Raw genomic sequence first — 244,126 nt, forward strand, 5'->3', positions numbered from 1 at the left:
TCTTTCACGGTAGGGTTTCAATTAACCAGACATTTCAGGAATAGTCGATGTGAGACTGAACAAAACTACACATAATTTGCAATCATACATATCATCTTCTTAAGTAATACCTTATGGTGGTTCCCGAGGCTAAACAGAAAAAGAGCGGGTCAGGCCATTAGTTTAGACTCCAGTTTATATCACTGATAGGTAACTTTCTCTTTTGATACTGCAGGTACTTTTATTTCTAAATTTTTAAAAAATTTTAGGTAGATCGGTCATTAAATGTCATGCGAAACACAGAAATTTTGTGTGGCAAATTACAACATAATGCAATAAAGGAAAAAACAGTATAATAAAGAAAAGAAACTTAATAGTGTTACATATCAAGAAATGCCAGTATCTGGTCAATGCCTAATTTGTCTCTGATAAATATTTTATTTGAAATATAAACCACCAAAACACAGTAATTAGATAAGTTACACTTGCCATATTAATTTCCACCGACTGTTTTTTTGCAGTACCCTGCATCTCCAGTATGTATTAAATTCTATTTTTATTACATTAAAACTTATTTGTTTTAATGATATCTATTTTTTATGATAAATTATAATGTTATCTTTTGTGAAATTTTAAATGATATTACAAACATAATTAGGGTATACAACATACCCTATTGTACAGGTACAACGTATACCAAAATGAAACGACTAGCACTAAATAGGGAATCTTAAAGAGTTGCATCAAAAACCAGTCAAATGACCTAAGACAAAAAAATGAACATAAATGTACTTGTGAAAATTTATATTTATAATTATTTAATTAAATAAAATATTTATAATTTACACAAAAATAATACAAATAAATTAAAAAGAATAAGGTAGAATATAATAGCAAGTGAAGGTGTAAGATACTGCACAAACCGGTTATTGGAACATAAGTATAAATAATCTAATTACTGTGTTTAGGTGATTTAAATTTCATATAATGTTAAATTTTTTATATATATATATATATATATATATATATATATATATGTACATACAAATTTTTATGAATTTTGTTACAGCAATGAAACTTAATAACTTATTATGTACATTTCTTGGCTTACAATATTTCAAGAATATTTTGAGTATTTATCAGTTAACAACTGTACATCATTTGATTTTTTTTCATCATTGTTAATAAAATTGAAATGCAACATGTACTTATAATTTAACTCAATTATTCTTTTTGTAGAAGACAATTATTCTTTTATAATGTAAAGAATAGCCATGAAAAGCAACTGATTTTGTTTGATTTCATGTGTAAAATAAATGAAATAAGAATCAAATTATTGTCGTGACAGTCATCTTTTCACTTAGATACCTCCTTAATTATAATAAAAATGAATTTTATATATGTTTACAGATAGAGAATGGGTTTTGATAGATGAAACAAAGCAATATCTTCATTTAACGTATTATTTTAATAGAAAATATACTGTGTAAAAATTTAGAAGTGATTTCACAAGTTTTTTTTGTTTTTGATAATGGAAATTCTGTTTAGTCCTTTATTGTTTTAATTGCTTTGACAATGAATCTCTTGCCTGACGGGGGCTTGAAAATTTAATGAAACCATGCTTGCACCTCTTTGTCAAAATTTGTTGAATATACTTATAAAGTAGATGGCACATAAATATTTCATGAATTTTAAATACCAGAGCAATCAAAGCAAGTGGAAACCTATATAAAATTGTAAAAAATAATAAGAAAATAAATGATGCATTTCATTCTATAAAAATATTAAATATGATTTTAAAAAATAATATAAAAATTAGTAAAAGGATCAGGTGGTATAGCGATATCCTGTATCGAGTTTTGTTACCATTCAACATTATTCTTAGCTGAAAATTTTAGCTCGGCCAAGTAGGTTCATATAACACACATTCCTGGATGCGATATAGATTTGTTACCATCTACATCAGTGAACCTGAATTCAGAATAATGTTTTTGCATTTATTCTTGGTAAAGCGCTCTGATCTTGTACGAGAGGAATCCTTGCTGCCTTAAAAGGGGCTTAGAATTTTTTTGAGCGAGTTGTCTTGTTTAGCAATCTTCCTTTCTCACCTTCTAACTTCAACTTTTTTCCTTTATTTTCTTCTACCATAGATCAAGGTAATAGTAAAGGGTGTTTTAATTTTAATAGTAAAAGGGTGTTTTTCAATGATTTCTCAATCGATATCTACCCGATGCGGGGCCCGTAAAAAATTCAGTGTTCTTTGTATCTATCTAGTCTGGAAGAAGGTATAGCTTTTCTTGTGTACCTACCTAACTAGTGATTCTATTTCTGTAAAAAATGTCTATATAAATACTTGTACCTCAGGTACAACTGTTATTTAAGAAGTAAAAATGGACCACCTAATCATTCCTAATAAATATTTTTGTTAGAAAAAGTTAAGTGCTATCATACATGAAATGAATTAAATAACTAAAACAAAACTATTTAATTTAACAACCACTAATTGAATTTGTCTTATTTTCTTTTGTTTCAGGTAACTCAACGGTTCATTTAATATTCTAAGGGAGAGCTGCCATGTAAGTGGCCCTCCTTACATTGTGGTACTCCCTTTTATTGTAGGATAATTTTCTACTAAAGGTACTTACTTTTGTTATTATTGTTTAATATTATACATTTTCATGTTAAAAATAAGTTGTGTAGTTTTTAAGTTGATAGTATAATATTCTTATAAAATCGCGGTAGGTGCCTAGTCCCAGTAGGGTCCCCTGATAGGAACTTTCCTTTAGGGAATTTTTTATGTCTATTTTTGTGCATGTTTCTATTTCAGGTTCAACATAAATTTTACATTAAAATTACTTAGATAAGCAGTGTAAATTAAGTTTTATGAAAATAGATATAAATTTTGTATATGCTGTGTATGTTTTTTCAGGTACAATGTAGATATTATTTTATTATTAGTTAAGTCGCGTCCGCGATCCCAATGCCTAGTCCCAGTAGGGTCCCCTGATAGGAACTTTCCTGTAGGAAATTTTTATGTCTATTTTTGTGTATGTTTCTGTTTCAGGTTCAACGTAAATTTTACATTAAAATTACTTAGATAAGCAGTGTAAATTAAGTTTTATGAAAATAGGGTTAAATTTTGTATATGCTGTGTATTTTTTTTCAGGTACAACGTAGATATTATTTTATTATTAGTTAGTTAAGTCGCGTCCACGATCCCAATCCCTAATAGGGTCCTCCTCCCTAAGGGGGAGGTTTTTAGTCGGTGAGAGCCCGACACTACCGTCTGTTGCGGGCGCAGACGGTGGCTGGTAGAGCTTTTCCTCCTCCTACGCAAAACAAAAAAAAAAAAAAAAAAAAAAATTAACAGTTCATATTAAGTGCATTACTAATCTTTTTGCCAAGTGATTTTGAGTTGTAGGTGCTGTACTGGGAGTACTTTTAAATTCATGGAAGCTGTGACAAAAAAAATGGTTACTGATTCTCAAATATAATATTGAAAGCGGAAAATGGTTATGGAAGATAAAAGAAAATTTTAGTTAAAGTGACTATCAACCGTAGTTTCAAATCTGGAGTGAATAAAAAGTAAGTACTGTAAATGTCTAATAGAATTATTAAAACGCAGCAAAATATAAAAATGTAGAATTGGGCATGGTATTTTAACAAATATTGGGTGCTGAATTCAAAACTTATAAAATTTTGTGTAATACATTGCATTTTTAGATACATACGATTTATTTACCAATAAATGCATAATCAGTGTCATACCAATATTTCAAAAAAGTTACTATTTTTATGTATTCATTTATAATTTGTTTAAATCAGCTAAGTTTTTGTTATTCAAATACAGATAAATTGAAATATATTCAATAGAGTTTTTAAACGATTAAATCATTGGAACTAAGTTTTTAAAATAAGTTTACAAATGTTTTCTCGCTTATACAATGTTTTATCAGTTTCTCTAAATAAAAACCAACAACAGTCATCAATCATTCTTGCGTCCCATCTTCCTTGGTAGTGATGCTGACGGAAATGGTCTCCTTGCTCATCACTGACAGAGCACAAATTTTCAGGAAAAAAGTCTAGGTGAGACTGTAGGAAATGCATTTTTAATGACATCCTACGTACTAAATATTTGTAGTTTTTTAACAGCTTATTAACCATAAACATAGTTTTCATCTTTTCTGTTGCCTAAAAAACACCAACAATGTCTCTGAAGGACTTCCATGCAGCTAATGCATGATAAATAACAGGGTTCGTCATTTCCTGTTGAACCGTTCAGTTACTGAGCATCATATAAAAATAACACGAGGCACCCAGATTTTATCTTGATCCCTGAGTGCGCAATCCAGAAATAAGTTTTTCTTTGAGATTTATGCGTACATTTACCTCTAATGTAACAATAATTGTCTGGATGATTTGAGCATCCATCAACTTTTTAGAGGCCATGTAGCAAATAAAAATGAGAAAAAAATCTCTTCAGTATTATAAAGAATTTATGAAAATATAGCAAAACACTAATAACTGTGTGAACACAACACACAGTATATACAATTGAAGTTTTGACTGAATATAATTTTAAGCTCTGTAGTAGGCAACAACAGATGTCTGTATTATTTGGCTGTCTCAGCGGACAGCCGAATCACCCAGCTTTTGACCCAGTTCTTAAGAATCCTAATATGAGGGAGTATGAGGACCGTCCACGTTGTATTGCGCCTGTGGGTGTCCGTACACGACGTCTGCTGCAGCATATGAGTGTTGACTCTCCCTCGTTCTTTCCATCATGTCCGTGCTCGAACCCCCTGTGGAGAATACACCACGTAAATTTTACGTTTGATCTTACAACATAATATAAGCGTTCCACGCCACCTATTGTTTTCTGGCAGATGTTTCAGTTTCTCCTCGCCAAGTTGAACCCAGGCGTGGTGATATATACTGATGGGTCGAAGCATGGCGGTAACGTTGGTTGTGCTTTTGTTATCAATGAACAGTCCTATATGTTTGGCCTACCAGGTGTTACGAGTGTGTTCACCGCAGAACTATTCGCTGTGGATAGGACTCTAAGTATCGTTGGCCCTAAATATAGGAGCATTATTTCAGTGACTTATTTCTTATTTTCAGTGACTCGTACAGTGCTCTCCAGACATTGGAAAACCTTTATTCCAAACATCCTGTCATTGACATTTATGATAAAATCGCTGAGTTAAATAAACGCAACAGGGAGGTAGGTTTTTGCTGGATCCCCAGCCACGTTGGAATTCTAGGTAACGAAAGAACAGATTCTGCTGCCAAGGAAGTGTGTATTCAGCCTCCTTTCACCACCCGTGTTAGTACCTTTGATTTTATCAATCATATAAAACAATCACTGCGAGCGAGGTGGCAAAGTGACTGGATGGCTACCATCGATAATAAACTCCAATGGATTAAGTGTTGCCATGGGGCTCGTCTTGCAGAAACTCTCGTCGTGAGGAAGTTGTCCTCTGCCGGTTACGGTTGTGACATACAAGGATCACACACGAATACCTAATGTCAGGAGAAATGTTTTAATTATTTAAAACAAATAATTTTTATTAACTATTTTACATCTACAATGATATTAGAATACAAGAATTAATTACATTTTTAGTAAGTAGAAGCAAAGTATATAATGTGCTAACACCAATCAGCTATGCGTAATCTAATTACATGTTCATTCATTTAATAGGTAATAGGTAAAAGAGTAGTCGATGAAACACATGATGTTACTGTTCCCAACTGTGAGGTACATTTCGTGAATAATTTTCTTTGACCTAGCAGAAGTCTTATCTTCAGTTATTGAATTACATAATCTGTCGCAATCACAATGTACTGATGCATATAAAGCACAAAAGAGGTAAGAGGTACAATTGCTTTCTATTTCATTAAGAATAATGATTTTCATACACGACCAGTCGCAGTGGTGAACGGAGTGAAGGTGTTGCTTGTAGAGCTGAAAGATTTTCTGCGTTTTAGTGGGCTTGGCCTACTCTGTGTAGAAGATGATGGGCAATTGTTTCAGTCCTCACTTTCCTTACTAAGCCCTGCATGAAATGCTTTTTTCTTGAGAATGCCAATGCTATTTTGTGGGACATGCATCTCGTATCTTGTCGCATTCAATCTTTTGTTTACGGCAAATGACATATATATATCTGATTATAATTATTTTATTGATTTATTTTTTCAAAGTACAATTTCTTCCTAAGTAACTAGAAATAAAAAAAAATTATCATAACAGTTCCGGTTCCTCTATCGTTTTTTTAAATAAATATTTAAATATCAATCAGGTTTAAGGTAATTCTTGATTACAAATCAATATTCAGCTGTTCTTCATGATTTTCTGGCACCATGACTATGTCACTCATAATATTAGTATAATCATGAGATTATAATCTACAGATTTTAGTTTAATTGTAAGTTTGCTCACAAAAAATGAATTACAAAACAAATTTCACAGTTGGAAACAGCAATATCATATCTTTCATCAATTGCTCCTTTACCAGCACTAAATAGATTGAAGGAGTGGTTGAACAAGTCATTACATTGTAAATTCCTGATCTGTGAATTCTGTGCTATACAAGTCATGCGAGATACAAGTGATACCATATAAAGTTGATTTCTTTAAATTTACTATGACACTATACAACCAGTCAATGTGATGAACAGAGTGAAAGGACCAATTTCAGGGCTGAATATCAGCTATAGTTTAGCCAGCTTCATGCTGGTATGCAATAATTTTTGTGGGAAAGGCATCAGGAAAACCATTAAAATATCCATTTTCCTCAGAAAGCCTAACTATTGATGTTCAATTTTTATTAAGATTGGCTCAACGTTTTTTTGGAAATAGATATGTGTCATGTCAGGTTATCTGTTGAGTTATGACTGCTTCAGAGACATAAAAATATTAATTATTGTGAACTAGATTCCTTGAGTCGATTGGAATCCCTTATTCGTCAAATAGATTCCATGAATATCGATTACATCTTTGAGTTTTGTCTTGGATAAAATTCTGGATTTATCTCTTAGGCTGAGGCAATAGCTACTTTCTTAATCGCCCCTTAACAGAGTGATATCTGTCTGCTTATGAGACTTATATCGCAGGCAAATTATTATATTAAAAGCACAACAGACTAAACTTAGATGTCTTGATGAATTAATTTACACTTCTTATAATTTAATTCACCAAATTTCTTCATAACAAAAAGCATAAAGTTAAATTTTATAATTTTAAGGTGAATTGAATTTTGTGTTAACTAAATATCATTAAACAAAAAATTATACCAATACAACTTATAGACTTTGTTACTTATTTGTAATTTAATAATAACTAAATTGGTAAGTTTTCTTTTTCAGCAATGTCAGATGGAGGACTTTTATCCCAGAATTTAGCATAAATAGAATTGTCATTTTCATCAAATTAGATTGGAGAGGAAACAGTAATCTGTGAGTTTTCAATTTATTTATTACAATATATAAAACGTGCAATGCAATCATCCCCAACAATTTGTTTTACATTTGTTTTAACAAATTGTTGGGGATGTAGGATGTAGAGGGTATACTGAAATGAAACGACTAGCACTAGATAGGGAATCTTGGAGAGCTGCATCAAACCAGTCAAATGACTGAAGACAAAAAAAAAAAAAAAGCAATGCAATAAGTAAAAACCATTAAAAATTTTATGTAGCAAGCGGTAACATCAATGTACATTTAAGAATCTCCAGCAGCTCTTACAAAGGGGAAGACATGTGTAAGGAAAGACTAGAAGGGCTCTAGCAAAAAGAAAAAGTTCCATAGGTTTTTTTAAGTTGAGAGAAAACATTAAAAAAATTAGGAAAACTTGGGATTAACTCATCGATTCTTGATTCGATATTATAATATTTAAAGGCTTAACTCTATGTAAAGGCTTATGAATGTAATTAAATTCCATTGTATGAATAACAATTTGTCTTTATAATCAATACAATATTAGTAATGAACCGATTAATTTGGATAACATCTAAAGTTCCAGGTTGTCTTTCAAATTACTTCATAAAAGAAATGAAGCATATTGTGGAGGTTTTAATGTATCTACCAAAGAGAGAAACGATCTGTTTAATTTTCATGAGAAAGTTTTTTTATGTTTTTTGGGGTAAGAGTCACATCTCCACTTTCACTGTTGGGAAATGATATTTATAACCACTGATATTCTTTTGCAGAATTTACAAAATCTGCTATATTATAATTTTCAAACCATACAAAGATCACTTATATTTTATTTTTTTTGAATAAGTGTTAAGAGAATAAAGCTCACAGAGACGAAAACCCTTTAAATCATTAATTCACTTTCAGGTGTGATTTTTAATTGCAACTTACCTGTAAATTATAGTAATAAATAATTTACTTTGTTATCCACTAAAACTTTGTGTACCTGCACTTACTCTGCCTTAACTTAAAATTATATTTTAATAAATGATGTCATTTTGTGATAATAAAATTCATAACAGTTAAATTAAAAAATATAATTTAATAGTACATATGAGATGAAGAGATACTCATTGAAAATTAATGTAATCATGGCAGTTTATTTATTGACTAGTAAAGAAAAATTGTATTTTAAATCAAACTTTTGTCATTTTGCAATGTTGTTCAGGAGAAGTACAGTTGGTGGAAAAGTTTCTGTTATCAAACCATAATTTCTAAAAAAAAAATGAACTCACCTTCCAGCTGCTTTCGATGTAGCCTACCATCGACATAATTTGTCTCTTCCAATCTATTCTCAGCAATATCATATAAAATACACTTTCATGATTTATTACACCTTCAAATCTAACATTTGTTTCAGAGATCATTCTGTTATTAAGTAGCATTACTTTGTTCTTAGTAGTATTTTAAATTGTTCACTTTATAAATTTATTATTTTTCATTTTACCTTCAAATAACTTTTGTGAACAAAAAGAAAACAAAAACAGAAAAAAAAACAAGGATGTGGTGGTTGTAACTTTTAAAATATTTTTACTATAAATTTATATGTAAATTACAATACAATACCTATTGCAAACAATAATTCCATTTTACAATTTAATTTAATTTCACTGTAGTTATTCTCTCTTTTTAGAGCTTAATTTATTGTTAAATTTATTACAAAATGAAGCTTTATGTCACACAATTACTAGTTTATCAGAAAATTTAATAAGTATATCAAATATTATCAAGATACCGCAAAACTTACTGAGAAATAGATTTAAAAAAAAAACAATAATGGAACAGATAATATAGATAGATGGAACTTTTGATGGCAATAAATGTACTTTTATTGTTTTTCATACACTGAATCGATTCTTAAAGTATGTTCTGCATTACCTACCCAAATGCTACTCAATCAGAGTAAGATGCGTATTATAACGTACATAAAATATCATACTCAAATTCATGATAACTAAAAGAAAGTGTATAGTTATATTGATATGTTTATTCTTATAGATATTGTGCAGTGTACTGACGAGACAGCTTAACAGCAAGTGCACTATAATGTTGATAAGGTAATCTAATTTTTATATTTCCATTACCAAACACGTCTACCAAGACGTAGCCATTAACCAGTTTTTGGAAAATATTTTAAATTCTTTAAGATAAAAAAATGTCAATTTTAATTTTATGAAATATTTGTAAAACATTTATTTATACCGATAAATCTTAGTAGCTGTGGTATCGGTATCTGAAAAGAAACTTTTCCAAGTCGTACCTTACAAATTCTGAACAAGTAGTAGAAATTTTATCATTTGACAAGAACACACCTGTAGATTTAGGTGTGCTTGCTTCAAGATGTTGCTTTCTTATGTTTATTAATGATCTGCCTCAAAATCTTGAGCCGTTCATTCCAACTCTTTTCACAGATGACACAACTGTATCTATTTCTAAGGATAATAAATAAAAATGGATTGAAACTTTCACAATTGTATTTAAAACAAATTTCACTGGATGGATTGTAACAATGTAACTTAAAATATGGATAAAACATTGTGCTTCTCAGGTAGACATAATATTGCAGATTGTGTGACCAAAAATCCCATTAATGATATTGATAGTATCTTTGTTGTCCACAAAGGATAACCTCTGGGATTTTTATTTGATAAATTCTTGTGGGATGATAAAACTGATATTTTGTTTACCAAAATGGAGTGAACAGTTTTACTCTAAGGCATCTTTATAAAACACTAAGCTTGTAATCGTTATCGATTACTTTTATGCCTAAATATTTTCTCGTATAATGTGTAAAGTCCAATTTAAGGCTTTTTAAAAACATAACCTTTTAGGATAAAAAAAAGTGCTTTCATATAAATACTGAGGCATACTTTATAAAAAGGGACACTGTATAATCAGTTACCCATCACCTTATTTTACAATTAAAAGATTTAATTTTACAGAAAATATATTGTTCTGTTGATGAATTAAAAAAAAAAGACAAACATATGATTTACCTGCAAGCACTTCAACATGTACAGATATAAGGTATATGTTGGAAATTATTTTCAGTAACGATTTCTCAACTGTTAATTATTTTGTACTATTTTATTACTAATGTATTTAGATTAATATCATTTCATGTGTCTGATTAAATAATTAATACGAACTTAAATACAAATATAATTTTTTTTCAAATTTTATAATTTGTTCCGATCAGAAAAAACATATATTTATAAAGTAGGGAGTTAGGTTAAATAATTTGTTATAATATTAAAAAAAATCAACCTTATCAACAATTTATATTATATCCCAAGGGATTTGGGTCATTTGACAATCCTCAGGAGAGAGAGTTTTTTGTAATTTAAATCATTAAAATAAAAAATTATTAACTATTAATAACCTAACAACAGTCTTCCGTGTTGGAAGTAAATAAGTTAGGCAACTTGATAATTATTAATTTAAATAGAAAGTTATCTTCAAATCTGATATGTTGCTTTATTAATTTTTTATTATTATTATTATTATTATATGTATAAATTTTTTGGATATTGCTTGTTTTATAATAATCGGTGGAAAAATCTAATATTTTAATAAAATTATTTGTATTATTTTTATAGTAATTATCTGTAATTATTTTCATTTTATAAAATGTGATTAGCATAATTGGATTTATCGAAACGGCTTTTCTTTATACTATTATTATGTTCTTTAGCTCTAAAAGAAAAAGAACGGTTGCTCCTACACATATATTCTGGCCGGCAGTTTTCACGTTTTAAACTATTTATTTATATGGGGTTTATTATTTTAGTAAAATCGCTGTTATTTATAAAATTTAAATATTTAACTTAAAAAGTAATAGACCTTTAAATACATAATTTTTATTTTTTTTTTAAATTGATACTACACCCCCTGGGTTGGTCTATTGGCGAACGCGCGTCTTCACAAATCAGCTGATTTTGAAGCCGCGAGTTTTCCTACATTCAAATACTAGTAAAGGCAGTTACTTTAACACAGATTTGAATATTAGAAGAACGGTATTCAAATCTGGGTACCGTTGATACGGTATCCAGATTTACTGTTATCTGGATACCGTTATCAACGCTAACCAGATAACGGTATCCGTTATCTGGTTAACGGTACCCTTATCGATACTGTTATCGGTAACGATACCGGTATCGGTGTCGATACCGTGGATAACGATGTTCTTTGGTGGTTGGGTTTCAATTACCCACACATCTCAGAAATGGTCTACCTAAAACTGTACTAGACTACACTTCATTTACACTCATACATATCATCCTCTGAAGTAATATCCGACTGTGATTCCCATTGGCAAAACTGTATAACAAGAAAAAGAAATTGAAATCAAGTTATAACAGAGTGTATAACAAAGTTCTCCCAGGATTTTTGTAACATATTCCACATGTGAAATTAATGGAAAAAATTCAAATAAACATACGCCCTTAAATGCTTAGTTTGTGAGTAATGGCTAATGACAGATTTCACTCGGATTTCAGCAACCTTGGTAAAAGAAGTCATTCTGAAATTTTTTGGGCATTAATTAGGGGGCAGAATTAGTAGTTGCTATGGATTTTTACCTTAAAAATTGAATACAATACCTACCAAAACTGTATCTGCAGTAGTTTTTAAGTAATCTGTGATGTAAATCAATGAATTAGGGTAAAAAACCCGTTTTTATGTTTGATGTACAATAACTTTGTTAAATGGGTAATAAACACATAAAACCTTTAAATAAAACTTGTAGAGAATTTAATTCTGAACAAAATTGTGCAAGATAAATAGAATAAAACAAAGAAAGTTCACAGAGGCAAAAAGATCTAAAAGGTTTTAGATCAGGTGATCTTGGTGTCCAGGAATATGAACCTCCACGACCACTCCATTTCTTATGGAAATGATGGATACATTATGCATTAGGTTTATTTATTTTTGTAACGCAGGTATTTAAATGCTCTTTATATATTTTTATAATCTTTTATTTATATATTTTTGCAGATTTCATCAAATGTAGGATCATCATGTCAGAGGGAGTTTAGGTGACATTAGGAAATTATTTAAACATAAAATTATTGGTAAATAATTATTAAAATTAATACAGAAAGTCAGTGTTTCTAGTAAAAAGAAAAAATATCATAATTTATGTTTTGTTTCATTATTAAATGTATTGTAATGTTATAAATCCTTATTTGGAAATATTGTGGAGAAATCTTTCATTAAGATTATAATACTTAGTTTTAATTATATCAAATTAATCTTTCTTTCTCCATTGAAAGTAATATTGTTAATTATTATTGCAGGAACAATACTTTTTTATATTTATTTGGTTAATTTCTTTCTGATTTTGTTGTGTGTTAAATTTATATTAAGAAATACTATATTACTGAAAAACTTTTATTAACTTATTTACTTTTATTAATTTTTATACTATTTATTTATGTAATTACATTAATTGTTATTTCTTTTACAAAAGAAACTAAAATATTTAAAGTGCTAATTATAAATATTATGAAGAAAAACTTTCATGTTGCCCAACAAATAATATGTTAAGGTAATGAAACTTAATTTCTTGTATATCAAAACAAGGGTTTGTTCTTATTTATATTTATAATCATGAATGTGTAAAGACAATTGTAAATGTTTGATGTTAACTAATGTAGAACTCCTTCCTGACAAGAATATGTTTAAAAAAAGACATTTTCTTTAACTGATGTCATTTCAGAATGCAATATAATTGGAAGAACTTATAATTATTTCTGATTGTAACGTTTATTTTTTTGTAAAGCTGAATGTTTTAAAATATTTTTGATGTTCTGACCAAGGTTTTACCATGGTTTCTCTTGGTTGTAAGGCAAATGCCAGAACAGTTCATTTTGCTTCCATTGTTTATGCTTAAATTTTTTTTGTGTTCATATTATAATTTAATCAGAATATCAAACAGTATTTGTTTCATTGCAACACAACTTTGTTTGAAAATATTTAATAATAATAATGAACATGTTATAAAAACGTACAGGTAATTATTTAAGTCTATTTATTTATCTTCACCTTGTACACCTTTATTTATTTTTATTTGCCATTTTTCTATTTGAGTAGGTACTCATATAAAATATAATATAGCGCAAATATTTAAAACTTACATTCATTGCATACTTCATCTAAAAGTAAATGGGGGGGGGGCAGAGCTTTACTCATTTCAACACTGTTGTGAGAACACCAAACAAACAAATTTGTTTGACATTGCCATTGCACTTACAGTACAGTACAACCGCATGAAAGATTAATGACCGAGTTGTTTTAATTAAATTTTTTTTTTGTCTTCAATCATTTGATTGGTTTGATGCAGTTCTCCAAGATTATCTATCTAGTGCCAGTCGTTTCACTTCAGTATACCCCCTACATCCTGCATCCCTAATAATTTGTTTTACATATTCCAAATATTGCCTGCCTGCACAATTTTTCCCTTCTACCTGTCCTTCCAATATTAAAGCGACTGTTCTAGAATGTTTAATATGTGGCCTAAAAATCTTGTCTCTTCTTTTAACTATATTTTCCAAATGCTTCTTTCTTCATCAATTTGCCACAACTTCTCTTCATTTGTCACTTTATCCACCCATCTGATTTTTAACATTCTCCTATAGCACCGCATTTCAAAATTTTCTAAACTTTTCTTTTTCTGATTGTCCAAGTTCACTTCCAAATAAGGCTACACTCCAAACATATTTTTTGAAAAATGTGTTCCTGATGTTTAAATTAAGTTTTGATGTAAACAGATTAATTTACTGGCTGAAAGCTCATTTTGCCAGTGCTATTTGACATTTTATATTACTCCTGCTTCGTCCTTATTTAGTAATTCTATTTCACAAATAACAAACTTCTTCTATCTCCATGATCTTTTCTCTTCCTATTCTTATATTCAGCGGTCCATCTACTTTAATTCTACTAAATTTCATTACTTTCGTTTTTTCTTGTTTATTTTCTTGCATACGACTTCATCCATGCCATTCTTTGTTTCTTCTAAATCTTTTTTTACTGTCTGCTAGAATTACTATATCATCAGTAAATCGTAGCATCTTTATCTTTTCACCTTGTACTGTTACTCCAGATCTAAATTGTTCTGTTAGTTTTATGTAAACAAAAAGTAACGTGGATTGGGAACATCCTTGTCAGACTCCCTTTTTTATTACGGCTTCTTTCTTATGTTCTTCAATTATTACTGTTGCTGTTTGGTTCCTGTACATGTTAGCAATTGTTCTTCTATCTCTGTATTTGAACCATAATTTGACATAATTTCCCCTTTTTCATAAATATTGCACACCAATTTGTATAACCTATCTACTTGCTTTCTCACCTGCACTGCGCAGTAATTCTGGAGGTATCCCATCTATCCATTCAAATCTTTTAATGCTCTATTAAATTCAGATCTCAGTACTGTTTCTCCTCTTTCATACTCAACTTCCTGTTCTTCCTCTATAACACCATTTTCTTATTCATTTCCTCCGTATAACTCTTCTATATATTCCACCCATCTATTGACCTTTCCTTTCGTATTATAAATCAGTACACCATCTTTGTTTAACACATCAGATTTTAATTTATATACCCCAAACTTTCCTTAACTTTCCTGTATGCTCAGTCTATTTTACTTTCTAAATCTGAACACTTTTTTTTAATCCACTCGACTAAATTTTTGGTTAGATGATTTTAGAATAATAATAATAATTAACTCAGCTTCAAATAAAGGGCAGGCAGCAGTAGGTTTTGTAATGAAGAATAAGATAGGAACACAGTAGAGTACTTCAAAATGTATTTTGAAATAATTAATTATTTCGTAATTGTCGATAGTTCATTTTACTTTCTTCATCACTAGCATTCTTATATTTTCTACGTTCATCCATCACCTGCAATATATCCTCAGACATCCAAGGTGTTCTACCAGCTCTTTTTGTTCCGCCTAAGTTTGCTTTTGCTGATTTAAGTATTTTCTTCTTAGCATTCTCCCATTCTTCTTCTACATTTTCTACCTTATCTTTTTTACTCAAACCTCTTGCGACGTCCTCCTCAAACATGTCCTTTACCTTCTCTTCCTCAAACTTCTTTAAATTCTACAGATTCATCTGACACCTTTTCTTCAGGTTTTTATATCACAATCTATATTTCATTATCACCAAATTATGGTCGCTATCAATGTTTGCTCCAGGGTAAGTTTTGCAGTCAACTAGTTGATTTCTAAATCTTTGCTTAACCATGATATAATCTATCTGATACCTTGCAGTATCGCCTGGCTTTTTCCAAGTGTATATTCTTCTATTATGATTTTAAAATTGGGTGTTGGCAATTACTAAATTATACTTCGTGCAAAACTCTAAGTCGGTCCCCTCTTTCATTCCTTTTGCCCAGCCCGTATTCACCCACTATGTTTCCTTCCTTGCCTTTTCCAATGCTTGCATTCCAATCTCCAACTATTATTAAATTTTCATCTCCTTTTACGTGTTTAATTTCTTCATCAATCACTTCGTATACACACTCTACCTCATCATCACCATGGGCGCTTGTAGGCATATAAACATTATCAATCCTTGTCGGTTTAGGTTTTGAAACTACACACAATACAAAAAAATAACCTAAACAAATGTTACTCAGATTGGAGAGGAAAACTCGTGGTAACCTTGACTGGATTTGACAAGGTTAACATGATTTTTTCAAATGGAATGATCTAATTTTATAATATATTATCACAAAAAAAAAGAAATTAACAAATAAATCTAATCTGATTCAAAAATATATTCTTCACAGAATATATTTTTATATACTAATAAGCAAACTTTGAAAAAATTTAAGCAGTTGGCACCCAGAAAGAAAATATTTCATCCATTAGGCTTTGCTAGTTTATTTATTCAGAACTGTGTATCACAATTATAAAATATTAAACGATTTTTTTCTTAGACGTTCAATAATTTCTAATCTGTAAATACATTTGGTAAAACTGAATTAGTAAGTTTATAAAAAATTACTGAAATGACTACAAGCGATAGGTGATAAGCTGAAAAACAATAATTATGTTGATAAGATCGAATAAATAAGATATTGCACAAAACATTACAAATGATTTGGAGCACATGAAATTATACTGATAAAAAGAAACACTAAATCTTGTAAATTCAATACATTTACAATTTTTTCCCCTTGTAAGATCCAAATACTTCATTAATTAGAAGTTCATTTGGATGTAACTCTGGAACCAATGAAAATAAGTACCACATATGATATATCGTTGAAAAACTCTCAATGAGGGCTTCTTACTGCAGTTAAGAAAAAGTCCAAAATTCAATTTTTTTTGATTTTGGGATTTTTCGGTCACTTTTGGTACCAGTCAATTGCAATAAAAAGGAAGTAAAATTATTATCTTCCAAGTATATCTCAATTTTTTACACGACTGCCCAAAAAGGAGTGAAATGTTTTTAGGGTGTGTATATGTATTTCATTTTTTATATTTGTAAGATCAAGTAACATTGTAAATAAACAGTGATCATAGAAGACGTTGAATAACAACTATCATCTAGCAATTAGAATCTTAAATTAATATTCACAAAAAAAGACATTACAATTAATTAAATATCAAACGAAACAATTTATTTCATCATCAAGAAATTATAATATAACAACTTAAATAGACATATTTCTTGATTTTAGTAAAAATATTTCACTTTCATTTAGATTATTGAAGTCCTTGAAATAATTGTTGAATTAAGTAAAAATCTGAGTTTGTCATGGTATAAAATTATAAAAATAACACTAGATCCAGTAGTAATATACATATCTTCATAGCTCACGATTACAATTTTGAAGTTTTCTAACAGTTCAAGATGTATATATTGAAGATAATACGATGAATTTTGTATTATAAGTCACATATGCCACTATTAATTTTAAATTAAATATAATTTTCGAAATGCGAAACTTTAGGAGATGTCCTTGTCCATTGATTCCAATGATAACTGATTCTGAGAAGCACATGATGCAGTAAACTTATAAATTTGTTGTTATTTTCAGAAGTTTTCATAATGCATTTATCTTCCTTTAATTCAACTGAATTATCTTCGAATACCTCTATGGTCACGTCGTTACTCAGGGCTGATGAAACAGGTCTATCAGAATACGATTCTTTGCTGTTATCTGTTGTTTTCGATGATGTCTGAACATGACAGACCATTTCCTGCTTAAAACTAGCCAGTTGTTTTTCATAATCTATCTTCGTTTTGTTATTTGCTCTAATAGAATCCAAATGTTGTATCTGTAGATCACGTTTCAGATTTTCATTTTCTCTTCTGAGAAATGCATTAGTGTATTCTTGTTTTTTGTATAATTCGTTGAAATGTTCTAGTTTAGCCTTCACTTCATCATAATCTTCACTTAATTCTTCCATTCTTTTTTTATTTGTTTTCATGACCTTTTCCTGTAGAATGTATTTTTCATTTGCTTCAAATAATTCAGCTTTTAGTATTTTTATGTCTTCTTGGAACCGACGATTTTTTTCATTTAAATCTTTTAAAATATTGGTTTTCGATTCTTGAATGCGATTTAATTCAAGTATTTCAGTATTCAACCTCTTTATAATGTTGTCTCTGATATATATCTCTTGAATTGTATTGTAAGTCTCGCCATTAATTTCTATGATTCCTTTAAATATTTGACTTGGTTCAGTTTGATTATTTTGCGACATTTTTCTTTAAACCGCTATAAAAATTCTTCTTATAGCTATGAGTAGAAAAAATATAATGAATTAGGTAAAGTAAACAATTCAAATATAAAATAATTCTGTTGCACGGCAATAGACTTTCAGATTAATAAAAAAAGTAGATAGAATAATTCATTGTTAACTTCCGTTGGATGCATTATATTAAGAATTCTTTTTTACCTTTAATTACATGATGTTTTTATTAGTATTGCATGGTTAGTTGATTGATGTGATGCCATCTACTGAGGCAATTAATGCTGACCTTCAGAAAGTGTGCTTCTGGAATCATAGTGAGTGGCTGACTTATTTGAAAATGCCCAGGGTTAAAGGGGACACGTCTGAAGAATCAGAAAGGTAAGTTAACGAACGGGAGTTTAAACAACTTTCTGTTCTACATAAAATTGTGAATGTCAGTGATGCCTTACTAATTGTTCTTAGCAAGAGATGCTTTACAGATTTTACTGAAACGAGGAGAGGAATATGAGAGGAATGAATTTCTAGGTAATATTGTCTTCAGCGAGGGTATCAAGTATCGTTTCAAGATGTGCTATTGATGATAAAAGTTGGTTTAATTCGTTTGAGGTTCGAACGAAATTCTTTGCGTTGTCATGAACATTTTCCTCTCCGTGAAATAAAGCGTTGTAACGCTGCCAAGAAGGATTTGGCGGTTAATTCTTGAACAAGCTCCAAGTGAATAGATTTCGTGGCCATGCAAACAAATAATGAAATGTATCCGTTGGATGTTTTACATTCTCGTGTGTATGATGTCAGAATTTCAAATGGTTTACAGTAGTCCACTACGATATTAAGAAACGGTCTAGACAGTTGGTGGGCATATCTCCCATTTGTTGTTGAATGAACCTTGGTTTTACTCTGAAGCGTATAACATTCATTAACTATTTGTTTTGCAAGTTTTCGTCCGTTAACAGGCCAAAACTGTTGCCGAAGTGGAAGCAACTAATGCTTGTGGTCTCAAATGTAACTGTTTAATGCGCTCATGTTTTGCAACCAGTTTTGTAAAGTGATGATTTTATGGAAGAACAGTAGGATGTTTTGTTAGTAGTTTGAATCTGAATTGTGTATTCGACCACCAACTCTGATAACATCTTTGTTAGTAAATGGGCACAGGGATAAGAGCTTGCTATGTGTGCTCAATTCCTTGCCGTTTTTTAGATGATTGTACTCATCAATGAATGTTCTTTTTTGAACTGTCTTGACAAGAGTGATCGTTGCTTGATCTAATTCATTCGTTTTAATAATCCATTTATTCTTAAACTGTAAACTTTCAGTTTTGCACTATTTATAAAACGAAGAATATATGCTGATATGCGCTTAACCCTAACAAAGGATGAATATTCATCATCTAAAGTGATCACATTAACTGGAGACGTCGACCTTCGTTCAGGTATGTCATCTTCATAGAACTCCAAATCCAATAGTTGCTGCCATGTGGAAGAATCTGACAACCACGTTGGCCCATGCCACCATAATGTTAACTTTAACAAGTGATCGCTGAAACTCCTCGTGAAGCCATATCAGCAGGATTGTCGTCTCCTCTCACACGATTTCAATCAGGGTCTGACATTTTTTTAATCTTTCCAACGCGGTTTGCTAAAAACACATTCCAACTGGTAAGAGGCAAGCTAAGTGGTTTATAAAAAAGAAAACCTTTTGTTTCTTTTACCTGTTTAGCCTCCGGTAATTACCTTTCAGATAATACGTCAGAAAATGAATGAGGATGATATGTATGAGTGTAAATGAAGTGTAGTCTTGTACAGTCTCAGTTCAACCGTTCCTGAGATGTGTGGTTAATTGAAATCCAACCGCCAAATAACACCGGTAGTATCCACGATTTAGTACTCAAATCTATGTGAAAATAACTGACTTTACTAGAACTTGAACGCTGGAACTCTCGACTTCAAAATCAGCTGATTTACGAAGACTAGTTCACCACTAGACCAACCCAGTGGGTTAATAAAACATAAACCATATAATATTATCGCGGTGGACTGCGGGTCCGCTTTTTTTCAAGTAAGAATAAATAACCAATGTCACAAAAGTATTGAAACTTTGTTATTAGCTTTTTTAATTAAAATTTTTATTTATATTGAGATCGACAAATAGTTTTTTGTATTTTTTTTTAATTTTAAAAATACTTTATTATAAAAATACTCTTTGTAATGATTTTTTATTAAATTTTTACTTCCTTGCACGAAGTAAAGGAAGTATTGTGATCACGAAATTTTCAAATTTCAACCAAAATATCAATTCTGATTATCCCTGAATCCATTTTGTCTAGTTTCGGCGTGACGTCTGTACGTACATACGTATGTATGTATCTCGCATAACTCAAAAATTATCAGCCGTAGAATGTTGAAATTTTAGATTTAGGATTACTGTAAAATCTAGCTGAGTACCGCCCCTTTTGAATGCAATCGACTGAATCAAGAGTGTCAAAAAATTTGGATTTTTGAATTTTTCTTAACTGCAGTAATAAGCCCTTATTAAGAGCTTTTCAACGATTTCATAATAGGTACTTATTTTCACCAACTTATAACCAAAAGAAATTTTAATCAATGAAATGTTTGGATTTTGTAAGGGGAAGGTACATCGGTTCGAATCAGACTTCATCTCTTTTTTTTAACTTTTTTTTAAAATTTAAATATAATTTGAGTTATTAATAACTATTAACCTCTGATTGTAAAAAAATTATTACGGTGAATACAATAAAAAACAAAAAATATCAGAATATCATTATGTGCTTAATTGCTTCATCAATTTCTTTGTATAAACTCTCTACGTCATCATCATCATGATGAGCACTTGTAGGTATATAGATGTTAACAATCATTGTCAGCCTAGGTTTTTTATTTTATCCTTATTACAATGATTCTGTCACTATGCATTTTGAAGTACTCTACTCTGTTCCTACCTTATTCTTCATTACGAAACCTACTGCTGCCTGCCCTTTATTTGAAGCTGAGTAAATTATTCTAAAATCATCTGACCAAAAGCAGTTTTCCTCTTCCCAACGAACCTCACTAATTCCTACTACATCTACATATAATCTATCCGTTTCCCTCTTTAAATTTTCTGACCTACCTACCCTTTTTTAGATTTCTAACATTCCATGCTCTGACTCGTAGAATGTTATTCTTTAATTTTCTTTTGACCCCTTCCTTAGTATTCCCCAACCAGAGATATGAACAGGAATAGTTTACCTCTGGAATATTTTACCAAGCAAGGCACTTCCATCTTTGTTATGAAAATGCAGAGACTTACATTTTTTTGGAAAAAGCAGCTGTAGTTTTCCATTGCTTTCAACTGCACAGTACTCTGAAGATTGAGTGATGACAATATGGCCGTTTATGTCCTCTTTACCTACACCCTTAACAACTACTGAAAGAGCTGCTGCCCTCTTTCAGGAATCATTCCTTAGTCTGGCTCTCAACAGATGCCTCTTCGATATGGTTGCACCTTCGGTCCAGCTATTCTGTATAGCTGAGCACTCAAGCCCCCTCACCACCAGCAAGGTCTCGTGATTTGTAGAGAGATATTAGTTAAAATAACTTTTACTAAAAGTGTTACCGATAATTACCAATTTTCTAATCATTTATCAATAATTACTCTAACAAATATAATGAGTAAACTAGGTTCATATAGATTATACCTGTAGTTCAACCTTTACAGGCCCAAATGTGTCTTATTCTGTAATATTAAAAAAAAAATTATTGGGGATAATAAATGTATTTAAACCAAACCCAAAAGACAGAAATATCTCTGCATTTTGTAAGCTATTTTAATTAAAATGAAAATATTTACAAAGATCAATTTAATGCAAGTGAATTTATAATGTACATGTTTGTCACCAAAAGCATTCTGTATAAATTACGTTTTAAAATATACACAACATTAATACTTATAAAAATCAATGTAATACTATATCATGATTTGTGAAGATTTATATGAATTTATATCGATTTGTGAAGGTCATTATACTAGTTTTATTAAAAGAGGAAAATATATATATTGTGAATGATATGATTCAACAAAAAAAGTTGGCCAAGAAATTTCTCAAATATCGTACTACAGGTATTCTAAATAAATAAACAATTAATGAAATCCATCTTACCAGCACGTTGAAATCAATGCAAGATCTTTTGGCTTACTTGAAAGCCACCATCAGGAGATAAAATTATTTCATTAAAATTAAAAATGTAAAAGCTCACATGTAAAAGTAATGTCTGTATGTATGGACCTACCAGTATAGCGAAGGAATACTGATGTAGAGAACATGGAATACAGGAATAATCCACCAGAGTACATGTATCTTTCTTCAGTATAGTGGTAGGACCACACAGTTATGACTGTTTTAAATTTTAACTGTGATCTTTGAAATATTTTTAACTTTAATGAAATAATATTATCTCCTGATGATGGTTTTCAAGTAAGCTGAAAGATCTAGTTCATATCAACAAAATTTCTGTAATGTAGATAAAATTGTTTTTAACAAAATGATACTGATATCAAAAAAGGTTAAGAGACTAAATTTCTTTTATAGCATTAATAATACATAACTCGTTGATATGAATCGAATCGATTCGTAATTGAGAAAGATTTGGTTTCCCGTCGCCTATCCATTTCATTGTTAAAAATCGTAGAAAGAATCTGTTTCTCCTGCAAACCGATTCTCAATTCTTTCGTTCAGTATAAAGAATCGTATCGAAGGAACGACTCGTTCACGATTCTTCCCATTACTAGATAGCAGTCAAACGTCAATTCAGATGATCGAAAATTTCAGGTTAACTTTCTAGTATTGTAAATAATGAGAGGGAGAGCCATTTCCCTAGCTGAATAAAATAATTAGTGTAAATAACTTTGTTTCAGCGTTATGTGTATGATTTTTGTCTTTAAATATCTTTTTTGCAATGTATATAGGTTATAAAATGATTTATAAATAACATGTGATTTTTCAAGTATCCTAATTTATGTTGACCGGTAATTCTTACTTAACGGTTACTAATAATGTCACGAGCAATTTTTAGACTTAGTTTGAAAATTACTGGGTTTTTAAACGTTTGTGATGGATTACATAGAAAAGTAATTTTTAATAATGGGACGTGCTTTCATACGTTCAATAAGAATTTCTCTTCTAAAAGAGATGATGAAAAACTACCGGCTCCTAACCGTTTTGAAAGAACTGAAGACAAATCAAAAGAAACTTATTTAGAATTATTGAATCATTACAGGGTTAGGGAGACCCATAAAAGAGGACATGTGGAATTTATATATGCTGCCATGAAATATATGAAAGAATTCGGTGTTGAGAAAGATTTAGAGGTGTATAAAGCTTTGATAGATGTTATGCCTAAAGGAAAATTTGTTGCCCAAAATATTCTTCAAGCTGAATTCATGCATTATCCTAAGCAGCAACAGTGTGTATTAGATCTTTTAGAGCAGATGGAATACAATAGTAAGTAATTGCTTATTATAATAATGTGTTTTATATTCTTTATAATGTTCATTTATTATTTGTTCTCGGTGGAATTTGTACAATTCTACAAATCCTAATGTTTCAAAAATAAAATTATTAATAAGTTTTAAATTACGAATGGGTTTAGCAATGTTTTCTGTATTTCAGTTTAAACCTGCCCTGACAGTCTTATTATTGGAAAATATTTTATTGATCAATATTTAATACCTTGCCTATCTGTCATTGCTAAGATTCATGCAGGTATCTTAGGCAAAATTTATGGCTAATGCAATGCTTTTGTCACTTCATCAAATTCAATAATTTGAAAGTGTGTTTTATTCCTCAAATAGATTGTTAACTAATTATCAGTCATTTTTGTAGTGTACATTATTCATTTTTTCGTTTTTTTTAAATCACACTTTTTGTGATTGTTTCCATTTTGAATTTTATTTAATAAAAAAATGTTAATTGAATTATAGTGGATTCAGTTCATTCTGAGCAAGACTCCAAAAATAGAATATAGATTTTTGTGTTATGCAGCAGTTTTATTTTGACTTTAATAAGGGAATATTTAATTTAACAAAATAAAAAAAGATCATTTGAAGTTAAAGGAATATAATGAAAGGTAAGTTTGACAGATGGTACAGAAAAAGTTATATGTATGTTATCAAGGTAATTGTTGTAAATTTTATATCCTGTCTGTGAATGTAGTGATTTAAAACTTATAACCTCTATGTCTACAGCCTCTCAATGTATTATGACATGTGCTTTTAATTTAGTAAAAACTGGGTAAAATTTGCATATTGATGAAAGAGTCCTTCTAAATTACTAATGACTGATGATGCTTAGCACAATAATTTATACCATCAAAATCCTTATCAAGAAAGTATGTAGTTTATTACAATTCACAGGAAGTGTATTGCAGACTTGAAAAAGCTGGATTCTAATCATATTAGACTTTTTCTGTTTCCGTTTAGCCTCCAAAACCACCATAAGGTATTATTTCAGATGATGGATGATTGAGAGTGACATGTATGAATGTAAATGAAGTGTAGTCTTGTACAGTCTCAGGTAGACCATTCCCGAAATATGTGGTTAATTGAAACCCAACCACCAAAGAACACTGGTATCCACAATTTAGTATTCAAATCCATGTAAAAGTAACTGCCTTTACTAGGATTTGAACTTAGAACTCCCAACTTTGAAATCAGCTGATTTATGATAAGTTCACATTAGAACAACCCAGTGGGTTAATCATATTAAACTTAGATAAAATAATTCTGTTGATCCAGCCAGAGTGTGATGCTCATACACAAAACATGGAAAAAGTTGTGGGCAGTTTAAAGTGCTATAATATACTGCACAGCAGTACAGTTAGGCACCATTTCGATTTTCATTTAGCAGAGTTCGTTTGTTACAGCATATATCACAGATTATGCTTTTTAATAGAGATCTCTCTGGCTGTCATCAGTCGACTAATAACGTACTTAAATATCACAAATCAAGTTTGTTAATTATATAACTAATATGAGTATAATTGTCCAATATAATTAGGGGGAAATTGTACACTCCTTTGTTATGCATAAGTACAAAAAAAAGGTTTTTCAGTAATTATTTAAATACAATGAGTTTTTTTATCTACTTGGCAAAATCATTCTTTTAGAAAAATTGTCTGTGTTGTCAAGTATGATGTGAATGACTGAATCTTGTTGAAATGACTGTTACAGCTTACCAATATGTGATACATTTAACATTATATGTGATAGTGATGCATTATTGCAAAACTGGGAATGCTACTTAAAGTGTTGCTAAATAAGTGCTTCTTATTTTTAAATTAATAATTTACTCATTTTATTAATGCTGTATCCAATAAATTACAAAGTTGCAGATATTCATATAAAAAGTAATATTTGAAATATTACTGCCATGTTTATAATATTTTTATATGGAGTTTATTAATAATTTTTTTCTAAATTTCACATTTGGTTTCAATTTTACACTTTTATTATCTTAATTAATGCTGTAAAGAAATTTAATATTGAATCTTAATTAGGGCAGGAAACTACATAATATACGATTGGCTAAATACAAAAAATATATAAAAAATGTAAAGTGCAAAGAAGACAATAAATTCCCTTGGAGCACTTATTTAGTGAGTCAAAATGGTATCGCTTTTAACAGGCTTTTCATGATTTTTGAGAGGTTATTACATTTTTATTAGTACAATACACAAGAAACCTTTTACTTGCCATAAATACCTACAAAAACACTGTAGGTTGTGCAAATTTGAGATTTTTATCACCAGCCCAATCAGAGTCATTGGAAGCCAAAATTAGAATTTAAAAAAAATTTAGTTTACAAAAATTCATAACAGTAGGGATAAGTATATCATCATTAAAATTATTTATGTTAGAACTACTAACACATACCTACATATAAAAAAATCATTCAAACTGTGCATGCCATCCCTGCCTATTGAAAAGAATTACCAAAAGTGAAATTTCACAGTTTTTCATGTTCAACTTTATTAGTAATTTTCTCATAGAAAAAAGAAGAGAGATAGGTAAATAAACCATGGACCAATCTTTTACGTTGAGAAAATATGAATAAATTGCTTTTTGTTTCATCCTTCCAGGAACAATAGTTTTTTTAGTTATGATTTTTTCCATAAACCCTTACAATCAGAGAAATAGGTGTGCATTTAACAAAAATGGCCGCCACAGATAAACTGCTTAAAAAAATAGTTTTAATGTCCTGAGATATGTAGGAAACAACTGGGTAAGTTTCAATTTTGTTTGAATTTGTCAAGCAACCACCCTTGGGTCACTTGGGCAACTGGGTCAATAGATTGACCCAGTTGCATTATCCATTCACTGTTCAGAGCAATAGAACAAAACTTTAAAATTCACCTGATAGAAACAGAATAGTTATATAAAGATCTAATTAAAACGTGCAAATTTTACTCTTAGTGGATAAAAGCCATGGCCACACTTGTACAATCTGAAATTCATATTAAATTTGAAAAAAATAACAATGAATTAAATGAACTAATACATCATAGATCAAGTATAATATTGTTGTCTGTTTCAAGATGGACATCATTATTCACATGCCACTTAATAACAGCATAATGGTGCTGAGAGAACCTTCTAGTAGTAGTATAATTCTGTATATTAAGAAAGTAAGTTGTTTCTTAAATTTTTTCAAAGAATTTGTAGGGTTATTTTCAGAGATATAGGCTATATTTAATTTATAAACTCAAGAACTTAATTAGCCAATCTCCATGACTGAAGTGATAGGATCTTCGCTTTTCATCCTGAGATCCGGGATTCAAATCCTGTCAGGCATGATATTTTTCATACGATACAAAATTCCATTTCCATATTCCATGTAAAAACTTCTAAGTTTCTTTGTTATTTCATCAAACAATAATAATAACCACTATTGGTGGAGAAATTATATTTACTGGAATTTGATCTTAATAAAATAAGAACTATTCAGCTTTGTATCAAAACAAGTCTCATCACTGTTTAAATAATTTTGTTCTTTGTTTAATGGTGTCAAATAGTAACTTTTACTATTTAAAGTACGTTAATGTGGTGAAAATGAAAGTACTCTATTTTCTGAGTGGCTGTCTCTTGACTTGACTTTGATTGCTTGCCATTAAAAACATACTGCACCTATAACCATGACATTTTTAATAAATACTTTCTGAATAAAGTAAAAATAAATTTTTAGTTTATCATATGTTAAAGATATCAGATCTACATCTTAAACTGTTTTAGAGTTGTTATTCAATTTGTAAAATCTGTTCAACACTGGAACTATTCCTTTTCAACACTGGAATAGGTTCATTGTCTTCATTATTATTTTAAATTCATTTACATGATATTTTATAAAAGTTATCACTAACTTGAATTTTTTTAGAGATTTCTATGTATTGAGAAATAAATGTATTAATGAATTACTAAAAATTGTGCTGAGAAGTCAGTTCTTTCCCACAGTTGTCTTCTTTCCAAACTTATTCTGTTATAAGTTTCAGATAATAGTAGTTGTCGACTAGGTTTTCTTATTGTATTTCCGTTTCTTTTTTAGTGATTCATTTATTTATATATTCTACTTTTCCTGGTTTTGAGAATTTGATTGGAAATTCTTCAAAAAAAAAGAAAAAAGTAGCACTTAAATTAATTATCATCTGGGCATAGTATGCATTCCTTTAGGTAATATACATTCATCCCACATATAATCCCTTAGGAAATCAGAATATTCTGAATGGGATCAGCCTGTAACAGATCAGTTATTTTGGCATTGACGTACGCAAATATGTGCTGTAAGAAATTGCTTTTCCTTGATTTATTAAAGAACTACTTGAGAAAAGGTGCTCCTTAAAAGAAGTTATTCCTTGCCCATTTTTTAATTTATATGATTTGTGAAATGATTGTTTAACTAAATTATCAAGATAACTAGATGCCAGGATATTGTTATACAAATTATTTTCTTCAAGTCTGTGACATTACAATAACCTATTGTTATTGTAACAATCTATAACAATAGCTCAGGCTATTCCTAAGGTTATTTCATTAATTGAATTTCAGCGACCAAATTGTAACAGTAATATGGGCTTTGTGTCGATCGATAGCGAGTGAGGCCCATATTAACGGTAGTGTATTAACACTGAAAGAGAATACGTGCAGTATATGGGAGTTGTTAGAGTTTGAGTTATTAAAACTACTTTTAGAAGTAAACTGCTGGTCATCAATATGTGTATTTATTAAAGTACTTTGCAACAGGTTATAGGCCCAGATATGTAACTGTGAACAAAGGTACAGAGGTCATGAAAATTTTGTTTAGTTGTGACCATGTGGGTAAATATGGAATCACAGCAGTTTATGAAGTTAAATGAAAATAACTGGAATATTTGGAAATTCCGGATGAGAGTAGTATTGATAGCTAAAGATCTCTTCGATATTACCAATGGAGATATACAGAAACCAGATGTTTTGAAAGCTGCAGAATTGAAAAAGTATGAAATTTATAATGTATGTGCACAGGAAGTGTTATTAATGTGCGTGAAATCCAGGCCTTTGTTGCACATTTTAATGTGCAAGACTGCAAATGAAATTTGGACTAAACAGAAAACAATATATGAGCCTCAATTAAGTATGAATATTCATTTATTACAGCTACAATTTTTTAATTTGAAGTCTGAAAATGGTGTTATGGACTTTATATCAAAAATTCAAAATTTAACTGCTGCTCTTAAGCAATGGAAGGAAGAAATACCCGAAATCTGATCTTTTTGTAATCTGATTATTACAAAAATAATTTTATCTTTGTTTGATCATTTTTTTTGCTTGGAAATCAGTGGGTGAAAATCAGCAAACTCTAAATAATTTAACAACTAGATTATTGATTGAAGAAGAGCATTTGAAATTAGTGAAGATACTGTGGTGTTAACTGCTAAACATGTAAATACATTTAGTCTCAAAAGTTTTTCTTGTAGAAAGGTTGGACATAAAAAGAATCAGTGTAAAAATTATTCAGGTTTTATGAAAACTAAATATATTGTGTAAAAGATTGTTGGTTTCGTCAAAAGAAATTGTCAGAGGCAAATAAACAAAATTTAAATGATTAAAATGAAAGATTCGCCTTAATTGAAGTTTCTGAGGTGAATTTGGATACAGAATAGTATATTGATAGTAGTGCATGATCTAAAGATGTTTAGAAAGTACAAATATGTAAATTAATGAACTGAAACAAGTAAGAATAGGTGATGGTTCAGTAATCACTGCAGTTGGTTGTGGTTCTGTTTTTATTAAATGATACAATAGACAAGTGATAATGAATATGAAAATGAGAATTGTACCTGATTTAAGGATGAAACTTTTCTCTTAGGGCAAGGCTCTGGATGATGGTTTTTATTTGAAGCCATACACCTGTGAAGCACACTTAATTTACAAGAAAACAAATTAAGTTCGTGCGTTGGCTAGACGCTCAAATAAACCTTTTTGCATGATGTTTTGCAGGACAACCAGAATTTTGTAGACCAAGGTGATTGTTGTATGGTCAATGATGGCATAGTGAACTCAAATAAAAAATCTTTAATCTGGTGGCATGAAAGTTTGGCACATCAAAATTTTAATCATGTGAAAAGTCTTTTTAAGAGTGCTATTATGTGTGAAGATAAAAATGAAACCTTCTTCCGTGAAGTCTGTGTGCAGGCAAAACAACACCTTAACTCATTCAAAGGAAGTAATTCACAATCAACTGAAGTTGGAAACATAATCCATGCCGATGTCTGTCTGTGGTCCTGTGGAGGTTGACTCAAGGTGGTTCTTGTTATATATTTTTATTGAAAAATGACTATTTGTATTATAGACAGGTGTATTTTAAAAACACAAGCATGAAGTTTGTGGTAAGCTTGAACTTTTTGTGAAACTATGTGAAAAACAAATGGTTCAAAAAATTAAAGTCTTAAGAACAGATAATGGAAAAGCGTTTGGTAATCACAATGTGAAAAAACTTCTGAATTGGCAAGGAAGAGAACATCAAATTACTCTTTCTTATAATCCCAAGCAGAATGGTCGTGCTGAACAAGAAATGCATACAATCATTGAGGCAGCTACAGTTAACGGTAAAACACCTTATGAATTATGAAATAATAAGCAAAGTTTTGATTTTAAAATAATAAACCACTGTTTGATACAGAAGTGTGTGGGTGTGTATACCAAAGAGAAGAAAAAGAAGCTTGATCTTGAAAGTAAAAAGGAAATGCTTGTAGGTCAGGGTGAAAGAACAAAGGACTGAGAGTTTATTTCCCAGTTATGAAAGCAGTAATATTAAAAAGTAGTGTTGTTTTTGTTCTCTGTAAACCGAATAAGTTCTTGATGTTTTTTGATTGTAATGTCAACATGAAGAAAGAAGAATCTACATCTGAAGTTGAATACATTGTAAACATTATTAAGGATGTGACTGCAGATGAAAGTTTAAAAAGAAGTTCCCTGAACATGAACATACATAACCCTACTGATAGAAAACAGCTTCATCCTAGGGATCAGCTGCAGCTTCCAGTTAAATATAATGATGATTATGAGACTGTCTTTGTTAGTGTGATGAATATTGAAGAACCAACATCATATGAAGAAGCTAAAAAATCAGTTGTTTTTGCTAAGCAGTGGCAGGACGCTATGGAAGTTTAGTTGAAATCATTAGCTGAAAATGATTCATGGGATGTTATTGATAAGCCAGAAATACAGTTAGATTAATGTTAGCTGTTAGTGTAAATTTTGAATGGCCTGTTATGGAACTGAATGTCTGTAGTGATTTTTTACATGGCGAACTGAAAGAAAATGTATTTATGTGTTTACTTGAGATTTGCAGTTTACCAAATGAAAAAGTGTGTGAACTTAAGAAAGCAATTTATGTTTAAAAACTTCTTCCAAATGCTGGTATGATAAATTTCATGATCTCAAAATTTTGTAAGTTAAATATTGATTATTGTTTGTATTTCAGGTTAATAATATTTGAGAAATTAATGTACTAATTTATGACTTAACTATCATGGGCTGAAACAAGCAAGAAATTAATTTTTTTTAAAAATGAACTGATGAGTAAGTTAACTAGAGTAAATTTAAAATGAAAGATATGGGTCAAATTTCTTATTATTTATGTATTGCTATAGAACAAAATTTAAAAAATTGGGTGTGATAACTTTGAATCAAAATAATTATCTAGGAAGTGTACTAAAACCTTCCAGTATGTTTGATTGTAAAACTGTTTCTACTGCATTGGATAATAATTTTGATTATAATTATTTGATGAGAGAAAAACTGTAAAATACAAAAATAAAAAATAAGTGTCGAAAATTAATAGGTTATATTATGAATGCTATGTTTGGTAGCAGACCATATCTGTGTGCAAGTATTAGTATTCGAAGCGGATACCAATGTTGTGCTAGTAATAATTAATTAATATGTGTTATGATGTTGCATTAAAGAAACTCTTCATTTGAAATTAGTTTATAGTAAATGTTCTACTATTTTTTTTTTTTCCCTACTCTCCCCCACCGGATATCCAAGGATATCCAATTAAGTATACTCAGTCGGGGAGAGTGTCCTTTTACTCTCAAAGGAGGCGTCCCCCACCCGCTGGCTATACGTCCGGCACGGCAGGTTGGGCTCCCCGGTCTCGTATCTTTTGTTTTACATTGCCTGCCTCTAATCCCCCGCTTTAGAGCCAAGGTCCGGCTATGCCATCCCCCAGCGCCTCAGCAGGGAACCGGGACTCGGTCTTTACGCCTTTGGCCTCTAATCAACAGCGCCGACCCCACAAAGAGCCTAGGCTCCCGCAGGGACGACCCCGCCGACCGGGACTTGGTCTTTTATTTTAACCCAAACTCAAACTCCCCTGGAGTTCACCCCCTTCTCAGGTACCCGCACACCAAGGCGTACGGGCCCTCCATGGAGTGACTGTTCACCCTACCCTACTGTTTATACTCCCATTCTTCTGTCTTCATCCTCTTTGGCCCGCAGGACCTCCCCGGCGAACCTGCGGAACCATTCCCAGTTCTCATTGTTGTACCCCAACCAGTTTATGAGATTTTCTGGTGTAAGACCATTAATTACTATTTGACCTCTGTTAACGGCCCATCTTGGACATATGAACAACGTATGTTCGGCACCGTCGTTCTCTAAATAATAGATGCACTGCGGGGTGGCTCTCTTCCCGATCGTATACAGATACTGACCGAAAGAGCCGTGCCCCGACAGTAACTGTGTCATGTAAAAATTGACATCTCCGAGTCTATTGTTATTCCAGGTTTTAGTATTAGGGATTAGGCGTCTGGTCCATTCTCCCACTCTGGACCCTGCCCACTCTTCTTGCCATTCTTGTTCTATAATCCCTTCCATCTCTTCTTTCGACATACCGCTGTGTCTGAGGGTTCTGGCTTTTATCTGAAGGTCTATGGGTAGGACCCCGGTCAGTACGCACAGCGCGTAATACGATACCATACAGTAACTAGCAGCTACACGCAGCAATGCCAGTCTATGTACACTTCTCAACTTCTTTTTATTTCGCTGTATGTTCATTGCCGCCCCCCATATGGGAGCCGCATACAGTACCGCCGAAGTGATAGCCGCGGTTATCAATCTTCGAATAACCATTTTAGGTGTGCCGTGGTTTTAAAATAATCCTCTTAATCCCTTTACAGCAGGAGTAACTCTCCCACAAATCATATCAATATGCTTGCTGAACCTTAAACTTTTGTCCAGAAGTACCCCCAAGTATTTTGTTTCTTTTACTTCATCAATTCTCTGTCCTCTGATATTTAGATTCACACTTCTTAATGGTCTTCTACCCGAGAGGACCAGGCAACAGGATTTGTTGCCTGATATTATGTACTACTGATATGTTGCCTGATATGTTCTACTACTGATATTATCAAAGGTTCTGTAGATGCTGACTGGGGTGGTTACACCATTGACAGAAAATCCACCAGTGGACATTGTTTTAAACTGTCTTAGTGTTCAAAAAACCAGTAAGTTTTATGTTATTCTGTCTTTCATTGAGAGTATCTAGCCCTCAATCAATGTGTCAGCGAGTTTCAATGTGTTTGTTGGTTTCGAAATATTTTAGTAGAATTAGATGTAGATGTACTTTTATTTGATAAGTTTGTCAGCTTTATTAATTAGTAAATATCGTAAGCAGCCTAAACGATTAAAGCACATTGACATTAAGAATCATTTTATTTAAGAGAAAATTAAACAGTGTATAATAAAAGTATGTTTGTACCATCGGATATTGCTGAAGTTACCATGAAGTGGCTGATGTACTCACCAAGGCTCTTGGTAAAGAATCATTTGTAAGATTAAGAAAGCTAATGTTAAATGGAAAGTAATAACTATGTTTATTTTTATTTTTTTATCGACATTCTTAAAGTTTTCTATGTTTTGGTCTTTATTATGTATTATAATTACTTTTAAGAATTAAACTGCTGGTTGTCGGTGTGTGTATTTATTTAAAGCACTCTGCAACAGTCACAATCAGAATAGTACATCAGTACTGTTGATGTAGACTAGTACAGTACATTGTTGTATATAATGTTTTGATTTATGGCATAACCTTGTTTATCCAAATCCTGTTAATCCATACATTTGAATTTCCTGGATCAATTCAGTGTTGAGATATTTGAAATATGTACATTTATATATTTATAAATAACTTCAGAACTCTTAGACTTCTTTTGTAATTTAGGTCTGATTTTTTTTTAAAATTATTTTAGTATTATGCAGTACACTTTGGTAGAAGAACTTAATTTACTAATTTTATTTAAATGGGAAATATTTAGATTATTTATATTTACTTACTAGTAATTTAATAAAGCCTATATGTGATGGCCATTAGTTAAATGTATTTGTTTATGTGGAATGCAAGCTTTTGTAATTGGCTGCAGCTTATTGATCTCATTCATCTCTTGATTGAAAAAAAAAGAAAAAAAGTATAAATGATGTAATGTAATGACTGATCATGATACCAAAGAAAGCACGGGCAGATAAATGTGAAGAATACAGAACAATTAGTTTAACTAGTCATGCATCAAAAATCTTAACTAGAATTCTATACAGAAGAATTGAGAGGAGAGTGGAAGAAGTGTTAGGAAAAGACCAATTTGGTTTCAGGAAAAGTATAGGGACAAGGGAAGCAATTTTAGGCCTCAGATTAATAGTAGAAGGAAGATTAAAGAAAAACAAACCAACATACTTGGCGTTTATAGACCTAGAAAAGGCATTCGATAACGTAGACTGGAATAAAATGTTCAGCATTTTAAAAAAGTTAGGGTTCAAATACAGAGATAGAAGAACAATTGCTAACATGTACAGGAACCAAACAGCAACAGTAATAATTGAAGAACATAAGAAAGAAGCTGTAATAAGAAAGGAAGTCCGACAAGGATGTTCCCTATCTCCGTTACTTTTTAATCTTTACATGGATCTAACAGTTAATGATGTTAAAGAACAATTTAGATTCGGAGTAACAGTACAAGGTGAAAAGATATAGATGCTACAATTTGCTGATGATATAGTAATTCTAGCCGAGAATAAAAAGGATTTAGAAGAAACAATGAACGGCATAGATGAAGTCCTACGCAAGAACTATCGCATGAAAATAAACAAGAAGAAAACAAAAGTAATGAAATGTAGTAGAAATAACAAAGATGGACCACTGAATGTGAACATAGGAGGAGAAAAGATTATGGAGGTAGAAGAATTTTGTTATTTGGGAAGTAGAATTACTAAAGATGGACGAAGCAGGAGCGATATAAAATGCCGAATAGCACAAGCGAAACGAGCCTTCAGTAAGAAATATAATTTGTTTACATCAAAAATTAATTTAAATGTCAGGAAAAGATTTTTGAAAGTATATGTTTGGAGTGTCGCTTTATATGGAAGTGAAACTTGGACTATCGGAGTATCTGAGAAGAAAAGATTAGAAGCTTTTGAAATGTGGTGCTATAGGAGAATGTTAAAAATCAGATGGGTGGATAAAGTGACAAATGAAGAGGTACTGTGACAAATAGATGAAGAAAGAAGCATTTGGAAAAATATAGTTAAAAGAAGAGACAGACTTATAGGCCACATACTAAGGCATCCTGAAATAGTCACTTTAATATTGGAAGGACAGGTAGAAGGAAAAAATTGTGTAGGCAGGCCACGTTTGGAATATGTAAAACAAATTGTTAGGGATGTAGGATGTAGAGGGTATACTGAAATGAAACGACTAGCACTAGATAGGGAATCTTGGAGAGATGCATCAAACCAGTCAAATGACTGAAGACAAAAAAAAAATGACTGTTATAAGCCTGTTCTCTATTTTGTAAGTATATTTTTCAAAATTGAACTTATTTTAAGTAAAGTTTGCATTTACTATTAATACCTACATAAAAAAGACTGATCCCAATATGCTGTATGATATTTCTGAATCATCTGGACTTTTATTTGTCTAGTCCTTTTTGATCCATATAACAGTGTCATAAAACTTATTTATTATAACAAAACAATTTTTTATTTATCATCAAGTAACACTATATATAAGCAGTTTATTTAAATTAGAGTATAGATGCTCTGGACCTATCAAATAAAAGCATGAGATTGTTCTACTTAGAGGTTAATTGAATAGCAATCATTCTGCTTAGTTACTTTAAACCTTGTGTTTACGTTTTTTTATATTCAAAGTGTGCATATCTTTATCTTAGTAGTCCACTATTTTTGTTTTTCATGTTGCATTATGATGAACAGTCTTTAATCATTCTTTTTTACTGTACTTTTCTGATTTCAGGTGTTATACCCGATCCGGAAACTGGAGAAATATTGATAAATATATTTGGTGAAAGAGGCTATCCTGTTAGAAAATTTATGAGAATGTTATACTGGATGCCAAAATTTAAAAATATTTCACCGTGGCCTTTACCACAAGAAGTTCCTAAGGAACCATTTGACTTAGCTATGTTAGCAATTAAAAGGATTACCAGTGTGGATCCTGCTAGTAAAATATCTGTTCATTCAGTAGGTACTTTGCTTCTGCAAATTCAGCTTGTTTATGTAGTATATTGTGTGCCATTTTATCAAATATCATTACTTCTCATCTGTTCTGTTAGTTTTTTAATCATTTGAAATGAACATTTCTTTATTGAGAATACTAGTTTGGCAGTTATAATCATTATGTGGGAATGAATATATATTTGGATGGATTACTAGACTTGAATCCCTCAAGCAGGAAAAGTCAGGAAATATAAACTTAGGAAAGTCGGAGAAATTGCAAAAAATTTCAGAGAATTGCATTTTTGTTACTGAATTAAAATTAATGTTATTAATAAAATATTTTTTAAGTAATGCCAAAATCTATATACTTTCCTGGCATCAGGAAGTCCAGCACATTGCAACTACATCCATCAAGCGGCCATTAAAATGTCCTGTTCTTATGTACATTCCTTAATTATTCTTTTATATTAAAGGAGGAATATTCCAAATTGCAGTTAATTTTTTCACGGGTGAAATTTTAACAAAAAGTTACCATTGAAAAATTAAAGTTTGTTAACCGTTTTCTCGGAATTTCTCTCAAACTACCATGAATTTTTTTTATATTTTAGGTAATTAATTGCTTTTAAATGCATCTATAAAGACTTTATTAATGACCAGTTGTTAGATATAAACTTACACTGCTTTTTCTGATATTGTATAAAACATTTTGGACTAGGCAATGTGGACCAAAAGGCAGTGACTGTGACTTTGCACACTAAAGGAAAGCAGAGTAATGAAACAAGATAAGGAATTCTGAGCCTTCACTGAAATTTTTTTTCATTTACCAGTGGTGGTTCAACTCGGCGGACTAAAACTTTGATCAACAGTTATGAGAACAGTGGTTGTGATGCATCTATATGTTCTTTGCGGATCTTCTGATCAGAATAACAGCATTTCAGCAGCAAATTATATATTTGAATCCTCAATTTCATATATACAAAATGGCAACACAATTATTTATTTTTGTTTTAAAGACAATGTTTCTAAGGCAGAGATTATGTGGGTTCTCTCAATGTTGTACAAAATAAGTTATCCTTAAGTTCATGTGAAGATGTTGGTTCAATTTTTAAAATTGTGTTTCCTGATAATTGTATAGAATCAAAATTCCAGCTTGGAGCTACTAAATGCTCTTATGGCCTTGAACCATATTTTGATGGCATTCTGCAAATATGCTAGAATAATAATGACAAAATATTTTTCAAGTAAATGTTAATAATGTTTGTTTTCTATACAAAATAAGGTGTCCTGTTCTAGTTTTCTGTACAAAATAAGGTGTTCTGTTCTAGTTTTCTTATCTGTATTACTTTCAGTCACAGTGATTTTAGTTTTTCTTTGAGTTGTGATCATACATAATATTCAATTTTTGTTAAATGAAAATCTGTGTTTTGTTAAAAATTTTATGTAAACCAAGTTATTTAATATTGTTTTTTGTTTATTTTGCAAAATAATGTGAGCTATTTTTTGTGAAAAGTTTTTAGCTGTCTTAGATCCAAGCAATTAAAGCAGTTTTAAATCCAAGCAGTCTTAGTTTTAAAGCAATTAAAAATTGCTTTAGGTGATTTTATTTCTTATCTGTATACTTTTATTTACCATGATTTTTATTTTTATGCAAGAAACTTATTAAATTTTTTTTTTTTTTGTAATGTACTGAAACAATTTATCACAAAAAGTAGGCTAATTTTAAATGTTTATTGTAAAAGATCATTAAAAAATAAACTTTAAAAATGAGTGTAATAATAAATGAATAAAAAAAGGCGTGAGTTGGGCAGTTATGGGGATGATGGTGGAGGTTCCAAAAAAATAGAAATCTATATATTTTGCGGAATAATGGCAATATATAACATTATGAGAGTCAGGAAATTTTTATTAAATTAGTCAGGAAAAGTCAGTATAAACGAATCTTTAAATTCAATGGGAATCCTGCTAGAGTTCAAGATTTATTAAATTATTTTATTGGATTGTTTTAGAATTTTATTGCTACCTCAGTTTTTGTTAATTTTAACACTTTACTGACCTTTAAATTATGTATGATGGGTGTGAAACGTAATTACAGTTGCTCATAACTCACAAATGAAAATAATAGTCAAATAAAACAAATATGGCAACAAATTACATTTCATTTATTACTACACTTTTATGTCGATGGTGAACCAGTTTTCTCATTTTGTCACTGAGAAATGCTGGGGGTCTTTCCTTGATCCATGACTTATTGTATCCTTCAGATCATAATATGGGGTGAAATGAGTACCCTTAATATCGCTCTTTAATTGCAGAAAGAAGTGAAAATCCTAGGGCATCAAATCTGGTGAGTATGGAACATGTGTAATAAGTTCAAATTTTAACTTCACAAGAGGTTTGGTGGTTGAAACCCAATGTGTTCGGTCACACAATATTGTGTTGCAGAATTATCAGCTTCATGGATTATTGAACCTGACACATGTCTCCTAACATGTCTGTCTATTGCACAGAATTTACAATCGACCTAGCATCCAGGTAATCATTACTTGTGTTCGGTAGCTATTCAACATCCCTTTCAGTGTTTTGTTCTTTTCTATGAGTTCATTCTTTCGATCTACCTATCTGGGTGGCGATGCATTGTTGTGTGATGCGTTGGCATTTTAAATCAGTTAATTTTGAATAATTTCATAGTATGTCAACATGCAAACCTGAAATGTGAATGAAATTCAGCCTAATGTGATATTCAAATGATTTCTTCATTTCATTCATCACTAGGTTTGGGTTGATAATGAACTTCATTATTCTAATAGAACATAACTGTAATTAATGTCACTAGTATCGCAGATGCTTTATATTCATCACAGTCATAAAAATGATTGAGCAGATAATGTAAAGCAACAAATTAATGCATTCTTTTTTTTTTTGGAAAACAATGCCTTATTCTCACACTATCTCCTCCCAAAAGATAATTTTAAAATAAATTTTTATGGCATATGATAAGTTTTAATGTAAGTATGGGTGTTGTGATGTTGTTGCAGTTACATTTAATAAGTCAAATTATAAATTAAATTTTCAAAAAGTAGTAAGCTAACTTTTTATGTTGGTTCTTTTTTGTAATTTTTAGACAAGGACCGTTGAAGATGCAGTAGATGATACATGGATAATTAGTGCTCAGAGTGAAGAACAACAAGAATTATTAGCAAAGCATTCACCTGATAAACCTGTTTACATTGAAGGTGGTTTTCGTATTTGGTTAAGAAATGCTTCTGTATTTTATTTTGTGCTACGAAGTGAGCCTGTTGATAAAGAACAGAAGGAAGAAGTTGACTTAGATGGTGGGTACCTACTGTTATTTTCTTCCTGTTAAAAAATGTTTATTATTGTTATAAAAATATTTTGTAATATTTTTTTTAATAATGTTATGTTTTTAACAGTCCCTAATCCATTTACAAAAATTAAAGAAAAAAAATTTAATTGATATGAGATGAAAAGAAAGGTACTGACTGATATTTTGATGTTGCTCTTTAACTAAAAGCGTAAACATGTTGAATGTTGTGAAATCTTAAAGTAAAATCTTAAAGGAGTAGCATTCTGGAAACTTAATTATGTAAATGGCATTAACTAAAAGTGTTATTCTTTAATTTCATGTAATACTATCAGCATGTATTATTAGTATTTAAATCATAGTAATTATGGAATTTCAAAATAAATAATAATAAATAATAATTTCAAAATAAATCATTGAGATTGTCAATGAGAAAAATGTAAATTTTAGACTCAGAATTGAACCTGAACAGCACTGTGTCTGAGACAGTACATCTACCAGTTAAAACTACAAACAGTATCATTAACAAATTTTAATACTTGTATCTTTACTATAGAAGTCAAAGGGATGATCAGATTTTAAGCAGAGTTTTTGAAATCCCTATTTTAATTATTAATTGGTTTTAAAATGTCAATAGATTACTGTACAGAAAAAAATATACATAGCAAATATAAATTATGTAATGTAAACATGAAACTTTAATATTTCTAAGAAAACATTGTTTCATTCCCAAGTAGCATGATACATTTTAAATTAAATGATAAGATTTAAAATGCTCACTTTATTTAAGAGTCACTGCTGTGATCAGTTACCATATCACAGATGTAATGTTTCTGTGATGTGGCATATATACCTGAAAGTTAACTGACTACCAATCAGCAGTCAGTTAACTGAAAAGAACCTGCACATATTATTGTTAGTCTGTAGGAATTTTTTTTTAAAGAAAAGGACAGCTTTGGCTATTCATTCTTCCAAATATTTAATCTTTTCTTTCATCTTTAATTTACCATTTATTAAACTAATAATAAGTAGATGTTAAAGCGTATCTGAACCAATAGAGTGTTAGACAGTTAGTGAGTGGATGCAACTGACCATCTATGCAGGATTTCCATTTTTTATTATGGATTTCCATTTCTATTTTCGGTTAGTTAATATTGCTGCCAGTATCAGAAGTTAAATTTGTTAATTATTGAGTCATACAATTATGAAAAATCATACTATTCACTCACTATGAAAAAGTTCACTGTTAATGATTAAATCTTGTGCTGAATTCTTGGACATTTTTAATGAGATCATTTTTTTTGCACTATTTCCTATTGTGTCACCTTTACATACATTCAGCATTCTGTGTGGTTCACCACATCATCTGTACCTTTTCACAGGTTTAATAAACATTGCACCAATGGGGAAAATGCACGGGTGTAATCTTTCCTTAAATTTTAAATAATTTTTTATGTATTCACTGACTTCCTAAAAACAATAAAAGGAGTAAATCACCATTTTTTACTTTAGTAAGAATTTGCAAAATGCTTCATTTAATGATTGAATAAAATTGTATGAAATAAAATAGCAAAATAACTCTTGCGCAGTTCTGCACTTGAAGTTTTATTTCCAATGCCCTCACCATTTTGCAGTCAGAAACACTGATTTTCGGATTATAAGGTATTATATACATTTAATTAATGATTAGACCTTACACAAAAGCATCAATTTTAAACTCGCTTACCATTGTGACTTGCTACATAAGCGCGTATGAAAAATATATCAATACAAAGTCAACATAACCTCAAATTTGAGGTGTTGTCTTAACCTCAAATTGAGGTTATGTTGTCAACCTTAAATTGAGCATAACTGAAGAACGACTCAACCAACCTTCATCAAATGTTCACATTCACATCAGATACATTGATACAGCATATCAAATTTTAATAAAATTAATGGTGTAGTTTTGTAGATTTTCAGGCCTCAAACTTTTATACATGAATGTTACATTTGAGATTTTCAAGACATAAAATTTTATATGTGTGGTACTTTCATAAGCCTCATACCTCAGAGAATTCATTTTTGCATCCTAATCCCACCATATGACAAAATAAAATTACCTCAAATTATGGTTTGTTGTCAATCTTAAATTAAACATAAGTCAGGAATGACTCAACCAATCTTCATCAAATGTTCACATACACAACTTCAGATACTAGAGCACACATAAATTTCAGTGAAACTGATCTAGTAATTTTGGAAATTTTCAAACCATAAATTTTATATTTAGGCCTACATGTATATATATATATATATATATATATATATATATATATGAGGGTAAGTCAATTATTATCCGCAATGTAGTTATAAATTTTATTGCAATACAAATAGGAAACTTAATGTAAATCATTTTTCAGCATAGTCCCCTTGCATTTCAACGCACTTAGTCCATCGTTGCACAAGCTTCCTGATGCCCTCATAAAAGAAGATTTTCGGTTGAGCTGTGAGCCAGGATTGCACCACTTCTTTCACTGTTTCGTCTGAGGTATATCGACGGCCCCTTAATGCCTCTTTGAGTGGACCAAACAAGTGGTAGTCAGAAGGGGCAAGATCAGAACTATATGGAAGATGAGCCAGTACTTCAAAGTTGAGTATCTGGAGCGTTTCAGCAGTGTGGGCAGCAGTATGTGGACAGGCATTGTCGTGTAACAACACAAACACCTTTCAACAGCAGTCCTTGGTGTTTGCTTCAAATTGCAGGCTTCAGCTTGGCAGTAAGCATCTCACTGTAACGCACACTGTTTATTGCCGTGCCCCTTTCCTCATAATGTTCCAGTACTGAACCTTGTGAGTCCCAAAAAACCGTAAGAATCAGTTTTCTTGTTGATTGGGTCTGTTTGATGTTTGGGTCTTGAACTTCTTTTTGTAGCGCAAATTTGGATGTTTCCATTTTATACTCTGCCGTTTGCTCTCCTGCTCGTAATGATGGATCCATGTTACGTCACCACTGATGATTCTGTCTAAGAAGATTAACCGTTCATTACTGCAGTGATCCAAATGTTTTTGGCAGATGTCCAAGCACGTTTGTTTATGCAACTGTGTGAGTTGCTTTGGAACTCATCTTGCACAGACTTTATGATACCCAAGTCTGTTATGGATAATTTTGCAAGCAGAACCATGACTAATTTGTAGACGATGTGCCACTTCATTAATAATTACTCGTCTGTCTAAGAAAACCATGTCATGTGCACACTCATTGTTTTCCTCATTTGTGGGTAAATGGTCGTCCGGCTCCTTTTTCGTGCGTAACACTTGTCCGACCATTTTTTAATTTTTCAATCCATTTGTAGAATAAAAGTCTTTGCTGAATTTCGGCCCCTAATATACCTTCCGATCACAAAAAACGGATCACTGAAGAACGTTGCTCTTCTTTGGTGCAAACAGAAAGCGGAGCAGCCATGGTTAACAGCAGGGCAGCGATAATGGAACTAACCTAGCAGCATCAAACCTGCACAGACATAACAACAATTAAACCACACATGCGTCATCTACACAACACGACAGTACTACCAACATAAGCAAAAATATAACTAAATTATGGATAATAATTGACTTATAAGAACTTAGTAAACTGTGAATTTCAGCTGTTATATACAAACACATATATATATTTATTAATTTGAGTAAAATAAAATCAGTGAAGTGACTAGCACATGATTTTGGTTTGCTTAAGTTTTTGTTTTTATTTTAAAAGTTTTAACTTTTAATTATTTAATTTTTATCTTTGTTTTAATTACATTTTAATTTTGACTTGTTTAATTTTAATTAATTGATCTTTATAATTTTAATGCAATTTTTTGAAGGTTTTATTATATATATATATATATATATATATATATATATATATTGTATACAACAGTTAGGTAGTAAAATATGCAATTTACAGTTTATGAAGTTCTTAAACTATGTATTTATATATATATATATATATATATATATAATACTTGAAAAAACAATAATAATTAAATACAATTTCATCCTCAATCACACGATGCGACTAAAAGTAATAATACAATATTTTCAGTAAGTACTAATTTGCAGAAAGTAATACAAAATCAGTAAAATATGGTCAAGAACTACTTACATGCTTTCAGAAACTAATGCTGCATGTGCATTTTCATTAAATAATCATTAGCTGCTGTTTTTAACTAGCAATTAAAATGCTCAGTTATATATTTTATTTTTTGTAAATGGTTTTTAAATAGGCCTAAAATACTCTTTGCAGTTATTTTATAACAATAGTCATCTACTTGTTATAAAAACTAAATCTAGCTGATTTAGTTTAATTTAACTTTATAAGTACTAAGTTAATTTTAAAATCCTCCCAAATGAGGAAATCCTTCAAGAAAAGAGAATTTATTAAAAAGGTAAGTATTTAATAATGAATAAAATGTTATCAGTTATTTTTTATAATATATTTTTAAAGAACTTAGTAAACTGTGAATTGCATGTTTTATTAACTAATTGTTCTGCTATGAAGTTCAGTAATGGTACATAACATACTGCAAGATCACTAATACTGTTAAAAGATTATAAAAATTTTACTATTTTTCTTCAATAAAATTAAAAAACATTGGTTGCAGTTTATTTTTTTATTGGCTAACTACATGCTGCATGTACATTTTTCATTTTCATTCTAGTTTTGCTTCATTTAAATTGTTTTAAACTTTTTTTTTCAGATGTTTCCAAGTTAAATGTTCCTCAGTTTTCTTTTTTTAATCCTCCTGTATCAGAAGTTGCAAAAGTTCCATCAGTCCATGAACAAGAAGACGGCATATATTATGCAGTTTGTGCGACTGGTACATCAAGTAAAGATTCTCTTTTATCATGGGTTAGATTGTTACAAAGAGAAAATCCTTGTTTATCTGTAGTTCCAGTACTATTTACATTAAGATCACCAACATCAGATTTAGCAAAAGTCAATGATAATAAAAATAAAAGTAGTGAAGAATCAAAAGACAATCTTAATAAAAGTTGATATTAATCAGTACAGTTTGTTGGATTTGTTTTAGTTTTAGTACTTGTTTTATTAATTGAATCTGATTTAATTAAATCACATTTAATCATTAATTTTCTGAAGTTAATTTTATTAATTTTAAACTTGTTCTCACTTAAGGTCCATATCCTCAAACACAGCATCTCAATTAAATATCAAAGATGTAAGTATCACTCTCAGAGTAAGTTTGACTTTATATATATATATATATATATATTATTTACATCAGTTAATGGAATTGTTGGCAATAAAGCATATATTGAGCTTATATTGTATTCTGGTAGGGATCAGAAGACTGGAATTAAGCAAATGCTATTTAATGTAAATGCTGTATATGATTAATAGTCCGTAGATCAGTTTACAGTCAGGTCCTTATTATATCAATCTAATGATACACTAGTTTGACAGATCCCAACTCCCTCAGCATGTCAGGACTGATATAAGGGTTGGATTTAAAACCTAAAAAGATGGAAATGGGTAAGAAGAGATCAAAGATGGGGAAACAGTATGAATGAAAGAAAGGATGATCTTTCCATTAAAGATATGTAGTACAAGGTGTCTTAGAAGTTTTAGTAGGAATTCCCTGTAAATGAAGTTATAAGCTTTCATTAAATCTACAAATGTTATCGCTGTGTCTGTTTCTTTTCATGTTGTAATCCATTAATAGCTTGAAACTCGTGATCTGGTCTGGACAACTGCTCCAGGGTATGAAACCTCCCTGGTATTCTCCTAATTCTTTTTCGAGTTGTAACCTGATCCTGTTGAGGATGATTCTAGAAAGAATTTGGTATGTTTTGTCTGGGAGTAAGATTCCCCTGTAATTGTTAGGGTACGTTTGTCCCCTTTTTTGTGTAGCGGATGGATGAGGGCCATCATCCAGTATTCTGTTGGTTCTTTTTTGATCCAGATGCTGACAAGCTGGTGATGAAGGGTAAATTTTGTTGATCTTCCTGCATGTTTTCAGATCTCTACAAAAGTCTGATCTTCCCCTACTGCTTTGTAATTCTTCACCCAGTGCTTAGTAGACTTCTTTTATTGTGGGAGGGTTGATGTTTTCTGGTGGTGTTGTTATTGGGGTGTTGGTGTTGTAGTTTAGAAGTTCTGTCAGTTCTTTGCAATTTAGGAGTTTGTTGAAATATTTAGCTAGGATTTCCACATTATTTTTATTGTTATTTTCCAGTTAACCGTTTTCATTCTTTATTACTAAGATAGGGGGTTCATAGTTTTGGAGCTGATTTTTTAAGGTTTTGTAGTAATCTTTTGACTGTGTTTTATTGAATTCTTCTATTAACTTCAGTGTGTCTTTATGGTGTTGTCCTTTTATTCTCCTTAGGGTTCAGATGGTTCCTTTACTTTGTTTTACTAGATTTTGGAAGGATGCTTCTGATTTTTGGGATTGGTGAAATAGCCATGCTTGATGTCTTTTCTCCACTATTTTATCATATTTGCTGTTCCACTATTGATGTTTTTATGGAATTTTATTGGAGCTAATTTTAATGCGATTTGTTTAAGGTTGTTGACTAGGTCTTCAAGTTTATCCATGATTGTTATTTTTTCAGTCGCTTTTCGGTAATTTTCATTCTTGATTAGATGGGTAGGGTCCATTTTTCTTTTAGGGGCTTGGTTTTGTTGTTTTCTTTGGGGAAGTAAATTTAATTTTAATTTTGACTACATAGTGATCTGAGCCTGTGTCTACTCCTCGGAGGACTTTTATGTTTTAGATATCCTTGTGGTGGTGTTTGTCCATGAAGACATGATCTAGTTGTCCATCTCCTTTAGTGTAGTCGGGGTGTTTCCAGGTTTTGATTTTTTGAGGTTTCCTCTTGAAATATGTGAATTTCAAGATTAGGTTGTGGTTTCTACAGAAATCGACACATCTTTGTCCGTTTTTGTTTGTTTCCTTTTGGGTGGGCCATTTTCTGATGATGTCGTGATATCTTCTTTCTCTAACTTGTTAAGCATTGAAGTCTCTGGTTAATTGTTTAGCATGGTTTTTGGGAGTGTTATTTATAGTCAGGTCGAGTAGATCCCAGAACTTTTCTGTTTGTTTACAGTCTTTCTGAAAGTTACTTTTATTATTAGTAGTTGCATGGGCATTTATTATAGTGTAGATTTTATTAGATACTTTTAGGGTGAGTGTTGAGATTCTTAGGGATTGTGACTTTAATTTTTATATGGAGTTTATTATTTTGAGGCTGACTAAAAAGCCTGTACCAAACTGTGGGATATTTTTCATCACTCTCTTTCCAGGTATACCTTTGTAGAGTCTATATCCTTGAGATTCTATGGTGTCTCGGTCAGTGATTCTTATTTTTAAAAGTATGTATTTTTTTTTACTTTAAATAGTATATAAGTTTCATGATTTTTTCATGCTCTTCTTGGTTGTTCTAATAAAAACTTTTCAGTTCCTCTCTTTGATATAGTTAATGCTGTTGTCTTTAAAATATTTTAACATCTCATTTTACATATAATAGAATTTTATTTTTCATCTAATTACTTTTTTTTATTACTTTCTATTAAATATTTTATTAAAAATAACATACTAACAAAAACCTTGAAATTATTGAAACTTTAATAAACATTAATATCAGAATTAAGATCATAGTAAACTCTATAAAAGAAAAGTTTTAATACAAATTATTTAAAATGGCAATGATTTTTATTTAGGATTCTTTCAAAGTAAAACTAAGTACAACTTAACCAGTCATGATTTAATAAAAAAAATGGTTATCTGTTTATGTAGGTATTTGTTTCATAAAAATTATGTTGAATACATAACTAAAAGTATTACGGATTTTTATGTAAGGGAGAAAAAGTGGTTTTTTGTTAACTAAATTCACTATCATTAAAAAGTAAATTTTCAGGGGCGAAATGATTAATTTTTATATAAATACTCACGCACGCGCATGTGAGAGAATGGTTCATAAAAGAGAAAGAGAGGGAAGAAAAACAATGTAAATTCTTGCTAAAAAGATCTAATTATATTACAACGTACTGAATAATTAATAGGAATTGTAATTAAAATTCTGAATTTTTATATATATATATATATATATATATATTACATGTCTTTGATAAGTATAGTAGGGTTGTAAGGATTTATAGCAAATAGAATACAAGACCTAAGTGAATATAATAACTTCAAAGATATTTGGTGTCCCTTCTCAATCCATTTGGCAATCAGTAGACTAACCCAGTAGAAACAAATTGAATAACCCTTGTTTTCATATTAAGGCGTGTTATTTGTTTAATAAGAGAATGGTATCTAAAAAATATTTAAAGGTTTGGGATTAGGTTTAAGTGTAACTTTTGAGTCACTCTATGTTTGGTATTAATCACCAGTTATGGTATTAAAAAATAAATAGGATTTTTTTAAAACTAAAACAAATTTAGAACAATACATTATTTGAGAGTGTTTTATTAACAGCCGATGATATCCATTTAAATACGAGGTGCAACAATAAACTGATTTTTCTTTGCAAGATGTGGCAACCCTGCAGCTAGTCCAAGCGGCACATTGATGCAACTGCTCAGTCGTGAGTTGTGCTGTAATAAGTGAACACGTGTTTGTGTCCCTCGTCACAGCTTTTTAGACATCTTGTGTTGTTTGAAAATGGTGTCCCTTGACCGCCAATTTGACTCTTGGAAATAGAAAAAAGTTGCACGGAGCAATATCTGGTGAATAAAAGGTGGCTATATCTGGTGAAATTTGTTTTGAGGTTAAAAATTGCTGTACTGACAGAGCAGTATGGGATGGCGCATTATCGTGATGCAGAATCCAATTATCAGCAATGTTGGCACGGACAGGAAGAACTCGTTTACGAAGTTTTTCTGAAATTTCTTTGTAGAAATATTGGTTAACTGTTTGTCCAGGAGGCACCCACTCTTTATGAGCAATTCCCTTGGAATCGAAGAAGCACATAAGCATGCATTTCACTTTTGACTTTGACATGTGAGCTTTTTTTGGTCTGGGTGATCCCTTTGAGCACCATTGTGAACTTTGGCGTTTTGTCTCTGTATCTTTTTTTATTGAAAAAACCAACCTTCATCGCCAGTGATAACATGGCTCAACAAATCTGGATTGATTTCCGTTTGCTCTTACAGATCGGCTGCCACATTTTTCTGTGTTTCTCGCTGTTGTTGTGTGAGATTTTTGGGGACCATTTTTGCACAAATCTTTCTCATACTAAGATCTTCAGTTAATAGACGAACCGTTTCTCGATTGATGTTGAGTTCTTCTGCAATCATTTTCACTGATAATCTTCGATCAAATCGTACGATTTCACGCGCCCTGGTCAAGTCTTCATCTGTCCGTGAGGTTGATGGTCGTCCACTGCGATCTTCATCTTAAACATTCGTTCTGCCTTCACTAAAAATTTTATGCCACCGAAAAACTGGAGCTCTTGACATAACCTCCTCTCCAAAAGTCTTGTGAAGCTTACCATAAGTTGTCGTGTTTTCACCCGATTTAACGCAAAAAGAAATGGCATATACCGTTGCACAATATTTTTCGGTTTCATTTCTGTGACGAGAGACACAACACGTGTTCACTTATTACAGCACAACTCACGACTGAGCAGTTGCATCAATTTGCCGCTTGGACTAGAAGTAGCTTATAGACCAAGGTCAAAGATGGTGTGCCTACGCAAGCTGCAAGGTTGCCACATCTTGCAAAGAAAATCAGTCTCATTACTTTATTGTCGCACCTCGTATAGTATATATACTGTTACTAAAATTATTAATCTACATTTAGCATTAATTACTTGCTTACTCTGGTACTGCTCATAACTGAAGAATAATAGTATAACCTCAATAATGTAACATCGTGTTTGTACAAGGTGTACAGAAGAAGCTAAGACATGTTAAGAAGAGGAAGTTTTAATACGAAGAGGAGAGACCTCGAGTTAATACATGGTAACCAAACTTTTTTTTTCTTTAAAATAATTTTATAGATCATTAGTCCTTATCCCCTTCAAAGTTTTCTCCTCCATATTCATACACTTTTTCCAGCGGTGTTTCCACTTCGCGAGGCAGTACTGAATAGCTTCATTTGAAATGGCCTTTAAGGTCTGTGACGAATTTGCTTTAATGTCATCAATAATCTCAAAACGGCGTCCTTTCATCACAGATTTTAATTTCGGAAATAAGAAAATATCGCAAGGAGCCAGGTCTAACGTGCAGGGATGCTGAAGGAAGACAGTCATCTGATTTTTGGCACAAAACTTGACGATTCAACAAAGCCGAATGTGCGGGCGCATCATCGTTGTGAAGAACCGTGGTTGTCTCGCCACAACTCTGTCTCTTTTTGCGGACTTTTTCACGTAACTGTTGATACTATCACGTAAAATGCCTTGATACTACACACGGTTCACTGTTTCACCATCTTGAGGCAAGAATTCAAAATGCACGTTTTCATTAAAATCTAAAAACAGAGCATCACTTTGACATTGGATCAAGACTGACGTGCTTTCTTGGGGCGCAGACATCCTTTGCCAGTCCATTGGAATGATTGAACTTTTGTTTCGGCTTCGTCTGCCGTAATGATTCTTTGCATGAATCGCCTTGTTCAAGAACTTACCGACAAACGTCCACTCGATTTTCTTTCTGCTGTTTGGTCATCAAACAAGGAACAAATTTTGCTAACTCTATGCATGTTCAATTTTTCAGTCAAAATGTCATGGATACCGTAATAAGGTATATATGTGAATACCAGGGAGGTTTCATACCCTGGAGCAGCTGTCCAGACCAGATCATGAGTTTCAAGCTATTAATGGATTACAACATGAAAACAAAACAGACACATAGTGATAACATTTGTAAATTTAATGAAAGCTTATAACTTCATTTACAGAGAATCCCATTCCCTACTAAAACTTTTAAGACACCTCATACTTCACAACAAATTAATAAACATGATAAAGCTGACCCTCACAAATACTAAGTTGAAGATAATATTCAGAGGCGAGTTCTCGAAACCATTTGAGATCAAAACGCACCAAGGTGGGCTCTCACTGCCATTATTCAACTGCACTCTAGTAATGGTAATGAGGGAATGCCTCAAAAATGCCCCCCCAAAGTAAAAATAAGCCGAAAATTCAATTCTTGGTTTCGCTGACAACTTGGCACTGCAGCAAACAACATCGATGAAGCTAAATTCCAGATATTAGCACTTCAAAACATTGTAAATAAAACTTGCCCCAATTATCATTTGAAAATTATGCCCCAAAAACCAACGCAATTAAAAGAAGTGAACATAAACGGTAATAAAGTCAAAATAATAACCCAATTTAAATATGTCAGTAAAATAACAAACAATCTAAATGAAAAAACCTCAACCCAAATAAAAAGAAACAAACATTAAAGCTCAAAAATTAACCTAATACACTTACAATAAAAAATTCCTATCAGTCAACATACAAGGTCTGTAAATAAAGTAATGAGACTAAATTTTTTTGGCAGCCACATTGTAAAGGTACTAGTAAACATATGGTTATATGAACAGTTGATTTATATTAGGTATTAATATTTTTAGTCTATAATTGCCTTGTGAGACGTTAACAAACTTTTCATGAAACGAGTTTATGTTGTGCGTTATAAAAATGAGTGATACTAATTATGAGCATCGTTGTGCAATCAAGTTTTGTGTTTAACTCAATGAGAATGTTACTGAAGCTTTTTCAAAATTGAAAAGGCGTATGGAGATGATGCTGTGTCACGAGCCCAAGTTTTTACTTGGTTTAAAGCATTTTCAGATGGCTGGGAATCAGTTGCGGACGATCCACATTCTGGAAGACCGTTAACGTCAAAAAGTGATGATTATGTTGAGCGAAACAGAGACTTGATACGGTACAATCAGCGATTAACTTTCAGAATGATTGCAGAACAATTGAATTTGAACCATACCACAGTTCATCAAATTTTGACAACGAAATGGACATGAAAAAGGTTTGTGCAAAATTGGTCCCAAAAGTCCTCTCTTGAACAGAAAAAGAGCAGGGTGAAGTGAAGTGTGCTGCAATCTTCTAGGGGAATTGAAATTGATCCTGATTTTCTAAAAAAAATGTTGCTGGTGATGAATCTTTGATATTTGAGTACAACCCATAAACAAAATGCTAGAGCAAGGAGTGGCACACTTCAAACTCACCACATCCCAAAAAAAAGCAAATCAGAAATCAAAACCATGCTGATTTATTTCTTCGATAGTAGTGACATTGTCCATAGTAGTTTTGCATACAGGACAGACTTTGTAAATCAATATGTTTACCAAGAAATTCTTGAAAGACTGCAGAAAAGAGTTGGTTGCGTGAGACCAGCCATCAAAGACAATTGGATGCTGTATCATGACAATGAACCTTGTCATCACACTACACTCTCAATTAATTAAGTTTTCGCAAAGAAAAATGTAACTGTAGTTCCTCAATGAGCTTATTCACATGAGTTGATTCCCTGCGACTTTTTCCTGTTCCCAACTTTAAAATAACATTTCAAAGGACACCATTTTGGAACAGTAGAAAACATTAAAATAAAATGTAACCGACCATCTGAAGGACATTCCGGTTTCTGAGTTCCAACACTGCTATGAAGAGTGGGAAAACCGTTTGAAGTGTTGCGTAGCTTCCCAAGGAAACTATTTATGAAGGTGTAGAGGGTCTGTATATAATTGGATTGTAAATAAAAAGTTTTTCTGAACCAGTCTCATTACTTTATTTACAGACCTCATAAAATAATACATTACAACACAGTTATAAAACCTAAAGCCACTTATACAAAATTAAACAAAAGAACTTGCAACATGAACATTTTCAACTCTAGAAAGGGCACAAAGATTGGAGTGTATGAAAAAGTACTGGAAGGACCGCAAGGCCCAAACAGTTTCATTGAAGAGGCTTGGATAATGAACTGACTAAAGTGATCCTATGCATTCATAAAAGATAATAATAATAAAAATAATATTATTAAAAGAATACATTCCAGATTTCAAAGCACTTAATCTAAGTTTTTAATCCTTCCAAAAAATTTCTGATTTCTGGTCATTGATTAACAAGGGAAATCGGTCAGTAAATGCAGACTGGTCTTTGATGCTGCATTATTGCTGTCACATTATAATCATTACAAAATGTTATATTTTTTCAAGTTTTAGAAATAGTAAGCTCAGATTAAAAAAAATTGGTAGATAAACTATACATCAAATATTCACACATATTTCAGCCTTTTGTGCAAATGTTTCTTTGATACTGGTAAAAGAAAATATCTTTGTGTTGCTTCTTGCTTTTTTTAATCAAGAAAACCAGTAAGATTAATATTCCAAATTAAACTATTTGCCCCTGCCAAAGATAGCTAGTTGTCAAAATAGTTGTTTTCTTATAAAGAAACTGGCCATGACCTTCATCCTCTCTTTTTGTGGCTTTAATGTCTGGCCATAGAGAATTCTCTAATATTGCCATTGCAAGAGCATTGTTTGGTTTTCTGCATCAAAATGGCATAATCAAATTTTACCACTATTTATTTTAAAAAGATTCAGTATAGACTGCACAAAAATTAATTTTTAGTAGTGCAATCAAAAGTGTTGGCACATACTAATACTGATCAATTTTTTGTATTCCTTACTCTTCAGGTATTATATAAACTTAATAAATTAATTTTCTGGATTCTTCTAGCTTCTCACCAATTGTTCTGGCTGAGCTTTTTCGTTTGTTAAAATAATGTAAGATCTAAAATTTCAGGAATTCATAATGTTGAAGAACTCTCAGAATTGGCATGTTACTTCTTTCACTCAGTGAAAAAAGTTTTCCTTTTAGAATATATTCTGCATGATTAGCAACTTTGCTAGCCATCAATTCAACATGAAAATTTGATACTTTTTGATGTAATTCTGTCAAAGAACTTGAACAAAATGTGGTACATTTTTGTGGAAAAAATACTTAGATTTAGGTGAGCACATCAATCCAAAAATGTTTTCACCACCCTCTTGTATTATAAAGTACTGCAATGAGCAAGTTTTATTTATTTAAAAGGTTCAGGAAATAAAATTAAAAAAAAAATACTGAAAGAAATTTACAATCCTTTATTTTTGTACACTGTTTATAGTTTTTTTTTTTTTTTTAATTTTTGTAATTCACTCGTGAAAAATTTATACATAGTGTAAAAAAAAAATTTATTCATATCATTTTTATGTTTACATTTTAAATTCATGTAATTATGTATCTTATAACAGTTTTATTTTCTTCATCAGTTTAACACACATGTTGATGACTATGCTATAATATTAAAGTTCAAAAAATCTAACAAAATTACTGTGGATAAAATTTAAGAATTATATATACAGTTTGGTTAAAACAATGAATGATTACAAAGTTTTTATTAATGTGACTGAGTCTCTTTTTACTTGATTTAAAGAATAAAAAGATGGAATTTTTATTTTGAAAGGTGTCATTTTTCTTTTTTAAGATATATATTCAAAGTCATCTTGTTGTGCAAACTTTCTTACATGGCTTTTATGTAAGAATTTACCAGAATCTTGTACTTTAAACCATAATTTTGATTTATTCATTTTTATATCATTTAGCATAAGTGATTGAAAAACATTTCTTGCTCTTTCATGATTCCATTTTATTTTTTCAAGAAAATGTTTATCATAAAATTCATCAATATTATCTATGCTAAGATGTATATTACATTCTTGTAGCGTTAGAAATATACAATTCCAAGGTGACCAATCAATATTTTTTCTAAATCTGACTGAACACAGGTTATAAATATTTGTTTTACCACTAATTGCTGATTGATCATTCCAAATATGATGTGCCAAATAATACATGCCTACCCCCTAAACAAACAAAATAAATATTACTTTAAAGATAAGGCTATCTATTACAATAAGAATAATTGATTACAGTGTAAGCAGATATAATAAATAAACACATGATTCTGGCTCTTTATAAATTAAGAAAAAAAATTAATTAAATGTATGCTAAATATAGAAGAAGACATATAGATTTGTTTTTATTTAAAGGATTTTACATGTGTATGTATTAGAGGAATTAGGAAACCCAGTATTATTTGATCAGCATCTATGTCCCAGACTGGGCGTTTTTGTACAATCAAGAGATAGAAACAGCCCCTATATGCAAAACTACTTCCTCACTATCAGTACGGAAATATTGAGTATCCAGTAACTATAGTATTCAATAAAATAAGTGACTTTATTTATATTTGCGAGGAACATACTCATTTGTATTCCAAAGCACAGATTACATTCAAACAATTCATTAAATAAGAATTTTACTAACAAAAGAAAAATATTTTTTTTATCCACTATATCTTGACTTTACTACCTTGTGAAATCATAAAAAATATCCGTTATTACTCATGCATTTCCACAAAAGCAAATAAAGTGCTATACACGTGCACGCGCGCATGCGCACACATACACACAAACCAATAATGCCTTCACTAATTTTTAATGTCATTTTTCCATTGTTTTCCAAGTTAATTAAATTATATATTTTATGTTAAAAGTTGTTTCCAACCTATGGATAAAATTAGTTTTTTCACGTTGTTGAAATTTTTTTTACAATTCAGTCTGTTTTGTTTTTAATAAAGTTAAATTTCAATATCCTGTATTCAATTTTTTTTAAAAGTAATTTATATGAACATTTTCATTATTAAATTTTCTACATTACTAATCGAAAAAAATAAAAAATAGAACTTAACTAACCATTTAACTAAGTTTTCTTACGTTAAACCCAAAAACATGTTATTTTTTACTCCCAATTTTTGTGATTTACTTCAGATATCTTTAAAACGATTGGTACAGTTCTGAGACCGATTATATAAATATTTTCAGGTCAAAACCCATAAGAAATACTTAAATTTTTCCCTTAATTTAACTTCTCAGAATTTCAGGAAGTTTTAATTTCACTGGGAGAACTGAAATCTGGGCGAAATATTTCACTAGCCGTAACTCGCTAACATAGCGTTTTCGAGCCTATGTTTATATAAACTTTTTCTGTTTTTCGCTGTAAAAATAGATTGCCGTATAATTTTGTATCATCAGTATATATATTAAATTAAAAATAGCTACATTGTATTTAATTATGAAATAATTACCTGGAAAACAAAGGCAATAGATGAGTTGCAACAGTTTTTCATTTCTGTTATGCGGACCTGACGTAATAATCTGAAATAAGGAGTGAGATCGATTCTTTCATGACCAATATTTTTTATCCATTCACATGAATGACAAATGATAAATGCTGTCATTCTGATGTGCACATTAAAATCACATGCCGGCTTAAGCTTTTTACATCGTGTACACTGATAAAGTGTAGAATCTGTTTTCGGAAATTGTGGTTTCTTATAATTTTTACTGCTCGGATTAATCTGGTATTTATGAGCATAATAAAATAATAACTGTTCAACACGTTCTCGTAAACCTACCAGTTGTTTAGCTTTCATTCCCACAGACAACAAATCACATTCTCTGTTCAGTAAACTTATTATTTCATCACTGTATTCATAAAACTTATAATTATTAATTAAATTTTTCAAATTATTTAACATATCTAATCTTTGTTCAATTGTTACATTAGTGTTTAAATATGAAGATAATATTTCTTGCAATTCCCTGGCTTGTTGAGTTTCTAAAGTATCAATGGATGATAGTGTACCTTTATTATTACAAAATATTTTAGGACGTGCTGTGTATGATATAAAATCCATTTCATGTTTACGTAAAATTTCTTTTTTTACCTGACTACGTTGTTTATCTATAACAGATAAAAATGTAATTTCTTTTTTTAATAAATCTAAATAAGCAGCTTTTCTTGATTCATTATGCTTCATTTTTTTTATTTTTTCAATCTCATTTCTCCACCATTTACCAACCATTAGATATAACAAATAAAAATCACCACGATTAATTGGAAAAGTTGTACCAAATATCAGCCTTTTGTCACCTTCTTGTGCTGTCCTGTTTATTATTTCTTGAGCCTTTCTTTCATTTTCCTGTTTTTCTTTTCTAAGTTCTTCAGCAAGTCTTTCTTTCTTTTTAGCCAGAATTCCTTTACAAAACCTTTGTAATCTTCTGACCATTATTGTGACAAAATCCATCTGTTCATACAAATTATTACCTTTAAACCGATTTGGATCAGTTGTAATAATTTTATCAGTTTCACTAGAAATATAATGATCTCTCCTCCACATTTGTGTCATTTTTGATTGCGTCGTGGTAATAGTTGCATCTTTTAAAGGAAAAACAGGTGTTTGTGTAATTCTTGAAAATAATGGTGGGAGTTCTGGATTTCGCTGTTTTGGCTTAGTTTGAGTCATTGCATGATAGTATTCGATTTTAGTTATACGATGCCGATATCCACCCAACCACTTCTTAACAAAATTTTGGTCTTCTATTTCTACAATTATATCCTTGAATCCTCCTTCATCCTTAGGGATTCTAACTGTTATTACATCAACTACTGGTATATAATGACGAAACTGACCTGGAGCAAGAATTTTGGTCGGGTCAGTCGACTGGATACCTAATTCTATAGTACCAAGAGGTTCAACACCTAATCCTGATAAAGGTAACAAATCATCACATTCGTTGTTTTCATAATTTAGTCTTATGTCACCAACATTAAGTTTAAAAATTGAAGCAAGTCTTTCTTTAATTTCAAATACTTTTGTATTAATTTTAAATGCACTTGTCATAGTTTCATTACTATCAGTTTTAAATTTAACTGTAACAATACCAACTTCAGTTTTATCAGAGCATTTACTTAATATATCTTCACTTTCTTCATCGGTCATAGATTCTGGGGTGGGCATAGCCTGTTTACATGGTACAGTTAAGCAACACGTTGTTTCACCTTCAGGTAGTTCATCTTCATAGCCTTCATTTTCTACACTTTCACTACTTTCTTCTTTATTTACTAATTCATTAAGCGCTTCTTCAGTTACTAATTCATCATGTATATCTTCTTCTTCTTCTTCTTCTTCTTCACCTACTTTGTACGATGTGTTGAATAATATTGTTTTTACCACTCTTTCAGAAGGAATTTCCTCCAGTAAGTCATGAATAGTTGCAGATTCTTCAATATTATTATCTTCAGTAATTAAGTTACCTTCTATTTTATCATCTTCGTTATATAGATTATAATCCTCCTCATATCTGAAAATCTCTTCTGATTTTTCTTCTTCACTCATTTCTATATCTTGACCATTTTCCATATTACATTAACATTTATTGATGTATATTTAATTGATTAAATTTTCCTGAAAAAAATCCATAAATTTAAAAACATTAAAAAAATCATAAAAAAATACATCACATGGTTGTAGAAATAAGTTTAAAAAAAAAATTCTCAATAACTTTTGAAAAATGTTTTACTTAAAATCTAAAACTTATGACCATTTTGACTATAAAATCAAGTTGATAAGTGAGAAAATAATAAGAATTATAAAGTAAACGAATAATAAGAAAAGATTGTAATAAAAAATAATGACAAATATTAATTAACAAAAAGTCAGTTAAGTAGTAGTAATCAATTAAGAAGCATTGTTTATTTATCAATTAGTATTTATTATTATCTCTACTGTTATTTTTTTCAATTCATTAATTTTACATTTTTGTATTATTTAAAGAATTTTTTTATTTATGCTGTATTCTATTTCCCCAGTTATCTAGTTATCTACTGATGATGAAAATTAAAAAAACCAAATGACTATCCTACTTTGAAATATTGAGTAAAAATCATTTCTTTTGAGTGTTCTGTAATTTTTCAATTTATATTTATTATAATTAAATATTTTTTCTCCCAAGTAAGTCTATTAAACTAAATAGATTTATTTAGCAGATAAATCTTATTGTTAAAAGTGTGTGAATTTTTCTTATATCTCACAGAATTAAAAAATAATTTTCCTACTGATAATTAGTACCAAATAAATAAATTTGTCATTTCAGTCATTTCATAGTAATGACAATACAAGCTGGTGTCTATGCACTCAAATGTAAGAATTAATTATTAACTCTGTTAATTTCTCATCTTCTCACTTTTTTTCACAACTGTATATATTTATACCCCGACTATTATTTTACACACACTATATATAAATTACACTTCACAATGTAGCAAGCCCTGTCAACCCTTTCACCCTTCCTCACTCTCTCACTCTCGCAATAATGGCACACTCCCTTGTTTTCAGCCACACTAACATCCCTGCCTTCACCTACATATGACACATTTTTCCAGTCAGACAGACCAGACACAAGCACGCACACGCACATGGACATACACACAGAGAGAGAGAGAGACACACACACACACACACACACACACACACACACACACACACACACACACACACACACACACACACACACACACAGACACACACACCCACACACAATTACTTATAATTTTTGATTTTTATTAAACTTCAATACTTCCACAAAACCCAATTAGTCTTTCTAACTTTCAACATAAAGAATACTGCTGATTTGTAACAACTATTTTGTAACTTTTACTCATTCATCACTGGATAGCCAGTGTGAAAGTGTATATTCTCATGTTCCCTATTAATACAAAATGAGGATTTCATTGTTCCCCTTGTATGCTTTATTTATATATAAATTTTTTTTAAATTTGATCATATTTAAACATCTATTTGTAAACCAAAAAGCAGAGAAAGTTTTATTATAACTTCTTCATTTAATATATAAAAAATTCTTATAGTAGACTGCATATAAAAATCACATATTATAATATACATAAAAAAATTTATGTCATAAAAAATCTGATATGGACATCACATGACTTCCTTGAACACCTGTTAAATTACATATACACATTCTTTATAAATTATATACATCATAATATAAATAAATTATCAACATATTATACATAAATTAATACATCAGTATTAATAATAAAAATGATGCGGGCACCAAAAGACTTTCGTGTACGGCTATGAAATTTACTTATACACATTTTTTTTTAAAATGAAAAGTACATAAAATTTTATTTCATTAATAACTTCTATTTTTTTTATTGTTATTATTGAAATATTATTTATCATACTATTTTACAATGAGATGTTAATAATTATTAATAAATCAATATATTTAAATTTAAAAAAAAAGTTAAAAGAGAGATGAAGTCTGATTCGAACCGCTGTTCCTTCCCCCTAAGATCCAAATTTTCATTAATTAAAATTTTATTTGGCTATAACTCTGGAACCAATGAAAATATGTACCACTTATGATATATTGTTGAAAAGCTCTCAATGAGGCTTAATACTGCAGTTAAAGAAAAGTCCAAAATCTAAAGTTTTTTTGGATTTTGGACATTTTTAGTTCAGTCGATTGCAATCAAAAAGGGAGGCGCACAACTAGATGTTACAGCAGTCCTAAATCCAAAATTTCAACATCCTAATCGATTTTGAGTTAGGCGAGATACATATGAACATGCATACATACATACGTACGTACAGACGTCACACCCAAAACTAGTAAAAATGGATTCAGAAAGGTCAAAATGGATATTTCCGTTGAAATCTAAAAACCGAAATTTTTTGAAGTAAAGGAAGTATCTTTACTTCATACGTGGAAGTAAAAATATAAAATTATCAAGACCTGTTCCTGGTAACACTATCCAGAACAGAGAAGATTATTTCATATATTTTCTTCACACAGTATGACATTATCAATGTTACAACTTAAATTGATCATCATTATAAGTTCTGACAATATTTACATTCTATTATTTAGAGTGATTCACACAGTATTACGGGCGCTTTCTTAGCTTATTCTACTAATGAAAATAATGAAAAAAAATTCATATAAATATGGGTCCGGAAACACTCTGTTAACGAGTTATGTCTAACGAAAGTTTTTGAGTTAAATTTCTTTTCCCAGTAATCAGGGCGATAGATTTGCCCTAATTACTGGGCAAAGAACGAAATAGAATCTAGTGAAATTCTAGAAACCCAAATTAAAGTTTAAACTTGATAAATTCTTACGGTGTTTGACCTGACAAATTGAATAAAACAAGCTCCAGAACCATATCTCAAGTTGTTTTTATATTATTCGATGTAAAAGAGAAACACTTGTCTAAGAACACCTTTTTTTTACGTTTGTATAACAAAAACTTTGTTAAATGACTAATAAGTGCGTAAAATGTATTATGAAAACTTGTCGAGAATTTAATTCTGAAAAAATTAATGTAAAATAGCCCAATGAAAAACAAACACTAGTTCGTAAAATTTTATTATTAATTTACTAACTCTTACCGTAGAAAATGTTTAAATATTACCAAATACAGAAAATGAAGGTAACATTTGATTTGCTTGACATTTCTCCCCCCACCACCCCATTCGGTCACTCTAATGCATAAGACCGAATGAATGTCTTTGCCACAAATGGCAACTGAGCCTCGAAACAGTTTAGCGACCAGTGTCCTAAATAGCTCCTAGATCTTACCTAACAGCGTGAACGGACTAAGCGCGGCGCCATACACCACCGGCTTACATGTCCCAACCGCTCACTTGTCATATATTTACTAAACTGCACCCTTGAGAAGCATAAACTTCGTCTTGGGCACAGAAATCTTTAAATATTGAATATCCAGCCCTCCACGGTCGACAAAGCCGCTTGCGCTCGATGTTCCAGCTGCGGTCGTGAATTACCACGAACTAAAAGGAGACAGTCATCGGCGAAAGCCCGGGCCATGACCCCTTCTGGGAATGTCAAGCCCAGAGATCCGTCAAATACCAGGTTCCACAGCACCGGACCGAGAACGGAACTATGCGGGCTTCCCCTGGTGACGGATTTTTCCACAGCTAGGTGCGCATTTTTAAACAGAGTCATACGATTAGACAAATAGTCACGTACTACGGCCTGCAAGGCTAGGAAACATTGCGGTATTCCAACTCATAGAGGACAGAACTCAACACTAGAAAGGAAATGCTGCCTCTATGTCTATTAAAATTGCCAAAACGTATTTACTGACGGCGCTTTCCAACTCGGCAAGAGCATTTAAGATGCAATCCTCTGTGCCAATCCCTTTCGTGAAATCATACTGGCCTCGATTTAGAGAACAGTTCACCTCAATGCTTTCCCAGAGTGGTTCCACAACCAGCCTTTCAAGCAACTTGCCGATTTCCGGCAAGAGGCTGATGGTCCGATAACTGCCGACCTCACTAGGATCCTTTCCTGGTTTTAAGAGCACCCTCACCAAAGCCTCTCTGCAACAAGTCGGGAAGCAGCCCCAGCTAAGGCACCCCGTGAACAGCCTGCCAAGCGGCTCTCTTATCAGGCAGCAGATGGTGGAATATATCCGGGTCATGTTGGTCAATCCCCGGTCCCTTTTTCAGCCCCATTCGGTTTATATCTACGGGATCCACAGCCCGTACGCCAGGGAAGGGCGTAGCCCCCGCCCTAATGCCGACCTCTGCTTCACCCTCCGGAGCATCTGAAAACAGAGTATCCAGGAACGCCTGGTAAGTCGCCACAATGTTAAAATGTGGTCACGACCACCAAACCCGCATCGAACACTTGACAACCAGTGCGATGGCTTTGGCCGGTAACATGATTTTACGAGCTGCCAGGGGCTGCGCTGCAACTCACGCATGGAGTCTTGCCATAACTTGAGTCTGGCTAACTTGATGGCATGAACATACTCATTACAGGCGCGCCGATAGATCCGCAGACGCTCAGCGCGCACTCATCAACGAAAATCCCTGTCAGGGAGCAACGCTGGTATCTTCTCCTAGCAAACCTAACTCTTGCGCGCAGCACGCTAAGGTCAGAGGACCACCACTTTTTCCCGGGTTTCTGCCTGCGTTTAACAGACGGATCCCCGGAAACAGCGGTTATGAAGGTAACATAATTGATACAATCTTAAAAAAAATAAAAATGTAATAAAGATACTTTAATAATGTTTACAGTTATGAATTACTAACGTTTCTCTCCGCAATTCTGTACGACTTCCTTAATCTATGCGGCGGCATCTGTAATAGTAGCAACAACTCATGCTTATGAATTTTTCTTTTGTACACAATACTTTTCATTCAACCAACACGCAAAAATCTGACGGTGTTAGATCAGGTGATCTTGGCGACCAGTGGCCAGGAGTGTGACCCGCCGCGGCCAGTCCATTACTTTGGAAATTGTTTAATTAAGTATATCGATACGGCATGTGAGAAGTGTGCACCATCCTGCTGAAAGTACATGCAGTATCTTGATGTTAGTAGAACATCTAATAGCCACGGAAATTGTTCCTTAAGTAATACCAAGTAAATACCAGAATTTACACGCCCTGGAAGAATGAGTAGTCCAATTAGCTGATCATAAACTAGACCACACCATACACTAACGCTAAATCGGTGTTGGAGGTTATGTTCTACTGTAGTGTGGATTGACTTCTTCCCAAGTGTGTATGTTGCGAGGGTTATTGATGCCATCCTAAGTAAACTGAGCCTCGTCAGTAAATAAAATGAACTTTTTGCAATCTGCGGTTCTCATTCAACCAGTTGCAATATTGCAAACAAAGAGTTTTTTGTAATGATGTAGGCCATTCAAGATGTCCGGATGAGGCCTGCAGCAAAGGCAAAAGCTGAGTTTATAAAACACTGATGTAGATATCTACCGGGGCATTTGCATCAGTGGCATCCCAACGAGGCCTGGCTTATTACTATGAGATGTAAAAAGTTAGAGGGCGAAAGATGACTCCCAGTAAAGACAATCAGGGCTCTGAACAGGAGGGTGGGGTGGTGTGATGCCCAGAAGTGTCACAAGGCGGATCTTCCCTACGAGGTTGGGATGCCAGAATAACATAAGTACTGGTTTTTTATTTTAATAGTTTTATTTTTATCTAATACAATACTACTTTTTATATCATTGCACTTTGTAGGAAAGTAAACATGTTTTGGATGTGTAATCCCTTTGTTTTCATACAGTAAGTGTTAATAATAAAATCAAATTTCTTAAATTTGTTTTTATTGGGCTATTCTACATAATTTTTTAATATTTAATTCTCGACAAGTTTTCAAAATAAATTTTATGCATTTAAAAGTCATTGAACAAAGTTTTTGTATTGCAAACATAATTTTATAAAGAGCAAATTATTCTGTTTTACATCATACAATATTGTAACTACTCAAGATATTGTTCTGGAACCTGTTTTATTCAATTTGTCAAGTCAAAAACCATAAATCCATAAGAAAAACCATAAGAAATTTTATTTCATTCTTTACCCAGGAATGAGAGTGAATTCTTTCACTAGCCGTAACTCGCTAACTGTGTGTTTCCAGACTCATGTTTATATTGACTTTTTTCATTATTTTCACTTACAGAATGAGCTCCGAAAGCACCAGTAAACTACGTCAATTACACTGTATAATAGAATATGTTTACTATTATTTATTTTTAGTGTAATTAAAGATTATTTTCTACTCTTTTTTATTGTACCTTCATATATAATAAGTTAATAAATAACATTTTAAAAATTCCTGAATTCTGTACATTCTTAAATTTCTAAAAAACTCTTCTTTATTAGTTTAACAAATCTATATTTACTTACAATTAAAATATCAATGCTGCATTATACTTAAAATTAATTATTAGTGTAATTTTATTATGATTAAATACTTTGTTATTTAATTTATTTGGTTTAAAGTTTGTATTTTTATTATAGTTTTCACTATAATAGACAATAACTATTTTATTTATATTCTTATTAATATAATTATATAATATACTTCCTAGGTTTATGTTTCTTGTTTTCTTCAAATGGAAGAAAACAAGAAAATCAGAATTTTCTGGTGGTGAACAACATAATTACAATTTTAATGTTCACAAACATGCTCAAATACAACAATTTCTTGCACAATATGACCAACTTTTCATTATCTATTTTGTATAATTATCTAGTATAATCTTATTTCCCATGAAATATGTAAGACGCAAATTAAATGAGGAAAAAAGGTACAATTTATTTTTAGAATTAATATATAGTTTCTGTTTATAAGAAAATTAAATTATTATAATCAAAATTTGATGAAATAATTAATGAGTAGACCCTACACACAAACATAAAGTCTCAACTCACTAACCATTGAGGCTATACATAAGTGTGTATGAAAAATACACCAACAAAATTAATATAACCTCAAATCAAGCTTATGCTGTCTGTTGTAGGCCTTAAATTGAGAACAACTCAACCATACCTCAAAAGATTTCACATGCACAACTTCAGATACACTACTACAGCATATCTAAATTTCAATGTAATTGATCTCATAGTTTTGGAGATTGTAGTCACAAATTTCATACATTGATCTATATATAAATAAGGAAATTACATTTTAAGTAAATGTTATTTTTTTACTCCTAATACCTCAAAATGTAAATAAAATTCAATTTCACCACCTCCCCCATAATCCCACCGTGTGACAAAATACCATACCATAATCATCTTTGAAAAGTCTGTAAAATGCATAAAACAAAATGTATGTTTAGTGTTAAATATAATTTAAAATTATATCTTTTACCTGTGGAATTCAATGATATAATAATGGTTAAAAATCATATGCTTTTTTCTTACTCTTCTTTTTATAACAAAAATAATTTATTTACTGGTAACACAGATGTGTTTCTGCATATAATTTTATAAAACTAACTGTTATATAAAGGTTTTCTGTAATTGAGATTTTAACTCAACTTTTTATTGGTTGTTTTCTTATATCAAAATAATTGAATCTGAAATATGTGAATAATTTTCTCAACATTTCCAATTAAAAAAAACTGAACCAAGGCTTCTTATTGCTTCTTTTATATAAAATCTAATAATTAAATCTAAAACAATCTATTTCTTGAAATTAATTATTATAAACAATAAAATAAGCAAACTACCTACAAAACTTGTTTCATAAATATATTTTTTAGTCAAGAATTAGTGTTTCAGTATAAAAATATCATTTTTTATATTTTTAATATAAAAAATAAACAATATTTATAAAATCAGCTGTCTAGTATTATCAGTAATTATAAATTAATTATAATCAATAATTATAATAATATTTAAATTAGTAAGGAGGTGACTTAAAATTAAATAATTAATTAGTAAATTAAACAAAGCAATTAGATGAGTTTAAAGAATTGTTGGAAACTTGAAAGAAAATAATGAATGAGAATACAGATGAATGCTGAACTTGGAAGCCTTAATTAATATGAGAGACTTAATGAAAAATTTATTGAATTTCAAAGCATAAATGGATGGGGCATGTATATAGACAAAATAAGAAATACTAAAGATAATTTAGAAACACTTGGAAAAAAGAAAAGTCATATCATGAGTATAATAATAAATCTGATGTTGATAGGGTTACAAAGGAACATAGATTTTGTTGATAAAGAAGCATGAAGACTGTTGTGGAGTAGGCCATATCTTAATGGACTATGGTGGCAACAAAAATAAAAGAAGTATCATTGAGAAGAATACATATATATAAATTTATTTGGATTACATTTTTTCTTTCTTTTCCTCTGTATGTTAAATAACCATATATAATATATTTTTTTCAGCCTCCACAAAGTACAGAATTAGAGAACACTCTTACCTTTACTTTATTATGTTCAAAATGTTTTCGGGCCTAAGCCCATCTTCAGTGATGTTTTTTAATAATTCTTATTTTTTTACATTTACACATTAAATTATAGCTTTTTACTTTTTTGTAAAAATTGTTTATTAATAAAAAAATGTTAAAACGTTTTATAAAGTTCTGAACAAATATTTAATCAGTCAAGATTATTGAATTAACTGTTTTTTTCTGAATTTTTAAAATGTTTTAACATTTTTTTATTAATAAGCAATTTTTACAAAGTAAGTAAAAAGCTGTAATTTAATGTGTAAATATAAAAAATTAAGAATTATTAAAAAAAATCACTGCAGATGGGCTTAAAACACTTTGACATAAAAAAGTAAAGGCAAGAGTGTTCTCTAATTCTGTACTTTGTGGAAGCTGAAAATATTATAATTTATTATATTATATATATATATACATATTGTATTTCTTTTTTTATAATCAAAAACCACCTTGAACAACCCAAGTATAGAAAATGAAATGACACTTAGCTTATTTTTTTATTTTTTATTTATTACAATAGCACTTTTGCAGGATACCACATTATCAGTTGTAGATTATAAATTGAAAGATTTAAACATTAATTTAAAAGATATTCTTTTAATTTTTATTCTAAAAAAAATTTATGTAATTTTATATAATTTATATACAACTGATGAATCCCGTGAAAGTTCTACTGGAATAAAGAAAAAAATAATATGGTAAGTGTCATTATATTTAATTTGTAATTCTGTACTTGAGTAGTTCAAGTTTGTGTTTGATTATAAAAATAAAATACAATATATTGGTTCAGAGGAATACTATGAGTCTTATAGTATTGAGTTTAGGAAAAAAATAAATTAAAAAAATATATATATACATATATTATTTTATTGAAATGTTTATGATTCATAATATTCCTCTGTACTGTTGAATTACATTTTAAATTCAATTAATATAAACAACCTAGTATAGAATATTGCGATAAGACACATCTTAACTTAATTTTATCATGAAAGTACTTTCACAGGATCCTACATCCTCAGTCATGAATGAATGCATTTAATTAAACCACATATCAAATAGACATTAAAAATACTAATATGAGCCACGCTTATAGTGTATTGTTTGTTACAATGTGCATGGTTTCTTTTAGTATTTTTAATTTTTAATATCATTTAATTAAATGAATTCAATCACAACTGAGGATGCAGGATGTCATGAAAGAACTTTCATGATAAAATTAAGGTAAGATATGTCTTATCTCAATATTCTGTTCAAGATTGTTTATAATAATCAAATTTAAAATATATATATGTATAGATGTGTATAGGAATTATATGGGATAATAGATATTATGCTTTGAAGATGAAACATTTTAGGGAAGGTCCAAAAAGTTATATTCCAGTAATTTTGTATGAATGTGAGACACTGAAAATCTTACAGTATCAGCATTTACAAAAGAACAGAATATGAGAGTAAATTGCCACGAAAGATTCTAGACTTATAAAAGGATAAGTATATATGAAGTAATGCTGACTTGCTGCTCATTTCATGGAACAACAGCTGAAAAGTAGCAATGATTTAATGTTCCTTTTGTAAAAACAGCAACTGTTACAATATAGATTTGAATGTTTTTCTGGCCTGTACTGCCAGTCCTGTAGCTGATGGTGAAAAAAAAAGAAAGTGGAATAAGTATTTATTTTATAAAGGTGATATCACTGGTGTTCTAATTAGCCTAAATTCTTAAGTATAATTTTACAGCATAAAATTAAGTAGTAGTGGTGCCTGATATTAATTTGTAAGGTGTAAAAAAGTGGTGTAGTGTGTGTTACAATTTGGAACAGATAATATTTAGTAACGGATAATATTTATTTAGTAAAATATTACTGGAACTAAGCTGATTGTGCAGCTTATTGCTTTAGATATTGTGTGTTATGTTACAGGAATTGATAAAACTATAGCATTTTTGAGAAGCAGAGATTGATGTACTACAACAATATAGTCAGCTTTGTATGTGCTCTTTTTCTCAGAGCAGTGACAGAATAGTAGCAGTGTTGTTATTTTTATACCATTGCTTATATGCAAGAACAGAAATGTTAAAGGATCACTGAACAGGGAGAAGTAATGGAACTCAAACTACTATACTAAATAAAAGAAAGATGAAGTGACAATGGCATCTGGGAAGAGAAAAGTTTAGAAATTAAGATTTCTCTATCAATAGATATGACTAGAAAGGAAAAACAATAGACAAAGTAGTAGATAAATTAGTGGAATGAGAGGATTTTAATAAGAGTAAAATTTAACTTGAGATGCGACTTATCATAACAACTGAGAAAAGAAAGAATTTTTACATTGGTCACAGGCCTATACGATCTATGTATACAGGATATGAAATAATAAATGAAAAGGTTGATAAAGGGATAGGTTTTAATGAAAGTAGGAAAACATCTGTTGGAGAAAATCAAAATAAATTTCATCTTAGATGATTGGAATCTGAAACCTCTGTTCATGAAATATAAATAATTTAAAAAAAATATGTAGTTCCTTAATAGAACATGAGAAATGAATAAACAATCTTTTTTTATGTTATTTCTTTATAAAGTAAAAAGTGCATTAAAAAGTAAAAATATATTTTAAAAATTATTTTGACTTCTTAAAAGTTTGTGCTAATTTATAAATCAACATTGTAAAAGATTTATTGACATTTTAAAAAGATTTGATAGGCTCAAAAAATAAGATTTTAAAAAAAAATGGGGAAGTGTTATTTTTTACTTTGCAGTGTATTTTTTAAAACATATAATTACTGCATAAAAGCTCTCAAAGAAAATGAAAAGCTTACTTTCTTTTATTGGGTTCTAATTAACAACACATCCTGATCTGGTGATTAATGGTGGTTTAATGTTGAAGCAGATTCAAACACACAAATGGGACACAGCTGCCTGATTGACATTGAGTCAAAAATGTACACTTTTGTTGATAGGGACTAAACTTATAACTTTTTTAAAGTATAAAAATATTTACAGTATTTTGGGATTAAATTACTTTGTCAATTGGCCTGTATTTTCAATACAACCAATGATAAATTTATGTTCTCTTAAATAAACAAGCCCTGACATATCACTACTATTATAAATTTTACCATATTGCATACTTGTGCCTGCCCAATAAAACATTTAAGAAAAGTGCAACATTCATTTATTTTTCATCAATTTACTGCTACAATTACTAATTTCAGGAAATAACTGAAGTTTATATACTTGAAAATATGCCCCAGACCCTTGCTGGGAATTAAACACAAGACCAGTTGAATAAGAAGTTAGCACTATATCAATTGGCTGGTCATTTACAACCCAGTAAAGCAGAAATTCAGCAGAAGAAAATATAACTATAAAAGGATTTAACTATAATTAAAAATAAAACCAAACTTACTTTATCTTTAATACAATATTTTTATACAATGTATACCAATAATAATTGGTTTTACAACAATCTTGCATACAAAAGAAAACAAATCAGTCAGACTTCAATATTGTACCAGTTTATACTGACTTAAGTCTGAATGTTACTTGTTTATTGAGATGGTTTTGTTGCTATGAGACATCAGCTGCTGATTATATTACTACAGCAATTATAAAAGTAACCACGCATACAATCCTAACATACGATGGCAGTACTTGGTACTATTATTATTGTGTTGACAGTACTGGTTGTTATTTGTACCATATCAATCAATAATCCAGGTAGCTTGTAAGTTCCTTTGAAATGATTTATAATATGTAGGATGGTTTAATTAACTCTACAAAAAAAGTCCACATTTAATTCTCATATTGAACAGCATTTTTCATTCATGACTTTCCTTAATTTATTTCAGCTTTAAGATATTTAAAAAATAAATTTTGAGTAAAGCAAATTTAAAAACCTAAATACAAAGAAGAAAAAAAATCTGTTATTTTGCACAACAGCTTAGGCCTTATTAATTTATTTAAAATTTAGTTCTTTTTTTGTCATCAATCTCGTAATTTATAAATACAGTAACAATTGGAATATTATTTTAATTAAAACCAATGACTAGAAAATTTGTTTTTTGTCATGAATTACACTAGTTTTGAGATCATTTATTTAAAAAATTTTAACATTAACAAAAGTAATAAATTTTTTCTTATTTTACTGTTTGTAGACAGTAATACAGTATTGTATATTTCCTATCTGTGGAAAGGATTTAATTCTTTTTTAGTAGATTTAGAAAATTGAGCTTTAGTAAAGTACTTCAGTTATTTAAAATTCTGCAGTTTTAAGTCACCTAGATTTAAATGTGAGAGGATATCAAATATCATTTCCAAACAGTTTTTCATCCATATCATTGAAACCAATTGACCAAAAAAAGTTGAAATTTTGCACAAATATTTGGCTATTTGAATGAATCCCTGCATTGGCCTGATTTTTGATCCCATCAGAAATAAGGTATCATGGTAACCATATCGTCCCCCACCCATGAGTAATAGCTAAACAGGGTGTCCCAGGAGGTGTTGGCCAATTTTAAGGACTGATTCAGGACTTCAAAATAAGCAAAAAATTTCACGTGAACAAATCCAAAATTAATCTTGCTGTTTCTGTCTGTCCACCATTTTGTGTTTTTTTTAATAAAAATTTATCTATGAACAGATTGTGACGTATTTCAATGAAATCTGCTGTTTATATACTAACTACTTCCACAAAATAAATGATTTGAAAATTTTACCTTTTTAAATTAAATAAGGTGACCTTTAAAATTTGTTAATCATCAATAATTCTGTAAATATTAGTTTTTATAAAATTATCTTTTATTACACGAAATGTTAAGCCTTTTATTGTGAACAAAATGACACCTCAAAATGTCATCAAGGGGGTCCATAACCCAAAATATTTTACTATGAATTTTGATTTTTTTCTTATACTTTTAATAATGCTTAATTTTTAAAGGTAAAATAACAATTTGATCGTGGTCAATTCAGACTCAAATTATTTTAATAAACATTTTGATTTTTTCACAACTGTACTCTAAATATTGCATAATTAAATTATTAATATTTAAATACTGTATTTGAAAAAAAAACTGTCAAAAGTAAAGCCAAGAAAGTTATGCAACTCTTTGCCAGATTTTTTTAAAAAGCTGTGCAAAGTTCTCTGTAACAAGATGACACACCTAATTATATAAGGAATGCCTGGTCTAACATAGAAGGTATTGTACAATTACCAGCTGGAATGGCAGAAGGTTGTCGGGTATACTACAGATTAGTGGTGATAGTTCAGTTGTCATTATTGATACATTAAAAAGTATTACTTAATATCAACATTCTGTACCACTTCACTTTGAATTGATAAACATATATTTTCAGGTTTAATATTAAAATGTTTAAAATTCTACAAGACAGTGTCATAACATCTTTGTCAATCAACATGTTCTGAATTAAATGTAGGAAAAATGTTCAATAATTAATTATTTAAATTGCTATAGAGAAAAAACAATTTATTCAATGAAAATGAAACTTACACTACTTTTCAACATAGTTTCTCCAGCAACATTTAGACACTTGTCTCACCATTCTGAGAGCTTTCTGATTCATGTTTCACTGAGAAATGTGGGGTCATATGTTGTCATGCAAGAGAATCACACCTTTTGAAAGAGCGTCCTGATGTTTTCACCTAATTGTGGGTCTCACTTTCTGTTGGAGCATGTTTATGTAGTACACACTGTTCACAGTATATTTTTCTTCTAAATAGTCACTAAAAATTGGGCCTTGCAATTCCCAGAAGATTGTCATCATCATTTTACCAGCTGATGCATGAATTTTAAATTTCTTTTTGGTGGGTGAATCTGAATATTTCCACTTAAGACTTTGCCATTTGGATTCGGGCTTGAAATGTTGTATCCATGTTTCTTATGTAAAAAGTCATTACCTTCCGCTTGAAACCGTTCTTTGATCTCAAAACAAATGCAAATTTGGGTGTCTTCATGGGCTTGAGTCATTTGTCTTGGAACTCATCTTGAACATATTTTGCAATAATTCGGCATGTCATGAATGATTGAATGCGCAGTTCCAACACTAATATCACAAAAACTAGCAATCTGGGAAGTTTTGACTCGCCTGTCTTTGTGAATAAGATCACTAATGCGATTTTGCAATGTAGTAGTTGAAACTTCAACTGGTCTTCCAGAGTGATGGAAATCAATCACACTTGCTTTGCCCGAATTAAACTGTTCCACCCACTTACAGACATTACTGCAGTTTAAACACTTTTCACCATACTGTTTCTTAAGTAAATTTCTGCTGATCTCAAACCTTCTGATAGCAAAAATCTTATCACTGAATATTGCTTTTCTGGCATACACATTTCAAGTGGAGCTGAGATTCTGAAATCAACAAAAGAGGTTATGTTTAGATTAATTATGTTCAAACAGCTATTTAAATGTGTTCCCAAGGTTGCCAACTTGACCCTCAAAGAGTTTTATTGTCTTTCAAAATCATTTTTACTTTACATCAATTTGTCTTGTTAATTACTGAACAAAACTTGTAGATGTCTTGATATATTTTCATATGTAATAAATTTCTATACTACGTTCCTACAGCAGTATTAGAATTGAGATTCTATGGTAAATATTATATATAATCCCATTCACCTAACAATCTCTAAAAAAATACTATGATTAAAGATTAACACAAAAAAGTTTAAAATTAAAATTATTTTAAATAAAACGCAGACTAATCATAATTTTATGCTGAAAATATTACAGTACTGTCCCAGCTCTGCTCTTTAAAAAGTCACCAGTATTATGTTGAGTCGCACCAGCAGGATGATGCAGATTTCTTGGGCAAAATTTATTATCTAGATGGTAATAGTATTCTTAGGAAGTTAATCCACTGGCCCATAACTATTCAAAAGTTACGCCACAAGAATCCAGGGGATATGCATTACAGTCCAATAATGTTTTTAAGACTGATATTTACCTTATAGGTTTTGATAAGCTGTTAGTATCATCTGTGATTACAATGTATTTGAACAATTTTACTAAATTGTTGGATTTATAGAACATTTCATTACGAACAACATAACTGAATTTTTAGGCTAACTTTTTTGTAAACATTTTATTTGATAATGAACAAATTCAAATTTTTCATTTGTTTAAATAAATAATACAAAAATGATATCAAAATTATTCTGATAGTATCATTTTTCTGAAATCTTAATCTTTTCTAATGTTGACAATTTATTCAGTAAAAAAATCGATAAAATGAATATATTTATATAAATAGTAGAGCGCTTTCAAAGAGCTCCTGTTTAATATTTTTTAAATTGTACAGTTTTTATGAAATATTTTTTTATCCTTCATTTGTTACAAATAATCATTATTAATGAAAAACATTTTTTAATGCTTTATGTAACATTGACATAAAAAAAGGACTGGAAAAGTTTAGTATAATTTTTTTCATTATTTAAGTATAATAATCTTCAATATGATTGAAAAAATAAAATTTTATGGATGCACTCTAACCTAAGATTATGTCTGCTAGCACACTACTACTCAATTAAAAAGTTTTGTTGCATTCGAGGATTTTTAAATATTTTATAATGCAGGATCAAAATGTTTTCATAATAATTTGAATAAAAATTGAGAACAAGTTGAAAGCCAAGCTGAGTGTTGAAATCATGGTGGATTTCCACACAAAAGTATAATTCATACTTCAGTATTACGGCTTGTTTGAAAAGTTTTTAATATTTTATTTGCATACGATTTGATATTTTGTTTTGTCAATGACACAATATAATTAATAAAAATATTTTTTATTTTTGTTTTTGCTTTTATTGTAAAACATTATTAAAGGTATAAATTTGTAAGTAACATTATACTTTTTATAGAATTTATGATAAAATTTAAATAATTTACTGTCTGAAGTAGAGATTTTCATGTAATTGATATATTTATTTATTTTATTTTATGCATTTTATATTTGGATGACATACATACATTGTTTATTTTTTATTTATGTTCATAAACCAAAGAACAGCCAGAGAATTTCAGTTCAGAACATCTGCTTCAGAAAATTAAAAGCATAAAAATGGGTTTTCATGGCAAAAAATAAATATTCAAGGAATTTCTTCCTAAAATCTCCTTTCTTTCTTTTTCCTGTTTAGCCTTCGGTAATTACTTTTCAGATAATATTTTAGAGGATGAATGGAGGATGATATGTATGAATGTAAATGAAGTGTAGTCTTGTACAATCTCAGTTCGACCACTCCTCAGATGTGGGATTAATTGAAACCCAACCACCAAAGAACATAGATATCCATGATCTAGTATTCAAATCTGTGTAAAAATAACTGACTTTACTAGGACTTGAGTGCTGGAACTCTTGACTACCAAATCAGCTGATTTGGGAAGACATGTTTTTCACCACTACACCAGGCTGGTGGATTTCCTAAAATCTCCTGCTCATGCCATTCATTACACACTTTGGCAGTACAAACTAAAATCTCCAGCAATCATTCCATGCCTAACACCAACATTTTGCTCTTTTACATTTTTAAACAACCTTCCTTCTCATCAGCTTAATCTAATGTAGTTCTTATGCATATTGAGAACTTAAAAACAATTTCTCTTTTGTGTTACTAATGTAATATAAACATTTAAAGTATTTATAACGAAAATTCACTCACTGGGTTAAAACATTTATTAGAAAACAAAGTTAGTTACACAATTTATAAAATTAATAAAACAAAATTTAAAAGTGAAATGAAATAGTTTATTTAACTTCATTGAACTCTAAGTTAAGTGGTCCATAACAGATGGCATATTTTTGAAAGTAGAAACTAAACTCAGCAGAACTGGCCTAAAATAAAAAATAAAATAACAATAATTTAATAGTTATTATAAATATACATACATAATTATAATGTTTGTTAAAAAAAGAGACTGAATGAAAAAACATATACCTGTTCTTCTGTGCAACTGTACTGGATCCACACTTTTGGCTTTATAGCCAAAGTTTTGTTGCATTTGATGATTTTTAAATATTTTATAATGCAGGATCAAAGGAGTTTTCATAATATTTTAAATAAAAATTGAGAACAAGTTGGAAGCCACGCTAATCAATGAGTGTTGAAACAATGGAAGAAAGTAAGGAAAAATCATGGCTGACCATCATCATCATCATCATAAATCATCAATCAACAATAATGATTAGTCAGTAATCAGTTACGGAATCTATTGAAGAAATTGATACTTTTATTTTGAAATTAAAATTTCTCTGAAATTTCATTAAAAGAAAAAACTGCTTAGGAAATGATAAATGAAAGTTACTAATGATCTAAAATTGTTTCCAAGTATCTATAATTTGCAATAAATTGTGGGTGTACAGTTACAAAGTCAAATTTTAGGGCAAATTATCTTAATGGAAGCTCCCGGAAAGACCAGTGATTGAAAATATAATATGATGTTTGATGAAATGTTAAAATTTCTTCTGACTTTTTTCTGCTATTACCAGAAACCAAAATCCTACCTGAGAATATCATGAATGTACCTGAAATGTTATGATTAATAAACAATAATATTGTGCATTTTACATATTTAGGTGGAGCTATTTATAAAAAACAAAATGGTCAGATTTAGGAAAGGAAAATTCTTGGAAATTATACTATAACATATCAGTTCACATATCATTGCTTATTCACAAATTTTTAGCCAAAAATTCCAAAATGATACCTTTTTTTGTCTTCAGTCATTTGACTGGTTTGTGCAGCTTTCCAAGATTCCCTATCTAGTGCTAGTCGTTTCATTTCGGAAAAAAAAATGATACCATAGTCACTTTATTCATATTATATGGCATTAATGTGACTTTTTTCTCTTGAGACAGCAAAAAGTAAAAAAAATTCTCTTGAAAGACTGACCTAAATGCTATAATGAAAAGTGAATTTCAGAAAGTTTTCAAAACTTAAAAAGAAAAAAATAATTGGCTAAGCCCACTTTATTTGATGAGGGATTGCTTTAAGGAGTATATAATCATAGATAAATAAATGAAATGTGCTTTCAAATGAAAATTACACAAATATTTTTTGATTTAAATTACATGTAAAAGATATCTAAATTATTTTTTTTAATAGTCTAAAGAAAATTTTTTATATAATAAATAAAATTTCTGCCATATTTTATAAGTGTATTCTCACAACAAAATAAAGGAAAAAGTTCATTTAAACATGGGTCTGGAAACAGTTTGTTCACGAATAAAGGTTTTGCCCAGATTTCTACTTTAAAGACAAAATAATATAACTCTCCATACACAAATTATTTTGAGCAAAACTGAAAAATAGTTTCAGTAGTTTTAAAGAAAATTGTTTTATAATCCCTGAAAAAGCATTGCTTTTTAGGCCTACAGGTCATTGATATATGTAGATTAGTGTTCCTAACATGAAAATGAGAGACTGAAAGACAAATATGAAATACATTATAGTAGAAAGAATTTTTGACTAGTTTGTATTTTGTTTGATCTTAAGTAAAAATTAAATTTTTAATATTTCTGTTCAGTTTTACTGACTTAATTACATCAGTTTTCTCAGAATTAAATTATCTAGAAATTTTATGTTGAATTTTATTTGGTTATTGACAATTTAACAAAGTAAATTTTCACCAAATCTAAAGAAGCATGCTTTCCAGCTTCCATCTTTTAATCAGTGATCGAACAATTTTCTTGAAAATTACAAAGGTGGAGACCCACCTTTGCTAAATTTTTCATGTAAAACTATATAAAAAAACTACTAATTTTGTTCAACAATTTGTGTCTTATTTAAAAATAGCATTACAATATTATATAGCAGAGCAGGAATGTGGGTTAAATCTATCACTTATTAGTAACTTGAAAACAGAACATTTCCATACCTACATTTATATGAACTTTTATCATTATTTTGATGGAATATGCCTATAAAGTATGACCTCCTAAAATAAATAATAGATTTATAATCATTTAGAGTTATGTTATTCCGAAACATATTTCTATTAAATTTAAGAGAAGATTTTTTTATCACTTTTAATTGTAGAATCTTGATTTTTTTAAGCACACACTATAGGTCTTACATTACAGAACTTATGTTCCTTATTGAATTTTTCTTTTTTTTTTAATTATGAGTATACTTAAAAAATGCCTAATGATTATATTAATTGTTTGATGAAATAAAAGTAACTGATAGTGTATGAGTAACTTTGTTAACTAGTGAATGTGCTTTGAAACAGGTATAAATACAGAATATAAATCTCCAACAATAAACATACTTCTAAACATGAAAATATATTAAATATATCTTAACTGTTTATATAATCTCCACAAACACTGAAACAAGACTTTTTACAATTTAAAATATTAAAACAAATATAAATTATTCTCTTTTCTTAAATTGATTGCAACAGAAAAAGAGTTTATATACATAATTTCAGTATTTTATGAGTTAAGGTTAATAGTCATTCATCTGTGATATTGCAGGAGATACTGTTTGCCAATAGCATCACCTGAATTTCCAATGATGTAGGAGCAAAATAGCCCCTAAAAGAAGACCTAAAACACACCTCTATAGCTTGATTTTAATATTTTTTTTTAAAAAAAGAAGAAAAAGGTTTATCCAAACTTCATCATGCTGATTATAGAATAAAAATAAAAATTCCACAATTAGTGACTATCCATGACAGTCAATTGTAATAATAATTCAAAAATATCTGTTTTTAATGATAAAATGAGTAGTTTGATTTTTTTATTAAAAGTATTAATTTAATATACATGGTGTAATTATTTAATGAACGGTATACTGGTACTTAGTTAGTCAACTAGTTCATCATGTGTAATTTTATAAAACAAAGAGTGTCTTAAAATGACCAATAATAAAATTCAATTTATCTAGATGTATTGAATTAAAAACAATAAATTTGCTATTTAAATACATTACATTAAAAGATTTTTTTTTTTTTTTTTTTTTTTTTTTTTAGAAATAATACAGCTTAGGTGAACAATGGTTTTGAAAAATCATAAAGTATGTTGTTTCCCTCCATAAAATGTAATAAATAAACCAAACTCATTGTTTTATTGTCTAAATCACTTATAAATTCTGTTACATCAATTTGTTTGGTAGAGCATTCATAATATTAATGATCTTTTTTGGTTATATTACAAATTATCATTACTTAAATAAAATACTTTTTACATTGGGAAGGAGGCAGGTATGTTCTAGAATCTTCATTATAATTATTCTTCATTATAATTAATAAGTCTTTGTAAATTATATTTAAATAATCAAATTATTACTTTTTGTAAAATTCATGGTAGTTTTTTCAAACTGCATTATTCTGTACATTCACTAAGCATATATTCTATAAGCAGTTTATACAAATCATAAATATAGCATTCTTTATAACAAATACAATACAGAAAAAACAAAACAAATATTTAATTTTAAAAAAATACACATGAAAAGAAAATATTAAAAAAACTCATAAAAAATTTTCAAACCACAAGGATACAATAACAAAAAGAAAAACTAATAGTAAGTAGTTGTTAATAAGACCCCTCTTTTCATCTGTTTAGCCTCCAATCCACTGTAAGGGATTACTTCAGAGGATGAATGAGGATGATATGTATGAATGTAAATGAAGTGTAGTCTTGTACAGTCTCAGGTCGACCATTCCTGAGATGTGTGGTTAATTGAAACCCAACCACCAAAGAACAACGGTATCCACAAGCTAGAATTCAAATCCGTATAAAAGTAACTGCCTTTACTAGAATTTGAACCTTAGAACTCTTGACTTTGAAATCAGCTGATTTGTGATGAGTTCACCACAAGACCAACTCACCAAAACATAAAAGAATCATCAAAATGGGTGTAAAAGTTTAATTAACTAAATTTTTAAGAGAAAATGTAAAATTAAAAGCAAAATCATATTTAAAATAAACAAGCAATAAAATATAAAGAGCTTTCAAAAAATTTAGCTTTTAATTTTGGTAACAACATCTCTCAAAATATTCCTGCAAATGCTAATGACAGAAGTGAGGACAACTTTTTCTTGGAGACTGTACTCTAGCTGGTTACTATCACATCAATATAATATATTTGGTGAATACGGCTTACTGCCACCAGGAAATCACTTTATCGGGCTACCTTCAACTGATGTTTCACAAAAGGTGTGAAATCAGAACTGATCACATGCTTTACAAAGTACAAGTTTTTATTAATGGCTACGAGGGTTATTTTTTTTTCAAGTTCCGATCGGTCATGAAATTAAAACCACAGTGAAAATAAAAATTTTTTTATTTGTAACAAGTACTTACATAGTTACGCTATTTCTCTACATAGTAGCCACTCCGATTTAGACATTTGTCATAGTGTGGTAACAACTTTCCAATACACTCGTCATAGAACGGAGCTGTCTGTGTTTTCAGCCATGTTTCTACTCTGGTCTGCAGCTCGATGTCTGTACCAAAATTTTGTCCTCCTAGCCAGCGTTTCATGTGAGCAAAGAGGTGAAAATCAGATGGAGACAAGTCCAGGCTGTATGGTGGGTGATCAAACACAACGAAAACGCTGCAGGAGCTTCTTTGTTACAGCTGCAGTGTGCGGCTGAGCATTGTCATGTAGAAAGACAATGCCTGATGACAACATTCCTCTCCGCTTATTCTGGATTGCTCTTCGTAGACGTTGAAGAGTCACGCAGTGATGGTCATGCCACGTTCCATGAATTCCACTAAGAGAACTCCATTCCGGTCCCAGAACACAGTAGCCATACACTTTCTGTTGGAAAAGGTTCGCTTGAACTCTTTGGTTTACTGGAAGAATGAGAATGCATCCACTGTTTGGATTGTTATTTTGTTTCTTCAGTTTTGAAATGGACCCATGTCTCGTCCCCTGTGACAATTTTGTTCAAAAAATCTTCTCCTTCATTGTGATAGCGCTGGAAAAACGTTACGGAGGCATCCATTCTCATTGTTTTGTGATGGTTGGACAGCATCTTGTGAACCCATCTTGCACACAGTTTGCGGTACTGAAGTCTCTCACTCACAATGGTGTAGAGAGCTGACCTTGAAATTTCAGGAAATGAATCACTCAATACAGAAATTGTGAACCAACGATTTTCTCGAATTGCTTCATCCACTCGCTCAACGAGATCATCGGTTGACACTCGCTTCCTTCCTTGACCGCCTGCATCATGAACATCTGTACGTCCTGCTTTAAAGTTCCTGCACTATTGCGCACTTTGCTGTCACTCATTCAAGTTTCACCGTACACATTACTTATTCGTCGATGCATTTTAGCTGCATTACATCCCTCAGCCTGAAGAAATCGAATTACCGCATGTACTTCACACTTGGCAGGAAATGCTATTGTTGTAGACATGTTTATGTGCTAGCTGCGTGTTCAGAACTAAACGAAGTGACGCGGCGTGATTGAAGGCCATACTAGAGTCGCTGCGCAACACATATGCGCAAAGGTTCATCTGATTTTTCTACGGGTTTTTATTTTGCGACCGATCAGACCTTGAAAAAAAAATAACCCTTGTATATCTTTATTTTTTTACTTGAAATTTCTATATGCTAAGAACCCAGTAGATACAAAGTCATGTATTGCAGCTACTGAAAATTAACATAGACCATGTATGTCTGAAATTACCAGAAGTACTTCACTATAAAACCTGTAATGTAAATGTAATTTAAAACTTACAAATCAGAAGAATTTCCTTTATCTTGAACATTTAATTCCCTCAGTAAAACAGACCTTGGTACAGGGGCATCAGACATACCTGATTCTGAGACATAAAGAAACACTTTAAATTAATTCTGTAGTAGTAATATTATGCTGACCCCCAAATTACATTTGGAAAAAACTGGATAGATTGAAATTGGCAGAAAGTACAGATATAACTACAGCAGACAGTAAAAATACCAGGTCAATGGATTCCCTCTGATAAGAGGAAACCGTAATCCCTATTCCCACTTGAGGCCAATGAGCAGATTATCTGCTACCCAACGAGAATGACAAACAGAAATCATTTAACAACCAGTTACATCATTGTTCGAATTGACTTGCTAACAGTGATTCTGAAGTGAACAAATCTAGATTGATCATTAGTTTTAGCTTATACTGCTACTCTGACTGTTATCAGGGTAGAGATATCAGGGAGAAGCAATATCATTTAGAGTATGTTTACTCTAAATGATAAATCATTAAAAATGATTAAGCAAGTAAATAAAAATTGCTGAAATAAAACACTAATTTAATAAATCAATTGAAATGAACTTTAGCTCTCAAATAATTAAATGTAACATAACTATAACAGTAGAAAACTGTTATTTAGTCAGAAGAAAAAAATTACTACTTAAAAAAGTATATTTTCAACTACTATTTATTTCTCTTCAAAAATAATTAAGTTGGAGCTCTTATAAGTTTAATAAATACAATTTATATGTTTAGAAATTTGTTTTAAATGATACCAGATTGCCATGCATAATGTTGCATTAATGCTGTGATTGTGTTATGAAAATAAATGTTTTTCTTTTTCACAATTTGAAGCTCTTTTTATTTCAGAACCTAGATATCATACATCATGACAAAACAGCCATTTTTAAATACAAATTTATAAAATATAAAATAATTTTTTATATATCACTCTCGCAAAGAGAACATAATACATTGTAGCGTGTTCACAGCTCGATCAGGATATTGTGAGATTGACAATTGAAAATGTTATATAATTAGAATTTATTAGTTTAAAAACATAAGTAAAAAATCTGATGTGGACACCACATGACTTCCTTGTATACCTATTAATTACATATATGCATTTTTAAAAAAAAAAATTTTTACTATCAGAGGTTAATAATTATTAATAAATCAATACATTTAAATTAAAAAAAAAGGAGATGAAGTTAGATTTGAACCGATGTGCCTACCCCTTGAAAGACCAAATATTTCATTAATTAAAATTTTATTTGGCTATAATTCTGGAACCAATGAAAATAAGTAAATTTCACATAAATATGTAAAAATTAGCTGTATACATTACCAAATTTCAAAAATTCTTTTCATCTACCACGATTAAATCAACAAATAATAAATTAATATTATAAACAATTAGAGTATATTTTACAAAATAAATTTTATTATTGAACAGATAAGAAGTATAAAGAGAAATTATAATTATTTTATTAGATTAGATTTTTGTATTTGGAATGTCTATAATTTTCTATTTACCAGCAATAGGAACGTAATTGTAATTAATAAACTTGCAATGATACATTAAGGTTAACTTTACTGATGAAGTAGGTTTTGTTTTGATGAGTACTCATAAAAATAATCAACAATTTTTCACAATTTTGAATCTTTTTGCTTATATGTTACATAAATAACAAAATTAAAATTTGGTCAAAGTTATACAGCAGTGAATACACTGCTATATAATCCACAGCAAATTCTGCTATGTTTTTCTATGCAGAACAAAATTTTCTTAAAATTCTTACTTCAGACGTTTTCGGTTCTTTGCAATCATTTATAGTGACTCATGCTGCTATTTTCATACAGGTGTCTTTTTGAATTGGACAAACATGTACAACTTGTATAATGTCTTCAATTAGCATATAAAAAAGACTAAATGAACAGACATAATTCAAAACACACATTCCACCTTTTTAGCCATATTCTTTTTAATACATGTTTTTATAATAAAAAAAAACACAATTGTAATAGCAGCAAAAAATATAGAAACTCTGTTCCTGTTATTATAATTTGAATAATTTTGAAAATTTAAACTAAAAGCAGTTATTTCCCTAATATAATCAAGTTCAATATTTACTCCTTCATCAAGTGTCTTTTTATTGCTGTTTTTTTTTAAGTTTTTAGAGTGTAAGGGATTTTATTTATTGTTTCATTTTTAATATTAGCTGTACTTGAAAATGTATTTTTTTTGTCTCTAACCCCTTGTGGGGTTGATAGTCCCCATCAGGTGCCTTCCTAGATAGCAGATAGGTGAATGTTCATCAAATATGGTGGGTACAGAGGAAATAAAATACAGACAAAAAACTAGCACTGCTGCCTCACAGTTTAGGAGTTGGCTTTTCAAAGACTAGGGGAAGAAAACCCATATATAAAATAATCCAGTCCTGCAGGTTGGGGTTTAGGCAATGTGCCAACAATTCATCCCTGGAAAAATAGGAATTATGAAAGTGACTTTTAAGCCATGGATAGAACAGGGACTTTCAGCAAGTAAAAATGAAAAATTCAGGAATATTATGAAAATTGGCATGTGGAACACTAAATCAATGTACAGAGAAGGAATTTATGATAATCTGCTTATGGAAATGGAAAGTACGACTTGGATATATGTTGGAATGCAGCAAACACCTACACAGGCAATGCTATCCTGTGCACTGCATACAATGTCTTTTCCATTGTGCTAACAAACAAACTCAAGCCTTATGCTCTGTCGTTGGTAGGAGAGTACCAAGCTTGGTTTAAAAGAAATAAATCAGCTATCTATCAGTTGTTCATCATCGAGCAGCTATTTGAGAATAGGATTGAATATGGAAAGATCTCATTTATTTTTTCATAGATTTTAGGAAGGAATATGACAGCTTGTGAAGAAATAAGATTATTAAGCTACGCATTCCTGGTAAGTTGGTCAGGATGATTGGTGTGTGCCTTGATGATACTGAAAACAGGGTGAAGATTGGAGGTGAGCTAATGGAATATTTTAAGACCTGTACAAATGTGAGACAGGGAGATACAGTGTCACCCTTGATTTTTAATCTGGTCTTGGAATGGATTTACAAGAAGGTGCGTTGAAGAGAAACTAATTATCTGGAAGATTGTATTTTTTTTTTGTATTAATTCCACATATAAGCTTGAAGCTTGTACATGGGAATATGAAATGGAGATTTTATAGTGTATGAAAAGTGCCATGCCTGACTGGGATTCAAACCTTGGATCTTCAGATGAAAGGCTGAAACGCTACCATTCCACCATATGCTGATGATGTGGTGAAAAATTGAGTTGGAGTAGATATTGATACCTTTTGAGAAAAATCAAAAGTAGTGGGTCTGGAGATAAGTAAAGACAAGATATACATGATGATTATAAATAGTGGAGGGATTGGAGATGGGATGGCTGTGTTTGGTCAAAAGTTATACAGAAGGGTAAATGAAGTTTCATCTGGGAGAGGTGATCAATGATATGAATGGGGGTGAGTGAGAAATAAAGGAGTGATTAAGCAAGGAGAATAGAGCCATGTATGCGCTGGAAATCGCATGATCTCAACACGTGTGTACATTGAGATCAAAGATAGTTTCTAGAGCTTCTATAGGAATACATAAGGAGGTGTTAAGTCCAATTGTGACTTATGGATGTGAAAAGTAGGCACTTACTGAAAGAAAGGAAAATAAACCAATAAAATTTTGAGAAGAATCTTTGAATCTATGAACAACAGGGGTGAGGAAAAACAGGGAATTGGATGAGATGTACAATGATGATAGAATTGTGAGAGTGGTGCGGAAGAATAAGCCAAGATGGGCGGATCATTTGTTCAAGAATAGAGGACAGTATAAGTCTGAGGGCGATCAGGCATAGAGAAGAGGGAGATGTAAAAGAGGAAGAACTAGACGGAGGTGGTGTGATGGTATCAAGGATTTTGGTGAGGGGGCAAAGGATGGGGAGAGGTAGTGGAGACTTTTGTCGCAGGTCATGGATCTGTGAGATCTATCAAGACCAAGATAATGTAATTTGACCAGGATACTTATACTGCTGTTTAGTTTATTTATATGGTGTAAAAAAGTTCTTGGAAGTGCTTTTTAAATTTCAGTAAGTTATTCCTGTAATGAATGTTTTATAATTTTAACCTTTGCATTTGATCCAATTTTTTATTATTTATTTATTAATAATTGTACTTACCAGCAATTAATGTAGATGAGGTACATCTGTAATCCAACCATGTTAAATATTCTCTAATAAGTTCATTAATCAAATTAACAGTGCTATTTAGACGTGGTATTTTGTCTTTATCAATTTCATTGTTTTTGCTATTCAATACAGTTAATACTTCAGCACGTGTTATTGCTGTCAATTTACTTAAACTACCCATCTCATTTAATGATTCTGTTACAGCTATTAAAAAAACAAAACAAAATTCAATGTTTTTTAAATTAAAAACTACACTGAAAAATAAAATTGTTTTATATTTCTTCAATTGTGATATCTTTTTCTACATTGCTTTTTAGTGAAGATTACAAATCTGTAATTAGAACTTTTTCTGTTCTCCTAAATTACTACAGCATGAAAATTAATCCAAACACTTATGTTATTTAATAAAACGTAACTTTATTTGAAAAAAAAAATCATATCTGTAAAATCTGTGAATATCTAGCAATTAATATGTCCTCATTTTTTCAGTCACTTCAAGCATACAATCTGGCATCAATTCAACAAGAGTACTGAACATTTCTTTTATTTTTTCATCATGAAACCAAATGTGGCTATTATTGCCTTAATGAGGTCAATTTTTGTGGTACAATTCATTTTTGAGTTGTTTTTTGACTATTGCCCAAAGATTATCAATTGAGTTTAAGTCTGAGGAGTTGCCTGGCCAAGGGAGCACTTTGTTTCATTCTTCAAGACTTTTTCCACTTTTTTGGCAGTATGGCATGGCACCAAATCTTTTTGGAATACTCTATTGCCTTGTGAGAATTTGTTTTGAAGTTGTGTATCAATCCTTTTCTTCAGAATCTTGATACATACATCACTTTTCAAAAAACCATATAATATGTAATGAAACCAATGGACAAGGGCCTTCAAATGTGAAACAATCCCAAAAAATATTTTCTGGGGATATTTAACTGATCGTTAGATATGAGGTGATGTATTTTCATCTGATGGTTTTCTGACATACCTTTTGCCTCTTATAAAAATATTCAGCGACTCAATGGAAAACATACCATATTTCTAGTCTTCTTTAGTTCAGTTAGCATGTGCTTATGCCTCAAGGGCCTTTTATAGCACATCACTGGTGTTAAAAGCTGATTTTTAGCTGGCCAACAAAGCTTTCAGTCTAGCTGCAAGAAGTTGGTGTCTAACAGTTGTTACATGTAAATCTCTTCCTCTGGCTGCTAATTCTCAATTTAAGCCCACAGCAGATAATCTTGGATCAAGTTTACTTTCTCTTACTAATAATCGATCTTGTGTTGGAGTAATTTTTCTTTTATGGCCACATTTGCCTTTCCTTTGAGGTGAAAAGGAAGCACTTTCATTAAATTGTTTTCAAATAACAAGGTAGTCCAACAACATACTCAGACGCTATTTGTTGTTGTGTCATACTGATACTCTCAGAATGAGAAACAATCTTTGAACTGTTTCTTGGAGTTATGTCCATTATCGAGGGGTATCGCTAACACCCTCTCTGGCAAGTATGATAACTTGACAGAGAGGTGGCGATGCTATCTCTATAATCTTTAAAATAGGGGTTTTTGACACCTTCCATACCTTCAAATTCATCTTAATATTTAAATAAATGAGAATGATTTTGGATAAATGAATTGTATTTATGAATCTCAATAAAAGAGCAATCTTATGTGCAAAACAGTTTTTCAATTAGCATTCTTGTTTTTTTATTGAAGCACTTCAAAGTCCCACAGTAACTACTCTAAAATATTCAGATTTCAGAAGTGGTCTGACCGAGCTCAGCTGATCCTTATCGGTCAAGAACGACTCAACCAATTTTCATCAAATTTTAACTTGCATAACAAAATTTCAATGAAACTGATTTAGTAGTTTGGAGATTTTTGAACCTCAAAATTTTATACATAAGCATATATATATATATATATAAAACACATCCCGTCAAGTATTTTTAATGATTTATTTAATATTTATATTGAACACTATTCATGCATATAAACATGCTTTTTCAAAAAAGGAATTTGTCTCCAAATTTATTCAAAATTAGTGATCATTCACTAATTTTGTCTACAAAATTAGTGATCATTCTTTTTTTTTTTACAAAAACGATTATTTACAAACAAGTATGACTTTGTCTACATGGAACTCTTATGGAAAATTCCATCTTTAACTCTATGCAAAAAATGAAATCAAAACACAATTTGTCAAGCTTAAACTTTTATTCGATAATTTTTCTGCTATGTGGTTTCATTTTATTTCAATATAAGGTAATTTTAATTAACTCCACATACACCAACTCTATGCAAAAAATGAAATTAAAAAAAAATTCTGTCAAAATAAACTTTCATTAGATCATTTCCTACTAGATGAAGTTTCTTTTATATTTCAATACAAGAAATTTTTTTCTATATTCAACTTTACACCTAAACATATTTATGCTGAGGTAAGGTTTTTTGCAAACCATTTATATACTAAATTTCAACAAAAGAAATGTGATGAACAAAATTTATCACAACTTATTTTTAAATAGTATTCTTAATAATGTTTCGTACCTTACTGAATTCATCCTGAGGAATTGGTTGTCTATGCTTATATTATTTTATATTTTTATCAAAGCAAACCATGGTAATATAAATTTAATTAAATAGCAAAAGAGAAGTAAACTAGAGCAAGTTACAGTCCCTTTCTTGGTATGAAGTATATTACAGCAACTGTTGCATTAGTAAAAACAAAAAGGGTATATACTTTCACAAGTATTGGCAAAAAGTTATGCATAAATTCAAAAGAGACTGGGAAATAAAAAAAACATGACTTAAAAATAATATAAAAAATAAAAACAATTACACCTGATGGTTACAAAATAACTGGAAAGTGTCAGGAATTAACATCTTAAAGAATGAAGGATGTTAAAAAAAATTGCTGATATCCAAAATTTGTTAAATAAACTAGTTTCCCTAAATAAATTTAAAAAAAACATTACACGCAATCTCATTCCACGCTGTTGACAACTATTAGCAGCTAAATTATATCAAACTCATATAATATGCAGAATCAAACTTTCATTATTTGCAGATACATTTAAGTAACAAACTTAGAAAAATATAATAAATGTAATTTTTCAAAACTTCCTCATAACTTTTCAGTAGCTTTTGTGGCCTTCTTTAATGGCTGATGTTTTTACTTTTCTTACCTTAATATTTTTCATTTTTTTTGACGGACTTGTATATTGAAAGTGACTTGAAAAATTTGTTACAATATAACTGTCTCTGTTCATAATTTACTGTAACTAGAATTTGGATGTATTAATGGTCAACAATAGACTAAGCAGCACACTGTGATAAATTGTGGAGTAAGTTAACAACAAATTGTTAGTTTTCAAGGCGTACAATATACGAGTCTCATGGGTTATATGACCACTGCTATAAATATATAAAATAAAGTAAAAATATATAAATATGACTCTTATAAATATAATCTAACTAAACTTAACCTATGCTCACTAAACTTGACGAGCGAGCGACGGTTAGCAAGTGCAGCGAGTGTAGGCTAAGTTTGGCGAGATTAATATAATCTAACCAAATATTTGAGTTTTTAAAAACATCATTCTTCCTTTTGAAAACAAGTGGCCTCTGTTTAATTATAAAGTACCCAAGGGTCTTACAGTGGTGGTCATTTAACCGATGAGACCCCAATATTTCTACTTATGATTTTCTAAATTCATTCATTTTAAAAATAATTATTAACCATATACAAATTTTATTTGAAAAATACTTGTAATCATGTTGGTATATTAAAGAAGAACCTATTCATTTTTTTTTTTTTATTTCATGATATGCTCTTGAAGTTAACTAAAGACTCTCAACTGAGTTTATGGAATAGTTATGCATAATATAACATGAATAAATTAACATAAAACACTAAAATATATATATATGCAACTGCAAAGCAACCTATAGTTTATCAGCCTTTTTATTCCACCATTTACGGAAAGCATAATCACGTGAGATTTGAGATACGACAACGAAAACAAGGATGATATAAGTATTGGATACAGAAAACCCAATCTATAATGGTACATGATAATAAATGTTGATATTTCATAATACACTATACAAAATGTCATGTTAGGATACAATAAACATTTTTAGTTATTTCAGTTACTTAATAACAGCGGAGAGGATCCTTAAACCACAAAAAAATATTGAAAAATTTACATAGGCTAATTTAAAAATTACCACAGCAATATTGCTTAAACATTTTCTTTTCTTTAATTCAATGCTATATTTATTTTCCACTCCATGATGCAATCACCAAATTAAAATAGGTACATAAATGAATTTTCGCTTGGTCTAAACAAAAAATTTATGAAAATTTGAATACCTTTCATAAGTTCTTCTTCCGATGCTACAGACATAATGCTTATTATAAATTAAAATCGTATGCACGAATAACCTAAAAATGTATGACTACTTTCGAAAAGAGTTAAACGCAAAGGCAATTTTTTGAGATAAATATATTTTTCAAAAATGAAGCCCTTTAGTTAATTAATAGTTATTTCTCTATTTTTCGTTATCATACGTAAACTTTGAAATAACACCTTTCCACGCCGAGAAAACAAAATAGACCCCAAAACCTAGACTAAAAGATAAACAAACTGGTTTGACATACTTTCGTAAAGATAGCGCATATGTATACGTACATTTCACACATTTGTAAACTAAATTTTTTATTTATGTTATTATTGGCGAATCACATCAAGATTATGTTTTATTTATTTGTATGTAATATTTGAAATGTACAATACAAAAAATTCTAAGGAATCTAGCATTTTTCCTACTTTTTTGTAGTTAAAAATATTCAAAATTTGAAATTGAGTTTCATTGGCCGGTTTCTTCAAAACCGCTACTTTATTTTCCGCTAGAGTGTGTTAGTCAAACATGGCGACAGTTAATTTTTACATTGAGTAGTGTTTTTGTTGATGTTAAATTTTGACAATTTTGTGTATGTAAATAGCTGATAATGTGATATTTCATAAATTCTGTGCTTTGCTGTTTGTTTATGCAGTTGTTTGTTTTTGTTGAAGTGTTTGGTTTTTTTATTCGTAAAGTTGATATTTGTACTGTACTTGAAAGGAACGTCTAAGAAACAGGTATGAACTGTGGTAAGATGCTTTTCTTAAATGTTCAGTTTAGCACATTTCAAATGTAAATGGATTTTTAATAAGATTTTGTATTTGGTAGTTCCTTTCAGTTTTAACTATTTTAATTTGTTATTGAATTTTAATTGGATGAAACTTGTTTTCAATTCGACGGTCATTATAACCTTTAAATAGACACGTTCTTAATTTAGAAGACATGCTATGTAATTTATTTATCTCGATTTTATGTTTATTTCATATATTAAGTGATATGAATGCGGTTTACTTATCTGAATTTATTGTTTTTATTGGGTTTAATTTTAAGGTACATATTTATTATGTGCATTGGTAGAAAGTAATTTGAAGAATTATTGTAGCAGATTAATAAGTAGATTGGTTTACAAAAGTGTGGTAAATTGTATGTAAATTACACGCTTAATGGACATTTTTTGCTAGTTAGTGAAAAATTGTTTTAAAACTGAGTGTTCACTTTTGAATCTAGCAATGATTCGATAGCAGTGATGCTGCACTTTGAATTTTTTTTAAAATCATTGTATCCACAAATTTTTGGGCAGTTCTTCAGTTGAATTCATGTGTTTTGAGCCCATTGATTTGTTTAATATGGACTTGTATTCACTTTAAAAAATGATGTTTGTAAACTGCAGGTTGAAGTTTGAAAAATATTAGAAAAAAGGAGAAAAAGTGTAGTTTCCTTATGTTCAGTAGCTGTTACAGATTATTAACACAGATTTTCATAATTAAAATTTATTTGCTGGTTTTAGAAATAATTTTATAAAAAACAAGAATGAAATAACAAAATTACTTCATACAACAAATGTATGAGACCTTAATAGGAAATTTGAAGGTATTTTCATGAAATATGGTTTTCATTTTGGTTTTTTTAAATGTTACGCTTTATTAATATTTTTTTAACACTACAATAAATTGAATGTATATTTATTTTTCATGGAAGCTTTCATATCTGTACTGATAAAGTTCATTAAGTTAATTAATTTAATGTCAAATTCAAACGTATATCTTTCATGGTTTCACAGATTAGTAGGCTGTTTTCAGAAAAAATAAACTTAAAAAAGTCATGTCATATAACTGGAAAGTTATTACTTAAATATTAAAATGCCCAAGCACTGTATGATATTTACTAGATGTGCTTATAGACTTTTTTTGTAAGCTATTTGCCCCATAGTTTTTTTTATCTCAACCAGAATATGAATTATGCTAGGTTTTTTAATGGCATTGCATCCAGTCTATATGATTTTGATGATGTTCTAATTGGCCCACCATTTGCGTATTAGGTAGATTAACTTATCTAAAAGACCCCTCAGCCCAAGTTGGACCTCTTGTGTAGTCACTCATAGGAATAGCAGTGCACAGGCATAGGTGAACCTGTCCTCACAATCACACAGATGTCATGGACACTAACTAAAACAGGACTCCACTACCTTAATGTGGATCCAGTGGGCATTACTAAAACCCTGTAGAACACTACCAGAGATTAAGAGATCAAGAGATGGGTTAGAGGAAAATGCAGATAATGAAAAACTGATCTGACATATTTTACCCACATAAGGCAGAACTGAATGACCACCCAAAAGAGTGCCTCAAATTTTGCTCCAAGCACCGAGAATCCATTTTGTCCATAATTGCTCAGATGTCATTCATTGATATTGCATTGACTGACTCAAGCATATTCTGCAAAAATTGTTTACCTTTACTTATTAAGAATCACTTCACAACAGGCTCAAGCTTTCTTACTGTGAATTCTTGTTCATCTCTAGAATCGTGGCATGTGAAAGGATTTGATTTAATTATATCTCATATTATTTATTGTTCCTATACAACATATACACTGTATACATATAACCTATGTGCCTGTATTTATAGTACTTAAAATACTTCTGTTTTACCTTCTACTGCGGATAAAAGAGAATGAAAAATTTTTAATCATGTTTTGGTTTACTGAAAGTGGTTGATCCAAAAGTGTTAATTATTTGCCTAGAATTTAAAACTTATGATTATGTGAGGTTCAGGATGTAAGCTTAGTTTTGACCAATGGTAGGAGTCGTAATGATTAAAGTGAGTGTCAGTTATAGATTCTCTCTCATCCAGATTTGGTTTTTAGTTGTATGATACATACATTTACTAATTTAAGAACACGTGGTAAGGTTTATTAGTAAAAATGTGATTGCACATGTGCATCAGTAATAAGATCTATGCTATTTGTTGCAACAAATTATTGTATAATCTATCAGGAACCCGTCATTTATGAAATGTGATTACTCATACCTGATTCATATGCTATCAATTTGTCTGTATCAGTTGTCCTAGTGTACAGTGTAAAATAAGGTATTACTTTGAGATTCTAGAATTTATGAGATTCTTTGGAATCTCATCTTGTTATTTTTATGTTTGCAATCACAATCTAAATAATTGACATTTCGCATCATGTTTTAATGAAGTTATATCCATAACTTTGTTAAATTACAGAATTGCTTGGATTTCATTTCAGGATTATGAAAAGAAATATGGTAGTAAAACAATAAAGAGAATGAAGGAAAAACAATTCAAAACAACATTTCAAACAGATTTTCATTTAAACAAAAATTTTAGTTTAATCTAGTAATTCATCAGTTTTATGGTACTAACCTGCAAATTTTATTTTCTTATTTCTTGATTGTACTGCTTTGTAACTACAGTAAGACTAGTTAAAGTTCAAGGAGTTGATTGTGCCTTTTTATACTGACCATTAAAAGTGCTTGATTTTAATTGATAAAATTAACAGTGTACACCAGTAACAATTTAAAAACAGTTAAAATGTAATTGTACTTTTAATGATATTAAACTAGGATCATACTATATTGTTGACTAGCCTTTTGTAATAGTATCAGTTTTATTAACAGCACTCCTGACTGAGGATGAGTTGATCATGCATCTTAATAAATTTATCTTTTTGTCTTTTTTAAAAATAAAATAAAATTGCTTTTGATCACAAAAATTTTGTGAATAATCTTCATTGGGTTGGTAGAATATTGATGTATTATCTTCAGATCCTTTTATCAGTTAGTATTTGAAACTATTATTTTATCCATTTATGTTTTTGAAGTTAACTAAATTTCATATACTGATACAGTCAAAGTATGTATAATTTTTTAATGGATATTCCTGAATTGTTTCAAATATTAATAAAATGTTACTTTAAGCAGAAAGATTATTCCATGAGATTTGTTATTAAAAAATCCTTTTTAGTGTATTCTGTAACTGGCCAAAACATTTACCAGTTAAAATTCATATATTATTAAACCAAACCTGTATTTTTTAACTTAAAAGTGCCAGTTTATTTGATAGTCAGTTTGTTAAAAATCATTCATCTATTTCGTAAATATTACCAAACTTAAAACTCAGTAGTAGGAAAGAATTAAAAAGGAAAAATTTTTTTTGATAAATATTTATATTCTGTGATAACTACTAGCTGTATTTGTGCTGGTAGCTAACTAAAACTGCAATGCTGTGCATTCCCTGTCAATATAAACTTAAGTGATTATTTTTTTTTTACATGGAAGTGTTAACACTCATAGTTTGTCACAGTACTATACTTGGTACCTTACCTGTCTCCGTATTAGAAATACATTGAACTTTGGTATGGGCAGTAAAAACGTTATATGCCAAGTAAATTGTTGATTATTAATATACTTAAAATAAATTTAAAAAAAACAATTATTTATTGAAGATTAATATATTTGTGGAAATCACAGTTAATTTTTCATTTTTATCCATAACTGTAATGTAATTGTTGATGATTGATGTTTTGTTTCTCAACCCTATTATTATTGTTTCATGCGCACGCATGCATATATATATATATATATATAAAAGTACATTCTTATGTGCATAATAAATATTTTTAAAAAACTTAATTTAAAATGTTTTATGAAATTGGGCTTTGTTTATTATTGTAAAGAAAAATATTTTTGTGAATTGTTACGCTGTTTTAAAGATTTTTTTTTCAGTTTTAAAGATTTGTGTTCTGCAGATATTATGTTCTTTTTGCTTGAAGTGTGTGCATCTGTCAATTTGTTTGTGCATACAATCTATTCATAAGTGAATTTTAAATAAATAAGATCTGCACAGAAATTTCTTAAGATCATTAATTTTATCTATAGATCAGTTTAATTTAATATCTTATTAAATTTAGTTTATCCTTTTTAATTTCAAATTTTGTTTTGTAAAATCCATGTTCATATGTGTTATGTTATATTTGTATTTAAATATGTGTTTGGAAGAGGGATATTTAGTTTAAAAATCTTTAGTTTACAAACAGATTCCCAAATCTTTGTAGAACTCCTTTAATCACATTTAGGTATTGGGGACAGGATTGTAAATACTTTATATCTCAGGTCTATAAAATTGTAATAATGAGTTTACTGAAAACTATAATTCTGTTATTTATGCATGCAATTATTATGTTATGTAATGAAGTAATTTATTATATTAGGTAATTATTTAAAGCGGGTGAATATGCAAGATATTTTGGTGAAAATAAGTAATGAGTATAACTTTAATGATACATCTATAGATTTTGGTACAGAACAAGTTTTAATGTAATTTGAGGTCAAATTATCTGTTAAGTGGTTACAAATTTACACCCTTATACTTTGTTAGAATGTGTTTATGTAGCTAAGATAAAACTAAAACTTCTTAAAATGTACTCTAAACAGATATTAAAGGGATGATACTGTTTAGCAAGCCCAATTGTTTAAAGTTATCTTAATCTATGAGGAACACTTAGAGTAAATTTGGAATTGATGCTCATAAATTTTTCAAGGTAAAAATAACTGAAGTTGAGATGATGTAGGTACATTATTTATTTTGTATTTGACAACTCAGGGTGACTAAAATTTGTAAACTTAAGAGTAATTTTATCACCTGCTCTTTCATATACAATTTATCTACTCATTTTCATTTATATGAAATTGTCTAATTTATATGTCTTCCTGACCAAATTAACCTCTTAGGTATTGTTAGCTGTGGAATAGACCAGAGTTCAAGCCCTGCTTGCCCTGTTTCCATATTCCTTTAGCAATGGAATTGTGGTTTAGTGGGTAATTTGGCTGGAAGTACACTTAATAGATGTTTGATTATCTATTTTCTCTTGTGAATTAAACTAACATGTCCAGTGAGGTTATAGCGGAGTTATAATCTCAACTGAATCCAGCAACTGTTGGGAGTAGTTGTTAACAAGATGTTTCTTGATTTTGTTTGTGCTCTATAACCTCTTGTCTGTAACCTGTTATACTTTTCTATCTTCTTTCCAACATTTCCTTTACGCCTCTTTTCTGTCATGTTCTAGGATGGGCTGTTTGTTAATAAATAAATTTTCACATCTTAATGTTCTAACAATTTTTCTCGTGCTTCTCATTTCTTATTCTAGTATGATCTAATTCTGTCTCTTCTCAACTATACTTTTATTGATTCGAGGAACTCCCATTTCCCATGCTTGCATTCCACTTCATTTTTCCTCGGCTATTATCCTCCTCATCTCTGCTCCAAACATTTCTGTGGCACACAGTATAACTTTACCTCAATAGTTTCACTTTTACTGGTGGTTTCTTATTTAAAATTAGATGTGTGATATTTAGAAACAACTGTCCTTTTTTTTTAATTTCTAAAAACAATCATTTTAGTTTGTTATCAATAGGTAATGATCTCTGACTTTACCAGCTGGATATGCTAACATGTTTTATTTCTGAAGTAGAGGTTTTTAACTGGCTGGTAAATTTATTATTAATGTATGTATGCTTTTGAAGGAGAAATATTTCAAACATGGTTTTAGGCCTCACTTAATGACCCTAAAACTTTTGGCTAAGGATGTCTGTGTGATGTTGCCTAGACTTTTAAGTACCTAGTGATAGAATTGGATTAGTCAGTTAAGTCCTTGCACTGATGCTTAATAATTGTAGTGCAAAAAAACTTGATATTGACATAAATGAAAACCCCTATTCTGTTTGTGTGTATGGTGAGAAGTGTACGCTTCATCTACATTTTTGCCACTTTTAATGTTATACGTAATGAAACTAATATTTTTTGCAGTTTTTTGTTTTACTTATTTGTAAGATGAATGAAAAATATTTTATCAAATAAGAAGTAATTCCCTCACTTTCCTTATCACTATGAAATAAATATTTATTATTCATTTTTTTAAAAGCATATAGACTGTTAAATAATGTTTGTATACTTTGAGAATTTTACACTACAGTGAAAATTATGATATACCTGTGACTTTTAGTTTATTTTTCGGAATGAAGTTTGTGTGTGTTCATTATTTTGTATGTAGTGTATATCTTTACCCTGAGAGGCTATAATAGTGTGTTGTGCTGCAGTTATATGAATTAACATGGACATCTACCATTGAAAACTTATTGGTAAAGTTGATGTACAAAATCTAAACACTAATGGTGATATAATAAAATTTACTAACAGGAGATCCATAAATTTTATAATGAAACGGAAGTTCTTTTCTTCTTCACAGCTATCTTGTAGTGCTTTATGCATGGATCATACAATTGTATTTTATTGTACCCATTTAAATGCATTATTTAATCTATACTTTTAAAACATATTTGTTCATATGTAACACAGAATGTTTATTTATCAAGAAAAATAATAGTGTTTTGTATGCTGCTAAATACTTCTGCATGTCACAATAATTACTTCTTTGTTGCTACCATTATGTACTTGCACAAAAACTTTCCTTTAATAAAAAAATTTGCAAACCTGCAAAGTAGTAATGCATAACTTTGTATTGTGTATCATCAGATTTTGAGTAATCTTACAACCTGTATTTTGTAAAGAATCATGCCTGAAAAAATCTTGGGGATCCAAAAGTATTATACTGTTGTATCATCAAAATCAGCTCTTTGAAATATAAGTTTTGTATTTTTGAATTGAAGTTTATTTTTTTGTTTTAGTACAGAAATAACAAACATTTTCTGATAAATAATTATGGTATTGTAGAAAATTGTAATTTTTCTGAAATATTCATAGATTAAAAAAAAAAAATCTTTAAAATACCAAATGTTTTTGTTGTGTGTTTTTTTTTACATTTAATTAAGATTAATTGCAACTAAAAGAATTTCAAAAATTCGTTGGGGAGTTTGAAGTTAAAGCCGCTTTTTCATAAAAGCCTTAATATTTTAGTGTGTAAATTCTTGTTTATTTATAATACTTTTTCTTGATGTTATGTTATTATTTCGGTATGTATGGTTTGATATGATGTACAGTACGTATTTTGTGTCTTCAGTCAGTATGTTATGTATCTTCACGTTGTCTGCCTGACTGCTTGCCAGCCAGCCACAGCTCCTGCTGTTCTTGTCCTCAAGAGTATATAGTGTATGTAAGTGAGCGAAAGATAAAATAGTATAGACTGCGTGTGTTAGAAAGAGATGAATATACGTATTAGCGTGGAGGAGTGAGTACTACACAACACATCAGGCTAGTTCTACTAGCAGGCGGCCCGACCTGTGTGTGTGTGTGTGTGTGTGTGTGTGGCCACAAAAAGTTGCCGCCAGCAGACAAAGCGTCGAGTTTTCACCGTCGGTACCTTTGATGTCTTCTCCCATCCACCTCGTCTTTTTTTCTATTTCATCCTGTGCTGTACCTCTCTCCTGCCCGTCCTATAGTTCTACTCAATCCCCCCCCCCCCATCTCACCCCCTATTTCGTCTTCTCACCGTCCGTCCACACTCTCCTCCCTCATTGCCGTCGGTCTTATCCTCTCATGTTCCCTTCGTCGTTTTGTCGCACTCACCAGCTTATACATACTACCTTTACTAATGACATCGTACTGCTCTTTGTAATATAAACGTTGCTTATGTTGCTAGATTATTTAGTGCATTATTGTTATTATTTTTCGTAAAAACGAATTTAATCAGTTCATTCGTGTTTTTGTTTTTGCTTTGAATTTAAAAGTTATCCAACAGTATGGAAAATTTAATTTATTTCCGTGTGGAACTAAAAGTTTTTTTTTGTTATTTATATTTGTTTTTAATATTACTTTGAATTCTTTTTAAACTCGACCAATAAATTTCTGAAGGATTTTTTTATACCAACCGATTTTATTTTTTAGAATTTTTAAAAACTTGGAAAAATTTGGTACGATGCCGAGAAATATACCTTGTAGAGCTTTAGTAGTTTTAAGTAATTTCTTTTACTACGAGCCCAACCTCCAAATCTATTTCCTAAATTAGGTTTAGGTTACATTTAGGCGATTCAAATTTTCAACTAAAAATCGTATAGTTTGTTGGATGTTTGGAGATTTAAATTATTTTTTTCCAAAAAGATAAAATGTATATTGTGTAAATAAATGCGGTATGCTATATTTGGTGAACATCGTTTGGTGGTTAAGAATTACTGCTTGGTTTTTCTCCTTCTAGATTAGCATAAATATTTCTTTGTAAACTATCGGTTTTATTCCACGATATGTGGTTACGAAGGGAACGTTTTATTCCGAAGCGAAATATATTATATACTGTGTTAAAATCATGCACGACCATCTTTAAATTCTTAATCATTGTAGATTACAATTCATTACATCAGAATGAACCGGGGCGCTTAAGATTTCTGTGTATCGGATTACAAATAAAATTTGTATCATTTTATTTATTAGATCATTTCGAACTTTTTCTACTGCTAACCTCTATTTTTAATTATAATATTTTCGGATTTATTATTTAATGAAATTATTGATTTATTTAAATATTACGCCTGTTATTTTGCCTGCTGAATCACAAGATTTTTTTACAGATTCAGTTAATTTTTTTCAAGTATAAAAATTAGCATATCTCTTATAAAGTATATGTTTTTGAATAATTTCTTTTTCTACTCGATGGATATCTAATATCATGCTCACCGATTCAGGTTAAGAAGTGAAAAGATTATTCCCACTATCGAGTTACGGCACTAGTGTAATAATGTTATATTATGGAACGTTCTTATTTTTGCAGCTAAGATTTGTTTAAAAAATAAAAGGATTAGGAATTATGTCAGTTTATGTGTAAAGAAATCTATTTTTTGATGTTTAGAATAAATCCTAATATTATTTCTGTACTTAATTACTTTTACGGTTATTATTTATATTTATAAATATATAAGAAAAAATATCGGAGTTTTAATTTGTCATAATATCTCTTAGATGAGGTGTACAGTGTTGACTAAAATCAAAGGAAAAAAGACAGTTCTAGTTGAGCGCATAGGCGTAGATTGATTTTCTCTATCCTCCGTTTGATAGGATCACTTGCAAAGTTTGCGATTCCTGAACAGAAAGCTTCAGTGTTAGTAGTCGGCTAAATGTGAATCTGTAGTTACAGCTCAATCTGCGTTCAGTAAAAAGTTTAATTGTAATCCTTCGAGTGATAATAACATTCATCGATAAATAATCGGTTTGAAACGACCGAGTGTCTCTTGTAAAGGTAAGCGTGTGGGACGACTGAGGGTGTCTGAAGGAAATTTTAATCGTGTCAGAAAGTCTTTCTTGCGTTGACCAAAAAATCTGTTAGGAACTAACAAATTTAGTTCCTTACCGGCTATGTGGCTAAGAAACTTTAGCCAGATAGCTAGTTCTGGCGGCCGTGAACTAGCTATGTCTGTGATGATATTGTGAAATGTTTTAAGGAAACGCTTACATTTTCGTCCATACCTTTTACAACAGTTGTACATTACGTAGTGCTTGCCGACTTCGCAATCGAAATGTTGCAGCATGAAGATGGCAATTTTCTTGATCGTATAATGTTTAGCGATGAGTCAACATTCCATCTTAGAGAAAAAGTTAACAAAAATAATTTCGTATCTGTAGAAAATTCCCATGAACTCTTACAATGCGTAAGGTACTCTCAAATATTAAATGTTTTCTGTGCAATTTCCCGATGGCGAGTTTACGGACCGTTCTTTTTTGCTGGTGCAAGCGCAGTAGGAGTTGCTTACTTGGATACGTGTACCACGGCTCTTTCCTCGACTGCAAGATGGACCAGGGAATTTATTTGCAACAAGATGGTACGTCTTCCTCACTGACACAGCTCCGTACGGTATGGGTTGAATGACGTTTTTCCCTACCGCAGGATCGGTCGGCACTGACCCGATGACAGTGCTTATTTGAAGTGGCCTTCAACGTCATCCGATGTGATTCCATGTGATTTTTTTCCTTTGGGATTTTATAAATGATCTTATGTACGCGCTTACCCTTCCAACTGATCTACCAGATTTGAGGCGTAGAATTGAAGTAGCTTTCATTACTCCAAACATTCTGGTTAGTATACGATAGAATCTCCTATCGGTTAGACGTATTCACGTGACCAAAGGTGCTCGCATTGAACATTTGTAGGGAAAAACTATAAATGTTACTTTTTCATTTTATTTTATTATTTGTTATTGTAAGTCAAACTTAAGAGATATTAAACAACTTTACAACCCTAGATATCCTTTTTTTATGTATACCCTATATATAAATTAATATTGGGGGTAAACGTGTGTGTGTGTGCGCGAGCGCGTACGCGAACATGTGTCGGTCCTAAGCGTAACGATTGTAGGCGTTCTAGTAGTCATAAAGTCGCTTTCGAAGTTGATAAGCCACTCTCAAGAGTAACAAGGATTATACGACAGACTTTGTAAAGAAAAGCGGGAAGCGAAGTGGCTTCCCATCCCCTTTTTCCTTCTACACTGAGCCAAATATACTGTTGTGTATCAGCGTGTCAAACATTGCTTCTATTCAGTAGAGATTTTATAGTTGTATATAAGAGATGGAAATTATTTTATTGATAAAAAATTGGTCCTACATCCAATTTTTTTCTATTTCTGGTTGTTCTCCGAAGTAATAATAAACGTCTTAACCTATAAAACTATCCTTACAAATGTATAACGATGTATATTACTTCAGCAGTGGTCTAACCCATGATTTTGAGTAGAATAATTAAAAAAATAAAAATGCTCATGAATTTTAGCTTTTCAAAAAATAAGAATTTCTTTCATTCTCTGAAAGCAGGAAATTGTATAATGATGTAAACTACTTTTACACTACTTATGCGCATGTCGATTGCAAAACCTTTCACGCCCTCTCTCTCTATTTTATATATATATAAAATACAGAGGTAATTTGGGAATTGGTTCTAGAGTTGAAATAAGGAAAGAAGTCATACAAAGATAAGTCCGAAAACGCTGTGCCATTCAGTTACGGGTAGCGAAAAATTTCGCCCGGATTTCATTTCCTCCGATGATAAGAGGTCATACAGAAATTTTTATGGCGTTATAAAAGGGTTTTGGACCGTTTGATTAAGCTTTTTATTCTTTTTTTTGACGAAATTGAATAAAATAGGTCGAGGAACTGTATTTCCTGCAGTTTTCATGATATCCAATGTAAAACAGAAAACTTCGGTGACGAAAACACGTTTTTTTAGGTTTGAAGTACAAATTTGTTAAATGACTAATAAATGGGTAAATTGTATTATCAAAACTTGTGGAGAATTTAATTCTTATAAAGTTGATATAATAAAGTTTATGAAAAAAAATTGACATTTATAATTTAAACAAAAATAACAAAACAACGGATAAATGTTATGAATTAATAAAAATCAAAAATTATTGTTTTTAGAATAATTTTTGACCTTTGAACAATCAGGTTGGGAACATTATTTATATTCTTCGAAATTAATCTGAATATTATTTATTGTTGTCAAAAAATTGTGGTTACGTGTTTTTTTAAACGTTAGGCGGTTTAGTTGTTTTTGACATTTGAACGCGTCTTCCCAAATCAGCTGATTTGGAAGTCGAGAATTCCAGCGTTCAAGTCCTGGTAAAGTCAGATATTTTTAAACGGATTTGAATACTAGATCGTGGATACCGGTGTTCTTTGATGGTTGGGTTTCAATTAACCACACATCTCAGGAATGGTCGAACTGAGAATGTACAAGACTACACTTCATTTACACTTATTACATATCATCCTCATTCATCCTCTGAAGAATTATCTTAACGGTAGTTACCGGAGGCTAAACAGGAAAAGAGAGAGAGTTGTTTTTGACATAATTTTTATTGTTATGAAATGAAGAATCAAGTTATGTACTGTTTTTTTTTTTTTTTTTACTTTAAATAGAAGCTACATTTTTCCAGTTAAATTTGAATATAGAATTGTGAAATTTCGTTTTGAATTGTTTGTTTTAAAAAATGCCGCGTCTCTTCATTCGTGCAAGGTATACCGATATGATTTTTGTGTACGGCATTGGCGATGGAAGTGCTTCAGCTTCGGTGGAAAGAATACTGACGTAGGTATCTTGGACGAGTAGTCCATACCGTAAAGTATTGTGTTGAATTTTTAACAATATTTTTGTGAGAATAAATTTGTGTGAAATAATATTTGTTCCCAGCGTTCATGTTTCATTTGAACGGTACATCGTGGTTAAAGGTTCTTCAGGTGGTAAACATTCTTCAGGTGGTAGAGTTTAGTCCTATATCGAGTGAAGAATTTTTATACTACTCAACATTCCATAAAGTATAGTATGGAGGACATTGCATGCTCACGGACTGCGTCCTTATCATATTATTGGGGAGGTGTTGACAGAAAGTCAACACCTCCCCAGCATAGTGACCAAGCCAGATGATTGCAGTTTTATTAATGGGTTAACAATAATTACCAGTTAATTCCGTTCATACTGTTTTCGGACGAAGCTGTTTTCAACCGTAATGGTATAAATAACACACGGAATTTAAATAGGTGGTCTTAAGAAAACCCAGATTCTGCAGTTCAATCAAATTTCCAGCAGCGATTTTCGGTAAACGTTTGGTGTGGCATGATCGACAACCAGTTAATAGGTCCTTTCATACTAGAGCAACATATCACGGAGAGAAATTATCTGGAATTTTTAAACAATGAATTTCTTAACAGTGCTTGAAAATCTTTCATTGGCGAAACGATTTGAAATGTACTATCAAGTTGATGGAGCATCAACACATTTCACGACTGAAGTAAGAGAATTAGATAAAAGGTTTGCTAGTATATGGATTTGACGTAGCGGGCCGGTAAATTTGCCACCTCGATAAGCGGATTTTAATCCCTTAGATTGCTACTGTTTATGGGGATGGATGAAAAACAAGCAAAAAGTAAACACACGGGATGAACTGATCCCGTATTGCATTCTCAGTGCTGCTGCCCTCAACAAGGAACGCGGAAATATCATTAGGTTGCCGACAGAAATTATAAGAGAACGAGTTGAAAAGTGCATGTCACTGGTGGAAGTTTTGAAAATTTAATTGTAAATTAATGCAGTATGAGATAGAGCGAGTCTTTAAAAAAAATTGAACTATTTTAATTTTTCAAAGGTCTAAAATTACACTGGTCAGCATGATTTTTGTCTCACAAGTACCAGCAGGGGTACTTAATGCAGGTTTTTATACTGTTTTCAAATATGTATTCGGAATTTCTCCATCAGTTTTTTTTTTCTAATTTTTTTAAATATTTTAAAACATTTTTTCATCCATTTTTCCATTGTCAAGTAAAAGCTACCAAAGCATTGTAAATATGATAGAAACAAATGAGCTAACTTAAAGGGTAGCGTTGCTACTGCTGTGCAGGTTCAGACATGTACAAACGTGATCTAGTGTAGCATACATTCATCAGAACGATGCCAGTTGTAAGGTAGTAGTGAACCAGTAAACACATCATTGTGAGCTCTTTGTGTGTCTCAATTATTATGTATTACATATTTACAACTTTATTTTGTATTGATTTGTCGTTAGTTACAAAATGCGTAGAGTTTGTTTAAATTATCCTAATAATTTTTGTTATGTATGTGGTGAAGTGATGTTCAAGTCATAAGGACGAAACCCTACTCCATCAGTAAAAAAGTGGTACGAACTTTATTTTGGGTGTAAAGTCGAGGACCAAACAAGGGTCTGGGTCCCACATATTAGTTGTTTATCGTGTTCTAGGCCTCTCACTGCATGGAAAAATGGCACACGCCACATGCCATTTGCTATTCCTATGATTTGGAGGGAACCCAAAGATCACTCTTCTGACTGTTATTTCAACAATCATTAAACAAATTAACAATCATTAAAGAATCAAGAATCAATTAAACTAACAATCATTAAAGGAATCACGTCAAATTCAAAACATACAGTGTACAATTGCAATCTGTAATGAGACTCGTTCCGCACTGCGAAGAATTGCCCATGCCAAAACCTCCAAAACATGTGACATTAGATGAAGAGAGCTCAGAGTCTGATAGAATTAAGGAAGAAAAATAAATAGATTCTGGTAATGCAACTTTTGAACAAAGCGATTCATCTGAGCCCCATTTACTGTCTCAAAAAAATCTTATCTCATACCAGATTTAAAATTATAAAAAAAGAAAACACTGAAATGCTTGCTTCCCGGCTAAAAGGATGGAATCTTCTTCAAAAGAATACAAAGCTATGTATTTATCGTAATCGTCATTCTGAATTTAAAGTCTATTTTTCTGAAGAAAATGGCTTAGTGTTTTGTAATGACATTTCTTCTCTTATGGAGACACTTTGTAATGAACATAACCCAACAGAATAGCGCTTGTCCATAGATTCCTCTAAAGTTAGTTTAAACGCTATGCTTCTGCATAATGGTAATAAATTCCCATCAGTATCTGTGGTTCACTTTGCCAGTATGAAAGAAATATATGAAAAGTTTCAATTTATGTTGGAAAAGCTTCAATATGTAGTGTATGAATGGAATATTTGTGGTGATTTGAAGGACTTAGTCTGCAGCTTTCTTGGTTTTTTTGTGTGAATGGGATAGTAGGGTCAGAAAAAAACCATTTCATTAAAAAGAATGGCCTAAACGCGAATCAATCATTCCTGAACAGAAAAATGTGAAACATGACCCATTGTGTAATCCTAAAAATGTGTATCTACCTCCGTTACATATCAGAGTAGGATTAATGAAGAATTTCGTCAAGGCCATGGACAGTACTCCTGGTTTCACGTACTTAAAAGAAGTTTCCTAAAATTAGTGGTGCAAAAATTAAAGAAAGAATATTTGTGGTACCACAAATACGATCACTAATGCATTATGAAAAGTTTGAGGAACTATTGAATCCACTGGAGAAAGCTACTTGGCAAACATTCAAAAATGTTACTCAGGTTTTTTGGGAAACCGAACGGTGGAAAATTACCGTGATGTCAACGATCTTATAGAAATTTGGGTTGTAATATGTTTTTAAAAGTACATTTTCTCCACTCGCACCTAGATTTGTTCCCGGAAAGTCTTGGCGCAGTGAGCGATGAGCACGGGGAACACTTTCATCAGGAGATTTCAGCTACGGAAAAGAGGTGTCAAAATGGAATCCTAATATGCTGGCCGATTATTGTTGGACCATCAACAGGCGAAATATAGCAGAAAATCGTCATTTCTTACTTTCTGGGCGAGTTAAATATTAGAATATTGTGTAGTTAAGAATGCAGAAAGTATTAAAATGTTTGAAATTACAAGTGCCTATCTCTGGGAAACCTTGCGTGATAGAGAAAACCGTATCGTATTTGAATTCAGAAAAAAAATACTATCAGAATCACATATTTTCCTTCCTGAGGCAAAAAAAAGTATTTTGTTCCCCACTTTTATAGTTAATTTTATAGTCAATTTAAAAAATTCATAACATTTTTCTGTTAAGTTTTGTTTTTAATAATAAAAGTTCAGTTTTACTTCCTTGTACAAAGTAAAGGAAGTATTGTGTCGAGAAAAATTTCGGTTTTCAGATTTCAACGGAAATATCCATTTTGACCATCCCTAAATCCATCTTCACTAGTTTTAGCGTGACGTCTGTACATACGTATGTATGCATGTACGTACGTATGTATCTCGCATAACTCAATTTCGATTAGCCGTAGGATGTTGAAATTTTGGATTTAGGAGTATTGTAATATCTAGTTGTGCACCTCCCTTTTTTATTGCAATCGACTGAACCAAAAGTGTCCAAAAAATCCCGAAATCCAAAAACATTTGGATTTTGGACTTTTTCTAAACGGCGGTAATAAGCCCTCATTGAGAGCTTTTCAACAATTTTTCATAAGTGATATTTATTTTCGGTGGGTCCAGAGTTGTAGCCAGATGAAATTTTAATTGATGAAATATTTGGATCTTAGAAGGGGAAGGCACAATGGTTCGAATCCTTTTTTTGTATATATTTAATTTAAATGCATTGTTTCATTAATAATAATTAACTTCTGATTGTAAAAAAAATACGATAAATAATAATTTGATAATATTAATTTAAAAAAAATGAAATAAAATTTTACGTACTTTTTATGTGTAGTTGTAATTTAATAGGCATTATTACATGTGTGTATGTGTAATAGATTTGGTGAGACATCTGATTATTTAATATTAATTGAAAATTATAATTTAGAATGGTATTATTTTTGTATTTTCTAGGTTAATTTCTGTTTAATTTTATCTAATTATCCTGGAATTTCTGTTTAATTTTATCTATATTAAAGTTTAAAGAGCGACTGAAAATAGACCCTCACAAGAACAACATGTGCACATGTAAATTCTTATCTCTTAGTTCATTACTCTTCTGATGTTGTCAGACAATATTATCAGACAATATAAAAACCGTGTTTTTCGTTGCGAATTTTTCTGTTTTACGTTGGATATCATGAAAAGCACCAGATACAGTTCTGAGAACTATTCGATTTTTCAGATAAAAAAAATATAAAAACCCATCAAGTTTGCCCCTTTTATAACGCCTTAATAATTTCAGTATAATCTTATTTCACCGGGGGGAACTGAAATCCGGGCGAAATGTTTCGCTAGCCATAACTGAATGACAAAGCGTTTTCGGACATATGTTTGTATGAACTTTTTACCTTATTTCATGCTCTAGAATTAGTCCCCAAATTATTTTCCTTTCCTCCTAAATCGCCTATAAACATCATCAATAATAGCGTCTTGTTGGGCAGATCTTTCGTAGCCGGTCCGAATATTTAACTGGTATTCATACCAGCTGCGAAGGTACAAGAAATACCTTCTTCCCGAAGATTACAAAAAGTCACGCTAATTGTTTTGGGATCTGGAATCCTGCGATTCGGAAAACGTATTTTATATTCTACTGCAACAGCTGTATCATTACCATTACACACACCCAAAAATGAATACCATATCAGCGTATTTCTCTATTATAAATAAGTACGGCAATACTTCATTGGCAAAACGATCGGTTCAAAGTAAATTCTCAGGAAACCTTCAAAGTACATGATATACTTAATGTACCTTACAGAATAATTTAAACACTAATACAGTTTGCGCATTGTTGAGCAGCTGTTATTTTATTGCCAACTTTGAAATAATAATTTTCAAATTATTGTATTTCTATCATTAATAAAAAAAAAATATTATGCAAGTAATTTTTATTTACTTCTATTTTAAAATTTTTGTGTAATTTCCAGTTTATTTAATTTTTAAACAGTATTTTTTTCATTTTTACATCATCAAAAAACAATTTGCTTTTTGTTTAATAAGCACTTTTTTTGACAAATGTAGTATTCTATTGTTTCTAAATAAAATTCGAATTTTTCTAACTTTTCTTCTTTTTATTAAACTTATCTTGCACCATTTTGTTTAGAGTTAAATTGTCTACGAGCTTTGTTTAAAAGTTTTACGTGTTTATTAACCGTTTAACAAAGTTATTGTATGTCAAACATAAAAAACTGGGTTTCCCCCCCAATTTATTGATTTTCATCCCAGAATTCTCAAAACGTAGGTTGCAGATACGGTTATGGGACCCATTTTTTTTCAAGTCAAAAATCATAAGAAATCACAAATTCTGTTCCTTAATTAACGCCCTAAAAATTTCAGTACGGGTTCATTTCACCGGTTTAGCTGAAATCCGAGCGAAATCTTTCACTAGCCGTAACTCGCAAACAAAGCATTTTAGGATATACGTTTGTATGAACGTTTTCCTTTATTTTCACGAGAAGAATAAAATAGGTTATGAATGTCCCGGGAAAACTTCGTGATACACTCTGTATATAAAATAATCGTAATATTATTTCATTCTTTACAATTTTGATCTGCCAAGTTATTGTTTTTTATTCGATCCATGAAAATGACTCCATCATCGTACGCCGTATTTTTTCCCCATCGGAATTAGGTAATTTTTATATAGTTTCTTTATTCGATTATTTTAACTTTTATATTTTAAAGACTTCGTCTGCAGTATTAGTTTTGAGTTTTTTTTTTACCTTCTTGACTAAGTTTTACACCTTATTAGTTTTATTATTTTGGAGTTATTTTACCCTTTTATTAATAAAATCCCGGGCGATGATAACGCCCAGGCGGTTTTCGCCCACAAACAAAAAAAAAATTTTTCCGGTCGTTTAAGTATCTCGTTAAATTATAAATGATTCTTTTCTGTTTTCCCCCGCAATAGTTTTTTTACTTTTTATACTTTTTTTTGCAAATCAGTGGGTATTTGTAGAGAAATTATAAATACAATCTAACCAGCCTTAACCTACGTTCGCTTAGCTCGCTAATCTATTTTTACTTTTTCGCCTACTGCTATTGCTATAGAAAGTAAAGTATGGTAATCGGTCCAATTTGGGCATTTGCAGTTTTCACCGGATTTTTACGTTTTACTGCTAAGGAACCCAAAAGACCGGATGGAAATTTTCTGGATCTTCGTACGTACGTATGTGTATTAGGAGTGTTGGCCTCTAAATCACTTTATATCCAGAACTACTCGATTCGTTTTTGACCAAACTCAGTCAGATTACTTCTATATATGGGGGCATTGATGCCATTAAATTTTCAACTTAAAATGTCGAGAGGGTGAGGCTGTACAGCAAGGTCACCCTCATGCCATTAAGTATTCTATAATAATATAGAAAAGACCCTTATAAATTGCTAATTGAAGATTTTCTCGTAAATCGTCGTGAAGAAATAAAAAATCCTACCTCCATTTACTGGTATAAGCAACTTTTTTTTACATCATATCAAAAGCAGCTAATAAGTCTCACTTGCTGGGAAACGAGTCATGAGTCGAGGGGATTTGAATCAGAGGGAGCGTGTATTGAAAAATAACTTATTTTCACCGTTCTCAAATTATTTTTAACAAATTCTTTGTTTTAATGTAATACAATTAACTACGTACATTTTTTTATTATCTGTTTTCATTTAAAACCTTTCTGAAATAAATCACTTGTATAAGAAAAATCTGTTGTACGTAAAAAGTCTGCATTCTATTTGGTTATGAATTTTTTTTGCTAATGTAGTTTACAACAGAAACAGATTTTAATCAGTAGTTAACCTGTTTTCCTTGAAAATTATTACCATTTTTCTTTTAATTTTTTCTCAGAAAAGTTTGGAAATATATTTTTGTACGCATAGTTCCATTTGAATATCATGATGTATGTAGATTTAGTATGTAAATGAATTATTCTGGTTTCGTAATTTCTTTACTAGTAAGTTAGGAGCATAAAAACTTGCTTCATATTGAGGATAAGTACGTTGGTCTTATTGTAATCTCACTTTTTTTTTGAAACATTGAAATTTCGTGAAATTTAATTTCAAAAATAAATATCATATTTTGATTCATTTTACCTCATTCTATGTTCGCTCTTGTGAAAAGCGCAAAAAACTTAAAATGTTTTGTTATTAACTATTTAATTACTAATCTTTTCTCATTGTCTTCTTCTTATTTGGGTTTTGTTGGAGTAACTTTTTTTTGTTTTATTTTTATCCGAAATGGCTAAAAAAAATTGTATAGAGGTTTCTTCGTTTTGTAGAAAATGTTTATTAATGATGAAAAACGATCAATATTACTACGTGAACGAAGTGTTAATTGGAAAAAAAAAAAATAATTTTTGCTACATAATTTGCGAAGTGAAAAGTGCTGTAATGTATAACATAAATTATGTACATTCATTGTAAAGTGCTGTTCATAAAATAAGACATCAATTAATAATATTCATATAAAATTGTAATACTGTACATCTTCCGCACTGGTATAAATATGATCATATGTGTAATAGCTCTTGTATTACGTAATAATTACTTTTTTTTATTATTTTTGTTTGTATTACATCTTTTACTGAGTTTATCAAAACGAATCTTATACTTTCTAAAAAACAAATCTTCATTGAAATAATCTTTATTTAAAATTTAGCTTAAAGTAGAAAACTGCTTGTCTAAAATCATCCTCACTCGACTAGGAAAATAAAAGAAATCTGATTAGGAGTTTATTAGATAATGTTTTTAGAATTGTTTTTACGCATTTTAAATGGGTGTAAAGTCGATTTAATTTAAAAGGTAGTCTGACACGGGAGACGAACGGCTTTTAAATAAGTAATATTCTGTTAATTTTAAAATTGAATTATGTTTATTGATTCGAAATTAAAGCCAATACATGCGATATGAATGTAGTTTGTTCCCTTTATTTATGAAAAATAATGCCTTCGAGGTGACGTCTTCAATATGAATGCAGTTAACAAGTCTCTTCTCGAAATCCTTCATCACACGAGCCAATATCTCTGGAGAAATGGTAGCAATTTCTTGAATTATGACGTTTTTTAACTCTTTCAAATTGCGGGGTTTGTGATTGTGGTTGTAGACACGGCTTTTGAGGTATCCCCACAGAATATCGTCTTAGACTGATAAGTCGGAAAATCTTGGAGACCGTGGATCATTGTCAAAACGTGAGATGATTTGTCTAGGAAACATACGTAGAAGAACTGCCATTGAATCTATAGCACTATCTGGCTGGAACCAAACACCTTTGAAAACTATTCTTCGTCTTCGCAGTTCTGGCTTGAAGAACGTTTGACGCATGTGAGTGTATCGAGCCGAATTAATAGTGACGTTAACGTCATTTTCCTCAAAAAAAAAAAGTACGGTCTGATAATGCCAAAAGAGCCAACAGCATACAAAATGAGGACAGCTGGTGAAGCTGGTGAGGACTGGTGAATGATGTGTGGATGTTCAGGAGCCTAGTAACGCAGGTTTTGCTTTTTCACGGTCCCGTTCTGATGAAGATGAGCTTCATAACTCCTTACTAATCTTATATTTTCATTCAATCCCGAAATCACATGCAAGTCCTGTAAACAAAGTCCACGCGAGCAGCAAAATCCGTCTCTTTTAGCTGTTGCACAATAAGAATTTTGTACGGGCGGAAACTTAATTCTTCAAATAAAATTCGTCTAGCAGATTCACGATTGATTGCTGACTCATTAGCATGTTTTCTAGCCTACCGTCCTGGGCTTCTGATCAGGGATTCCCTTACCCTTGCTATGTTTTCCGGTGTCTTTACATGTTCTAATGCTTCTTATTCGTAATGTTTCCAGTTGATCTTAAATGTTCCACCCATCTGAGGATTTTGTTACGACTCGGAACAGCACCATTCTGACCGAGATTGAATTTAATATGAAAGAATCGTTGCGTAGCTGTAATAGACTCATCACTTCTAACAAATCTCATTCGCGAATATCCGCTGTTGCAAGTTCCACGGCTCCATTGTTACTGAAATGGCGTCTTGTGAAGAGTAAAACTATCATCACCACGGTATTCTCTCACCGCCGTGCTTTCAGTACTACGCAGTTCAAAACCTTTCGTCTTCTGTGTGTGACTGTGTATGAAATGTTATTTTTTAATTAACAACATTCACGCCATTTTCTTAACATTGATTCAGGGATCGAAACATTAAATTTGGTAAGCGTTGTACCGAAACTTTACGCTGCTACTACTAGTGTTGCTATTGATTGTGTATAATCTCGTGTATTAACAATAGTTGTAAACTATTCATTTTTCGGAGCAGTATAATTTCGTTCTTTGCAGGTGTATTTCTAAAATGCCCATTCGATTGAGGAAAGAATTGCTGTAGCGGAAGCCTGCGTGCGTTCTAGATCTTTTCAAGGAATGCGTCAAACATTCGTAAACAAATTTCCGAATGTCACTAACCCAGCAAAGAGTAACGCACAAGATTTTGTTAAAAAATGGTGTAAAACCGGGTCGGTTTCAAATGCAAAACGAAGTAGGCGACCTTTCGTTAAAGAAAAATTTCTGCCGCTTTGAAAAAATCTGTATTTAAGTTAAGTAAAGCGGTATAAAGTTATACTTGCTTGTTGTCATTCATTCTTTTATTAAAACTAGATATTCGGTCGGGTCTGCATTTGTGGTTTCTCATTGTTAATCGGTTATTAATAAGGATGTATACTAATACAAACATATTTTGCGGCAATTTTTTATATTTGTATTCAGTGCAAAGTTTGGACTCAGAACAGTATAAATTTTTTTTGCTAACTGAGAAACTAAAATTATGTAAAAATCATTAAGACTGGGATTACGAGTAAATATTCCTGAGTTGAAATTTTATAATGATAGCAGTAACTGTTTTATTACAGCCCCTGTATTGTATTCAGGATATCAGTAACTGGGAAAAAATATCAACCATTGTTGTAGTTAAAAGCCCTTAAAAAAGGTTCTTTTGGTTAGACGGGTAGGCTACTCGATTTTTTCTTAAATGAACATTGTACGAACGCTTACATAAATAACAAGAGCTATTTTTATGTATTGTACATTAAGATACGGTTGATGGTCTGCGATCAGAAGTCTTAAATAGTATGTTAAATCTTAATGAAAGGGTTGACTGTGACGTACTGTTAGAATTTAATTACCGCTGTTTTGCACATTGTAAAATCTTCGAAGTGTTTGCACTTGGATGCCGCTATTTAGTCTGCAGAATTTTCTTTCCGGTTTACGGTTGGAACCCGCTTGATTCAAGTGTAGCGATATAGGTGGTCGTCAATGTGGATTGGAATTAAAGCCCAAATTTTTATTTTAGAAAACGTTAACATCTATTAGGTGGTAGATAAAATGTTGTTTCAGCGATAGCGTGGATTTAGTTGGTGTAGCTTACAAAGAAGTTTGTACGTGGGAATGTGGAAATGGAAATTGGTAGCGTATGAAATTTGTAGCCTTACCTGACCGGGATTCGTACCAGAGATCTCCGAACCGAAGACGGAGACGCTACCACGGAGATTGCTGGAGTATAATTTAAAAAAAAAATGGGGATATTTTGTTTTTGGTAATTCTACTAAAATGATATTCACGTTAGAAAGTAGTAGAAGTCTTCTATGGTTAAGAATGTGTGGGGCCTGCTTATTTTTTTAGTGCTGTGTATCGTAATTACGAATCGTGCCATGACCAAATTAATCTGCGAGTTTTATTAAAAACGGATAAGCCGTTCAGTATTAATTGTCTTCTCTGACTGACTTACGTGTTTGTAGGCTATACGAGTGTATTGATTATTCTTAAGTGGGTTGTTTATAAAGTTGTTTATTTTTCTTCTTGACCTAGCGCTTTACATTTTGTTAATTGTGATCAACAAAGTATCTGGAAGAATTGTGACCGAGAGGTTTTGTATATTAGTGTACGTGAGCTAGCGTGCGTGCAAAGTGCTTTATTGTGTTTAATTGTTGTGTCTCAATTAATTACAAACGCTCTATGGGGTCGTCTTTGATTTAAAATAATGTCGGCGCCTCTTTATTGTCGTACAGGCTAAAATTGCTAACAGTATTTCTAGTCATGTGTTCACTTGAAAACGGAATACTAGTAGTGCGATAGAATGCTTATATTAAGGAACTCTATATATCGCTTATGCTCAATGGAGAACTCTCTCGGCACGATCTATATGTATGAAAATAAAAAAATCCGACTAGCACGTAATTTTCTTCACATCTGTATACATTAAAATCCAATGTATTGGAGGTTCGATTATTCGTGATCGGTTTTCACGGTTAACAAACGTTGATTCTTGAATGGTTTCTAAAAATTGATGTTACTTTCGGTCAGTTTTGTAATATCTGAATACAGGAAGTACTGTACTTTTGTACTTATATATTATTGTTAATAAATCCAGCATATTGAATTCAAGCAGAAAAATATTGTCGCATGTTTGTGGCTCGATCAGGATATTGGGAGATGAACAATTTAAAATGTTTATATTATTACAATTTATTGGTTTAAACACATAAGTAAAAAGAAAAATCAATACTATGACAATAGTAATAATAATAGTAAACAACAATAATAAAACAAATAATAAAAATAGTAACCACAATCACAATAATAATCAGAATGATAATGATGACAACAGCAAACAACAATAATAATAAATGCCAATAATAACAAAAAAACAGTGATTACATACAAAACAAAATTTAAAGTAATCGCCAGAATTTATTCACAGGTAGATAAATAATGAAAAGTTGAATTCAATCCCATTGACAAAAGACATTGACAAATGACTGCTAGTCTTAACACTTATAATTACTAGTCTTGTATTAACAATAGTAGTGTAATAGATAAGACAAGTAAAAGTTCTTTGACTGCAAATACCTTTGCTGTTCACAAATAAAACTACCTTAACAGTTAATGAATGAAATTTAGTACATTATCTCTTTCACTTATAATCTTAAAGAAAATTGCTGAACCATTTCTTGTTTTCATGTACTGGAGAATTACTTGTAACGTCACCAAAATTGTGCCGAACTTAGTTCACTAGAAATTCACTTCTTCACTGATTTCCTTACAGAATGCTCTTGCTGACTGACATCTCGCAGAACTCTCCTTGCAGACTCACATCATAACGTCTTGCTTAGACTTATTCGCAGAACTCACATCTTGCAGACTGATGTTGTAACTTCTCACTTAGACTGATTTCGCAGTACTAATTTCAGCTGGTCTTCACCGGAGTATGTATACTCTTATCTTCTTTACCTGCTGGACCAGACCCCAGTTGAGCGTGAGAACGATTGACCAAGCCCTCTCATTCCCATGCATTCCTAACCTGGGTTTGTTAACTCTTCTCATGGAAGAACATCTGTTTAGGTGTGTCAGTGGGCAGTATTACAAAAGACAATTGTTAAAGGGGACCTGTTACCTTTACTAAAAGGGTTTCTTTTAGCCCCTTTCTGGATTCCTCCTATTATTACATTTTCTACCACTTTCTTAATAGGTAGGAATCTGTTACTCAGGTCCAATATACTTGTTAATATATCTATAAAATAAATCTTCTTATACTCACTGCTTACTAGTACTTTTCACTTTTTCTGTACACAGAGTGCTTTCACAGAGATATAGAAATTTTGGTGGTCAACATACTTTTTTCTATTATGTTTTTAATAAAAAATTTTGATATCAATTCCTCTAACAAACCATAAATCTCTGCAATGTTCATCACTGGAATAACAGTTAGGTTCATTCAAAGTTGCATAAAAATTGATTGTTATTACACCAAAGACACAAGTTTAGATGAAGCTTTATTCAAGTCATTATGTTAAATATTTCAAACATTTTTTTAACTTCTCCGATGTTATCCAAATCAGAGATGGTCTTGTTATTTTGATAAGTGAGTCTTCCTGTACATCTCTTTACATGTTCATATATGAAGGAAAAGTTTAGTTTGTGTATGAGGTTTGATCGAAATCTTTGAGACCAGCTGTATTAAACATATAAATAGCTCATCATGGGCACGCATATATGGTAGCAGTGACCTTCATTCTTTAGCATGCCAGAATAGCGTCGCTCCATACATCAGGATCTGGTTGCGAAGTCTTTGAGATCATATGGATGTGGTATTTCTGACGTCACTGTAGACCGTAAATTAAAACGTAGAGTAGCATAAAAGTCAAAGTCAGATTATTCTAGGTCATGGTTGGGAAATAAACAACAGAGATCTTGAAATGATCAGTTGGGCAAAAAATATTGGCACTTTAGTGTTAGGTGCAGAAAAGATTAAGAAAGATTACAATGTTGAATTTTTGAGGAAGTGAACAAAATTCATTTCTGAAGGTTTGAGCATTAATGCATAATTCTACTGAAACATTTAGACATGAATGAGGGATGACATTCTGCATAAATGATCTGAACTGTGACATGAAGGAAATTAGATGTACCATTTTGACAATTCTATCACCTATATTGTGAACAAAATGCTTAGTTTTTTTGGCTGCTAAATATATGATTGTTACTTCATACCTTCCTTACTTGTTACATTTTGACCTTTACAACTTCTTCCTTTACCCCAAGATCAAACTCAAACCTCAAGGTTTTCTGGTTTGATATTGTGCAAGAGATCCAGAGTCACTTGCAGGAGATGCTTGACATTCTTAAAGAACAGGATTTTCTCAGAGCATTCCGGCAACATGCTGGGAATAGTGCATCACTGCATAATGGGAACTAGGGGATAACAGCAAAGTAGGTACTTTGTTTATAGCTCTATAAACAAAGCTTAACAAGTGCTTATAACACAAAGTGTTTTGGTTGTGTTTTGTATTCACCTTAAAATGCTGTTTGTCAGTTTTACTGGGTCATTCAATGTTTATTGAGGACTATTGATACGATGTAGAGACATTTTTAAGCTGAATACATTGGTATGAATTTAATTTTATTCCGGAAAAAGATATTACATTAAATTTGTAACCTTACGAAAATGTGCATTTTAAGTACATGGCATTGATTCACGCTTAAATTTTCCATTATATTGCATAATACTTGTAGTAAAACTTGAGTGATATGATGAAGTAATTAAAACACATTGTCATCGTGAATAATAAAGATATGAGTGTAATTGTTATAATACAATTTAAAGACTTAACTGGAAAATCAACCATTCCCATAAATAAAACGTGTGATGGAGTGATAGTGTCTCTACTTGTCATTTGTTAGGTTCTGAATTCGAATCGTACTGTGGCTCTATTTTTTTACTCCAATCATTTCTCATCATCATCATAAAAAAAGGAGTAAGATAACAGTGATTGGGTGGCAGCCGTGGTTACTGGGGTGGGTAAAATAAATAACAGGACAATTCACCTTGTCAAACTTCTCTTTAACCACATAAAAAGGCTGCCCTACATAGTAAATTAATATGTGACACAGGCATGTTTAAAAGTGTATTTACTTAATAACATAATACCTTTTACTTAACATTTGCCTTAACATAATGACACAAAATACATTTACCTTATCTGTAGATTTTGTAAGAGTATGTTGTAACACAATTAAACGACTGTTTTTTTTTTTTATCCCAGAAGTTTAATGCAAGGTATTTATTCTTATTTCTTTATTATTTCACTAATGCAAATTGTTAGAGCAGCAAATGATCACCAGTGGAGGAGTGTCTGTGTAACTTGTAATCTCTGGAGATGTTTCGGAATAGGACGTTAGTGTCTCAGCAAAGGTTTGAAACAATCAAAAGGTGAACATTGTCCATTACTAAGAGACAGTTTAAGATACAAAGTCTGTTCAGAAAATAACTGAACTTTTATTTTATTAATCTTTATTATTATTTTTACAGATTTTTATTGGCCCTTATCACCTTCAAAGTACTCCCCTCCTCTAATCATACACTTTTCTCAGCGGTGTTTCCACTTTGCAAAGCAGCTCTGGATAGCGTCATTTGAAATGGCCTTTAAGGTCTGTGACGAATTTGCTTTAATGTCATCAGTAGTTTCAAAACAGCGTCTATTCATTACTGATTTTAATTTTGGAAATAAAAAAAAAATTGCAAGGAGTCTGACAAGTAGGGAGGCTGAGGGAGGACAGTCATCTGATTTTTGGCACAAAACTGACGAATTAACAAAGCTGAGTGTGTGGATGCATTGTTATGTTGAAGGAACTGTGGGTTGTCTTGCCACAACTCTGGTCTCTTTTTGCGGATTTTTTCATGTAACCATTGTGAAACACCTTGATAGTGTGCATGGTTCACTGTTTCACCTTGAGGTGAGAATTCACAATTCCATTAAAATCATAAATAACAGGCATCATCACTTTGAAATTGTATCAAGACTGACGTGCTTTCTAGGGGCATGGAGATCCTCTGCCAATCTGTTCTAATGATGGAACTTTTTTCTCAGTGTTGTAGCCATAAACCCAGCTTTCATCTCTCATGATCCTTTGCATGAATGTTTCATCGTCATTGGTGTGTTCAAGAACTTGCCGACAAACATCCATTTATGTTCTTTCTGCTTTTCAGTCATCAAACAAGGAACAAACTTTCTGCAAGTTGATGCATATTCAGTATTTCAGTCAAAGTGCCATGGCATGATCCAATTGGGATACTAACCTTTTCTTCTGCTAGTTCATTGACAGCAAATCGGTGATTTGCAGGACTTCCTATTCGAGGGTCACTTCAGTCGACTGACGACCACTTCTAAATTGTGAAAACCATTCGTAACATTGCATATGACCCAGAGCATCATCTTCATAAGCTTGTTTCAAAAGTTGAAACGTTTCTGTGAAGGTTTTCCCCAGTTTCATGCAAAATTTTACGTTTTATCATTGTCCCGAAAATTGCACATTACAAAAATCGCCACTAACACTTTAACACATTGCACTCAAATAACAATAACACCAAAACTAAATGAGATATCAACAGTCCAAGAACATGTGGTTATAGAGCAAGTTATGAAGAATGCAGTGCTGCCAACCACATGTCGCTAAACATCACCGTTGGCGTGTGTTTATAAATGTTTGGCTATTTCCTGAACAGACCTCATATATTTAAAAAAGATTTTTTATTGTGAGTTAAATTTTTATTGATCATCTGCAGTTGCTGTTGATTGTTTTTTTTTGGCCGAGTACAAAAATTATTTAATTTTATGTATAAATAACAGGTGTAAAATTTAGTTGGTGTAATAGAAAGAACCAATTTGGATATCCAAAAACATGTAATTGAGACTGTAAGATATACAAGATCTGGGAATTATATTGTGTCTTCTGATTGATAACATGAAATTTCCATAAAAGTAATAATGTGGAGATTTTGATAAGAAAACTATACTCCTTCGATGGAGTAAAGATATTTCTGATTGTTTAAAGAGGAGAATGGTTCATATATAGCAGTAGATAGTAGCCAGTAACCATTAATGCTATAACTGATTATAAAGGGTATACTTTAAGATTCTGGTTCGACTAATGTTTTCTTACAGTTTTCTATTGATTCTTCCTTACAGATGCAGCAGCAGTTCATTTTGTCATGATGTAGCAAACCTGTAGATTTTCTGATCTCTTGTGTATAATTATTTACTAATTTGAATAAAAAATTTATTTTAAACTTATATAAAAGTTGTTTTAATATCTTGACTATTGGCTCATGTGGTAAATGGTTACTGTTGAATAATATGTTTTAAAATGCTCACAGTAACTTGTATTTTATAAAAAAAATCTAATTATTGGTTATTTCTGATCAGAATTTATGTCTTATCAAAATTCCATTTTTATGATTTAAAGATGGTGCCATTTGTATTCATACTTTTTCTGTTTGTGTTTATTACAGGTTACGTCGCCATGTGATTAATAATTGTTGATAATTATGATTTTACGATGTTAATAGATGATTAATAGTTAATTTTTATTGTTTATATTTATTATTTGGTGTATTATATTAATTGTTAAATCTGAAACAATATTTATTAATTGAAAGAAAAAGGAAAACAATATAGAAATTTTCATAAAAATATTTATCTCTTCCTACATGTACATATATACATCGGTCTTTATGGTGTTACCAAAATTAATTATATTCAGTTACTACAAATAACAGTAAATGAGATATTAATAGAATATATAATAAATAAACATAAAAAAATACAAGAATCAGAATCGAGTCATCTTGATTCAAATCCCTTTGAGGTAAGTATATATTATTATTATTATTATTGTTATATGTAAAAGATTTTACTTATATTGCCTTTGTTTTTGTCCTAATCTATTTCTATTATTGAACTCATTATTATAAACAAACCTTGTAAATAGCTTTTCAGCAGTTTTATTCGTACTTATGATTTTACATAGTAGGCCAGAAAAATATTAAAAAATAAACTGTAATGTTGTATGTACAGACTGCTTCTGACTACTGACTAACCTAAAAAGTTGGCTTGAAAATTTGGAAGAAATATTTCAAATTATATTCCAAATTATTCTTATGAAAAAAAAAACTATTTATATGTTTAAAATTGGATTTTGATTCAAACATTACCTGGAATATTGATTTTCATGTGAAACCAAGGCGGACTAATATCTGAATTTGTGTTTATTCATAGACATTATGAAAGAGCACTTAAAACCATCACAGTTTTTGCGTAATAAAGAAAGGTGTTTAAAAATCTTTCTTACTTGAACTTGCAGGATAAATTTTAAGTTGCATTGCTGTGTCTTCCTAATTAGAAAATACAAATAGGCTTCTCATCCCATACAACATCAGTATTGCAATAATGTGGAAATCCAAATTCATTACATATTTAATAAGATTTGAACACAATATTACAGCATCAAAAAAAAAAACTGACTGATAAAAAAAAATGGTAACCACCTTGTTTTTGTGGTTATCAATATTTTGTTTATTTCATTCCAGTAACTATATGCTCCTGATTGTAGCAATCCTTCTAATGTTGTTTTTTTATAAAATATAAAATGAATTTTACAGCATGTAAAAAATATATAAAACCTGATTGGAATTTGAACTCAGAACTTTCTGAATGAAATGCAGAGATGCAACCACTCTGTCGTGGAGGTTGGTGGACTTGTGCATTTGTTATGCAATGTGTTGTACAAAATGTTATAAACAGAATTTGCTACTTGTCAGTTAGCGTTACAATATCAAGATAACCGAATACTCTCCTTGCCCACTAACCCCCATCTAATTAATCTTAAATATTAAATGCCGGGAGACCACAAAGCAAAACCAAATAACACCGAAAGCAAGAAAATACAAGAGGTGGATCAAAAAATAAGTTGCCATGTTCTTGAACTGAAAGGGATATATTAATGTCTTGTGGTGACAACACTGGTTGTATTGTTGTCTTCATGCTCCCCAAGCAGCAATTTTGTACGACATTTAGTATATGTGTAGTGTCGTCAATATGGCATGTACTGTAGAAGTTTTGTCCAGCATAGAAGTGCATTCAGTAGTCTGATTTTTGTGGGCAAAAAATAACAGTTGTTGTGAAATTCTTCACCAGATTGTTGAGGTATACATTGAGAATGCAAAAAATATTGTCACAAAATGATCACTAATTGGTGTCAAATGTTCAGAAACGGAAGAACAAATATGAGTGACGAACTGCATGCTGGGCGTCCTTCAACTGCAAACGGTAACGCGGAACACGGAAATGAAATGATTTTGAGTAACCAGCGCATTAAAATTAGAGTGATTGCAAGTGAACTTAACATCAGTTATGGTGGTGTGTTGCGATATTCATGATCACTTGGTTACCATAAGATATGTGCATGATGGGTGTCACATCTATTGGCTGACAACCATAAACATTTTGTGTCTGCTTTTTCTTTTCTGCAACATTATTCTAGGACTGGTCCACAATTTTTTAAACAAGTCATCACATTGGAGCTTGGTGCTTAATTTCATTACACTCCTGAGGCAAAATGAGCATCACATGAATGGAGACACAAAAACTCGCTGCAGCCAAAAAATTGAAAATATCCCCACATGTTCGTAAAGAGGTTATACTGACAGTCTTTTTCAATTCTGAGGGAGTTGTTTACAGTGAATCTATGCCCTGAGCAATAACAATCAATACTGAATCTTACTGTGAGACTTAAAAATATTGTTTAAAGCCATTAAAGATCGAAGGCCTGGAAGATTGAGCGATGGGGTTGTTTTTCTTAACGGCAATGCTACTTCTCATTCAGCTCATGTGACCAAGGAGTTACTGCAAAAATTTAAGTGGGAAGTGTAGTCTCATCCACCTTACAGCCCTGACCTAGCACCCTGCAACTACCACCTGTTTGGTCCTCTCAAGCGAGACCTGGAGGGAAACGTTTTGCTAATGATGATGAACTGAAGGAAGTGGTCCTTAAATGGTTGAAGGAAATTGGATGAAATTGTTATGAGAGTGAAATTGAAAAACTTGTCACAAGGTATGAAAAGTGTTTAGAAAAACTTTGTGATTATGTCGAAAAATATATAAAAATATGTAATTTTTTATTCAATTAAAAAAAAAAAAAATCGTCTTATAAATGTGTTTGTTTCATAGATAGGGTGTAACTTACTTTCTGATCATCCCTTGTGTAAGTTTTCAGGTAATAAATTCAAAATCACATTATTGCAGTATACATAAATCGTAGAATAAAATTGAAAATGTTTATTTGTAATGGAATAATAATTGTCTAAGATAATATTATCAATACAAATAAGGTTAGCGAGTGAAATGAGCATTAGGTTATGTTGATATTGTATTAGGTAGAATGCTAACTTACAAGAACTTAGAATTTATGTAGGCTTTGAACCGGCACATTAATTATTGTAGTTGAATTGTAAAGAAAAATCTAATAAAAATGATTGAGTTTTAGTGATTGATAATTATATCACAAGGAATGATCGTCTTCATATAACATATGATGTTTGACAAAATAAAAACTGAACGTATTAAAAATGATTTTACTTACTTGTAATTTTACAATTTAATCAGATTTATGTTTTTTGCTTTAGTGTCTTCTGTTCTTAAAAACACCTTCCCAGTGGTCTTTTACACTTTAAATCCTTTCTGGCTTGTCCATATTTCAGTCCTCTTCTTTTTATTGCCTTCATTAAATGTTACATTACAGATAAAACTCTTTATTAATGTTTGACAACATGAATTGCACTGCATAATTAATAACACCATTATTCCAGTTAGAATTGACTAATACCATAATCCTATTGAGCAACTTTGGCTTGCTTAACTTAAAATGGATACCAGTTATATAATACTGTATACGTGGCTGATAAATTTTCCTCATAAGTTTTTTGCAATGTTTTTATTGTTTTTGTAAATATTTTGCTCAAATTGAAACAAAATTTCACATAAATGTATTGCTGTTTAAAAACCTTCATTTTATTTTCTCAGAAATTTTTATTGCAAGTTCAAAACACAAACTCACTTACATGCCTGTAGGCTGGAAATAAAACATTATAGTAAAATTTGGTAAACACAATATTATTTCTAAAGAATTCCACTGCAATGCCAGTAGTTTAATGAGTAGCAGCAAATAAGTGTTGAACATAGTTGTGCTATTTAAAATATTTTCCTTTTTTTCTGGACATAGCTTGTATCCATAAGACCAGTTAGTTGTGTTAGTTAAAGAATAAGTTAAGTTATTTACAGAAAAAAAGTCTAGCTTCTAGAATATACAGGTGATCATTTGAAAAGTTACCACATTTATTATTCAACAGCTGTCAGCCCCATCGTATCTTTGCTTGCAGGCATGTACACCATCATGGGGGGGGAACCTTTTTAAAATTTTCAAAGGGATGGAACCCACCCTCTCTGCTACATCTACACCAACTCAGAAATCTTAAATGACAGTAGTAACATTTAATTACATTAATTGACAACCTGAAAAAAATAATGAATTTTAGTGAAAAGAAAATTAAAATCTGCCCACCCCTTTGCTCAGTAGGTGCAAAAAATTATTTGGGGTAGTACTTTTTTTAAATTTCAGTCTAACAAAAATAACTTTAAAATTATGTGATATTACTTCTTAAATCATTTGAAATTATTATAATATGTGGATTAAAACTGTGAAAATTATTTTTTAAATTAGCAACACAAAATTTCGACCTTAAATGTTTTCTAAATTTGTAAGGGTTGAAAACTTATTTTTTTAAATGAGATGATGTAGCTTGTGGCACCTCATTGGAAGGCCCTTTGATTTGGATGGGAGTGATAGCTGTTGAATAATAAATGTGGTAACTTTTCAAATGATCATCCGGTATATAAAGTAACATGATAAGTTGACGGTATCTGCATACTTTTTAAAGATGGCACTGCTTGTGGTGCTGATTATTTTCATTGTTTGTTAAGAATGGATATGCAAAAATTTTGGAAAAAAATGGGTGTTGTTTTTATCATCCATTGTGTTGCTAGTTATTCTTTCAAAGAAGTGATTAACCTTTTCTATACCAGAAACATGGTTAAAGATTGTCAATAGATTAGCACAGATACTAAATTTCATTGTGTAGTTAGTTACTTTCTCAAAGAAGTGATTTACCTTTCTATACCAGATATATAATTAAAGATGGTCGATAGTTTAGCACAGATATTAAATTTCAGGAAGTTAATATTAATAAGTTATGATGACAGTACATTTTTAGATGTGGGTCAGGATTTGAAAATGTTGCAGAAACTAGTTGTTATAAAAATTGATTACAAATTAATGGAAGTGAAATGGAATAATAAAGTAATAATGGAATGAGAAAATATTAAAACTATAAGTGAAGGGGGCATTTTCTGCTCCATTTGTACTAGAAAATTTGAATAAAAAAAAAATTGAAGTTGAATTAGTATGGCAAATATCTTCATATTAGCAAAGGAAATTGTGTCATACCCAAATGCACTTAAATGTGAGGGAAAAATTGGAAACTGTTGTGTGTGGATCATACTTCTGAGTATTGGGGACAGGATTTGCAATAGAGAGGTATGGAAAAGCTGAAAGCATTTGAAGAGTAGGAATGGAAGATGTGTAGGGTTGAAAGACTAATAATAAAGTAATGGAAAGTGTTTAAAAGTGATTATGAAGAAAGAATTTTGGTAAAATCATAGTTGACCAGAAGAAAAATAACTTTAACATATGTTTGAAGTCTGGACATATTGTTTCTTAAAATATGTGATGTAGACAGAATGTGAAGGAGGAGGCAATAGAAACGAGAAAAAAAGAAAGGATAGTAAGGATAAAATAGTTAGTGCTTTTGGTGAAAGAAAAGGTTAAAAAAAATGAAAAGAAAAGCACAGGATGTAGATGAGAAAAGTAAGAACACCTGATCTAGTAGCTTTTCATTTCCTTTATTAAGAATGCAAAATATTCGTTATAAATATATTTGATTATACAGGTAAATACATATATAGCAGGTAAAGAAATGAAGTAGAAAACTTTTAATTGAGAAAGGAATTGCCACTTAATTTCTTTATGTATGTTATATGTTTCTTTACTTAAAGAAGTATACTTGTTTACCTGTTGATTCTGTATAAAAAGTTTGAAGTAGGGGGTGTTAAACTTTGTGTTTATTCTGCAGTAATTAATGCATTTCATGTACATATGTCTTTCACCATCATTGAAAAGCATAATTGTTTCATTTCATTGGTTTTGTTATTGAAAATATTAATATTTACTGAAGGTTTTATTTTTTAGAGATATTTTATTCAAAAATTATTTAACGGTAGTGGTTTGTCTGGTAAAACCAAAATTTTCTGTTTATAGCATTTTATATTTGACAGTTTTAGTTTGAGATGCAGTTTATCTCTCTCTCTCTCTCTCTCTCTCTCTCTCTCTCTCTCTGTGTGTTTGTGTGTGTGTGTGTGTGTGTGTGTGTCCACACATTCACACTCCTGCTTGTATATATATATGTATGTATATACTTGGTTAGTATAATAATACTTGGTTAGTATACTTGGTTAATGCTGATTTTAAGTCAAGTACATAATTAGGAAGTAACTGTCTGTTCTATAATCAAAATAGGAAGGTATGGTTCATTTGATCCTTTATATGTTTAACTCATCATTTTTGTGTATTTTATACCTGGAATAGTTAAAGGTTAAACCATTGAAGCGGAAAATGTGTGGTAAAAGTAGATGCCCTATTGCTCTATTGTTTGTCCATACTTCATATCATAATATGTTTATGATTGGCAGCTCAATTTATTTCATCGATCTCTTAATATAGGTTTTGCTTACAGTTCTTTATGTTTTTAAACATCTGCTGTATTACGCTTCCTTTTTACAAGTATTATTTATGTTATATCTTTGTTACGGACAAATCAAATCGATTCTTCTGCGCAACTTTTGGTATTTTGGTTCGATTCGGTTGGGCATTGCGCAGATTTACTCTCATTGTTAATGTTGGCATCCCTTCTTTTTGTAACGCACTATTATCGCATTCACCCCCTCTTGATTCAGTCGCAGTTTATGCGAGTTATGACAGGAGTAAACATCCCCTTTCTGTCTAACGTATTGTTTATCCTTTTATTAATTGTATTATAAGTGTTTTGTGAAAGAAACACGTGCACGCACCTGGGGTTTAGTCATTTTTTGCTTCGAGGAGGTAGTTTTCTGAAAGATGTTGGTATGTGTTTTGCTCTATTCTATGTTTGATGAAGTATGAATGTAAGTGTTTTTGACAGTTGAACAATGGTTTTTAGAAATTGATAAAAAAAGATTCTGTACACCTTATACGATAGTTTATTTCATTTATTCTGTGATTTATATTTTTTATCCTTGTTTTTATTCTTTTCAATAACATTATACTCATATTATTTTCTATTATTCAGTTTACGTAAAATTATGTTCATTTCATTTCCAGAATTGTTTTTATTGACTCTTCTGGTCCTTGGGCGCATGGTGCGTTAAGTTTGATTATGGTGGGGGAAGACCTATCAAACAGTCATGGTATCGATCGGTAATCTTTTGGTTCGGACCAATTTGTTTTCAATTCATTGCTCGTATTGTTTGTCTGCGACTACCAATCACGAGAAAGCATCTTGAAAAGTGACTCATCTTTTGTATTACTCTTATGAGTCACTAGTTTGTGCATATTTTTTAAATGTAATAATAATAATATTATTATTAATAAAAATAATATTATGTAATAAAAAAGGGTTTACATACAAAAACCCTTTTTGTAATACAAAATAATAATTATAATCATTTTAATAAAAAACTTGCAGTCATTGAAAAAAAGCTTGTAAAAGTTGAAGAATATATGTCATAATTTGCCATTTTTAAACTGGATGATCTGATTTTGCTTCTCTTTTTATTTCTTCAGGTTGATAAAATTTATTAAAGAAAAAGTAAAGCAGAATCAGTTTTCTTTTTATTAAATTTTTAATTAAATGTGTGTATGTGTATAAATTTAAAGTCATTGATATGTTATGTAAACAACAGTCTTTTGGCTTGCAAAATGTATAAAATTGAGATTATAATGATACTGTAAATTATAAAACTGGCTAATTAACATGGTTTTGTTTGCTCAATTTTTTTATTTTATTTGAACATTTTTGGAAATCATTAATTTTTGTTGATGTAACTTAAAATATAATTATTCCTTAATCTCTAATCTTGTAACATGCAGAATTTGATGTCAACTTTAATAAAAACTGACATTAAAAGTGAGCAGGTGCAATATCAATTAATATTTTTCTTTCTGTACAGCAGGATAAATTGGAGAAAGTTAAATTCTGTTGATTTCATGGCTCTGTTTCTCACCTACCATTTGTAGTTAATAATTAATAGCATATTCTGGCCAATCTATCTTTTTCTGTTTAGCCTCCTGAACTATCGTAAGATATTACTTCAGAGGATGAATGAGCATAATATATATGAATGTAAATGAAGTGTAGTCTTGTACAGTCTCAGGTCGACCATTCCTGTGATGTGTGATTATTTGAAACCAACCACCAAAGAACAGCGATATTCACAAGCTAGTATTCAAATCTGTATAAAAGTAACTGCCTTTACTAGGATTTAAACCTTAGAACTCTCAACCTCAAAATCAGTTGATTTGTGATGACGAGTTTACCACTCGACCAACCCTGTAGGTTATCCTGGAAAATATAACAAAATAATCCAGAATATAACAAAGTAACACATATTTTGAGCTTGTATTACTATGTTTTAGCTGTGTGTGTTTTCTGAGTGAATAAATTTTGCACCAGATTTCTCGAATACTAATGAATTATAATAATCTCATTATCCTTTTCCACTAGTGAAAAAGTTTTGATTGAAAGTTATTAATTGTTTTCTTTTTTTTATTTATGTTAGTTCCTTAGATTGTGTCATTAGGTTATCTTTTATACAATTTTTTCCTCTTTAGATCACTTTTTTAATAATAATGAATTCGAACAGATGGTTTAATTAGGTTTTGGTGTTATAATCTATTACAGAATTTCTGCCTGTTTTAGAATTTAAATTTTATTTTCAGCATACAGTACGTTGTAATACAAATTATGTTTTTTAGAAATCTTTACTATACAGAGATTCTTAATTTAACCTTCAGATATTTAACAAAAAAGATTTTATTTCTGTTTCCTGACTATTATGTGAATATTGCTAATTTAAATTTATTGCATCAATACTATATTGTATATTTGTTTTCCTGACCTCCTCAGAACTGTTCACAATTTTTTTTGTATTAAAAGTGGAATAAAAATTTTGAACTCAACATTGCTGAATGTCACCAGTCTTATTTACTATTGGTTGGGTTATTTTATTAATAAACTTTATAATGTAAAGTTAATGGGTTCAATATTTTTAATAGACCACATAAATCAATAAAAGTAGTATAATTATATTCAATTGCGATAAAGTGATCACAGTGAAAATTTGTATTGATTTGTTACATATCATGCTTCATCTGTGAAAAATAACGAATCAATAACATTAATTCCCTCACGCAGAAATCGACGAAACCATTGACAATATTGTAGCCGTTTTTCTTTGTCGGGCTCAAGAAGCTGATGAACCGTTTGAATGCAATAAGGTCTTAATTGTAATTGTTTGGTCGCCCGATGAACAGTTGATTTAGACAAATTAATTTCAGCAGACAAACGTCTGATCGATTTATTTGGCGAGGCGAGTAATCGGTCTTTGATTTCAGTGACTGTATCTGTATTCAACACTGACGCAGATCTTTTGTGTTCTTTGTTATTAACCGAACCGGTCTCTCTAAATTTTGCAACTAACCTTAATACTGATGTTTTGTTAGGAGTTTGTTTATCTGGGTACTTATGGCGAAACAAATCTTGCACTGCAACCACTGATTTCGTACTGAAGTATGACTCAACAATGAAAACACGTTCATGTAGCGAAAACTTGTCTCTGACAACCCATCTTGTCTCTTGCAATACACTGAACGTTATGATTGCATTGTTGTTACTATCGGTAGTGTTCTACTGCGTCGCCGCGGTGTTCAGATGTTGGCCGAGTCCATTTCAGTAACGAGTAGGGGAGTAAGCTTGACTTTTGAAATTTCATGGATGAGTGATTGATGGGTTGCGTTTTATATGGGACACCTGTATATTCAAGTCATTTTCAATTTTGTCTGCTGGGCAAGCTGTGTTGGGGTAAGGGCGTAATGGGTATTTTATGTGAGCACAATTATCTGTATCTCATCTTGAGATATTGGTCATTCTTGAATTACTCTAAAATTTTATTTGTAATATCTGTTATTAGGAGTTATGTAGCTATATCCGATGTACACTTTAGCCATTTGGCTGGTTGTGTAGTTATCTAAGAAGAAAGTATCCTCAAGTTGGTCAGTCCAGACGGTCCCATACCTGATTACAATGATGCACTGGTCATTCAGGCATGGCATTCTCAGTGTAGAGAACCTATTAGGATCATACCTGCACCCTAGAAAACTATTTTCTTTGTTGCAGATCTGATCCTAATGAGAACCCTGTAAAACTGATGAGGAAAGAGGGATCAAGGATAAAGAAAGGGAGAGAGATATAGAAAGGGTGATCTGTTGATCAGGATGTATTGGAATAGTTTATTGTTTAGTTCATGACCCACAATGCTAGTAATTCAAATTGCATTTAGTACTTTTAATACGGAGTTTAGTGCTAGGCATCATATTGTTCTTCATTTGTTAAAGGACTAGATTATTTGTTCTTGTAATATCAAATGTAGGTGCAGGAACTACAATCAATTTTAAGATTATTTCTATGAAGCATACTGCATTAATGACAGTTAAATGTTATAAGAAGAAAAAGGAGAAAAAGAACTTTTAGAAGAGCTTTTGAGCTTTTTAGAAGAGTTTTGAATGTTTTGGTCGATAAGATCCAGAATAAAGAGCTTACAAGTTGAATCAGAAAAAAAAGAAGCTTGTGGATAATTTTCAGTAGAAGAAGAATTATAGTGGATCTTAAATAATGGCACCTTGGTTAATTAATACAACTATGAAAGGAAGGAAGTTTATTAGTAAAAACTGTAATGGAAGAAATTGATTAAAACAACCGTATATAAGGAAATACTTAGAGATGTAAGTTGTAGCATTTTGTTTACTTTAAAAGAATAGTTCAGAATAGAACAGATCTGTAAGTTGTGTCAATGCTGGAAAAAAAGACTGTGGTATTTGTTGAAATTTAATTGTACTATTGCAGAAGGGGATAATGATGACATTAGATTATAGATAGGTTAACTCCATAATTTTCTGTATTGAGGTTATTACTTGTCTAATTATTACATTTTTTCTCAGTATAATTATATATTTATCATAATTATATTGTAATTAATAATCATGACAAAACAGTTGTCATGATGGATTATTTTAATTTTATTATTTCATTACATAGTCACATAAAAGAGCAAGATCCTGTAACATAAGATTCTACAAAATATAATGAGATATATAAAATACAATTATATCCTCTTTACTATAATACTGTAGAATAACTTGTGAAAAGATTTAATTAAAATGAGACAAGAGGTTAGAAAGTTTTTTTAGGAATAGGAAAGAGATGTTGCATCATTGTTGAGGTAGGAGTCCTGGAACTGCAATTCTTTTATTATGTTCTGGTCTTCATGATACAAACTAATTTCCATCTGTTTGGTTTCTCCAGGAAGTTATTCACAGATTTCATATATATATATATATATATATATATTATTTTTCATTTTTGACAGCGTTTGAACTTGAATGTTACATGATTATGTGATCTTCCTTCTCCTTCTTGTTGTTTATTTTCTCCTTCTTTTTCTGTTCCTATAATCTCTTCATCTTTGACTCTGTTTCTGTTTCTTTTGTTCTGTCCATTTTCCCCCTGTTTTCTTCTTTTCTTTCTCTTCATATTTTGTGTTCATAATTTTGTTTCTAACTTTTCTTCTTTCTCCTATCATTTTCTTGTTGATTCCTGTCTGTCTTAGGTCCTCTTCTATTTTGTGATGTCAATTGATTTTCCTGATTGAGCCGTTCACTACATCAAAGATCCTCTTTGTGAGTCTGCTGTTCATTCGCTGTATGAGGCTGTAGAATGCAAGTCTGTGTTTTCTTATGTTTGCGAGTGTATCTGTTCGTTACATAATTCTTTGGTTTGTCTCTTCATCGATATGCCATCTCTATGTACTGCAAAGTTTTTCTAAATACTATATATATATATATATATATATAATGTACTAAATATTATTAACTACAATTGTAACATTATGATATGTTATACATATCATATATAAATAAATATATATATATATATATATTATATATAGCTAATATTTATTATTAACTAAATATTATTTTATATATATAAAATATATACTCTTCTTTATTAAAAAAAAACAAAAAAAAACAAATTATTACATCATTAAGTAGTGTGATTCTCTGTGTAGCAAGCAAACAGAGCTGAAATTCTAACAGAAATTATGACCAATTTGTATAATGAGTAAAATTCAGTAAAAACAGTTTATGAGTCACAAATGTTTGCTCAAGTATATCTTGTTACAGCTTGATCTGCATTTTGTTGAAAACTGTGGTTAGAACTATGATTTATCTAATATTTTGCACTTTGTAGCTATGTGAAGCAGTATTAGGATATTCTTTAAAATTAAAGATTTTACTTATTAACAATCATTTATTAATTCTTTATATTTAATTCAAATATTTAATTCAAATTTTGTTTTTAATTTTGTTTTCTAGGCCCAGCAGAATGCTCAGCTGTAGCCTCTCGTGGGAGAAGCTTCTGCTCCTGGCTCTGCCATGAGTGTTCCTCCTCAATTTTTAAACAGCATCAACAACAGCAACATTAATAACAATAGCAACAGTTCAACAATAATAATTAATACTACAGTAACTGCATCTACAACTACAAGTACAGTTTCTTCTTTCAGTACAGCTGCTACAAGTTTTACCGGCAGTTCACAAACAGTGATATCTTCAGTTTTGCAAAGTAATTTAAGAAAACCCTCATTATATAATATTGTGCATTTTTAAGTATACATCTAATAAAATATGAGATTAAGAATAGCTTTTTACTGATAACATGTAATATTTAATGTGATGAAATTTCATGTATTCTCTAATGTATTGTATCCTGTTTATTAGTTGGGCAAAAATCAAATATTTCTTTTATCATTCCTCAAGTATATTTTTCTTTCAACATATCTTCACAAATCATTCTTCAGATTCATTATGCCCTCCAGGTATGTCTCTTGGCTTTCTTCTTTTTACTTTATGATTGTGTATTTCATTATTTTTCTTTCATCATTCATTTGTTTGAAATTCCCAAACCAATGCAACCTTGCTCCATTTAGTCTTCTCTAATACACTTTATTTTCCAGTCTTATTTCCTTTTTACCCCCACTTTTTTCTAATAAGACCAACTTTTTAATTGTATTTTTGACATAAAAATGTTAAACTCTTATTTATATTGAAGCTTAGAAAATAAACACCTGGTTAATAGAAAAGTGTAAACAGAGTGCTTGCCACTGATATCATACTTTTGGGGCATTGATCGCAAAACCCTTGTTCAGTCAATGTTTGGCAAACTTCTTTCCATTGTTTGAATTTTTGATGTATTATAATGGATTCTTATTTCAAAGTTTATATGAAGAATTTTTCTTATACAATATTTCTTTACAGTTAAGTGAAGTTAGATTTATACTGTATAATAATTTTTCTGTCAATGAAATTATTCAAAAAAGTAGTTGAAACAAGGATCCAAACTCATAATGTACTTCAGTCTTGTACTTGTAATTTAGTAGATATTTTAATACTTAATGTATATTTTATTATTTTTTAAATAACATGGTCAGTCTTAACTTAAAAGAAAGTCCTATACCAGTCAAAAGAGGAGAATATTTTGTATAAGAAAAGTGTACGCCTATTTTGTATTAAACCAAAATTGACTGAGCAAGAGTTTTGCAATCAGTGCTCCAAGTGTGATCTCGGTGATAAGCACTCTGTGCACATCTCTATTGAATGAGTGTGTATTTTCAACGCCTCAGGAAAAAAGGGGTTTTCAACAATTTTTTATTAAAAATTCTGAAAAAAAGAGCACCTAAATTCTCTTAATTTTTTAAATTTCAGTTAATTACAAACTTCCATGTTATTAAGTAAAAGTGAATTTTCACTTGAACTTGAATGATACTAAAAATAAATAAATAAAAAAAAAGTATTGGTGTATAGGATCCTTTCTAAAATACAGGTAAAAAAAAGTTAGTTTTTAATTTTTAATCTAATAAAGGCAAATTTGGTACTCCCTTGCCATTTACAGGCTGAAACATAAGTAATAAACTTACTGTAGGTGTACCTAACTTCATAGTTATTTTCTATATATGTATATCTTACTAAAAAGTATTATAGTTGACTCATACAAAAATGTTTTATGTAATTTTCTTTCTTTGATGGTCAAGTAAGATAAACAGGATTTTATTGTCATGCATGTTTCTAGTTTAGTTTAAATACTAGTATTATTTATTTATCTATTAGTAGATTATTTTATAAATTAACTGTTTTTCTATATTTTAAAATTTATCTGACAGATGTGGTTTTTTCAGCAGCAGCAATAAATAAAGATCCTGTTGAAGAAGAGGAAGAAGAGTGTGAGGAGGGAGAGGAGGAGGAGGAAGAGGAAGGTGAACGTGAAATATTAGAGCAAGGAAGCACAGCCTCAGCTGCAGGATGTGTAACCCCAGACAAAGCTCTGTCAGGAGGTGCAAGTTCACCTATACCAATGACACATCATCATCGTCATCATCATTATCATCACCAACATTCATCATCGCATCATCAGTCGACTCATTCAGGTTATCCGGGTAAAAAAATAAATTCACTTAAGTTGAAGTTATTTTTAAAGATAAGTTTGTGTCATGCTTTTTTTTTTAAATTTTGTGACATATGTTTTCGTGTATCTGGTAATATTCTAAATACTTTATCCTCTATTCATTCTTAAATCCTGTTTTTTTGGGTTTTTTTTATGATTGTCATTTTTAATTTAGCAAATTATTGATCTTGAAGAAAGTTTTATCAACAAAATTGATTGTTACACTTCATTGTAATATGTTTGGTTTTATATTAGTCTAAAAATATAAAAGTAGTTAATATGAGGTATGTTTTTAAAGTATGGTTTGTTTTGAATTTGCCGCCTATGTACAGGATGTAAAATGATAAAGTAAATATAGCTCAATTATTTCAGTCAATAGTCAGCTGTTAGTAATAATAGTTCAGTCATTTTGATGTTTATATTTATCCATTTAAATGAGTGCTATAATTTGTGATTCCGTTGAGTGTGAAGTAAGAGGAGTAATCTGATTTTTAACCTTAAAAAAAACAATTTTGCTGTTGAAATTTTCATTTAAATTTGTGATGTTTATGGGCAGAATATTATGAGTCCATATTATGAGGATATTATCATCTTCAGAAAGACTGTTGCTGTTCATTTTCAGAAGAGTGAATGAACTTTCATGTTGAAGAAATAGCAGCTGGGCATGGTAATGGATGACTTGATTGAAAATGTTAGAAAAAAAATCTTGAGGAAGCTAGTGTTTCATAGTGTTACAGTCATCTTTTATTTATGAAGTTTGATTGAAAAATTGGGATTACAAAAAATTGTGTGCTGGATGGGTGTCAAAGATGTTAACTAATGAAAAAATCTTGCTGTAACGCATGAATTTTGATTGCATTATGAAAATAGAGGTGGTGAATTGTTTGATCACATTGTTATTGGAGATGAAAACTGGTTTTTTATTCGAATGTAGAGACAAAGCAATGTTCAATGCGTTGGTGACATTCATCATCTCATAGATTGAAGAAATTCAAACCAAAGTGTTTGGTAAAGAAGCTATGCTTTGCCTGTTTTATTTAGTGTTCATAGAACTACTGTGAATGGTGATATAAAAATTTTAGAAGAGCTATAACAAACTATATATGCTATTCTGTGAGATTTTGTTTTTGCATGTCAATGCCTGGCCACATGGCAAATCAGACAGTGAAGCAATTGGAAAATCTTCAATTTGTTCACCCTACAGCCCTGATTAACTCCTAGCAATTACCTTCTTTTTCTTCACCTTAAACACTGGCTTTCATAACCAAGATTTGACGATGATGACAGATTGAAGAATGGCATTGCTGCATGATTTAAGTTATTGGTGGCAAAATTTGTTGAAGAGCAAATGAAGAACAAATTTCATGGAATTTGTCGACAAATTCTACGAAAACAGTATGAAAAATGTTTTGAAGGCAGGTATGTAGAAAAGTAAAAAATACATGTAGTTTTTTTTGTGTAGTAATAAAATTTTCAATTTTTTATTTCAAAATAAATTTTACTATAAAAACATGCTTCATATGTATAAAAATCATGTGTCATATTCTTCTTTTCAGATAAGTTAATGATTTACTTCTGAGGTTACATCATAAGTAGTTGCCTTTCTGCATTAATATTGAACTCTATGTGCTCAAGTTTGTAGACATTATTTTATTACCTGAACTACACCGTAACTTTTACAGTTAGTAATTAAAAATTGTTTTGTTATTTTATAAGTGTAAAATTTTACAAGTTTAAAAATTTTATTTTTACAGAACCTCTGGGTGCAGGTACAGAACAAATGGGATACGAACCGGATTCAAGCAGCACACTGAGAGACAAACCACCGGAATTGGGCTGTTCTCCACCAGCATATTTGCGTTGGGCACGCCACTTGCATGCACTTCTTCAGGATCCAGATGGTGTAGCCCTTTTTCGAAGCTATTTAGAGTCAGAGGGACGTTCACATGCAGACACTCTAGAGTTTTGGTTTGCTTGCGAAGGTCTTCGCAAACAAACAGATCCAAAACATATCACACGTCTTGTCAAAGCCATTTACAGGTATATATATATTTCTTTCTTTTTCTTTTTGTATAGATTCCTTTCTTTATAAATATTTTAATGTTTTTCATAAGCTAATATGAATGACGAAAGGAACTGGGTAATGAGAGTTCTTAAATTATTATAGAGGATACTGTTATACAGTCATATAGACACATCAATTTCAAATTTGCTTTACTGAGTTGTAAGTGTCATTTTTTTAATGAAAAGATTTGTTACCTGACAGTTCAACTTTTCTTAATTTGGACTTGTTCAGTTAAATTCTTTATTTTTTTACATGAATCCTATAAATTTGGTTAAACAGTGATTTACAATGCACAAGTATGTTTCAACCATTAGTTAGTTATTGATTAATAAACCAATCTTATCAATATTTCCAGGAATATTATATTCCTGGAAACATTCAGCCATAGTGAAAGGATATTTTAACTGTAAATTCCTTCATTTTATTTTAAAATAACACAAATTTAAATTACTTCTATAATTTGCCATGTTATTGTAAATTTTTGCTCCCATATTTGATGGATGACTGCCATCAAATAAAGAGAGTCTGTTAATTGAAAGGGGGTAAAAGGCTACTGCAGCTCTGTTCACTTATTTATTGGAAAGATGCTTATTTTGTGAGTAGAATATTTCCTTACCTTTTTTTTTTAATTTTTAGTATTTTATATCTAGTATATAATGCTGTAGCATTACATAATAATAATAATAATAATAATTGTAGTATATAATGCAATGCTAGTATTTAGATGTAGATTTCTAGTTGGTTAAGCAGTTGAAAAAGTTATTGCACAAACTTCATGAGTTTACTTCTACAAGAATCTTAATTATCCTAAGATATTCTCAACCCAGATCCCAGAAAGATATAGGAGATGATCACAAAAATATCCCTCACATTTGGCATTGACAGATACTATCCTTGAAACAGTAGTCATGGATATTTTGAAATAGAAAACCTGGGGAAAGTGGTTGCGTGTAGTCTGTTAATCATCATTTAACAGACTTATTGTCTGTATGCTCTATGATTTTTAAATCATCACTTTGCTTCTTTCAGTTAATATTATTTTGAATTTTAATCCCAAAAAATTTACATAATGTAAAGGTGAGTTTCCTCTCATGATTAAAGATTGAGTTTCAAATTATCATTTTTTCTTTGCATTTGGCTGGTTTGGAAGGGAAGCAAGATAGTTTTTGAGAAGTTAACATGCACTGTTGCCTCAAACTACTTGATTAGATGCATGAAGCCAGATAAGATTGCTTCTAGGATTTCTTTCAAATAAGATTATTTCGCTAGTGCAGAAGTATCATTTGCAAAAGTATTTTATCAACATTCTTGTTTAGACAATAATTATGTCTAAAACAATTCTTTTATATAAATCAAGTGAGAGAAAACCAATCTTTAAACCAGTGTCATTCCACAAAATGAGAGATTCTTTTCACATAAACATTTTTTTTTTCAATCTATCTCCATGACTTTAACCCAGTGAAATCTGTAAGAAATATAAGTCTTAAACCAGAGTAAGGATGCACCACTTATACTGTCTGATTCTATTTTTAAGGCCTTAAAACACTAATCTTATCATCATTGTTAAGTATGTATTTTGTTTCCCATTTAAACTATAATATCATCTTGGAGCTTTAAGTCAGAACCAAGTTTTTAAGATTCAAAAATGGGATGTCAGATCATTGTTTCAGCACCCATAGGAATTCTTTCTACCAATATTTAGAATGTTAAATATGCTAATTTGTCTCAGTGTTTATAGCTTTCTTTGATAAAAAGGATATTCACTTTTAAAAATAACAGTACCACCTATATAAAACTAGAGAACTAAACTGTGTTTGTATAATTTAACACAATATTATTTTTGGCTTAAGAGAAAGCTTTTATCATGCTTTTGTTACAATTTTTGATAATAAATTACTGAACTATTTAAAAAGTCATCCTACTAATATATTCAGGTTACAATTAAAATATTTATTTTTACAGAAATAATGAATACCTTGATTTTTATGCCCCCTGTTCAAAGTTAATAAATTTGTGCTCAAGATAATTTTTCATCAATTCCTTTTGAGTTGTAAATTATTTTGGATATTTAATATCGTAGTATACTTTATATTTATTTTAACATCATTTCATGTGTGTATGTTTAATAATTAATATGGACTTAATCATATTTACTTTTTGGTTTTATAATAATTGCACACATTCCTAACCTACATACAATGTATTATCATGTATCAGTCAAAATAAAAATTTATGTTTATTTGTTTTCATTGTAGAACACCATATCCCACACTATCAAAGAAACAATCCAAGGTCTCAAGCTGACTCGTCCCAAGCTCCCAACACATTTTTACTTCCTTGTGTTCAGACTCGGTGCATGATATTAAAAATTTATTTAAGAAGGACTTTAAGATTTAAAGGTCTTTCTATTGGTTCACCCTTGGCTCCTGATGATCCAGCGGCTCCATACACACTATATAAGCTGGCTAACGCACTACATTCAGTCAGTCCAGCCTTCTTCTATCAATATTCATGGATTCAATATACAAAATATATTCTTTAACAATGTATCATTTATGGAATCATTAAAAGAATTTATATACACTTATACATAATCTTGTACTATTCATTGAAATATAAATGATCATATCTAATTATGAAATGTTAAATGTCTATATTTATCTATTATTTGAACCAGTGGTAAATACATAGAGTAATTACCCTAACCAAGGTAAAGGTTGTACTTACTACAACAAGCCTATTAACCAAGGATATTAACTCGACACATTGTACTAAGCAAAGGAAGTATTGTGATTATGAAAAATTTCAGATTTCAATGAAAATATCCATTTTAACCATTCCTGAACCCATTTTGACTAGTTTCAATGTGACTACATACATGTGTGTTTTTCATAACTCAAAAATGATTAGTCATAGAATGTTGAAATTTTTTATTTAGGACTGTTGTAACATCTAGTTGTACTCCCCTTTTGATTGCAATTCTGTGGATCAGAAGTGTCCAATAAAACCCAAAATACAAATTTTTTGGATTTTGGAGTTTTCTTAACTGCAGTAATAAGCCCTCATTGCAAGCTTTTCAATGATATATCATAAGTGGTATTTATTTTCATTGGTTCCAGAGTTATAGCCAAATAAACTTTTAATTAATGAAATATTTGGATCTTTCAAGGGGAAGGCACATCGGTTCGAATCCAACTTCATATAAAAACCCGAAGAATGTAAAAATTTAAAGATGTAGAGACAACATAAATTTAAACTGCCTAGGATTTGTGGACGATCTGGCCCTTCTGGCAAACAACATACAAGAAAGTAAACAACAAATAAAATCATTACAAGAGATAGCACAACGAATCTTGGAATAACAGACTAAACAAACTGACTAGGGCACTGCATCTTACCAAGAACACCTACAACAAAAATAGTCTCTCAATAGCAACAAAATTAAAACACAATATATAACAGTCACACAACCAGAAATGATATGTGCGAGTTAGACCATCTTCAAAACAACCAATATTGCAGCAATAGACAAGATCCTCAAGATAGAAAAAATTTTTGTCAGAACGTGCATAAACAAAAAATATCAAAAGAATGTTCACTGGAGGCTTCCTTCAAATGAAACAGTCTACAAAGAAATAGAACCAGTAACCAGCACAATCAAAAAGAAACGAATCTCATTCTTGGGACACCTAATCAGAACACCGGAAAATAGAATCATCAGGAAAATAATAGAGAAATTATGGAATAGCAAAACCAACATAAAATGGATTAGAAAAATCAAAAAAGACATCAAGGAACTCGAAATTACAGTGGAAGATTTGAACAAAACAGACAAAATTAAGAAACTCAGACAAACAAACTAGACTACAAATGAAAATCAACAGACAAACAATAGGAAGGGTGATTTCAGATCAAGGAAGAAAGTTAAGATACGAAAGAATGAAGAAGTACTGGGCTAACAGGAAACTGAAAAACCCCTCCTACAAAAATTGACTAAGTGGTCTAATGAGGCCAAATAATAATAATAAAAAAAAAAATCAAGTTACTAGTGAAATAAAATTTTATGTACTTTTCATTTTAATTCAAAAATTTTTACAGAGGTTAATAATTGCTAATATATCAAAATACTTAAATTAAAAAAAAAATTAATATATGAACCAATATAAAATGCTGATCAGACACCACAAAAAATGTGATGCAATGTGGTTTCCACCACAATGCAATTGTGTAACTGTCCACTTTATTAAAGAATTGGAGGATCATATCTCACTTTCAAATGAATTAAGTTTAAATAAAGTGCAGCAAAACATGTATATATGTAATTCAATATATAGCCTTTGGGACCACCATTAGGTATTTATTACTTCAGAGGTTGAGATGAAATGGCACTTTTTATATCAGTTGAAAATGCCATGCCTGACATTGGGACCTCTGGATGAAAGGCCGAGATGCTATCACCTGCACCACAGAGGCCAGCTCCCAATACCTCTCAAATGAAGGGAAACATTGCGTTCCCTGTAAACTTTTTTTGGAATAAAATTATTCTTATTACGAAGTTTTAAAAAATTTCATGAAAATCGATTTATCAAGTCTGATCATGCCAAATAAAGTAACTGGTAAAAAAAGATTTAAAAAAAATTATTTATTTTAAAAAAATCTGTTGTTACCACAGACCGAATGGGATGAGCAAAAACATTTTAAATTAACTAAAAATAAATTTAACTAACTTTAATTAGACTAAAATTAAACTTAAAAAAAAATAGGTAAGTATTTGAGCGAGTATATTTCTTCAAATATTTTAGAAAACATGGTTAATAGAGAAACTAGACAGTAATGTGGTAGTAACTCTAAGACTTCTTTCTTGAAGAAATAAAATATTCTATTTTACAAATAAATTGCATTCTAGCAGCAAAAGTAATATAATTTATATAAATTGTGCAATTTATTTTCACTTACTGTTTATCTTGTTACATTATTTTCACAAAAATCTTTGTTTCTTCAGATAATTTTTTTTTTAGAATAAATTGAAAACAGTAAAAACTTTAAATTATTGATATTAATTCTTTTCTTAAGTTTTTTGAACTAATGTTAAGTTTCTTATATTTAAGTTTTTTTAAATAATATTTATTTAGATTTTATGACCATTTTATTTCAGTGACAGATAATTAACATTTAAATGTACAGTGAAGAAGTGAAAGTATGTTTGAAAGATCTCATTAAAAAAAACCATTGAATAAAACAATTTTTTTTTTGATTAATAAATGATTTTATAAATAATTATGTACATATTTTTAATAGACTTTTTTTTTTTTTGTTTTTCATGTGATTTGATGAAACTGTTCACTTCTTTTTATTTTGTTCATATATTTTAAATTTACATTCTGTATCTTTAGTTTTATTTTATTCTTTATTTTATTCCATGCATTCATTCATATTTTTTTTACATCTCTCCTTTTTTTCATTTCTAAATGGAATGTTGAGATATTTATTATTCTGTTAGGATTTGAAGTTGTGGAGTTACTTATGTCAATAACAAATCATTCATTATAGCATACCTGTTACTGATTATTTTTGTTAAAAACATGTAATCTTATTTTCATTCACATTTTTCCTTATACAAGCATTTCATTAATATGCGTTAGTGACCCTATATTTTTATATTTTCTTTTCTTATACATTTTTTTTCAGGAGATATTTCCTGAAAACACAACTAAAAATTGGAGAAGAATTAAGGAAAGCAGTAAACGAAAAAATAAAAGAAGCCAGCAATACCGGTGCTACTCTAGATGCGGCTGTGTTCGATCGATCGCAAAAAGAAGTGGAACGCTTAATCACAGAAACAACTTACCCAAATTTTTTACAATCGGACCTTTATTTACAACACGTTCAAACTGTACAAAATGGTTCAAGGTAGTTATATTTGCGAAAGTTAATTGTTATTTTGATTGTCGTTCCTATTAACTTTAATAAAATTATTTTCTTTTCAAGAAATCTATATATATTTTCTTTTTAAATTGTATTTTTAATTATGAATATTTGAGTTTACTCTTTTCATATTTGCAATATTCATTTTGAAATAAAAAAATAACATGTAGCAGTTCTTGATTTACTTACTATTGCATTCAAACTGGAGTAGTGCAAGATATTGAATGATGTTTAATTTGCTTTTTAATAAATTTTTTATTTTTAATAAATTCATTACACTATGATGTGTGCTATCAACTACTTTAAACTATCCCAATTTATAGATTTTATAATCTTATATTTATTGACATTTATTTAATTTTTAAAGTATATATTTTTCTGATATAGAAAAAATGATTTTATTGATCAAAATGATTTTTGTATCTTCTTGTTTATGATTTTCCTTGTATTGTCAGAGCATTGCTCTGTATTAATTTTGCATTAGATATTTCATTGTGTTAAGATTAGTATTTTTCTATACGAGGTTTGTTCAGAAAATTACCAAACTTTATTTTTTTAATCTTTATTATTAATTTTACAGATTTTTATTGGTCCTTGTCCCCTTCAAGTACTCCCCTTCCCTATTTTCACACACTTTTCCCATCGGTGTTTCCAGTTCGCAAGGCAGTTGAGGATAGCTTCATTTAAAATAGTCTTTAAGGTGTGACAGATTTCCTTTAATGTCATCAATAGTCTCAAAGTGCTGTCCTTACATCACTGATTTTAATTTCAGCAATAAGAAGAAATCACAAGGAGCCAGGTCTGGCGAGTAGAGAGGCTGAGGAATGACAGTTCTGATTTTTGCCACAAAACTGATGTGCGGGCACATTGTTATGGTGAAGGAACCATGAGTTGTCTCATCACAACTTTGGTCTCTTTTAGTGGATTTTTTTTTCATGTAACCATTGTAGAACGCCTTGATATGAATGCCTTGCATGGTTTACTGTTTCCCCTTGTGGCAAGAATTTCATTAAAATCTAAAAAAAAAAAAAAAAACAGAGAGCATCACTCTGACATTGGATGAGACTAACTTGCTTTCTTGTAGTGTGGAGATCCTTTGCCAATCTATTGTAATAATTCAGCTTTTGTCTCAATGTCATAGCCGTAAACCCAGCTTTCATCTCCATTACGATCCTTTATGTGAATGTTTCATCGTCATTGGTCTGTTTAAGAAGTTGTAGACAAATGCCCACTCGATGTTCTTTCTGCTGTGCCTGTCATCAAACAAGGAAAAATCTTTGCTGCAATTTGATGCATGTTCAATTTTTCAGTCAAAATGTCATGGCAGGATCAAGTTGAGATGCTAACCTCTTCTGTAAGTTCTCTGACAGTCGTCAATCGGTGATTTGCACGCACCAGATCGTTGATTTTCTGAATGTAGGTGTCATTCCTTGTCAAGAGTCATTTTCAATTGACTGACGAGCACTTTTAAATTGTGAAAACCATTCGTAACATTTTGTATGACCCGGAGCATCGTCTCTGTAAGCTTGTTTCAAAAGTTGAAACATTTCTATTAAAACACTTAGGTGAAGTTGAAACACTTAAACACGTTGAACTCAAATAATCAATAACACTAAACCTAAATGAGATATCAACACTGCAAGAACATGTGGTTTCAGAGAAAGTTGTGTGGAACACAAAGCTGCCAACCACACATCACTAAATATCTCTGTTGGCATGTAATTAAAAATGTTTGGTTATTTTCTGAACAGACTTCGTATTTTCAAGTAATCTTGGTCTATTTAATTAGACTTCGTTTAATAATATTGTTTTTTTATAAAGCAAGATGTAATAAATTTAATACGTACCGTAAATGTTTCTACTTTATTATAATATTCTTTGTTTAATGTAAATATCCTGTGTGTATATTTAAATGTGTCAATTTTTACACAGTAATTTTCAAGAATGAATTATGATTTATCAAAAAATTGACTTGCTTACTTGCTATATTGCCAGGCGATACTGCAAGGTATCAGATAGATTTTATCATGGTTAAGCAAAGATTTAGAAATCAACTCGTTGACTGCAAAACTTACCCTGGAGCAGACATTGATAGCGACCATAATTTGGCGATAATGAAATGTAGATTGGGGTTTAAGAACCTGAAGAAAAGGTGTCAGGTGAATCGGTGGAATTTAGAGAAGCTTGAGGAAGAAGATTTTTGAGGAGGACATCGCAAGAGGTCTGAGTAAAAAAGATAAGGTAGAAAATGTAGAAGAAGAATGGGAGAATGTTAAAAAGGAAATTCTTAAATCAGCAGAAGCGAACTTAGGCAGAATAAAGAGAACTGGTAGAAAACCTTGGATTTCAGATGATATATTGCAGCTGATGGATGAATGTAGAAAATATAAGAATGCTAGTGATGAAGAAAGTAAAAGGAACTATCGACAATTAAGAAATGCTATAAACAGGAAGTGCAAACTGGCGAAAGAAGAGTGGATTAAAGAAAAGTGTACAGAAGTGGAAAGAGAAATGCACATTGGTAAAATAGACGGAGCATACAGGAAAGTTAAAGAAAATTTTGGGGTACATAAATTAAAATCTAAAAATATGTTAAACAAAGATGGTACACCAATATACAATATGAAAGGTAAAGTCGATAGATGGGTGGAATATATTGAACAGTTATACGGAGGAAATGAATTAGAAAATGGTGTTATAGAGGAAGTTGAGGAGGATGAAATGGGAGAAACAATACTGAGATCTGAATTTAAGAGAGCATTAAAAGATTTAAATGGCAGAAAGGCTCCTGGAATAGACGGAATACCTGTAGAATTACTGCGCAGTGCAGGTGAGGAAGCGATTGATAGATTATACAAACTGGTGTGTAATATTTATGAAAAAGGGGAATTTCCGTCAGACTTCAAAAAAAGTGTTATAGTAATGATACCAAAGAAAGCAGGGGCAGATAAATATGAAAAATACAGAACAATTAGTTTAACTAGTCGTGCATCAAAAATCTTAACTATAATTCTATACAGAAGAATTGAGAGGAGGGTGGAAGAAGTGTTAGGAGAGGACCAATTTGGTTTCAGGAAAAGTATAGGGACAAGGGAAGCAATTTTAGGCCTCAGATTAATAGTAGAAGGAAGATTAAAGAAAAACAAACCAACATACTTGGCGTTTATAGACGTAGAAAAGGCATTCGATAACCTAGACTGGAATAAAATGTTCAGCATTTTAAAAAAAATAGGGTTCAAATACAGAGATAGAAGAACAATTGCTTACATGTACAGGAACCAAACAGCAACAGTAATAATTGAAGAACATAAGAAAGAAGCCGTAACAAGAAAGGGAGTCTGACAAGGATGTTCCCTATCACCATTACTTTTTAATCTTTACATGGAACTAGCAGTTAATGATGTTAAAGAACAATTTAGATTCGGAGTAACAGTACAAGGTGAAAATATAAAGATGCTACGATTTGCTGATGATATAGTAATTCTAGCCGAGAGTAAAAAGGATTTAGAAGAAACAATGAACAGCATGGATGAAGTCCTACGCAAGAACTATCGCATGAAAATAAACAAGAACAAAACAAAAGTAATGAAATGTAGTAGAAATAACAAAGATGGACCACTGAATGTGAAAATAGGAGGAGAAAAGATTATGGAGGTAAAAGAATTTTGTTATTTGGGAAGTAGAATTACTAAAGATGGACGAAGCAGGAGCGATATAAAATGCTGAATAGCACAAGCGAAACGAGCCTTCAGTAAGAAATATAATTTGTTTACATCAAAAATTAATTTAAATGTCAGAAAAAAATTTTTGAAAGTATATGTTTGGAGTGTCGCTTTATATGGAAGTGAAGCTTGGACAGTCGGAGTATCTGAGAAGAAAGGATTAGAAGCTTTTTAAATGTGGTGCTATAGGAGAATGTTAAAAATCAGATGGGTGGATAAAGTGACAAATGAAGAGGTATTGCGGCAAATAGATGAAGAAAGAAGCATTTGGAAAAATATAGTTAAAAAAAGAGACAGACTTATAGGCCACATACTAAGGCATCCTGGAATAGTCGCTTTAATATTGGAAGGACAGGTAGAAGGAAAAAATTGTGTAGGCAGGCCACGTTTGGAATATGTAAAACAAATTGTTACGGATGTAGGATGTAGAGGGTATACTGAAATGAAACGACTAGCACTAGATAGGGAATCTTGGAGAGCTGCATCAAACCAGTCAAATGACTGACAACAAAAAAAAAAAAACTTGCTATAGAAGATTTTTTATACTATAATTATAACTTTTGTACATATATTATACTGTTGATTGAGTTTTATAAAATATTATTCATAATTTATGACTTTGGTAGCTAGATTACTGTAAATCAATTTGAATAAACTGTAGAATAAATACCATATTAAATGGTCTCCTTAAATTGTCATAAACTGTGAGCATTCTGTTGAAAAGAAGAAAGATCTACATACTGTCCCTCCTTACATTTTTGGTTTATTGTTAATTCATCACATGAGCTCAAAGATTGTGTATGGAAATGTTGAATAGAGATTTTTATAAACATGTCAAACCCAATTTGGATTCAAACCATCTTTTTCTGGATAAAAAGATTGATTTGGTACCGCTCCACTCAGAAATTGGCTAACAATGAATTGTATTGGGTTTGTTTTATGAATAATTTTTATTGTAAATTATATTTAATTACTTTCATCAGTGAGACGATAAAAAATTAACATTTAGTAATATTCAATAACTTTTTTTTTACATTATTTCGCTGTTTACACATCCACATTTATTAGGTTTTCTTTTTGGTACATTCATTATTATAAGTTCTTAAATTGTTACTTTTGACTGGTAAATAATGTGGAATTAGTTTAGAAGTAATATCAATTTGATAGTTTGAGTCGTTGCTTTCACCGTTGTTTAGAAAATCTGAGATATTATTTCACTGACATTAAATTCATGAAATATCAATGTTACTTTCTTTTAATAATACACTACAGATTTTTTTTATTAAAAAAATAAAAAAATGTATGATTTCTGTACAAGTAAAGAACGATAATACTAAACATGAAACTAAGGTTAGTTCTTACTATCAACAACTGTTACGTAACATTTTCAATGCATTGCTATATGGATAAAAATACAGATGTATCATTAAAAGTATGTTCAATTGATAAATTTAGATATAACTAAGAATATGAAATTTTATCTACCATTTTGTTTTAAGAACTTCTAGAAATGGAGTTATAGAAATAAAAAAGCACTTACAGATTTTGTTTCCAGAATGAAGGTCAATCATCATCTTACTTTTAAAAAGTAATCGAGTTAATAATTATATAAAAAAGTAATAATTTTATATTATATTGACAACTTATTAAAGTTAATGTGCAGATATTCATAAATAAACCTACAGTTGGGTGTAACAAACCTTTTCCCACAGTGGCGTAATACATGGACAGTAGACATCAGCTACCCACCGGGTTGGTCTAGTGGTTAACGCGTCTTCCCAAATCAGCTGATTTGGAAGTCGAGAGTTACAGCGTTCAAGTCCTAGTAAAGCCAGATATTTTTACATGGATTTGAATACTAGATCGTGGATACCGGTGTTCTTTGGTGGTTGGGTTTCAATTAACCACACATCTCAGGTACGGTCGAACTGAGAATGTACAAGACTACACTTCATTTACACTCATACATATCATCCTCATTCATCCTCTGAAGAATTATCTAAACGGTAGTTACCGGAGGCTAAACAGGAAAAAAGAAAGAAAAAGTAGACATCAGCTAAGCTTAAATATTGTTACATATACAGTCGGTCATTATTTCATTTTTTAATGCACAAGTAGTGCATGGAGAGTTATGGAAATATTTGCTGTCTCGCAAGATGCATAGCATCATTCAATCATTTATTTTTTGCAATTAGAGGAAACATCTGCAGCTGAGATCTACTGTTGGCTGTGTATAGTTTACAGTAATAATGTATTGAGTAATGATTCTTGATTGTATGAGAGAATGGTACAGGAAATTCAGGGAAGACCGAATTAATGTGCATAAGAAAGGAAGGGTATCCAATTTCAGTGAAAGTTGTTGAAAAAATTGAAGATACTATTTATGACAATCTATGTTTCACAATTACTGAAATTAGTAAAAGTTTTTTTCAAATTTCAAGATCCATCTTTAAGCAATTATTACAGACAGGCAGAATTTTTGTAAGTACTATATGTGATGGGTACTTCATCAATTTTGTGACAAAAGCACAATTCAGACAGTGTGTGGACTTATACACATACTTCGAACTACTCCTAAAATTTAGACAAATTTTAACAAAAAAAAAACAATAGCAACTTTGTTTTGGAACAGTAAAGGGATTTTATTAGCAGAATTTATGAAGCCAAGTATGACAATAGCTGCAGAAGTTTATTTTAAAATGTTTATTAAGCTTAGAAGAGCAATGCAGAATAAATTGTGAGGGTTGCTAATGAAGGGGATTATTTTTGTGTATGACAATGCACAACTCGCATCATCATTAGCATTAATTTGTCAATTTATAGTGGCGGATGTTTTACCAGCCCCCTTACAGCCCTGATTGTGCACTGACTGATTTTCATCTTTTCACAAAATTGAAGAATTGGATGGTTACTCAACTCTTCAAAGGTAATGATGAACAATGGCTGGATATTTTGGTGATGCTATTCTTTGAAGAGGGAATGGACAAGCTGTTGTCATGATACAAGTGCTTGAATTTGAGCTAGAACTATGTTGAGAAGAAATATAAGCAACTTGTATAAAGTAAATTTTTTCAATTTTATTTGTTTATTTTTTTATTTGACCAGAGGTTGTTACAAATAACTCTTCTATATTTATTTAATGAGGCCCAGTTTTCAATAACTTATTCATTGAAAAACCTTGTGTTACTATTTTATCTTGACCTTACAGAGCATTAATTAATTTTAAGACGTTTATTCAAAAGAAATGAAAGAAAAATACTTACCTTTTCCATTCACCACTATTTCAGGGTAAATTTTCTTATGTTGGGCATAGGTTTATGGTTATTTATGTCTTATTTCTATTATCATAATCAGTCTTAAATTCTATTATATATATATGTATATAAAATATTACAGTATTTTGGCTAGCCATATACAAGTCATTGTATATTTTTTTTTTTTTTTTTTTTTTTATTGATTTCATATATTTTTATATGTATAATTGTAATTTTAATCGTTTAGTTTTTCAATCTTTTAATTTTAATTTTATGTTTGATATGTAATTTTATATAAATATATTATATATGACTGATGATGCGGAATCCCGCTAAAGTTCTTTCGTAAAAAAATAAAAATAAGCTAAGAGTTGTCTTATTTCTATACTTGGGTGGATTGAGTTGAGTTATACATATTTAAATTATTACTACAGAGGTGATAAAGATCTTGAAAGGATTGATTTTAGAAAAATAAAATGTGTATATCTATCAACAATAAAATATATTTATTTGGTGGTTGGGTTTCATTTAACCACACATATCAGGATTAGTCGAATTGAGACTCTACAAGACTACACTTCATTTACACTCATACATATCATCCTCTGAAGTATTATCTGAAAGGTATGTTTACCAGAGGCTAAACAGGAAAAAGAAAAAAGAAAATTATTACTGTAGAGGTGATATGGGTCTTGAAAGGATTGATTTTTGAAAAATAATACATATATATATATATATATATATATATATATATGTATATTTATGAAGATTGTACTTGGTTTAATTGAAAAATGTTTTTCTCTATAAAATTCCTTTCTTTCTTCAGTAATATATAATTAGACAGATCAGAATGACTTGTGACACTCTGTACTAACCTTTGGGTAACTACAGGATGGTTAATATTAATAAATTAAAATTTCACTTCAAACAATTTTGTCTTGGAAGTTTATTTCGTTGCCGTAACTTTGCTCCAGAATTCATGAAAAGTAATTTAATAGCAATTTTTAATTAGAATATTATATTATTTATTTCACTTAAAGAAATATCTATTTATTTCTGCATGCTTAAAAGATCTTTTCATCTCTTTTGTTTATTTTAAAATTATTAATTTAAAAATTTAATAATATTTGTGGGTGTGATTTTATTTTTGTGTATTCATTATTGACTATCTTTTCTTTTTTGCAGTTCATCAAGCGGAAGTGCTAGTGGTTCGAGTAGCGGTAGTAGCAATGGTAGCTGTAGCGGTAGCAGTGGAGGAATTGCTGTTGGCAGTGGGAGTATCACTACAGTCAGTAACACAGTCACCAGCAGTTGCCTCGCTACATTACATGAAGATTGTGAATTAGGTGCTAGTGATACCGTAGCACATTCTACACCGCCTCTTACCGCATTACCGCTTACTAGGGACATGTTACTTGTTACACAGAAAAGAAGAGCCAGTGAATTGCGACCAAAACCAGAAGCTTATGCTGGGTCAGTAATATTATAAAATTTATATTTTTTATTTATAATATTTAGTGCAGTAGGTAGAAACTTATTTTTCTAATAAAGAACCTTAAATATTTTGTCTTATGTAACTGATGGATACAATGAGTTAAAAATGTTGAAGAGAATTGAGAATATGAATGACTTGGTATATAAAATGTTATAATTTTTGCCTTCGTTTTGCCTTTATTTTAATTTGTGGAAGGGTTGACAAAATTTGTTGGTTGATTTTTTGATAGATTTATTTAAAGTGCTATGATCGAACAGATTTTGATATTTCAGTTAATTTAAAATTTTACTTACCCTATTAATCTTAGTTTTTGGGTCATAACATTTTTAAAAAAACAGTTATTTAATCTTTGACTAATGATAGCAATGTTTAATATGCAAGCAGGATGCAGTCAACTCAAAAGTTGTTTGCTCTTTTTTTATAATTGCATGATATGGTTTGTGAATAACTTTGTGTATATGAATGATGATATTAAGTTATCTGATAAAGTTTTCTTGAAAATCTTTTATTATTTCATTATATGTCTGAATATCTAGAATTGAATTGTAAATTGTGGTTCTAGAGTTATGTGTAAAAACAAAGTATTCATCCTTCAACTAGAAAGAAATTTGTAAAACGTAAATAGTATAATCAATGAGATTAATATTTTTGTGTTAAACTAAATAAACAGTAAGATATAAAAATGCTGAAATGCTTAAACTACAAACTCATAGACTACATTTAATTTATCATAGTCTCTTTATCATTGGAGCTGGTAGGAGGAGATAGAAAAGTTAGATTAAGGAAAAAAAACAGTCACAAATAACTTTGTAATGCTCATCATTTGAAAACAAAGTTTTTTGTTTGGAATTGCTGTTAAAAGAGTACATTCATAGTTCACATTCTTGTTATAGATGTATATTACTTAATTAAATTATGTGGCTGTGTTACTTTAAATGATTGGATGATTCATTGCACAGATTCCTATTCAAATTATAGGGTCCAGTATAAAAGAATCGTTCTATACTATGTTCAGCATAAGAGCTATCCTAGCTGATGTTAGTAGTAGTGAGATTTTACTGCGGCGTATGGAATTGTGTTAGTGCAGTAATATCCTGGCTGATTCAATTTGTTAGTCCTCATCAGTATTTATATAATATCATTTATTTTATTTTTGTCAACCCTGATATTATTTTAAATATAGCTGCTATGTAATTAATTCATAAATAATTCAATTCAGTTGGCTTCAAATTAAAACATCAATCATAAATCAAACATAAAACATCAAAACATACAATTTGTACACGTAACTTTCGAGACAGTCTATTACAATGCCATACAGTTTATTTATAACAGGATAACTCTTAAAGTGAATTAAGTATACTGAAAAATATGTTTTCTAGATATCTTTAATGTTAAGGTAGTTATTTAAGCAGAAAGGACTAGAACAGTCCTTACTTATCAGAACGATAAGTAACTATTTAAAAGCTGGTTAGTTGTTAATTTAAACAATCAATGCAGCATTATTTATGTATAAAAATAATACAGATGTTAGAATGAAACGCATTATTGGTAAGTAACAGTTTCTTAGAGATAGGTGAAGTGAAACTTTCTCAGTGGTGAAACTTGAATAATTCAAAGATGATGGTGCTATATAAAATAATATGAAGTAGGTAAATTGTAAATTACTGAGTTCTGTTTTAAAATACTGTAGTGTCATGATTTATCTGGGAAGTTTTCTCTGAAAAAACTCTTAAGATCAGATCCATTAATATGAATTTAAAGGGTAGTTTTTGATATAATGTTTGTACATTATCTTCAGTTTCATTTATAAAAAGTTAATACTATTGAAAATTAAGTACTTTTTTTATATTGACAGAAACAAATCCAAAAGATTTTTCATTTCTTTCTTTAAAAATCATCTAAACATCTAGTAATCCCCTTAAATAACATTCTCATAGTTAAGTTGTATGTATATCTTAACTTGAATCCTAGTTAGAGGTCCATATACTGCATAATTTTCTCATATTCTTATATTAACCACTTGTACTTGAAGTGATCAATTTTGAGATTTTTTTTTTTAAAACAAATTTTCAAAATTTTTTATTTTTCTGTTACATAAACAACCTGTGGTCTATACCACATGTGTAACTAAATTTTTGGCTTTTAATTTTTATTATCATGAAGAAAGTTGATTGAATTTATCCATAAACTTCTAGTTAAAGGAAATATCATATATTAGCAATGCTTTGATACAGAATAATTTAAAGAGACAAATTAGAATTATTCAAGTTAAAAATAGGCTGTTTCACTGAATATAGTTAATTAATTAGAAATTATAATACCATTTGGATCTTGGTTAACAGTGTCATTGGTAAGTAATAAAAAAAAAGATTGGCTGATTTTTAAAGTTTTATTAAAAGTGGAATGTTTAAATTGTTCTTAACACTTTGATACCTAAGCTCTACTATAATTTAAATATTAAATATATGACTTTCCAGAGGCTGTTTATAAATTAGAACTGCTATTTAAATATCTTATAAAATCTATCCCTTCCCTGTATAGTTAGTTTGCTCTATAGCAGGGGTGGCCAACAAGTCGAGGCCAATTTTGGTCGATGTCTCGGATGGAATTCCGTGTACCATGGACTTTGAAGTGATTGTAGAAGACAAAACTTTCTAGGATTTGTTTAATGTATTCTGGGAATTTGCCAAAGTCATAAATTCCTAGAATTATGACAGCCTGACATTGTGATCATTTTAAATTAGTAAAAATTATCTAGAAAAAGTGTTGGAAAATTGAATTTTTTAGGTACCGCATGTACGGAATGCTGCTATCAAAAGTTGGGTCTGGAAATTTATTTTCTTCATGAGCCTATATCTCGAAAACTTAATAAGTGATTTAAAAAATAATATATTTTACTTATCTACCCATACCTCGCTGGAATGCACCTTATACTGAAACACAGTGTATAAACATAGAATACATTTCACACTCCTTCTTCCCCCTTAGACTACGCCTATGACAACGAGTCCATCGCGACACACTTTTAAAGTCGATCTTATATACAGAAAAGTTGGCCACCCCTGCTCTATAGGATCTGCTATTGGTTAATTTTCTTTAACTAATAAAATCTAACAGATTTTATCAAAATTAATATAAAAAAAAAGATGAAAGTTTTAAATTACTGAAATGAGGTTATTGCATTATTATTATTAAATTTAAAAAAAAAAAAATATATATATATATATATATATATTTAATTGTTATATTAAGATACGTATATTTTTTTTTTATATCAAGTATTAAATTACATTCATTAATTTTCTTGTTCTCCAATAGTATTTTCAATACTTTAAATGTCCTAATAATTAAAATAACTACATAAAAGGTATTGTAAAATAAACTGTGCACTTTATGCTTTTTCAGCTTAAGTAGAATTAATCTTTTTCAAAAAAAAAATAAAGAAACTGATTTTTTAGATTTTTAGGACTGTGTGGTCAAAAAAGCTAGGTTTCAAAGTGTTAATTAATATTTTTGTTATTATTTTGTATATAAGTTTACTTATTTTTTGTTGATTTTCATCTGTAAAATATGCAGTACACTGTTGTTTTACTTAATTAATTGAGTGTCTAGATTATTATTGATTTTAACTGCGGGAAGTTCACTTCAAATATTAAAAAACACATGTTTGTACATATAGCTTGCTAAATTTTGTACATAGTAATCGAGTATCATTACCTAATTTTTGCAGGTAACCTAACAAAAAAAAGCCATAGGTTGTTCACAATATTGGTAATATCCATTCCCCATAATAATATACTTCATACCAGCTTTCCTGGGGAAATGAATAGGGAAATATCTTCCTGTAATATACTTAGCAAAATATTCCGTTTCATATTAGTATGACAAACCCACCTCCAAAAAGTGATCTTTAATTATACAAACAACATCTGCATTCACCACAGGGACATTCGTTTACTGAACCTCATCACTGTCAAAGAAAGCAATTCTGTTTCTTAACTACACTTGTATCTTAACTAGATTATATGCATTACATTGATTCTAAAGACTGGAAAATGTAGAGTAAAGCATCTGATTTATGTTCTTTTTTCTGAAGGGGGAAAATGAGTACTGCATTTACACTGTAGGGAATGAAAAAAATTAAATTGAGTAGTAAAAAACTAAATGGTAGTTTACTAGTAGATGTGTTCATAAAGACATATTTAAAGAACAGAAATATTTTACATTTTTTGGTTTTTGTTGAGGGATAGGCCTTCATTTTTAAATAAATTTAGGTAGGTTTACTGAAGAATAATGGTTATAATATTTTGAGTAAATTTTAGAGATAAATTAAGTAGTATAGTTTAATTTTTTTTTACATTAAATCTATGCATTTTAAATTAAACAGAGTTGTGCGTAGCAATTTAACAGATATTCTGATCATGTATTCAGATTCCATTACGGATGGACATTCATAAACCATTGTGTTTACAACTGGAACAGTGTAATCACATTCCAAACCAGTTATTATTTTCTTACATTTGTGTTCTAATTTCCAACTGGTAATGTCTCTTGTAGTGTGTAGTTTATTTAATGTTTAGTTAACTACAATGTTTTTCCAGAAGAAAACATTCTCTATTAAAAGAAACTTGATTCCTGATGGTATAATTATTTTTTTTGCTACTGAAGTGTGTATAAAAGACATTTCTTTTTTAAGATATTTTTTCTGAATTTTATCTCCATTCATTTCATTATTCTACAATTTTGGTGTATGTGATAAAAATATAACCTCAGGTAGAACACCTTTTCCTCTGAAATGTCCTGTCTATAGCAATATAAGGAATTGTTTGTTGTATTTTACGGAAATAAACCGAGTTTAAAGCCATTATCTCATTCAGAAATTCTTATAATTTATTTTTTTAAATTTGAAGTATCACTTAACAGTAACTTTTTTTTTTAGACAAAATTTAGTTAATCATTGGGGTTTTACTTAATTTTCAAACCAATAATCAATATCTTTTTATTAAAATTTTTTGGATAAATGTGGATAAGAGGTAGTCAGTCATATTAACAGTTTAATTATTACTCAACTAACTAGATATTTATAAATTTATTCCAGTACTTTTACTCTGTAAGTAATTAAACTGATTGCTTGAAAGAGGGTTAAAAAATATATGATTTGAACCATATTGTTATGAAGAAAACCTTTGTAGCAATGTAGAAGTGTACTGAGCTAAAGATATTTGTTGTTTATTGTGAAATTCTTTCCTATTCAGCTATACATAATATAGAAAAAAATATTAATCTGTTATGTAAATGCAGGTTAAAATATATGTGTTATTTGGCGATTTAAAGATTTAGTATTATAATCTTTTTATTTATTTATTTTTTGTTTTATTTTCAGTAGTTGATCATTTATTATCCATGTTATTAATTTATAAAATTATATAACTTGATCTTTTAAGTTATATTTTAAAGAAATGCAATGGGATTTTTTTTGTATCAAAAGGAAAGACAAATCAGGAGTGGTGAAATTGTAATTATGTTAACTTTAATATCTGCAGCTTAAAGAATTAAACATCTTTGTTTAAATTACATACTATTATTATATTAGCTAATGTGTTATATTGACGTGTGCTAGCTATATTTCAGATGTTTTTGTAAGTTTTCCTGGTAGTTTATGTAATAATAATTATCTCTTATATTTATTTATTCATATTTGCAACTTTGGCTTATATTCAGTTACAATACATGCTTTTCTCATTAGTTGAATTTTATAGTGTATGAAAACCCATCCCTAGCTGAGATTTGAACTCAGAATGTGATGGCTAAAAGATTATGATGCTACTGCTCTCAAATTGCTGTGAATTCCATCATACTGATCTTATCCATAAATAATAGTAATTGATATTTATGATATTCTCATATGAATGATGTAGGATATTCTCACAGTTGTGTTCCTTCTTTTTGTTATCAATTTGTAAATTGTTTGGTGCTGAAGAACATATATTGTAACATAAAGATGATGAACACATGTGCCATTGTCATTAGATAACACTCGTTTGTTCAGTTGGCAGAATTTTATCAGGACTAGTTGGTCTAGCTGATTTGGAAGTTGAGAGTTCCAGTGTTCAAGTCCTAGTAGTGGTATTTTTACACGGATTTGAATACTAGATCGTGGATACCGGTGTTCTTTAGTGGTTGGGTTTCAGTTAACCACACATCTCAGGAATGGTCGAACTGAGACTGTACAAGACTACACTTCATTTACACTCATACATGTTATCCTCTGAAGTATTATCTAAACAGTAATTACCGGAGGCTAAACAGGAAAAACGAAGAAAAGGGCTAGTTGGTCCATTTCTTATTTACCCTTAATATTCTACCAAATTCATAAAATCAAAATCAATTTTAACAGAACAGATTTTTAAAAGCATTTTTCTTTTAAAAAAAAAAATTATTCCATTTTTTACTTTTATTTAAAGTATGATTAAATCTACAAAAAATGCAGTTAATTTGATAAAGCTATTTGGATGAAAAATCTGCAACTTGAAACTAATACAGAGATTTGATGTTCCAAGACAGAATGTGAGCTGAGACTGTGTAATGTAGAAAGATGTATTACTTTTTCCTTTAAGCTTTCTAACTATTTTTTTTTTAATTGTTTACACAAAAACACTGAATATCATAATAATATCAGGCTATCTGTTGTCACTATGGTATAACAATCAAATATTAAGCAATTATGAAAAAAATAGTAAATTAAATATATTTTTAACTTTTCAACTTCAACAATTTAAGTTACTATCTAAATTTTTTCCACTTAAATTATCAAAAACAAAACAAAAATCTTATAATGTGGGTCCTAGAGAAACTCTGCTTACCGAATAAAAAATTATTCATAAAATTTTTGAATTTGGTAAAGGGTAAGGCTTAAAAAAAACATTCATTACATTGATTTGAGAACCTCCTTCTTTTTTTAAATTGGTTAAAAAGGAAAAAGAAATGAATTTATTTTTTGATTTGTGAAAAAAGACAGAATTATTACAATTTTTTGAAAGTTTTTCCTAATGTTCCTGTATCTAAACGATTTCTGACTCTTGATTCTTTATCTCTGTGTTTTATGAACATTATTTGTTATCAGTTTAGGATCAGACACTGACTGAGATATCAACCATAGTATTAAATTAATATCTATGAATACCTGATCTTGTCTTCCATCCTAATTGATTAATTTATATAATCTTTTAAATTTAGCATGGATGTTTGGATTATTGTTATTATTTAATGCATTTAATCTGTGCTTAATTAATTTTTTTGTTTATATGTGTAATTATTTTGTTTGGAAATTCAAAAATTTTTTTTTAATGTTTTTAATTTATTTTTGTTTTTGTTTTGTTTTTTTTTTACGTTTTACTACGTGCATGTTGTAATGGCATGGTCATTAAATGTGTCGTTGGTTTCATTAACTCGGTCGGTACTTCTTCATTACATACTTACTGATAACTGCAGGTTATATTTACAACCTCATGGCAAGTCTTCACATGGTAACAGTTGGATTCACCATTCATCTTATAATCCTGTTTCAAGACAGGATTCTGAATTACAGAGCCTTAGCTCTGATGCTCGGACTGAATCTGATAATATGTCTATGACAGATAGTTCAGTGTAAGTACTTTTTTTTTGTTTAATACATTTTTTTTAAATCCATATTGTAATAAATGTTGTTTTGGTGATGAGTGAATTAGATGTATATAAAATAGTTTTTGTATGTGTCTTAGATGTTGAGAATCTTTTTAATAATGTGATTCATTTTCAGTAAGCTATTGAAATATCTATTTTGGGTGTTGTTTAAATCTTGCTAAGTTAGAAAATGGTGCAAAAATTTTGCATAAGTTAACATTGGTTGATAACATATTCTTTTTCAGTCAGAATTATTCTTTTGTCAGTCAGACATCAGTATTGTAGGAAATGGACAATCATACTGTACAGACACTGCCTCAGGTAATAATGAAGTAACTTACTAGTTTTGTTGTGGTCTAATAATGCAGTAAGAATGTAAAATTTTTCTTTGTCTCAAATTCTACAACAAGCTGTTATGGAGATTTTTTTTTAATAACATTAATAATTATAATGTTTTAAAAAAAAGTAATAAAAGAGTATTACTATCTAATTATTCTGTTTTTTAACTATGATATGGATTTTCTTTGTGTATGCTAACTGAAAATGTAGATAAATTAATATTTTTGCAGTTTATGAATAAATTTTTAAGTAGATACAGTTTTATTGAATATTTATCTGTAATAAAGGTACCCAAAAAACAATGTTAAAAAAAATTAAATTATAGAACATAAATTATAGCTGCCAGATGAATAATTAATCATTATTCATACCAATCATGTTTTGAAAGTGATGTAGTTCAATTTATAGAAAATTTGAGGTACACAAAGTGATCCGGTAAAGATTAATGAAAATAAAATTTTGAGGACATCTCTCCGGTCTCTTCTAGGCTTTGATTTAGGTAGGTCATCAAGTGTTCTGCTGCTAAACTTGTATTCAATATGTACAAAATTAAGTAAAATACTTTTGTTGAAATTTCTTTATATTTTATGAATTCAGAAATAAAAAGACTATTTGATGAGATTATATATCAAATTAGTCAGCTTATGTTGCTGCTATAATGTGGACCACTCCAATTCAAACTGTTACATGTTTTGTTTTATGTTTTCTACATCATTATTTTGTCATGTTTATATATATATATACACACATACCAAAGTACAGAATTAATAAAATAGGATGACACCTACCTTATTCCACAATCCAAGCAAGAGCGCTTTCGCAAGAACCTCGCATCATCAGTTGCTCTATATAATTTTCCAAATCAATCAGGACATTCAATAATTAAAGAGACAAATTGATATAGAAAAAAATGGGTATTTTTACAAAATTAGACTTTTACTTCTTTTCAACATAATCCCCACCAATATTAATACACTTGTCCCAACAATGGACTAGTTTTTTTATACCCGATGAAAGTAGCATTTTAGGGTATGTATTTGTATGTACTTTTTCTATTATTTTATGAGTAGAATTATTTATGAAAGTCTCAGGAGAACTTTGTTAAACACCTGTTATTACACCTTTGTTATACACAGGGTAATTCTGAAGGTAATGGAAGTAATTTGTGAACTGATTCTAGAGCTTAAAATATGAAAAAAAAGTTATACAAACATATGTCCAAAAATGCTTTGTTATCAAGTTAAAGCTAGCAAAACATTTCGCTCGAATTTCAGTTCACCTTGTGAAATGAGGTCGTACTGAAAATTTTTAGGCATTTTATAAGGGTACTTGATGGTTACTTATGTTTTTTGACCTGAAAAATCAAATAAAACGTGTTCCATGACTGTATCTCCTGTAGTTTTTATATCAATGTAAAACTGAAAGATTTGGTGATGGAAAACAAGTTTTATTAGGTTTGAAGTACAATAACTTTGTTAAATGACTAATGAATGCTTTTTTTTTTATCAAACATCAAATTGCTTACTTTAATTCTGAAAGAATTGATGTTTTAATGTCTATGTAAAACAGAAAAAAAGTCAAGTTTTATTATTAAAACTTAATAGAAAAATATGAATTTGTAAAAATTAAATTAATTTACGATAAATTTATACCTTAGAAAAATTTAAATACTTTTACTTTTCTTTAAAAAGAATACTCACTTTGGTTTATACTGTAATTTACAATAAGTGTTTGAAAATTCCACCTTTGACATCAATGCACTTTTCAACTTATTTCCTTACATTTTCTGTTACCAACCTTTGCATTCCTTGATGAGGGCAGCAGTATTGAGAATGTGAGCAATCAGTTCATTATGTGTGTCTACTTTTTGTTTGTATACCTTACATTTCATTTACCCCTACAAAAGGTAATCTAAGGAAGTGAGGTCCGGTGATCTAGGTGGCCAATTTACCTGCACTCTATATCCAATCCATTTATCAGTAAATCTTTCATCGGAAAATTGTCTTACTTCATTCGTGAAATGTGTTGCTGCTCCACATCAAGTTGATAGTAAATTTCAACTCATTTCACCAATTAAAAATTTTCAAGTACCGTAAGAAATTCATTGTTTAAAATTCCAGATAATTTCTCCCCGTGACACTTGTTTTAATGTGAAAGGGCCTATTAATTAGTTTTTGATAATGCCACACCAAACATTCACAAAAAATCATTGCTGGAAATTTGATTGAACTACAGCATATGGGTTTTCTTCAGACCACCGATGTGAAGTCTCTGTTTTGTTTATTCCACTACTGGTAACAGTAGCTTCATCCAAAAATATTATGAACAGAATTAAGTGGTAATTATAGTTAACTAACAAAACTGCAGTCATCTCATGGTCACCAAGCTGAAGATTAAACTTTCTGAACATAAAAAGCATGCAGTCCATGAACATGTATTGCCCTTCACATTGTACTTTGTAGAATGTTGAGTTATGTAGGAATTCTTCTTCACTTAGTCGCTGTAGGACTGACCTGTACGTCCTGAATAATCGCCATGTACCGGTTGACATTCAGATGAAACATGAGTATTGGGAAATGTACCATTCCCATGAACATTATTAAAACTTTATGGTTTGGAATTACTCACCCAGGATACCTACATTGGTCTCTTCACCACTGCAGGAACACTTACATTGCAAATGTGATACACAGAAATCATATCAGCATATTCTGCATGAGTGAAGAGACACAGTGAAAACGGAATTTCACTTATGTAAATTCAGATTTAGTTGGAAAAAATGTAGATATAGTTTAGAATACAACAATTACACTACATAATTTAATTCTCAAAATTAATTAAACACATCAAAATTATATCATATCAAAAACAACTAAACCATGTGGTTACATGTTATTATTAACATGTAACCACAATTTTAAGCTAACAATGAGTAATATTCAAATTAATTTTGAAGCATATAAATAGTGTTGCCAACCTGAATGTTCAAAGGTCAAAATTTATTCTAAAAACAGCCATTTTCAATTTTTACTAATTCAACTGCCTAAAATCTACCTTTAAAATATAACCACAATTTTATGACAACAATGAGTAGTATTCAAATTAATTTCAAAACATATGGTTAGTGTTGCTAGCATAAATTTTCAAAGGTCTACATTTTTTTTACTAAAAGCAGCTGGTTTTAATTTACACAAATTCATAACATTTTCTGTTAAGGTTTATTCTGTTTAGTTTTTGATAAAAGTTGATTTTTTTTTTTATTTCATTAATTCTATTATATAAATTTTCTCAGAATTGAATTCTCTACAAGTTTTGTTAATAAAATTTACACATTTATTAATCATTTAACAAAGTTATTGTACTTCAGACCTATTAAAACGTGTTTTTCATTGCAAAATTTTTCTGTTTTATGTTGGATATCATGAAAACTACAAGAGAAGTAGTTGTGAAATCTGTTTTATTCATTTTTGCAGATCAAAATACACAAGTAATCTTCTAGTTTACCCTTTATATAACACCTAAATTATTTCAGTATGACCTCATTTCACCGGGGAACTGAATCTGGACAATATTTTTTGCTAGCCTTAACTCGATAAGGTTTCTTTCAGATAGATTTATCTGAACTTTTTTCCTCATTTCAATCTCTATAATCAGTTCCCAAATTATTTTCCTTATCTGTTGAATTACCTTTATATATTTATATATCTGTTTGTATGTGCATGTGTGCAATGGTATTAGAGTGAAAAATATTTAGTAGCAATTCATGTAGAGATTTTTTATTAGTATCATTTGTAAGATGTCAATAAACTGAAATAAATAGCTGCTGTAATTTCATTGCATTTTTTATATAATAAATTATTCATTTAAAAAAGTTGCCTACTTTAATATGTTTGGTGTTTAGCGTACGCTTTTTGATTATGAGAAGAAGTGGCATTTTGACAAATCATTTTAATATAAATAGTGACTTGAATATGGGTAATCTAAAATAGTAGTCTTTGACAAGGATCTTCAAAAGTTTTTTCTTGGTAATGTTTGAAAGTAGGTTTTCCGCTGGATCCCTTTCTTTAAAAGAATTAACTTACATAATCAAACAAAATTGTTTTCAGAAAAAACTTCTATAAAAAAATACACAACTTCTCTACTCATTTAAAATATTGAGAAAGATTAGGGTTGTGGATTTATATATAGGATTGCTGTGATAGAAGTACAATAACAGAACTGTTTTTATACAGGTATGTCTCAAAAGTTGTTAACCCTTTCTTTTTTAAATTAGTCCTAAATTTTATTAAACGGTTCAGATTGTTTAATAAGATTGAGTTTAAGATAAATTTTGTCGTTTATCATATAAATGTGTGTTTCTATTTTAATTTTTTTTACCCTTTACTTTTAGTGATGGAGGTGCTGGAAATGGTGGCATGGGTGGTTTCAGTTCTCACAGATATTCAAAGAAACAATATCAGGTTCATTGTAGACAAGTTAAAGAAGCAGCTAGTCTCAATAGAGATCCCTATATGCACCACACTGTTATACCTAGGACTCAACGGTTTCAGAAAGAGCAGGTAAAATTTTCCCTAGTAATTTTAACAATTTTTAAAATTATTATGAAGTACTTAATACACTGTGTTAAATTAAAGTATATATTTTTTTACAATGTCCACAACCTACACCATTTGTTATTACTTTGCCTGAGCATAACTATGGTTGCCTTATTTAACTCTAATAAAAGAGGATTATTTTGATAAATTATTTTTACAGACTTGTTCATTAATCGATTCAAAATTTATTTGAATCATACGGCTTAACACATAAGCTGCTGAATATGAAAATAAATGTTTAAACATTTACAAACTACTTTTTGAGATTTTGGTCTTAACTGCTAGGTTGTTTCAATATGATACAAAATGAGCGACAAACATCTTTCATACTGTGTAAAAGTATACCATGACTGAAGCTAACTAAAAACTCTGTTCATTGACAGCAGCAATTGTATTACCAAACAGGTTCTACATTTCACAAAAGATAAATGTGAAGTTATGTATTTTTATGTTTAATTTCAAAATTGAGTTTTTTTTTGGCATCTTAAAGGGAGAACTCTTGATGTGTGGGCTTGAGTCTATAGTGCTTAAAAGGCAAGAGGCTTGGGAACATTTTTATTATATTTTCTTTTTTATGTTTTTCCTGACCTTGAAAAGAAGAATATTTTATTAATTTTGTTAATTTGTAATAAAATCTAAAAGAAATTTCTGATATTTTGATTATAAAAATTATCTTTTATTTAACTGGTACTGTGAATTCATAGAACTCAACCGTCAAGTAGAAATCTCAATGTAATCACTTGTACTTAATATTTAGTGCATGAAACTAGTATTATAAAAATTCCTTTTTATTTCTTTGTATTTTATAAGAATTAGTGCATTATTTTTAATCATTTAATTTTTTTTTTCCTAGATATATCCTATGAAACCAGATGAATTTGCTGCTATATTAATCGAAAAATTAGAAAATGTTAAACGTGATCAGGAAACTAAAGAAAGTCTTGACAGGAAATTACTTGAAGTAAGTTGAAATTTTGTTTGTGTTTAATATATTTCATTCTTAAAAAAAAATTCTTTATTGCTGTAGGAAATTATATATACAAATGTCTGCAGTGACTGGAAAAAATATTTATAAATGCTGGAAACAAAGAGAAGCATTCAATTTTAATATATTTCTTTATATTAAGGTTCTTTTTTGCAATTTCAGCTAAATGCTTTTATTGTGGTGTTACAGAGCAGTGATTTATGTAGTAGTTCAGTTGATTGTGTTGGTCCTACGAGTTTAGCAGATGCTATTCGAGAAAAATTACAAGTCGATATCGATAATGATAATGATCAGGATATTTTAGGTAAGTTATACATGAATTATAACATTTTCTTTCTTTGTTTTACATAAAATGAAACATTCTAATCCTTGACAATGCTGTTTTAATATTTGAATATGTATCCATTAATGAATTGGAACTTAAAAAAAAACTTGCCTTATATTATGTAGCTATCTACAAATACGTGTATTTATAGACATTACAAGTGAATAAACAATATGTTATGTATGGTTATTACTCCACGAGCGATTTCATTTGTTGATTGCTCAGATTAGTTGCTATTCAACGGAGGAAAAGAGAGGAGTACGTGATATTCTGATTAAAGTAGAATTTGTCAGTCAGATTCAGACCAGAAGAAAATTAAAAATTATTAAATCAAACACAAAATAATAAAAGAGGCATTATTCTCTGGAAGTGCTCTTCTCAAGTTAACTTTGCCCATACCTGTAAAATTAATTGAAGTGATGTATTATGTAGTTCAGAATAAAACATTTTTCATTACAAAGATAAACAAATAAAATGCTATTAACTACATATAGTCTGTATCTATTTTATGTGTGTGTGTATATATATATATATATATATATATATATATATATATACACGAGGGATGTCCAGAAAGTAACTTGGGTTTTGAAATAAAAAACCAACCAAATAAAAAAAAATAAATTTGAAAGGGACAATCTTAAACTATTTTTCTACATAGTCACCAATTTAAATTGAGTCACTTGTCATAAAAATGCACAACTTTTCAATTACTTCGATACAATTGAAGGTGTGTATTATTTAGCCCAATAGTTGTACTATTCCTTTTATAATAACCCTGTTTAATCTCCTGTTTCATCCTAATTCTTTAGATTTGGATATATTTTGATTAAATTGAGAACCTTTTATGTTTATTCTATTATATTTTAGAATGATGTTTAATCTGAAACGTGTTTTATTAAAATGTATTAAGTGTATTACATTATGAAGTTATATATGCAATTTATAAAATTTAAAGGATAATTTTGCTTGGTCAGCATTCATAATTATTTTTCTAAAATCAATCCTTTCAAGACCCATATAACCTCTGTACTGATACATATATAATGTAAATCAACTTGATCCACCCAAGTACAGAATTAAGAAATATTTTACCTTATTTTGTTATTTTTCTACGAGACTACTCTCGCGGGATTCCATATCATCAGTTGTATGTGAAAAACGTGTTGTGTAATTACATATTAAACATAAAATGTTTGAAATTAAAATTTAAAAACTAAAAGATTATTAGTATTGATAAAAGATTATTGAGATAAATATTATTAATAAATCACTTTTTAATAAAAAAAAATTCATAATTTAAAGAATAAATTAAATGAAAATAATTGTAAATACTGAAATCTGATAAAACTAATACACCTGTTATCATGCATAGTGAAAAATATAATATTTCAATGAAACAGTATATATCTGAAAATAACTTAAGAAAACAAAAGACTGTACTAATAAATTTTTAAAAATAACAAAAAGTTTAGTAACAGAATATCAAACTATTTTTGATTATAACAGTAATTTAAGATACCATACTAGATTATTCCCCTTTGAACCGGTTGCACCAAAATTAACAGGACTTCCAAGATACATAAACCTAGCATCCCAATGTGAACTTTGATTGTTTTTTTTTTCTGCGTCATCTTATATTATTTACAAAATTATTGATAAAATTCTTAGGATAAAAATAAATTTACATTATAGTTCTAAGATAAAAAATGGGTATGAATTTGTAAATAAGTTAACCGTTGGCAAAAACACTAGGATGGTGAGTTATGATATAAGTAACACGTATCATAACGTACCTATTGATAAAACAATTCATGTAACAAAAAATAAATTAATAAATAATAATGAAAAGCTTAAATTTTTTGATAACATAATCATTATTGTAAGTAATATATGTCAACATAATTACTTTAAATTTAATAACGAATGTTACACACAGGAAAATACCATGCCTATGGGATTTCCTTTATCAGCTGTTATATCAGAGATATATTTACAAGATTTTGAGAGTAAAATTGTTTATGGTCTCACACACATAAGGTTTTATTATGAACTCATTATGTTGATGATGTTTTTTTTTGCTTATGATTTGGTAATAAATAATGTACACCTCATCATTTTGAATAAACTCAGTTCATATCATAATGATTTAAAATTTAATTTTGAAATAAATATAACAATAAATTTTCTAGATGTTAATATTGAAATTAATATAAAAGTAATCAAATTATAACTTCGGTATACAGAAAACCTATAGCCAAAATCATCCTTGATCTCATAAAATTAATATATATACAAATATGATTAACAGAGCCATCCATTATACACAGAATTAAACACAGAAATAAATACTATAAAGCAAATTGCAATTAAAAATGGGTATAGTTCTTTGTTAATTGATAAACATAAAAAAACAAGCATCAAAACTTAATAGTACAATAACTTTAAAACCAATACATAATACACAAAAGGTTGATAATGTTTACTAAAAATATTCATATACCAATAGCATTGTTGAAAATATAACCAGGGTTTGACAAGGATAAATTTAAATCTGCATACAATAACAACCACATAATAAAATATTTAAAAAACAATAATAGCACTGATTTATAACATTTATGTGGTGTTTATAAAATAAAATGTAATGATTGTGAGTATACTTATATAGGTAAAACCAATAGATCATTTAAAGCCAGATTTTATGAACATTTTAGGCATTATAAAAACAAAAAAATGGGCTTTTCTAATGTTGCAGATCGTCTTTTAAACAATAAACATTCTCTATCTCTAATGTTAATATCAATTTAGAAATTAAAAAAGGCAACATAAATAAAAATTTAGATATTTTAGAAAAAAAAATATATTTAATTAAGGGAAAGATTCAACTTGATCAACCTACAGACAGATTTTGAGGGAGATCTGCTTATAAAAGCTACAATAGATAGCAGCACTTTCATAGTATTATATAGAATATTCATTTTCTTAAATAGTATCTGTATTGTATTTGGCTGCCACATGCATGTTATCCAATTGACTCCATATGCATTTGCACATGTGCTTGTATTTTAATGTTTTAATATTTTTTTGTGTTTAATGTGTAATTATACATAGTCTTTTATATACAATACATATATATATATACATATATATATATATACAATACATATATATATATATATATATATATATATATATATATATATATATATATATATATATATATTTATTATAATATAAACAGAATTTTATTTAAAAAAAAAAATTATTTATTGAAAAATAAAAGGCAAATATAATTCATTTTTCTTTACAGTTTCTGCTTTAGAAATATATTTTTCCCAGCGAGAAGGAAGGTTTTTTATTGTAGCATCATAGAATGAAAAGGGTTGCATCAGGAGCCAATTGCACATGAATCCCTTCATGCCTTCATCTTCAAATCATTGCCCTCCTAGAGCTTCTTTAAGCAGCCCAAACAAATGAAAATTGCAGGGCGATAGATCCGGGCTGTAGGGAGGATAATCAAGTTGGGTCGAGTTCATTTCTTCTAATTTTGTGACTGTTAGAGCTGCAGTATGGAGCCTGGTGTTGTCTTAGAGGAGATAACACCTCCTTGGAAGAGAGGCCACCTTGGTGGTCTCTCGAATCAGTTGGTTTCATCTTTTGCAGTGATCTGCAGCTCTCACCTCATCCAATAGCTCGCAGTAGTAAACAGCATTGATTGTGTGTCGCTCATGCAAAAAATCAATGAGCAAAATGCCTTGTCGGTCGAAAAAAATTATTGAAAGAACCTTGCCAGCTGGCAGTCAAGTCTTGGCTTTCATTGGGGCTGCCTCCCTTTCCTTTGCCACTCCATACTGGCTTGTTTCGACTGGGGAGTGTAGTGGTAGATCCACATTTCATCGCAGGTGACGGAACTGACTCAAAAATGCATCACCTTCTTTCGCAAACCTTGCTGTAAGCCTCTGACAGACCTCCAAACATCTCAACTTCTGATCTGCAGTCAAAAGGTGAGGGACCCAACTGGCACACACTTTACAAAACTGTAGTTCATTTGTGATGACCGCTTGACAGCTTCCATAACTTTTTCCAACCTGTTCTGCAATTTCGGATACTTTCACATGTTGATCGTCTTCAATAATGTCTCAAACCGCGCAAATGTTTTCATCTGTAATGCTGGTCCAAGGACTGTGATTGTGTTTCTGATTTTCCACTTGTTCTCGGCATTCCTCGAACTCTTTATGCCAGGAAAACACATGAGTCCTTGACAATGTTTGGTGCAGTCAATTTCTTTTAAATTTCCATTGCTTAAACTTCTTCACGTGCAAGGAATTTTGTAAGTATGTGTTGCGCAGTGAAGGAGTGCACCTGTTGCTCCAACATTGTGAACATTACTGACGAATTGGTTGGGAGTGTGGAATGGCCGTTCTCCCCACTCTAATGATCTCACCCAAGCATACTAGAACCTCAGGCCTAGTACGTTCTACCAACCGTAGACACTCAGGAACAAAATTCCTGTTTATATTTGATTTACCCTCGTGTTTGTGTGTGTGTATATGTATATGTATGAAAAATTGGTTTATGACAACTTCAACCTTTGGATGGGAATACAGAAATAGAAATTTTTAGCATATGAAACATGCCATGCTTGCCTGGGATTTGAACCTTTGGGACCTTCTGGATGAAGGACTAAAACACTACTACTGTGTCATGGAGGCTGTCTTATTTTATGTATGTGTGTAACAAATTTATTCTTTTATCATTTAAAGATATGGTTAAAACTGCTCAGAGACAGTTTGATAAGTTATTGCTATCATTAAATATTTTATGTAACCCACTTTTTATAAAACTGGAGATATGAGAAGTTTTTTTAATATATTTATATAAGTATACTTATATAAGTTGCCTCTTGCCAGTTACACAAGCTGTTACAGAAAAAAATTGTTAAGAATATTGGTCATATTCTACTGCTACTGCTACTGGAGCTATTTGCCAAACAACTATAATAAGGAAAATCAAATTGAGTTATAAATTCATGTTAACTTCAACCAAGGTTCTACTTATCTTTACATCGTTGACTTTAATAATTTGATTCTACTGCTGTTCAATCAAAACAAAATAAAATTAACTAAATTTTTATACAATAAACATTAATAGCTTGTAAGCTCCTATGAAGCTTACCAAAAGCGTAGGAATTATATTTTATATTTATTTTATAGTCTTAGTAGTCAGCGTAACAACAATGTTTTTTTTTTATTATTTTGTATTTCAGTTTTAATTCTGTTTTTTTAGTGTGTGTGGATAAAAAGGTACCAGAAAATTTGGTCTGCACTTCCTTATTCCTTATTGTGTATTTATTTAATTTGCTGTAGTTTTCATATATATGATAATGATATTATTTATAATAAAGCATTGCTTTATTTTTTAAAAATTATTATTAACATTTTTACAGATCAACATGTGTCAAGAGTTTGGTCTGATAGAACTCCAGGTCTTGCTTCACCACCTCCTGAATTAAGACGTTCCCGTCCATCAAACCCTCCTACTAATAAGGTACAGATAACAACTAATGATTGTTTATAGACCGATAGTTATTTTTATAAAAATTTATTATCCTAACATAGTGTATCAGGTCTTGGTAAAACAAGAAAAGATGATGCACCTAGACATGTGACGTTTATAGTTATGACCCAGGTGAAGGGTGCAAGGTCCTCCCTTTGAATTATTCTTCTAGATAAAATACTCGTAGATAATCATAGCTTGATCCATCAGATCGTAGTTAAATCAAAGTAAAAGTATTAGGGAAGCCCTGTTGGAAAAAAGGAATATGTTGATTTTTGTCTAGTAAGCATATACTTGGCAGATAGAAGAAAGAAGTAGATCTGTTGGAAAGTAGTGATAACTGTTAGCAAAGTACGAAGTGTTGTGGATAGTAGTTGACTTGAATTGGTGATGACTACATTGCCCTTTGTCTCTAATTGCACTCGTTCTGATGAAAATTGCAACGTCTTACTATCTGTGCAAAATTTAGTATGGTCTATCTTTTGAAGCTCCTGGAAGTGAAGATGGAAGAACTCTGTGAAGCACTGCTGATCATAATAACTGTGAAAGTAAGATTAGTACATAATAAATGTGTAGAATACTCATGAAGGGTGCTGCTTTTTGTAAGACAATTAGCTGCGCAACTCCACAGGTCATTTAATCCTTTATTTGAACAGTTCAAATGCATGAGATGTTCACTTGTAATGCGTATAGCACAGGTGCTTGATATGGAGTCTTTTTGAGTAGTAACCAATTATTGGCTAGAGTAACAAGGATTTGTAGTCATTGAATATACATAGAATGGAAGAGCCAGAGATATTATTTCAGATATAAAGTGTTCACTTTAGTGTTGTTGGAGGTGTTAAGAAGCTATTTTTATATTGCTTTTTATTTTATAGGAAGAATTTTTTTTTGAAGAATGTTAAGTAGAAAATATGGACCCAACTTCTTACATTGTAAGGGTTTTCTTTGGTTTGGATAGTAAGCTATCATCTGATCAACACAGTCAAAATAATATTTTATATTATATTATTTTAATATTTTTGTGTATAAAAGAAACTGTAACTGCCTGAGCTTGAATAACAGCAATACAAAATATCATAGACATTTGACTCATTATCAGTCCCTTGGCAGAGTTCAGTATGATTTTACTCCAGTAGGGATTGTGTTTTTTAATTTCTTTCCACTTTGTTATTCAACAAGTTGAATTATTGTTTACTTAAAAAATATTGCTTAAAAAAATCTGTGTTGCTTTTTTTGACCAATTTTATTATTATATTAATGTTATGCTTGTTGTTGCAGTTAAGTATGTCTGGTAGTGCAGTCAGTGGTCATATGGGTATGAGCCCATTCACTATACCTTCATCACATCATCAGCATCAACATCATATGTATCAAACTAGACCTCATCAAAGGCATTCACATTCTCATTCGCGCAAGGAAAGGGTAAGTTTGACTATCAGTGAGTGATTATAATAGCTTGAATTGTATAATTTTAATTTTTTATGACCCTTTAGGATCACTTTAATCACTCCATTAACCAAGTCTCTTCGAAGGGACTGTTAGGGGCTTGTGGTCCTCCTAGTGATTTTTCATACATTTCGATCTCCGAGCCCTTTTTGGTGTTGAAAATGTTGTTTGTGAGTGTTTGTGTTCTTGATTTTTTCATTTAATTTTAACTTGTCTATGGTATCTTTTAGTGTAAGACCAATTTCCTTCAGATCCTCTCTTTGATCCAATTGCATCCTGACTTAGTATTTTTTGAGTTGAGATTGTACCTACCAGTAGTTTCAGAGGTTGAATCTTGCATCGTTATGATGTATCCAAAGAATCCTAGTCTCTTATGGTATCAGTGATAGGTTGTAATTGTTCGTACACGACTTTGTTGGGAACAGCCACCACTGGCCGTCTTTCTGGTACTTTTTGTTGATGCAGGTTCTTCCAATTCTTCGTTCAATTTTCTGGAATCAGTGTTTCTGCTGCATATGTGGCTTCTAGTTTTATAACTGTGGTGTAGTATCCTCTTTTACATTTATGAATAGACTTTTTTACTGCAGGTGTACCAGGTTAATTTCTGTGCTTCAGCTAGTTTGTTTGTTCTTGTTTGGATTGAGGTTTTTTCATTTAGGTTATTTGCTATTATTTCTCCAAGGTATTTAAATTTGGTTACTGTTTTGACTTTTATTACCGTTTATGATTATTTCTTTTAATTGTGTTGGTTTTTGGGCATAATTTGTCTTTTTGAATGATATTTTGAGGCCAGTTTTACTTGCAATTCTAATATCTGTGTTTTAGCTTCGTCAGTGTTGTTTGTTAGCAGTGCCAAGTCAGCGAAACCTTAGAGTTTCACATTGTCTTTATTGTTATGGGCCGTATTATGGTTTTCATTCTTTATTAATAAGGGGGATTCATATTTTTGGAGTTGCTTTTGAAGGTTTTGTGGTAGTCTCTTGACTGCATTTTGTTGAATTCTTCTTCATTTGATTTCAGTGTATCTTTGTGGTGTTGCCTTTTTATTTTCCGAAGAGTGTGGGTGGTTTCTTTTCTTTGTTTTACTAAATTTTGGAAGGATGTTTCAGAATCTTGGGATTGGTATAATAGTCATGTCTGATGTCTCTTCTCCATTGTTTTGTTGCAATTTCTTGTTGCACCATTGATACTTTTTATGGGGTTTTATTATGGCCAATTCTTCTGCAATTTATTTAAGGTTGTTGACTAGGTCTTCAAGTTTATCCATGATTGTTATTTTTTCTGTTGCTTTTTGGTAATTTTCATTCTTGATTAACTGGATGTGGTCTATTTTTCTTTTAGTTTTAGGGGGTTTGGTTTTGTTGCATCTTTTGTGGAGTGAAATTAATTTTAATTTTGACCTATAGTAATCTGAACCTAAATGTAATCCAGGACTTTTACATTGTAGATCTCTTTGAAGTGGTGTTTGTCCATGAAGACATGATCTAGTTACTATTCTCTTTTAGTATAGTAGGTGTGTTTCCAGTTTTTGAGGTTTCCTCTTGAAATATGTGGACTTCAAGATTAGGTTGTGGTTTCTGCAGAGATTGATGACTCTGCCCCTTTCTGTTTGTTTTTTTTGGGTGGGCCATTTTCTGATGCTGTTGCGGTATCTTCTTTCTCTGATAATTGAGCGATGAAGTCTCTGATTAGTTGTTTAACATGATTATTGGAGATGTTAATTATGATCTGTTCGAGTAGGTCTCAGACGTTTTCTGTCTCTTTATGGCCTTTTAGAGATTTGCTTTTATTATTAGTGGGCATTTATTATGGTGTATATTTTATTGGTTGCTTTTACACCGATTGTTGATATTCTTGGGGATTGTAACTTGAATTCTTGTATGGAGTTTATTATTCTGCGGTTGAGCCTGTTCCAAACTGTGGGACACTTTTCATCATTTTCTTCCCAGATATACCTTTGTAGACCCTATTTCTTAGAGATTCCATGGTGTCCTGGTCAGTGTTTCTTATTTCTTGCAGTCCCATGATGAGAATTTTATGTTCGTCTGTTAGGTTGGTTATTATTTTTTGTTTACCAGTTTACATTGTGTTTGGAAATGTAGCTGATTTACTTAGGTTTGATTTTGTATTGTTATTGTTTGTGTGCATTTTTGTTAGGGCATTCTGTGCTTCCGATCGCATGTGATCTTCTAAGTGGTAGCCCACCATATTTGGAGTGCTGTCTTCTCTGAACTCTGGTATTGCTTGGTTCAGCCAGTGGAGTATTCTTTAAAAGACCTTTCATGGCTGACTGTCAAAGGGTCCCTGTAGTGAGAGTAGGTCCCAAGTTACAACTGTAGGTGTGATATAGTTAGGTGATGATAGGGAGAGGGAGTATTACTTGATTGCAGATGAAGTTGTGAAGTTTGTACAAATTTCTTCTATTTGTTCCAGATATATCTAGGTGTATCTTAAGGAGACTTCATCTGACTTTTGTTAAAGTTATTTTAGAGAAAAATTAAAAAGACTGATCCTAATCATTATGTCCTCTTTTCTGTTTATAAAGAACTCTAGCAATATACTGTTGATTTTATTTAAACTGGGTATGAAAGTTAAAGTACCCCTCCTTTTTTTTAACAGTTTATATATACAAAACTGCTTTAATTTAAGATTTTCAGTTTTTTTTTCAGCTGTATTTCACATTTTTATTGTTATTGATTTCAAAATGATTGTAGGTACTAAATTATTGTATAAAAAACTGAAGATTTTTAATTTCTTAAGTTTTATTGCTGCTACAGCAGCATAGCTATAATGGGATGTATAGTGATTAATCAAAATTTTGGGTATTGGGGTTTTTACAAATGTAAATGTTTCAAGTTCCCCTTAGTCCAAATCTCAAAAAGCTTATAGAGATTTCCAAAAGGTGTATCTATTATGTATGTGAGTGTGTATGTTAGCCTGAATTGTTATTAATATCTTTGGAGTGGTTCAACATGAATTCTTCAAAACTGTTCAAAAACATTTCTGTATATGGAGCATTGATGCCATTAAATTTCAGACAAAAAGTGGAAGCAGTAGTTAGGCATTTTTTTTTATTTTTGACTTTTTATATAGTGGTCATAGAAAATCGAGCTTTAGTAAAATGAAAGTACTTGTTAAGTTATTTGAAATTCCAAAAGTTTTTCAATCAGTTTTAGGTGGGGTATAATCGACATTATTTCTAAACGTTTTCCTCGTAACTTGATAACCTGTTGACCAAAAAAGTTGAAATTTGGCTATATATAGCACAGATTTTCAACTCCATCTGATAAGAAAGCATCACAGTACCTAATTTTTTTGAATAAAATAGATAAACTGCAATAAATTAACTTTTAAGCCCTTAAAAACAAAGAGGTTGAGTGGGTCTCATACTTAAAATACAGTTTTTTAACTTAGATTTTCAAGAATAAAAAACCAGTTGTATCTTATATTAATGTAGATGACATGGGAAATTAAAAAAAAAAGTGTTCTTGGGACTCTTTAAGTATTAATTTTTTTTTTAATTTCTGTTATTTTAGTTTTGTGAAGTTGACAGTTATTAAAAAATACTGTACGAGGTAGCTGTTGAATAGAGAGTTAAATAGGACCCAAATTTTTTTATAATAGAATTTTTAATTTTTTTTTTAGCAATTAAACTCTAAATACAATATAACTTTGACAATAAAAACATCATTTGGTCAAGGAGTTGTCTGGAACCCTAAATTTTTTATAAGAATTTTGATTTAGTCTCATTTATACTTTTTAATACTGCTTAAAGTTTAATACTGTTTTTAAAGTAAAAACATCAAGTCATTGAATTGAATTGGGATTAAATCAGACCCACATTTCTTTACTGATCATTTTGATTTTTTATGTAATTGTACTTTAAATATTGCATAAAGACATTAGTATTTAAAGACTGTGTCATATTTGAAATAAAAATCTAGCAAGAGCAAATCCAAGAAAGTTATACTACTCTGCAGCTTTTTTCATTTTTTGATGATGAGTGTCGATAATCTTATTTACTATGTTTAATATGGTGACTGCCACAATATGTAAGGAAAATCCTCAGTTTGATACCGCACTGTATAATGAAAAATATTCCCGTCAGGCTGTAAGAGATAAAAACTGATTATGTTTTCTAATGCATATGTTTAAGTATATATATATATATATATATATATAGTTGAAATTGAATATAAACATTAAATAATAAAACAAACCATCAGTGCACCAGCGCTACTCATGGTCTCCTAATAACCCATGTATCATTAGTGTGCCATGAGTATAACCAGCAATATTCACTGAAACTTTGTTTTTTCTTATAAACTGTAATTTTTATTAATGTTATTCTCTAAAATTTATTAAGTGAATAATACTGGAGTAATAATAATAAAAATAAATAAAAAATTATTAGATAAATACAATGACTATAATAAATAATAAAAAAAAATAATTAAAATACTTTTAAACTATAGTAATTACAATACCAATAGAGTAATATAATAATAGAATAAAAAACAATTGAAGTTCTTATAAATTTAAACACAACCACAGTAAACTAAGAAAAGTGTAATGTAATATAAAATTGTTTTTAGTCCTGTTTATAATAATGTTTTAGAGAACAATTTCAAAATTTGATTTTTGTGTTCCAGATTTTACAAGCACGTAAATTTGTTGCATTCACTGCACTGTGTTGACACAAATTTTACATTATTTTGAGCCATAGCCCATCTTTGAGCTTTTGCAATATTGGCATATCAGTGTGTACAACGATGTCTAATTCTCCAATTTTGTTTATTTCTTTCTGAAGTGGGTTCCAAGATGTGTTTTTTGACTTACTGTTCAGTTGGAATATTTTTTTTATTCAATTGGCTTTCCGTATATGTTCACGTTGAGCATCTGCAAAACTAACTGTTCCCTGAATGTTGTAATATGAATTTTATTGCTGTGAAAATGATCATAAATGTGCCAAGCACTCATAACTGACGTGTTCAATAATAACTCAAATGCAACTTTGTGATATCATCTGATCATCACAATGGTGAAAAGTAACTGGCCATCTGGTCAGAAAGATCTATCCCTTGCTTACCCTTATAATTAACTATTGCTACAAATTTACTTACTAGTTCACCCAACCTATTTTTTTCCCCTATGGTAACCTTTTCCAATGTGTATTTAGTGCTAAGAAACAAAACTTCTGTTTTATCTTTCCATTTTCCAGTGACATTACCTCTTTTATTCTGCATCCCAGTTACTTCTCCTTTTGTAATACTTTTTTACATTACTTCGCATGGCAAATGTTTTTCTGTTTCGCCTGAGTGTGCTCAGTGAATGGGAATTTTTCTATAACAATGAAGTTGTAAGTGGAACAAAAAGTTGTAAAAAAGTTGTCTGTCACCATTACTCTTCCTGGAGATAATTATTTATCTACAAGTTTAAGCACAACTCTTTCAGCCAGTTCAGATGAAATGTGGTGGGATTTTTCAGAATATACAGACACCTTGAGGATAATCTACAGTATTACAGAGTTTGAACATCTTTAATCCATGTTTGTGACTTTTGTTAGGAACATGTTGCCTGAAGAATAATCTCTCCCTAAATGGAATCATCGATTCATCTATAAACTTGCCAGGTTCATATTCTTCATGGAATCTTGGATCTCGTGATATCAGATTTGTAACTTTATACTCTATCATCGTTAGCTGTTTCATTGTTGGCAAAATGAACAAATTTCTTGAGTATTTGAATGAAACCAAATACAGCTTATAATTTTAAGTTACTAAACAATTTTTATAAAAATTTGATGTATCCCAGTAATCAGAAATTTTGGAATATTTTACTACTTCCATATCTATTATTATAGCAAAAAAAAAATCCACATTTTGTTAGAAGTTGTGTTAAACCACAGACTGCAGAGATAAGAACGTTTTCTTCTATTTTTAAACATGAAATTGGTAGCATTTCTATTGATTTCAATAACAATCATATTTAAAATTTTATCATCAAAAAATCTTTTATAAATCTCAATTAAAAAGCTTCTTTATTTTGTGGGTATGAATCATGATAATTATATTTTTCTTGACCATTGAATTTGATATGAAGAGGTAATTTGGCTTCGTCAACTTCATGCCACTCATCTTCTATCGTTTCTAAATTTTCTTTTAGTCTCAAAAGACTGGTTTGGAACCAAATTATCATCGTGAGATGAAGTGTCTGAAACACTGTCAGGCTCATATTCAAATTCAGATAAAGAAAATATGCTTCCTTCATCATCGCTGTAAAGTATGCCATTAAATTCTTTATCAGTCAGTACCTTTTGTTTTGAACTACAAGATTTGAACCCGCTACAACTAGACTGACTAAACATAATGAAATTAAAAATAATTGCAGTATATATTCATAAGTGTAAAAATAAAAAAGAGCAAAGGATTGTTAATTCAGTCTTGAAAAAACAATAAAATAGTCAATACCTGGTAACCAAAAAAATTAACCTAATTCAAAAACAAAAATGATAATGAAATACAACTACAAATATGTAATGCAATGTGTTGATGTAATATTAGTGACTTAATTTCACTTATAACTAAACTTAATATAATGTAGCATACATAACATACGGTAAAAAACTTACTTATTAAAGCAATAATTATAAAACTTACAAAAACACTTAGAACGGCAATCAAATTACAGAACGCAACATAAAACTAACTGTGACATGTGGACAGACTGGAGGAAATTAAACAGAAAAATGAAGTGATATGGAATGGCGCAGTCTGCAATAACATTATCTGACATTCTGTTCAGACTGCAAACATAAAACAAAGCGTTCACAACATACCAAGAAATATTACTGTGTACATTGTAAAATTAATTCTGAGAAGCTATTGTGGGTACTAATGGCCTATGAGTAATACAAACCTGAGTAACACTGGCACAACTCACGACTTGTGTGTAAAGCAATCCTGAGTAATGCCAGCGCATCTCATGACACTTAACGTGTTAGTAGGTTTGGGCTACAGGGAGAGCTAATGTAAATAAAGAGGGGTGCATCATAACAAAAAAATTGTATTATTTCAATTTAACACAAATTGATATGATAGTGTGCACTAATGTAAAATTATTATTTATAATTCCAGTTCTGTGTAGTTTTAAGGAAAAAAAGTTGTTATTTAAACTATGAAACACTGTTCATAATATAGCATCATATTTCTGTATGTATAATATGTACCATACATGTATTTATATTTGTGTTTGTAAATTTCCCTGATTTTATTGTTACTAATTGTGCTTTCTTTTCCCATGTTAATTATTTTAAGTGATAATAACTGACTTTTGGTTGTTGCCCATTTAAAAAAAGTTTATATACTTGGTTGTATACAAACTATATTTAGGGAAAACTAAGTGATAATAAATTAGTTCTCTTAAAAACAGTTTTTGGAGAAAGTAAATTGAAGTTAATGATATTCTAATGCTAAATCATTACTTCATGAATGATTAATTCCTTATTTTATTTGGTAATTAAATTTATTCAATGCTCTGAAGTGGCTATGTGAGTTTTTTTGTTTTATGTTACAGGATGTTTTTTCAACTTTTTCATCAGATTCAGGCAATGTACATGATTTTCCTGAGGGCTCTGAGCATAGGTTACATATGACTAAAAGTAAATCAATGCCAGAATATGGTGAAGCTAATGTTACAGGTAATGCTTGCTATTTTAATTTTTCAGAACTGTCTGACTTGTCCCTTTTATTATTGATTTTCTTCAGTTATTTATAGTACACCAATTATATAATGAGGTCTAGCTGGTCCTAAAATATGTTAAGAACTATCCTTTTATCTACAGTTTAGCAACACTGCGTGACCCCCTACTAAATTTGTCAGGAACGACTTGCCATGTTGTGTAGTATCAGTAAAATTTTGAAACTGAGAGCAAATAAAAAAATTTTGTTTTAAATTAAGGAAAATTACATCTGAGAACGGGTAGATGAGGAAACATGTATATGGAAATAAATTTTTATCATGCACAAATATTCAGATGGTTCTCATAGTTTAAAAGTTGTAGGAACAGGTCTAGAAGTTTAATTCTAGATTAGAACTTCTGTTAATAATGAGAAACTCATTACAGAAATTAGAATGAACCCAAGAAGTTCATTGTACAATTGTAAGAATGATTGCTAATGAATTTGATATTAATAGATAAACATTACACTAAATCTTATTTGGGTAAGAAGTTGTGATAGAAACTGCAATGCATCTGGTAAGGAATGTAGCATTCTTTGTCTGCTAATCACAGATATAATCATATGCCATATGTAAAGTACATCTTTGAGACCATTATAGAAATGAAAAATTCTTGAATTCAGTTGTGGCAAAGTTCATGTCAGAATGCCGGATGGAGGTCACTAGGATCACCATTAAGAGATTTTATCTTCAAAAGACAAAGACAAGTCAGCACTTGTCTTTCTACAGCATCAAAAACGTTTTTATTGTGAATTTATTCTTTTGTGTGACAAACTCTCACTGATACCAGATTAGTTGGCTTCTTCAAAATATTGGCTCACTGAGCAGTAGTTTTACAGAAAAATTGGGTACAAAAATGAGGATGTGTACTGAATTATCTTCTGTACTGTCCAGATTTTACTTTCTGTTTCCTAAATTAATTATCATTGAAAGAGCGTCTTTTTGATGACATAAAAGATATACACTGGAATATGACATCAAATCTTTTTTTATTTTTTAAAAATATTTACACAGATTATTGCTGTCGTTACTAGATAATGACACTCAGAATTGACGGAATGAAAGGAGTTTACTTGGATAAAATATGGGTAATATTCTATTATTTTATTTTTATTTAATTCCATGACCCCTTGCTCAGTATTTTATTTTCAGATTGCATATGTTTGTTTTTATGATTTATATTGATTTAGTGTTCATTTTTACTGTGTATATCATTACTTATGATTTATATTGTCACAAGTGAGAGTTTTAATTAAATCATCTTTGAATCCATATGATGAAGTACTCAGTGTCCAACTATCAGCACAGTGAAGCAGATTAAAACAGTAACATGAAAAACATTTTTAAACATAAAAAATAATTACTGTAGTCATATTTTATATATATAATTGTTGATAGTACTTTCAGTTCAACATCTTTTTTAGAACTGTTTTTTCTGTATTACCTCTGTGCTGAAAAAAAATTCTTACTGAAAGAATTTTGTTCATGTTTTTTATCACTCTTTTTAGATGATTATTATGTAGAAGGTAATTATACTTTTCTTTTTATTTACTTAGTATTCATACATTTCTTTTTGTAGGTCATGATGGAAGATTTAGGCAGAGCAGTAGAGAATGGTGTGGTAGTGGTAGTAGAAGATGGAGCAGCAAGAAAACAGAATTAACTGATAGTGGCGTCAGTGTTGTTTCTGATACACCTCCCATATCAGTTAGCCATACTAACAAAGATAGGTAAATGAACTTTCACTCAAACATTGAATTAATATATTAGTATTAAAAAAACATGCCTCATGTTCTTTTAAGTAAGGACTGTTTTGATATAAAAATTGAAAAAAGTGAGAGAAAAAACTTATATATTCTATTATTCTATTACTGAAGAATTCTTCCGCCTGTGATTTCTACCAGTTAATACCCTGTTTTGCAATTCTTCATAATCTTCAAATTTCTGTGATGCAACCCATTATTTTAACTGGAGAAAAAGGTAATAATCACTCTGTGCAAGATTTAGACTGTAAGGCAGATGTTCGAAGATTTCCCAATGAAATAGTCACAGTTGTTCAGTGGTTTTGTTTGCCGTGTTAGGTTGTGCGTTATTATGGAGAAAAAATCCCATCGGTTAGCTTCCTGCTTTTGTTTTGAATAGAACAAAAGGAAATTCTTGAGAAACAGTAGTAAGCCTTCGGTTTTCATGAATCTTTGAATTCACATTTTCAGTCTATTCATTTGTGATGACAGTCAGATGACCACTGCATTCTTCTTCATGAACATTCGTTCTTCCTCTATGAAACAAACAACACCATCGGCGAACTTTACCTTTGCCCATAATACTGAGTCCATAAACATCAACAATTTCTCTAAGAATATCAGATTTTTTTTTCGCCAATAGATAACGATTTACTGATCGCACTTCACAACACAGGATTATTTATTGTAACACTCATTACAGTCAGGTTATTACAGAGCAACTAACGTGAATAACGTTAACCTGTTGTTGCAAATAGATGATCGTTGTTATAAATAAACATGCTACACTAGTGCCATCAATTTCCACTGCATCTAATGGCAGCAAATCTAAAACTACCATTACTTTTAAAAAATGAAATTTTTAAAATGTAATTTTTTTTTTTGTAAATAAATTTACTTCTAGAGCTTTATTGTTTCTATAAAAAAAAAATATTTGAAATACATATGTTTTTAAACATTTTAATGGTATGTGTACTCTTGGCATAATTCTTACATGAATAATTCTTTCACTATACATTGTTTCTTTTGAATCATATGTGATTTTTGTCTTTCAATATTTATCCTTTCATCAGAAGATCCTTTTGATATTAGCATTATTAAATCAACACAATGTAAGCAATTATTTTTTCTTATAAAATTATTGAATAATTTTCTCATTTGACAGATTAAACCATAATTTGATTAATTTCATAATAATTATTCACCTCTTTTCATTCATCTTTCCAGTGATATTTTAAGTTAAAATTAAAACAAATAGTCTTTACTTATATATCTCATTTGCATTATCTATATTTTATCTGGATGTAGCAGTATGTTTGAGCATACAACACTTAGAAATATTTTCAGTTTCATATCTGATATTTGCATAGATATTAAAAATTAATATATATTTCACAGTTATAAGAATAATAATTATTTTACCTTATGATCTCTTATTTAAAGAGGAGTAATATAAAGAAAGTTCTGGAGTAATTTAAAATTGAAAAAAGAAAAATGATCAGGACTTGTTGGTAAAGAAAAAAATCTTCAACTAGGAGGAGTGCATTGTGATTATTAAACAAACAATAGGTTGAGAAGAATTATTAAGAATATTGCCTGGAAGAATCAAGAAAACTTTCATAAGTTCTTGATCAAAGCAACATTACAGAATTTTTAATCTATTTCTTAAAGTCTGTATTAGTGTATCAAAATAATGAATACATGAAAAAATAGTAAAGCAGATATGTGAAGGTACTAAATAAATTAAATTAGTACTCTGTAAAAAAGAGAGAAAAAAACATTTTGATGATGGTCTTAACAAAAATTGTTTCAATACTTATTTATATATTTTACATAAGTTTACACAAAATTATTGTTACATTCTGATTATTATGATTTAAAAATTTGTCAGTAAACTAATATTGGTTCGGTTAGGAAAAATCTTTAACTAAAGAATAAAAAGTGGATAGAAAGATATTTAAAATGGGTCAAAGATTTATTAAAAATTACATAAGGCTCTTTCTCATAGGCTGAAATAGCGTTCTCTATTTTATTTCAGTAGTTTGCTTGTCAGATTTAGTTTGATAGACATGGAGGTTGTAAATTTAAATTCTAGTCATTTGACTATAAGAAAATTCTTTTGAAGAAATAATAAACATAAATTAAAAAAGAGAAAACACAATACTTATGAAATACTTTAAAAATATATTTCTGCTGTGGTTTGTAAAAAGAATTACTTGGCAAATCTTATTTTATGCATATATTATTTTTTGTTAAAATTTTTATATTTGCATGTACGTACAGTATATATTTTTACTTATTCCTGTGAATCTATTGATTATAATAATTAATAATCAAAATGTGCATCTAGTATTAGATATTAATGTAAGTGGCTTAGAACTATTCTTCTCTTTATGTTTTTCTTGGAATTGCTAGCTTGATCTTTTCATTTTTTGAAAGGAATGGAATAAATTCGCTCCATGCCTTTCTATTTATGGTAATCTTTTAATCTCATTATATTTACTATGGCCTCACTTGTCTATTTTATCTATTCCAATATTTGTCTTTTTCTTCAATTTTTACCTTCTACATATCCCTGGATTATCAGATTAACTAAATATTTACATTACGGATGTTTTGTAATATAGTCAACTAATCTATATTTTCTCTCTAACTATAAAATTAGTAACGATAAATTTTATTCAGAAATAATGCTGCTGTTCCAGTTAGCCAACTTGACAAATTTGATTGATTTTAAATTAAACTATTCATGTGATTTATAACAGAATAAATATCATCATTAATATTCATACACACAGAAGAACCTTGTCACCAAATTCTTTGCATTTTATTTATTCAGGGAACATCAATATGTCAGAGCATATACTAATCCAGTTTTTATTTTTGATTGATTTTCCTTCTATTCCTTTATTGTACTATATCAGCCAAAAAATTTATAGTTTTATTATTATGTGCAAGTGTTTCTTATTTGCAGACACCTGCTCATGTATATAGGGATTATTCTATTTCAGTTTTATGTAATAAATATTTTATGTAATTTCAGTCGTGTGTTATCTTGGTTACTGGAAAGTGATAAACAACAAATATGTGATAGCGGTCAACCAGCATGTGGTTCGTATTCTGCACATAGTGGTGAAAGAGATTCTAGTTCATCGTGCAGCCTTACAAAGAGTTATCCTCATAGAGTTAGACCTGGTGTTCTCCAACCTGTACTTCCTGTCAGTAAAACAGCTAGAAATGTTGCCCACTCTCATTCGCATTCACGGTCTGGTTCACTGGAAAGAACTGGGTCAACCACTACCAGTTCAGGTCCTGCTCCAGCACAGCCATTTGTTGCCGATCCATCTATGCCGCCATTGCCATCTCCTCATACACCTACACAACTTGAAGAGGCACGCAGACGATTGCTTGAAGATGAATTACGATCCAAACAACCTAGACAAAGGTATATATTTCTAAATTTTTTAAACTAGATTTACCATCTGTTTATAGTGTTTTATTCAGTTAAAATATATTAATATAAAATAACCCATTCATAGGTTGAATGGCCGCATCGTTGCTGATCAGTAGTTCTTTGATATTGCACATAGGGCCCTGATTCAAAACCAGTTTATCAGTGCAGTTATTTTAGGAGTGTATTTAAATTCTAATCTTACTTTCATAATTCAGACAGTAAGATTTGATTAATAGTACACTCTCCCCACAAAACTTTAAACTAGATCATCTGCTGACTTCAATTGCACATGTACTCTAGAAATATAGTTAAATTTAAAAAAATATATATATTTTTAGTCATTATTAAAAGATTTCCATGATCGCTGGGCATTTTTAGATATTTCTTACAATGCAAATGCAAAATTACGAAATCAGTTTTAGAATATTTGTCCGGCTATGTTTGAATTTCTTTCTTGCCTTTGCTCAAAAGAATGGCAGACTGACTTTAAAAAACTTGCAAAATATCTTTAATTAACTTAAATGCTAGTCTGACTAAAAAAAATTACTTTAGACCACGTTACATATGCCTATAATATTAAAATTATCACTTTTCAAATTTGTATCTTTAGTTTTTTTTTTACTGTTTGATTCTCGCAGGTTACAATTTTAAACCAATGAAATATTTAGTTTTGAATAAAATAAAAAAATTTGTTTATACATTTGCAAGATTTTGTTTGAATTTTAAGTTTTGTTCTTAAATATTCAACTGAGTTATAGAGCTCTGCTTAGAACTGATGATTATAATAATACAACACTCTATATATAACTGATAAAAACAATTTTCCAAACACATCAAAATGACAAGACAAATGACAAAACAATTTGATTTGTTTTATATTAAGCTTATTATTTTAGCATGTTTATAGGTGGTTTTTATTAATTATTAATCACAGTACACTTGGCTTCCTGAGATATGTGTGTGTGATAACTACTTTACTTCTTATGAAGTGTAATATGTGAAAAACGAAAGGTGCTGTTGAAATGTTCCTTGTTTAACACATACTGAGTAGGCACACTGCTAGAGATCAGTACTCACAACCTTGCTAGTTGGTGTGTGCCATCATGTGTTGGGTTTTGTATCATTTTAGGTATCATTTTGCATGTATTTCTTTGTTTCCTTTTTGAAAAAAAGTTTCTGAAGAAATTTTTATATAAATTCCGAAAACTTTTCAATAGTTCTGCAAAATTACGATTATCTACGTATTAAGTTTTTTGTGCTTTATATTGAATAGTATTTTAAATAATTGTTTGTTTATAATATTTTAGGTATAGTAGTGGCTCTGGTTCCAGCAGTAAAATGATGATTAATATGATGGCACAATCTTCATACATGGATAATCCAGCAAGTGGTATATCAGCAGTACAACAACCTATTGGATCAACACTCAAAAGAAGTGGAAATAGTGGTAGTGGACTGACAACCAGTAGAGGCATAACAAGTAATAATAGTGGCAGTGGGGGAGGGGGACAACAGCTGCAGCAACAACCTGTTGTTGTTCCTCCAGAGATGTGTACAACTGTTGTGTTTTCATTCTGTGATGAACAGTTTCCATATCGCACTAAAATTCCTGGGCAGCAAGTGACATTACGTCAGTTCAAAGAATATTTACCTAAGAAGGGACTGTACAGGTCAGTTTTTACTATTTTTTTTTTAAATGTTCTTTCATTAAATAATTAATTCTATGATAAGTCATGAAATGTTAAATAGATGTAAGCAAAGTTATTGATCTAATTTTATGTAATTATAATGTAATAATACACTAATGTTTTTATCAACCACTTACATTCTGTCTATTTACTGATCAGTTGCACCAAGAAATCTATGTGGTAATAAGTTATCAGACTAATTTATTTGAACTTCATACATGCTATCATTAGTTATAAAAAGCCTAGGCAGCATTGTAGAAGTGTTGAAGAGCAAATGTTATTGGGTAAAAGGCCAGTTATTTTCTTTCTAATTATATATCACAGATTTTGTCAGTTATATTTTCAGAATAGTTTTATTACATTTTCATATTTTATTTTATTGTGACTTGCACAGTGTTCTGAATTTCTTTATATTAAATGGTAATCTCTTAATTATAAATGTTAAGTAAACAATACTTTCATTGTATTTAACTTATAAATTCTAAGTATTGTTTTTCCATCGATGTTTTACGTTCTACCCTTACTTCTCTTACTAAATCAGTTAATTTTGGTCACATATGATATCCACCAATTAGAAATTTTTATACAACTGTTTCATGTTAAATTTTATAAACATTTATCATTTTTAAGATTAGTTATTAATTATATTACCTATTCACATTATTCATATGTATTTTAAAATAATCTTTTTTCTTAAAAAGTCATCATCTATGCTGTTCTATATTTCTTTGTACTCGATTCTTACTTGAAAAGGGTTTCATCATTTTGTATTTTCTCCCTTGATGTTATGTTCCTCTGAAAGTGTTTACTTTAATTTCTTTTACATGCAAGCTTAACCCTTTGAAGACTACTTGATGGTTTTTCATCAGGTTCAGTTTTATGCTAAAAAGAACAACTGGTGATTTTTCATCTCATTTTATGCGAGAAAGACGATTGGGTGAAATTTCATCAGTGTCAAAATGATATTTGTACTGATGTCAAGTTTGGTTTTCACGGCAGACATGGCAGTCCGCTTGATAGAGATTACGTTTGTTATTGTTTAAAGTCGCATGTTACATCACAGTTAATATTTGGATGGTAAACAAAAATAATTGTTATTTTGAACTTAATGACTGTTAATGTTTTTATTTTTAGAAAACATTTAATTGTGTTTATTGTGTAATATACAAATATTGTTCGTTTGTTATTGCGTTGAGTTGGCCATGAAATCATAGTTCATTGGAAGTGAAAAGGAATGCTTTATTTTTATTTATTTAATTTTTTTATGATACTGTATTTATTGGTATGTTGCATAGTACATGAAGAGCCGAGAACATTATGTTCATCATTGTTTTTAGTTGTTTGTGACATTTGAATCGTAATATTATACTTATCTCATCTTACTGTTTTGTTTTTTTTTTCCAGCAACATTTATTAGTGACTTGCTATAATATACAAAATGAGCACTGTATTTCAAATACCGATTGAAATTGATCGAGGACTTCGGAGTGTTCAGTCTGATAGTGATTTATGTTCTGACAGTTTAAAAAATTTATTTTACAAATTTGACTAAAATTTAACAATTTTTTACAAAAAATTTAAAATTTTCAGGTTTAACACAAAGGACATTATAAAAATCAAAAGCAGTTCTAAAAATCATTATTCCCATAGTAAAATTGTTTCTTGATTTTGAGTTATATGACTTCAAACTCATCTTTTTGGGTTTTTTTTTATTTCTTGGGTTCTTTAATCTTTAGAAAAATTTTTGAGTAAGATATAACCACAAAAACATTTCTAGTTGATAGTACATTGGTTTTCTTACAATTAAATAAAATCTGCTGAAAAATATTGGTAATAAAAATTTTTATAAATTATTTATTTACCACAAGCTTACAAATAGTCACCACAAGGCACTGTTCAGTTTGTTTTACCATCAATAATATAAGCAAACAATTTTTTTTAACCATTCCCAAAAAAAAAAAAAGGGTTAAAAGGGTCCTCAAAGGGTTAAAAGAAATTGACGTAGATTGCATGCAATTTCATTTTTTCTGATGTTTTGACTCTTCACACTATTTTACTTGTTATCTACTCATTTTTTCTTTTACAGACTAAGTAAAAGTGTTAAACATAAAATAAATTTATTTAAGCATAAACTTCTACATTTATAGGAATTAATAACTAGCCTGGTTAGTTGTGGAGGATTGTATCATAATATGTGTTTTATAATTTACTATTATTTAGTTTTGTTCAGTCATGTTTATCGTGATCTTACCCTACATTTGATAAACTGTAATTAACGATCCTGTTAATATTATAAAATGTTAAAGTAGAATTTGAGATTCATTTGTAATGAACCAGACAGCAAAATAAATTTGATTATTAATTAAATATTTATATTCTATGGAAAATAAATTTTTGTGGCATCACTGCAAGGTTCACCATATACAGCTTCTAAAGGATGAACATCCTAGCGTTGACTTTTTTAATGTAAAAAAATTCAGTCTGCACATTGTTTTCGACACATTGATGTAACAATGTATTCAACTATATAACAGTGGCGACTGGCAGAAAATGAGTTGCTTTGTGTGACATTTTGTTTTCATGTTATGTTTCAGTGTGTGTTAAATTTATGCCAATCTTTGTGTAATTCTTGAGTAAATTTTGCAGTAATCAAATGACTTCTTTTGGGATTGGGTGTGTTTTTGGTATATTACCTACTATATATACCAACCCTCATATATTGTATTTATTTTTTGATTACAATATATGAAGTCTATAGTTTTCTGTAAATGCTTTTGTGTATAATAAACTTAAGAAGACTGGTCTGGAGACTGTACTCTCATAGTGTGATATTGTTGGTTTTTAACACTTTACACCAATTCATTTTTTTAATTTGGTATAATAAAAGATAATAACAAATTGTTTTTAATTGATGTGTTTTTCGCAGTTTTTAAATGTTTATATTCATCAAATCAAAGTGAATTAATAGATTCATTAACAAGAAAAATGTTTTTATAATATTAATTTTTATGATTTTCTTGTTTCAGGTACTTCTTTAAGACTGAATGTGATGATGTAGATACTAAAGTTATACAAGAAGAAATTGTTGATGATAATGAAATATTACCTCTGTGGGAAGGTAAAGTGATGGCACAAGTTAAACCAATTGAATGAACTGTTTTAGATAGTATTTATCGTAGTTATTGTGAAAATGTATGAATGATTTATGTTATCGTGGTGGTGTTTAGGATATTTAATTTAATTGGATCGCGTTATTTTAGATTATGAGTTGAATGCATCTGAACTACTAAAAACTGTACGGTGTATTATATGAAAAGAATACAAGAATAGCATATTATTTCAAGCAGTAGTGTGTATTGTGAACACGACAGTTTCTTACTTTCTTCTTTATTTTTTTTTCTGGGCAATGCAAAGCGCGTGTGCAACATTGTTGTGTAAGTAGTGTCACTGTGTATAGGTATTACTATTATTATTATTATTGTACTATTAGAGAATGATACATGGGGCAGTGTTGTATATCTTATATTATTTAATAATTTTTATTTAAAAAACGAAATAAGTCACTATTTATATTTAATAATATACATAATTATTTTGTTTCTTTTTTTTTGTACTGCTCAAATTATTACACAGTAATATTTATTTTAATTTTATTATTTAAAATTTTTTTAATTTATATTTTTAGTCTAATTTTTTCATATAATGGATAAGATCAACTTACTTTATTCAAAGACTAACCGAATTTATTTTTCTGGAAATGGTCAGGGGTTTTCCTAAGCAATAAATTTGATCTCAGGTGATCCTTCAGCGTTTGGAGAAAAGAGATTTTTTGAAATTTTTAATTTTTTTTTATCAAAGCAAATTGTTAATCACTAACGTGGTGTGCTCTTATCCTTGATTAAGATATCTTAATCTCCCAAGGAGTTGTGAGTGAGATGAATGCACGCTGCCTAGACGGAATCTTGTAGTATTCTGTGGTCATGGCTGCTCTTATTTCTTAGACCCTAAGATAGGCTAAGGATATTGGCATCCATCTCATTACTCTGTCCGTGTTATGTTTTTGTGCAGTAGACAGCCTTACCTATGTGGTGATTTTGACCTATGTGATTTCTTCTTCCTATCTGGCTGCTGTACATATTGCCTTATCTGAAGGGGTTGATCACTTAATCTCTCTTAATGCATATATACATCAGACTTTTTAACTAAATGAATTAAATTTTTCCCTTCTACATTTCCGTCATCATTTTTTCTTTCTAGCTTACTTTTCTCTTTTTTTTTATCCATGATATTCTCTGTGATATTCTTATTCTATTCTTGATGTTCACCTTCTCATACATTTCTAATTCTCAATTACAAAGCAGCTCATGATATTCATTTTCAATTTATTATTTTTATTGTAATAAGCAAGTTCATTCATGACTGTCTGTACCTACTTCTTATTCCCTTTTTGAACATTTTATTATAATTGGTTCTCCAAATTTTTTAAATTAGTCATTGTATGTATTTTTTGGCCTCTGTTATTTTGTTTTTATTGAATTATTTAGATGGAAATCTTGAAAGCTTATTGGATTTTTTTTTTTTCAACTTTCAACATTAAACATGTATATATATATATATATATATATACATGTTTAATTATTACTAGTTTATTAAAATAACACTTTTTAAAAATTGATAAAAGATATATTACAATTTTGCCATTTAGGCAAAAATTATATGATATAATTTTAACATTCAAACATACATGTGTTCTAATATAATAATAAATATATAAAAAAAATATGGTCTTTGATTTTTTGTACATTTTTCTTATCCATTGAAATTTTAATTTTATTTCATTAAGTTAAAGTAGTTATTAATTATTGTAATTGTACAATAAGAAAAACTGAACAAAAATTATGTGCCTTGTCTTGTTGATGATCATTTTGTTCATTAATTCGTTCCATTTATAATATGATACTTACATCTTGGTAATATTGTACGTACATATTATAAAACATCAATATAATTATAAATTATCATTATTAATGATCAAATAATTTTTGTCTGTTTGATCAGATTTATACCGTTACCCAACAATTAACCGACCAACAGTGAGTGACATATATTGTTTAAATTAAATTAGTTTTAAATTATGATATATATGCTTGGTTATTACTGAATCATGTATTTATTTAAATATATTTTTATAATTTTATTATGAAGACTTAATTTTACTGTAAAAATACAGTATAACTATTTTATTTAGCCTGATGTATTTTTTCATACAATTATTATGATCACATTAGCCCCTTTATTTTTACATTTTTCAGCCATCCGTCTAATAGGTTTGTAGCATTTTTAGGTTAAGAATTTTTAAGTATTAATTATTCAGTTTTCATTTCTAAGGTGGAATTATATTCTCACTTCTCTCAGTTATTGGAAAGGTTAGTAACTAGCTGGCTGCTACTGGAGATCCTAGGATGGTGTCTATTTTATTTCAGGTGTTGTTAAAGGCTTCCTTGTGATGAAGTTGACAAAAAAAAGCTCCTGTAAGGTTTAAAAGGAACCTTTTGTTTCCTGAATACTATTTCTCAAGATAATTATGCATAGAAAATCAGATACTTTTAATGTTATATAATTTACTTTATTTGAAAGTTATCCTTTATTATTAATATAGTTTTGAGCATACATATAGCTTAACTTTAAATATCGTAAGATAATATTTCCCTGAAAGGAGTTTGCATTATAATTTATATATATCATGAAGTTTATAATTTGATAATGATTACTGTATGCTTATAAGGATATTTTTGTATTAAATTTACTTTAAATGTAGTACATGCTTGCATTTTTTCTATCTTGATAATGTACATGCTACTTCAGTAAGGAAGTTGGAAAAAAGAAATGATTAATTAAAAATGCCAGTACCACTGGCATTATTGAACATTAGTTTTATTAGATTAGTGGACTCAGAACCACTGTTCCTAATAATTAATTTTATTTATTTTCATTATATTTTGTTGTATATATATTTTCATTACCTTGAAGGTAGTTCTTTACACTACTGAATGTTGATGTGTTAAAATATTCGTTATGTTCTACTAACAATCTGTTACCTCGGATGGTGGCTGGAGATATTTTTATTAACTCCTGTAATTGTATGAATAAAATGATTTAACTAAAAAATAATCCTGTTGAGAACAGGTTTTGCAGTTTTATTTATTTTAAAAACTGAATTCTATGTTGTATTTTATGAAACTGATATTTAATTAATTTTCTTCCAGAAAGATAACAACAAAGATATTGCATTTAGTATAACATTTGTATTACCTATGAATTATTTGTGAAAAAAATTGTAAAATATTAACTCTGTAACCATACCCATTTGTTTAGGAGTTTAACAATTATTTAAACACATTTAAGAATACTTTATTTTAGGTTAGTGAAATTTTATTTGTATATTTTCTCCATGATGTTTAATTAATTCTGAACTAAAAAGTATTGTCATTTTTCGATTACTTCATTTTATTTTTATTTTGAATTTTTTACTTACATGAAATTGTAGAGGTTAAATAATCTAAATTTGAATGCATATTAAAAAAAAAAACTACCGTGAATGTAATTTTATCCCCAATTTATATCGTTTTTCACAAGATGCAATAAGTATTAGGACTCTTGGAATATAACATTATGAATTAGAACAACAATAAAGAATATATTCTCATGAATCCTCACAGTTTATTGTTTCATGTCAGTGGTTAATGATTTGGTTTACCAAACGACCTGAATGCTTTACATACATAGTTTCATTACAATAAATGATTTTTAACTGAAAAAAAAAAATTAATAAATTATCTTTTTCAAAAATACATTTGTTGTTTCATTGCGTCAAAAATGTTTCAAAAAAAATTATAAATATTAATACTTCTAATTTAACTATTTTTACATTGAAACTGCCACTACTGTTATGTGGTATTAATTTTAATGAATGCAATGAAGTGAGTTGCCTGTCAATATGGCAATTCTATGTAATGTACATCTACTTTTTAAAAGTTTGATTGTCTTTAGAGCAGTTTTATGATACGTGGTCCTAAACTCAGCTACAATCAGTATGGAAAGCACTATTCATATTTGGTTTTTTATTAAAATTTATTGTAATTAATAATTCTTTTTATAATCAAAATAATGATATTAATTAAAAAAGATTATAATAGATTGTGTTTTAAAATTCAATTATACAGTTCAGAAAACAGTGTTGTGTAAATTAGTATTGCTGATTGAACAGTAGTTCCACCTGAAATTACATATTTACTTCAAGTTTTAATATCATTTAATCTAAAAATAAGTAAATAGATTATAATGCTTTTTGTAATTTTAATTTTGTAAATTAAATGATGCTTGTTTGTCAAAACAAGCTTTTACTTAACTAGCATATGTAAATTTACAATACAACTACAAATTAAATTATGACAGGTAAAAATGTATATCCCTGGATGTAATATATTATACAATAGACAAATAACTCTTGTCCTGAAAATAAAAAGGTCCAGCATCTTATTGTTACAGTAATCATTCCATTTTATTTGAGCATCTCAGGGAGAGTCGCATTCTAGGGAATAAAATAATGTTTTAAAATTCTTTTGTCATGAAATAATGTTGTCTAAATTAGTATTGTCATTTGGACAGCAGTTGTGAAATAGTGATCAAATACTGATGTCTAAGTCAGCATTAAATATAAACTACGGTTCCCATGCATCAACAAGAATAAAAAGTAATATATTAATCTGGGTTTGTTGCTGTTATTTACTAACAAAAATTAAACAATCAGAATATAAATGAACAGTTTTGAGAATACGGTGTAATCATCACCAACAAAATTCTATTATTAAAAAAATAATGTTAACATTGTATTGCTACATGATTACATTGGTAACAGAAATTTTGATCAGTATTTTTTAAGAAATTGAATAGAATTATCAGGGCTAATGAAAAAAATATATAACTACTTTTTTCCACTATGTAACCTAAGCTGTGAAGCTCAATTTTAGAATGAAATATATACTCAGTTTGACATGTTAAACAATGTATCCTATTTCATTGTAAATTGTAAAGTTTTTTGATTGTATCCTTACTTTTCAGATTACCAATTGCAATATCTTTTTAATTTTTAACACTTCAGTTAATAAATAAAATTAATTGGGTTATTTTTAGATTCATGAATCGTATGCAGATTCAGAAGTAGTTGTATTTGAATGCTAACATTTTTCAGGAAGTATTAAAAAAAATCTGTAATAAGTATCTGAAGCAGCACTACATTTGTTAATGTTTGTTATCTATTTTAAATAATATTTATTTACAATATTATAACCGTTTTCATCTTATCAAGAAAAATGTTTCTTATGACTTTAAAAAAAAGTGTATATCTGGATTTGTAGAAAGACGATAGTTATTTCTGGTATTTCTTAAAATATATATTAAAGTTTAAATTTATAAATATTTTTTAAAATTATTGAAAAAGTTATTTTGGCTTGAGTTTTGCATTCATTTTTTATTAACTTTTAATATAAATGTATTTGTAAGTAATGTAATATATAAATTATGAAAATATGCATAATGTTTGAGTAGATATGCTGATTTTACATCATTGATTACCTTTAAGCTGAATTAGTCAATAAGTCTTATTTAAACCTGCTAATCTAATCTTTAATGGCTTCAAAATTAGCTAACTTTTCTGTACAGTTTATTTAGTTGTAATACTGTAGTAAATAAGCGGTGGTATAGGTATATGCATTTATCGTTCCTATAAATTCCCATACATTTTTTCTTGTCCATTATAGTGAGTTAAAAGATTGATCGTACACTGTCATTTCTCTCCACCTATATATTTCCTCATCTATTATTCAATTGCATAATATGTATTCATAACTTAGTTATGAATAAGTTAGAATTTTATTCAGTCTCCATCTCTACCAATTTTCCTCTCAATTCAGTATATTTAATTCTCAATTCTGATTTCCTCTTATTCATTTTTAATGCTGTTCTTGCTCATCTAATTTTTTTTACAATCTTCACTATTTCAAGTCAGTCTTGCTTTTATTTACTCTTCAGTAAAATTTCTAATTATACTATCTTCTAGATTGTTTTGTTTTATTTATTTTATGTTCATTATTTTTCCCAACATGTTTCAAAAGATTTTCTATAACTGATTGTGTACATTGCTACCATCATGTTTAAATTATTCAAGTTTCTTAGCCATTTGTCGAAATGCCTTATGTACTGTTTTCTTAAATTTCTGCACACTATATTAGCCTTTTTATATTTGAGTTAAAAACCTGTACCTTGAACATTTCTTCTTATTTCACCTACTTATATCTGTTTTAATCTTTTTATTTCTAGGGGTTCCATTACAATTTTTACAATTGTTTCTGTACATTTGTATGCTATCAGTTTGTAAAGCTTTTATATACATTTTAAGTAATTAATGATCCATTCTTTTTGTTGTTCAGTTAAATTGTTTTCCTGGTTTTCATTCATTAAAAAAAAAAAAATCTCTTTTATATTTTCCAAATATTTCAATGGTTTTCTATTTACTTTTTCAGAATCACATATTTCAATTCCTTGCTTACATTTTATCTTCCTACTAGTTGCTATTGTCCTTGCCTTTTATTTTCGTTATATGATATCAATGGTATTAGAGTTTATTTTCCTTCTCATCCATGCAGAATATATTTTATTATTTTAAAGAGTATTCACTGTTGTTATGTAGACTATGATCATTAAACATATGTAATTTAAAATTATTATATAAATTAGCCAATGTTGCACGACATTTTCAATTTTTATTGTTTAAAAATGTTTTAATCTATTATTTGTCTTCACTTACACCAGTAACAAGGCCTAGACTTGTTAGCCATAGTGATTCTGCCATTTTCTAAACCTGTCCATATTATCCACACTCTTTAGACATGATTTGGATGTTAGCGAAACTTCTATATTTTTGAGATTTTTTTTTGTATATTTTTATGTCAAATGTAATAAAAAGAAAACATTTTCATAAATTACACAAAATAGAAATTAATATTGAAATCACAAAATGTAATATCATTTTGAAAAAAAAATTGTTTGTTTATTTATTTATGTTATTTACAAATAAAGTTTTGGTAAAAGAAAACTATTTTTGTACGCCCTGGGGAACTGTAGTTTATAAAATTTGTCACTATGGAAAAAAGATGTAATGTGTAAATAAGTGTATTTATTCTGAACTAACATGGATCTAATTATAATGTACAAAGTATTTACTCAGCTTATGGTAAACATTTTATTTGATTAGTATTTGATTGTTGTTTATGATAAAAAGTTATTATCACTATATCACTTTAGATACAATATTTTCTAAAATTAATCTTTGATCATTGCCCCTTCCACTTAAAAACTAGTTACTAAATGTTCATAAATTTATTAGCACCTATATTTTTAAAAGTATGATCCATGTAGACTCTTTTCACATTTAACATAAACTGTATAAGATTGACGATATGTACGGTAATTTACATTCATTTGAAGAATTGTGTATATAAAAAAAAAACAGTTCTGTTCAATATGTGATAACATGATGAAAGATAGACAAACTGCTTTAAACGGAATAAAAGTATGAATTGCTTGTTATGATCTAACGTAGCTACCGTTCCTTATTAAAATCTGGTGTTGACAGATACTTTTTTACCCTATAAGGGTTGATTTATTTCTATCTCAATTGCCTCCTTTTGTACTTATGGTTTACAAATTATGTAAGTAATCCTAACTTTGTTATGACATATATATAACTCAAATTAAATTTTTTATGTTTAATTTAATTTGAGTTTTACCAACTCTCAATCGGTGTGGTTATGATTTGCCAAATGGAACTTGTACAGATAACTCTACTAGTTAGGAGATATCGTTAATTTAATCTCTGTAACCAGAAGTACATTAGTAACATGTGCATTAAAATGTATTTAAATATAAATCTATCTACAGCTTCTGCTTAACTTGGACTTGGGTTCTTTAGAATTATAGGCCTGCTCTCTCTGTCCAGCAATTTTTTCAATATCTTATAGTTATTCAATGATGTAAAATAAACGAATCAATTATTTTATATGCCGTGCAAAATAATTTCTGTTTATTTTAAACTTTACTACACTATGGTATGATTTCTTGTACATTATGTTCACATAAAAATTATAATTGTTTTATTTTTAATATTTATTTATTTATTTATTTATGTTTAATTGTATTTTTAAACTGATAAAAACAATTTAGTACAAATGTAATTTATATCTATATTATGTTGTTAATTAATTTCATTCATGTGTATAATTATTTTATTTCTTTTTTTTATTACTGTTCATCAGCATTGTGGTGATGAAAAACTACGGTACTTTTGCATTATCTTGGCAACTTGACTTTTATCAAGATTACATTTTCTTGATAATAATGATTCTATTTGTGATGTTGATGATAACTTACAATTTGTTGTGAATTATAACATCTGTTTATGCCATAATTGTAAGAATATAGCTGATATGACAGAAAACTCAAGTAACCGTAAATAGCATAATTAAGTTTGAAAACGAGCATTCCATGTTAAGCATATTTAGGAAATTATAAATGAAATGTGGTTTTTCATTGTCTTTTCTCACTGACTAAAATGTGCTGTTGCATATAAGCTGCCAAACCCATCAAAATGTTGACAGTATTCTAACTTACAAGTGATATGTTTACAGTGTTCATCATACAACTAACTACATGCTTAGTTTTGTTACTCTCAGGCACTCCAATATCTGCTGTACCTCAGGTACTTAGCATTCTCTCAATATTGAGCAAGTTAATGCAGCTTTCTCTCCATGGGACATTAAATATACTATGCAAGGAAGCCTTTTATTAAGATTTTACACCTCACTGTACGCAAACTAATAATCTTGAGATCATTAAACTGAATTCAAACACCAAACTGGCAAAATAGGGCTTGAATTATAATTAAAATTTAACCGAACTTAATAGTAAAATGATCTCTAAAGACATTTAGAGGTTGTAACTCTGCCACCAGTAGGTTTTTATAATCCATGCATAAGTAACAAAATCAAAATTAAGTAAAAAATTCATTGGCTACTTTTTTCTGTATTTGAGAATAACTACTTTAAGAATATAACTTAATATTCAACTAAACACTGCATAAGTTACAGACTTTGGTAGCATTATGTCTTTATAGTCATTTAAAAAACTAGACTAAGAATGGATTTTAAGAATGTTTTTTTCATAAAATTTATAACCTTAGTTTTTAATTAATTTACATTGGGAAAGAATATGTATTCAGTGTCAGTGAATTAAGAGAAATTAACAAAAAAATTTTGAAGAGTTGAATAAATTAGGATTACCATTACTCATATGAATTATGTCATAAATATAATTTCCCTTCTTGATTAAAAAAAATTTAATTTACATTTTATGTAATTAAAATGCTTCGAACTAATAATCAAACTGTATTAACGTATCTGTTACCATAACTGATATAGTAATTTTTTCAACTGTTTTATTAATTCCTGATTCTTCAGTTATTACTAAAATTAAAATATTCAAAAATGCAGCCTTTTTTATTTTGCAATAAAAAAGTCAATATCTGAGAGAAAAACAATATCTGTCTAAATATATTAATGAAATGAGTGACACTGATGCAATTAAAATGGATGAGAAAGCAATATTATGTGTAATTTTTATTAATATAATTTTGTTTTTAATGACGTACTTTATAATGAAAAATAAATAATATATAAAATAGAATGAGTTTTTGATGTGTTTGATCATGTATAGTGTGGCTACATTTTTATAAATTAACTATGTAAAGTTAGTGAACTCCATTAAAATGAATGTCAGTGATATTTGTTATTGTCATTAAAGAAAAAATTATAATACCAAGATAATGCTTAAGTATCAATTTGTTATTCAGTATAAACTACTACTTTTCATTCAATGTATTATTGTATATTGTAAGTAAATACTATTATTTTGTTTAAGAAAGAAAAACATTACCGAGTTTATTTATTTTTATATTTTACCTTCTTTTAATATGTTAATATTCCTCATGAAATCTAATTTAAAAAATATATATTTATATATATGTGTGTATATTTTTTTAAAACTAAGTTATTATTTAGGTATTTTTATTTTTTAAGTTATTTTATTTTAATTTAGTTAATGATTATTGTTAAATGTAATTTTTTTTATTACACGTTTGTAATAACAGTAATAATAACTATTACTATTATTATTGTTATTATTATTATTATTAGTTAATTATTAAAATATAAATTAATTAAAATGATTATATTGTATTGTATTTTGTAGATTAAAATAATGTTTTTAAATAATTTTAATGTGTTATCAATTTTTTAATTATTTTTTACAAAATGTCTGGTAAATTTTAAAATGAATAATAACATTTTGCTTACTTCTGTCATAGATCAGTAATGAGATCCATCAGATATTATAATGTTATTGATTGTTCAAAAAATACCTTATTTTTAGTTTATATAATATTTTCACTAAATCCTTTTCACTAATCCTTTTAATTTCGGTTGTTATAGTCTAGTTAATTGTGTTTGAAAATTCATACTTTTCAAATGTGATGAGACCTTGGTTTTTTGTGTAAAATATATACAATATGTGTATGTGTGGCTAATATTTCTGAATGTGAATCATGTTTCCACGCAGTGATTTTCAAAGGTTAAGTTTGGTGGGTGTAATACTTTTTAATTATATGTTTTTTGTGTCTTTGAGTGATTGACTGTGCATTGATTTTGTTGATGTAATTAGTGCATTCATTGCAGATTCATTTGTGTATTCTTACATCCTTTAGTACCCATTTTATTAGTTTACTATATGATCGTTTGAGTTTTTTTCTTGTAGTTTTGAAACCACAACAGTAACCATATTCTTTGTAAATGTTGCCGGTTTTGAATTATTGTTGGTTGATGTATGAGGGTTGTCTGAAAAGTTTTGAGCCTCAACATGAAGATGGCAGCACTCATCAACAAAAGTTAGGAAATGTATTCACATATGCTTTGAAAGGTACTCACTAAAATTTCAGCCACTTTGGACGCTCAGTTCTTGTTTGATAATAGTTTGAGTAAATCATTCTGAGTGTTTTATGAAAATTGGAAAAATCGAATATCATGCTGTGTGATTAAATACTTACATTTGAAAGGCAATATGCCTATGCAAACTAAAACCGAGTTGGACGCTTTTATGGGGATTCTGTCCTATCATTTGCATCATGAAAGGATTAGCAACTGAATTTAAACATGGTCGTACTAGTTTGGTTGATGATGAGCGTTGGGGACAGCCAAAAACTGCAACCATCATCAAAAAAGTTCACCAAATGTTGCTTGACGACTTAAAAATTAAGGTTAGAGAGATACCAGAGGCTACGATTGTCAAAAGAATATGTTTGTCATATATTAACTGAAGAATGGGCTAAGCATAAGCTAACTGCACGTTGTGTGTCATGTTTGCTCACTTTGGACCAAAAACGCATTTGAATGAACATTTCCAAGGCCCTGCTGGAGCAGTTCATGCAAAATGAGTCAGAGTTTTGCATTGATTCATAATTGTAGATAAAACATGCATCCATTGCTATACTTCTGAAATAGTGGACTGTAAAGAGTGAACCTGCACTGATGAAAAAGGCAAAGATGTTTCCTTTGGCCGGGAAGGTGATGGCGACTTTTTTTTTTGGAATAGCAACGGAATTTTGTTTATAGATTATCTTCAAAAAGGTAAAACAATAACGGGACAGTATTATGCATCATTACTTGACAATCTGAAGGCAGAGATTGCACAAAAAGACCACATTTGAAGAAGAAAGTACTTTCTATCAGGACAGTGCGCCTGCTCACACTTCCTATGGGCATCATGTCTAAAGTTACAAATTGAACTTTGAATTTATTGATCACTCACTGTTTTCACCAGATCTGGCCCCAAGTGACTTTTTCTTGTTTCCTAACCTTAAAGTTTCACTTGGAGGAAATAAATTTTCATGGGCTGAGGAAATTATCACATAAGTAAACGCCTATTGTGTGGAGAAAGACACCAGCTACTATTTGGAAGAGTTAAAGAGGTTAGAACATCGCTGGAAAAAATGCACTGACTTAAAAGGAGACTATATTTGACAGAAAAAATATGTATTTCTATGTTAGGCTCAAAACTTTTCAGACAACTTTCGTATGTATTGTTTAGAAGTTTGTTATTTTATGCATTTTTGATTTTGTTCTGAATTTTATGTAGCATGTGTGTGTGAGTGAGTAATAATTATATGACAGATGTTGTATTGCATTGAATTTTTCAGTAAAGTTTTAGATAAACAAGAGTTTGTATATTGAATGATTTAATTAGCTAAATATTGTACAGGTATGAAAAAGTAGTTTGTATAAAGGTGCATATTGTGCAGCAAGAGATAATAAACTATGTTGCAAATGTGTTTTTTCTGTTTATTTTAAAAGTGTTTGTTGCATTATTCTTTTTTTTTAAATATGATGAGAGTTTAATGAATTATTATAGATTCTTCTATCGGTATGTTATATTAAATGCCATATAACTTAGTGGGTAATTTTTGTTGTGTTACTGTCATCGAAAAAGATCATCAAAAAAATTTAATTGCACCATCAATCAGTAAATAAAAAAGTAAATACAAATACAGAATCATCAGTTTTTTCTCCATGTAGTGTATAAAACAACACTGCTAAAAATTTGATATTGTAAGATATTATTCATTTAACTCTGTATCTTTATTTTTTTTTGTGAAATATTAAATTCTGAGACTTGGAGGTTTAAAAATAAATCTGGAATTATTGAAATAATACAACACAAATTTGACTAATTATTTAAAAGAGAGATAAAATGGTTGTAATGCGTAATTGACGTAGATTTGAAACTTCTTTATGAGTTAAAAAAGCACACTTGGAATAACAATTCTCTCATTCAATTACACACAGTTTAATTGAACAATACTATAACTTCTTGACAAATTTATGAACAAGTTAATGATAACAGACTGCATGTACAAGATACATTGCAATTAGACTTTACTTGAATGAGAGAACCATTCCATGTACTTCTTTACATTTCATAAAACAATTTTAAAATTACGTCTATCATAATTCTCATATAATTTTATTATTATTTCTAGTTGTTATAGTTAAATTAGTGCTGTGCTGCAAATTCCAATGATACCAAATTTATTGTAAACCTGTCATATCCCTGAATGCACTTTTGCAAAAAAACATCATGAGGGTTTTAAAAATGGAAATACTTGGAAAAACGACTGAAAATTAAGAATTAAATGAACATGTTAGAATATAAAATTTTTATCACTTTTCATTACTTTTTTGTAGATATTTACTTTTCTGAAAATCTCTTGAAAAACCTTGTTTTTTTTCTATTTTCCTGCCAATAAAAAGAAAATTAAGTAATATTTTATTCATTTTACACAGAAAAATCACCTGCCAAGTTATATGACATTTAGTAGTACAATGTTAGGGTTTTTTTATTGAAGAATGCAATTGTAATATTATGTGAATGGTTTAATATGCTTAATTGTGGTCTTTCTGATCAGTAGCTCATCAGTTTACTTTGATAATGTGTAAGGGAAGTGGAGTGTACTAATGGTTGAATTTATTTAGGAAGAGGGGTGCCAGTATAAAAAGTTTCTTTTGTTTAAAATGCTGTATGCAATTCCTAGAGGTAAAGTATGGGAAATCAATTTTTATAGAAAAAACAAACATCATGAAATGTATTGTAAAAAGTGGTAGTAGGAAAAAATTATATGTATAAAATATATATACCCAAAGTAACCAGGAACTAAAGTATTATTTTATTGACGTGTTAAAGTACTAAATATTAAAAAAATTCAAACCAAACTTAATATAATCCAAATGAAATAATTGCCCAAAATAATCAGTACACTTTTGCACACTGTTATATGTACACATTATTGTTAAAAAAAAAAAAAACGCATGCTAATAATGAAAATTACACAGTAATCTTATACAAATCTAAATATATTGATATCATTGCAGATATTTGTTAAATAGTTTCAAATATGCTTCTAGACATCTCTGTATATTACTGTTTCCAAACTTGAAGCAGTAGCAAAGTAATTTATATATGTAGAGTTGAGACTAATATTCTCACAGAAAAAAGTTGGGAAATAGAGAAATTTTGGTTTTCACTGAAAAAAAATACCTGGCTTTCCAAAAAAAATTGATAAAAAAAGGGGAGGAAGAATATAAAATCCAAAAAGGAAGAATAAATGTAAGGGCTACAATGATTGGGCAACATTGAACTATACAATATACACCTATGAAATATCCTGAAAACCATGTTTTTCACTAATTTGGAAAAAAATTATAAATATTAAAAACTTTTGAAACAAATATAACTTAAAGTGACATTAAAGTAATATCAGCGAATAAATCATGTTTAAAAAAAATTACATTTAAGTGTATACATTTCAAAATGTAGCCATATAATGAATAAAATTCTTCAGTGCAATATTATATAAATTGAAAATATTAATTCAAACAATAACGTAAGATAACCTAATATAATAAAATAAAAAAACACATTAACCTAAATAAACCATATGTAAAACAATTTCACTTAACAATCAGGTTGAAATGACATGCATTTAAAAACATATATAAATCTGTCCAGATGCAGAAATACAATGCCCATGTCCATTAATACTTGTTCAGTAAATTTAAGGATACTGATTTGGGCAACAATGAACTGTACCGTACAGATTGTAAATACAGTATGACCCCACTATAAACAGATACCGTTATAATGCAGGTAGAAGGATATCCCCCCAAAAAGAGAACTATTATTAGATATAAAAAAATTATACTTTTTAGAAGGTATATAGAAACACATTTTAACTACATATATGTATTTAGTAATAAATGAACTGAAAAGTAAATATGCTAATATATTTAGCTCTGTGAAGTTATACACAACTGTAAAAAACATATGAACTCTAAGCAAACAATTTCCTTCTTTTTCAAATTACTGTCTTAAATCTAAGTGTTAAATTATATATATTCAGATGTGTTGTGTTAACCCACTGGATTGGTCTAGTGGTGAATGCGTCTCCCAAATCAGCCAATTTGGAAGTCCAGAGTTCCAGCATTCAAGTCCTAGTAAAGGCAATTATTTTTACACGGATTTGAATACTAGATCGTGGATACCAGTGTTCTTTGGTGGTTGGGTCTCAGTTAACCACACATCTCAGGAATGGTCGAACTGAGATTGTACAAGACTACACTTCATTTACACTCACACGTATCATTCTCATTCATCCTGTGAAGTAATACCTGAACGGTAATTCCCAGAGGCTGAATAGGAAAAAAATAGATGTGTTGTGTTAATATAGTAATGTATTCTAATAAAGTAGTAATAACTAAGTAAATTAATATCAGTACTTCATATTCAATTAGGCTATAAGGAAAGTGTTTAAAATACTGTAATTTACTGTTCTGTGCTTGATACTGTATTTTTATTTTTTCTAAACTAAATAATGGGTATTACAGTTGTTTTAAGTGATTGTGTTATAGTAGTGTTGTATTGTATTAAACAATTTAAAAAAAAAACAACTAACCTAATCTAACATTAAAAAAATGCATCTATTAACAGATCACATCTTCAAAAGGATTTTATTTAACTTTTTAGTGGAAGTAGTATTCATTGCAATTTTCAACATTACAAAAGCTTCAAATATGCATTCAAACAAAAACCTAACTTAGCCAACAAGATAAAGAAAGTACATTAATTAATAGCCCACGTGAAAAGGAATTATATTTATTAACTATGAATTAGAAATGATTTACAAATAAAACTTAAATTTGGTTTACTGCTAATAAATACATTTTTCATTAATATTTATTTATTATTTAGTAAAGCTTTTGTTGCAGTATTATTTCTGCCAATCATGTTGCAATGCTTAAGTTATTTGTTTATAAATGGTAATATTGGCTATATTCCTAGAGAAAAAATGTGGGAAGCAGGGAGATTCTGATTTTCCTAGTTAATAGAACTATCAAATAGAATATATTGGAATGGTGATGAGGTGAGCAGCAGTAAATTATGAAGTATACTTTTTAAAAATATTATCTTGAATAAAACTTTTAACTGATTCGCCAAAACTGGTATACAATAAACAATTCAATAAAAAAATCTCACAACCCTACGTAATAAACAAAAGACATCGACCGATAGATCTCATATTCAAAATTATTCATCTGTTAAATTATATTTATTAGCTTTCAGTTGGAATAACTTGTATTTAAATATCTGCCCTAATCAATTTCAATATTAATCGTGATGCTTGCATTCTGATTGCTATTTGTTGATGTTTCTATAAAGGTTACGTGTTTTATTTCTTTGTTTTACCATGATTTTGTGGTAAATTCCTTCTTTTAAATGTTTTTGGAGATTTGTTCATGTATATTATTTTAATATTTCATTCGTTTTTTATATTCATAATTGTTTTTATTGTAAAACTATGACCAAATCTAGTCGTAGTGTTGGTGATATAGAAAACCTTTTTGAAGTTAAAGTGAATATGAATTATCAAGAAAACTGTAAGAAAGAAAAAATCAACGTGTGTGTTTGTACCAAGGAAGGGAGGAAAAGAACATCAAGAACAAATAAATTCAAATTTACACAAATATTTTTATTAATATTTAAGAATTGTTAACGATAATAAATTGCAGTTCATTTTATTCAACCATCAAATTTACATAAGACATATTAATTACCAATTAACAAATGTAACCTTGCACAGGTACATGCATCTGTGCCTGCCCCAGGTTACACGTCATCTGTGAGACATCATCTCTCTTTTTCACCAATTTAGTTATTTTACCTCCCATTTACCCACAAACTGAACATTGCATAGATGAATGTAGGAATACAAGGGTGAAAGTGGACTGAGTAAAGTTTTTAGAAGTACAAAACTTTATTCTTTTTTGTGACAAAGTGTATTTTCAAATTACAAAACTTCTCATGAACTTTTCTTTTTAATGTGCAATCAGTCTTGATTGTATGTAACTTACAAATCTTATAAATATCATCTAATAAAAAAATTATAATCTGTCTTTAGCTCTATAAATTAAAGTAAGAACACAGCCTAAATTAATAGTACCCTCACTTAGGACTTGATTTAGCTAGAAAACAAAGCCTCCAAAAACATCAATAGAAAAATGAAAACAATCATCTTTTTAAAATGAAAATAAATGTGCCTTTGCTTCTTGTAAACAAGTATATATATATATGCATATTTATATAATATACCGGGAAGACCTCTAATTATGTTTTTGAGACACCCTTACTTGCTGATTGGATTCTGCAGAATGCCATTCGAAATCATTCATCCCAAGATATGTTATAGGTATTTCCAAAGAAATGTCTGCTTTTGCAGCTCTACTTGCTTCCTCATTTGTATAGAATTGAGGATGTGAAGATTCATGGACTTCATTACCGTTGTAATCACCATCACTTTTCCAGCATTCATCACTATCTTCTGAAGATACAACGTAGTCTGGGTCTGCATCGCAATCGTCAGTCTTCCATCAGACCTTCAATTCATCATCAGTAACTGAGCTATTCTCCTCTCTGCCTTCACCTCTCCTAGATAAAATTTAATTTACCATATATTCATCCTCTAACAAAAGATTTCTCAATTTTGTATCGAAACCAGGATCATCAGTTTGATAAACTACATTACTGTAACTAGGTTGAGAATGCACCATTTTTTTACCTGCATGAGGAATATTAAAAACAGGATATATTATACTTTTTACATGAATGATAAACTACAATAAATATAAAACATAAACCAAAAATAAGAGAGAAAAATAAAAAGAATAATGGTGTGATATCACCTTGGTACACACCATCTCACAGACACCCAAATCAACTGCCAGGAAGGTTCTCAGGGTCTGTGAGATGGTGTTTCTACTGAGTTGGCACCTCCCTCCAGACAATGCTGCTAGAAATAGAACCAAAATAACATTTACCTTACCTCCCTCTTGGAACACTAGGAGGATACTAAAACCTTAAGTCCGATAGTTGCTGGGTGGCAGGGAAGGAGATATGAGATGGTATATGTATCAGACGTGTGTACCCATCTAAGGTTAAAATTAACTCCTTAATGGTAGAACAAGAGTTTCTAGGCTACACATTAAGCTACTTGATTGAATGGTAAAGCTTTAACTGTAATCTAGTAATAAAAATAGTTTTATTGCTAAACTTTATTTTATTTATTGCCTACCTAAACTTGTTACTTTCACATTACAAAAATGTTAAATATTTATTCAAAAAAAACCTAACCTAATGTGATTAATAAAGTACACTTAATAAATAGCCCACATATGAAAAAGAATTAATTATATTAACTATTAATTAGAAATGATATACAGATAAAACTTATTCACATCAGTCTTCATAAATAAATAATAATACGTATTTTAGATCAAATATTTTATTTTTAATAAAATTGTCATGTTCTCTCTGTTCAGAGTCTTGTTCTCTCTGGCAAAAAAGAAATTATGTTAAGAATGATTTTGTAATTTATATTGATTATCAAAGTACATTTGTAAAAATCTGTTCTGATCAATTTTTGTCACAATTTTGATGTCATATATACTTCATTAGTATTTGTTCTTAAATTTATAGTGGTAAATTAATAGAAAGCAGTATTAATACACACCATCTGTTTTTAAAATAATTCTCATATGTTTTCTAAAATAGAAATGTTTGATTTGCATTCATTTTCACTGTAATTTTTTTGGTTATATTTTTTTAATATTGTATTTTTTGTACTTAGAAATGCTGTTCATGATAAGTTTTATAATTGCCTTTAAGAAACAGACATTAAATACACATATAAAGAAAGGTAATAAGAAAAACAAATTAAACACAGATGAAAACAAAGGTAATAATGAAAAGAAAAAGGATAACAGTAGCAAAGAAGTGCAAGAAAAAATTATGGATGATAAATTTATTGATTGTGGTAAAAGTTACAAATATGTGTGTCATATAGATTACACACTTTTTAATGAGTTTAATTTCAGTATTGATGTTGTTTCTTGGGGCTGTGCTACTAAAGTATGTATTACATTTATAGTAATATATAGATATATTAACTTTTATCATTTTTCACCTAGGAAAATTATTTTTTTCAATTTGTAATATAATTAAATGAAAATTTTCAGGTGGTACATTCCTGTGATTCATTATCTAGGTTCAACCAGTTAGCAGGATTGAAAACAATGTTAGTTTGTAATTAAGAATAACAGTAATCTCATAAAAACTATCTGTTTTTAGAAATATTGCAAAAGTTATTCAACACATTCATGTCACCTGAAGGTAAAGAAAATTACAAAGAATTGCATACAAATGGATGTAACATCTCCCATTAGATTAATTCTATCAACATTCATTGACTCCTACACGAAATAAATAGACCACAAAAAAATCATATACATTAATAAACAAAAACTCAGAGAAAAGAGTTAATAAATTTTGTAAACTACTGTTTTCTTTTATTGTTTATAATAATAACCCAAATATTCGTATTTACATAACAGTATTTGAAATATATATGCACACATGAATGCACAGATAAATAGAACACCAGTATACATAAAATTAATCCTGTGTAATTATTAATTATATTGTGATTAACTATGTTTATTATAAAATTAAAATATTACAGAAATTGGTCGTTGTAACAAAAAACTTAGCCACTAGTAGATTGTTTCTGACAGCCTCCAAAATCCATGGGACAATGATTTAACAAATTTTCCCTTCTGCAATAGAAACTTATGGAAAAATTACTATTAGTATTACAACTACCAAGTCTTATATGGATATAAATATTATCTTATATGGATAAAGTAATCATAAACAACAACTTTGTGATCCCATAACTCCTGATTATCATATAAGCAAAGACTGTCAACCTGCAATTCAAAATTAGAAAATACCATAAAACAGAATATTAAGAAATCAAAAGCCTGCACAAAAGAAGGGAGAATTGATCGTGTAAAATGATATAGATCATAGGTTGATTAGTTTACAATATTTTCTTAATATCGAATTTAAATAAAGTTAAAATGGAATAAAAACAAGAATAAAAGTGACTAAGGAAGCGTGTAACAGAATGAAACGGTTATTACATAGTAAGATGGAATTAAGATTGGAGAAGTTTTATGTTTCTAGTGAGTGTTCTTCTGTGTGGATGTGGCACATGGACACTAAGAAGTGAAAGACCAAAGGTATTTGAAATACAGATTTGCAGAAAATTAAATATACAAAGTGTTAAATGATGTTAAAAAGAGAGGCTGTAAAAGAGTAAAAATTATTTAAATCTAAAAGGAAATGGGAGCTAACACAATCTTAAAATTTAAGTGGGAATAAAGAAGAATGGAAATGGACATGGTGGTGGTGATTGAAGGGGTCCTGCATAAGGAAAAATTATTTTTATAATCCTCTAATAAATTATTATATTTATTGAGTGTGCAGAATTTTCCGAGAATAGTATGTCATATTAGTCATATAATATGTGACTAAAATGTAATATGTAATTAAGAATAAACATAACCAACATTGCATAAGCCAGACCCATTATTTAACAGGGTAAGGGAGGAGTAACAACCTTGTTAAAAAATCTAGGTCCACCTGCCTCTAAATAGTAGCACTTAGTAAGGAGTGCTACTAGAGGTAATTGGTGAATGAAAACTGATCAATGGCTCTTGAAAAACTTAGGACCAGCATCATCATAAAGCCAATGTATGAGTAACAACAGCTGATTGTAATAATGCTAACCACTAAACCTGCCAGCCGTCTTATTTTTTTTATCATACATCCTTTTCAAATGATCTTGTTTTCCTTCAAATGTGGGTTTTGCTTCCCTTGTAACAATATATTTGTTTAATTATTTTAAAATATCCATAACTTTTTTAATCAATACACACAATAACATATGTTTTTTAGCTTATTACACTAGTCAACAAATTTTGTCTTTCTAGAATCCGTACATGTGATTTTAACTAATTTTGGGGTGCTGAATTCAGAACTGTTTTCAGAATTTGTGTAACATGTTTTTTTAGATATATATGATTTAGACATATAGTTTATTTACCAATAAATGCATAATCACTGTGAAATCAATATTTAAAAAAAAAAATTATTTATGTGTATTCATTTAACATTTGTTTAAATCAACTAAATTTTTATTTATTGAAACACAGATAAATTAAAATATATTAATACAATTTTAAAATAACAGTTTCTAAGAGTCTAAATCATTGGAAATTTCTTTAAAATAAGTTTTTAAACGTTTAAATCATTGGAATTGTCTTACCTTTTTATTTTTTTAAATATGTTGACAACCCTTTTTGCTTGTATGATGTTTGATCAGTTTCTCCAAACAAAACCCAACAATAGTTACCCATCTTTCCAGGATCCCATCTTCCTTGGTACTAATACTCCATAGTCAGATTATCCTGATGGAACTGCTCTCCTTGCTCAATGCTGACAGAGCTCAAATTTTCAGGGAAAGGTCTAGTTGGGAGTGTAGGAAATGAATTTTTAATGACATCCTACTTCCTAAATGTTTGTAGCCTTCTAACAGTTTATTAACAAAAAAAACATAGTTTCCATATTTTCTGTTGTCTAAAAACACCACTGTCTTTCGAGGACTTCAATGCAGCTAGTTCACATTCACTAAGTTTATCCTCAAAAGAAGATTTTTTTTTTTTAAGCAGTTTCTTGATTTGTGGACCGATAAATATATCCTCCTTGAGCTTACCACATCGTTCAATTTAGGAAAACTTATTTTTAAATGAAGAAAAATCCTGGTCACTCTTTGTTTAGTGCCTTTAAAATTTTTCATGAGTTCGAGTTTTATGTGAATTGGCGGCAGTATGATTTTACCACTCTCAATTAATGATAAATGCTTTACATTTTTTTCACCACCCATAAAGTTCTGCTACAGTGGCCAATTCTTTACTTGACAATCACTTTTTGTATCATGACTATTCTAAAGACAAAGAAAACAAGGATATTTCTTAAACCCACCTTGTAAATCAAGAAGTAATACAACTTTCAAATCACTGCAAACTTGTCATATATGATCATTGATGCCAAAATTTCATATGTTTCTTTCATGTCGACTACATGAGATAATGGAGTCAATGACTGCTTGTTATCATTATGCAATAAAACTGCTTTCATGCCAACTTTAGAAGAGTCAATAAAAAGACTTCTTCAGAAGTATGCTGAATTCCAAGCTCTTTGATCAGCCAAGTGCACAATGAATTTTTCATTGTAAAATAATTTGAAATAGTTTATTTGATCTTCTAAACATAGTAATGTTTGTTTTTTCTGCTAAAAGATTACACTGTGCAGTCTAGACCCCAGAAGTTTAGCCTGCTGCTTTGATAACTTTAAATCATGAACTAAATCATTAAGTTCATTTTATTGAATTAAATGAGATTTCTCATCAAATACAGAAGGAGATTCTTCAACATTCTCTATATCATCTGCTTCACTTTCAGATTGTTCTTCAACCAATGTTGGATTAGATTGTACTACAAGTACAGGCAATTCTTACAAAGTTCATTTCTACTACAAGGTACCGGCTTTAGAGCTGAGGATACATTGCATATTTTATGAACTTTATATTTTTGAATGGATTCTATTTTTGAATGAAAATTCAAATATATTTGGATGAAACCATGTCCAAATAGATCTGGACATGGTTTCTTGTTTCCCCTTCAACCATTCAGTTAGTTACTAAGCAAAGTATGCAAATAACATGAGGCGTTCAGATTTTGTATTGATCCCTGAATGCACATTCAAAATAAAATTTATAAGCTGTTTTTATTAATTCAAAAATAGTTTTTCTTTGAGATATAGGTGTAAGTTGACAGACATAACAAAAATTATTTGGATGATTTGAACATCCACGAACCTTTTCAGAAAAGTTTGTTTCAAATAAAAACAAATAGAAAAGTTTGTAGTTAAAAAAAATGAGAAAAATCACTTTTGTATTATAAAGAATTAATGAAAATGTAACAAAACACTAATAACTCTGAAACACAACATACAGTATAGACAAGTGAAGCTAGACTTTTTTCCTGTTTAGTCTCCGGAAATCATTGTCAGGTATTGCTTAAGAGGATGAATGAGGATGATATGTATGAGTGTATATGAAGTGTATTCTTGTACAGTCTCAGGTCAACCATTTCTGAGATGTGTGCTTAATTGAAACCCAACCACCAAAGAACACTGGTATCCACAATCTAGTATTCAAATCCGTATAAAAGTAACTGCTTTTACTAGGATTTGACATTGGAACTCTCGACTTTGAAATCAGCTGATTTTTGAAGATGCATTCACCATTAGACAATCTGGTGAGTTAAGTGAAGCTAGACTGAATAAGATTTTAAGCTTAACAGCAGATGATGTCATCATACACACATGTTTGTACATGTCTCCTCATATATATATATATATTTTTTTTCTTTATTAAGAATATATGCATATTGTTTAAAAGTAAAAATACAGAGATTATTATTAATTGCCACCAGTAGTTGATCATAATGAGTTAATTACAAAAACATTTTAAAAATTTATGATTTACGTAAAAACTTTACATGATAACAATTCCAATTGCATATTTGAAATCAGCACCCACATTATAGTGATAAAAGTTGTATAACATGTTACATACAAATTTTGTGTTTAGTGTTATTTTTAAATTTCTTCCTTCTTTTTGTTTCATATTTCTAAACATATTTAGTTATCCAGGTACTGTAGTCATACATGCACCTTTCACAATTTGTCTCCAATCTTTTCTTCTATCCACAGACTCTTTTCTGTTCTCTCTTCACAAAACCTTTAATTCCTAAACAACAATATCCAACCAGCCTGCTCTTTTTTATCTTCTCAACTTAGCCTTCCCTTTTTTCTTATCCTACCCACACCTACAATAAAGATCTGCTTCTTAGTCTTACGGATTTCGGTTCTTGAAACTGGCCTAATCAGCTAATTCTCTTTGAATTTAGAGACTTATAGATATTTTTGTTTTGGAGTATATTTTTTAATCTATTATTAAATTTTATTTCCCAAATTTCTCCTTCATTGATTGGATTATAATTCTTAATATTTGCCTTTCGTAAACTTAGAGTGTATGTCTGCTTCATTTAAGTTTGATACCACTACTATACATTATACTTAGTCTTATTAGAGTTTTACATAATTTGATTTTAGTTTAACAAGATTTCAGTAATCTTATATTTACAAAGTAATACCTTATTCCTGACCATTATTTTCTTAGTAATCTCTACTGAAATCCTGTTCTTTGGATAACTTCAACAATAAACTATGCAAAACATTTTATTCTTTCAAACAATGTTCGCTGAATCTTACTTCATCTACTTGTCTTTTGGCTTCAGATGCTGCCATACAAATATATTTTGTTTTCTGAGTATTTTTATCTATTAATAAAAATAATTAAATCTTAGTTTGATTTTTTTTTGTTAACAGATTTACACTGATTCAGAGACAATACTGGTTAGAAGTTTTCAGAAACAAGAATTATTTATTGTTTGTTTTACAATCATGCATGGATCTAATGACCATGAGTTTTTTGAGAAAGACATCACTGACTTATTCAATTTTACTGTAAAATTTAAATTTAGTGAGGATAAACGTTTTTTAATGGCTGAGTAAGTTTATTATATATCTAGTTTATTATATACGTTTATATCTATTTAACTGTGAGTAAATTGTTATTTAATCTGAAACATAGAATAATTTTAATTTTTAAGATTTCTTATCAGAAAAATAGTAAAAATGACTACCCACTTGTTAAACACAAAATACCTTATATGTATGAGGGGTGGCTGAAATGTAATGGATAATCGCTCATAACTTCCAAATGAAAAGAGAGTTAAATGATACAAATATGGCATAAAAGTGCATTTTATTTCTTCAAAAACTTAAATTTATTTTCCATGTATTCATTATTTAAGAAGAGATAAGTTGATGCATGTAAAACTTTCTATAAAGTTGAAGACTAGCAACTAAAATGAAGTTTAATTAGTTAAAGTTAATTTTTTTCGTTTTTTAATCGAGTATCCAGAAAACTACTTCAATCTTAATTTTTTTTCAGTTTAGTGATTACATTTTTATTTTATTCCATGAAAATTTTATTTATAATTTTCATGTCATTTCATCATTATTATTAAATATAATAATTCTTATGTAATAACTACAAGTATTTTTTTTATTAATTATTTTTTTATGATGCTGTGATCAAGATTTCCTCATCAACTTTCTTTCATCGTTCTATACAATTAATGTAGTAGTTCATTTTTGTTTTCCATAAAGTAGTAAACTACCATCCCTAGCATGATATATAATTTAATGTACGAGGTCTGTTCAAAAAAAAAACCCAACATTTTTAATTACGCGCCAACTGAGATTTAGTGACGAGTGGTTGGCAGCATTGTGTTGCGGATAACCTCCATGTAACCACGTGTTCTTGTATTGTTTGTATATCGTTTAGATTTTATGGTATTGTTATTTGAGTGAAACATGTTAAGTGTTAGTAGAGATTTTTGTATGTGCTACTTTTGGAGCAACGATACAACGTGAAATTTTGCGTGGAACTGGGGAAAACTTTCACAGAAACGTTTGAAACAAGCTTACGAAGATGATGCTCTAGATCGTACGCAATATTACAAATGGTTTTCACTATTTAAAAATGATCGTCAGTCAATTGAGGATGACCATCGACCAGGAATGCTTCGACACCCATTTCAGAAAATCTATACGGTGCTTGCAAATCGCTGATTGTATGTCAGAGAACTTGCAGTAGATGTATGGTTCTCGACTTGTAGGAAAGTGGCTTTGGTAAGGGTGCTCTTAAAACCAAGAAAGGATCCTAGTGAGGTCGGTAGTTATCGACCTATCAGCCTCTTGCCTGTTATCGGCAAGTTGCTTGAACGGCTCTGGGAAAGCATTGACGTGAACTGTTTTCTAAATCGAGGCTAGTATGGTTTCACGAAAGGGGTTGGCACCAAGGACAGCATCTTAAATGCTCTTGCCTAGGTGGAAAGCGCCGAATGTAAATATGTTTTGGCAATTTTTATAGACATAGGGGCAGCATTTCCTTCTTTGTGTTGCAGTTCTGTCCTCTATGAGTTAGAACGCCGCAATGTTCCCGTAGCCCTGCAGGCCGTGGTACGTGACTATTTGTCTAATTGTACGGCTCTGTTTAAGGATGTGCACTTAGTTGTGGAAAAATCCGTCACCAGGGGAAGCCCGCAGGGTTCCATTTTCGGTCCCCTGCTGTGGAACCTGGTATTCGACAGAATTCTGGGATTGACATTTCCAGAAGGGGTCACGGCCTAGACTTTCGCCGATGACTGTCTCTTTTTAGTTCGTGGTAATTCTCGACCACAGCTAGAAGACCGAGTGCAGGCTGCCCTGTCAACCGTGGAGGGCTGGATGGACATTCAAAATTTAAAGATTTCTGTGTCCAAGATGGAGTTTATGCTTCTCAAGGGTGCAGACAAATTATCGTACAGTCGTAATCCCCGTATTAAGTATAAAGCCTGTAATCAGCCGAGTTCGAGTTCATAAGTACCTAGGTGTTTTGTTTGATGGGAAGTTGCTGTTTAGCAACCACATTATGCAAGTAGCGGCGGACGCCATTTCTATGATGCACAAACTTAGGAGGATTGCTCGAAAGATTACGGACTGTCTAGCCGTCATTTGTACATGGTATACCGCGGTATCTTCGAAAGCATGATTTCTTATGCGACGCCCGTTTGGGCGCATAGGTTGAAAAGAAATTGAGCACTTATTCAAAATTTAAGAAGTGCCCAGCCCAGAGCTTTAATTGTATGCACTGATGTTTTTAAAACAACTTCCTACGAGGTTACCACAGTATTGGGAAAGGTTCTCTCAATCGATTTAGTTGTGAAAGTTCGGGCGACCATGTGGAAATTGCGAAGAGGCAGGCCGAAGTATTTGGGATGCGGTTTCGAGCCGGTCCTGTACCGGAGTAGAACGGTGATTTCAATGCACCGGTTCTAAATTTCGAACAGTTGCCCGTCTCCCGCCTGCGGAGGATGCTTTACAGCATCGCGATGGAAGCATGGCAGCAAGAATGGCACACCATGACTAAGTGAAGGTCCTTGTATAGATTTATACAGGATCTGGGAGGATGGTATGCCTCTCCCTCGTTTTTAAGGGCAATGGGGCGCGAGTACCCTCCAATCGTGTAAATTTAAACCAATATTTGTTTCGGTTCCACCTGGCAGCTGATGAGCTGTGCGTCTGCAGGGAGGTCCAGTCAAACGAACACAAGATGTTTGGCTGCCCAGTTCTTAGGGGGGCCAGAACTCAGGCCACCCTGGAACTTAGTGGGAAAAATTGGCCACTCACAAGTGCCAAGTCAATGTGGTGTGAGCCGCATTGCATTGTTGGACCGTGTGGGTGTTTCTTGATGCAGTTGCTTTGTTCAACTGACAGTAGTTTACCTAAGGGAAAAGACTCCTACCTAAGCTAATTGACTCCTCCTAAGGAAGCTAATTGAGAGATATCGCTGGCTACCAGCCAGATTAAGGCTCCAAACGCGTTAATGGTGGACAGGTACTTACTGGCATTCAGTGGCCTAGGCGTGGCAGTGAATTGCTGTCTTTGAAGAGATAAATTAATTATTGATAGTCATATATGCTTTTTTAATAGTAGACAGGGTGCGCTTACCCATTTTAGTGATATATGACAAGTGGGTGGTGGGACACACAAGAGAGTGGTCTATGGTACTAGGCTTATTCTGCTCATGCTTTTAGGTTAGCTCTAGGAGCTAGTTAGGACACTGGTCGTTAAACTGTTTCATGGCTCGGTAGCTGTTTGTGGCACAGACATTTGGTCTTATACTTTAGGGTGACCAAATGGGGTGGTAGCAGAAGAAATGCCAAGCAAACCAAACCAAACCAAACCCTTTGCAAAAGAGAGAAGTTGTCTGACCATATAAGTAGCTGTGCCTGGAAGTAAGTATACTACAAAAATTACATCTTTGAATTAATGCTAAAAAAAGTGTATGATAATATTACATTCTAACTGAATGTTTTAAATTATTAGTATTACCAATCACTTGTAAAATGTGTTTGCATTATTAAAATTTCCACATATTTTGAAAACATTTATAACAAATATTTGTAGATGGTGAAAATTATTACGATGAGATATTATTATAAAATAAAATTACAAGTTAGTTGAAAGAAGTAAAAAGAGTAATGAAAATAAATAAAAACAAAGAGTACTAAAATACTACATTATTAATTTATAATTGATTGGCTATAAACAGTTTTTTCTAGTTTCTGCTTATTAGTAGGAATTATATATTAACTGAGAAGTTAAATCTTGGCTTTCCACATGAAAAATTGACGAATTGAAGCTTAGTGATGCTGTAAATTTTAATATTTTTGTTTCTTAGTTTTGATTTTTGGCCACCATTTGTCAGTGAGTTAATTAACAACAAATCCTGGCTTGGTAAATTTAGAATTTAAGTTGTTACAAGCACTTTGATATTTCACAAAAGACTGCTATAATCAGATACTAAATAATTGAAATTGTATCAGATATCATGGACACTTTTGAATTATTGTATGGCTAGCTTATAAAGGAGAAATGTAACTTAATGTCTTTCTCTAAAAGTAAAAGTTATGTTAATTATTGTAAATATACTCTGTATGAACTGATAAAAGCAGTGAAAGTAGGTAAAAAATGACACCTTCTCATTCATTATCTTGTTAGTATTTATTAAATGGTTTCAAAAAGTACTAGATTATAGTTTCTTTAGTATTACTTGGCATACATAAATTTAGAATAGATTTTAAATGTGCATATCTGTTCAAATTAAATCTGATTTGACCTAACTAAAGCTATAATACAAGGCTAAACTGTACATAATTTTACAGTAACAGAGCTAAACCAGTTTCTTGATTTCTGTGAGCAGAATGAAAAAAAACATAAAACATAATACACCTGTAGTTAAAAAAATATTATGGTATTAAGCAAATGGAACTGTAGCATCATAACTGTTGTCAAGTATTAAAAAGGACAGATGTTTTCTGTTAATGCATTTGCAACGCTACATAAAAAGTCTTAATAACTTTTCAATCTTACAATTTTCGCAATGTGAAAGTTTGTTCCACATCCTCTCATCTTTCACATCTTCTCATCCTCTGCTGTTGATTAATTTTTACTTCAGTCATTACTTAATACAAATCATAAGTATTGAGAAACATAACATCACATATTGTCGATTGATAAGAGATTGTCAAATAAATTTGAGATTTGAGCTGGTAATTAAAGTTAAGCTATCTGTGTGTGATGATAATTCTAAAAATTCTGTCTAAAAGGTATGTTCCAATGACAAAACTGCCCAATTGGTAAAAATCAGGAGAAATATCAGAAAATTTTGTATGACATAAATATCTAATATAAATATAACAAATAAATACCATGTAAATACAAATGAGTGTTTTGGTAAAACACTGAATTCAGAAAGTAGATATATAGGTTAAAATTAGATTTGAAAAACCAGAGACATCTTTCTCTCACTTATAGTTTACTTTTGTTGGACAAATCTAATTGGCATCTCAGCAATAGGTATAGCTTTGAATGCTACTTAAGGTAGAAAATTAAAGTCCTTGGACATTCCACAGGTAGATTAAGTATCTAATATATAATAAATAGGTTGAGTAGGAGATACCACCAATATAGCATTGTAGATTGAGCTAGGATTATGAGTAACACATTTTCAATGCTACCTTTCCAAGGAAGAAGAGAGGAAGTATATGGAAAGGCTACTCCTATCTTATATAGAATATAATTCCTAGCTAGGAATAGGATTCCCTCCCCTACTCCTGGGCTATTGTAGGTAACCTAACAAACATCCTTTGTTACTCTGTAGGTTATCTATAGAGGGATGATTATGAGCAGGTAGTATATATATCATCTCGTCCAAGACCATGGATGCTGGGTTACTATATCAAATCAAAATAAATTTTTAATACTTCAAATTATCATTTAATCTGTTAGCTGCTTTTTGTTATTAGATTCTACGAGGGTTATTTTTTTTCAAGGTCCGATCGGTCACGAAATTAAAACCACAGTGAAAATAAAAAATTTTTTATTTGTAACAAATACTTAAATAGTTACGCTATTTCTCTACATAGTCCCCACTCCAATTTAGACATTTGTCGTAGCGTGGTACCAACTTTCCAATATCCTCGTCATAGAACAGAGCCGGCTGTGTTTTCAGCTATGTTTCTACGCTGGTCTGCATCTCGATGTCTGTGCCAAAATGTTGTCCTCCTAGCCGGCGTTTCATGTTAGCAAAGAGGTGAAAATCGGATGGAGCCAAGTCCGGGCTGTATGGTGGGTGATCAAACACTTCCCAACGAAAACGCTGCAGGAGCTTCTTTGTTACCGCTGCATTGTGCGGCCGAGCATTGTCATTGAGAAAGACAATGCCTGTTGACAACATTCCTCTCCGCTTATTCTGAATTGCCCTTCGTAGATGTTGAAGAGTCACGCAGTATGAGGCTACAGTGATGGTCGTGCCACGTTCCATGAATTCCACCAAGAAAACTTCATTCCGGTCCCAGAACACAGTAGCCATACACTTTCTGTTGGAGAAGGTTTGCTTGAACTTCTTTGGTTTACTGGGAGAATGAAAATGCATCCACTGTTTGGATTGTTCTTTTGTTTCTTCAGTTTCGAAATGGACCCATGTCTTGTCCCGTTGAAAAAATGTTCTTCATTGTGGTAGCGCTGAAGAAACGTTAGGGAGGCGTCCATTCTCATTGTTTTGTGATGGTTGGACAGCATCTTGGGAACCCATCTCAAACAAAGTTTGCGGTACTGAAGACTCTCACTCCACAATGGTGTAGAGAGCTGACCTTGAAATTTCAGGAAACGAATCACTCAATACAGAAATTGTGAACCGACGATTTTCTCGAATTGCCTCATACACTCGCTCAACGAGATCATCAGTTGACACTCGCTTCCTTCCCTGACCGCCTGCATCATGAACATCTGTACGTCCTGCTTTAAAGTTCCTGCACCATTGTCGCACTTTGCCGTCTCACACTGAAGTATCACCGTATACATTACTTATTCGTCGATGAATTTCAGCTGCATTACACCCCTCAGCCGGAAGAAATCTAATTACCGCACGCACTTCACACTTGGCGGGAGATGTTAGTGTTGTAGAAATGTCTACGTGCTAGCTGCGTGTTCAGAACTAAACGAAGTGACGCGGCGTGATTGAAGGCCATACTGGAGACGCTGCGCAACATATGCGCAAAGGTTCATTCGATTTTTGCGCGGGTTTTTATTTCGCAACCGATCGGACCTTGAAAAAAAATAACTCTCGTAATTAACAACTTACAGTACTGCTACACATTGCTGCAAGTTAATAACAAAAGCAAGGGATGTAGCTTGAATGTCATGACTGAATTAAATTTAACCTGCTATTTTTATAAGATATCCAAACATCATTTAAAATAAAAGAATTATTTAAATTTTAGCAGTAAACATAATAATAACAACAGTAGCAATTGCACAACATTTAAAAAAAATTATATTTCAGATCAAAAGCTGATAATCCAAAAATATTTTACGATTTTGGAAAAATTCCTGAAAATGAAAGTGAAATTAAATTCAGCAATGTATATGAAACATCTGTTGGTGTAGTACCAGAATATGAAAAACCAGAAGAAGTGACGTGTGGTAGAATGGAAAGAGAATTACCTTTTTCTGTAGGAACATTTTTAAACAAACTATCATGTATACCATTTATAGTACATAAAAATTTGTTAAAAAAATTAATTAATGAAGTTAATGAAAAATTAGAATTTAGCATAAATGAAAGTGATACATCTGTTGATAAGAGCAATGAATCTACTGAGAATAATGAAAAACATCGTATTAAAAATAAAAAGAAAAGTGTTAATGCAGATAAAAATGTTATTACATTTAATGGTTCCCAGTTTTTAATTGGTAAGATAAAAAGTATAGTTCATATTGTTATGTGTCTCCATATATATGTGTGTGTGTGTGTGTGTGTGGGTGTATATTGCATTTTTCACATTATATAATAAAATTCCTGTTATGATATACTACTACCTCCTTCCCTGTACTATTAAGATGCCAACAGTACTTCAGGTAATCTAGATAGAACTATGTGTTACACTTTGTAAACTCTGATGAATAATTAATAATATATCAAAAATGAAAGTGATACATCTGTTGATAAGAGCAATGAATCTACTGAGAATAATGAAAAACATCGTATTAAAAATAAAAAGAAAAGTGTTAATGCAGATAAAAATGTTATTACATTTAATGGTTCCCAGTTTTTAATTGGTAAGATAAAAAGTATAGTTCATATTGTTATGTGTCTCCATATATATATATATATATATATATATATTATATATATATATATATGTGTGTGTGTGTGTGTGTGTGTGTGTGTGTGTGTGTGTGTGGGTGTATATTGCATTTTTCACATTATATAATAAAATTCCTGTTATGATATACTACTACCTCCTTCCCTGTACTATTAAGATGCCAACAGTACTTCAGGTAATCTAGATAGAACTATGTGTTACACTTTGTAAATTCTGATGAATAATTAATAATATATCAAAAGATATATTATCCATTCTCTGATAACATAATTAACTTTTAGTAATTAATTTTGGTATAAAATCTAACTATAGTATTGATTTGTATTTCTGGTTATTTTTTTACAAAAGTTTTCATTAAGTATATCATATGACTTTCTGGTTCAGACTGAATTAACTATAAGTTGAGAGTACCAAGTCCAAATTAATGAATTTCTATTACATATTTTTAATTTTTCTTTTACAATTACTATCTACATCTAAATACTCATAAAATCATGCATTTTTATAATTACAGCTTAAAATGAATTATTAGAGGATTGATTTTCACAAACTTATATTTGTTTGTTAGGTAGTATTACATTTTAACTATTTAGTTATTACTACATGGTTAGATGATATTATGATTACTATTTTAAAATGGCTCTAACGACCTTGTTATATTGGCAGATGACCTGATATGATACAGACAGATTATTTAAAAAATTGATAGAAATTCTCAAGAACAATCTATGACATACTTTCTAGGAAGTGTGAGGGGTGGAGTAGTTTACCATTGCTTTTTCACTGATCTGATTGCTTATTAACATGCTAAGCCCAATAAATACAGTAGTATTTAACAGAAAACATGACATTTTTACTCTTCTGAACAAACAGAGGTAATAATTAGGTAATAAACATCATTACTCTCCGAAAAAGCAATTCAGACTAGTAGTTCTGGTATCTCAAATGATTTACAAGTATTTAAGCAGTAGAAAAGTCTGAGGAAAACACTATAAAGTGACAAATCAATACTTCTTTTTACACAATCATGATATAGGTACTGCTTTACTTTTTCCCAAAAAGGGAAAATTTTTATACAACTCTCTCATAAATTATATGTTTTAAACCCAGGTTATGAGGTCTGTAAATAAAGTAATGAGACTAGTTTTTTTGGCAGCCAAAGTGTCAACACTGTAAAGTTACTAGTAAACATATGGTTATATGATTTATATTAGGTATTAATATTTTTATCCTATTGTTGCCATGTGAGTCATAAACTTTTCGTGAAACAAGTTTTTGTTGTGCATTACAAAAATGAGTGATACTAATTATGAGCAACGTTGTGCAATCAAGTTTTGTGTTAAACTTTGTGAGAATGCTACTGAAACGTTTTCATAATTGAAATGGGCGTAAGGAGATGATCACAAGCCCAAGTTTTTAAGTGGTTTAAAGTATTTTCAGATGGCCAGGAATCAGCTGCGGACGATCCACACTCTGGAAGACCATTAATGTCAAAAAGTGAATCAGAGACATGATAAGGTACGACCGGCGATTAACTGTCAGAATGATTGCAGAACAATTGAATTTGAACCATACCACAGTCCATCAAATTTTCACAAACGAAATTGACATGAAAAAGGTTTGTGCAAAATTGGTCCCAAAAAACCTTACTGTTGAACAAAAAACAATAGGTTGGAAGTGTGCCACAATCTTCTAGGGTGAATTGAAACTGATCTTTATTTTCTAAAAAAATGTTATTACTGGTGATGAATCTTGGATATTTGAATACGGCCCAGAAACAAAATGCCAGAGCAAGGAGTGGCACACTTCAAACTCACCACTTCCCAAAAAAGCAGAAATGAACCAATCAAAAATCAAAACCATGCTATTGTGTTTCTTCGATAGTAATGGAATTATCCATAAGGAGTTTTTGCCTACAGGACAGACTGTAAATCAATATGTTCACCAAGAAATTCTTGAAGGACTATGGAAAAGAGTTGCATGCATGAGACCACCCATCAAAGACAACTGAATGCTGCACCATGACAATGCACTTTGTCATACTGCACTCTCATTTAATGAATTTTTGGCAAAGAAAAACATTCCTGTAGTTAGTTCCTCAACCACCTTATTCACCTGACTTGAATAGTATTCCCTGCAACTTTTTCCTATTCCCAACTTAAAGAAAACCTAAAAGGACACTCTTCTGGAATATTAGAAAACAAAAAAAAAATGTAACTGGCCATCTGAAGGATATTCTGGTCTCTGAGTTCCAACACTGCTATGAAGAGTGGGAAAACCATATGAAACATTGCGTGGCTTCCCAAGGGAACTATTTCGAAGGTGATAGAGTCCATGTATAATTGGATTGTAAATAAAAGGTTTTTCTGAACCAATCTCATTACTTTATTTACAGACCTCATATATCCAGGAGAATAAATAGTAATTATTTAGCAGATAGGTCAAGGGTATCATAAAGTTTTTTTTTTCTTGGGAAGAATAAAATTTCCATCTGTGATTCCAAATTTCTAAGACTAACAATTATCAGGACTAAAGATGTTTTAAATGTGCTTGGTATGCATGTTGATAGTGTGCACTTTCTGTATATTCTTATTTGCATCAGGAATCAGGATACAGACAATGATCAAGTGTATTTTACTATAACAGTAGGTAAAGTTTAATTCTTTTTTTATAAGTGTAATGCAATGTTAAATTTATTTTAGAAGCATAGTTTTATCAGTTTCCTATTTTTGCTCCAAAAATTAAGAAAAATTAATTGGATGAATGGATTTTAATATATAGACATAGAAACATGTGTATAGTGTATTCAAAAAGTATACACCTAAAAGATTATGAAAGTAGGTCAGTTTCATTGTTGTTGGTCATTCATATTGTTGTAATGAGTCAATTAATTAAATTGTTACAAAAAGATTAGCTTAGGTGATGATATTGGCCAAGCATCTATAGACAAAGAATTTGAGAAACTTCAGTTCTGCTTTAAAGTGATTTAGTTAAATGTAAGTGATCATGAAAACTATTATATCTGGTTCCAGTCTTTTTAAGCAGGCGAGAATGATAATTTTGATTGGACATTTTGTGCAGATGAAACATAGTTTAATTTATCTCATACATAAATTTACAAAACTGTGAACTTCTGAAACCCCATACTAAACTCATTAAATGGAACTCCTTTATATGATGAACAGATTAGGGTATGAATAAAAATATCAGCAGAAGAGTAATAGGGCCCAGGGCCCATACTCCTCATAGAAATAGTAAATCATTATAAATACATAATTTTTACTTTCTTATAATTAAACTTAGTAAAATGAAATTAACAGTACACAGTTTCAACAAGATGATGCCAAACCATATATAATGACTTCCATTGACTCTAATGATTGACATTTTTAGAGATCAAATAAGTAGCAGGTATTTAGCCATCTTATTCTTCACATTTCTACTTTTGGGAAGATATAAAAAATGAAGATCAAATCCTCATATACTCCAGGATGTTTAAAATGCTAACAGTACCAGGAAAAATAAATGTGAACATCAGCATTGTTTTCAAAAATAATAGGAAAACATAAGAACTTATTTGGATGGAAACAGGCTCTTTGATTCCAAACAGATATTAAAATAACTATAAACTCAAAATATAAAAAAAATATATATATATATAAAAATAGAATAAATTTATAAATTATAAGTAAATGACAAATTATCAAAAAGAAATAAACATTTCTTATAAATAAATTTTGCACCTACATAAATTAAATTAAAAAAAAAAACTGAAAAGAAAAATGTATATAAATAAAAAATAGAGATTCTTTAAGATTTAGATTCTGTCAGGAATTAGCATATTCATAAAATTAAAAATTTAATTGAACAAGACATTTGAAATAAATTAAATTTATGAGGAAATTGTTGGAACCATTATTATCAAAACAGGTGCAAGACAATGTTGTGTCAAATCCTCGTTAACTGTGTTCTAGGTAAAGTCATGAGGAAATTGTTGAAACTAAATGAGGTGGAAACAACAAAATTAGATTACAAGAAGGACAATCTAGTAATAGACAGTTTTGAAGTAGTATGAATTCCAGTAGAAACATTTAAAGAGATTGTACAAAAAAGTGTATTACAAGTTTCCTATGAAAAAACAAAATCTGATGAAAATTTAAAATAAATCGAAGTCAAAATTAAATATCTTGAAGAAATAAAATAAGACCTGACAAGATCAAACTCAGAAATGAAAGCAAATAAAATTAAACTATCCTATTAATAAAAAATATATATGTATAACAAAAAAATCCTTTCTTTAATGCCAAATTTAGACACAACACTATCATTAAACTAGGGTGCTTGTATGCTGCAAAAATGATGATGAAAAAAAGTCAAAGAATTGAGACCAAAAAAATAATTAAAACAGAAAGGAAAACTTTAAGAAAGCTTTTAGAACCTAAATTAAAAAAAAAATTATCAAAATATTGTAGTTCAAATGAAGAAATTTGAAAAAAATGATAGACTCTATGTAAGAAAATAAAGATAAGGTTTGTTACGGACATTTAAAAAGAATAAAGGACAACAAATTATTAAAAAGAATCAGATTAATTATCTTTCTAAATTAAAATGTAAAAATAACTGTTTTCAATAAATTAAAAAAGATCTAAAAGAATTAAATATAAAAGAAGAAGAAATTTTGAGCCAAAACACTTTCAAAAATAAAATAAGAAATTTCAAGAATGTTCAACATTCTTGAAAATCATAAAAGAGTAAAATGAAAAACTAAAAGTACTGCAGAAAAAGAAACAAAATGAAAGAAAGTAAAGTTGTTTTTTAATGTAATCCAGAAATGGTCCAAACTTAAAAAATAAATGACAAAATTGAAAATAAAAATAAAATAAAACAAGTCAACTTAGAACAGTGCTATCAGAAAGTAACTGAGCACCTGGACTAGCTGTCACAACCTATTATCTTCTTCATTTATAAAAATGGTTTTTATCAATAAAAGCCAAATGAATGAAAGTTCAAATACAGAGTGTCCCATATAAAACGCAACCCATCAATCACTCATCCATGAAACTTCAAAAGTCAAGCTTACTCCCTTACTCGTTACTGAAATGGACTCGTCCAACATCTGAACATCGCGGCGACGCAGTAGAACATTACAGAGAGTAACAACAATGCAATCATAACGTTCAGTGTAATCTAGAGACATGATGGTGTTTTCGCTAGATGAACGTGTTTTCATTGTTGAGTCGTACTTCAGTACGAAATCAGTGGTTGCAGTGCAAGATTTGTTTCACCATAAGTACGCAGATAAACCAGCTCCTAACATAACATCATTATTAAGGTTAGTCGCAAAATTTAGAGAGACCGGTTCTGTTAATAACAAGGAACACAAAATGCGTCAGTGTTGAATACAGATACAGTCGCTGAAATCAAAGACCGATCACTCGCCTCGCCAAATAAATCGATCAGACGTTTGTCTGCTGAAATTAATTTGTCTAAATCAACTGTTCATCGGGCGACCAAACAATTACAATTACGACCTTATCGCATTCAAACGGTTCATCGACTTCTTGAGCCCGACAAAGAAAAACGGCCACAATATTGTCAACGGTTCCGTCGATTTCTGCGTGAGGGAATTAATAATATGGATTCGTTATTTTTCACAGATGAAGCACGGTTTCATTTGGATGGCTACGTAAACAGCCAAAACTGTAGAACTTAGAGCGCTGAAAATCCCCACGTTTATCACGAAAAACAATTACACCCGCAGATGTTGGGCGTGTGGTGCGCGATATCGCGGAAGAAAATAATCGGCCCTATTTTTTTCGAGTACACCATTAATGCAGAACGATATTAGGATATTTTATTTCAGTTCATCGCACTCTTGGAAGAGGAAGACAGACACTGCTGGCTACAACATGACGGTGCGACATCTCACTACGCAGGTTCAACTTCTGATTTCGTCGAGGAATTCTTTGGTAATCGTGTTATCGGTTGAGGCTTGTGGCCACCAAGATCTCCAGATTTGACTGCGGCGGATTTTTTTCTACGGGGTTACCTCAAAGAAAAAGCCTACAGCAACAAACCACGAACACTTGAACAATTGAAAGTCAATATTGAACAAGCTGTATTAAATAACCAGCCACAAACTTTGAAAAAAGTTGCAAGAAACGCTGTAAAAAGAATTGAAGCTTGTATTCAAAAAGATGGCGGCCACTTCCAACATTTACTGTTAATGTAAGGTAATGGATGGTAATAATAAAATTTACATTTACACATGCCTTTTTATTATTTCAATACTACCAATATAAGGTTTGGTTGCGTTTTATATGGGACACCATTTACTAAAAAAGTAATTGTCATAGAAATAGATCTGCTACTTATTTCTTGATAGAATATTCTTAAATGTTTCTATTAATTGAAATTATAATTAGGAATGTAAAATTGAAAAATTATATTTGAAAGGCTTTACCTAATAGGCAACTCTGCCTCAGAGAGGGCTTTTTGATTGACAGCAGAGTCTATGATCTGTAGCCAGTGCTTGCTTCATCAAACCACAAATATCAAACAAGCAGTAATTAAAAAAAAAAAAAAATGATATATATACTACAATAAACAGTTTTTCCTCTAGATACTAAACAACCACCAGAGACAACGTTATGGATTTTTGGGATGGGAGCCTCCTCTATCCTCAAAATTGTGTGGTATATACAGAAGAATCCAGTTAACTATAAGAACTGTATAACTAAATCCTGCTAGGTAGTTAAGGTGTTTCTCTTAATTACTGTACATATAAATCAAATAACAATCTTATAAAAATTAGTTTACAAAAAAAAAATGGATAATACAATCTATTGACAAGTTACTTTCTAAATGCAATGTATGATAATAATTATAATAATAATGTATTTAGACTTCAAATGTTTGTGCTCAAAATTTTATTCCTACAAAAGTAATTCTTGCTTTCATTTTTCCCTTGGTAACTATTTAACGTATATACACAAAAGAAGTAAAATTATGTTTGAGAACTGGATAATATGTAAGCAAAATCTTACTGTTTTGCCATTACAGTATAATTAAGTGACAAACAGATCAGCAGATTTCCATGTTATTAAAAAAAAATCCTGTAATACATCCTGCTTAAAAAGACCAATAGATAAAGGTAAAAGAATTTTTTATTTCAATGAGTCTTCTACTTTATAAGATTCTGTATGAAATTCACTAAAAATATATGTTATACCCATTTTTAAATTACTGCAAATTTTAAATTTAAATTCTATATTTAAAATGACAATTTGTTCTTTTATTTATTTTTTTAAGACAGGGCATATGATGTGAGAGAAAAAGTCAATATGTCAGAAACATTACCTTATGTTGCTGTTATTTATTCAGTTAAGGATGTCTTTAAAGATTATTTGAAGAAAAGATTACTTCCTTTAAGCATTATTATTGAGAAAATTTATAATTTACCATCACCTGATATAAGGTATTAGTTTTCATTAATCTCATTTCTTTTTCTTCTTTTTTTTTTACAAGTCATATAAATATATAGTTCATCCGTGTAAAACAAAAATTTCTTTACAGTCAGTTAAAAATTTTATCAACAATTGACAAAAATTGAATCATGATAAGATAACAAATATATCTTGAAATTACAAAGCCTCATAACAAGTTGTTTAAAAAGTTTAATTAAGATGTAAAGCTATTAATCTTATTCAGTTTCAGGCAGAAAATTTACAAGACTCTTCATTGAATCCCAATAATTATAATATTAAGAGAACTGGTAACTTGCTCTTTCAAATCCAACATAAAATAATCTTTACTTGAACTTGATCAACTGCAGAATCAAGGACCAGTTGTAATACAGATGACAGCTAGTGATTCTAAGTGTTGATTGATAGTGCTAAGATTCAAAGGTAGTATCTTAAAAGTTAAATTTCTTTCTCTCTCTCTATCTCTCTCAATCAACATTGATTCCATGGAAAAGGTACACCACTTGAAATAGTTTCTTCATGTAGCTTAAATGGTATTTTAGTATATCCATAACTCATTGGTTCATACTAAGTTAGAATAATGAGGAAAAGATGATAGTAAAGATGTAAAAGTAATAAAATTTACATTTGAAGTAATGTGTTTGAAATGTGCTGCCCCAACTTGTCTAGAATATAGTGTGAGCTTTGTTGTCAGATTGAATAAAGTGGTTGTACAGCAATGGCTAATAGAAGGCAAGCTCTAGCCACCCATTCAACCTAGTTTGTAATTTTTTAATGCATATAAAAAAGGTTTATATATATATATATATCTTTTTAAAGATATGAGGGATGGTTTTAAACATTTTAAAGATATATCTGATAAGGGAAACCCTCGAAAGCGCTTTTATGTAATAACAACAAGCATAAGGTAAGAAGCATTTTTGAATTCTGTACTCTTGGTGGTAAACTCTTATACTTTTGTCTTTGACATAATTAATACAGAGGGGAATATGGACAAATACAATAACAAAAAAAGAACTGATTTTTTTCAAGTTAAATATATCTATGTTATATAACAGGTTTATATATTATTATTACCTATGCTTACTTATCTTGGTGTTAAAATCCGTCATGGATCTTGGCCTACTCCAAAATTTGCCGCCACTCCAAAGTTCATTGTTTGACTTCATTGTAATGTTTTTTTTTCTTTTTATAGGATGAACCCTACCACCTCATGCCAGCCCTCAACCTGGAAGACCAAGGTTTTCTGTTGGGGTTTCCTTCCCTTAGCCAATAAAGTCTCATTTTGAAGTACTGAACATTCACCATGTCCTACTCTGAAAGGACACAATTTACTGGTGGTGACAAATTTTGTCATGTGCCTTCCTCAGAATTTACTGTTCACACCATGTTGACATCAATGTTGACGATAGAGATACTCTACCATTCTCCCTACTTCCCAGTTCAGTGATTGTAGACTGCTACTCTCTGAGATGATCAAGATATAAAGGAACCATTAGGTTGCAGGTTTATGAAGTTTACCATCTTACCCTGAGGCCTTCTTACCTGTAAAATGACATACCTTACTACTTTCTGAACAAAACTATTGTTAATTTTGACACAGTTTGTTTTGGAAGGCGAAAGTGTTAAGGATTAATATAAGGAGAGCGTACAAGAGACAAAATTTATGAGTGTTAATTTGTGAATTTTTGTTTAATAACAAACATAAATAAGAAATACTTTTCAGTAACATAGTAAAGATTCAAAGTAAACTGTAAAGATTCAAACCGCAATCCTTTGACAAATCCAGAATAAATGCAAATGATTAACAAGAGTAGACCTGGACTATGTTGCAAAGATGTTGCACATTAATTAGATGACTGACTTCATTGTCTATATCTTGGCTTGACCTTCATCTAACAGTAATTTATAATTTACAAAAAAATTTGATGCTTTTTGAAAATGTTATGTTTGTATACAATTTGGTTGTATAGCAAAAATGATGTTTCTCACATGCTGAAATTGAGAAATTTTTTAATTTTTCCTGTTAAATTATGGTCTTAAAAGAATAAAAATTTATTTTATTTTCTCAACAAGTTTTGAACACATCTTTTAAAAAAAATTGAATGAGTATAAGTAGATCAAGTATGGTAAATAAAACTTTGCTTTCTGGATAAATGTAAAAGTAGATTATTTCATGTTTATCCTTGTTAATTTTATGAAAAAATTTCATTGAAAGAAATAGTTGAGAAAAAGTGATTTTTCTATTAGAAAACAGTTTTTTTTAAAAAAAAAAAAGAATATCTGACAACAGTATGCCAAAGGATAAGATTAGTAGTAATATTTTATTAGGAGACAAACTGCAAGATACCACACTGTAATTTAAAGATGAGATTGGTTTTAATATATTTAGATTTGAGGAATTGATCAGAGTAAAGGGTTCAAAAAATGTTCTAAAAAATAAAGAATGGAATTATGATGAAAGAAAAACGAACTGGACATTTGTTCAATGCGGCTGATTCGTCAGTCAGCATTGTTTTTAATTTATATATTATTCTTTGCACTGTAAACAACTTGTTTAATAAGTCAGAATTTCATGTTTTATTTCCTCTTTATTGAAAATACCTTCACTTCTTTGTTCCTCCTTCCCAAATTTCTCTTCATTCTACCAATCAATACCTGACTGTATTTTGGCCACAATTTTCCTTTCTTCATTCTTCCCCCCCCCAAAAAAAAATAGCAATTGCTCTGTCCACTCTCTTAACATTTCATTTACTCCAGCCATCTTTCTTTGACACATTTCTGCTGTTGTCTAGTCTTATTTTTTATAAATAATTGATTTTCATCTTATGAAAATTAACAAAGTTATTCAATAAGAGTTTTTACTGAAAGAAATGACTACTTCAGATTTAACTTTAAAAAAACTTGATCTTTCTACATGAATTTTCTCTTTAATCTTTTAAGGTTTTTTTTTTACCTACAATAAATACATAATGTTGAAGAAAGCAGATAAATTATATGGTCATGAATTTTTGGTATAAGTTGCTGCCAGAGCCATTTAAGTAAATATATATTATAAGTTTGTAAGAGATACTAAATTACACATTATGGTAAAGAAAAATATAATTTTTTTTTGTTTTTTTGTTTTGTATGTCTAGAATTAAAGAAGTATTTTTAACTTATTCATTTGATGGAGTTATGAAAAAAGAGGATAAAACAGATATGGTGGCCTTTACAAATTCTAAAATTGATATTAATCACTCAAAAGTATTTTTACTGCATACTTGTGATATGATGCAGGTGATTGAAGGAATACAGACTGGAACACTTTTGATAAAGGTAAGTTTTTAATAATAAAATTGAAAAACTCACTATATGGTGTGTTAATAAATATAATTTTATTTTTTTTAATTTTACAATTAAAATATGCTGATTCAGAAAAAATAACAGAATCTTAATAATATTATTAATAAAGCCTGAAACTTATAAACATAATGATAAAGAAACACATATTTAGATGACCAGCAAAAAAATTATTTACTAATGTCTAAACTGATTTTCTAAATTAATTTTAAGGTCATTCTCAAATAAGATTTTTCATTTAATTCACCACATTTTAATCCTAGGAAAACTGTACTCTTTTACAAAATGTCTTTGCTAAATTATTTTAAAGGAAGTAAAATTAAAACTTGACAATTGCCAAAAACTGCTGTAGAGTTTTATAATCTTTGGTATAAAAAAAACAACACTTATTAACCAATCTGAAACATGGAAAAATTTATATACATCTTCACAGATGTGGAAGAGGTTTCCCTTCATGTAGATTAGTATGTCCTTTTTTTATTAACATGCATAAAGAGCAAAATTTTTAATTAATTCTGCAGTTGTGGTTATATGTATTCAGAAACCTTCTTGCTCTTTTTAAGAGCAATCTGAGATTTTGAAATTATTGATTAGATGTTAACTTAGGATTTGATAGAAAATTTGTCCTCTGATACTCACAAAAGATTTGAGTAGTATTTATAATTATTGAATATAAATGAGTCATGGGAAAGAACTAATGATTAAAATTGTTTTTGGTGAACTATCCAATGGATAAGAAATCTAACAAGGTGAAAGTTTAGATTTTTTATGAAAGTTTAAATTTTCTTTCAATAGTTAAAATTGGGTTAATAAACAGAGAAACAAGTAAACATGAATTTAACAGTCATAACTTTTCTTACTTTGACAGAAATTAAAACTTTAATGTAAAAAAGTATACTTTTTATCAAAACACACAAAATGGTTCAGAATGCAGCAAAAAACTGTTTTTTAATAGTAAGTTATTCTTTATCTTAATCTGTAGATCTACATACAATAAATTTGTATTAAGAATTATGATAAAAAGAAAAGGTTCCTGCAACTGATTTCTCAATACAAAGGTTTTAATACTGACTAATTTCCTGTGAACCTTATGGAATGTATGGTTTATTTGTGGGTTATAAAATTTATGGACCTACATTAATGAGTTAACACAATCAATCAATCACCTACATTAACACAATCAATCAAGTAATATCAATAAAGTCTATAAAAGACAAAAAAAATCCAATTAAAGTCAATGAAAATGGAAGGCAAAAATGATCACTGGTATTAAAAATTAGTCTTTTGGTATATTTTATACACCCAGGGACAACAATCACAATGGAGATAAGATTGAAAACGCTTTCAAAAATGAGGCATGCCATCCACATCCACTAAGAGGGGATGTTAATGTTAAAAATTGTTCTCATCTGAGACTTCTGCTTAAATTGTTCTGAAGATTAAACAATTTTTGAGCACATTTTATAACTGTCTTTTATAACCCAGATTTTGCACACTACAGGACTTTCTTCTTTCAACTTAAAAATTGGCTTGATTATAAAAAACATAAAGGAGTGTCTGGAGATGAAAATAACAGTACTGGTCTGACTAGGGTTGCTAGGCATCCCGATTAATCTGGTTGTCATCGGTTTTAAGACTCGTGTCTTAGTGTCCCAAACGAACCTTTCGGCACTTCCAAAAGTCCTAGTTTAACAATTTTGTTATTAAGCGTACTTTTTAAACATTTTTTTTCCATCGTACATACAGTTTGTGCATGGTGTCGATGTGCGGATGTGAACACATTCAAATAGGCGTGAGTGTATGCATGGGATTGACAGTAGCCGGAGGCGTTAGTGGAACACTGGCACTACTGGTTTTGGCCTCCGCTTTCAGTCTTCACACACTTGTGGTTGTCGGATTTTTTTTGTACATGTGGTATCTTTTGATTCGGATGAAAATTATAACAGTAATAGAAAGCCCAAAGAGTCATCTGGAAGATTTCTTCGACGCAACGTATACGTCTGACTGCTACAATTTACTACCTCTGACAATGTAAGCAGTTTTATTTAGTAACAAGTTAGTGAGTTTTGCTAATACTGTATTGGCATTTTTAATATTTTAATGTTTGTTAATATTTAAAATATATAAAACATTTATTTTTTAGTTGTTTCGTAAAAATGCCAAAAAGAAAGTGAAAATTTATTGAAAACTATAGCGAGATATATCCGTTCATTGAAAAAGGCATTGAATACACTTTTGCAAACACTGTAATATGTATTTAAGTATTAGCCGCGGAGAAATTGCCCATATAAAAGATTACATTAACAAGAAGAAGCATACTTCCAAAGTAGCATCATCAAGCTCGTCTAAAACTGTTACAGAATATTTTGTAAAACAAAATAACCCAGAAAAAGAACGGATAACCGCAACGGAATTGTTGTTATACATACTACGTAATTAAAAAAACATCAATCTTTGGCACTATTAAACGCAATACACACATCAAGTGCGACCAGGACGCACATCCTACCTTTGCAGTATTGGCGACTCGCAATGATGCTCTCAGCTAAACTCCGTACTTTCGCCACAGCGTCTGAAGCAGATCTGCCGATTCTGAAGCCGTGGAGTTCCCCAGCCTCCTCCACGGCACAGGCGAGCCGTTATATTATTCTCTTGAATATCTTTGCCAATGTATCAATCATTGATAACGGATGGTAGGACGACGGGAGCGCCAAATCCCTCCCCGGTTTCGGTATCAATACGAGGCGCTGCCGCCTCCACCTCGCAAGAAAAAGGCCCTCGCTCAAACATACGTTATATACCCCTAAGAATATCTCAGGCCTAGCTAAAATTCTGCTTTGACAACCACATTTGGTAGACAGTCAGGACCAGGTGCCTTCTCCAAGGAAATACGCTACACGGCTGCCTTAAGTTTCTCCAGTGCGAACATCAGTATTGTCCCTACATCCATCTCCTCACACTCCAATGCAACATCCGTAACGAGAAAAGGCTCCTCGATTATTATTGCAACCTCTGAGGCATTGCGGGTAACTGGGGACCTCGCTTTCAGCACCTTCTTGACCAACAAACTGTATGGTTTCCTTCAGGGATCATCTTCTGTCTTTTGAAGTAAGCACTTCCATTATTCTCTCTTCTAAGTTTTAATCATCCTGGACAGTCCCTTCTTCTTTTACTTGTATACAGCCATCTATATTAACCTAGCTGAGCTGTAGTGCGTCCTCATAGACGCCCACCTAGCCGATAAGCATTCCCTACTTTTATGCGCGATTTCGACCGTCCACCAGTAAACTAACGTGCAACCCCTCTCCTAATATATTTTCTAGGAAGCTGCCTCTCACACGCACTCACCAACGTGTCAGCTAAACAGTCGCCTTTGTCCTCAGCGTTACGTGCTTCGTGTACCATCCGAAATTCAGGCTCTCGACAAAGGCAGTCAAGTCCCTCCCAGCCTTTAACACTCCTGCCTAACTAAGCAGACGTATCACCTCCGCTGTATCCCGTTTCGGCTATCGGTACTAGCGGTCACTTTATACTTTTTTACACTTTAAATATGATTAATTTATTTAATTCTACCGCTCACTTGTTATGTCACAATATAGCAGACGACTACAGCAGCAACTGGTACATTAGTGTTACACTAGCATTACTTTGGTGAGAGGGGACACTAATGACGCAGTATACCTACTTAGCCATTAATTTATTTAGAGCATTTTTTGTGGCTGGGGAAAGTGATTTTAAAAAAGAATTGTTGAAATATTATTTTTTCATTTTTAACAAATGTGCCCAATAAAAATAAGACCTAAATTAGGAGAAATCTCGAGATACTGATGGTGATATTGCTCCACAACAGGGCTCTTGACCATTTAAGTTGAAAATTTAATCGCATCAATGCCTCATGTATAAAAGTAATCTGCCCAAGTTTGGTCAAAATTGGTTGAATAGTTGATTTAGGGTGTAACACCTAACACTGAACACACATACAAACATCCAAAAAATTTCCATCGGGTATTTTCGGTTCCTTAGGTGTCAAAATGTAAAGATCTGGTGAAAACTGCATATGCCCAAATTGGATCGATTACCATACTTTCCCTTCTATAGCTATAGTTTTGCTTTAGTGATAGGCAGGAAAAAAGTGCATAATAATCAATAGTGAATATGTAAAAACGTAAAATAACATATATAAATAGTTAATTGGTTACCAAGTAGCCCTCATTTTTGACATGTGTGTGGTACAATATATGCCAATCTTCATTGCTAGGTTCTTCCTTTTTATCTGAAAGGTTCTGTGTTTAAATCCTGTTAGGTTTGGTATTTTTCAGATGTTACAAATTTTACTTTCTATTCTAAAATTAAAAAAAAGAGAAAGCTAGAAAAAGTAATTGGGTGTAAGATGGTAGTTTTGATGATATTAAAAAAAAAATTTTTGCAGCCTTAATCTTGTACTTAGCTAGTTGAATTTTTTCTGTTCTTAAAAAAAAATAATTATTGGAACACAATTTAATTCCCTTAAATAATTTTTGAATGTAAACTTTAGAACAGGCTGCAGTTATTTTTTGCTAGATAAATACAGAAGCTTTGAAGCTCGTACATGGGAGAATGGGAATAGAATTTTTGTAGTGTATGAAAAATGCCATATTTTTTTAGTTATATCAGTAAATTTTCTTTTTAATGAACAGTTGATAATTAAAATTATTTTATCGTTTCAGGTGTATGGTATTTGTAAACCTGAAGCTAATAAAATACCAAAAGTATTTGGACAAGGAAATCTTGATAACTGTCAAGGTTTAAGACATGCTGATAGATATAATATGCCATTACCGCAAAATTTCTTAACAGAAACCGAAGATATTTATCTAATGCCGCACAGAAATATAGATACTAATCTCACAGTGACACGTCTATTGGCATATGCTGCCGTTGATTTATCTCAATTAATGACTAACATAACTTGGTTACGTTTAGTATGTAATCTTTCTTCAAAGCCGTTAACATTTCAAAAGGTAATTTAGTTACGCGCGCGCGCACACACACACACATATATGTGTTAGTCGTGTCCAACCCTTGGCAATTTTATGGACAAGTTTTCTCCATTCATTTCTGTCATTGACCGCTTCTTTCAGCTGTTTCGGGGCCATGCCTGTGTCAGCTTTGATGGTATCAAGCCATCAGGTCCTTTGGTGGCCAGGTCTCCTTTTACCACTGACCATACCAAGAATCATTGATTTTTCTAATAAATTTGACCACATGACATTGTCCAAAGTATGAGAGCATGAGTCAAAGTATTTTGCCTTCAAGGGACATTGACTGGTTTGACCCAATCTAAAACTGCTTTGTTGGTAATTTTGGCTGTCCATGGTATTTGTAGCATTCTTCTCTAGCATAATAGTTCAAAAGCATCAATTCTTCTTCTATCTTCTCTCTTCAGGGTCCAACTTTCAAATCCATAGATTGTTATGGGGTAGATGATGGCGTGGACTAGCCAGCATTTAGTGCCGAGACTAGTACCTTTATTTTTCAAGATTCAGTTCATGCTTAAAATTGCCTTCCAGCCCAGTGTTATTCGCTGTTTGATTTCCAGGCTGCACCCACCATTTTGAGTGATCATGGATCCAAGAAAGATAAAATCATTAATGCACTTGACGTCTTCATTATTAACCATGACTTTGATGTTTTTGCCAGTAGTTGTCATGATTTTGGTCTTTTTGACATTGAGGTGTAAGGCTCATTTTTTCACTTTCTTCCTTCAATCTTTTTATCAACATTTTCAGATTAGGCTCTGATTCAGCTAGAAGCAGTGTGTCATCTGCGCAACAGAGATTATTGATGTTGCGACCTCCAATTTTAACACTGATCTTAGATTCTTCCAAGTTTAACTTACGCATAATTATCTCTGAATAAATGTTGAAGAGAAAGGGCAATAAGATGCAGTCTTGTCTGACTCCTTGGCCAACTTTGAACCAATCAGTGTCTCCATGTACTGTTTGAATTGTGGTCTCCTGGTTGGTAAATAATGATCTGATGAGGTGAATTAAGTGGGACAGCACTCCCAGTTCATGTAAGGCGTCCTACAGCTTCTTGTGATCAACACAATCAAATGCTTTGGAATAGTCGACAAAGTGTAAGTAGATTCATGGGTCTTCTCCAGAATCCAACGCAAATTTGTAATGTGGTTTGGGTGTCACGATCACGTCGAAAACCAGCTTGGACATCCAGTAACTGAGCATCAATGGTTGATTTGGGATGGTTCTGGATGACCTTCAATAAGACTTGACTTGCATGAGAGACCAAGACTACAGTCTGGAAATTTAAGCAGATACTAACGTCACCTTTCTTTAGTAATGGGATGAAAACAGACCTTTTCCAATCAGTTGGCCATGTGCTAGTTTCCCAGATTTTTTGACGTAATGCTGTGATTGCTGCTGGTGGAATAGGTCTCAGCAGTTCTACCAAAATAGTGTCTATGCCAGGAGCCTTGTTATTTGGGAGCTGTTTCAGAGCCTAAATCACTTGTAATATTGATTTTTCTAAATCATATCGGTTTCCATTTACAGCTGGTGACCGAGGCATATTAGTGTTTGCATATAATTCTTCTACATACTGTTACCATCGGATCTTGATATTGGCTTGCTCAGTCAAGTCTTTCCTGTTCTTATCCTTGATGGCCGCTTTGCGAGCAGTGAAAGAGTTTTTGATTTGTCTTACTTGAGCAAAGAGACCTCTAGTGTGCCCTTTAATAAAATCCTCTTCCAGCTGCTTGCATTGTTGCTCCCAGTACGCTTCCTTGTCTTATCTGGCAGTATGTTGAAAATCAGCATTTAGTCTCCTGAATTCACTTCTATTGCCAACAGCTTCTGCTGCTCTTTGTTTTTCAGGAATTTTAATGATGTTGGATGTCAACCAGTTGGATCTTTTTTCCCACTTTATGTACACTATTTGTTTTAAAGTGGCTTTTATGATATTAGATTGTAATTCTTGCCACAACTCCCTGAGGTAGATTCTCATCAGTATTACGTAGCTCAAACTTGTTCCTCACTTCTACGGCATGTATTGGCAGAATTTTGGTGACATCAAACCTCTTTGGAGGAGCATTTTTCTTGCTATTACATACCCTGACTTTCAACTTGGTCACCAATAGTTCTTGATTAGAGCCACAATCTCCGCCAGGGAATGTTTTACTGCTAGAATGGAGCTCCTCCATTGTTGGCTGCATAAGATGAAATTGATCTGATTACATTATATGCCATCTGGGGATGTCCAGATGTATAAATGCCGTTTCGGCTGCTAATCGGCTAATCGTTTTTGAGTTATACGAGATACATACGTACGTACACAGTAGGTCTGAAAAGTTACTGAACTAAATTACTGTGGTCGATACAAGTAGCGCTGTCTCTCAGACAAGCAAGGAACTATGTAGTACGATGTCTGATGAGTATGTGTCAAAATTTCATCACGTTTCGTAACTCCAGTCTCGATTTATATTCGGCCACGTACGTTGTGTTCATGTGACCTTGTGCGAGCTCGCGATATGTAACAAAGGTGCGCGATATAATTTTGTGTTCGACTTCAAAAATCTTTCGTTGAAACTTATTATATGCTACAGCAAGCATTCAGTGATGAAGCCGCATCTCGTACTACAAAATACACATGCTGGAAGCGGTTTAAAGACGGTAGAGAGTCGTTGGATGACGTCGAACGAAGCGTTAGGCCGTCAACAGTTGTTCACGACGAAAACGTTGCGAAAGTGCGCGGGCTCTTGCTCAAACAACCTTATCTTACCCTCTGGGCCATAGCAGAAGAGCTAAATGTCGGTAAAGACACTGTACGTCAGTTCTAACAGAAAAAATGAACCGCCGAAAGGTGTGCTCTCATTTCGTTCCACACTTCTTGACCGAAGAACAAAAACAGATGCGTCTTTCTTGCGCTCAAGACTTCGTTGAAACTCTCGTTAGCGATCCGAATTTTTTGTAAACAATTGTAACTAGGGACTAAAGCTGGTGCTTCATGAATGATCCTCAAACGAAGCGTCAATCCGCTGCTTGGTTGACTCCTAGAGTACAGACCGGCGAAAGTCAAGCAGAAAAGATTAAGAGTGAAAACGATGTTAATTAAATTCTTCGATTCAAAGGGCCTGATTCATCATGAATTTGGCCCAACTAGTCAAACCGTGAATTCTAAATTCTATTTGGAAGCAATGAAACGCCTGATGCGTCGCATTCGTCGAATCCAGCTCGAGTACCGGGATCCGGGTAGTTAGATTCTTTTGCACGACAATGTCCCGGTACATATGGTAACAGTTTTAACGCGTTATTAATCCGCCAATCAAATCAAATCGCCGTCTAATCCTACCCGCTCTATTCACCCGACTTGGCTCCAGCAGACTGTGTTGTTCCCAAACCTCAAATTGAAGATGAAAGGCCGCTTTTTCGACGACTTTCCGGCCATCCAAAGGGCTTGCACCGAACAGTTAAAGGCGATCCCATAAAATGATTTCTGCAGAGCGTTTGACGGGCTCTACGGAGCTGCAACGAGTGTATAACTATAAAAGGGTTCTATGTAGAGGACTGATGTGAATAAATTCGTTTATCTTTAAATCTTTATTTTTGTTTAATTTAGTTCGGGAACTTTTCAGACATACTGTGTACAGACGTCATGCCCAAAGTAATCAAAATGGATATTTCCGTTGAAATCTGAAAACCAAAATTTTTCTTGATCATAATACTTTCTTTACTTCGTACAAGGAAGTAAAAACATTCAAAGAAGAAAATATATTTTGGATGAATGAACCTCTTATTGCCATGTAGAGCACATATTACTATCAGAAGCAAACAAATATTAGCAATACTGTATCATTCTTTAATATTAAACTATGCTTTGACAGCTCAGTTAATAGAGTAAATTCCTAAATAAAAATTGTCATATTCAAATTAACACGAATGGCAGTTTAATTATTACATTCCTCAAATTATATAACAAAAAAAGGCTATGTACATACGAATCGGACATTAAAATAAAGTTATTTGCAAAAATATCTTCATTAAGAGTATTTTGTTGATTAGTATAATTAAGTACATAATAACTTACAAATTTTTCTTTTTTTTAATTACTCATTAAAAAAATTCTTTGTAAGTCACAATTCCAAATGTTTTTAGAGTTTCCAATCTAGAGTAATCCAATCTTTATTAGTTAGTAACTAACTGCACTGTTCTTAATAGAGCTCATAATAATTAAATTAAAAATCCTTTGTTATGAATTAAGTAAATATTTGATCTATAATTAGTTTGTTCATATAATAAGTCGGTTTTGGTAAATTTAGTTTGTTAATAAATCTAATATTATTCATGTCTGTTGAAGTCAATTAATAAACGTAAAATTTGCGTGTTGGGGTAAATACAACTTTGTGTGCTCAAAACCTCAACCACAACTTTTTCTGCTAACTTTATGCTTGTTGCATTTCAGATTAATTCTGTTGTTTCTTATTTATATCCGTGGGTGAGACTGGCCGAGTTAGTATAAGAGCTTGGTAGCTTCTAGATAGATGGTATTGATTACAATTCCTAACAAGAGTTTCACCAGTCATTTCATCAGTCTCACTTCCTCATCCTAAAAATTAATATCTTTTCTCTGATTTCATTCATGGCAAAAATTATTTAAAATATAAAAAATGTTTGCAGTTAAATGATTTAAACATGCGGATAGGACACACGAGAGTCACACACGAGTACCTGTTTACAAGAGGACAACCACCTCTATGCGCAAGATGCAACTGCCGCGTGACTGTGCGCCACATACTCGTGGACTGCATATGTTATGCGGCATTGCGTCGTAAATTTAAAATTCCTAGTAACATCCGTGGTATCTTGCGTGACGATAAGGAGGTTTTAAACCGCATGTTCATATTTTTACGTAGTATAGGGTTAATGCAAAAAATTTAATAAGTATGTATTCTTTAGTAATTGTATGTATTGTCCTATGTATTGTTTTGTTATCCGAGTAGGGAGCCTTTTACACTCCCTATCGGATTTTTTTGTTTTTTTTTGTATGTTTTTTAAATTCATCTGTGATATTGGTTATAAGATTTTTGTGATATTAGTTTTAAGTTTTATCTCCTTTTTTAGTTTTAAGTTTTATTTATTTTTAATGATAGTTTTTAACATAGTTTTAAGTTTTATTTATTTTTAATGTGATAGTTTTTAACATAGCTTTAAGTTTTATTTATTTTTAATGTGATAGTTTTTAACAGAGTTTTAAGTTACATATTAGTGTTTTTGTTATCCGAGAATGGGCCTTTTACACCCATTCCGGATTTTGTTTCTGTGATAGTAGTTTTAAGTTTTAATTTTATCTAAAAAACTAAAATTATTTTTATTTATTTATTTATGTATTTATTTATATTTTTATTTATTTTCCGGGCGATGATAACGTTCAACCGTTTTTCGCCCTTAAAAAAAAAAAAAAAAAAAAAAAAAAATTCCAAAGTAAATTTAAAATTATTTAATAAAAAATGGTGTAATAAGTGACCCAAAACTCACAGATAATATTTATAAATTTAAAAAATCTACCAAAATTTACCAAAATATTGAAAAATATACCATACAATAGAAGAATAATACTCTACTATGCAATAAATATACTATACATAATAAATTTTATGATCACTTACATAGATGGATGAATTAAGATTAATAAAATATTTTACTTTTTACTTCCTTGTACAAAGTAATGGAAATATTGTGATCATGAAAAATGTTGGTTTAGAGATTTCAACGGAAACATCCATTTTGACTAGTTTCAGCGTGATGTCTATACATACGTACATATGTATCTCTTTCATAAATAAAAAACTATTAGCCGTAGTATGTTGAAATTTTAGACTTAGGACTGCTATAACATCTAGTTGTGCATCTCCCCTCAATCGACTGAACCAAAAGTATCCAAAAAAGTCCAAAATCCAAAAATCTTACAAGAAAAAGAAAATTCCCTCGTTTCAAAAATCAAAAACAAAATTCAAATCGGACTATTTCCTTTTTTTTAATTTATTTGTTCAACTTTTTTTTAATCTAAATATATATTGATTTGATTTTTATTATTAAAGAATTGGAGGATTGTATCTCACTTTCAAATGAAATGTAGCAAAAAATGTGTACATGTAATTTAATAGGCGTACAAGAAAGTTGTGTGGTGTCCACAACAGATTTTTTTTAAAAAAGAGAACCAAAATAAGCTGGTTCACAGAAATTGAAAAAAATCTAAAATTCTAACATATTATCTATCAGAAATTTAGTAGATGAATCTAAATTTCCAGAGAAACAAAAAAGAAAACACAATGGATGGACTGGAGAAAGAAGAGAAAAATTAATGAAAAAAAGAAAGAATTTTGGAAAGAAAGAAGTCAGAACTATATGAATATGTGATCCTTGGGAGGTCTAATTGCAAAAAAAAGAAGGTTCAATAAAAATGTATATCCAGTTTGATCAAAGTAGTATTTATTGCAGCAATGTACGCAATTTAATTTATATTTGTGTTTCCAGGTTTGTTTTGTTATTCTGCTACATGATCTTGTATATTTGTAATTTTAAAAATGACAAGGTACCTAATTTTTCTAAAAAAATATGGACAGTTTTTA

The 244,126-nt window shown here is 30.3% G+C and overlaps 4 protein-coding genes across 5 annotated transcripts; 2 read left to right on the plus strand and 2 right to left on the minus strand.

The window, feature by feature from the left end:
- The first annotated feature begins 22,959 nt into the window (after nucleotides 1–22,959).
- On the plus strand, nucleotides 22,960–44,633 carry LOC142330313 (evolutionarily conserved signaling intermediate in Toll pathway, mitochondrial-like). Its single transcript, XM_075375530.1, has 4 exons — nucleotides 22,960–23,663; nucleotides 36,000–36,226; nucleotides 39,324–39,534; nucleotides 44,249–44,633. The coding sequence occupies exons 1-4, from the start codon at nucleotides 23,216–23,218 to the stop codon at nucleotides 44,545–44,547; spliced, it is 1,185 nt and encodes a 394-aa protein (XP_075231645.1). The 5' UTR covers nucleotides 22,960–23,215; the 3' UTR covers nucleotides 44,548–44,633.
- Nucleotides 44,634–53,836: 9,203 nt separating this feature from the next.
- LOC142330682 (IQ motif and ubiquitin-like domain-containing protein) lies at nucleotides 53,837–72,571 on the minus strand. The gene is made up of 4 exons (XM_075376129.1): nucleotides 71,717–72,571; nucleotides 57,319–57,837; nucleotides 55,675–57,234; nucleotides 53,837–54,391 (listed from the first exon to the last, which is right to left on the minus strand). The coding sequence occupies exons 2-4, from the start codon at nucleotides 57,790–57,792 to the stop codon at nucleotides 54,008–54,010; spliced, it is 2,418 nt and encodes an 805-aa protein (XP_075232244.1). The 5' UTR covers nucleotides 57,793–57,837; nucleotides 71,717–72,571; the 3' UTR covers nucleotides 53,837–54,007.
- Nucleotides 72,572–74,879: 2,308 nt separating this feature from the next.
- On the minus strand, nucleotides 74,880–89,793 carry LOC142330011 (centrosomal protein 20-like). Its single transcript, XM_075375016.1, has 4 exons — nucleotides 89,515–89,793; nucleotides 85,135–85,347; nucleotides 80,917–81,001; nucleotides 74,880–75,053 (listed from the first exon to the last, which is right to left on the minus strand). Exons 1-4 carry the CDS (start codon nucleotides 89,546–89,548, stop codon nucleotides 74,987–74,989), a joined length of 399 nt encoding a protein of 132 aa, XP_075231131.1. The 5' UTR covers nucleotides 89,549–89,793; the 3' UTR covers nucleotides 74,880–74,986.
- A 300-nt stretch (nucleotides 89,794–90,093) lies between these two features.
- On the plus strand, nucleotides 90,094–190,784 carry Axn (protein axin). Of its 2 annotated transcripts, none has more exons than XM_075375539.1 (18): nucleotides 90,094–90,283; nucleotides 119,628–119,983; nucleotides 131,972–132,221; nucleotides 133,831–134,088; nucleotides 135,851–136,136; nucleotides 141,850–142,071; nucleotides 150,248–150,535; nucleotides 158,052–158,207; nucleotides 162,952–163,120; nucleotides 164,010–164,117; nucleotides 164,331–164,445; nucleotides 169,916–170,016; nucleotides 171,307–171,450; nucleotides 179,050–179,173; nucleotides 180,794–180,944; nucleotides 184,000–184,401; nucleotides 185,718–186,080; nucleotides 189,125–190,784. In XM_075375539.1, the coding sequence occupies exons 3-18, from the start codon at nucleotides 132,032–132,034 to the stop codon at nucleotides 189,249–189,251; spliced, it is 3,204 nt and encodes a 1,067-aa protein (XP_075231654.1). In that variant the 5' UTR covers nucleotides 90,094–90,283; nucleotides 119,628–119,983; nucleotides 131,972–132,031; the 3' UTR covers nucleotides 189,252–190,784. The 2 variants fall into 2 exon arrangements, with proteins under 2 accessions (XP_075231654.1, XP_075231655.1); XM_075375540.1 differs by having other exon boundaries at nucleotides 133,834–134,088.
- The last annotated feature ends 53,342 nt before the right edge of the window (nucleotides 190,785–244,126 follow it).

Source organism: Lycorma delicatula, chromosome 9 (assembly GCF_047948215.1).
Source record: "Lycorma delicatula isolate Av1 chromosome 9, ASM4794821v1, whole genome shotgun sequence".
Classification (NCBI taxonomy): Eukaryota; Metazoa; Arthropoda; class Insecta; order Hemiptera; family Fulgoridae; genus Lycorma; species Lycorma delicatula.

Coding starts and splice junctions, on each gene's coding strand:
- LOC142330011 (XM_075375016.1), bottom strand. CDS start 89,548: ATGTCTGTAGCATCGGAAGAAGAACTTATGAAAG. Junction 85,348..89,514: donor GGAAGAAGAACTTATGAAAG/GTATTCAAATTT, acceptor TTTTTTTAATAG/CTGTAACAGAATCATTAAAT. Junction 81,002..85,134: donor CTCATCTACATTAATTGCTG/GTAAGTACAATT, acceptor TTTATGTCTCAG/AATCAGGTATGTCTGATGCC.
- LOC142330682 (XM_075376129.1), bottom strand. CDS start 57,792: ATGGAAAATGGTCAAGATATAGAAATGAGTGAAGAAGAAAAATCAGAA. Junction 57,235..57,318: donor AATGCTCTGATAAAACTGAA/GTTGGTATTGTT, acceptor AAAGTATTTGAA/ATTAAAGAAAGACTTGCTTC. Junction 54,392..55,674: donor CTATTGCCTTTGTTTTCCAG/GTAATTATTTCA, acceptor TTGTTTGTTTAG/GGGGTAGGCATGTATTATTT.
- LOC142330313 (XM_075375530.1), top strand. CDS start 23,216: ATGTCACGAGCAATTTTTAGACTTAGTTTGAAAATTACTGGGTTTTTA. Junction 23,664..35,999: donor AGAGCAGATGGAATACAATA/GTAAGTAATTGC, acceptor TTCTGATTTCAG/GTGTTATACCCGATCCGGAA. Junction 39,535..44,248: donor GGAAGAAGTTGACTTAGATG/GTGGGTACCTAC, acceptor TTTTTTTTTCAG/ATGTTTCCAAGTTAAATGTT.
- Axn (XM_075375539.1), top strand. CDS start 132,032: ATGAGTGTTCCTCCTCAATTTTTAAACAGCATCAACAACAGCAACATT. Junction 142,072..150,247: donor ACTGTACAAAATGGTTCAAG/GTAGTTATATTT, acceptor TCTTTTTTGCAG/TTCATCAAGCGGAAGTGCTA. Junction 170,017..171,306: donor CAAACCCTCCTACTAATAAG/GTACAGATAACA, acceptor TTGTTGTTGCAG/TTAAGTATGTCTGGTAGTGC.